At 46.6% G+C, this 284,506-nt stretch overlaps 4 protein-coding genes, 1 long non-coding RNA gene, 1 other non-coding gene and 3 pseudogenes across 25 annotated transcripts; 5 read left to right on the forward strand and 4 right to left on the reverse strand.

The window, feature by feature from the left end:
- The first annotated feature begins 203 nt into the window (after nucleotides 1-203).
- Nucleotides 204-6,717, forward strand: TSPYL2 (TSPY like 2). Its single transcript, XM_054471135.2, has 7 exons — nucleotides 204-1,483; nucleotides 2,724-2,801; nucleotides 2,933-3,044; nucleotides 3,132-3,277; nucleotides 3,405-3,499; nucleotides 3,795-4,474; nucleotides 5,950-6,717. The coding sequence occupies exons 1-7, from the start codon at nucleotides 671-673 to the stop codon at nucleotides 6,111-6,113; spliced, it is 2,088 nt and encodes a 695-aa protein (XP_054327110.1). The 5' UTR covers nucleotides 204-670; the 3' UTR covers nucleotides 6,114-6,717.
- Nucleotides 6,718-12,210: 5,493 nt separating this feature from the next.
- On the forward strand, nucleotides 12,211-46,913 carry KANTR (KANTR integral membrane protein). Of its 5 annotated transcripts, XR_010125444.1 has the most exons (5): nucleotides 12,211-12,456; nucleotides 12,572-12,646; nucleotides 17,660-17,796; nucleotides 33,761-33,901; nucleotides 41,747-46,913. XR_010125444.1 is itself a non-coding variant. In XM_054470887.1 (4 exons), exon 4 carries the CDS (start codon nucleotides 42,543-42,545, stop codon nucleotides 42,771-42,773), a length of 231 nt encoding a protein of 76 aa, XP_054326862.1. In that variant the 5' UTR covers nucleotides 12,251-12,456; nucleotides 12,572-12,646; nucleotides 17,660-17,796; nucleotides 41,747-42,542; the 3' UTR covers nucleotides 42,774-46,913. The 5 variants fall into 5 exon arrangements, 3 of the variants coding, with proteins under 3 accessions (XP_054326862.1, XP_054326863.1, XP_063516440.1); XR_008496988.2 differs by lacking the exons at nucleotides 33,761-33,901; nucleotides 41,747-46,913 and adding an exon at nucleotides 37,089-38,504 and having other exon boundaries at nucleotides 12,251-12,456; XM_054470887.1 differs by lacking the exon at nucleotides 33,761-33,901 and having other exon boundaries at nucleotides 12,251-12,456.
- Nucleotides 46,914-48,731: 1,818 nt separating this feature from the next.
- On the forward strand, nucleotides 48,732-48,792 carry LOC129025531 (U7 small nuclear RNA). The gene has a single exon (XR_008497281.1). It is a non-coding gene; the product is annotated as a U7 small nuclear RNA (small nuclear RNA).
- Nucleotides 48,793-61,064: 12,272 nt separating this feature from the next.
- LOC129024088 (actin, cytoplasmic 2-like) lies at nucleotides 61,065-62,151 on the reverse strand (annotated as a pseudogene).
- Nucleotides 62,152-76,656: 14,505 nt separating this feature from the next.
- Nucleotides 76,657-83,183, reverse strand: LOC134739043 (uncharacterized). The gene is made up of 2 exons (XR_010125445.1): nucleotides 82,991-83,183; nucleotides 76,657-79,225 (listed from the first exon to the last, which is right to left on the reverse strand). It is a non-coding gene; the product is annotated as an uncharacterized LOC134739043 (long non-coding RNA).
- A 26,947-nt stretch (nucleotides 83,184-110,130) lies between these two features.
- On the reverse strand, nucleotides 110,131-143,419 carry KDM5C (lysine demethylase 5C). 8 transcript variants are annotated; one of them, XR_008496989.2, is made up of 27 exons: nucleotides 142,672-143,379; nucleotides 138,772-138,849; nucleotides 136,219-136,341; nucleotides 135,740-135,910; nucleotides 135,086-135,220; nucleotides 134,017-134,140; nucleotides 133,738-133,919; nucleotides 132,631-132,789; nucleotides 129,721-129,840; nucleotides 129,431-129,589; nucleotides 128,607-128,788; nucleotides 128,345-128,507; nucleotides 119,833-119,952; nucleotides 119,529-119,723; nucleotides 116,954-117,135; nucleotides 116,741-116,865; nucleotides 116,468-116,615; nucleotides 115,746-115,851; nucleotides 114,661-115,019; nucleotides 113,892-114,030; nucleotides 113,207-113,386; nucleotides 112,903-113,040; nucleotides 112,111-112,710; nucleotides 111,744-111,822; nucleotides 111,408-111,607; nucleotides 110,864-111,303; nucleotides 110,131-110,812 (listed from the first exon to the last, which is right to left on the reverse strand). XR_008496989.2 is itself a non-coding variant. In XM_063660369.1 (27 exons), the coding sequence occupies exons 5-27, from the start codon at nucleotides 135,764-135,766 to the stop codon at nucleotides 110,938-110,940; spliced, it is 4,185 nt and encodes a 1,394-aa protein (XP_063516439.1). In that variant the 5' UTR covers nucleotides 135,767-135,910; nucleotides 136,219-136,341; nucleotides 138,772-138,849; nucleotides 139,621-139,726; nucleotides 142,672-142,801; the 3' UTR covers nucleotides 110,131-110,937. The 8 variants fall into 8 exon arrangements, 7 of the variants coding, with proteins under 7 accessions (XP_063516439.1, XP_054326869.1, XP_063516438.1 ...); XM_063660369.1 differs by adding an exon at nucleotides 139,621-139,726 and having other exon boundaries at nucleotides 110,131-111,303; nucleotides 135,086-135,217; nucleotides 142,672-142,801; XM_054470894.2 differs by adding an exon at nucleotides 139,621-139,726 and having other exon boundaries at nucleotides 110,131-111,303; nucleotides 142,672-142,801.
- Nucleotides 143,420-150,770: 7,351 nt separating this feature from the next.
- IQSEC2 (IQ motif and Sec7 domain ArfGEF 2) lies at nucleotides 150,771-239,377 on the reverse strand. Of its 9 annotated transcripts, XM_054471682.2 has the most exons (16): nucleotides 238,435-239,368; nucleotides 209,851-209,880; nucleotides 197,486-197,581; nucleotides 173,665-173,926; nucleotides 172,379-172,780; nucleotides 168,138-169,033; nucleotides 166,579-166,740; nucleotides 165,972-166,094; nucleotides 164,829-164,995; nucleotides 161,231-161,370; nucleotides 159,695-159,820; nucleotides 157,097-157,196; nucleotides 156,043-156,204; nucleotides 154,213-154,386; nucleotides 153,672-153,721; nucleotides 150,771-153,073 (listed from the first exon to the last, which is right to left on the reverse strand). In XM_054471682.2, exons 1-16 carry the CDS (start codon nucleotides 239,139-239,141, stop codon nucleotides 152,108-152,110), a joined length of 4,563 nt encoding a protein of 1,520 aa, XP_054327657.1. In that variant the 5' UTR covers nucleotides 239,142-239,368; the 3' UTR covers nucleotides 150,771-152,107. The 9 variants fall into 9 exon arrangements, with proteins under 9 accessions (XP_054327657.1, XP_054327656.1, XP_054327658.1 ...); XM_054471681.2 differs by lacking the exon at nucleotides 197,486-197,581 and having other exon boundaries at nucleotides 238,435-239,377; XM_054471683.2 differs by lacking the exon at nucleotides 153,672-153,721 and having other exon boundaries at nucleotides 238,435-239,286.
- Nucleotides 239,378-240,981: 1,604 nt separating this feature from the next.
- On the forward strand, nucleotides 240,982-241,749 carry LOC129025120 (small ribosomal subunit protein uS2-like; annotated as a pseudogene).
- Nucleotides 241,750-258,944: 17,195 nt separating this feature from the next.
- On the forward strand, nucleotides 258,945-259,656 carry LOC129024089 (mpv17-like protein 2; annotated as a pseudogene).
- The last annotated feature ends 24,850 nt before the right edge of the window (nucleotides 259,657-284,506 follow it).

The raw sequence follows: 284,506 nt of genomic DNA on the forward strand, positions 1-284,506 counted from the left end.
GAGCCGGGATGGGGGAAGGGGCAGAAGCGGGGGTGGGGGAAGGAGCTGAAGGAAATGGGGGAAGGGGCAGATTTTAAAAGTGCGTAGTTGCTGAGGGGAGGGGGGCGGGGGGAACGATAACGAGGCTCTTCCAATTTCATGTGAGCACATCCTGCTCAGCGCCTGCGTTTGTTTTTCGTCTCGTTTTTTGGTCTTCAGAACCACTGGTACTTTTCCCATTGGATAAAACGCTGAGAGGGTGAGGGAGAGGGGCTTCTTCCCCAGCTTTCCTCGCAGCCAATCGCCCTGCAGTTTCCCTCCCGTCGCTGGGGGAGTCAGCCCGTTGATTGGCGGGCCCGAGGGGAGCCAATCGGAAACTGATGATGTGTGGTGTTGGCAAGCAGATTGCGTGAGAGCGGGCAGGGGTCGCGGGAGCGCGATCGCCGCCGCGGCGGCCGGCAGCCAATGGCCAGGCCGAGCGGACCCCTGCGTCAGGAGTGGGCGGGGCCTCGGCGATTGGCGCGGAGGGAGTAGAGCGGGCGCTGTGGGAGGGAACGCCAGAGCGAGGTGGTGAGGATAGCTGGTTGCGTGAGTCTCCTCAGCTCTGCTTCCCGGTGCGACTAGCGGCAGCGACGCGGCTAAAAGCGAAGGGGCGAGTGCGAGTTCCCTGAGCTGTACGAGCGCGGTCGCCATGGACCGCCCAGATGAGGGGCCTCCGGCCAAGACCCGCCGCCTGAGCAGCTCCGAGTCTCCACAGCGCGACCCGCCGCCGCCGCCGCCGCCGCCGCCGCCGCCGCTCCTCCGACTGCCGCTGCCTCCACCCCAGCAGCGCCCGAGGCTCCAGGAGGAAACGGAGGCGGCACAGGTGCTGGCCGATATGAGGGGGGTGGGACTGGGCCCCGCGCTGCCCCCGCCGCCTCCCTATGTCATTCTCGAGGAGGGGGGGATCCGCGCATACTTCACGCTCGGTGCTGAGTGTCCCGGCTGGGATTCTACCATCGAGTCGGGGTATGGGGAGGCGCCCCCGCCCACGGAGAGCCTGGAAGCACTCCCCACTGCTGAGGCCTCGGCGGGGAGCCTGGAAATCGATTTTCAGGTTGTACAGTCTAGCAGTTTTGGTGGAGAGGGGGCCCTAGAAACCTGTAGCGCAGTGGGGTGGGGGCCCCAGAGATTAGTTGACCCGAAGAGCAAGGAAGAGGCGATCATCATAGTGGAGGATGAGGATGAGGATGAGCAGGAGAGTATGAGGAGCAGCAGGAGGCGGCGGCGGCGGAGGAGGAGGAAGCAGAGGAAGGTGAAGAGGGAAAGCAGAGAGAGAAATGCCGAGAGGATGGAGAGCATCCTGCAGGCACTGGAGGATATTCAGCTGGATCTGGAGGCGGTGAACATCAAGGCAGGCAAGGCCTTCCTGCGTCTCAAGCGCAAGTTCATCCAGATGCGAAGACCCTTCCTGGAGCGCAGAGACCTCATCATCCAGCATATCCCAGGCTTCTGGGTCAAAGCAGTATCCTTCTAATCGATACTCCGTAGGTCAGAAGCCCGTGACAGGAAAGGGGAAGGTGGGGGAGGGACAAAAAAGGTAAAGCGGGTGGAGGAGAGCCAGAGGTGGGCATGAGCCCCCTATCGGAAGACGGACGAGACTGGGTGGAAGAGGGATGGAAGGAGGAGGGCAAAACAGCAGAGAAGCTGGACTGGAGATGATGAAGCGGGCGGGCATAAAAACTGGACCACAGATGGGAAAGGGGGAAGAGGAGGAACATAGCATTGAAAAAAGGATCACAGATGATAAAAAGGGGGAGGGTAGTAAAGGGGCACACAGCAAAAAAATTGGACCAGAGATGGCGAAAGGAGGAGGGGAGGGGCACGTAGAAGATGAACTGACTCAGAGACCTTGAAGAGGGAGGGGAATGGCACACAGCAGAGAAACTGCCCAGAAAGGGTGCTTGAGCCATACAGGGCTCTGTAAACCTAGATCTCTGCTTAAGATAATAACAGACGCCAATCCTGGCTGGAGTGCCTTGCATTGGAGGGAAAGGAGCTAGAGAGGGGCTGGAGCCCCTGAAAGATCAAGAGAGGGAGTGTCTAGGTATAGAGAAAAAGGAGTTAAATGAAGGAAAGGGGAGAGTAGATAGACATACATACATGTAACATGTTAGGAACATGAGTCTAAATCCTAATAGAATTATGTGGATATAGACCCTTAGCGCCCTCATAAGAAACAGCACATGGTAAGAGGCCCTTAGCACCCAGGCATACAATATCATATAGACAGGACCTCAGCTCCTAGACATAGTATTATGTGACCACAGGTCCTCAGTATGTAGACACATGGCATAACTTGACCACAAGCCATCAGAGCCATTCACACATCATGTGGACATGGACCTTCAACACCCATACATACAACAACATGTGACCACAGGCCCTCAGCAACAGATACAGCATCACTTGGACATGGCCCTTCAGCCCCCAGACATGTGCATTTTGTGAACACAAGCCTTCAGCACCCAGTAACATATACCACATGCACATGGATTGTCAGCATCCTGCAGGGCCACCTAACATAGAGGTTTATCATGGGAATAAGTGTGGGTTATGTCCCATGACTCACTTGCTTTATACACACCACATAAACACAGAAGGAATCCTCCTGCTCCAGCCTCTCTTACTGTGCCCTTCCTGGCCTTCCCTCCCTCCCTTTCACGGAATAGTCAATCCTTGACCTAAACTGCTCCACTCATCAGTTCCTCAACCACCCCAGAATTTCAATTTTGATCAACCGACGTGATGAAGACATTTTCCGCTACTTGACCAATCTGCAGGTCAGGCCAGAGAGACATTTTTTAGTAGGATCGGGCACGAATCTGGTTCTTGGAGGTGAGGGGAGGTGGGTGGAAAGGGCTGTGGTGTGTGGGGGGGAGACAGATTCCACCATCACCCCCACCTGGAGCAGGTACAGGATCTCAGACATATCTCCATGGGCTACAAAATGAAGCTGTACTTCCAGACAAACCCCTACTTCACAAACATGGTGATTGTCAAGGAGTTCCAGCGCAACCGCTCAGGTAAGAGGCAGTCCCAGAGTAAATCCATGTCCCCCCCCTCAATCTGTCTTTGTTTTGTCCCATCTCCGTAGCCTTCTCTCTCCCTAGGCCGGCTGGTGTCTCACTCAACCCCAATCCGCTGGCACCGGGGCCAGGAACCCCAGGCCCGCCGTCACGGGAACCAGGATGCGAGCCACAGCTTCTTCAGCTGGTTCTCAAACCATAGCCTCCCAGAGGCTGACAGGATTGCTGAGGTGGGGCCCTTCCTGGCATCACCAGAGAAGGCCTTGCTAGGCTTGTTCCTGGGTGCGTGGGGAAGTAAGAGTAGGATCTGGAGCTTGTACTAATGGCTGTCTTATTCCTTCTCCTCTTCTTCAACAGATTATCAAGAACGATCTGTGGGTTAACCCTCTACGCTACTACCTGAGAGAAAGGGGCTCCAGGATAAAGAGAAAGAAGCAAGAAATGAAGAAACGGTAATGGGGGTTTGGTGGCTGAGAGGTGGTTTGTTGGGGATGGGGAAAAGACTAGTGTAACACAGGGTTTATGGAGCCAAAAAGGGACCTTTGAGATAATCCCAGTGGAATATGTTTTACAAGTGGGAAATCATGCCCAGAAATGGCTTGAGGTTACACAGTCAGGAGCAGAAGTGGGACTTTACCCACCCTAGCCCCATCCCTGGGATCCCTTCCCCAGTTACTTCCCACCTTTGAGTGCTATGGGTACACCTCCTCCCACCAACCCCCTACTCAGCCACAGCCTTCCCTACAGTAAAACCAGGGGCAGATGTGAGGTGGTGATCATGGAAGACGCCCCTGACTATTATGCAGTGGAAGACATTTTCAGCGAGATCTCAGACATTGATGAGACAATTCATGACATCAAGATCTCTGACTTCATGGAGACCACCGATTACTTCGAGACCACTGACAACGAGATAACTGACATCAATGAGAACATCTGCGACAGTGAGAATCCTGACCACAATGAGGTCCCCAACAACGAGACCACTGATAACAACGAGAGTGCTGATGACAACGAAACCACTGACAACAATGAGAGTGCAGATGACAACAATGAGAATCCTGAAGACAATAACAAGAACACTGATGACAACGAAGAGAACCCTGACAACAACGAGAACACTTACGGCAACAACTTCTTCAAAGGTGGCTTCTGGGGCAGCCATGGCAACAACCAGGACAGCAGCGACAGTGACAATGAAGCAGATGAGGCCAGTGATGATGAAGATAATGATGGCAACGAAGGTGACAATGAGGGCAGTGATGATGATGGCAATGAAGGTGACAATGAAGGCAGCGATGATGACGACAGAGACATTGAGTACTATGAGAAAGTTATTGAAGACTTTGACAAGGATCAGGCTGACTACGAGGACGTGATAGAGATCATCTCAGACGAATCAGTGGAAGAAGAGGGCATTGAGGAAGGTGAGCTAACACCCCCACCCACCCTTGTCTTCCCTCTTTTCTTTTCTCAGAGCAAGCCTGGCCAAGGACAGGGTATCAAGGCATGAACACAGTCTGCTTTTATGGAGGAAAGAAAAAGCATTCTGAGCAACTTTTTAAACAAAGGAAGTCCAGTGAGCATTTAACTTAAAAATGTAACAAAACCCCAAAAAATCATTTTAGTTCTAGGTGATGGGTAGATGGTTGTAACAGCAAAAGATGATGAGTACACAGAGATAGGAGACAGTGGGTGGAAAACTAAAAAGGACACTTCACATCGAGGTGGGGGAGTGGCAAAACAGTGCATTTCAGCACAGTCTGTACCCGGCCTTGGCCTTTGGCACATTCCCAGGCTTGTGTTGGGAGCAGAGCATGAAGTGAACAGTGTGCTCTCTGAGCCCAGAAAAGGGTGCAGCCAGTTCTACCTCAAGAATCGGGGTGAGGGGGGTGGCGGGGGAGAGCTAGAGGAAAAAGGTGACATTTGAATTGGAGGCTGCATTCACACTGAGGAGCATTATGGAGCATTCTCCGTGGAGTGGATCATCTGAACAAGGACCTGGAAGGATGAAAATGCATCGTAGGTTGGGCAGGGTTTCCAAAATTATGTCCTGAGGATCACTCACCAGATCTCAAAGCTGCTTCCCACAAAAGGTTTCAGTGGTCGTATATGTTGGACAAGTACTGCATATAGTAATACCCTGTTGTAGAGTCACATTAGCACCTTAAAGGTTCTGAGAATAACACCAGAATTATAAAGGTGCTGAGAAGTACTCAGATGGGAGGTGGAAGGGGCAGGAAAATCAACCACTCTTTGGGTTTTTTTGGCCATGGGGTCCCTGGCAAACTTGCATTGAGGGCAAGGCCAGGGCACTAAGGGAAGAGGTATTGAATGAATGTGGAACCTCAATCTAGACATGTTCAGGTAGGAGAGGGAAACAGGGATTCTCAGTCCTCTTTCCCCTCCCACCTGATGGCATCTCTTCTCTCAGAGAAGGGGAGGCAGAGCTTATCTGCCCAGCCCTGAGGGTGGGAGTGGGGGTGGGGAATTGGGTTGAAGAACACAGACTGGGGCCTGTTTGGATCAGACTGGGGGAAAGGAGCAAGGAAGCTGCCTGGAGATGAATAGGTTTATTCAGCTGAGGTCAGAGCTCAGGAAGAGACACACATTGCCGAGTACAAGGGGGAGAAAAAGCTACTATCAGAGATGTATCAGTTTTGGCAGAGGCAGGGAGCCCACACTGCCTTCCTGCCTCCCTCCAACTCCCTCTCATTCTGTGGGCTTGCTTGAGTAAACCCACACACACTCTTGGCTGTTTGTTCCAAGCAGAGGCGCTTGGCAAGTTGTCCCAGGCCCCTAAAAGCCTTGGCTATGGGCTCTGTTCCCTTTTGGAGTGACACCTATCTGCTCATCTAACTGCCTTCCTCCATTTCCCCTTCCTTGCTTCTCCCCTATGCAGGCATCGAGCAAGATGAGGACATCTATGAAGAAGGAAACTATGAGGAGGCAGGAAGTGAAGATGTCTGGGAAGAAGGGGAAGATTCAGACGACTCTGACCTGGAAGATGTGCTTCAGGTCCCAAACGGTTGGGCCAATCCGGGGAAGAGGGGGAAAACCGGATAAGGGTCTTCCTCTTTTGGGGATCACCTCTCTGTATACCCCACCCCCTATCCCATTTGCCCTCCTCCTCAGCTAGGGCCACGCGGCCCCACATTGCACTTCTGGGGGGTGACCGACTTCGTACACGGGTTTAAAGTTTATTTTTATGGTTTAGTTATTGCAGAGTTCTTATTTTGGGGGGAGGGAAAGGGGGCTAGTCCCCTTCTTTTGGTCCTCCGCCCCCGCAGGCTTCTGTGTGCTGCTAACTGTATTTATTGTGATGCCTTGGTCAGGGCCCCTCTACCCACCTTCTCCCAGTCAGTTGTGGCCCCAGCCCCTTTCCCTGTGCTGTGTGGAGTGGACACCCTGACCCCCGAAGTGGGGAGGGCCGCTGTGGCCTTCGTCACAGCCGCGCAGTGCCCATGGAGGCGCTGCTGCCACCCTCCTCTCCCAAGTTCTTTCTCCATCCCTCTCCTCTTCCCGCCGCGCCGCTAGCCCGCCTCGGTGTCTATGCAAGGCCGCTTCGCCATTGCGGTATTCTTTGCGGTATTCTTGTCCCCCTCCCCCAGAAGGCTCGCCTTTCCCCGTGGACCCTGTTAATCCCAATAAAATTCTGAGCAAGTTCAAAGTGCCGCTTCGAGTCTTTTGTTTAGCCTTGTGCCCGGGCCCCAGCGGTCAGTTTCCCCCAGGCCCACACGTAGCCGCCTGGCCTACGCAGTATCCTGCAACATGCTAGTTGCGGGGGTTTGGCGGGTGGGGGGGCGAGCTCCGCCAGGCCGCAGAGGCGTTGCGTCAGACCAATGCGGATCATCGTGGCCAATGGCAGGGCGAGGCTGAGAAAGCCCCTCCTTCTCCTGGCGCCCGCAGCGGACCCAGCCAGGTAGCAAAGGGCTTCCCACGCCTTCCCCTCTGGCGCATGCGTATAGAGACATCCTGCGCCGTAGAACATCCATTTATCAGTGATTCATCTTTTAATTTATAGTGCGTCAAACCTTTTCTCGGGCCTAGAGTGAGCGGGGCGTGGGGAGCCAAAGGAATTCATTTTCCTCATTCGCATTTAGTAAAAATGAAAAACGATTTCGGTCCGGATATCACAACCCAATTATACAGGAGCGCTCTCTTGCCTTTGGGAAGGGGTGCAGAGTCCCTAGAGCTGGGCTTGGGGGAGAAGGCAGGAAAAGATATCTCAGGCAGAGAAGTATCCGTAGAGATAAAGGAAAAACAAAGGGAAATTAACTATGTAACTGTGCGAAGGGGTGGAAACGTAGAGAGTTGGGCATCTGAAAAACGGGCTTTATCCGGGAGACCTTGGAAAAGCTGAGTTATATTAGATTTAGATACATAAATGTTATCTCGGTGGGCGCCAGAAATATTTCCCAGATTTGTTCTGGATCACAATAACTTTTATTCAGACATCCGAGTCGGTCTTTTATAACATATCTCCCGAACTTTCCATCCAACGCCTTTATTTTGCTGGAAGGCTTCAGATATGGTTAGATTTGCGTTTTAGAGAATGCCCTCTGCTGGCTGCCAGGAGAACTGACTGGAAGGAAGGAGAGCAGTAAGGAAATAGACGCTAGACCTCAGGTGGGATTGGCAAGATAGGGGCGGATATGAGAGGTTTTTAAAATAAACTTAATTTCAGAACAGTTTTAAATTTACAGAATTATTGTGAAGATAACAGAGAAGTCCCGTATGTCCCACAGCCAGTTTTCCTTATTAACAGTTTACATTTGTGTGATACATTCGTCACAATTAATGAACCAATATCAGTACATCATTATTAACTAAGGTCCATACTTTATTCCAATTTCCTTAGTTTTAACTTAATGTCCTTTTTCTGTTCCAGGATTCCATCCAGAATAGCACACTACATTTAGTCATCTTGTCTCCTCAAGCTCCTCTTGGCTATGACACTCTCTCAGGTTTTCCTTGTTTTTGATGACCTGGAGTCATTTGAGGAGTACTGGTCAGGTATTTTATAGACTGTCCCTTAATCAGGATTTTCTGATGTTTTCTCTCATGATTAAACTGAGGATATGAGTTTGGGGAAGGAAGACCACAGAAGTGAAATGTCATTCTCACTAGATCATATCAAGGGCATGTACTTTCAATGTGATTTATCACTGTTGACGTTAACTTTGATCACCTGGCTGAGGTAGTGTCCGTCAGGTTTCTCCACTGTAAAGCTACTCCTCTTTCTCTTTTTCCATGCTGTACTCTTTGGAAGGAAGCCAAGTAAGCACAGCCTGTGCTTAGGGAATGAGGAGTTATGCTCCATTTCCTTGAGAGGGAAGTATGTACATAAATTAATTGGAATTCTTCTGCAAGAGCAATTTGTCTATTCTGTGAGAGCTTTTAAGATGTTGGACTCGACAGGCTTTGATATGGAAGGAGAGGGATTGAGAGAAGTCAAGATGACTGCCAGGTTGGTGTGAGACCTTTGGCAAGGCCCCTTCCCTCTCTGGGCCTCCTCTGTGAGATGGTTGGAATACCAGATCCTTGACATGTCTCTCCAATGATTCTGATAAATGTTTTCGGGGGGACAGGATGGAGGCTTTGATGTGCTGTCAGAGGTGGGTAGGGAGGACTGAGGCCCAGAAAGGGGAATGTCTTGCCCAAAGTAACACAATACCTCAAGGCCAGAGCTGAGAGTGCAGGATCCTAGAGAAAAGAGACATCTACATGCAATATCTGGAGCCAACCCCAATGAGTATGCGGTGAAGAGGAGGGGAGGGGAAAGCAGCAGGGGCAAAGGCAATGGAGTAGGCCGGAGTAGGCCAGAAAGAGGTCAGCCTGCCGAAGGATCCCAGCCAGTCAGAGCCAGAGTAGCCAATCTGGTTACTCTTGCCTCAGTCTGCCCTACCTCACAACATGACTCTCCTTGTGCTCTCTAGAGGGCCTCAGTTTTCCCATCTATAAACTGAGGCTTATCGTGCAGGGGGATCAGTCCAGGAGAAGCAACCTGCCTAAGGTCTCAAGACAGAGTCTAGCCCTGAAGCAGGTCTCTGAAGTCTGGCCTTCATTGTGCTCTTCCCTGATTCCTCTCTGTCCCCCCAATCAAATCCCCAGCCTCTCATCCTGGCATTTGAGACTCTTCTTCACCCACCCTGTTAGAGAGGGCCTCTGGTCTTCATCTTCAGTGATGCTCTTAAGAGTCAATCATAGTATTCTAATATAGTTGGCCAGAGTGCTCATGTCCTTGGCTGAGCCATGTGAGGACAGGATGTTCTTTGCCCAGAGTAACATCTTGTTCCCTGTGCCCTCACTCTTCAGTCTGGACCTACGAAAGGGAGGGCTGTTCTAGGTCTTTAAGGTCACATCTAACTCCAAGATACTGTCTTCGCTGAAGGCCAGAGAAGACAGGCCCCATTGGCGGAGACCTTAAACAGAAACCAGGAGGATGAAGAGTCATTGGCCCAATGTGCCCTAGGGCCTGTTCCCATGTTGAAACTACTTGTCTTCATATGCTTCCTAGCTTGCCCTGGCTCCTTTGCAGCAGAGGGCCCTGCTCCTGGGTGGGAGGTTCCCGGGATTTCCTGGGACCAGACCTTTAAAGTGCCACCTACTTCTGTGAGCAGAATCGGATTGGCAGTGACAAAACTAGATTCAAGAATGTCCCTCCTTCTTAGGTGACCCAAAGGGCTGGCACTGGCTGCCCCAATTGGGGGTGTGCAGGATGGTGGGGAAGGAATCCTATTATTCATTCAGTAAACACTTATGAGTACCTACTGTGTGCCTGAAGTACTGAACTGGGTGATAGGGATACAGCAGGGAAACAAGATAGAGCAAGTCTTTTTTTTTTTTTTTTTTTCTTTGTTGCCCAGCCTGGAGTGCAGTGGCACAATCTCCGCTCACTGCAAGCTCCGCCTCCCAGGTTCATGCCATTCTCCTGCCTCAGCCTCCCGAGTAGCTGGGACTACAGGCGCCTGCCACCACGCCCGGCTAATTTTTTGTATTTTTAGTAGAGACGGGGTTTCACCATGTTAGCCAGGATGGTCTCGATCTTCTGACCTCGTGATCAGCCCGCCTCAGCCTCCCAAAGTGCTGGGATTACAGGTGTGAGCCACCGCACCCAGCCAATAGAGCAAGTCTTTTTCTTCCTGGAGCCTAGAGTTCAAGACAAATATTCTTAATATTTTTTGTGCCATGGACCCCTTTGGTGATCTAGTGAAGCCTAATGGGACCTTTTCTTTTTCTTTTCTTTTCTTTTAGATGGAGTCTCACTCTTGTCGCTCAGGCTGGAGTGCAATGGTGAGATCTCGGCTCACTGCAACCTCCACCTCCTGGGTTCAAGCAATTCTCCTGCCTCAGCCTCCCGAGTAGCTGGGATTACAGGCGCCCGCCCCCACGCCCGGCTAATTTTTGTATTTTTAGTAGAGACAGGGTTTCACCATGTTGGCCAGGTTGGTCTGGAACTCCTGACCTCAGGTGATTCACCTGCCTCCGGCCTCCCAAAGTTCTGGGATTACAGGCATGAGCCACCATGCCCCACCGGACCTTTTCTCAGAAAAAAAAAAAAATTGTTTAAATTTATAAAATAAAATATCTAGAATTACAAAAGAAATTGATTACATTGAAATATAGTTATTAAAATATGGAAAAAGCAAATATGTGCTATAGTATAATCGTATATGTACTCCCCATTAATCCATTAAATCATAAGATTTAATGGAGGGTCTAATGACTATCATGATTTTAAAATAATGATTGAAATTATATGATTTTCAAGAGATCTGCAACATCTATAATGTGATATGAAAATCTCTGATTTCTATTGGTGACAATCAGTACTGCTACTACTGCTGCTACTACGCCTAGTTACATTCTTTATTGAAAAATGCTAAATTTCAGTTAGAGGAGAGGGAAAATAAAGATGTAATTTTATTTTATTTTTTTGAGACGGAGTTTCAATCTTGTTGCCCAGGCTGGAGTGCAATGGTGCGATCTCGGCTCACCACAACCTTCGCCTCCCAGGTTCAAGCGATTCTCCTGCCTCAGCCTCCCTAGTAGCTGGGATTACAGGCATGTGCCACCACGCCCGGCTAATTTTGTATTTTTAGTAGAGACGGGGTTTCTCCATGTTGGTCAGCCTGGTCTCGAACTCCGACCTCAGGTGATCCGCCCGCCTCGGCCTCCCAAAGTGCTGGGATTACAGGCATGAGTCACTGCACCCGGCCATAAAGATGTAAATTTGTTTCCATCCAAATTCATGGACCTCTCCAAACCCTGTCCCCAGCCTCAAATAGAGGTCTGCAGAATACAAATTAAGAACCCTTGCAAATAGGAGGGTCCTTCCCATCTCTCCTTCCTTCTTAAACAGCTTTCCTTTGGAAGCCTGGGTTTTATTCTGGGTCTTACTGCGCCGACTGCCGGCGGTGTACGGTAAGAAGCCGCAAAGACGGGGCGGTGGTGGGGAGTGGTAGCGGGAAGAGGCCGGGCCGGAGCGCGCGAGGGGTGGGGCCTGGCTGTGTGACTTCAAGCCAGTCAGTTTGCCTCTCTGGGCCATAAGTTCTGTCCGCCTGAACACTGGGAAAGAATTGGGAGGAGAGAACTTAATTATTTATGCCCCAGGCAACTTATCTATATTTGTCCTCTCATTTAATCCTCACACATTGTGAGGAAAATTTTAAAACATCTTTCCATTTCCAGATGGTTAAACTGAGGCTCCTAGCGAGGTTGTCACTTGACCAATGTCTCAGCAGGTATCAGGGACTGGTGGGTGACACGCCACATCCCCATAACCACCTCATCCTCCATGCATGGAATAAGGAACTCTGCTCACTTTGAGCGAGAGAAACCTGGCTTAGGAATCTCTGCAGGTGGGTGTGGAACTGTGAGAAACTGGGGGCAGAATCGCGTCTCTTAGCAGAGCGGTGGCAGTGCAAGGTGGCTTATGGAGAGTAAAACGTCAAAGAAGCCAGGCATCTCGATTGTTCAGTGACTCGGCGCTTGGCGTCGCTTCCGGCTTCGCGCCTGCGTATTCCCAACTAGCCCCCTGAAACCCTGTCGAATAGACAGGCAAAGGGCCATGACAAGCACTCCTTTCCTGGCCAATCCTATTAAAGGGTGGGCTTGGCTCTTTAACCAATCAAAGTTCCCCGAAGGGGCGGAGTTTTCCTCGGTTTGGCTCTAAGCCTCGGGGGTAAAAATAAAATGTTTCCATCCCCAGCCAATCCCTGGAAAGGCAGAAGGGCACTCTTCCAATGGGAGCCGGGCAGCCGTCGGTAGCGGCGTAGGCCCGTGCCCCTGCTCGCGCTGCAGCCCGTGGAAGGGTTCCGTCCAGCGTATCCTTCAGATCTTGCTGTAGGCCTCTCGTGTCTGCGCGCGCGGCAGGGGCGGCGGCGGCGACGGCCGGAGGTGTACGGTGAGAGGCCATAAAGACGGGGCGGTGGGGGGAGTGGCAGCGGGAAGAGGCCGGCCGGAGCGCGCGAGGGGTGGGGCCTGCGCGAGCTTTTACTTGGGCGGCCTCTCAACCCTAGGTCAGCAGGTTGCGGAGGATCGTGCGGGTAGCAAAGGCAGGCCGAGTGCTCCTGCGGCTCCCAGAGGGCAACCAGGTGAGTACCCTGCGGAGCGGTCGGTGCCCGTTCCTGCCCTCCACGGCCCCACCTCCCACCCTCAGTGTCTTTCGAAACGGTTCCATGCAGGTCTGCCGCTCACGTGATCGTCTGCGTGCGTGTCTGTCTTTGCATCCCCTCGCCCATCTCTGTCTCTTTCTGTCTGTCCCACTTTTTGAGACGTAGTAGACATAAGATGCTGAATCCTGACCAGTTTAAACTAGCTATGAGACCTTGAGCTATCTCCTTCACCAACCTGGGCCTCAGTTTCCTCATCTGTCAAATGGGGGTCTGATAATCTGTACCTGAGACAATGCATGTGCATTACTTTGTCCTGCACCCGGTCCTTAGAAAATTTTCAATAAATAATGTCTATCTTGATTGAAAAGAATATTGTCTCTCTTGGTTTCTGTCTTTTCTCTGTCTCTGACCCTTCCTCCATTGGATCTTTCTAAATGCTTCTGTCTTTCTCTGTTACTGTTTTTCCTCTTTTTACCCGTCTCTTTCTCAACTCTAAAGAGGTTAGAGGTGCATAGTTTATAGCAATGAGTTTACCCCCGAGAACATGAGCTTAGCCTGGGGCGTCGACCTGTTCTGTGGGTAAAAAATGGAGCCTGGCTTTGGGTTGCTTCTGGTCTCATTGAAGAGAGAACTCTCTTTGCTCCCCAGCCTACTCTGTTAAACAGGTAGAGACACCCAAAGTTGGGAGCAACTTAGATTAAAAACCACTTTTTAATAGCCCCTTATCCTATATAATGTTAATCACCACAAGAAGCCCACAGATCTCCTGGTTACGTCTCCATACAGCCCTGGACATCCTATTTTCTATTTCCATCCTGAAATCCTTTGACCAGGCCTTAAGGAACTCAACCTTCAGTTACCAGCAAAATTCCCTCCATTCTCATCCTGGCTTCTGAATACTCCCTTTATTTTCTTGCTATGCTTTGGTCGTTCTCATACCTGTTGGACCCAACATTGCTTTTTTTTTAATAAGGTGTATTTTGAAATGCTTCACTATTCTAAAATAAAATGGATAGAAAATAGAATCTGTCTACACACATAATTCCCTGAAAACCAATATAATGCCCTAATTGTAATATAGAGAGTAGTAAAGGAAGAGTAATATATAATATAGTATTATATTATACATGTATTATACACATATATGCAAAGACTGGGATATGACTCCACTAGAAGACATAATGAAATGGTCTTACACTTAATGATAGTGACAGCTACATGTGTGTTGATTGGTGATTCAGAAGCCACAGGTAGAGTGACACAGTTTTCCTAAATAGTGGACAATTCTTCACAAAGTTCTAAACAAAACAATGTGGAAGAGTTTCTCAGTTTATATGGTTGTTAAATTTCTGGAAAAATCAGTATATATTAATATCCATGATGAGACCCTCTTAATCTCCCTGACCTTATCTCCCACCACTCTCCCCCCTTGCTCACTGTATCTACCCGTGCTGGCCGCCTTACTATTACTTGAACACCTTAGGCACACTTCCGCCTCAGGGGTTTTGCATTCCGTGTATCTGGAATGCACTTTCCTCAAATACCCACAAGCCTCAGGCCCTTGCTTCCTTCAGGCCTCTACTCAGCTGTCACTTTCTCAGAGGGCCCCCCTGACCATCCTGTTTAAAATTGCAGCTCTCCCCTAATATGCCCCTGCTCTGTCTGTTCCATGGTATTCTACACCTTTTTCACAGTGTAGCATTAACTGCTTAGTATGTTTGCTGTTTATTGTCTGACTCTCCCACTCAATTATAAGTTCCAGAAGGGCAGGGGTTTTTGTATTTTTTGTTCTATGATATATTCCTATTACCTAAAATAGTGCTTGACACCTAGTAGACTTTCTCAATGAATGTTTGTTGAATGAATAAAAGAACAAATGAACAGGTTTTTCACCTACATTACTGGTGAGATATTCTAAAGTTGTATGAGATGTGGTATGATTCTTTGTGGTGTGGAGCTGTCCTGTACACTGCAGAGGGCTGAGCATCCCTGGTCCATAGCTAGGGTTGTCACTGATGATCTCCAATTATTGTCACAGTCAAAAATGCCCCCCAAACAGGGCCGGGTGTGATGGCTCATGCCTGTAATCCCAGCACTTTGGGAGGCCAAGGTGGGCAGATCGCTTGAGTCCAGGAGTTCGAGACCAGCCTGGCCAACATGATGAAACCCTGTCTCTACAAAAAATACAAAAATTAGCCGGGTGTTGTGGTGCACGCCTGTGGTCCCAGCTACTCAGGAGGCTGAGATGGGAGGATTGTTTGAGCCCAGGAGGCAGAGGTTACAGTGAGCCAGGATTGCACCACTGCACTCCAGCCTGGGTGACAGCGAGACCCTGTCTCAAAAGAAAAACAATAAAAAATGGGTCGGGCACTGTGGCTCACACCTGTAATCCCAGCACTTTGGGAGGCCGAGGTGGGTGGATCATCTGAAGTCAGGAGTTCGAGACCGGCCTGGCCAACATAGTAAAACCCCGTTTCTACTAATAATACAAAAATTAGCCAGGCCCACGTGGTGGTGCATGCCTGTAATCCCAGCTACTCGGAAGGCTGAGGCAGGAGAATCACTTGAACCCAGGAGGCAGGGGTTGCAGTGAGCCAGCCTGGGCAACAAGAGCGAAACTTCATCTCAAAAAAAAGAAAAAATGCCCTGAAACACCCTTTAATTGTCCAGCCCCCTACCTCTCAGTGAGAACCACTGCTTAAGTAGCAGCCTGGCTTTCCCTTGAACATTTTATCCTCCCGGCAGCCCTCTCATACCCCTCTTACCGGGAGACTGGGTGGTGAGGGTGAGGGTGGGTGTGCTTGCTCCTAGTTACCCTTTCCAGACATTCTCCCTCCTCAAACAACCCTTTTTTCATTTGTTTTAGGGTTTTTTGTTTTTTTTTTTTTTGAGATGGACTCTCACTCTGTCACCCAGGCTGGAGTGCAATGGCGTGATCTCAGCTCACTGCAACCTCTGCCTCCCAGGTTCAAGTGATTCTCCTGCCTCAGCCTCCCGAGTAGCTGGGACTACAGGCATGCACCACGCCTGTCTAATTTTTGTATTTTTAGTAGAGACAGGGTTTCACCATGTTGGCCAGGCTGGTCTTGAAATCCTAACCTCAAGTGATCCACCCGCCTTGGCCTCCCAAAGTGCTGGGATTACAGGTGTGAGCCACTGGTCCCAGCCAAGAATTTTTAAACTTAAAATAATTTCAAACTTTTAAAAAGCTTCAAAAATTATACAAGAATTCTCATATATTCTTCACTTAGATTCCCCACATGTTAAGAAATTATATAATTACAGGCTGGGCACAGTGGCTCACACCTGTAATCTCAGCACTTTGGGAGGCCAAGGTAGGCAGATCACCTGAGGTCGGGAGTTCGAGACCAGCCTGGGCAACATAGTGAAACCCTGTCTCTACTAAAAATACAAAAATTATTTGGGTGTGGTGGCGCGTGCCTGTAGTCCCAGCTACTTGGGAGGCTGAGGCAGGAGAATTGCTTGAACACAGGAGGCAGAGGTTGCAGTGAGCCGAGATCATGCCACTGCACACCATCCTGGGTGACACAGCGAGACTCTGTCTCAAAAAAAAAAAAAAAAAAAAGAAAGAAATTATATAATTACAGTTTAACTATCAAAACTAGAAAATTAACATTGGTACATACAGGCATATCACAGGTTCAGTTCCAGACCAACACAATAAAGCAAGTCAGATGAATTTTTTAGTTTCCCAGTGCATATAAAAGTTATGTTTACACTGTACCATAGTCTATTAAGTGTACAATAGCATTGTATCAAAAAAAGTATTTACCTTAATTTAAAAATACTGTATTGCTAAAAAATGCTAAAGATCATCTCAGCCTTCAGCAAGTTGTAATTTTTTGCTGGTGGAGGGTCTTACCTCGATGTTGATGGTTGCTGACTGAGCAGGGTGGTAGTTGCTGGTTGGGGTGGCTGTGGCAAATTCTTAAAATAAGGTATCAATGAAGTTTGGCACGTTGACTCTTCCTTTCACAAAGGGTTTCTCTGTAGCATGTGATGCTGTTTAATAGCATTTCACCCGCAGTAGAACTTCTTTCAAAACTGGAGTCAGTTCTCTCAAACCCTGCTACTACTTTGTTAACTAAGTTTATGTAATATTCTAAATCCTTTGTTGTCATTTCCACAGTGTTCACAGCATCTTCACCAGGAGTAGATTCCATCCCAGGAAATCACTATTTTGCTCATCCATAAGAAGTAACTCCTCATCCACTAACTTTTTTTCTTTTTTTTTCTGAGACAGGGTCTTGCTCTGTCACCCAGGCTAGAGTGTAGTGGCGCAATCACGGCTCACTGCGGCCTCGACCCTCAGGCTCAAGCAATCCTCCCACCTCAGCCTCCCAAGTAGCTGGGACTGTAGGTGCATGCCACCATGCCCAGCCAATTTTTAAAATTTTGCAAAGGTGGGGTCTTGTTGTGTTGTCCAGGCTAGTCTCGAACTCCTGGCCTCAAGTAATCCTCCTGCCTCAGCCTCTGGAGTAGCTGGGACCACAGGCATGTGCCACCATGCCCAGCTATTTTTTTTTTAATTTTTGTGGAGACAGGGTCTCACTTTGTTGCCCAGTCTCCATTAAAGTTTCATCATGGGCCTGGCACAGTGGCTCATGCTTGTAATCCCAGCACTTTGGGAAGCCAGGGCGGGTGAATTGCCTAAGGTCAGGAGTTTGAGACCAGCCTGGCCAGCACGGTGAAACCTTTTCTCTACTAAATATACAGAAAAATTAGCCAGGCGTGGTGGCGGACACCTGTAGTCCCAGCTATTCAGGAGACTGAGGCAGGAGAATCCCTTGAACCTGGGAGGCGGAGGTTGCAGTGAGCTGAGGTCACGCCACTGCACTCCAGCCTGGGCAACAGAGCGAAACTCCATCTCAAAAAAAAAAAAAGTTTGATCATGAGATGGCAGCAATTCAGTCACTTCTTCAGCCTCAACTTCTAATTCTGATTCTCTTGTTATTTCTGCCATCTCTGCAGTTGCTTCCTCTACTGAAGTCTTGAAACCCCTGAAAGTCATCCCTGAGGTTTGAAGTTAACTTCTTCTACACCCTGTTAATGTTGATATTTTGACCTCCTTCCATGAATCACAAATGTTCTTAATGGCATCTAGAATGGTGAGTCCTTTCCAGAAGATTTTCAATTTACTTTTCCCGGATCCATCAGAGGAATCACTGTCTGTGGCGGCTATAGCCTTATGAAATGTATTTCCTAAATAATAAGACCCGAAAGTCAATATTACTCCTTGATCCATGGGCTGCAGAATGGATGTTGTGTTAGCAGGCATGAAAACAGCATGAATCTCCTTGTACATCTCCATCAGAGCTCTTAGGTGATCAGGTGCATTTTCAATGAGCAGTAATATTTTGAATGGAATCTTTTTATCTGAGTAGCAGTCTCAACAGTGGGCTTAAAATATTTAATAAACTATGCTATAAACAGATTTGCTATCATCCAGGCTTTGTTGCTCCATTTATAGAGCACAGAGTATATTTAGCATAGTTCTTAAGGATCCTAGGATTTTCAGAATGGTAAAATGAACACTGGCTTCAAGTTAAAAGTCACCAGCTGCCTGAGCCTCTAACAGGAGAGTCATCCTGTCTTTTGAAGCTTTGAAGCCAGGCATTGACTTCTTTCTAGCTATAAAAGTCCTAGATGGCATAATCTCCCCATATAAGGCTGTTTCAGCTACACTGAAAATCTGTTGGCCAGGTGCGGTGGCTCACGCCTGTAATCTCAACACTTTGGGAGGCTGAGGCGGGCGGATCACCTGAGGTTGGGAGTTCGAGACCAGGCTGACCAACATGGAGAAACCCCGCCTCTACTAAAAATACAAAATTAGCTGGGTGTAGTGGTGCATGCCTATAACCCCAGCTACTCGGGAGGCTGAGGCAGGAGAATCACTTGAACCTGGGAGGCAGAGGTTGCACTGAGCCGAGATCATGCCATTGCATTCCAGCCTGGGCAACAAGAGTGAAACTCTGTCTCAAAAAAAAAAAAGAAAATCTGTTGGCCGGGTGCGGTGGTTCACGTCTGTAATCCCGGCACTTTGGGAGGCAGAGGCGAGCGGGTCACAAGGTCAGGAGTTTGAGACCAGCCTGGCCAACATAGTGAAACCCTGTCTCTACTAAAAATACAAAAATTAGCTGGGTGTGGTGGCGGGCACCTGTAATCCCAGCTACTCAAGAGGCTGAGGCAGGAGAATCAGTTGAAACCCAAAAGCAGAAGTTGCAGTGAGCCGAGATCGCACCACCGCATTCCAGCCTGGGCAACAAGAGCAAAACTCCATCTCAAAAAAAAAAAAAAAAGAAAAAGAAAATCTGTTGTTCACCAACTATCTTAGGTAGATTTTTCTAGATAACTTCCTGCAGCTTCTACATCAGCACTTGCAGTTTCACCTTGTACTTTTATGTTACAGAGATGGCTTCTTTCCTTAAACCTCATGAACTGACTTTTGCTAGCTTCCAACTTTTCTTCTGCAGCTTCCTCACCTTTCTCAGCCTTCATAGAATTGAAGAGAGTTGGGGCCTTGCTCTGAATTAGGCTTTGGCTTAAGGAAATGTTGTGGCTGATTTGATTGTCTAGCCAGACCACCCAAACTTTCTCCATATCCACAATAACACTGTTTCACTGTCTTATCACTCATGTGTTCACTGGAGTAGCACTTTTAATTTCCTTCAAAAACTTTTCCTTTGCATTCACAATTTGGCTAACTGTTCGGCGCAAGAAGCCTAGCCTTTGGCCTCTCTCATCTTTCAACATGCCTTCCTCACAAAGCTTAATCATTTCCAACCTTTGATTTAAAGTGAGAGATGTTGAAGGCCGGGCACAATGGCTCATGGCTGTAATCCCAGCACTTTGGGAGGCTGAGGCGGGAGGATTGTGTGAGCCGAGGAGTTTGAGACCAGCCTGGGCAACATGGCAAGACCCTGTCTCCAAAAAAATAAAAATAAAAAATAAAGTGATAGATGTTGAGACACTTCCTTTCACTCGAATACTTAGAAGCCATTGTGGGGTTATTAGTTGGCCTAATTTCAATTTGTTATGTCTTGGATAGGGAGGCCCGAGGAGAGGGAGAGAGACGGAGGAATAGCCAGTCAGTCGAGCAGTCGGAACATACATATTTGTCAGTTCAGTTTGCCATCTTACATGGGTACAGTTCATGGTGCCCTAAAACAATTACAAATAGTTACACCAAAGATCACTGATCTAGACAGGGTGCGGTAGCTCACGCCTGTAATCCCAGCACTTTGGGAGGCCAAGGTGGGTGGATTGCTTGACCTCAGGAGTTCAAGACCAGCGTGGGCAAGATGGTGAAACTCTACAAAAAATACAAAAATTAAGCTGGGTGCTGTGGCGTGCGCCGCTAGTCCCAGCTACTCAGGGAGGCTGAGGCAGGAGAATCGCTTGAGCCCAGGAGGCAAAGGCTGCAGTGAGCTGAGATCACGCCACTGCACTCCACCCTGGGTGACAGGAGTGAAACCCTGTCTCAAAAAAAAAAAAAGATCACTGATCACAGATCACCATAACAGACATAAGAAAAGGTTTGAAATGTGAAAATTACCAAAATGTAAGACAGAGACACTAAGGGAGCACATACTGTTGGAAAAATGGCACTAATAGATTTACTCAATACAACTTTGCCACAAACCTTCAATTAGAAAAAGACACAGTATCTGTGAAGTGCAGTACAATAAAATGAGGTCTTGCCTGTACTCTTAACGAAAGTACAGGGCTTATTTAGATTACATCAGTTTTTCACTAGTGCCGCTTTTCTTTTCAAGGATTCAGTTCAGGCTCCCACATTACATTTAGTTATCATGCCTCCTTAGACTCTTCCAATATGGAACAGTTCTTGAGTCTTTCTTTGTCTTTTATGATTTTGATCATTTAGAAGACTCCTGGACAGTTATTTCATAGAATTTGGGTTTGTCTCAAGTGTCACTGTGATTATATTCAAGTTATGTAATTTTGGTGAGAATACCGCAGAAGAGAAATGTCTTCAGTGCTTCCTATCAGGAGGCATGTGATGTCATTTTGTCCTTTTACTGGTTTTGTTGACTTTGAGTCCTTGTTTAAGGTGGTGTCTGTCAGGTTTTTCCACTATAGTTCCCCTTTTTTCCTTCGTAAAATATGTTGGGATTATATAAATATGAACAACCTTGTTGTAAATCTCATATCATCAGAATATACCATGAGCTACCACTCTGTATCATCATATACAGACATACACCCATATCTGCCCGTCATTACTATTTCTAGATGAGTTTAGCTATGATCTCACTGTCATTCTCTTTAACACTGGTCCAGTCCTAATTCTTGGTGATTTTAATATCTGTGTAGCTGGTCCTTCCAATATTTTCATCTATCAGTTCTATCAGTTCTGTGATTTGCCACCCTACAATGATCCTGCCTTTTAACCCCACCTCAGCTACCTACTCCCAATAGTCTGAAGCTTGTTTTTTTTTTTTTTTTTTCCAGACGGAGTCTCACTCTGTCACCCAGGCTGGAGTGCAGTGGTGCGATCTCAGCTCACTGCAGCCTCTGCCTCCTGGGTTCAAGTGATTTTCCTGCCTCAGCCTCCAGAGTAGCTGAGATTACAGGCACCTGCCACCACGCTCAGCTAATTTTTGTAGAGACTGCGTTTCACCATGTTGGCCAGGCTGGTCTCGAACTCCTGACCTCAAGTGGTCTACCCGCCTGGGCCTCCCAAAGTGCTGGGATTACAGGTGTGACCCACTGTGCCAAGCCTGACCCTTGTTCTTGTCAGTACCTGTGACTGCATTGTTTTCATATTCTCAGTTTCAGGCATCCTGTTCTCTAGCCAGTACCTCCTATTTTTCTAGTTCACACCTACTAGTACTCCAACTCCAGCAATCCCTCAATCCCACTGGGACTGAACATTTTCACTCCCTTTCACTTCCCCCATGCTCCCATGTCCCTCCTTTAATCAGCTTAGATTCTATGAGCCACTGTTACAATCATTCCTGGGCAGACAGTCTCACTTCCCTTCACCCTCTGCCACTTCAGCGTACTTACCATCCACTTTACTGGGCACTGCCTCAGCCCTGGTTAAATCCAGCTCTCTACCTGCTCCATTGCATTTCCTTTCCTACCCTCCTAGATGATGATTGTTTCATACCTTCTCTCCTGAAATCCTCAACATTTCCTTCCCTGTCCTTACACTCAGGCTTCCTACTTGACTGAAAAAATGAAAACCATTGGAATAAAACATCTGCAGATTCCCACCACCACATCCAACCACCACACAGCATCTATGCACATATTCTGCCTTCTTTGTTCTACGTGAGGTGCTCCTACTGTCATCAAAATCCAGTCTCTCCACTTTGGCACTCCATCCCATCCTCTCTCACCTACTTGAGGACATGGTTCCACCAGTTTTCCCCTCTCTCTACAAGATCATTCTTATTAGCACACAGACATTCTATTACTTCTTCCATCTTTTCGTTGCAACTTCATTGAGATGCATGTCACATACCATCTAATTCACCTTTTATTTATTTATTTTTGAGACAGGGTCTTACTGTATTGCCCAGGCTGGACTTGAACTCCTGGGCTTAAGTGATCCTCTGGCCTCAACTTTCTGAGTAAAATTCACCCTTTTAAAGGGTACTGTTAACATAATAATAAATATTACTATAAATAATAAAAGTATACTGTTCAGTAGTTTTATTTATTTATCTTTATTTTTTGAGACAGACTCTCGCTCTGTCACCCAAGCTGGGGTGCAGTGGTACAATCTCGGCTCACTGCAACTTCTGTCTCCCGGGTTCAAGTGATTCTCCTGCCTCAGCCTCCCGAGTAACTGGGATTACAGGTGCACACCACCATGCCTGACTAATTTTTGTATTTTTAGTAGAGACGAGGTTTTGCCATGTTGGCCAGGGTGGTCTCAAACTCCTGACCTCAAGTGAGCCACCCACCTCGGCCTCCCAAACATGATCAATTTTAGAACATTTTCACCCCCACACCCCCACCAAAGAAGCTTCATACTCATTAGCAGTCACTTCCCATTAGTCTTCTCCCCAGTCTTAGCCACCCACTAATATTCTTTCTGTCTCTATCTAGAGATTTGTCTATTCTAGATATTCCATATAAATGAGATCATACAAGATACTGGTCTTGCTGGCTGGCTTCTTTCGCTTAGCATAATGTTTTGAGGTCCATCCATGCTGTTGCATGTATCATTCCTTCCTATTGTCAAATAATATTCTGTCGTATGGATCTACCTCCGTTCCTCAGTTGGTCAGTTCAGTTGCTTTCATGTTGGCCAATATGACTAATGTTTCTCTGAACATGGAGTGGAATTGCTGTCATATGGTGGCTCTATGTTTAACTTTTTTTTTTTTCTTTTTGAGACAGGGTCTCACTCTGTCACCCAGACTGGAATGCAGTGTCCCAATCTTGGCTCACTGCAACCTCCGCCTCCTGGGCTCAAGTGATCCTCCCCCTTCAGCCTCCTGAGTGGCTGGGACCATGGGCATGTGCCACCACACCTGGCTAATTTTTGTATTTTTTGTAGAGATGGGGTTTTGCCATGTTGCCCAGGCTGGTCTTGATCTCCTGGGCTCAAGTGATCTGCCCTCCTCGGCCTCCCAAAGTGCTGAGATTATAGGTATGAGCCGTGGTGCCCCGCCTTATGTTTTGAGGAGCTATCAAACTGTTTGCAAAAGTGGCTATGCCATTTTACAGTCCTATCAGCAATGTATGAAGGTTCCAATTTCTCCATATCCTCATCAACACTTTTCATTTGTCTTTTTTATTATAGCCATCCTAGTGAGTATGAAAGTGGTGTCTCATTGTAGTTTTGATTTTCATTTCCCTAATAACTCATGATATTGAATGTCCTTTTATATGCTTGTATATCTTTGGAGAAATGTCTATTCAAATTCTTAGCCCATTTTTAATTGGATTATGTGTCTTTTTATTATTGAGTTGCAGGACTTCTTTTTTTTTTTGGAGACGGAGTCTCACTCTGTCACCCAGGCTGGAGTGCAGTGGCGTGATCTTGGCTTACTTCAACCTCCGCCTCCTGGGTTCAAGCAATTCTCCTGCCTCAGCCTCCTGAATAGCTGGGACTACAGGCACACGACGACGCACCTGGCTAATTTTTTTTTTTTTTTTGTATTTTAGTAGAGATGGGGTTTCACCGTGTTGCCCAGGCTGATCTTGAACTCCTGAGCTCAGGCAGTCCACCTGCCTCGGCCACCCAAAGTGCTAGGATTACAGGCATGAGCCACTGCACCTGGCCAGGACTTCTTCATGTATCTGGATATAAGTCCTTTGTCAGATAAAATGAATTATAAATATTTTCTCCCATTCTGTGGGTTCTTTTCATTTTATTGATGGTATCTTTTGATGTACAGTAGGTTTTAATTTCAGTGATGTCCAGCTTACCTATTTTGTTGTCACTTGGGCATTTGGTGTTATATCCAATAAATCGTCGCCTAACTCAGGGTGACAAAGATTTATTCCTATGTTTTCTTCTAGGAATTTTATCGTTTTAGCTCTTACATTTAGGACAGTGATCCATTTTGAGTTATTTTTGTTTCAAGACAGGGTCTCGTTCTGTCACCCAGGCTGGAGTGCAGTGGCACAATCACAGCTCACTGCAGCCTTGACCTCTTAGGCTCAAGTGATCCCCCCATCTCAGCCTCCTGAGTAGCTGACGCTACAAGTGTGAGCCATCACACCCAGCTAATTTTTGTGTTTTTTGTAGAGATGAGGTCTCTCTATGTTGCCCATGCTGGTCTCGAACTCCTGGGCTCAAGTGATCCTCTCACCTCAGCCTCCCAAAGTGCTGGGATTACAGACATACTGTACCCAGCCCATTTTGAGTTAATATTTGTGTATAGTGTGAGAGTAGGGATACAGGTTTATTCTTCCGACATGGATATCTAGTTTTCTCAGCACCTTTTGTTGAAAAATATTCTTTTTACCATTGGATTGTCTTGGCAACCTTGTCAAAAATCAGTTGACCATAGACCAGGCATAGTGACACCCATCTGTAGTCCCAGCTACTAGAGAGGCTGAAGCAGGAGGATCACTTTAGCCCAGGAGTTCAGGGCCAACCTGGGCAACATAGTGACACCCCATCTCTGAAAAAAATAAAGAATTGACCATAAAACATAAACATAAACATAAAGGTTAACTTCTGGACTCTTAATTCTATTCTATTGATTTGCATGTCTGTCACTATGCTAGACCACACTGTCTTAATTACTGTAGTTGTAGTAAGTTTTGAAGTCAAGAAGTGAGAGTCTTCCAACTTTGTTCTTTTTCAAGATTGTTTTGGCTATCCTTGCATTTTCATACGAATTTTAGGATCAGCTTTCCAATTTCTTTCTTTTTTTTTTCTTTTACAGATAGGATCTTTCTCTGTTGCCCAGGCTGGAGTGCAATGGTGTGATCATACTTCACTGCAGCCTTGAACTCCTGGGCTCAAGTGATCCTCTTTGCTTTTTTTTTTTTTTTTGGTAGAGACAGGGTCTTGCTTTGTAGCCCAGGCTGATATCAAACTCCTGGCTTCAAACAATCCTCCTGCCTCGTCCTCCCAAAGTGCTGGGATTACAGGCATGATCTACCAAACTCAGCAGCTTATCAATTTCTTAAAAAAAAAAAAAAAAGCAGCTGAAATTCTCATAGAGATTATGTTGAATCTGTATATCAACTTGGGGAGTATTGCCATTTAACAGTATTGTCTTCTAGTCTGTGAACATGGGATTTATTTAGATCTTTAATTTCTTTCAGGAGTGTTTTATAGTTTTCAGTGTACAAGTCTTGCAGTTCCTTTGTTAAATTTATTCCTAGGCATTTTATTCTTTTTGATACTACTTTAAAATGGGATGTTTTTTAATTTTAAAAAATTTTTAAATTAAAATAATTTTTAATTTCCTCATGCTTTTATCTCAGAGTCAGGGGTTTGTTTTCTAGAGACAAGGTCTTGCTCTGTTGCTAGACCTGCAACAGAGTGCAATAAACTAGAGTGCAATGGCTCCATCATAGCCCACAGCAGCCTTGAACTCATGGGATTACAGGTGTGAACCACTGCACCTAGCTGGACTTTTTCTTTTTTTCTTTTTTTTGAGACAGAGTCTCACTCTGTCACCCAGGCTGGAGTGCAGTGGTGCGCTCTCGGCTCATTGCAACCTCCGCCTCCAGGGTTCAAGCGATTCTCCTGCCTCAGCCTCCAGAGTAGCTGGGATTACAGGCACCCGCCACTACACCCAGCTAATTTTTTGTATTTTTAGTAGAGACGGAGTTGCACCATGTTGGCCAGGCTGGTCTCAAACTCCTGACCTCGTGATCTGCCCGCCTTGGCCTCCCAAAGTGCTGGGATTACAGGCGTGAGCCACCGTGCCTGGCCTTCAAATTTTTTCTTTATTTTTCTTTCTTTCTTTTTTTTTTTTTTTTTGAGACAGAGTCTCACTCTGTCACCCAGGCTGGAGTGCAGTGGCGTGATCTCAGCTTACTGCAACCTCCGCCTCCCGGGTTCAAGCAATTCTTGTGCCTCAGCGTCCCAAGTAGCTGGGACTACAGGTGCATACCACCACACCCAGCTAATTTTTGTATTTTTAGTAGCGATGGGGTTTTGCCATGTTGGCCAGGCTGGTCTCGGACTCCTGGCCTCAAGTAATCCACCCGACCTCAGCCTCCCAAAGTGCTGGGATTACAGGCATGAGCCACTGCCCCCAGCCCTTAATTTCATTTCTTGATTGTTCATTGCTAGTGCATAGAAATACAATTGATTTTTGTTTATTGATCCTCTATCATATGACATTGCTGAACTTGTTTATTAGTTCAAATAGTTTTTTGGTGGATTCCTTGGGATTTTTTAATATACAAGATCATGTTATCTCTAAATAGAGATAGTTTCACTTTTTTGTTTCCTGTCTGAATGCCTTTTGTTTTTTTGAGGCAGGGTCTCGCTCTGTAACCCAGGCTGCAGTGCAGCAGTGTGATCATAGCTCACTGCAACCTCGAACTCTTGGGCTCAAGCAATCCTCCCATCTCAGCCTCCCAAGTATGTAGGGCTACATACAGGTGCACACCACCACACCCAGCTAATTTTTAATTTTTTTGTAGAGACAAGGGTCTCACTGTGTTGCCCAGGCTGGTCTCAAACTCCTAGATTCAAGCAGTCCTTTCACTTCAGCCTCCCAAAGTGCTGGGATTACCAGCTTTGTTCTTTTTGCTCCAGATTACTTTGGCTATTTGGTGTCTTTTGTGGTTTATACAAATTTTAGTATTTTTCTGTAAAAAATGACAAGGAACTTTTATAGAGATTGCATTAAATTTGTAGATCACTTTGAGTAGTATGGACATTTAAACAATACTAATTTTTCCAATTCATGACCACAGGGTATCCTTCCATGTATTTGTATCATCTTCAGTTTCATTCATCAATGTCTTACTGTTTTCAGGGTACACGTCTTTTACCTCCTTGGTTAAATTTATTCCTAAGTTTGTTTTTTGTTGTTTTGTTTTTGTTTTTGTTTTTGTTTTGAGATGGAGTTTCGCTCTTGTTGCCCAGGCTGGAGTATGCAGTGGCGCGATCTCGTCTCACTGCAACCTCCGCCTCCCAGTTTCAAACGATTCTCCTGCCTCAGCCTCCCGAGTAGCTGGGATTACAGATGTGTGCTACCACACCCTGCTAATTTTGTATTTTTAGTAGAGACGGGGTTTCGCCATGTTGGCCAGCCTGGCTTCGAACCCCTGGCCTCAGGTGATCCACCCGCCTCGGCCTCCCAAAGTGCTGGGATTACAGGCATGAGCCACTGCGCCCGGTTATTCCTAAGTATTTTACTTTTTTTCTGTAGCTATTGTAAATGGGATTGCTTTCTTGATTTCTTTTTCAGATAGTTTGTTGTTAGTGTATAGAAATGCTACTGATTTTTGTATGTTGATTTTGTATCCTGCAACTTTACTGAATTTATTTGTTCTAACGGTTTTCTTTTTTCTTTTTTTTTTTTTTTTGGAGACAGAGTCTCACTGTATCGCCTAAGCGGGAGTGCAGTGGCATGTTCTCAGCTCACTGCACCCCCTGTCTCCTGGGTTCAAGCAATTCTCATGCCTCAGCCTCCCGAGTAGCTGGGACTATAGGCGTGTGCCACCATACCTGGCTAAGTTTTATATTTTTTAGTAGAGATGGGGTTTTACCATGTTGGCCAGGGTGGTCTCGAACTCCTGGCCTCAAGCCATCTGCCTGCCTCGGCCTCCCAAAGTGCTGGGATTACAGGCATGAGCCACTGCACCCAGGCTTGTTCTAACAGTTTTTTGGTGGAGTCTTTAGTATTTTCTATATATAAGATTGTGTCGTCTGCAAATGGGAACAATTTTACTTCTTCCTGTCCAATTTGGGTGCCTTTTATTTCTTTCTCTTGACTTATTCCTCTGGCTGGAACTTCTAGTATTCTGTAGAATAGAGTTCCTCATCTTAAAGGAAAGGCTTTCAACTTTTCACCATTGAGTATGATGGTAGCTGTGGGTTTGTTATATATGGTATTTATTATGTTGAGGTACATTTCTCCTAATCTAGTTTTTTGAGTTTTTATCATGAAGGGATGTTGAATTTTGCCAAATGCTTTTTCTGCATCTATTGACATATGGTTTTTGTCCTTCATTCTGCTAATTTGCATGTGTTGAACCAACCTTGCATCCTTGTGATAAATCCTACTTGATCATAGTAAATGATCCATTTAACGTACTGTTAAATATGGTTTCCAGTACTTTGTTGAGGATTTTTGCTTCTCTGTTCATCAGGGATATTGGCCTGTAATTTTCTTTTCCTCTAGTGTCATTGTCTGCCTTTGGTATCGGGGTAATGCTGGCCTCATAAAAAGAGTTTGGGGCCGGGCGCGGTGGCTCACGCCTGTAATCCCAGCACTTTAGGAGGCCAAGGCAGGTGGATCACAAGGTCAGGAGTTTGAGACCAGCCTGACCAACATGGTGAAACCCTGTCTCTACTAAAAATACAAAAATTAGCCGGGCGTGGTGGCATGCGCCTGTAACCCCAGCTACTCAGGAGGCTGAGGCAGGAGAATTGCTTGAATCCGGGAGGCGGAGATTGCAGTGAGCTGAGATTGCGCCACTGCACTCCAGCCTGAGTGACAGAGCGAGACTCTGTCTCAAAAAAAAAAAGAGTTTGGAAGTATGCCTTCTTCTTCAGTTTTTTGGAAGAGTTTGAGAATGACTGATATTACTTCTTTATTTTATAAATTTTATTTATTTATTTATTTTTGAGACAGAGTCTTGCTCTGTCACCCAGGCTGGAGTGCAGTGGTGCAATCACAGCCCACCGCCTCAACCTCCTGGGCTTAAGCAGTCCTACCACCTCAGCCTCCTGAATAGCTGCAACTAGAGGCATGCAACGACCACTCCCGGCTAAGTTTTAAAGTTTTTTTTTTAGAGATGGGGTCTTGCTATGTTGCCCAGGCTGGTCTCAAACTCCTGCCTTGAACTCAAGCAGTCCTCCTGCCTCGGCCTCCTAAAGTGCTAGGAGTACAGGCCTGAGCCACCACACCCAGCCTAAAACATCTTGTAACTGGCTATTTTAAGCTGGTAACAACTTAACTTTGAGTGCATTAAAAAATTCTACACTTTCGCTCCACCCCCTCACCACATTTTGTGGTTTTGATGGTATAATTTATTTCTTTTTATAATGTGTATCTGTTAACAAATTATTGTAGATATTATTTTAATAATTTTACCTCTTAACCTTTATACTACATGTATAAGCAATCTACACACCACCATTACAGTATTATAGTATTCTGAATTTGACTGTATACTTACTTTTACCAGTGAGTTTTATACTTTCATATGTTTTCGTGTTACTAATTAGCATTCTTTTCTTGCAGCTTGAAAAACTCTCTTTAGCACAGAGGTGTCCAAGGGAACGAATACAGTCATGAGTTCTTAGTTTCTGTTTCTGGTTGAGCCAGTTAAGCCCCTTCCTCATCCCTCTTTTCTGCTTATCACTAGACACAGAAACTAAAAACCGTGGCTTCAGGCTGCTAAAAACTTAAAAACAAAACAGAACAACAACAACAAAATAAGGCGGGTTAGACAAGCTAACTTTAGCATTTCTTGTAAGACAGATCTAGTGGCAATGAACTCCCTCAGCTTTTGTTTGTCTTGGAAAGTCTCTTGTCTCTCATTCATTTTTTGTTTTTTAATTATTTTTTTTAAATTTCGGTTGGTTTTTGGGGAACAGGTGGTGGTTGGTTACATGGGTAAATTCTTTAGTGGTGAATTCTGAGATTTTGGTGTACCCATCACCCAAGCAGTATACACTATACCCAATGTGTAGTCTCTTATCCCTCACCCCCTCCCACCCTTTCCCCCGAGTCCCCAAAGTCCATTGTGTCATTCTTATGCCTTTGCATCCTCATAGCTTAGCTCCCACTTATGATTGAGAACATACAATGTTTGGTTTTCCATTCCTGAGTTACTTCACTTAAAATAATGGTCTCCGAGTCCATCCAGGTTGCTGCGAATGCCATTATTTCATTCCTTTTTATGGCTGAGTAGTATTCCATGGTATATATATTACCACAGTTTCCTTATCCACTCGTTAACTGATGGGCATCTGGGCTGGTGCCATGTTTTTGCAGTTGTGAATTGTGCTGCTATAAACATGCATGTGCAAGTGTCTTTTTCATATAATGACTTTTCCTCTCCATTTCTGAAAGGCAGCTTTGCTGGTACAGTTTTTGATTGGAAGGTTTTTTCCTTCAGCACACTGAATAGATCATTTCACTTTTTCATGGCCTGTAAGGTCTCTGCTGCGAAATCTGCTGCTAGCCTTATTAGAACTCCTGTACCTGTTATTTGCTACTTTTCTCTTCCTGCTTTCAAGGATCCTCTGCTTGTCCTTGATTTTTGACAGTTTGATTATATGTTTTTGTATAGTCTTGTTTGCATTTAATTTGATTGGAGAACTTTGACCTATGCCTGGATATTTTGTATCTTTCTCCAAACTTGGAAAGCTTTCTGCTATTACTTTTTAAAGTAAGCTTTCTGTTCCTTTGTCTTTTTCTTCTCCTTCATGAACTCTGTAATTCAAAAATTTGCTCTTTTGAAGCTATCCTGTAAATCCCGTAAGCTGTCTTATTTCTTTTTCATTTTTCCCCCATGACTGTATATTTTCAAATAATCTGTCTTCAGGTTCACAGATTCTTTTTTCTGCTTGATCAGTTCTGAGTGGGATATATCCCACTCAGGGGATATCAACAGAGTACCTTGTGAGCATGAGATGATTACAATTATGCACTTTAACAAGACTTTATCTTTGACCTTTTGGCGATCTTCTTCTTGCCCATGGGCAGCTGTCATTTGCGGGGATAACAGTCAATTCCAGCCACCAGAGCATGGCTGTAGGGGAAGATTGAGGTGCCCTTATCAACGTTCTTCATGGTGACAGCTTTGTGTCCAGAGTAGCATTCAGCCAGGACCAGCACCACTTTCCCAGGTTTCATGAACTTGCCCATTTCAACAGCAACCAACCAAGCCTATAGCAGAAAACACACACACACACACACACACACACACACACACACACACAAAAACCCTAATTTTTAAAATAATTTCAATCTCTCTGTTAAATGTTTCATTTTATTCATTTTTTCATGATATCATTGAATTGTCCCTGCATATTTTCTTGAAGTTCTGAGCTTCTTTTATATAATTACTTTGAATTCTTTGTAAGCCACTTCATACGTCTCCTCTTTGTAGGGTCAGTTACTGGTGCTTTCTTTTGTTCCTTTGGTGGTGGTGTGTTTCCCTTTCCCTGATTGTTCTTTTTTTTTTTTTTTTTTTTGAGGTGGAGTCTCGCTCTGTCACCTACCCACTCCAGGCTGGAGTGCAGTGGCGCGATCTCGGCTCACTGCGACCCCTGGCTCCTGGGTTCAAGCTATTCTCATGCCTCAGCCTCCCGAGTAGCTGGGATTACAGGCGCGTGCCACCATGCCCAGCTAATTTTTGTATTTTTAGTAGAGTTGGGGGTTTCACCATGTTGGTCAGGCTGGTCTCGAACTCCTGACCTCAAGTGATCTGCCCGCCTCAGCCTCCCAAAGTGCTGGGATTACAGGTGTGGGCCACTGCACCCAGTCGATTGTACTTTTTAAAAACAAAACAAAACAAAATTTATTTTGAGACAGAGTCTCACTCTGTCACCCAGGCTGGAGTGCAGTGGCATGATCTCAGCTCACTGCAACCTCTGCCTCCCAGTCTCAAGCGACCCTCCTGCCTCAGCCTTCCAAGTAACTGGGACCACAGACATGCGCCACTACATCCAGCTAATTTTTTTGTAGAGACGGGGTTTCGCCATGTTGCCCAGGCTGGTCTCAAACTCCTGAGCTCAAGCAATCCACCTGCCTCGGCCTCCCAAGGTGTTGGGATTACAGGCGTGAGCCACCGCTCCAGGTTAAAAAAATTTTTTCCTTAAAAAATAGAGACAGGGTCTGGCTATGTTGCCCAGGCTGGTCTCAAACTCCTCGGCTCAAGCAGTCTGCCCGCCTCGGCCTCCCAGAGTGCTCGGGATTATAGGCCTGAGCCACCGTGCTTGGCCTCCCTGATTGTTCTTGATCCTTGTGGCTGTGCATTGTTGTCTGCACATCTGAAGACGTGAAAACTCATTCTAGTCTTTGCAGACTGCCTTTGTCTGGGAAAGCCCCTCACCAGTCAGCCTGTCCAGAGATTCTGGACTGGCCATCTGGCATGTTCTGTGGGCAGGCTTGCTGCTGGAGTCCTCAGGCAGGCTGGTCTGGTGTCTGGGTCAGCAGGTAGGTGGACCCGATGACTGGGTCCATGGGGTTTGGCCTGGAGCCTGGATCCAAACAGATGGGCCTGTTGATTGGGTATGTGAAGGTGGGCCTGGTGCCTGGGTCCACAAGAGCACAGCTGGTTCCTGGATCTGTGGGAGCCAACTTCATGTCTGGGTCTACAGGGGCTGACATGGTGCTGAGGTGGACCTGAAGCCTCAATCTGCATGTCAAGCCTGGGTTCTGGGTCCATGGGGGCTGGCCTGGATCCTGGGTCTGCAAGGGTGGTCCTGGAGCCTCAGTCCACAGGAGTTGGTTTGGCACCAGAGCTTACTAGGGTGGGCCTGAACCCTGGGTCAGCTAGAGCCTTTGGCCATGAGGACCAGCCTGGAGCCTGGGAACTCTGTGGTGCTGGGGCAGGTGTGGCGCCTGGATTCTCTAGGCCCAGCCCAGTACTGGGATCTACCGGAATGGGCCTGGACCCTGGATCTGTTGGAGCATGGGGCTGCAGGGACCAGCCTGAAGGGTGGGGCCACAGAGATCAGTCCACCACTGGGCAGGCCTAGAGTCTGTGTCTGAGTGTGCCAGCCTGGTACTTGAATCTGGAAGTGATCTCCTGGTGCCGGGGCAGGCCTGCAGCCTAGGGCTGTGTAGGTTGACCTGGTTCTGGGCTGGGCTGGAACCTAAGGTGGGCCTGGAGCCTGGGACCACATGGCCTGGCCTGGCACTGGGTGGGCCTGGAGCCTGTGTCCACAAGGTCTTGCTGGATGCTGGGTCTGCAGGTGCTGGCCTAATGACTAGTGCTGTGGAGGCTGGCCTGGTGCTGGGGTGGGCCTGAAACCTGAGGCTGGGGGGGCCAGCCCCATGCTGGGGGTGGTCTGGGACCCACGGCCACCTGGGCTGGCCTGGCCTGGCCCTGGAACAAGCCTGGTACCTGAGTCTGTGGGGGCTAGCCTGGCACTGGGGTGGGTCTGGAGACTGAGACTGCCGGGCAGACCTGGAGTGTGAGGCAGTGGAATCTGGTCTGGTGCTGGGGCAGGCCTGGAGGCTCGGTCTGCAGGTACCAGCCTAGAGGCTTGGGCTGTGGGTGCCTGCCCGGTGCTGGGTTTGGCTGGGGCAGGCCTGGTGTCGGAGTCCAAGGGAAAGCCTAGTGCTTACTTCCTTTCTCTTCCCCGAGAAAAGTATCTCTTTTTCCCACTGCACTGCCTGGGGTTGGGGGAGGGGTGGCATGGATAGTGTGTAACTTTTTTTCCTACCCTCTTCAAAGTGTCTTTTCTTATTTCTGTGCTACACCCAGGTGCTGTCAACTCTCACCTGGTTTCCTTAGCTCTGGTGAAGTATTTTCGTGTGTGGATTGTTTTTCAAATTGATGTTTCTGTTGGGGGATGAGCACTGGAAAGTCCTGCTCTGCCATCTTGCTGCCATCTGGACTCCCAAGGTTTGTTGTTGGTCTGTTTTTGTTTTTGTTGTTGTCATAGTTCTTTTTCTTGTTACTGCTTGTTTTTTCAGTGACTTTTCTGAACTCATTTTGTGGATTCAGTCTCCACCTGAGGTTCCAGCCCAGCCCAGAACCAGGCCGACCTACACAGCCCTAGGCTGCAGGCCTGCCCCGGCACCAGGAGATCACTTCTAGATTCAAGTACCTGCATTATGTGGCCTCTGAGTTGCCTGCTAGCAGCCTTTTTTCTTTTCAGTTCTTGTTTTTCTTTTTAAGCCTGGATTCCTAGGGGTCACACCTAGTGAATAAATATAATTTGGTGGTCAGCCAGTGATTGGTCAGAATATATCCTTAAATGCCTTGCCTGTACATCTTCCAACCCTTGCCAAGAGGATCTGCGTAAGAAAGCATTGCCTTCAAAGTCCAGCCAGTGTATGAGACAGCCTTCGCTTTCACTTTGTATTTGCACAGGGCCTTGCAGTCAGCCAGAAGTGAGTGGCTTGGGTCCTCTCCTATCCCAGCTCTTTACTTGGCATGCATATAGCCTTGAGTATATGCACAGCCCTTTAGATCCCTAGGAATATGTCAGAGCTTTTCAAAGTTTCCTATGGTTGTCTCATTCTCTAGGATTTCCTGTAAAATTCTCTAAGTGGTCAGATTTCTCTGTTGTCTGGAATTTGGTCACCTTTTGGATCCTGTACCACGGAGCTAGGGAGGGTTGGGGAGGGAGGATGGGGATCACCACAAGTGAAATGTCGTAGACCTCACTGTCTTGCCAAGATTCAGTAGTTTCTTTGGATGATGATTTTCACTTCTTTCTGTGGCTTTGGTTAATTGCCAGAGTTCTAAAAGGGTTGATTTGAGTTGGTTTGACCATCTTTTCATTGTTTTAGAGGGAAAGTGAGTTCATCAAAGTCCTCGCTCTGCCATTCCATCTATCTACTATTACTCCTGTCTTTGAAAAAAACTTTAAATCCTCTTCATCTCACATGCCTTTGCAGTTATGACTTCATTTCTCAATTCCCCTAACAGCAAAACTCTTCAAAGAGTTTTCCTTCCTCACGTTCTCTACTTTTCTCCTATATGCTGTTCATATAACATATATTAGATATATGATAAAATAGGCCAGGCACAGCGGCTCACACCTGTAATCCCAGGACTTTGGGAGGCTGAGGCGGGTGAATCACTTGAGGTCAGGAGTTGAAGACCAGCCTGGCCAACATGGTGAAATCCCGTCTCTACTAAAAATATAAAAATTAGCTGGGTGTGGTGGCATGTGCCTGTAATCCCAGCTACTTGGAAGGCTGAGGTAGGAGAATCGCTTGAACCCAAGAGGAGGAGGTTGCAGGGAGCCAAGGTCACGCCACTGCACTCCAGCTTGGGGGACGGAGCGAGATTCCATCTCAAAAAACAAAAAAACCCAGAATATATACATTATATACACGAGTTATAAATATAATAATATGAAAACCCAAGAACTCAACAACCCCACCCAAGAACATTAATGATATCATCTACCTGTGTGTCATTTTCTATCCCATTCCTCACCCTCCCCACCACTCCACTCCTGAAATTCCTACTCTGCTAAGTCTTGTGCTTAACATTCACTTGCCCTTTTTGATATATGGGATTTTTTTTTCATATTTGTGGGGATGCTTAACCAATACGTTGTTTATTTGACTCAGTTGTGAGCCTTGTAAAAATAATATCATACTGTGTGTGTGTGTGTGTGTGTGTGTGTGTGTGTTTGTGTTTGGTTTTTGTTTTTTTTTTTTTTTTTTTTTTTTTGAGACAGAGTTTCACTTGTCGCCCAGGCTGGAGTGCAGTGCAATGGTGTGATCTCGGCTCACTGTAACCTCCGCCTCCTGGGTTCAAGTGATTCTCCTGCCTCAGCCTCCCGAGTAGCTGGGATTACAGGTGTGCACCACCACACCCAGCTAATTTTGTATTTTTAGTAGAGTTGGGGTTTCACCATGTTGGCCAGGCTGGTCTTGAACTCCTGACCTCAGGTGATCCACCTGCTTCGGCCTCCCAAAGTGCTGGGATTACAGGCGTGAGCCACCACGCCCGGCCCTGTGTGGTCTTCTGAGATTTAGCTTTTTTCATTCAATATTATGTTTCTGAGATTCACCTATGTTGTTACATGTAGCTAAAGTTTGTTTACAGTATTCCCTTGGGTGACCATAAGACAAATTATCCATTCAACCGTTGTTGGACATTTGGGTCATTTCCAGCTTTTTGCTCTTATGGACAGTGCTACCATGAGCATTCTTAGGTGTATCTCCTGGGACACATGCACACCCATTTTTCTAAGGTGTATAGACCTAGGAATGCGATTGTTGATTAATAGGTCATCCAAAAGTTCGGCTTGACAGGATTATGCCAAACTGGTGGTAACCAATTTGCACTACTTTCAGAAATGTATAAGAGATCCCATTGATCCACATCCTCAAACACTTGATATTGTCCTCCTTCTTATTTTTTGTTATTACACTGAGTGTAAAATGGTATTTCACTGGGGACATATTAGCATTTTCTTAGTCATTAATGTGATCAAGCATCTTTTCATGGTCCTTAGCCACACGTTTCCTCTTCTGTGAAAGGACTGTTAATATCTTTAGCCCATTAAAATTTTTCTGGGTACAGTGGCTCATGCCTGTAATCTCAGCACTTAGGGAGGCCAAGGCAGGCAGATCACTTGAACCCAGGAGTTCGAGACCAGACTGGGCAACATGACGAAACCCCATCTCTACAAAAAATACAAAAATTACCCGGGTGTGGTGGTGCATGCCTGTGGTCCCAGCTACTTGGGAGGCTGAGGTGGGAGGATGGCTTGAGCCCGGGAGGCGGTGGCTACAGTGAGCTGCACTTGAGCCTAGGCGGCAGAACTAGACTGTGTCTCAAATGTGGGTTGGGGGGAGGGGGGAGGGATAGCACTGGGAGATATACCTAATGCTAGATGACGAGTTGGTGGGTGCAGCGCACCAGCATGGCACATGTATATATATGTAACTTACCTGCACATTGGGCACATGTACCATAAAACCTAAAGTATAATAATAATAATAATAATAATAATAATAATAATAATAATAATAATAAAAGAAAAAATAAAAATAAAAAATATAAATTAAAAAAAAAAAAAGGCTAAAATAGAAAAAAAAAAAAAAAATCTTTTTTTTTTTAGATGGGTTCTCACTACATTGCCGAGACTGGTCGTGAACTCCTGTGCTCAAAAGGATCCTCCTGCCTCCATTTCCCAAGTAGCTAGGATTATAGATGTGCATCACCATGCCTGGCTAAATCATTTTTTTATTGATTTGTAGGTGTTCTTTATGTCGATCCTTATCATTGTCAGTTGTATGTGTTGAATAGCTTCTGTAATTTTGAAGCTTTTTTAATGGTGTCTTTGCATGAGCAGAAATTCTTATTTTTCTTTCTTTTTTTTTTTTTTTTTTTTTGAGACGGGGTCTCACTCTTTCACCCAACCAAGCTGGAGTGCAGTGGTGGGATCACAGCTCACTGCAGCCTTGACCTCCCTGGGCTCAGGTGATCCTCCCACCTCAGCTTCCCGAGTAGCTGGGACTACAGGTGTGTGCCATGCCCGTAAATTAGCCATACCTGGCTAATTGGTATTTTTTATTTTTTGTAGAGACAGGGTCTCCCTGTTGCCCAGGCTAGTCTTATTTTTGAGTTGAACAAATCCATCTTTTCTTTATTATCGCCAGCAATTTTTTGTCTTGTCTTCTCTAACCTATAGTTATAAACATTTTCTTTATTTTCTTCTAATAAAAGTTTTAAAAGTTTACCTTTCACATTTAAGTCCAAATGGAATTGGTTTTTGTGTGGTATAAGGTAGGGAGCTGGTTTCATTATTTTCCATATGGATAACATAATAATCTGAGAAACCACCTCTGGCTGGAGCATCAAAGTTCCATATCCATATAGATCTGTTTCTGGCCTCTCTTTGCTGTTGGCTAGCTTTTTGTCCCTGAACCAGTACTATACTGCCTTAATTACCTTGCCTTCATAATAAATCTTGATATTTGATAAAGCAAAATCTTCCCATCTTATTTTTCTTCAGAAGTATCATGTATTTTTAGCCCTTTGTTATTTTATTTATTTATTTATTTATTTTGAGATAGGTTCTTGCTCTGTCACCCAGGCTGGAGTACAGTGGTGTGATCTTGGCTCATAACAGCCTCAACCTTCTGGGCTCAAGCGGTCCTCCCACCTCAGCCTCCTGGGTAGCTGAGACTACCATCATGCCATCATGCCCAGCTAATTTTTGTATTTTTTGTAGAGACAGGGTTCCCCGCATGTTAACCAGGCTGGTCTCGAACGCCTGTGCTCAAGCAATCCACCCACCTTGGCCTCCCAAAGTGCTGGGATGACAGGCATGAGCTACCTTGACCAGCCCCCCTTTGTTATTTTATTTTATTAATTTAGTCATTTGAGACAGGGTCTTGCTGTGTCACACAGGCTGGAGTGCAGTGGTGCAGTAAGTTCACTGCAGCCTCAACCTCCAGGGCTCAAGCAGTTCTCCTACCTCAGCCTTCCAAGTAGCTGGAACTACAGGGGCATGCCACCACACCCAGCTAATTTTGGTATTTTTTTGTAGAGACAGGGTTTTGCCATGTTCCCCAGGCTGGTCTCGAACTCTTGGCCTCAAGTGATCCTCCTGCCTTGGCCTCCCAAAGTGCTGGGATTACAGGTGGGGGTTACCACGCCCGGCCCCCCTTTGTGTTTTTTTAAACACGTTTCAGAATCAGCTTGTTATGTTCTATAAAAATGTTGGAATTGCAATGAATCTGTAGATCATTTTGAAGAGAATTGATGTTTATGGTGTTGAGTCTCCCTCCCTAAGAGCCTGACATAGCTCTCTATTGTAAATAAATTATTGAATGTCTTCTGGCAGAGCTTTATATTTTTCTGCATAAGGTCTACATATCTTGTGTTAGATTTATTTATTTATTAGAAACTTTATGGGTTTTCTGCTATTATAAGTGGGATCTTCTATTGTATTTTTTATCTCTTTTGTAGGTATATATAAATGAAGTTGGCTTTTGTATATTAGTATTATAACCATTTGCCTTATTACACTTTTTATTATTTATTTTATTTATTTATTTATTATTTATTTATTTTTGAGGTCACAGCTCTCTCAGTTGCCCAGGCTGGAGTGCAGTGGCGCGATCTCGGCTCACTGCAACCTCTGCCTCCCGGGTTCAAGCAATTCTCCTACTCAGCCTTCCCAGTAGCTGGGATTACAAGCGCGTGCCACCACGCTCAGCTAACTTTTTGTATTTTTAGTAGAGATGGGGTTTCACCATGTTGGCCAGGCTGATCTCGAACTCCTGACCTCAAATGATCCACCTGCTTCGGCCTCCCAAGGTGTTGTTTTTTTTGTTTGTTTTTGGTTTTTGAGATGGAGTCTCGCTCTGTCTCCTAGTCTGGAGTGCAGTGGCGCAATCTCGGCTCACTGCCACCCCCACCTCCCAGGTTCAAGCAATTCTCCTGCCTCAGCCTCCTGAGCAGTTGGGATTACAGGCTTCCACCACCATGCCCAGGTAGTTTTTGTATTTTTAGTAAAGACGGGGTTTCACCATGTTGGTCAGGCTGGTCTCTCGAACTCCTGACCTCAGGTGATCTGCCTGCCTTGGCCTCCCAAAGTGCTGGGATTATAGGAGTGAGCCGCCACACCCGGCCCTAAACTTATTTTTAAGTAGGTTTTTATTCTGAAATAGTTTTAGATTTACAGAAAAGTTAGTTAAGAGATAGTACAGAGAGTTTCTGTATATTCCTCACTGTAGTACATTTATCAAAAATAAGAAAGCAACATTGCTATATTACTACTACCTAAACATCAGACTTTACATGGCTTTATCAGTTTTTTTCACTGGTGTCCTTTTTTTGTTCCAGGATCCAATTCAAAATACACATTGCATTCAGTTGTCATGTCTCCATAGTGTCCTCTGGTCTATGACAGTTTCTCAGTCTGTTCTTGTTTTTTTTTTTTTTTTTTTTTTTTTCCAGAAGTCCATTAAGCTGAGAATGTCCTTGTTTTTTATGACCTAACAGTTTTAAGGAATACTGTTGAATGTTCCTCAGTTTGTATTTGTCTGAAGTTTTGCTTATATTTAGACTGGAGTTGTTTTTGGAAAGAACACCAGAGTTTAAATGCCTTTCTTATCAGATCATATCAGAGGTACCTGGTATCCATTGGCATCCCTGGTTTTGTGAACCTTCATCCCTTGGTTAAGGTGGTGTTTGCCAGGTTTTCCCCCTGGCAAGTTGCTGCCTTTCCCTTTTCATAGTCTGTTCTTTGGAAGACTCTAGCCCACCCTCAAGGAGGCGGGAAGAATTGAGCTACAGCTCCTGGAAGGAGGGGGTGTATCCCTGTATATCATTTGAAATTCTTCTGTAAAGATTTGTCTCTTATCCCTTATTTATTTATTCAGTCACTTTTATCAGTATGAACTCATGCATTTTTATTTAATAATTTGAGTTATAGATCTAATACTGTGTTCTTTGTTTTGTTGGTCAAATCAGTCCAGTTTTGGCCACTGGGGACTCTTGCCAGTTGGCCTTTCACATACTCCCATCCTTTGGTTTTGAGCACTGCTTTACTTGCCAGCACTAGGAAATGCTCCAGACTCATCTTGTATTTTCCTCTCTTAGTGCTGGAATCAGCCATTTTTCCAAGGAGCCCTGGTTCCTTTTAAGGTGTCTGTATATTCTTTTATGTTTTCTATGGTGACAACCATATCAGCTATAAATAATGACAGTTTTGTCTTTTCCTTTCCAATCTTTATGCCTTTATTTTTCTTGTCATACTGAGATGACCAGGACATCAGTACAATGATGACAGCATGCATCTGTGTCTTGTTGTGTATTTTAGAGGAAACACCACTAACTTTTCCCTATTAAGAATGATACCGTATTTGCTATAGATTTCCTACAGGTTTTATCAGGTTAAGCAAGTTCCATCCTATTACTCTATACTAAGAGGCTTTTATTTTTTTAATAATGAAAGGGTGTTGAATTTTTACCAAATGCCTTTTCTGTTTCTTATGATAATTATATGTTTTTTCTCCAATAATCTGATATGTGGTAAATGACATTTATAGATTTTCCTCATGTTAGACCATCTTTGCATTTCTTGTATAAACACAACTTGGTCATGGTCTTTCATTTTTTATACAGTGCTGGACTCAGGTTGGTAAACAAAAGTTTGGAATTTTGCAACTGTGTCCATGAATAAAATTGGTCTTTACTTTTCCTTTCTCAGGCTGTTCTTATTGGCTTTTGGCATTAAGGTTCTGCTGGTATAGAATGACTCAGAGTGTTCCCTCTTTTACAATATTCTGGAAGATGCTGTATAACTTTGGAATGATTGGTTTGGTAGAACTCATGCAAAACCATCTTGGTCTAGTGTTTTCCTTTTTAATATTGAATTAGTATTAAACTTATAAATTAAAATCTTTTCAAAATTGTAAATAAGAAGGTTGAAATTTGCTTCCATGTTTATTTTATAAGCTTTATGCTTGAAATGGCTACACACAAATCCTGAGCAAGACTTTTTAATGATGCGTTCTTCAAATTCTTAACAGTCGCCATCCATAAATGTCTTTCTTTGTACAAGTAGGTGATAAAATATTTAAAGCCAATTTTTAAATGTTTCAAAGATATTTAACAATTGGAATTATATGTAACAGCTTTTCTTTTTGTTTCACTGACAAGTATATTGTTAAAACTTCTCTTGATGATGTGAGTAGATTTCAAATCCAGTTGAACGCTTTCATATTAACAATTTCAAAATAATGATGAAGCTCTTATTTGCAGAACATGCATCATTATTAGAACCATCACCCTGCAGCTAGCTTGGATACCATTAAAAGGGCTCATCAGCTGCAAACGGATTAAAGTATCTGGTACTCGGGAAGACAGAGTTTCAGGGTTTCTACCTGGAGCTACACCCTCAGGAAGCCCCTCCTTGGCCTCCCTTCACCCAGTCCCATCCCAACCAGTCACAACTTGGGCTGTGCGTGGTGTTTCTTGGAAACTGGAACACAGACTCCTCCAGCAGCTCCACAGGCCCCTTGTCCTCAATGAGCAGAAGACTACAGGAGCTGGCTACTGAAGAGGCTGTCCAAGTGATAGAGCACCTTCTTGGCCCTGTTTAGCACATTTACTGCAGAGCTGGATGCTACTTATTTGTGCTCACCACCTTCAGGGACTGCAGAGAGATTTGTCAGACCCTGCTTCACTAAGGGCCACCCTCTAAGGATCTCCAGAAGAGGCTGCCCATAGAGAGAAGTGGCCTGCCTAGGGTCTCCACTTCCTCAGGTCCTACCCGGACACCTCTAGGGCTGAGGGGATCAGTATCTCTTCACCTACCTGTAATCCACATACCAAGTGGAAGAATCTGCCTGCTATTTTTTGTTTGTTTTGGCGGGAAGAGTTTTAACTACTGCTGTAATTCCTTTAGTAGCTATGGAACTGTTGAGGATTTCTTTTTCTTCTTGAGTCAATTTTGGTAAGAGAACAGTTTTCTAGGAGTTGGTCCATTTTGTCTGCATTTTCAAATTCATTGGCATAAAGTTTCCTTTTTATTCTCTGCTGTGTATAAACTGTAACAATGTCTCCTTTTTCATTACTGATATTGGTTATTTGTGCCTTCTCACTTTTTTTCTTGATCAATCTCACCAGAGGTTTATCTATTTTATTAGTCTTTTCAAAGAACCAACTTTTGGCTTTGTTGCTCCTCTCTATTGTATCTTTGTTTTCTATTTCTTTAATTTCTGCTCTTATCTTTTTTGATCTCCTTCCTTCCACATTTTTTGGGTTTATTCTGTTGTTCTTTTTCTAATTTAACTGGACATTGAGCTCATTAATTTTCATTCTTGCCCATTTTCTAATTCGTGCGTTTAAGGATATAATTTCCCTCTAACTCCTGCTTCTCCATAAGTTTAGATATGTAGTATTTTCATTATTGCTCAGTTATAAGTACTTCATTTCCATCAAGGTTACTTCTTTGACCTGTAAGTTATATAGAAATGTGTTTTTAGATTTCCAAATGTTTGGGGATTTAAAATTTTATCTCTTTGTTATTGAAATCTATCTTAATTGCATTATGGTCAGAGGATGTGGCTTGTGTGACAACAACTCTGAAATTTTTTAGACTTGTTTTATGGCTTAGTATGTGACCAATATTTTTGAATACTTCCTATGTGCTAATTTATAAGAATGTGTGTTCTCTAATTGTTGAATACAGAGATCTACATATGTCTATTATCAAGTTTGTGAACTATTGTTCAATTTTTACTTATCTATACTGATTTTTTTGGTCATTATCTACTGATAATTGAAAGAGGTGTGTTAATGTTCAACTGTAATGGTGGATTTGGCAATTTCTCCTTGTAATTCTATCTCGTTTCTTGCTTTATATATTTCGAGGGTGTTCATTAGGAATATTCAAATTAAAAATTGTTATATATTCCTGATAAATATGTAATGACCCTCTCTATTCCTGATAATGCATTTTTCTTTGAAACCTATTTTATCTTATATTAATGTAGTAACACAAACTTTTCTTGTTGGGATTTGTGTGGTATATAATTTTCCATCCTTTTACTTTTGAGCATTTTCATGCCATTATGCTTTAATTATATCTCTTGGAAACAACATATAACTGGACCTTTTAAAAAATCTAATCTGATTATCTCTTTTGGTTGGCAAGTTTAGTCTGTTTACATTTACTGTGATGTATTTGGGCTTGTTTCTACCATCATACTTTTTTATTTCTGTTTACCACCACTACCTTTTCGGTGCTTCATTTTCTCTTTTCTCGCCTGCTTTTTTAGTTTTGAGATTTGTTTTCTTATTCAATTTTTTCCTCCCTATTTTTAAATTTTTTTCTATTCTTTCTGCGGTTATCCTTGATGTTTTCCATATGTGTTTAACTTATAAAGTCTAAAGTTAAACAATATTTTAGCCCCCTTCTTAAAGAATGCAGGAAGCTTAGAAACCTTCAACTCTAGTCATTCCTCTCCTGATCACATACTGTTGTTTTCAAATATGTTAGTTTGTTCCTTTTTATAAACCTCACAATTTTACATCATTGTCAGTATTATTTTATATAGACAGTGTTTGTTTGGACTTACATGCATACATTCTTGTATCGCAGATCATCCTTTGGGATCATTTTCTTTCATTATGAATATAGTGTTTAAGTGGGTTTTTTTTTTTAGTACAGGTCTCTTGATGTTAAATTCTTCCAGTTTTTCTTATATGTAAATGTCTTTATTTTATCCTCATTCTTAAAAGATAGTTTGTTACAGGTATTTTTACTCAACACTTAGAATATATGGTTCCATTATCTTTTGGCTTTGAGAAGTCTGTTGCTATTAAGAAGTCGACTATCAGACTGATTGCTGGTTGTGTGTGTGTGTGTGTGTGTGTGTGTGTGTAGTAGTAGTAGTAGTAGTAGTAGTAGAATGTGCAGGGGGTCCTGCAGTTTTACTCTAACATGTTTACATATGTATTTTTTTTCATTCTACTTTGGGAATGTCATGCTTCGTGGCTCAGTGGATTCATGCTTTTCGTAATTTCTGGGAAATTCTCAACCATTATCTCTTCAAATATTGCCTTTCATTTTTTCTAGTTTTTCTTTCTCAGAATACAGTTAGTCATATTTTGGACCTCCTCATTCTATCTTCTGTATCTCATAACATCTCTGAGATTTTCTATCTCCTTGTCTTTCTGCACTTCATTCTGGATAATTTCTTTAGGTATATCTTTCAGCTTACTGATTCTCTTTTCAACTATGTCTAATCTGCTCTTTAATCTGCCCATTGAGTTTTTTATTTCAAAAGTTATATTTTTCATTTGTACAAACCTCATATATTTTACTTGCTAATCTGCCTAGTCATCCCTAATAGTCTCTTATTGCTTGGTCATCTTTGTGATTACATCTGTTATTACTTCTTTAAAACATTTTATATAATTTTTGTTCAACCGGTAGTCACTGTTTGCATGAGTATGACATTGTAAGTATTGTTCACATCAAAACTACATAGTATATTCTGATTACATATCCTTTGTTGTATACCCTTTCGTTTTCCTTGGAGCTAATAATTGTGTATTTTGTTTTCTTTTGCTTAGTGTTCTAGTACCTATTAACTATTCTTCTCTGAAATTCTTTATACAATCCAAATCAGATCATGTCCTTCCACTATTCAGAATTCTCCCATGGCTCCCACCTCCCTCAACAAAAGCCAAAGCCCTCACCATGGCCCAAAAGTCCCTACATAATCTGGTTCCCTTTACCTTTCTTACCTTGTCTCCTATCACTCTCAGTATCACTCACTCTTCTCCAGCTACACTGGCCTCCTTGCTGTTCCCCAAGTGTACTAGATACCCTTCCTTTTCAGGGCCTTTGTACTTATTCTTCTCACTGCCTGAAACACCCTTCCTCTTAAATAATCTGATGAGTTGCCCTAGCACTTCCAGTGTGCTCAAATGTCACCTCCCTAGAGAAGTGTTTCCTGATCAACATATCTAAAATCGCCCCATCACATGCATTTTATATCCCTTTATCCTACTTTATGTATGTTTTTCTACAAAGCACTGATCACCACCTGGTATATTTTATATTTATTTATTGTGGTTAGTGTTTGTCTCTCTTCAGTAGACTGTAAGCTCCATAAAGCAGGGACTTCTGTTTTGTTCACTGCTGTATCCCCAGTGCCATAAACAACAGTGCATAGTAGACACTCAATAAATATTTGTGGAATAAACTGAATGAATGGATGAATGACTTAATTGATTAATGTGGAGGATAGAGAGATAAAGGCCTTGAGGAGTAGGCTAGGCACAAAGGCCTTTAATGCCATGCTAAGGAACTTGGATATCATTTTTCATAAGGTTGGGGGCTGTGAAGAAGCAGTGAGGATAGCTCCTGGGTTCTTTTGGGAGGCAAGTTCTCAGTTGGTAGGGTTGTGGCAAAGCCCCATATTTTCTGACTGGCTGTACACCCTAGGGCTCCTGAAGGCAGGCCTGCCTCTTACTCAAATAGCCCTCAAACTGCTGTGTTGTCATGCTGCCTGTTACCTGGTGAAAAACAAAACCCCAACTCTCATTGGGCTTTCTGATCCCAGCTATCATCCCCCTTTCTCTTGCACTGTGAGGAACTGTTTCCTGGTCCCCAGGCCAAGCGGACCACTCTCATTATACTTTACCTGTGGTACTTGGTGGTGGTAGGGGGGCTGCAGGGGATGGCGTGGAAGTTGGCATGATACTGGACTCATAGTAAGTGTTGTTATAATGGGAGATACCCATAGGAGGGTAAGTTACAGCTCAAAAAGAGTATTTTTCATTGTCAAAGTGAGAACAGGCTGTGTGGGGTTTTAGTCCTGACTTTGCCCCTAGCCCTACTGGGGCCTAGTCTGGCTCCAGTGTTTCTGCCTGCCCATGACTCCGGATACTAATTCTGTTGTCTAATGTGTGACCTACTCTCCTGTTTTGGTCATCCACTAATTTCATCAGCATGCCATCAGAATTATACAGAATGCTATGTATAAGTTCAGTTGAGCAAAATTTGACCACTTACTGTGTGTCAGGCTTCCTGCTGTACACTGAAGACACAGAGATGAACGAGGTGTGTTCCCAGACACAGAACTGTAATTTCAGGGCAGTGTGGTCAGTGCAGTAACACTGGTGGGAAGAATAGACTGTAAGAGCCCCTAAGGAATACACAACCCAGCTCAGGGGACCAAGGAAGCTTTCTTGGAAGAGATGGCATATGAACTAAATCTTAAAAGATTTAGTTTAACTTTCTAATGTTAAACTGCTCTTGCATTTCTGGGATTAAACTGAACATTTTTATGTTGTATTAAATCTTACTCATTCTGGATGTAGTTTGCTAATAAACTGTTTAGGATTTTTGCATCTTTAGCCATCTGTATTTGTCTGGTTAAGGTTATAGTGATCTTATCCAATAAATAAATCAATTTTCTAGGAATTGGTCCACTTCATGTAGTTTGCAAATTAATTATATTCTCTTATTTTTAAATTTTTACTGTATCTTTTATGTTGTTCGTATTATTTGTACCTTTTCTATTTTTTGCTAGTCTCTCCAAAGATTTTTTGTTTAGCGATTGGCCTTGAAAGCTTGCCTTACATATTTAACCTAAAGTCCAAAGTTAAACATACTCCCCACCCAAAGAATTCACAGACTTTATAAATCTTTAATGTCTCCCAATTGACATGTTATTATATCTACTATTTTTGTTCCTCCCTTATTAAGGATGACATTTATGCAAACATTGTTTGTTTAAATACTCATTTACCTTTTATTTGCCCATCTTTCTTCTTTTACCTCAGATGTTGTTTTTGGGATGATTTTTCTTCTTTTTTTTTTTTTTTGAGATGGAGTATCACTCTGTCGCCCAGGCGGGAGTGCAGTGGCGCGATCTGGGCTCACTGCAAGCTCCGCCTCCTGGGTTCACACCATTCTCCTGCCTCAGCCTCCCGAGTAGCTGGGACTACAGGCGCCTGTCACTATGCCTGGCTATTTGTGTGTGTGTGTGTGTGTGTGTTTAGTAGAGACGGAGTTTCACCGTGTTAGCCAGGATGGTCTCGATCTCCTGACCTCGTGATCCGCCTGCCTTGACCTCCCAAAGTGCTGGGATAACAGGCATGAGCCACTGCTCCCAGCCTGATTTTTCCTCTTCTTGAAATACATACAGAACTTTAGAAAATCCTTTAGCATAGATCACTTAATTGGAAACTCTTAGTCTGTGTTTATCTATAAATGCCTTTTTTTCCCTTTATTCTTCTTAAAAGATAGGTTTGCTAGGTACCTACTTCTAAATTGCCTTTTTTAGAAGGATATTAAACACTGACACTAAGAGGACATTATGACACTCATGTGGTTTCTATTATTACTGTTGCAAAGTCTACTGTCACTCTAATTTTTTTTGTAGGTGTTCTTTTTCTCTGGCTGCTTTGAAGGTCCTTTGATTATTGCTTGACTCTATAAGATCTTTTTAGTTGGTGTTGTCTTGCAAATGTTCCTTTTTATAGCTTCCTAATCTTGCCCTATGAATGCAGTGTTTTCTTCTTGTCACTCTGATGACATTAAATAATAATGTCTTTTTAAAAAAGTGTTCTCCCTACAATTTTATTTATTTATTTATTTATTTATTTATTTATTTATTTATTTATTTATTGAGACAGAGGCTCACTCTGTCACCCAGGCTGGAGTGCAGTGGCGTGATCTCATCTCACTTCAACCTTTGCCTGCTGGGTTTAAGTGATTCTTCTGCCTCAGCCTCCCAAGTAGCTGGGATTACAGGCGCCCACCATCACACCCGGATAATTTTTGTATTTTTAGTAGAGACAGGATTTCACCATGTCGGTCAGGCTGGTCTCAAGCTCCGGGCCTGAAGTGATCCATACACCTTGGCCTCCCAAAGTGCTGGGATTACAGGCGTGAGCCATCGCGCCCGGCCCTACATAATTTTTGTTTCCAAACATATATATTTCATTGTCAGCAGCAGTGAGAAACTCACTGACACCAGATTTGGCCAAAGACACCACAGATAACACAGGCATGACATATTCTGAAGCCTTAGAAAGAATTTGTATGAATAGTGGGCCGGGGGGCCCTCTACTGTGTGCAAACATGGGTCAGTACCACAGTTCTGTCACTTGCGAGTATGGTGGTTCAGTGGACTTGAGCCAGACTGCCTGGATTCAAATCCCAGAGCTGGTCAAGTCACTTGACCTCAATTTTCTGTAGTTTCTTCTGTAAAAATGGGGATAGTAGTGTTACAGCTCTTTTAGAATTTGTCTAGCAGGCATTCTGGTTTTTGCCAAAAGCCCCCTTAAAAATAAATAAAACAAAAATGGGGATAGTAGTAATATGCACTTCATAGGATTATTGAGGGTATTAAATGAGTTAATCTACATATTTAGAATAATGCATGGCATGTAGTAAGCACTGTATATGTGTTTGCTATTACTACCATTATTACTTTCGCGACGAAGGGATTGAAGGAAGAAGAGCTTCTATGGTGCAATGGGGAAAGGAGTATATCCTGCCCTGTGTGCTCCCCTAATATCTTGGATATAAAAGCCATCCACAGAAAACACAGGGTCAGGAATTTGAAGGGGTTATTTGGGCATCTTAGAGTGTGGGATATCAAGTAGGCAGTCAGAATGGGATAGAATTCTTCAGTGGGAAGTATTGGATATTTCCTTTTTGGAGCAGAGCAGTACCATATGGGGGAACAGTGACAGAGGGATAATCTAGGGTCAGGGGATTTCTTAAGCAGTTAATAATGCTTTTTCTCTTAGGAACTAACCTGTCAGGTACTGAGAGGCTTTGAAGATGGCTCTTCAGGTTGGGGACACGCCTTTGTTAAGGGGGAAGACTGCTGCCAGGAGTTGATTCACATACTCAGAGGTAGGATTGACCACATAAAAAAAATGCTTTCAAGTCTTTGTTCTAAATTTTCTTTGACCCTCCGTAAGTTTGGGGAAAGTCCCAGCCTCAGTAACCGCCTCAGTAACCATCCCAGACACAGTCTAGAGGATATGAACAGGCAGAGTGGGTCATGTGGAAAACAGGCGCGTGGTGGGGAGGCCAATTTGAGGAGCCATTAGTATTAAAATGGAAAGTTCAAGAGATACAAAAATTATAAACAAAACTTTATCAAATCAAATCCAATAATGTATTAAAAGGATAATGAATCATAACAAAATGGATTTTATCCCGGGAATGCAGGATTGGCTTGGCATTAGAAAATCAATCATGCAGTTCAACATATTAACAAACCAAAAAGGAAAACCCATATGATTATTGCAATAAATGCAGAAAAAGCATTTGACAACATCCAACATCCATTCCTGAGTTTAAAAAACAAAAACCTCTTGGCAAACTAGAAGTAGAAGGGAACTTCTTCAATCTGATATAGGGCATCTGCAAAATAACCCACAGCTAACATTATATTTAGTGGTGAAAACTGAGTGCTTTCCCCCCCAAGATCAGAAATAAAACAGAGATGTCCACTCTCACCACTTCTATTTAGCATTATACTGAAGGTTCTAGGCAGTGCAGTCAGGCAAGAAAAAGAAGCAAAAGGCATCCAAATTGGAAAGGAAGAAGTAAAACTGTATTTACAGAAAATGTGATCATCTATATAGAAAATCCAACTGAGTCCACCAAAAATAAAACCCTACTAGAACTAATAAGTGAGTCTAACAAGTTGCAGGTTATAAGATCAATATACAAAAATTAGTTGTATATCTGTATACTAGCAATGAACAATTAGATACAGAAAGTTTTAAAATACCATTTACAATAACATCTAAAAATGTGACTTAGGAATAAATCTGACAAAAGATGTGGAAGACCTATACACTTGCTGAGAGAAAGAGGAGCCAAATTAATGAAAAACATTCGTGGGTTGGAAAACTTAGTATTGTTATGATGTCAGTTCTCCCCAAATTGATCCATAGATTAAATGTAATTCCTATAAAAATCTCCGCAGGCTTTTTGCAGAAATTTACAAACTGATCCTAAAATTCATATGGAAAGGCACTACAGAGCCTGGTACAGTGTGTAGAAACCCTGGGTAGGGTTCAGCTTTCCCACAGGATTAGGACTATCAGTGGAGCACATATAGAGAGGAAAAACAGTGACAGGGCCTCCAGTTGCAAACAGGTCTACAAAGAATATGAACAAGCAATTTCCTGAAGTGGAAAACCCAAAAAGCTAACAGGCCTAATAAAAGATGTTCAGATGTATTAACAGAAAAGTCTAAAATAAAACCACAGTGAGATTTTACTTTAGATTTCACAAACAGACAAAATTTTAAAAAGCTGGATCATGCCAAGTCCTTTAGTGGGGATATGGGGGCATAGGGACCCTCTTGCATTGGGATTGGGGACTTTGGCAGCCATCCCAGAGATGAATGTGGCACTATCCCCATGGGCCCTCCAAAGAAATTCTCACACAGGTCCATAAAGGGTCATGTAGAAGAATGTTCATTATGGTGTGGTTTGCAACAGTGGGAAGTCGAAGGCATGCTGGGTGTCCATCACCAGGGGCATACACAGGGAAATAGTGATGGGTGCACTCCACAGAGGACCTCTTAACCTTTAGACCAGTGAGTTAGATGTACACAGGGCAACACGATGATCTTCAGCACGTAGCACTGAGTGAAAAAGAATGAACCGTGTAACAGTACTACTCACAAGTTACAAATATATGCACATATACACCAAATACACACCTTACAGAAATGCACACAAAAGGACGTAAGTTAAACACATTTGAAAAATGCCTATGTCGGGGAGTCGGGAGGAATGGGAGCGTGGATGACAGGGAATAAATAAAACAAGAAAGCGGTGGAATTGCCAGTCACGGTGACTTACACCTGTAATCCCAGCACTTCGAGAGGCCGAGGCGGGCAGATTGCTTGAGCCTAGGAGTTCAGTTCCAGCCTGAGCAACATAGTGAGTCCTCATCTCTACAAAAAATACAAAATTAGCCAAATGTGGTGGTGTGTGCCTGTGGTCCCAGCTACCAGAGAGGCTGAGGTGGGAGGATTGCTTGAGCTTGAGCCCAGGAGTCTGAGACTGCAGTGAGCCGAGATTGCACCACTGCACTCCAGCCTGGGTGACAGAGTGAGACCCTGTCAAAAAAAAAAAAAAAAAAAAAGAAAGGGGGAGGAGAAAAAACAAGCAGAAAGTGTCTGTTCCCTTGGCCTAGTCACCCACTCCCCATGGCATCATCCTTTAGAGTCTGCTCTTCACTGAGGAGGAAACAGCCACACCTACACTCTGCTAACCTGAGGCCAGAATGCCCAGGTGAGCCTGGCGCAGACGGTCTGTACTTGGCTGGTTTTGAATATGTGCTGGTGCGGCTCTTGCACACCCTCTCACCAGCACTGCAGCTGCCTGGAGCAGGTGTGGACATGCATTTCATCCCACAGAAGTTGCCTGCCGTGATCTACTATTGAGGGTGGGGGCTGGTCACAGAGTTTGGAAGTGAAGAGTTAGAGCGGCCCACTCCCCGTCAAACCATATGGTAACCAGACCATATGGTAACTAATTTCTGGTCCACATAACAGCCCTGCCAGTGCCCTGACTATGCTGAGACATGGGTGTATTTTCCTGGCCTCATTTAGAACCTTACCCTCTGACTTCCCCAGAAGCAGCTCTTGTAAACTCTTAGGGAAACTGAAGCCAGACTCACTGACTGAGAGATTCTCTCCAGCTTATCCTCTCCTGGAACTCCTCACCTAATTGTACCAATACTGCTCCTTCCATAACCAGCTAAGTGCATGCTTGCCATTCGGTTTTCAAAACAAAACAATACCTTGTTCAGTGATACATACATGGGAGGTGAAATTTTCTCAAAAGCAGGCCAGGCACAGTGACTCACGCCTATAATCCCAGCACTTTGGGAGGCCGAGGTGAGTGGATCACCTGAGGTCAGGAGTTCGAGACCAGCCTGGCCAACATGGAGAAATCCTGTATCTACTAAAAATACAAAAATTAGCCGGACGTGGTGGCATGTGCCTGTAATGTCAGCTGCTCTGAATGCTGAGGCAGGAGAATCACTTGAACCCAGGAGGTGGGGGTTGCAGTGAGCTGAGATCGTGCCACTGCACTCCAGCCTGGGCAACAAAAGTGAAACTCTGTCTCCAAAAAAAAAAAAAAAAAAAATTTTCCTCAAAAATCGAGGAAATGAGAGCATAAAGGTCAAGGTAGTGGTTTCTTCTGGGTGGGGGAAGGAGATGAGGGATCCACAGTTGGCTTCTCAAACTCTATAATGTTCCAGTTCTTAAGCCAGCTGGTGGGTAGATGGGTGTTTTCTTACATGTCTTTCAACTGTACATGGAAGTTTTCAAAACTTTTCTCTATGTTGAATACATTTAAAAGTTTGAAAGGAACACAAAGAGATTTCAAACCCGATAACATTTGCATTTATCAGAACACATAGAATAAAAGAGAATGACAATAATCACATTGGAATATCTGCCTATGAGGGGGTGGGTGTTGGAAACGGGAGTGAGGAATGAAGGTAAAGTTGAGTAAATAAATGAATAAGTAAATAAAAAGATAAGCATTTTACTGATCAAAGATAATAATGTAACATGACCAGTGGAGTATAGCTTCCTCCACCTTCTGCACCTGAGATTCAAAGGAAAAATAAATACTGAGCATGATCAAGAAACTGGTCCCTAATAAATCTGATTGATCCAAAACCAACAGGTACAAACTTAAATCACCTGAGTACTCAAAAGATTATTATAATCAAGTAAATCATTGCAACAGAGAGTTTTCTGAGGTGAAGGATTTTGAAGGCTCCTTCAAAAGTTGGTCATTCCTCCAAAGTTTTGTCGGGATTGCTTCCCAGCATTCCTAAAGGATTCAGATGCGGCCCTCGGTTCATTAGCCCATTTCACAGTAAAACTCAAAAGCCAGTGGGGAAAGCAGGGGGCTGAACTCATGTCCCTACAAGAGCAAAAGACCAAACCTTCATACCTTGGAAGTACAGTCCCATGTTGAACCATGTCTTGGAAATTGCCTCTGTAGCTTCAACACAAACAAAAACCTGGCTGTTGGAAAAATGTGTGCTTGATTTAACCTCAGCCATCCTTAGACTAGAAAAGAATCATGGGGGTTATATTGAGTCTGCTTGGATCACCCCTAGCCACACTCTCCCTCCTTTTGTCCCCCAGTCCTAGTGTCCCTAACTCCACTGATGGACAAATGGACATTTCCCCTCAACACTGAGGTCACGTATTCTGCCTTGTCTCTGCACTCAGGTTGCCTCGCCAGATCTGCTGTGGGCTGCAGTTTTAGTTGAGATCATGTTAGTTAGCTCTTATCTTATGAAATGGCTTTCTGTTACCATAGGATGCTTCATTGAGGTATGTGCCTTCCTGCCTAATCTTGTACGTCTACTGACATATCAGGTAGACATGTTCCTTGCAAACTAAACATAGTAATGCGCTGCAGGCCAGTTGGAGTATAACCGGACCTCCCCATGCCATTTGTATCACCCGGGTCTGACCCACAATAACTGTCTTTATGAGTTGAGCCCTTGCAGAAGTCCCAGCCAACTTGTGGACAGCTGACTTTAACAAGGGAGGGCAGCTGCTTAGGATGCTCCCGTTAAAATCAAAATTACACAGCACCTGTTGCCTCTTCTAGCCCCAGTGTCCACTTTCCATACTGGCAGAAGAGGGAAATGAGCCTATCATCAATGTCCTCCTCAAACTGGGTGTCTTAATGCCAACCACAGTCTATACAACAGCCATATCCTCGTGGTAAGAAAGTCAGCAAAATTTATGTCTAAGAGCAGATGGGTCTGTCATCATGATCAGGACCCACACCACATTAGCGAACATACGTCACCCCTGTTCATCCCAGACTTCTGAATCCACCATCATCCTCTCTGTGAATCCAGTTCAGGCTTCTTTGGGGTTGACCTGACCAACACTATTTCTCTGTCTCAGGACATCCCAATTCCCTAAAACTTTGTTTTCACCCACCATCAGCAACAGAGAGTTTGTTTCTTTTTGTTTGTTTGAGACGGAGTCTTTGCTCTTGTCGCCCAGGCTGGAGTGAAATGGCACAATCTTGGCTTAGTGCACCCTCTGCCTCCCAGGTTCAAGCAATTCTCCTGCCTCAGCCTCCCGAGTAGCTGGGACTACAGGTGTAAACTACCACGCCTGGCTGATTTTGTATTTTTACTAGAGATGGGGTTTCACCATGTTGGCCAGGCTGGTCTTGAACTCCTCACCTCAGGTGACCTGCCTGCCTCGGCCTCCCAAAGCGCTGGGATTACAGGCGTGAACCACCGTTCACGGCCTTTTTTTTTTTTTTTTTTTTCATTTTTGAGCAAGGTCTCACTCTGTCGCTCAGGCTGGAGTGCAGTGGCGTGATCATGGCTCACTGCAGCCTCAGACTCCTGGGCTCAAGGCTCAGCCTCCCGAGTAGCTGGGATTACAGGCAAGAGCTACCATGCCCGGCATATATATATATATATTTTTGTTTTTTTGTTTGTTTGTTTGTTTTTGAGATGGAGTTTTGCTCTTGTTGCCCAGGCTGGAGTGCAATGGCACAATCTTGGCTCACCGCAGCCTCCGTCTCCTGGGTTCAAACGATTCTCCTGCCTCAGCCTCCCGAGTAGTTAGGATTACAGGCATGTGCCACCACACCCGGCTAATTTTGTATTTTTAGTAGAGACATCTCACTATGTTGCCCAGGCTGGTCTCAAACTCCTGGGCTCCAGCAGTCCTCCTGCCTCAGCCTTCCAAATTGTTGGGATTATAAACATGAGCCACTGCACCTGGCCACATTAGTATACTATTGATGTTGAACCATAACATTCTAAGTGGCCGTAGGATTTTCTTTTCTTGGGTTCTCCCATCCAGTTTTATAATTTAGGTTATGCTAACCTCAAAAAGTGGAATAAATAGGTTTTACTTTTGTTATTATGCATATGATTGGAATTAACTATACCTTGAAGGTTTGCTACAGCTCACCTACAAAACCCACTGGGGTTTTGAGAGAGAACAGTTCTTTAACTACCATTTTTATTTCTTTAATACTTACTGGACTATTCAAGGCCTTTCTATTTGTGCCATTTTTAGCATGGCGTATTTTTCTAAGAATGTATCATTTATTTTCATCTAGGTTTTTTAATTCATTGGCATGTCATTCATAATTCTTTACTTTTAAAAAATCTATTTTTCTGGTCAGGCTCAGTGGCTCACGCCTGTAATCCCAGCACTTTGGGAGGCTGATCAGTGGCTCACGCCTGTAATCCCGGCACTTTGGGAGGCTGAGGCGGGCAGATCACCCAAGGTTGGGAGTTCGAGACCAGCCTGACCAACATGGAGAAAGCCCGTCTATACTAAAAAAAAATACAAAATTAGCCAGACGTGGTGGCACATGCCTGTAATCCCAGCTACTCGGGAGGCTGAGGCAGGAGAATCGCTTGAACCCTGGAGGCGGAGGTTGTGGTGAGCTGAGATCGTGCCATTGCACTCCAGCCTGGGCAACAAGAGCGAAACTCCGTCTCAAAAAAAAAAAAAAATCTGTTTTTCCCTAGTTGTTGCCCCCCTTATCATTCTATATCTTGTTTTTTGTTTTGTTTTGTTTTTTGTTTTTTGTTTTTTGTTTTGACAGAGTTTCACCACCGTGCCCAGCCTATATCTTGGTTTTTTAATTTTCTTTTTGTTTTTTTATTGATCACTGGTCAGAAGTCTGTCTCTTTTATTGGTCTTTTCAAAGAATCTGCTTTGGTTTGCTTAATTTTCACTGTTGTCTTTTGTTGTCTATTTTATTTCTGTCTTATTTCTTTCTTGTTTCTTTGAATTTATTTTTATTTATTTATTTTTTTGAGACGGAGTTTTGCTCTTGTTGCCCAGGCTTTAGTTCAACGGCGCGATCTCAGCTAACCATAGCCTCCGCCTCCCGGGTTCAAGTGATTCTCCTGCCTCAGCCTCCCGAGTAGCTGGGATTACAGGCATGCGCCACGACGCCCAGCTAATTTTGTATTTTTAGTAGAGACGGGGTTTCTCCATGTTGGTCAGGCTGGTCTTGAACTCCCAACCTCAGGTGATCCGCCCACCTCGGCCTCCCAAAGTGCTGGGATTACAGGCACGAGTCACCACGGCCGGCCTTTGTTTCTTTGAATTTAGAAATATAGGCTCGGCGTGGTGGTTCATGCCTGTAATCCCAGCACTTTGGGAGGCCGAGGCGGGCGGATCACCTGAGGTCGGGAGTTCAAGACCAGCCTGACCAACATGGAGAAACCCCGTCTCTACTAAAAATACAAAATTAGCTGGGCGTGATGGCGCATACCTGTAATCCCAGCTCCTCGGAAAGCTGAGGCAGGAGAATCGCTTGAACCCAGGAGGTGGAGGTTGCAGTGAGCTAAGATTGTGCCATTGCACTCCAGCTTGGGCAACAAGAGCAAAACTCTGTCTAAAAAAAAATAAATAAATAAAATAGAAATAGAAACAATGTGTCATTGGCACAGAAACAGAAAAGTAGACCAACACAACAGCATAGATGCAGACACCTGTGTATAAAAACCTATTGTATAACAAATCAAGGGAGAAAGGACAGTTGCTTAGTTAAAGGTGTTGAGAAAACTGGCTCATGACAGAGAACAATAAAACTGGATCCCTTCCTCATGACATGTACAAAAATGGATTCTAGGGGCCAGGCACAGTGTCTCAACGCCTGTAATCTCAGCACTGGGAGGTCGTGGCAGGCGGATCACTTGAGGTCAGGAGTTCAAGACTGGCCTGGTCAACCAGACATGGTGAAACACCATGTCTACTAAAAATACAAAAAATTAGCCAGGTGTGGTGGCGTGTGCCTGTAGTCCCAGCTACTCAGGAGGCTGAGGCAGAAGAATCGCTTGAACTTGGAAGGCAGAAGTTGCAGTGAGCCAAGATTGTGCCATTGCTCTCCAGCCTGGGTGACAGAGCGAGACTCCATCTCAAAAAAAAGGATTCTAGGTAGATTGAGGACCTAAATGTGAAAATAAAACTGTAATGTTAATAGAAATTGTAGGGAGATGTCTGTGACCTATGGGCTTGGACAAAACTTCAAGACTATAATCCATATGCTGAAGAGATGATTGGATTATAGCAAAATTAAGGTTTTGTGCTCAATGAAAGACACTATGGACAAAAGTAAGAGATAATGTGCAGATTGGGAGAGGATATTTGCAATGCATAAACCAACAAGGGATTTGATACCTAGAATATAAAAAGATTTCCTGTGAATCATCAAGAAGAGAGGCTGGGTGTAGTGATTTACACCTGTAATCCCAGTACTTTGGGAGGCTGAAGCAGGAGGATTGCTTGAGGCCAGGAGTTTGAGACCAGCCAGACAATACAACATGACCCTGTCTCTAGAAAAAAAAATTCTAATTACCTGGTTGTGGTGGCACACGCCAGTCATCATCCTAGCTACTTGGGAAGCTAAGGCGGGAGGATCACATGAGCCCAGGAGTTTGAGGTTACAGTGAGCTGTGGTCATGCCACTGCACTCCAGCCTGGGTGACAAGCAAGACCCTGTTTTTAAAAACAAAACAAAAGAAGGAGGAGGAGGAGGCAGGAGGAAGGAGGAGGAGGAGGAGGAAGGGAGAGAAGGAAGGGGGAGGAGGAAGGGGAAGGACAAAAGAAGAAGGAAGAAAGAAGAAGAAGACAGCAACGCCAATAGAAAATTAGCCAAAGCATACAATAGGCAATTTGCAGAGGAAGAAATTTGAAAAGCCAGCAGTATATGATGAGGTGTTCAAGATCATTGCAAGTATGAGGAATTAAAATAACATATCAGTTTATCAGCCCGACAAATTTAAGAAGCAGGATAGTGCCAAGTGGCAGTGGGGGTGTAAGGACCTACAAACCCTCCTGCATGGCTGATGGGAGTGTGGACTGGGGCAGCTGTTCCAAAGAGCTGTCTGGAAGTACCTTGTAAAATTAGATATGCATTTACTGGGCCAGGTGCGGTGGCTCACTCCTGCAATCCCAGCACTTTGGAAGGCCGAAGCAAGTGGAGCGCCTGAGGTCACTCAGGAGTTCCAGACCAGCCTGGCCATCATGGTGAAACCCCGTCCCTACCAAAAATGCAAAAATTAGCTGGATGTGGTGGTGCACTCCTGTAATCCCAGCTACTCAGGAGGCTGAGGCAGGAGAATCGCTTGAACCCGGGAGGCAGAGGTTGCAGTGAGCCAAGATCGCACCACTACCCTCCAGCCTGGGTAACGGAGCGAGACTCTGTCTCAAAAAAAAAGTATATGCATTTACTGTATGACCCAACAATTCTGTTCCTGGGTACAATAAATCCCAGGGAAGTACACAGATATATAAGGGGCCATATGCAAGGGTGTTCATCATACATTAAGCACAAAAAGGCCAAAAACAAAATGTATGTCCCTCCAAATTAGAAGTTTCCAAGGGCAAAAAAAGCACAAGCCTTCTCTTATTAAAGTAGAGATTCCTAGCCTGTGTGCCCAGGTACCCGACAGTGCTGCATTTCAGTTCCAGGGGTGAGAGGTATCAATAGTTATAATTTTTTAAATAATGATAAATGTTTTTAAAGTATCTCTAACATTTGCAACTGTGTTTTTCTAGTTTAAAATTATTTTGAAGTCCAGGCATGGTGGCTCACGCCTGTAATCCCAGCACTTTGGGAGGCTGAGGCAGGTGGATCACTTGAGGTTAGGAGTTCGAGACCAGCCTGACCAACATGATGAAGCCCCGTCTCTACTAAAAATACAAAATTAGCCAGACGTGGTGGTGCATGCCTATAATCCTAGCTACTCAGGAAGCTGAGGCAGGAGAATCACTCGAACACAGGAGCCAGAGGTTGCAGTGAGCCGAGATCGCGCCATTGCACTCTAGCCTGGGCAACAAAAGCGAAACTCCATCTCAAACATAAAATAAGTAAAATAAAATTATTTTTAAATTATATTTGAACAGTGTGGTGTTTCACACAGTTCCCTCTTTGAACGTCTTGGTCCAGTGCAAGATCTAGTGCTTAGCTCCTACTACCAGAGAGGGGCTGTGTGGGGGCTGCAGTATACAGCACTTCTCTGACCTTCTGTGGGAATCATTCGACTTAACCTGATTTTTGCCTTGCCCCTGCTCATCACGATACTTTGTTGGTGTGCATATGTGTAGTATTTAAATACTTTATTAGATTCAATCTGCTCTTTTCACAATTTTTTCTGGTAACATGGAAGCTACATCTTTTATTATCAGAATCAGCATCTATTATTAGGTGCTGCTTTAAAGGAACATAACTGATTTCATTTTCTTAGTTGGTATTTCCCCCATTGTTTTACCTTCCCTCCCTCCCTTCCTCTTTCCTTTCTTCTTTCTCTCTGTCCCTCATTCTTTCTTGCTCTCACTCTCCCTCTCCAGTTGCTCGTTCTCCCACTCTCTGTTATTGAATTTTTTTTTTTAACTGCAGCACTTTTATTTTTCTTTACACAATGACGTGTTGCTGGGGCCTAATGTTCTCACATAACAGTAGAAAATCAAAATTTGTTGTCATCTCTTTAAAGAATTTAGAATTATGTACAAAAAAACCTTACATAAATTAAAAGGATGAATATATTTACAGGTGTAAATCCAAACCGCTTCCAACTCAAGGCAGGTAACAGCCCACGGTGTTCTGGCAGGAAAACATCAGCTAAGAAAGGAAACTGGGTCCTATGGCTTGGACTTTCCAACTCTGACAGACCAGCAGGACAGAAACAACTGGTTCAGGAGCCCTTGCCAGCCTCTAGAGAAATCCCAGAACACTCAGCCCTGACACATTAATACCCTGCACATATTGGAGACTGCTGGCCACGCATACTCACCAAGCCACAGACTTGTCTTCCACAAGCACATTCTTACCTCAGCCACAAAGTGGCCAAGCCACATGTACTAAAGGTTGAAATCAGAGACATGTACAGGGTATTAAACACATTACCAAGGGGAACAGTTAACTTCAATATAACTTGAATAGAAAGTCAAAATCAGCAACAAGTCTACAATCCAGTGCTGATATCAGATACAAGCTTCAAGGACAACTTTGTTTGTATGTTTTTTTTTTTTTTTTTTTTGCTTTTTTTTTTTGAGACGGAGTCTCACCCTGTTGCCCAGGCTGGAGTGCAGTGGTGCAGTCTCGGCTCACCACAGCCTCCGCCTCCCAGGTTCAAGCGATTCTCCTGCCTCAGCCTCCCCAGTAGCTGGGATTATAGGCGAATGCCACCATGCCTGGCTAATTTTTGTATTTTTAGTAGAGACGGGGTTTCAGCATGTTGGCCAGGCCGGTTTCGAAATCCTGACCTTGTGATCCACCCATCTCAGCCTCCCAGAGTGCTGGGATTATAGGCATGAGCCACCACACCTGACCACAAATTTCTTTTTGAAGGCTTATTCCAGTTTTGTGAGGCTAGCATGAGGTGTATGCATTTGCCAGGGGCAAATTTATACTGCTGAATTAACCCATGCAACAAATCTGCACATCTGCTCGCAGTCCATTTAGAGGCATTTGCGGTGGACGATGGGCCAGACTCGTCATACATACCTGATTGCTAATCCACATGCTTGCAGTCCATTTAGAGGCATTTGCAGTGGATGATGGAGGGGCCACATACCCAATTGCTAATCCACATCTGCTGGAAGGTGGACAGTGAGGCCAGGATGGAACCACCAATCCACACCGAGTACTTGTGCTCTGGGGGCATGATGATCTTGATCTTCATAGTGCTGGATGCCAGCGCGGTGATGCCAGGGCACATGGTGGTGCTGCTGGACAGCACTGTGTTGGCGTACAGGACTTCGCGGATGTCCATGTCACACTTCATGATGGAGTTGAAGGTGGTCTTGTGGATGCCGCAGGAGTCCATGCCCAAGGAGGAAGGCTGGAACAGCACCTGCAGACACCAGAACCACTTGTTGCCGATGGTGATGACCTGACCTGGCCATCAGGCAGCTCGTAGCTCTTCTCCAGGGAGGAGGAGGATGTGGCAGTGGCCATCTCCTGCTCGATGTCCAGGGCGATGTACCACAGCTTCTCGTTGATGTCACGCACAATCTCCTGCTTGGCCGTGATGGTGAAGCTCAGTGAGGATCTTCATGAGGTAGTTGGTCAGGTCCTGGCCAGCCAGGTCCAGACGCAGGATGGTGTGAGGGGAGGGCGTGGCCCTCGTAGATGGGCACCATGTGGGTGACCCTGTCTCCAGAGTCCATGACAATGCCAGTGATGCGCCCAGAGGCTTAGAGGGACAACACAGCCTGGATGGCCACATACATGGCTGGGGTGTTGAAGGTCTCAAACGTGATCTGAGTCATCTTTTCTCTGTTGGCCTTGGGGTTCAAGGGGCCTCGGTCAGCAGCACTGGGTGCTTCTCTGGGGCTATGCACAGCTCGTTGTAGAAGGTGTGGTGCCAGATATTCTCCATGTCATCCCAGATGCTGATGATGCCATGCTCGATAGGGTACTTCAGGGTCAGGATGTCGTGCTTGCTCTGGGCCTCATGGCCCATGTAGGCATCCTTCTGGCCCATGCCCACCATCACACCCTGGTGTCGGGGGCACCTGATGGAGGGGAACACAGCTCAGGGGCCATCCATCCCCAGCAAAGCCAGCTTTGCACATGCCAGAGCCATTGTCAATGACGAGCGCGGTGATCTCTATTTCCATTGCAACCTGTGGAGGAGCAGGGCGGCGGAGCCATGAGAAGACACAGTGTGGGGGCTGGTGGCAGCAAGTGAGTGTATTACTGGATTTTGAAGTTAACAATTAGCCAAATACTGATTTTTGATGGAAATTTATTCTGAATTATTTTCTTTTAGTAAAAGGAAAACATATAACAATAGAATTACTTAATTAAATTGATTCCTTGGCTGGGTGGCTACGCCTGTAATCCCAGCACTTTATGAGGCCGAGGAGGGTGGATTAGTTGAGGCCAGGAGTTCGAGACCAGCCTGGGAAACATGGCGAAACCCCACTTCTACTAAAAATTCAAAAATCAGCCAAGCATGGTGGTGCGTGCCTGTAGTCCCAGCTACCCAGGAGGCTGAGGCATGAGAATTGCTTGAGCCTGGGAGGCAGAGATTGCAGTGAGCCGAGATCATGCCACTGCACTCCAGCCTGGGCAGCAGAGCCAGACTCTGTCTCAAAAACAAAAAATCTGTCTAGGCTGGGCATGGTGGCTCACGCCTGTAATCCCAGCACTTTGGGAGGCTGAGGCAAGTGGATCACCTGAGGTCAGGAGTTTGAGACCAACCTGGCCAACATGGTGAAACCCTGTCTCTCCTAAAAATACAAAAATTAGCCGAGCATGATGGTACATGCCTATAATCCCAGCTACTCAGGAGGCTGAGGCAGGAGAGTGGCTTGAACCTGAGAGGCGGAGGTTGCAGTCAGCCTAGATTGCACCACTGTAAAGAAAAGAAAAGAAAAAAAAAGTCCATACATGAGTGTAAGGAATACTTTGTGAATTTTTAGGCTTTTTATTAACCACCAGAGAATATTTACTATACCTGGGTGTTTTTTAAAGAATACTGTTTTTATTCTGAAATAAGTAGGCCATTTTGCATATTATCAGCCAGCGTCCCTTACACAATTTATTTCATGTAATTTTCATCTTTCCCATGTAAATCTCAGTTCAGCCACTTAGTGGATCCAAGTCTCCAGGCAGCTGCCTTAGTCTTTCTGTGTCTCAAGTACTTTTAATCCATATTGTACAGTAAGGTGAATTTATAGATTTCAAGATCTATAAATTCTATAGACCTATAGGTGAATTTCGGGTGGAGCCAAGATGGCCAAATAGGAACAGCTCCAGTCTGCAGCTCCTAGCATGAGCAACGCAGAAGACAGTTGATTTCTGCATTTCCAACTGAGGTACCGGGTTCATCTCACTGGGCAGTGTCTGACAGTGGGTGCAGGAAAGTGGGTGCAGCGCACTGAGCGTGAGCTGAAGCAGGGCGAGGCATCACCTCACCCGGGAAGTGCAAGGGATCAGGGAATTCCCATTCCTAGTCAAAGAAAGGGGTGACAGATGGCATCTGGAAAATAGGGTCACTCCCACCCTAATACTGCGCTTTTCCAACAGTCTTAGCAAACGGCACACCAGGAGATTATATCCCGTGCCTGGCTCGGAGGGTCCTACGCCCATGGAGTCTCACTGATTGCTAGCACAGCAGTCTGAGCTCAAACTGCAAGGTGGCAGCGAGGCTGGGGGAGGGGCGCCTGCCATTCCTGAGGCTTGAGTAGGTAAAGTGGCCCAGAAGCTCGAACTGGGTGGAGCCCACTGCAGCTCAAGGAGGCCTGCCTGCCTCTGTAGACTCCGCCTCTGGGGGCAGGGCATTGCCAAACAAAAGGCAGCAGAATCCTCTGCAGACTTAAATGTCCCTGTCTGACAGCTTTGAAGAGAGTAGTGGTTCTCCCAGCACGCAGCTGGAGATCTGAGAACGGAGAGACTGCCTCCTCAAGTGCGTCCCTGACCCCTGAGTAGCCTAACTGGGAGGCACCCCCCAGTAGGGGCAGACTGACACCTCACACGGCCGGGTACTCCTCTGAGACAAAACTTCCAGAGGAACGATCAGGCAGCAACATTTGCTGTTCACCAATATCTGCTGTTCTGCAGCCTCTGCTGCTGATACCCAGGCAAACAGGGTCTGGAGTGGACCTCCAGCAAACTCCAACATTCCTGCAGCTGAGGGTCCTGACTGTTAGAAGGAAAACTAACAAACAGAAAGGACATCCACACCAAAACCCCATCTGTATGTCACCATCATCAAAGACCAAAGGTAGATAAAACCACAAAGATGGGGGAAAAAACAGAGCAGAAAAACCGGAAACTCTAAAAATCAGAGTGCCTCTCCTCCTCTAAAGGAACCCAGCTCCTCACCAGCAATGGAACAAAGCTGGATGGAGAATGACGAGTTGAGAGAAGGCTTCAGACAATCAAACTACTCCGAGCTAAAAGAGGAAGTTCGAACCCATGGCAAAGAAGTTAAAAACCTTGAAAAAAAATTAGACGAATGGCTAACTAGAATAACCAATGCAGAGAAGTCCTTAAAGGACCTGATGGAGCTGAAAACCAAGGCACGAGAACTACGTGACGAATGCACAAGCCTCAGTAGCCGATTCGATCAACTGGAAGAAAGGTTATCAGTGATGGAAGATCAAATGAATGAAATGAAGTGAGAAGAGAAATTTAGAGAAAAAAGAATAAAAAGAAACGAACAAAGCCTCCAAGAAATATGGGACTATGTGAAAAGACCAAATCTACGTCTGATTGGTGTACCTGAAAGTGACGGGGAGAGTGGAACCAAGTTGGAAAACACCCTGCAGGATATTATCCAGGAGAACTTCCCCAATCTAGCAAGGCAGGCCAACATTCAAATTCAGAAAATACAGAGAACGCCACAAAGGTACTCCTCGAGAAGAGCAACTCCGAGACACATAATTGTCAGATTCACCAAAGTTGAAATGAAGGAAAAGATGTTAAGGACAGCCAGAGAGAAAGGTCGGGTTACCCACAAAGGGAATCCCATCAGACTAACAGCTGATCTCTCGGCAGAAACTCTACAAGCCAGAAGAGAGTGGGGGCCAACATTCAACGTTCTTAAAGAAAAGAATTTTCAACCCAGAGTTTCATATCCAGCCAAACTAAGCTTCATAAGTGAAGGAGAAATAAAATCCTTTACAGACAAGCAAATGCTGAGAGTTTTTGTCACCACCAGGCCTGCCCTAAAAGAGCTCCTGAAGGAAGCACTAAACATGGAAAGGAACAACTGGTACCAGCCACTGCAAAAACATGCCAAATTGTAAAGACCATTGAGGCTAGGAAGCAACTGCATCAACTAATGAGCAAAATAACCAGCTAACATCATAATGACAGGATCAAATTCACACATAACAATACTAACCTTAAATGTAACTGGGCTAAATGCTCCAATTAAAAGACACAGACTGGCAAATTGGATAAAGAGTCAAGACCTATCAGTGTGCTGTATTCAGGAAACCCATCTCTCCTGCAGAGACACACATAGGCTCAAAATAAAGGGATGGAGGAAGATCTACCAAGCAAATGGAAAACAAAAAAAGGCAGGGGTTGCAATCCTAGTCTCTGATCAAACAGACTTTAAACCAACAAAGATCAAAAGAGACAAAGAAGGCCATTACATAATGGTAAAGGGATCAATTCAACAAGAAGAGCTAACTATCCTAAATATATACGCACCCAATACAAGAGCACCCAGATTCATAAAGCAAGTCCTTAGAGACCTACAAAGAGACTTAGACTCCCACACAATAATAATGGGAGACTTTAACACTCCACTGTCAACATTAGACAGATCAACGAGAAAGAAAGTTAACAAGGATATCCAGGAATTGAACTCAGCTCTGCACCAAGCAGACCTAATAGACATCTACAGAACTCTCCACCCCAAATCAACAGACTATACATTCTTCTCAGCACCACACCACACATATTCCAAAGTTGACCACATAGTTGGAAGTAAAGCACTCCTCAGCAAATGTAAAAGAACAGAAATTATAACAAACTGTCTCTCAGACCACAGTGCAATCAAACTAGAACTCAGGATTAAGAAACTCCCTCAAAACCGCTCAACTACATGGAAACTGAACAACCTGCTCCTGAATGACTACTGGGTACATAACGAAATGAAGGCAGAAATAAAGATGTTCTTTGAAACCAACGAGAACAAAGACACAACATACCAGAATCTCTGGGACACATTCAAAGCATTGTGTAGAGGGAAATTTATAGCACTAAATGCCCACAACAGAAAGCAGGAAAGATCTAAAATTGACATCCTAACATCACAATTAACTAGAGAAGCCAGAGCAAACACATTCAAAAGCTAGCAGAAGGCAAGAAATAACTAAGATCAGAGCAGAACTGAAGGAAATAGAGACACAAAAAACCCTTCAAAAAATCAGTGAATCCAGGAGCTGGTTTTTTGAAAAGATCAACAAAATTGATAGACCACTAACAAGACTAATAAAGAAGAAAAGAGAGAAGAATCAAATAGACGCAATAAAAAATGAGAAAGGGGATATCACCACCAATCCCACAGAAATACAAACTACCATCAGAGAATACTATAAACACCTCTATGCAAATAAACTAGAAAATCTAGAAGAAATGGATAAATTCCTCGACACATACACCCTCCCAAAACTAAGCCAGGAAGAAGTTGAATCTCTGAATAGACCAATAACAGGAGCTGAAATTGAGGCAATAATTAATAGCCTACCAACCAAAAAATGTCCAGGACCAGATGGATTCACAGCTGAATTCTACCAGAGGTACAAGGAGGAGCTGGTACCATTCCTTCTGAAACGATTCCAATCAACAGAAAAAGAGAGAATCCTCCCTAACTCATTTTATGAGGCCAGCATCATCCTGATACCAAAGCCTGGCAGAGACACAACATAAAAAGAGAATTTTAGACCAATATCCCTGATGAACATTGATGCAAAAATCCTCAATAAAATACTGGCAAACCGAATCCAGCAGCACATCAAAAAGCTTATCCACCATGATCAAGTGGGCTTCATCCCTGGGATGCAAGGCTGGTTCAACATACGCAAATCAATAAACATAATCCAGCATATAAACAGCACCAATGACAAAAAACACATGATTATCTCAATAGATGCAGAAAAGGCCTTTGACAAAATTCAACAGCCTTCATGCTAAAAACTCTCAATAAATTAGGTATTGATGGGACGTATCTCAAAATAATAAGAGCTATCTATGACAAACCCACGGCCAATATCATACTGAATGGGCAACAACTGGAAGCATTCCCTTTGAAAACTGGCACAAGACAGGGATGCCCTCTCTCACCACTCCTATTCAACATAGTGTTGGAAGTTCTGGCCAGAGCAATCAGGCAGGAGAAAGAAATAAAGGGTATTCAATTAGGAAAAGAGGAAGTCAAATTGTCCCTGTTTGCAGATGACATGATTGTATATCTAGAAAACCCCATCGTCTCAGCCCAAAATCTCCTTAAGCTGATAGGCAACTTAAGCAAAGTCTCAGGATACAAAATCAATGTGCAAAAATCACAAGCATTCTTATACACCAATAACAGACAAACAGACAGCCAAATCATGAGTGAACTCCCATTGATAGACCGCTAGCAAGACTAATAAAGAAGAGAGAAGAATCAAATAGATGCAATAAAAAATGATAAAGGGGATATCACCACCGATCCCACAGAAATGCAAACTACCATCAGAGAATACTATAAACACCTCTATGCAAATAAACTAGAAAATCGAGAAGAAATGGATAAATTCCTCGACACATACACTCTCCCAAGACTAAACCAGGAAGTTGAATCTTTGAATAGACCAATAACAGGCTCAGAAATTGAGGCAATAATTAAATGCAGGATGACGCTTCAAAGAGAATAAAATACCTAGGAATCCAACTTACAAGGGGTGTGAAGGACCTCTTCAAGGAGAACTACAAACCCCTGCTCAACGAAATAAAAGAGGTTGCAAACAAATGGAAGAACATTCCATGCTCATGGATGGGAAGAGTCAATACCGTGAAAATGGCCATACTGCCCAAGGTAATTTATAGATTCAATGCCATCCCCATCAAGCTACCAATGACTTTCTTCACAGAATTGGAAAACACTTCTTTAAAGTTTATATGGAACCAAAAAAGAGCCCGCATGGCCAAGTCAATCCTAAGCCAAAAGAACAAAGCTGAAGGCACCACGCTACCTGACTTCAAACTATACTACAAGGCTATAGTAACCAAAACAGCATGGTACTGGTACCAAAACAGAGATATAGACCAATGGAACACAACAGAGCCCTAAGAAATAATGCTGCATATCTACAACCATCTGATCTTTGACAAACCTGACAAAAACAAGAAATGGGGAAAGGATTCCCTATTTAATAAATGGTGCTGGGAAAACTGGCTAGCCTTATGTAGAAAGCTGAAACTGGATCCCTTCCTTACACCTTATACAAAAATTAATTCACGATGGATTAAAGACTTAAATGTTAGACCTGAAACCATAAAAACCCTAGAAGAAAACCTAGGCAATACCATTCAGGACATAGGCATGGGCAAGAACTTCATGTCTAAAACACCAAAAGCAATGGCAACAAAAGCCAAAATTGACAAGTGGGATCTAATTAAACTCAAGAGCTTCTGCACAGCAAAAGAAACTACCATCAGAGTGAACAGGCAACCTACAGAATGGGAGAAAATTTTTGCAATCTACTCCTCTGACAAAGAGCTAATATCCAGAATCTACAATGAACTCCAACAAATTTACAAGAAAAAAACAACCCCATCAAAAAGTGAGCAAAGGATATGAACAGACACTTCTCAAAAGAAGACATTTATGCAGCCAAAGGACACATGAAAAAATGCTCATCGTCACTGGCCATCAGAGAAATGCAAATCAAAACCACAGTGAGATACCATCTCACACCAGTTAGAATGGCAATCATTAAAAAGTCAGGAAACAACAGGTGCTGGAGAGGATGTGGAGAAATAGGAACACTTTTACACTGTTGGTGGGACTGTAAACTGGTTCAACCATTGTGGAAGTCAATGTGGCAATTCCTCAGGGATCTAGAACTAGAAATACCATTTTACCCAGCAATCCCATTACTGGGTATATACCCAAAGGATTATAAATCATGCTGCTATAAAGACACATGCACACGTATGTTTATTGCAGCACTATTCACAATAGCAAAGACTTGGAACCAACCCAAATGTCCAACAATGCTAGACTTGATTAAGAAAATATGGCACATGTACACCATGGAATATTATGCAGCCATAAAAATGATGAATTCATGTCCTTTGTAGGGTAATGGATGAAGCTGGAAACCATCATTCTCAGCAAACTATCGCAAGGACAAAAAACCAAACACCACATGTTCTCACTCATAGGTGGGAATTGAACAATGAGAACACATGGACACAGAAAGGGGAACATCACACACCGGGGCCTGTTCTGGGGTGGGGGCAGGGGGGAGGGATAGCATTAGGAGATATACCTAATGTTAAATGACGAGTTAATGGGTGCAGCACACCAACATGGCACATGTATACATATGTAACTAACCTGCACTTTGTGCACATGTACCCTAATACTTAAAGTATAATTTTAAAAAAAAGTGAAAAAAAAAAAGATCTATAGGTGAATTTATAGATTTCAGGATTACACCTGGGTTTTTTTTAAATGTTTCAGTGCAATTTACTTTAAAGGACTCTTAATGCATTTAAATTTTATTTTTAAATGCATTAAAATTTAAATTTTTTAACATTTAAAACATTAATTTTTTAACAATTAAAATTAATTTTTCTGTTTTGTGGAGACTGGGTCTCTCTATGTTGCCAGAGCTAGTCTTGAACTCCTGGCCTCAAGAGATCCTGCTGCCTCAGCCTCCCAAAGTGCTGGGATACAGGCACGAGCCACTATGCCTGGCCAAAATTAATTTTTGAGCCCAACACGGTGGCCCACACCTGTAGTCCCAGTTACTCAGGAGGCTGAGGCAAGAAGATTGCTTGAGTCCAGGAGTTTGAGTTTGTGGCGTACAACGATTGTGCCTGTGAATAGCCATTGTACTCAAGCCCGGGCAGTATAACTAGACCCCATCTCTAAGTAATAATGACTTTTTAGAACCTAACATGGAAATAGATTTAATTTATACAAATATTTATTTTCAAATCTGTATTAGGTTTCTCCAGGGAAACAGAATCAATAGGATATATATGAGAGAGCGAGCGAGAAAGACAGACAAAGATTCATTGTAGGGAGTCGGCTCACATGATAGTGTGGGTTGACAAGTCTCAATGTCTGCTAGGTGAGTTGTCAGGAGGAAGACCCAGGAGTACCAATGGTGTAGTTCCAGTTCAAAGGCTGGCAGACTCAAGACCCAGGAAGAGCTGTTTCCGTTCAAGTCTGAAGGGAAGAAAAAGCTGATGTTCTAGTTTGAAGGCAGTCAGGCAGGATAATTCACTCTTACTTTGGGGAGGGTAATCCTTTTTGTTCTATTCAGGCCTTCAACTGATTGGGTGAGGCCCACCCACATCAGGGAGAGCAATCTGCTTTACTCAGTCTACCAATTTAAATGTTCCTGTCACCCAGGAACACTCCCAAAGAAACCCCAGAATAATGTTTGACTAAATATCTGGGTACCCCAAGATCCAGTCAAGTTGACACATACAATTAACCATCACAAATCCATGCCTTGTGAACTTGGCACCCATATACACCTCCTTAAACCATATTTAATCTTCAAATGAAGACCATAACAAGGTCATAATTCCATCTAACATGATACAACTGTTCTACCTACAACCGAAAATGCACTAACCTTTTCCCCAGAAAAAGAGGTAAAGTCCTTCACTAATGTTAACTGTTTTCTTTGATATCCTGTAACTTAAATACCATGATGTAAAGTTAACAATTCTTAAATACTATTATTTAAAGCCAATACATCTTATGTTACATGACAAGGGGATAAGAGAAGGAAGAAAACAAAAGTATTTGATACATACAAACAAATATATTCATAACAAAATAAGCAGGAAATATGACAATTACAGCCCTTGTTTCTCTAACTGGTCACATGATAACTGATATTTATAACTACCTTCTTCCACTACCCATTCCATATTCTGTTTGCCTTCAGCAAGCAACTCAGCTAGTCATAGTTCTTTATTGGTAGGGTAACCCAAACCTTCATTGTTGTAGAATCTGGGCCATTAGTCCTGCCTAGGTTGGGTTGTTGTCGTTTTCCATTGACCTTAATCATAAGGGATGGTAACACTAAGAGATTCTCTAGAGTATTTCCTGTATTCTAGAATACTCTTCCTTCCCTCCATTGTGGAGTAGTATTCCAGTTTCCCCTTGGTAGACAGGATCAATCACTCCAACCAACACCACAACTCCCTTCTTTGCCTTAACTTCTAGCTCAATGGAATCGTTGTGTCTCCTGGTGGAAGCATTCCTCCCTTTGGAACTGAAACCTCTAGGCTAGCAGACCAAAAGATCTCTGTAACAGGAGGAGAAATTTTGCTAGTGGGTCACTAGGGTTGATAGGGACCCATTGATTTCCACCCATTGATTCATGGATCTGTGAATCCTGGCTGTGGGAGAAATAGCACCATATGTTAGATACAGATTCAGAGTATATACAGACTCCTGGAGAATCTTACCCTAGCTCTGCAAGGTATTGTAACCTAGTTGGCACTGTAACTGAATCTTCCAAAGGCCATTCCACCATTCTTTCAAGCCAGCTATTTCAGGGTGGTGGGGAACATGGTGAGAGCAGTGAATTCCATGAGCATGGGCCCATTGCTGCACTTCTTTGGCTGTGACGTTAGTTCCTTAACCAGAAGCAATGCTGTATGGAATATTATGATGGTGGATAAGGAATTCTGTAAGACCATGGATGGTAGTTTAGGCGGAAGCTTTGTGTGCATGGAAGGCAAACCAGTATCTAGAGTGTCTGTTCCAGTAAGGACAAAACATTGCTTCTTCCCTGATGGAAGCAATCCAGAGTAATCAACCAGATAACTGATCTCCCCAGGAATGACACCATATTGGAAACTCAGTGATAGTCTCTGCTAGTGGTAGATTAGACACTCAGCAGTGGTCATAGTCAGGTCGGCTTTCATGAGTGGGGGTGCATGTTGCTGATCCCATGCATAACCTCCATCCCTGGCACCATGGCCACTTTGTTCATGAACCCATTGGGCAATGAGGGGATAGCTGGGGAAAGAGGCTAACTGGTATCCACAGAAACGATTATTCTGTCCACTTGGCTATTAAAATCCTCCTCTGCTGAGGTCACCTTTGGTGAGGATTCACACAGGACATAAATATCTTCACTTTTTTTGACCCACATAAGGAAGTCTATCCGTATACCTTTTCCTCAAATTTCCTTGTCACTAGTTTTCCAACATGTTCCTCCCAAGTCCCTGACCATCTAACCAACCGTTCGTCACACCCCACAAATCAGTATATGATTGCATATTTATCCATTTCTCCTCCCAAGCAGAGTGAACAACTAGGTGCACTGTTTGGGAGTTCTGCCCACTGGGAGGATTTCCTTTCACTGTCCTTCAGGGACGTCCTAGGAAGAGGTGATAGTGCTGCAGCTGTCCACTTTGGGGTGGTGCCTACCTACCATGCAGAACCATCTGTAAACCAGGCCCAAGTCTTCTCTTCCTCTGTCAGCTGACTGTAGGGAACTCCCCATGAGGCCACAGGTGCAGACTGGGAGAGAGAAGACTGTGTATCAGGAGTGGAGACCATGAGCATTTGGGCCACTTCTTCATGTAGCTTGTGCCTTCAGGGCCTGCTCAGGCCCCATCACATATTTACCATTTCCATTTGGTGATGGAGCACTGGTGTGCACACCCAACTTTATGGCTTGGTGGGTCAGATAACATGATCTGGGCTTGGTGGCCCAGATCATGATGGGCAGCTCAGGTCACATGGTAACTTGGGGGCCTATGGTCAAGTGTTGTTTCTACTAAAACCCAGTAGCAGATCAAGAGCTGTTCTCAATAGGAGAGTGGTTATCTGCAGGAGATGGCAAGTCTTTGCTCTAAAATCCTAAGGGCCTGAGCTGTGGTTCACCTATGGGGGCCTGCCAAGAGCTCCAAACAACATCCCTAAATGCCACTGTCATTTCAAGCACCACTGTCATTGGATCTGCTGGATCATATGCCGCAAGTGGCAGAGCAGCTTGCCTAGCAGCCTGGAGCTGTTACAGAGCCTTTTCTTATTCTGGACCCCACTCAAAACTAGCAGCTTCTCAGGTCGCTTCATAAATAGGCCAGAGTAACAAAGCCATATGAGGAATATGTTGCCTCCAAAATCCAAGGAGGTACTATGTATTAGTCTGTTCTCACACTGCTAATGAAGGTATATCTGAGACTGGGTAATTTATAAAGGAAAGAGATTTAATTGACTCCCAGTTCCACATGGCTGGGGAGGCCTCACAATCATAGTGGAAGGGGAATGAGGAGCAAAGTCACATCTTACATAGTGGCAGGCGAGAGAGCTTCTGCAGGAGAACTCCCATTGATAAAACCATCAGATCTCATGAGACTTATTTGCTACCACAGAATAGTATGGGGGAAACTGCCCCCATGATTCAATTAGCTCCACCTAGCCCCACCCTTGACACGTGGGGATGATTACAATTCAAAGTGAGATTTGGATGGGGACACAGCCAAACCATGTCACCCTACTAGGTGTTGTGCCTCATTTTTTGGTTTTAGAAGGGCCCAGATGCAACAACTTACGCTTCATTTTAGAGGGAATATCTCTGGCCAGGCACAGGGGTTCATGCCGGTAATCTTAGCACTTTGGGAGGCCAAGTCAGGCAGATCACTTGACCTTAAGAGTTTGAGACCAGCCTGCACAACATACTGAGACTCTGTCTCAAAAAAATTAAAAATTCAGGCTGGGCGTGGTGGCTCATGCCTGTAATCCCAGCACTTTGGGAGGCCGAGGCAGGCAGATCACTTGAGGTCAGGAGTTTGAGATCAGCCTGGCCAACATGGTGAAACCCCGTCTCTACTAAAAATACAAAAATTATCTGGGCATGGTGGTACACACCTGTAGTTCCAGCTACTTGGGAGGCTGAGGCAGGAGAATCACTTGAACCTGAGAGGCAGAGGTTGCAGTGAGCCTAGATTGTGCCACTGCACTCCAGCCTAGGCGACAAGAGTGAGACTCCATCTCAAAGCAAACAAAAAAATCAAATAGAAGGAGTATCTCAATATGCCCTACACCACTGAAGCCCTAGAAATTTCACTGAGGTAGAAGGCCCCTGGAGGTTTTTTCGGATTTATTTTCCACTTTCTGTCATGCAGCTATCTTACCAATGTCTAGAGTAGGTACTATTTCTCTCTCACTAAATCCGATCACCATAATCTCATTGATGTCATGGACCAGTGTGATATCTCTTGAAAGGGAAAAATGATCAAGATCCCACTGGGTGCAGTGGCTCATGCCTGTAATCCCAGCACTTTGGGAGGCCAATGAGGGAGGATTGCTTGAGCCCGGGAGTTTAAGACCAGCCTGGGCAATGTATTGAGACCCTGTTTCTACAAAAAAAAATTTAAAAATTAGCCATATGTGGTGATACATGCCTGGAGTCCTAGCTACTCAGGAAGCTGAAGTGGGAAGATTGTTTGAGCGTGGGACATTGGGGCTGCAATGTGCTCTGATCGTGCCGCTGCACTTCAGCCTGGGCAAGAGAATGAGACCTTGTCTCAAAAAAAAAAAAAAAAAAAAAAAAATCCCTGTGAACTAAATTACGACATAGTGTTGGAGAGTTGATGTACCCCTAATGTAGGCAGGGATGGTGTATTTCTGGCCTTTCCAAATGAAAGCAAACTACTTCTAATGGGTTTTATGGACAGGGATGGGGAAAAGGGCATTTGCCAGATCAATAGCTGTATACCAAGTACCTGGGGATGTGTTAATTTGCTCAAGCAGTGAAACCACATCTGGCACAATGGCTGCAATTAGAGACACCATCGGGTTAAACTTAATCTAGTGTCATCCTCCAGGATCCATCTGTCTTCTGCACAGGACAAACAGGAGTGTTCATTGGGGATGTGGTGGGAATCACCAATGTAAGAGTTAAAGAGGAAAGAAACACAAAATGTGGCTTAACAGTTAAAGACAGATTTATTGTAGAGAAAATAAACCTGAGAGGGCCTTCTGGCCGATTTCAGTCGGGAGCACTTTCTCTTACAGACTAAGAGTATATATTGATTTTAGGGTGAGGGGGCTTATTATAAGCTTGGAATGTTTCTGTTTGGGGGAGAAGTTTTATGGTGGAGTTAAAATGTCTCTGGGCAGAGGGGAGGTTATCTTGGGGCTGACATCTTTCCGGCCAGAAGAGGTTTATCTCGAGGCTGGCATCTTCCCACCCAGAGGGGGTTTATCTCAGGGCTAGCATGTCTCTGGTAGGGGAGGAGTTCGGGATGTTTCTGGTTGGAGATGTTGTTTGTGGTTTACAGTCATGCTGCCTTAGCCATTACACTGATGCCCTTTGGATTTAGGCAGTTTTTTATTAAGATGAATTTTAAAATGACAGTAGTTGTTCAAGATGGCAGTACTCCTGCTCTGTCAACCACCCCTGTATCTTTGAAGTCCTTAATGTTGATACGAATTTCTGCAGTCCCCTAGGAACATGGTATTGCTTTTGATGTATGATTTTCCTAGGTAGAGGCAGTTCTATTGACTTCCACTTGGCCTTTCTCACCACAATAGCCGTCACTCCACAGGTCAGAGAACCAGTGTGGGATTCTGTCAGCTGCTGAGTATATCGATTTCAATTACACATTTTAGAACTGGGGAAATAACCACAGCACGGGCTTGGGTATCCACTTGGTCCACTGTGAAATGGACATGACCTAAATTTCCATTGATTCTGTGACCTCCATAAGCCACTATTCTGACGTGATCACAGTGATATTTTGGGTCTCCTGGAGTAAATGTCAAAGCCCATATCCAGTAATTCCCAAAAGGTCTGCTTATTTCCTTTTCCTCAATGCAGTTATCCTAGTTAAAGGCTGTAGGTCCCTTTGGTGAAGGCTGAAAGATACAGTATAGATTTTAGATAGTTTTCTGAGGTTCTTAAGGAAGACTCAGTCCCCCCTTCATTCAAGGTGTTCTAGGTCTCTAAGCTGGCTCAAGCCTGGAAATAGTCTTTTTAATAGAACATCAAATACCAAACTAAATTTATTTTGCTAAGAGAAATTGATTAACTGAAAGAGAAATAAGTACAGTCTAAATTTTAGATATATGGGGAAAACCCTGAGATTACTAATTATGTATCACAATCCTCTTATGTACATCCTGAAAATGATGGTATCAATATAATACATACAGTGGATTTACATTTTAAACTTGATCTATTACTTTTGAATATTTGTCTTACACTGAAAACAAATTCTGACATCTTCAGGAAACCAATATGAGTAAGCTAAATATTGACTTAAAATAGTTAAACCCCTTAATAACTTCCTTCAAATAATTTCTATTATTTCACTGCTTAAGTTCAGCGTTTGAATAACAAAGGTAACATAAGTACTTAAGATCTCAAAGGCCCATTACATTCTATTAATAACGACAAAACAACATATTTACTGAAAATAGTCTTTTTTCTTTGCCTTCCAGTTTTACACTTTTTAAAAAACACAAAATTGGACAAGATCAAATAACTAGGTGGTAAAACACTGACTTTAAAAAATTACATCTTTAAACCCATGAGAATCATAATTCAAAGTATGGCCATTGGGGGCAACTTATAAACCTTTGACCCTTTCTTAACACTATGTGACTGATTTTTCACAAAGAAAACACAAATGCCATTAAGAAAGTGTATTTTTCCTTGACACACTCTGCGATCTTGGTTAACAGACTGAGTCTCCAAACATGTAAACAATTTATCCTGTATTATGAAAGAGCAAAGTTGTGATAGCAATATAATGAACAATAAAGTGTAGCTTCTCCCAAGAAAGAGCTAAAGATAAAGAAGTGCTGCATTCTTGAAGTCGGTTCAGTTTTACCCAAGCTTATTTTAGGTAATCAAAACCTAGAGCAATGAGCTTAGGTAAAATTTAATTAAGGAATACTGAAAGCTGGATTTATTTGTTGCATTTATCTTCATTGTGGACAACACGATTAGAAATCCCAGAATCACAGATGAAAGCATAGTTTTTCCTGAGATTCGATACTATGCTGGAACCCCACCCCCACCCCCTTGAAAACCAATATATCCCATTTCAGCCTTCATAGGTCGACTAATAAAAAAGTCTCATAATTCAGGCACACACTTTGGCCAAATTTAGCTTTATCACATCTAAAAAGAGTTCATGTATAAAACAAGTATCAGTTCAAAAATATAGATTACTTTTTAAGAAGAACCTGCAGGAAATATAAAAATAATTAAATCTGGTAGAAAGGAACTGTTACACCTGCCTGAAATTGAGGAGGTCGAGGCAGGCAGATCATTTGGGCTAAAGAGACCAGCCTGCCTAATGTACATTAGGTACAGCTGTTCTCCAGGCAGCTTGTTTTACTGTTTAGACCGAGGTACTCAACACAGATTTCCTAATTCATGTTACTAAGAGGCACCCTTAAAGTGCTTCATTTCCATAGCTTGGTACTCCAAAAAACCATCCTGGTCCCACTGCCCTGTCCTTTCAAAGAAGCATAATGGCCAGCTATTCTGGACGAAGAGAGAGATCTTTGGAGATTTTTTCTTCTAGAAGATTAAGAAATCTTTAAGACTTACAGGTTCAGACTCATTACAACAGTCTAGATTGCTTCAAAATAGGAAATGAGGCCAGGTGCAGAGGCTTACGCCTGTAATCCCACCACTTTGGGAGGCCGAAGCGGGTGGATCACGAGGTCAGGAGGTCAAGACTATCCTGGCTAACACGGTGAAACCCCATCTCTACTAAAAATACAAAAAATTAGCTGGGCATGGTGGCAGGCGCCTGTAGTGCCAGCTACTCAGGAGGCTGAGGCAGGAGAATGGCGTGAACCCAGGAGGCAGAGCTTGCAGTGAGCTGAGATCGTTCCACTGCACTCCAGCCTGGGCAACAGAGCAAGACTCCGTCTCAAAAAATATATATACATATATATATGAAATGAAGCTGAAATTAATTTTTACATTTAATTTTATATCTTAAATTTCTATAGCACTAAGATGCCAATGTTTTAATGAAAAAGAAAATAGAGTATAAAATTCAGTAGCACCTATTTATCTCAAATACAAGTACAGTGAGTATTAAACAACAATGATAATATAGGAACGAAAACAGAATTTGTAGATTTGCCCAAATTAACTGTTTCTCCAAATTTGAGGTGTATGGCAAGTTGAATGTTTGTTCTCTCTGCAATTGTTAGTTACATTATCAGCTTAACACTTTCAAACACTGCGGGAGGCATTTCTCTGTTCACACAGACTTAAGCACATATATACTGAGCTGTAAATAGTTTGCCTTCCACGTTTGGTCTCTATTGGACTGAACAAAGGGGGGCAAATGCAGGAATAAAAGACAAGAGACAAAAGAGTATATTTGGAAAAAGGGGTCGGGGGAACCTTGCCTCTAGTGGACAAGGGCCCTGGTTTACACAGCCCTCCATATTTATTAGGCAAAAGAGATAGCGAAAAAGCGGGGTTGGGGGCGGTGATTGTCAGTCAGCCGTTTGGTTCACAGCAGGCTTTGAACTACATCCTTTGAACAATAGGCGCTAATTTTCTCCGTAGATAACTTCAAGGAGCCATCAGGGAATGATGTCCCTCAGCAAACCTTTTGGTGGCAGGACAGTGTGAGTTTGCCAACATCCTGCATTCATGATAAACAGTTTGCTGTTTGATCATATAGCCTCCAGTGAAATGCTGAGCTGGTCACGTCCCACGGGCCTTCGGCTCCCTGCATATCCCTCTTTTTGTTTTGTGTATTAATTGAAAGAATGTAAGTCCAGGCTGGGCAGCTCTTATTATCCGATTGGTGGTCCGTCGAATTTTACAGAAAATGTAGCATTAGAGCTGTGTCGTGACTCTTATCGGCCCTCTCTCCATCTTTGCACTCAGGCTCAGCTGGCTCATGGCTCGTACAGGAGGGACCGGGCCGATGGTTGGCCACCATAGGTTCCTCCAGTCTCCCGTTCCATGGTCGCACGCACAGTTTGTCCATCTCCTGTAAACACACAAGCATACCATCTTCCCCATATCAGTAAATCCACCGGACCTTTCCATTGTCTTTCTTTTGGGGATTTCCATAACACTTTCAGATAAACTTTCCTCTTTTCCTCTAACGCTTGCCGGTGTCTTTTTGCTGGAGTCTTAACCATTCGTACAAGGAGTCAAAAAATTTACAGTAAATAAGGCTAAATGTAGTTTTGATTGAGGTGGTAGTTGGCCTCGTATACCCCCTTTTGTCTTCTCAACATGTGTTGTAATGTTTGATGTGCCTGCTCTATAATGCCTTGTCCTCTAGGATTATAAGGAATTCCTGTTTTATGGGTTATAGCCCAAAGCTGTAAGAAATTTTGAAAAGCATGACGAGTATAAGCGGGTCCACTATTAGTTTTTAATTGTTTAGGTATCCCCATATGAGCAAATGATGACAATGTTGCTGTACATGACCAGCTGTCTCACCTATTTGGCATATAGCATGCAACATATGAAATAAGTGTCTATAGTCACATGAACATCGCTAAGCTTGCCAAAGGTTGCTATGTGTGTAACATCCATTTGCCAAATTTCATTTGGAGCCAAACCTCGTGGGTTACAGCCTTCTACAGGTGTGGCTCCAGGGACATGCTGGCAAATAGGACAGGCTTGTATTATAGCCCTAGCTTCTCTGCGAGATAAATGGAACATGCGAGTAAGGGCGGAAGTATTTTGGTGCAGAAGTACATAAGACGCTTGAGCTTGCTGAAACACAGAACCAATTAGTTTGTCTGCTTGCTCATTACTTAGAGATAGTGGCCCAGGATGTTGTGTATGAGAGCGAATATGAGAAACATGAAAAGGAGCTGTACGAGAGCAAATAACTTATTGAAGTCTTAAAAATAAATTAAGCAGTTCTGGGTCTAGTGTACTTTTAATTGTAGCAGTTTTTATTCAACTGGCTACATTTATAACCTAAGCTGAATCACAATGTTGATAGGATCTGAAGCTGTGAGCTGTAAAACCTGAATGACTGCAATTAGCTTTAAGTGTTGAGCTGAAACCCCAGAGGTCATTATTGTTTTTGGACCTTTTTGGAATAACAGATACCGGTGGATTTTAGGGGATAACTGACTTTTCTGTATGTTCTGCATTTAATTGCTCTTTTACCAACAGATGAAGTTGATCTAGCTTCTTATGTGTTAGGGGCCATTGATCTACCCACACAGGTTTGTCACTAAGCGATTCTAATGGTAAGACAGTGGGTGGAGGAGAAATATCATGACCCCCGTCAGAAATCCTGACATTCTAGCCCTTCTTTATTTGTTTTTCCAGTTACTGATATCGTGTTAGGATTTCATTGTAGAAATTTTCTTAAACCTTTTTCCCTTTGATATCCCATGTCTTTCAAGATTTTAAATCCTGGGTTATTAAAGTTTTCATTTGTATGTCTCATATCCCATGCTGTAACTCTCGACCCCATAAATTGATAGCTATATTTGCAACATAAGGCTGAAAAGTATATGACTGTCCATCCGGACCAAGACAAGATAAAATCTCAGCACTTTGTTGAACACTTTGAGCTGTTCCTACTCCCACTAGGGACGTAGAAGTTAATTGTAAGGGCCAGGATGGGGGCCAGTTGTCTTTAGATATTACTGATACATCAGCTCTCGTATTCATAAGCCCATAAAATTTCCTTTCTTTAATTTGTACACACAGGTGGGTCTATTAGAGGCAATGGGTCGAGATAGATAGATTTCCTGTATAGTTGTGCTCCCAAACCCTTTATTTCCTCGTTTCTCCTTTTGTTAAGAAGGGTGTAATTTGCAGGAAATAAGCGATAATTGAGGAATATATTCTCCCGGTACAAAACCCCAAAGATTTTGTGACATTAAAACTATTTGAATTTCTATTTCATAATCGGAGTCAGTCACTTCTGGGACTATAGTGATGCCTTGCAAGTTAAGACGGTTTTTGCCTAAAATTAGTCCCATGTACTGTTGGTAAAGGTCCCCAAATACCAGTGCGAACTTTGATAGGTTTGTCTCCAACAACTAACGTGATTTTTTCTATGGTGGGTAGATTTAATTCTGCACTTCCTGGTGTTTCTGGGGTGAGGGAATCAATGTGCCTCTGGGAACCCATCCCTGAAACGGGGTTGAGGTCTGTACTGGGAATGCCCTCATTATTTGTGGGGCCCGGGTTCAGGCCTCCATCTCACTTCCCGGCAGGGGGGTGCCATTTTGATGAAATTTTGAGCAGCACTGATTAGCCCAGTGATTTCCTTTGTTACAGCGAGGACAAAGTCCTGGCGTTTTTTCCGCTGGAGTCTGGGGGTGGGGGGGGGGGGGTGCGGTGGACAGCATTGTAAGGTCCTTTCTGTCCTGAGATCTGGCAGCATTGCTTTTTAAAATGTCCAGTTTTTCCACAATTATAACATTTTCCCATTTTAGGGTTTGACCCTTGGCTTCTTTTAGATTTGTCAACTGCTAAATTAGCCATTGCTTGTGCTAACGTTGCCGAGTGATGAAGCTCAGTTCCTGCATCCTGACAAGCTCTTGAGAAAATTTCCCAAGTTTTTGTACACCTCACCGGTGCCAGTGCACGTTTGCATTCTCAAAAGCTAGAGTTAAAGTTAGCATTTCTGCAGCCAAGGTATGAGGAATCTGATGCTTCACTGCCTCTTGTAATCTTGCAAGAAATTGCGCATAGGGTTCCTCTGACCCTTGCATGATATGTAAAAAAGATTGTACTAGGACTCCCTCTTTAGGAATTGTGGCCCAGGCTCATTTAGCGGCCTGTGCACACTGCTGATAAGCAGCGTCTGGGCATGCCATTTGACGTTCCAGGTCTGAGTAAGGGCCATTACCTAACAGCATATCCTCTGTAATGTCTCCATGTCCAGCAACACAGTTCTGTCTAGCCTGCTTTGCACACATTTTTTGCCAATTTAAATTCCATGTCAGATATGCGCTCACAGACAAGCAAGTTCGCACCAAGTGTTTCACATCAAAGGGCAAAAGATGCATAGCACCAAACACAGATTCTGGCAATCCTAAGGTGAATGGGCTTTGTACGCCATTATTTACCACACTCACTTTTAATTCTTTTAACAACGTAAACTCTAGTGTGTGTTCATGAATAACCTGCTGTGGATTATTTAGATCAGGCCTTATAGAAATAGGAAAAGCGCAAGGTCCTAAGGGCTCTCCAGCTATGGCAGCAGAGTGTAAAATTCTTTGTATTGGGGTTTGTATTTCTGCTACTGAAGGAGGTGGTACAGATGTTTCTGCAATTGGAGGAAGTGGTATAGGCCAATTTTTATCCTCCCTCTCCTGTTTTTTATTTTCAATTGGAGCTGTGGGTGGGACAACAGATTCTTTCAGATTTTTAGACTTAGCCTGCTGTCCAGCAGAATAATAAGGAGATAATGGCAGAAGTACAGTACGAACTAAACTTCAAGTGGAGAAAACAGAAGAATCAACTTTAAGACCTTTTGGATGAGCCTGTTTTAATCCTTCTCCTGCCCTATCCCAATTTTCCACATCAAGAGTGCCTGCCTGTGGAAACCATGGGTTATGTGTAATAACCTTTTGTGGCTTCTGCAGGAGGTTAGTGTCTGCGAATTAACCTGAGCTCTAGACTGTCTCAGCAGACCTTTAAGCAACTGCACATAATGTTTTTCTTTAATAGACAAATTCTTCCCCTTGTTACCCTGATTCAGAAAACTTCCCGTTCCCAGTACTTCTTTAAAGCACTGCTCCCATTACCTCTTTAAGGCACCGACCTTATATCCACTGCTGGCAGACTTGTCCCGGGGTCCCTGTTTGCCTTGTCAAATTCAGTTCCTCTGCTCCAGCAGACATTCGTTCACGTCCTCGAAGTCCCTGTTCTGGGGCGCCACTATGCCACTGACCTATTGGACTGAACAAAGGGGGGCAAACACGGGAATAAAACAAGAGACAAAAGAGTATATTTGGAAGAAGGGGTCGGGGGTATCTTGCCTCTAGTGGACAAGGGCTCCGAGCTTTACACAACCCTCTGTATTTATTAGGCAAAAGAGATAGCAAGAAACGGGGGTGGGGGGGTGATTTTCAGGTAATTGTCCATCGGTGGTTTGGTTCATAGCAGGCTTTCGAGACTGCATCCTTTGAACAATAGGCGCTAATTTTCTCAGTAGATAACTTCAAGGAGCCCCTCAGCAAACCTTTTGGTGGCAGGGCAGTGTGAGTTTGCCCACATCCTGCATTCATGATAAACTGTTTTTTGATCATATAGCCTCCAGCAGAATGCTGAGTTGGTCACATCCCACAGGCCTTCGGCTCCCTGCAATTGTATACCTTAAATTTCTGTATCACTAAGATGCCAATGTTTTAATGAAAAAGAAAATAGAGTATAAAATTCAGTATCACCTATTTGTCTCAACTACAAGTACAGTGAGTATTAAACAACGACAATATAGTAACGAAAGCAGAACTTGTAGATTTGCCCAATTAACTCTCTTTCTCCAAATTTGAGGTGTATGACAAGTTGAATGTTTGTTCTTTCAGCAATTGTTAGTTACATTATCAGCTTAACACTTTCAAACAGTGGAGGAGGCATTTCTCCATTCACACAGACTTAAGTACATATATACTGAGCTGTAAATAGTTTGCCTTCCATGTTTGGTCTCTAAGCACTAAATAGGTAGACTTCAAATCAGTCTATGTGACCCAGTGGCCCTCTCTTCAGAGGCATCAATGCATTTGGCAAATGTCTTGAAACATGAATTGTAAATTGACATAGGTACAACCTTGATAATAAGAGTCCCAAATACGTAGTTTTTAAAATGTTAAACTTAGGGGGAAAAATTATAATGATCATCAGCCCTATTTCCTGAAAATTCAGTTGAGGTAACCTCTGCAAGTCACAGCTCCACATTTACATACAGTTCTGACCCTCTTTTTGGCTGGGCTGTGGTCAATAGAATCTGAAGATATATCTCCAGAACCTTTCATTTGATAATCAAAAGTCAGCTCTTCTCCAGCATTTTTGGTTCTCGTGGAAAACATTGCTATTCAGGGAAGACGAGTATTGTTGTAGGAGTTATTAAGAAATTATTTTAGGCAGATAGGGAGGAAAAGGGGTCCTTGGGAAGTTTTCATTTTTTAAAGCATCTCCGGAAAAGTTTCTTGTAAAGCCCCGGCTCTTAGAGCCAGGCTGTGAACCTGACTCCTCCCAAAGTTGGTTCAGCCTATGCCCAGTGATTGGCAAGGACAGTTTGTGAGCTGGAAACAAAATGAAGTTGTTTGGGTTGGATCTCTTTCACTGTCTCAGTCACAATTTTGCAATGACAGTTTCAAAAGCTACCTATCACTCCTTTGAAAATACCTTGTGCACTGGCAGTTAAGTCATAACCTAATTAAGGCTCGTTGGTTTCACCTGTGAGGCTACTCTTTGTAAAGTTCAAAAGCCAAAAATCTTAACTGCTTGGCGTGGCTCAAGTCAGGTAGCAAGGGATTTAAAAAAAAAATTCTTAAAGAGCGCTCAGCTTAATTAAAAGTGAATGTTCAAGTTTTAGGTATATTTAAAAGGCCTTTATGTTTTTCTTTTCTTGGATCTTGTTTTCTGGAAAAAGGTTCTTAGTCAGCTGAATTATTTTTCTCCATTTTTTTTTGTCTTGCCACTCTTAATGTATGCATGAAAGGCCCTGAGATAACTTCTGGTAGCATGGGACTCCTTGGGAAAAATAGAGGAGGTGCCACAAACCCTGTTTTGGGGAAAACCCTGTTTTCCTCATGAAACCCCAGGAATTAAAAGCAAATAGTTCCCTCTCAAAATCAAAGGCTCTGTTCTGTTTTGCATTGTGTTATCTGATGGTTTTGAGTTTTGCGGTATCTGAAATTACTCCTCATTGTAAGAGAGCTTTGGTGTATAATAACTAGGTAAAAAATACCCTGTAAGGGATGGCTAATAATAATTATAAATCAGAAAAGCATGCTCTTGGCCACCTGAAAAATAAAGAAACATCCCCACCCCACACTGGGAGATGAGACTCCCATCAGGGATGGGCTAATTACAAAATAAGCCAGTTGGCTTTGGGTTGCCTTGCAATGAAATGCATGGTAGAAGCACTACACTGTCTTCTCCCATAGTATCTATATGGTCTTTTCATAAATTAAGCATTGAAATAAAAGCATAGCAAGGAGGTCTTAAAACACTACTCTGCCTTTTAGTAAAAGGGTTATAAAAAGTTTGTAGAAATTTCACTTCATGGTCAAGTTGGTTAGGATTAGATGGAATGATCTATAAGGTTTTATTTAAACAAATTAGGGTTAACATTAACAAACTAATACAAGGGTAAAATTTGGCTTTAAACTGGATTTCCATGTCATAGTAAAGGCTAATAAAAAGTTTTTGACTTTTAAGTCATCATTTTGGCAAAATAATTTATGGCAATCTGGAAATTGTCCTTCCTAATGTTTGGCTTTTTGGATGGTTCATAGGGCCCCTGAAACATTTAAAAAAGAGATAAACAGGATTATTTGACATGTTTAGTCACATGAGATTGCCAAAATGATGTCCAATCTTCTTTAAATTATATTTTGGTGAATAATACTAATATATGTTCAAAAATTGTATGGGATTTCTAAAATTCTAATGTCTAAGTATATATTATCAGTCATAATTAAAGGTAAAGTTATTGTAGACCATGGATATACACAAACTTCTTTGTCAGTCATGTTTTTAATTGTAACTACCCAGGAAATGTTGCCATTCGCAGACAATTGTCTTGTTTCGTTCCTTCTCAAAAGACGGTTTGTAATCAAGCTATATTAAGAACTTTAACAGGTGTTCTCAAATGCAGGTTTTTAATAGCTTTACAGGTTATAACATTGGAATAGAGAAAGAACATAGAAAACTTTTAAAGAACTGACATGTTCACAAATATCAAGCAAAACAAGAGTTAACTAAGTGAGGTGCACTCAGAAAGTTAAAGCAAGCCTTTTATGTTTTGCTTGGAATACTGCTGATCCTTGTTTTGTTTTTCAGAGTCAAGGAGAAACTTATTTTAAGCTATTTATGGCCTTTAATAATTGAGTAAGGCATATTCCTATGAACAAAATTTAGAGCATGTTTATTTCTCTGCCTGGTTCCTCTGGAATTTGGAAACTATCTGTGACTAAACTTACGGCAATGTAGTCGTTTGCATCGGTGCAATAAGAATCCATTTTTCTTTGTCAGCGGGACACAATTGGAAAAACTGGTTATTTTACCAAGGCTTTAACTGAAAGGGTGTGTTTCTCTTTAAGGAATCAAGCTTGACATGCAGAGCCAATAAAAAGCCCCTTGGGGAGAACTGGCCTCATACCTTGTCTACACAGTCCCTGCACAGAGTTCCTAACCTGTGGTCAGTAAAGAATGTCACTTTCTAACAGGTCTGGAAGCTCGAGTTTATCTTGGGACCTCAAGAGGAGAGGATCACCCAGTTCACAGGTACTTGAGGATACAAACCCATTGCTGGGCTCGGCTTTCAAAGTCTTATGTGAAATTCCTTGTGAAACAGAGTTTCATCAAAGCCAATCCAAAAGGCCTATGTAGAAATAACCATTCTTGCTGCACTTTATGCAAATAATCAGGCCGAATATAAGACTACAGTTTATTCACAATTTGTTTTTACCAAAAATGAGGACTAGAGAGAAAAATGGTACTCCAAAGCTTATCATACATTGGTCATTAAGTCCTAGTCTCATTAATTGTTTTCAAGCTTTTCGCCTACATTTTAGACTAACCCTGCTTATTTCTGTGAATCTAGTAGTGATCTCCTGCAGCTTGGAAGAAAAGATAAGGGATAGAGAATGTAAAAATCTGGATCAATATACTGGTTCTGGGCAATTATCCTGCAAATTCTGCCAGGTAATAAAAGTGAGTAGGGTGCCCATAACCCGCAAGTTTCTTTGTTTAGGAAAATAAAAACAAGGAACTTCATAGACCCCCCCAAAGGGGAATTCTATATCTTGACAAGTAAAATTTTAGATAGAAATTATCTACAACACCACACTTATGGAAATTGCTGTCCTCACTCTATTATTTGCAAAAGGATTATACACAGTAGCACCTTCTAACTGAAGTATTAAACAGAGAGTTTCCATCGCTGTCGTATTTTGCTTAATTATTATCCTTATAGCAGGGATAATAGTTACTAACAAAAAGGAAGCATGAAAGTTTTACTATCACTGAGTCTGGTAGGACTTTTTATTGGGTTTAGTGATGCAGTTTTAAATGAAACATGCTGCTTTTGGATTAATACCTCTAGTAAAGGAAAATTTACAGGTACTTAAAAATCAAATCAAAATTATTGACAGGCTCAGGAAAAATGCCAGCTTCAGCCCTGAGTGGCTACAAACCCTCTTTAATAAATTCCAGTCTTCTTTATGGAATTGGTTAACGCCTTTATTAAGCCCTCTCTTGCTTATATGTCTTGTATTGATATTTGGACTCTGTATACACAATACTATAGCTCGAATTGTTTCTTCTCGCCTAGAAGCAATCAAACTCCAAATGGTGCTGTAAACTGAACCACACATGGACAGGCCATTCTTCCGAGGACCCTTAGATCGATCCCAGGGGGAGCCCTAGCTGCTGTTCCCCATTCAACGCCCCTTTTCAGCAGGAAGTAGCCAGAAGGAGTCGCTGCCCAAAATCCCCTAACAGCGGTTAGTGTGGCATCTCCACAGGGAGTAATGTTGTAGGAGTTACTAAGAAATTATTTTAGGCAGATAGAGAGGAAAAGGGGTCCTTGGGAAGTTTTCATTTTTTAAAGCATCTCTGGAAAAGTTTCTTGTAAAGCCCCGGCTCTTAGAGCCAGGCTGGCAACCTTTGATATGCAAATACAAGCCATTAGAAACTGGGTCCACCCAGGCCAGGTGTGGTGGCTCACGCCTGTAATCCCAACACTTTGGGAGGCCTAGGCAGGTGGATCACCTGAGGTCAGGAGTTCGAGACCAGCCTGGCCAACATGGTGAAACCCCGCCTCTACTAAAAATACAGAAAACTAGCTGGGTGTGCTGGTGCGTGTCTGTAATCCCAGCTACTTGGGAGGCTGAGGCAGGAGAACCGCTCGAACCCAGGAGGCGGAGGTTGCAGTGAGCTGAGATCACGTCATTGCACTCCAGCCTGGGCGACAGCAAGACTCTGTCAAAAAAAAAAAAAAAAAAAAAAACCAGCCAGGCATGGTAGCACGCCTGTAGTCCCAGCTACCTGGGAGGCTGAGATGGGAGGATCACTCTTGACTGGGGAAGTTGAGGCTGCAGTGAACTGAAATCGCACCACTGCACTCCAGCCTGGGTGACAGACTGAGACCCTGTCAAATAAATTATGTATGTATGTATGTATGTATGTATGTATGTATGTATGTTAACCTCATCCTAAAACATCCTCACAGAACATCCAGAATAATGTTTGACCAAATATCTGGGCACCAATGGCACATTCAAGTTGACACATAAAATTAACCCTCACAATACCACACTGTACAACTTTTGGAGTGAAGCTGGAATGTCATCGCTTTTCCAAGACTAACTCAGTGTCCACAAATGATGCTTAAGTCATGAGGATCATCTCAGATTTGGATTTGGATGCCTGACAAGCCCTCACTTCAGCCTAAATGTCTGATTTGCATGGAAAATTATCAAGAGAAGCAACAATGCCCAGCAGACTATTCCAGGTCAAAATAGTCAAATTAATAATTCATAAATTATTGTATGTTTTGAAGGTATCACAAAGTTAAAGAAAAGTTGCAAGAACAGTACAGATAACTTTTTTCCTGAACCATTTGAGAGTACGTTGCAGACCTGGTGCCCCATCATTTCTGAATATTTTAGTGTGCATTTTCTACAAACAAGGACATTTTCCAGCATAACCACAATGCACCCATCAATGTCATGAAATTAATGTTGGTACATTACTACCACCTAGTCCTCAGACCCTATTCAAATTATACCAGTTATCATAATAATTTCTTATAATTTATAGCAAAATGATCCAAACCAGGAGCTTGCATTGCATTTTTATGAATTTTTAAAACAATTAAGTCTGTGTAGTGAGTGAAGCCACAGTGATAGGAAGATATAAAGGCTTTGCATCTAGAATTTGTTCTGAAAACCCTGAGATTCAAGTAGTACATTATTTCATTTACTGTTTTACACAGAGAAGCCCTCATTTGTAAGAGTTTGCCTTTCTGATTTCCACTGGAAATGATACTATCAGTATCATACTCAGAATCTAATTACATACAAGGCACTAACCTCTCACCTGTTTTCAGCTTTGTGTAAAGACAAGGGATCAAAACATCCCTCTCTGCTATTTCATACTTAAGTGTGGGAGCTGATCCAAAGGAAGAATAGTTTCAAAAGTTCGTGAGCAAAAAAATTTAAAAGGTGAAGATTTTTTCCTTGAATGATTCTCACCTGGCAGATCTATGGAAAGATTAGCTGACTCTTTGGATCCCTGAATATAGTTAATAGAAATTTGGAAGGACCATGTCAAAATTAACTAATGTGAACTGACAAAGATTTGGGGTTCAAAGCAAAAATTAAACTTTGGAAAAGTGAGCAAGTACTTAATCAGAAACAAACAAAAAAGGAAAAGTTAGATGAAAATGGTTTCTAGGTGTTGTTGCTGTTATAGTTTGAATCATAAAGAAAAGTTATTAAAAGTCTGCTGTAACAAACCATCATAGACTGGGTGACTTATAAAGAACAAAAATGTATTTCTCACAGTTCCAGAGGCTGGGAAGTCTAAGATCAGGGCGTCAGCAGATTCAGTGTCTGGTGAGGGCCCACTTTCTGGTTCATAGATGGCACCTTCTCACTGTCTCCCCACGTGATGGAAGGGACAAGGGGTCTCTCTTGGTACTCTTTTATTAAGGGCACTAATCCCATCCATGGGGCTCCACCTTCATGACCTATTCACCTCCCAAAGGCCCTACCTGCAGATACCATTGTATGGGGGATTTTATTTCAGCCTGTGAATTTGGGGGAAGAGGAACAAACATTCGTTTTGTAGCAAAAGGAGTAGAGTAACATCTGCCAATAACTGGAGGAAAGAATTGTTCTTTTAAAACTATTAAATTGTTTAACGGGATTTAAATGATTTCAGGAATGAAATGGAAATCCTGGTAATGGGTGGAAACAGGTAAATTCTCCTTTTCCACTTACCACCACCTGTCTGAACAACAATCATTGCTCATTAATAGTCAAGAATTTGAAGAGATCATGAGTAAAAAGTCTTGATCAGAAATTGTGTATAGCTGTTTCCAGCATAAAACCTTATATAAAATGCATATTCATAGAAGATGCTCAAGTATGTCATGAAAAATATGAAGTTTATTTAAATATTTATACAAATTAAAGATTTACTGTATTCTCTAACAGTGCGTATTTTCTTTTTTGTAATAACTATATGAAATAAATACAAAGTAACACGTTTTTACCAAGCCCCCTTCCCATCCTTCTCATCCCCCTCAAACTCCCTCCAAATAGAGTCAGAGAAACAGCCAGAGGGATGTCTCCACTGAGACACAGGGAGGCCTTGCACCCAGGCAGTTCAGCAGTTCCTGGGTGGGTGGCCCTTCCCATCTGAGTACCCCTCAATGTGCCTGCTCCTCCTGGGATCCTTTCTGCTCCCTTGGGCCTCTGCTTTTGGTCTGCAATGGTTGGTTATGTAGAGGGATCGGTATTGGGGTTGTCCCAAGCCAGGCTACAGGTTGAGCAGGTAGCCACATAGGCCACATAGCAGGACAGGCCCAGATGGGGACTCTGATGTCTGCAGTTAGGGGCGGCAGGAAGTAATGGATGCACAGGCGCTGACTTGGCCTGGCCTTAAGCCTTAGTCTAGGGGAAAGGTCTGGCTGTTTACCTGCCTTCCTATTTGGAGCTGATACCAGGACCAAATGGGATGCCATCGTACAAGGGCAGGGAGATGAAGGGAGGCCCTCAGAAGAGAATGAGGCCTAAATGCCAGGTAAAGGGCAGGAAGGGGCTCAATCCCAGCAGCACCTCCTGGTGGTAGTTGGGGAAATAAAATGGCCAGAGAGGAGACTGGCCCTGAAGGCATCTCCAGAGCTTGAGTCCCTCAGTAGCCAACCTGAGCTCCTAAACCCCTCTGGACTAGGTCCCCTTCTCCACTTAACCTGCCTCCTCAAGAAAGATAGGATGGGGCTGGGCACAGTGTGGCTCGCGCCTGTAATCCTACCACTTTGGGAGGCCAAGGCAGGTGGATCACCTGAGGTCAGGAGTTTGAGACCAGCCTGGCCAACATGATGAAACCCCGTCTCTACTAAAAATTTAAAAATTAGCCGGGCATGGTGGTGGGCATCTGTAATCTCGGCTACTTGAGAGGCTGAGGCAGGAGAATCACTTGAACCTGGGAGGCAGAGGTTGCAGTGAGCCAAGATTGTGCCACTGCACTCCAGCCTGGGCAACAGAGTGAGACTCGGTCTCAAAAAGAAAGAGAGAGGAAGAGAGGAAAGAAAGGAAAGAAGAAAGAAGAAAGAGAAGAAAAAAAGAAATAAAGAGAAGAAAAAGAAGAAATAGAAGAAAAGAAAAAGAGAAGAAAGAAAAAAGAAAAAGCGAGAAAGAGGAAAGAAAGAAAAGAAGAGAGGAAGAAGAGGAAGGGAGGGAGGACCTTCTGGCAGGTGCCCTGGGGGAAGGAGGATGGAGCTGGAGCATGATGTGGTGGTGGGGGCGGGTGGGTCTCTTCACCTCAGAGGACTGGGTGACCAACACTGTCTTGAAGCTGCCGTCTTTCTGGAGGCCACCACAGTCTGTGGGGGTCGCAAGTCAGGGTACCCCCAGTGACCCTGGCCCTATAAAGTATAAAGCCTTGCATTTCTCCACCTGATCTCCCTCCCATCTTACTTCCAGTGCCCCAGCCGTTCCCAGCAGGACAAGCTGGGCCCCGCTGTCTGGTTTCTAGGCCTTAGCTACTGCTGAGGTGGATTCTCCTCCCTCTCACAACCTGAGAAACCCCTACTCATCTCTCCAGACAGTTCATCACCACCTTCTCTGGGGTCTTCCCTCACCTTCTTTCAGACACAGAAAAGTGAAAATATTAGCTATGAAAAATATGTAGTTGAAAGAAAGAACACAATAGATGGGACAAATAGCAGGTTGACCACAGACGAAGAATGAATAAGTGAACGGGAAGATCAGATTGAGGACCTCTCCCAGAAAGCAGCAGGAAGGAATAAAAATATAGAAAACAATAATTTAAAAAACAAGAGAAATGGAGAAGTGTCAGCATTTTGATAATAGCCTTAGAGTATAATCATAAATAAATAAATACAAGAAAATATTTGAAGAATGGAGGTAAATATCCCAGGAATAAAGTTTGCTGAATACAAAATCAGCTTACAAAATTCTATTGTATTTCTATATAAAAACAAATACAGCTGAAAAACAAAAAATTAAATTATTTAAATAGCATTAAAAAAATCACTTACCTAGAAATCCCAGGAATAAATCTAACAGACGATGTGTAAATCCTTTCTGGAGAAAACTATAGCACTTGCAAAAGAGAGATTAAAGAAGATGACCAATTCCGGGCACGGTGGCTCACTCCTTTAATCCCAGTAATTGGGGAGGCCAAGGTGGGAGGATCACCTGAGGTCAGGAGTTTGAGACCAGCCTGGCCAACATGGTGAAACCCCGTCTCTACTAAAAATACAAAAATTAGCTGGGCGTGGTGGTGTGTACCTATAATCCCAGCTACTCGGGAGGCTGAGAGAAAAGAATCACTTGAATCCGGGAGGCAGAGGTTGCAGTGAGCCAGGATCGAGCCATTGCACTCCATCCCGGGCGACAAGAGTGAAACTTCATCTTAAAAAAAAAAAAAAAAAAAAAAAAAAAAGACCACCCTGGGCAACATGGCGAAGCCCTATCTCTGCAAAAAAATACAAAAATTAGCCAGGTATGGTGGTGCATGCCTGTAGTCCCAACTACTTGGGAAGCTGTGGCAGGAGGATCACTTGAGCCTGGGAGGCGGAGGTTGTAGTGAGCTAAGATCGCACTATTGCACTCTAATCTACGTGAGAGAGTAAGACGCTGTCTCAAAAAAAGAAAAAGAAAAAAAAAGAGTAAATAACACCTGTAATCCCAACACTTTGGGAGGCCAACGCGGAAGGATCACTTGAGCCCAGGAGTTCAACATTAGCCTGGGCAACATAGTGAGACCTTGTCTCTACAAAATTTTTTTTTTAATTAGCTGAGTGTGGTGTCACGTACCTATAGTCCCAGCTACTTGGGAGGCTGAGGTGGGATCACTTGAGCCTGGGAGGTCAAGGCTGCAGTGAGACATGATCACGCCACTGCACTCCAGCCTGGGTGACAGAGTGAGACTGTCTCAAAAAAAAAAAAAAAAAAAAAAAGATGTAAATAAATGGAGTGAGATACCATATTCACATGCATAAGCTGCTGAACTCAGTATTACAAGAATGCCAGCTCTCCCCAAGTAGCTCTACAGATTCAATGTGATTCCAATTAAACCCTGATGGGTGGGTTGGTTGGTTTGTTTCTTTTGGTGGAACTTGACTGATTCTAAAATGTATATATTAATAGAAATGAAAAAGGTTAAGAATAGCCACGACTCCTGAAGAAGAACTATGATGGAGGACTTGATCTCTCAGATGTTAAGGGTTTTTTAAAAAAATAAAGCTATAGTAATTAAGAGTGTAGTACTGGCAGCCGGGCACGGTGGCTCATGCCTATAATCCCAGCACTTTAGGAGGCCAAGGCAGGAGGATCACCTGAGGTCAGGAGTTCGAGACCAGCCTGGCAAACATGGTGAAACTCCGACACTACTAATCTGACTCTACTAAAAATACAAAAATTAGCCAGGTGTGATGGCAGGTGCCTGTAATCCCAGCTACTCGGGAGGCTGAGGCAGGAGAATTGCTTGAACCCGGGAGGCGGAGGTTGCAGTGAGCTGAGATTGTGCCACTGCACTCCAGCCTGGGTGACAGAGCGAGACTCCATCAAAAAAAAAGAAAAAAGAAAAGAAAAGAAGGATGAATCCATGCTATTCGCATACTTGATTTATCAAAAAATGTGTCTCTGTAGAGCCATGGGAGCAGGGCAGTCTTTTCAACAAATGATGCTGGGACAATTGGGTGCCCAGTTAAAAAAAAAAAAACAAAACTAAAGCTAAATTGGGTATTTAGGTCACATTACATATTTTTTAAAACTCAAATAATTCCCAGGTAGATTACAGACCTAAGTGTGAAAAGCAAAGAAAGTAACAAATGGAGTATATTCTTGACATTAGAATAGTAAAATATTTCTTTTTAAAAAAATAGAGATGGGGGGGTCTTGCTACATTGCCCAGGCTGGTCTCAAACTCCTGGCCTCAAGTGATCCTCCCACCTTGGCCTCCCAAAGTCCTGGGATTACAGGCATGAGCCACCGCGCTGGGCCTGGGATGGTAAAAGATTTCTTAAACAAGACACCAAAAGTACAAACCATGAAAAGAAAGGACTGATAAAATTGACTCCATCAAAAATAATAACTTCTTCACCCAGAGACACCATAAACGGTACAAAGGAAAACCACAAAATGGGAAAATGTTTGCATCACTTAAAATCAGATTCCATATCCAGATTGTAAGATGAAGTTCTACAATTCAACAAGAGAAAGGTAATCAATAGAAAAATATGCGAAAGAGTTGAACAGTTTTACAAGAGAGTACTTGAATGGCCAGTAAAAAATATGAAAAGGTAGGCCTGGTGTGCTGGCTCATGCCTGCAATCCCAGCAACTTGGGAAGCCCAGGTGGGAGGATCAGTTGAGACCAGGAGTTGAAGACCAGCCTGGGCAACATAGTGAGACCATCTCTACAAATTTTTTTTTTTTAATATCCAGGCATGATGGTGGCATGCCTGTAGTCCCAGCTGCTTAGGAGCCTGAGGCAGGAGGACTGCTTGAGCCCAGCCCTGTAGTTCGAGGCTGCAGTGAGCTATGATCATGCCACTGCACTCCAGCCTGGGCAACAGAGCGAGACCCTGTCTCTAAAAAGAAAAAAATATTAAAGGTGCTCAACTTCATTAATTATCAGGAAAATGCCTATTTAACACACATGAGATACCATTTTACAATCCTCAGCTTGGCAAAAATTTAAAATTGACTGTTCCAAGCATTGGGAAATATGTGGAATAATAGGACCTTTCATACTCTGCTGGTTGGAATATACATTAGTAAAACTACTTCAGAAAAGTTTGACACTAGCTAGAAAAGTTAAAGATGTGCATACCTTTTGTCCCCAATAAGTCATACACCCTACAGAAATGTATGCTTAGAGCCGGGCACGGTGGCTCATGCCCGTAATCCCAGCACTTTGGGAGGCCGAGGCGGGCAAATCACCTGAGGTCAGGAGTTCGAGACCAGCCTGGTCAACATGGTGAAACCTCGTCTCTACCAAAATACAAAAATTAGCCAGGCATGGTGGCAGGTGCCTATAGTCCCATCTACTCGGGAGGCTGAGGCAGGAGAATCGCTTTAATCTGGGAGGCAGAAGTTGCAGTCAGCCAAGATCGTGCCATCGCACTCCAGCCTGGGTGACAAGAGCAAAACTCCGTCTCAAAAAAAAAAAAAAAAAAAAAATTCAAAAATTAGCTGGGCGTGGTGATGGGCACCTAATCTCAGCTACTTGGGAGGCTGAGGCAGGAGAATGGCTTGAACCCGGGAGGCAGAGGTTGCACTGAGCCGAGATCATGCCATTGCACTCCAGCCTAGGTGACAGAGCGAGACTCCCTCTCCAAAAAAAAAAAAACAAGACACTGTCAAGAGAATGAGAAAACAAACTATAGACTGGTATAAAGTATTTGCAAAAGACACATCTGATAAAGGATCTTTAAGACACATAAATAACTCTTAAAACTCAACAATAAGAAAAGGAACATCCCAATTTAAAAACAGGCAAAAGAAGCCTGGCATGGTGGCACATGCATGTAGTCCCAGCTACTTGAGGGCTGAGGCAGGAGGATCATTTGACTGAGGAGTTGAGATGAGCCTGGGCAACACAGCAATACCCCCACCTCATAAAAAGAAAAAGGGCAAAACACCTGAACAGACACCTCACCAAAAAAGATATACAGATGGCAAATAAGCATGTTAAAAGATGCTCCACATCATATGTCATTAGGGTTTGCGAATTAATACAGGGAGATACCACCACATACCTATTAGTATGGCCAAAATCCAGGACATCGAAAATACCAAATGCTGATGAGGATGCGGAGCAACGGGAACTCTAATTCATTGCTGGTGGGAATGCAAAATGGTTCAGCCACTTTGGAAGACAGTTTGGTAGGTTCTTACAAAACTAAACATATTCTTACCTTACCATTCAGCAATCACACTCTTTTGTATTTGTCCAAGTGATTTGAAAACTTACAACTACATAAAAACCTGCAATGGATATTTATAGCCGATTTATTCACAACTGCCCAAACTTGGAAGAAACCAAGATGCCCTTCAGTAAGTAAATGGATAAAATGTGGTACATCCAGACAACAGAATGTTATTCAGCAATAAAGATAAATGAGCTATCAAGCCACCAAGAGACATGGAAGAATCTTAAATGCATATTAATAAGTGAAAGAAGGCAATCTGAAAAGGCTATATACTATATGATTCCTAAATAATAACATTCTGGAATAGGTAAAACTATGGAGACAGTAAAAAAAATCAGAGGTTGCTAGGAGTTATGGGAGGGAAGTATGAATAGGTGGAACACAGAGGATTTTTAGGGCAATGAAACTACTCTGTGTGATACTATAATGGTGGATACATGTCATTATACACTTGTCAAAGCCCATAGAGTGTACAACACCAAGAGTGAACCTTAATGTAAGCTATGTACTTGACCAATTATGTACCAATATATTGACTATAACGAATGTACCACTCTGCTGGGGATGTTGATAGTGGGGGAAGCTGTGCCTGTGTAGGAGCAGAGGGTATATGGGATACATACTTTCCACTCAATTTTGCTGTGGACCTAAAGAGTCTCACTCTGTCACCCAGGCTTAAGGGCAGTGGCGTGATTTCGGCTCACTGCAACCTCTGCCTCCCGGGTTCAAGCGGTTCTCTTGCCTCAGCCACCTGAGTAGCTGGGATTACCACCACCACACCCGGCTAATTTTTTTTTTTTTTTTTTTTTTTTTTTGAGATGGAGTCTCGCTGTCGCCCAGGCTGGAGTGCAGTGGCACGATCTCGGCTCGCTGCAGGCTCCGCCCCCTGGGGGTTCACCCCATTCTCCTGCCTCAGCCTCCCGAGTAGCTAGGACTACAGGCGCCCGCCACCTCGCCCAGCTAATTTTTTGTATTTTTAGTAGAGACGGGTTTTCACCGTGTTAGCCAGGATGGTCTCTATCTCCTGACCTCGTGATCTGCCCGCCTCGGAAATTTTTGTATTTTTAGTAGAGGAGGGGTTTCACCATGTGGGCCAGACTGGTGTTGAACTCCTGGCCTCAAGTGATCCACCTGCCTCGGCCTTCCAAAGTGCTGGGATTAGAGGTGTGAGCTACCACGCCTAGCCCATATTTTATATATATATATATATATATATATATATATTTGTTTGTTTGTTTTAAGTAATCTTTTTATCTCTTCCAGGCACAGGACTGATGTAGCCTGAAATCAGACATAAAACCAAATCCTGCAGGTTGCTGAATTACAACGCAGGTTGAATTCATAGGATCTCCAGGTCTCATATGCAAAAACATGGCTACTGATTAGGGAACAATGGGACCTTGAGAATAGGAATAGGAACATCAGGATTGATTTGGATAGATCTGAGCACCCTAAACCCCAACCCTCACTGAGTTTCCCTTGGCAGCAGAAGCAGCCCTTCTTCCCCAGTCTATGGGGCTGGTCCTGCCTGACTTGGGGACCCTCTCACTGTTAGGCTAATCTTTTCAAGATCCACCCGTATCATCTCTTGCTGCCTCCAGACCCATTACTGAATTCAGATTCCTGTATGTCCCAGGAAGTAAAGTCAAACCTATGAGGAGAGAGCACACACACACACACAAATGATAAGATGTAGCTAATTTATACTGGCAGAAACCTCCATAATATGGGTGACAGAGTGAGACCATGTCTCAAAAAAAAAAAAAAGAAAGAAAGAAACCTCCATAATATCTGATAATTGATTCTATGGATGATAGATCAGGGAAAAAGAAGTGTAATTTTTGATTGGGCCAAACTTTTTTTTTGAGACGGAGTCTCGCTCTGTCTCCCAGGCTGGAGTGCAGTGGAGCGATCTCAGCTCACTGCAAGCTCCGCCTCCTGGGTTCACGCCATTCTCCTGCCTGAGCCTCCCGAGTAGCTGGGACTACAGGCGCCCACCATCACGCCTGGCTAATTTTTTGTATTTTTAGTAGAGACAGGGTTTCACTGTGTTAGCCAGGATGGTCTCGATCTCCTGACCTCGTGATTAGCCCGCCTCGGCCTCCCAAAGTGCTGGGATTACAGGCATGAGCCACCCTTTTTTTTTTTTTTTTTTTGATACAGATTTTCGCTCTTGTTGCCCAGGCTGGAGTGCAATGGCTTGATCTCGGCTCATCACAACCTCCACCTCCCGATTTCAAGTGATTCTCCTGCCTCAGCCTCCCGAGTAGCTGGGATTACAGGCATCCACCACCAGGCCTGGCTAATTTTGTATTTTTAGTAGAGACGGATTTCTCCATGTTGGTCAGGCTGGTCTTGAACTCCCGACCTCAGGTGATCCACCCGCCTTAGCCTCCCAAAGTGCTGGGATTACAGGTACGAGCCACTGTGCCTGGCTGGGCCAAACTTTTTCATTGTGGTAAACTATATATAACATAAAAATTTCTGGAAAGGCATGGTGGCTCATGCCTGTAATCCTAGCACTTTGGGAGGCCGAGGCGGGTAGATCACCTGAGGTCAGGAGTTCGAGACCAGCCCGGCCAACATGGTGAAAGCCCATCTTTACTAAAAATACAAAAATTAGCCAGGCGTGGTGGTGGGCACCTGTAATCCCAGCTACTCGGGAGGCTGTGAGGCAAGAGAATCACTTGAAATCGGGAGGTGGAGGTTGCAGTGAGCCGAGATCGCAGCACTGCACTTCAGCCTGGGTGATAGAGTTGAGACTCCACCTCAAGAAAACAAAACAAAACAAAAATCCACTTTAACCATTTTTGAGTGTACAATTAGATGGCATTGATTACATTCACAATGTTGGGTAACCATCACTACTACAGTATCTAGTTCCAAAACTCTTTCATCACCCCAAACAGAAACTCTATACCCATTAAGCAATCATTTCCCTATTACCTGCAGCCTCTGGTAATCTCTAACCTACTTTCTGTCTCTATGAATTTGCCTAGTCTAGATAATTTCATTTAAGTGGAATCATACAATATTTGTCCTTTTGTGTCTGGATTATTTCACTTAGAATAATATTTTCTTTGAGACAGGGTCTCACTCTGTCATCCAGGCTGGGGTGCAGTGAGCAATCACGGCTCATTGCAGCCTCAACCTCCCCAGCTGGGCTCAGGTGATCCTCCCACCTCAGCCTCCTGAGGAGGTGGGACTACAGGTGTGAGCCACCACACCCAGCTAGAATAATTTTTTCAAGGTTCATCCATGTTGTAGCATGTGTCCAACCTTTATTCCTTTTATGGCTGAGTAATATTCCAGTATTTGTATATACTGCATTTTGTTTATACAGTTATCTGTTGATGGACACTTGGGTTGTTTTTACCTTTTGGCTATTAATAATGATGCAAAGAACGCTGGTTCAGAAATATCTGTTTTGACTCCTTGTTTTCAGTTCTTTTGGGTATATTCTTAGGAGTGGAATTGCTGGGTCATATGATAATTCTCTGTACCAGGACTCCAATTTCTCCCCATCCTCTCCAATACTTATTATTTTCTGATTATTATTATTATAGCCATACTAATGGGTATGAAGTGGTAACTGATCTGCATTTCCCTAATAACTAATGATGTTGAGCATCTTTTCATGTGCTTCTTGGCCATTTTTATATCTTGGGAGAAATATCTATTCAAGTCCTTTGCCCATTTTTTTTTCTTCCTAATCACAAAGACATGATCCTTTGCCTTTTTTTTTTTTTTTTTTTTTTTTGAGACAGTCTTGCTCTGTTGCCCAGGCTGGAGTGCAGTGGCGTGATCTCAGCTCACTGTAGCTGCCACCTCCCAGGTTCAAGTGATTCTCCTGCCTCAGCCTCCCAAGTAGCTGGGATTACAGGCACATGCCACCACGCCCAGCTAATTTTTGTATTTTTAGTAGAGATGGGTTTCACCATGTTGGCCAGGATGGCCTTGAACTCCTGACCTCAGGTGATCCACCCACCTCGGCCTCTCAGAGTGCTGGGATTACAGGCGTGAGCCACTGCGCCTGGCCTCCTTTGCCCATTTTTAAATTGAATTGCTTGTCTTTTTGCTGTTGAGTTGTAGGAGTTGTTTGTATATTCTGGATAGTAAATCCTTATCAGATATATGATTGCAAATATGTTATCTTATTCTGTAGGCTATCTTTTCACTTTCTTGATGTCCTTTGATGCACAAAATTTTTAATTCTGATGAAGTCCAATTTATCTGTTTTTTCTGTTGTTGCTCATGCTTGTAGTGTCACACCTGAGACTGTTGCCACATCCAAGGTCATGAACATTAACTCCTATGTTTTCCTCCAGTTTTATGGTTTTAGGACTTAAATTTAGGTCATTAATCCATTTTGAGTTAATGGTATCTGGTGTGAAGTAGGCATCCAACTTCATACTTTTGCATGTGAAAATCCAGTTGTCCCAGCACCATCTGTTGAAGAGACTAATCTCTCCCCTCATTGAATGGACTTGGCACTCTTGTAAAAAATCAATTGGTGGCTGGGCACAGTGGCTCACACCTGTAATCCCAACATTTTTGGGAGGCTGAGGTGGGAGGACTGCTTGAGCCCAGGAGTTTGAGGCCAGTCTGGGCAACAGAGTGAGACCCTGTCTCTACAAAAAAAAAAAAAATTAGCTGGGTGTATTGGCACATGCCTTTTAAATCCCACCTACTTGGGATGCTGAGGTAGGAGGATCATTTGAGCCCAGGAGTTTGAGACTGCAGTGAGCCTCAAACTGCAGTGAGCCAAGATTGGCTGGGCAACAGAGCAAGCCTGGGCAACAGAGCATTCCAGCCTGGGCAACAGAGCAAGACTGTGTCTTGAAAAAAAAAAAAAAATCAATTGGCCATTTGACTTTGTTCTTTTTTTTCTAAGATTATTTTGGCTATTCATGGCCCCTTGTAATTCCATATGAATTTGAGGATCAGCTTTTTCATTTCTTTTTTTTTTTTTGAGACAGAGTCTCGCTCTGTCACCCAGGCTGGAGTGCAGTGGCGAGATCTCAGCTCACTGCAACCTCCGCCTCCCAGGTTCAAGCATTTCTTCTGCCTCAGCCTCCCGAGTAGCTGGGATTACAGGCACAGATTACCATGCTCAGATAACTTTTTAAAATTATTTTTAGTAGATACGGGGTTTCACCGTGTTGGCCAGGCTGGCCTCGAACTCCTGACCTCGTGATCCGCCTGCCTCAGCCTCCCAAAGTGCTGGGATTACAGGCATGAGCAACCACACCCGGCTAGCTTTTTCATTTCTGCAAAAAAGCTGTTGGAATTTTCACAAGGACTGTGTTGAATCTGTAGATCACTTTGGCTAGTATCAACATCTTATCAGTATTAAGTCTTCCAATCTATGAACATGAGATGCCTTTCCATTTCTTTAGATCCTTAATTTCTTTCACCAATGTTTCATGGTTTTCAATGTACAAGTCTTTCTCCTCCTTGATTAAATTTATTCCTAGATATTTTATTCTTTTAGATGCTATTGTAAATTGAATTGTTATCTTAACTTCATTTTGGATTGCTCATTGCTAGTGTATAAAAAGCACACTGCTTTTTATGTGTTGATCTTGCACCTCGCAACTTTGCTGAATTTATTAGCTCTATGCCTTTTTTATTTTTTTAAGAGAGATGAGGTCTCATTCTGTCACCTAGGCTGGAGTGCAGTGGCATGATCATAGCTCACTACAGCCTCAAACTCCTGGACTCAAGGGAGCCTCCTTCCTCAGCCTCCCGTGTAGCTGGGAGTACAGACACACATCACCATGCCCAGCTAATTTTTAAAATTTTTTTGTAGAGATGGGGTCTTGCTATGTTGCCTAAGCTGGTCTCGAACTCCTGGCTTCAAGCAGTCCTCCCACCTCAGCCTCCCAAAGTGCTGGGATTATAAGTGTTGGCTACCACACCCAGCCTGAAATGCCTTTTCTGCATCAAGTGAGATGATCATGTGTTTCTTTTCCTTTGTTCTATTAACGTGATGTTATTACCTTGAACGATTTTCTTATGTTGAACCATTCTTGCATTCCTAAGATAAATCCCACTCGGCCAAGACGTATCCTACTTTTAATATGCTGTTGGATTTAGTTTGCTAGTATTTTGTTGGGGATTTTGCATCTATATTCACAAAGGATATTTGTCTGTAATTTTATTTTCTTGTGATGTCTTTATCTGGTTTGGGTAGGGCCAAACTTTTCAGTATGGGTACACTCATCAGCAATCCTGGATGTACTTTGTTAGTTGAAGCAGCTAGGAGTATTTCTAAAAATTGTTCTATTGATTGACCAAAACCTCTACTCAATAGTAGTTCGTGTTAAATGATGTTAAGATGCCAGAAATTCCATGGTACAGTGTAGGCAGGGGAATCCATCGTTTAGGGCAATAAGAATGTTGGAATCGATTAGTCATATGTAACACATTCAACTCACCCTTTTGACTAGGTGGACATTGACATTCCTTTCACAGGACTTTGAGAAATACACTGTGGTAGAAACTAGCTAAGTGGTCATTAAACTTGTTTCCTCTTCCTCCTAGGGACAGATTTAGACTACATTTGTCAGTGTCCTTACAACTGGGTATGCCCATTGTCTGAGTTCTAGCTAATGGAATATGAGAAGTGATGTATGCTACATCCAGCTCATAGAAACCTCCCACATGGTGTTTTCCTCTTCTGGCTATTTAGGATGGAGATAACAATAAATACAATGATGACCATGTTTTGAAGATGGCAGACCTTCTAGACAGAAAGTGCCTAGGCCTCTGAACCATCACTTAGAAGAGGGAAACTCAATTATTAACACCTGTTTTGGAATACTACAGAAGCAAGAAGTAAACTTGTCTTAAATCTCAGAAAATTTTTTTCTGTCCCAGGAGCTAGCTTTACCTTAACTAGTACATGAATGAGTACCAGTATTATAAAGCATTGCAGTGATTTATTTCTGCAGGTGAGGGTCATGGTGAGAAATCATGAATGGGCTCCCTGATTTCAATGGAGGTAACAGGTTCATCTCCAAAGAGAAGTTGGGTCTGGTTCTTATAATGGATAGCAGAGCCATAGCAATAATCAGGTTTGACCTGTGGAGGTCTGTATAACAGTGGATAATTAAGGATAGTTTCCCTAGGACCAAAATAGGTAGCCTGATAAAGTCCTAGTTGTTATAGAACCCCAATAATCTTCTACTCTGGAAAACGGAGGCCTGATCTTGTCCTCAAAAATGTGGCATCCCAGCCTCCTCCCCAGTTCGTAGACCAGAGGCCCTTGAATGAAGGGGAGGGTCCATCTGAAGAAGGACCTTGCTACACTTTTCACAAGTGTGTATGGCAAAATCTCCCTCCTTGCTTTCCTCACAAAGACCTGCAGCCACAGTCATTGTACACTGGGGACAGGGAAATATCCAGGCCTTTGAAATAGACTGGATATTGGTTCTGAATTAATGTTAATCTCTGGTGATCCAGATTGCCACTGCGGCCCATCAGTCAGAGTGGGATGGGGTTATACATGAAGTTTTGATCTGAGTCTTTCTTACACTGGGCCCAGAAGAAATCCTGTGGTGATTTCTCCAGTTCTTGGATATACTATTGGAATCTACACAGTACAGATGGCATAAAGGGGAGGAGGACTACAGCTGAAGAGCACGTTAAAGACTCAAGAAATGGGGGATAAAATTGGAGGTGGCAATATCGTGATAACAGAAGTCCCAGGAGCAGAGAAAAATAAAAATGGAAAAGTGGGTCTATTTTGTGAATGAATGGCTGAGCATAGGACTCCAAGTGACCCAGGCAAGCTGAGCTCCCCATGGTGAGTTGTGTGTTAACTGTCTCATCAAGCCATGAAGTTATCTATGTGAAGTAGCACTCCACCACCGAATAGAATAGAGTTATACAAGCAGGCCTAGATGATGAATAAGCTGCCTGAGCAAGTGAATCATACTCCCAACTGCTGTACTGCCATCCCTCTCTCACCCACACCTGAAGTCTCATGGGGAATTCCCTGTGACCAGGTGATTAAGGGATACAATATTCTATTCCAGCTTGGTTTATACATAGCCCTGCATGATATGCTGGCCCTGCTGAAGTAGCTAGCTGTAGTGTTACAGCCCTACTTAGGATTGATCCTGAAGGACAGTGAGAAGGGAAATTCTCCCAGTAGAACAACTGCCTGGTCACATAGCTGGTCAGAGGTATAGATAGGTTTCCACTGTTTCATGAGTAGATGTTAATGATTCGGCTAAATGGTGAAGGACTTGGAAATAACAGGACTGAAATATTATTGACAAGGTCTGAGGAAGAGCATATGGCTGTCCCTCTTGGAATGGGCAGAGATATTCATGTCCCACATAAATAAGCACCAGAGAGAGTCCACTGCAGAAGAGGAGCTCAGTCAAGTAGACAGGTAGGTGTCCTGTTCTGTGATGTCAGTCAGCCTCTTATCTGTCACCCTTTTCTTTGCCCAATGGATTCCTGAACAAAATGGCCATGGTGGCAGGCATGGAGGTTATGCATGGACTCCACAATATGGACTTCCACCAAGACCAATCTGGCTATAAGCCACTGCTGAGTGCCCAACCTGCCAACAGAACAGTAACCCAAGCCCCCCGTGGAACTATTTCTTGGTGGCAGCTGATTACAGACAGGACAAAATGAAACAAAGCCACGGGACCCCCAAAATTCTACTGGCAGGAAGCAAACTGGGGAAACTGTTCAGCTGCAAACATGTGCTGCCTTTCATGAAAAAGGCAGGCACAGAGGGTAAAACCAAGAGGTCAGAGGGCAGAGCCTTAGAATATTATTCCCAGGCTTTGACATCTAATCAAGAAACTTCCATTTTCCCAGCTGGATTTCAGAGTTGTTATAGACCAGTAACTCCTTTATGTCTCCCATTTCCCTTCTTTTTGAACCAGAATGTCTGTAGTTGTTGTCCTATGGCTATTCCACCACTGTACCTTGGGTGTGTTGGGGACAGATAACTTGCCTCTTAAGTCTCACAAATCAGCCAGGCACGGTGGCTCACGCCTGTAATCCCAGCACTTTAGGAGGCCAAGGTGGAAGGATAGTTTGAGCCCAGGAGTTTGAGAACAGTCTGGGCAATACAGTAAGATCTCGTCTCTATAACAAACAAAATAAAAATAAAAAATAATTTTCTTCTTTTTTTTTTTTTTTTTGAGACGGAGTCTCGCTCTGTAGCCCAGGCTGGAGTGCGGTGGCATGATCTCGGCTCACTGCAAGCTCCGTCTCCCAGGTTCAAGCGATTCTCCTGCCTCAGCCTCCAGGCACCCGCCACCACTCCCGGCTAATTTTCTGTATTTTTAGTAGAGACAGGGTTTCACCGTGTTAGCCAGGATGGTCTCTATCTCCTGACCGCATGATTCGCCCGCCTCGGCCTCCCAAAGTGCTGGGATTACAGGCGTGAGCCACCGCACCCAGCCAAAAAATAATTTTTTACAAAAAAAAATTGTCTCACAAATCTAAAGATGGAGAAAAATAGTAGTTAAGAAGCCATACTCAAAGAGCCTCTTTCATATATGGACCTGATTTAGATGTTCTGGATTTTGGGGCAATGCTATAATTGGATGAGACTTTTTTAGAGACTTTGGGAAGTGGTGAATGTATTTTGCATGTGGAAGCAACATGAATCACCAGGACCAGTGGAAAAACCATAGTAGTCAGTCTCCAAGATGACCCCCAATGACCCCCCGCCTCCTGGTATTCACACCTTTGTGTAATCCCCTCCCATTGAGTGTGGCCTGGACCTAGTAACTGACTTTTTTTTTTTTTTTTTTTTTTTGAGACGGAGTTTGCGCTTGTTGCCCAGACTGGAGCACGATCTTGGCTCACCGCAACATCTGCCTCCCGGGTTCAAGCAATTCTCCTGCCTCAGCCTCCTGAGTAGCTGGAATTACAGGCATGCGCGACGACACCCAGCTAATTTTGTACTTTTAGTAGAGATGGGGGTTTCTCCATGTTGGTCAGGTTGGTCTCGAACTCCTGACCTCAGGTGATCCGCCCGTCTCGGCCTCCCAAAGTGCTGGGATTACAGGCGTGAGCCACTGTGCCCAGCAGTAACTGACTGACTTCTAACGAATAGAATATTGCAAAAGTGATGGGATGTCACATCTGAAATTAAGTTATAAAGACTATGAGTTCTGTCTGGCATGTGGGCACTCTCCTTCTATCTCTAGCTCATCTTACTTGATTGCTGTGATGAAGCAAGCTGCCATATTGTGAGCCACCCTATGAAAGGGTGCACATGGCAAGGAACCTGAGAGTGACCCCCAGCCAACAGCCAGCCACATGAGTCAGCTTGAAAGCAGATCTTTCCCCAGTCAAGCCTTGAGATGACTGTAGCCCCAGCTCACACCTTGCTGGCTGTGAGACCCTGAAATAGAAACTCAGCTAAGTTGTGCCCAGATTCCTAACCACAGGGACTGTGAGATAAAATGTTGTTTTAAGCCACTGTTTTTGAGGTAATTTGTTATGTAGCAAATATATAACCAATAGATAGATAGGCGTGGAGGTTATGTACCTCGGCAATATGAACTTCTAACCTACCAAGGCCACTGTGGCCCTAGCACTGCTGAATTCCCAACCTACCAACAGCAGAGATCAACACTGAGCTCCCACTGTGAACTATTTCCGGATGGCAGGCTGATTGATTACTTTGGACCCCTTCTGTCTAGCACAGGCCTTAGGGTCACAGATATTTGGTGAAAATCCCAGCTCTGCCAGGCTGATATGCCTAGGTGAGGCCTGTTTTCCTAGGGGTCTGTTTCCTGTGTCTGTTGGGGACTTTGTGAAATATCTCACATAGAGCTGGGCACCCAGGTGGAGGTTCACAAGGGGCTGTTCCCCTTCCTTTCATGTGAATGCCCAGGGGCAAGAACCCTGTTCCTCTGCTTCCTAACCCCTCTTCTCCCATCACAATTTCAGGTCTTCTGGGAAGCATGGTTAGTGTCTGCCCCTTCAAGGACCCACTGACCATGTACCTCAGACCCCAGGCGCCACTCCCAAGGGGTGGTATCCCGTACCACTGGACTCTGCAGTGCAAAGGAAACAGAGTCATATGCACAGTGTGGAGCTCCAACTGATGCTCCTACCTCCTTCTGAAACTAGATTGCGGGCCCTTGGCCTGGAAGTGGAGACAGACTGAGGCCTGGGCCTTGCCTTCCCTCCAGAAGCTCCAGAGCTTGGGGGTGAGAGGAGAGACAGACCTATTAATCTTAGAGTGTTTCAGACACCATGTAAGGCACAGGTGGAGGCACTAAGGAGAAGGGGAAGAAGGGTTCAGTTGGGCCTGAAGGAAGAGTTTGGGTAAAGTCCTTAATAGAAGTGATGTCTCTTCCCATCCCCTTGTCACCTGCAGATTCAGGAGCCATCGAGGGATGTGGCAACATTTGGGAGGACTCGGAAGCTAGGTGATATCTCTATAATAGAAAATGACTTTGAGGTGAGAAGATACCCACTGCTTCCCTGACCTCATTCTCCCCAGGCCCTTATCTGAGGGGGAGGGTGTCCCCTGAGCCAGTCCCCCTCCCTTTCTAGGGGAGTATCTGGGAAAGAGGGCAGATTTGGAACCAGAGAAAGCTCTCTGGAAGAGGTTAGATTTGATCTGGGTCTTGCAGTATGATGGCCAGGGCCTCTCCTGCAGAGTTCATGGAATGCATGTCTGCCGTGAAGGAGTGTGTGAGGTATAGGACACGGACGTGCCAACATGGTAAAGGCTATCTGAAAACTGGTGAAGGATGGGCCTATACCAGGGAGGCCCCTGTCCTGGGCCAAGCAGTTCTCTAACCTGGGAGTTGCTTCAGGTTGTAGGCACCATCTCTTCCTCTCCTGTCTGGACACTTCTTCCTGTGGCTGACTGCCTTGGGAGTGGTAGTTAAGTGCTGTGATTGAGCCCCTTCCTGCCCATCCCAGCTCTCACACTCATCTCTCCTGTCAGCTCCTCCAACCCCCTTTTCATGATCAATTCCAGGGGAAAAGGTCAGCCTTTTCCCCTGGACTGAGACCTGGGGTCAAACTGGACCTGACAGGGTTGTCCACGGACTCCTGTCTCTCTCCTTACTTGTATAGCCTAGGGTCCCAACTGGAAGACTAGATGAAGCAGGGTTGAGCCAGACCTTCCCACCAATCAAAGCTGCCAGAAGAGGGCGGGCTTTCTTATTTACCACGAGGTTCCTATCAACTGCAAATATTGGGAAGGGGGAATGAAACCCATGATTTCAGATGAGAAAGCAAAAATAAGAGTGGCAGTGTGCTAAGCTCCTGGGCTAGGGATCAGGACCAGCCTTTAGCCTCCTCATAGCCCCTTGAGAGGATGGAAAGCCCTTGAGGCAGGCATGATAGGAAGCTGACTGGCTTAGGGCTTCCATGCTCTTGCTTCCTCCTTTGTATCCTCATATCATGGGCAGACTCCAAACACAGAACACTCAAGACCACAAAGAATGGTTCTTAGCCTTTGGAGGGTCAAGGATCCCTTTATGAATCTGATACAAGCTCGTTAGTCTTCTTGTCAGAAAAACACATGCATGCAAACACCCACAAAAACATGTAAACAATCTGTTGATGGTCCCTGATTTAGTCCAGCACCCTCATCTTAAAGACTTTGGGACTCAGAAGGGAGATCTTTCCAACTACTATGGGACCATTAATGGGCTTGAAACCACTTTGCTAAGTGAAAGAAGCTAGACACAAAGGATCACATATTATACGATTCCATTTACGTAAAATGTCCAGAATAGGCAAATGGGATGAGGGGTAAAGGATGCCTAAGGGATATGGAGTTTCTTTCTGCAGTGATGAAAATGTTCTAAAATTTTTTTTTTTGGAATGATGGCTGCACAACTCTGAATATACTAAAAGCTATTTAATTGTATACTTTTAAGTGGGTGACTGTATGGTATGTACATTATATCTCAATAAGCTGTCTTAAAAAAGTGAACTCAGGGGTTGCAAATGACCACACATCTGAGCTTTAGTCCCCATTCATCAGGGGCATAACCTGTGGAGAAAAATCAGGGAATTATGCAGTATATGGGTTAGACAGGAAAACATTCTAGAAACAACGAGATTCTATGTATAATCTTAAGGGCAATAAAGCATCATGGAAGGTTTTAAGCAGTATATAATCAGATCTACACTTTAGAAACCCCCCAAATCACTGAATTGTACATTTCAAACAAGTGAATTTTATGGTATGTAAATTATATCTCAATAAAGCCATTAAAAAAAATCCCTTTGGGAGCTTGAGGAGGATAAACTGGAGGGCATCAACTGGGGGAGGCTGTAGTGTAGGAGTTTGGGTAAGGGGGCCCGAGCCCATCTGTTTGGACTTGAGGGAAAGTGGCTTGGGGTTAGAGTCGGGGGAGGATCAGAATGTCTTGCCCAAGGTTAAGAAGCTGGTGGAACTTGATTTCAGAACCCAGAGCTCCCTGGCTTCAGCCCTAGTGCTCCTGCCAGCACTACAGCTGCTCCACTGACTGGTGATGGAAGCACTGTCTTCCCCGTCTAAGAGAAATGCACTTCAGAAACATGTTTCCAAAAAATGTTTCTAAGGGTTTTATTTCTAACAAGAGGAAAATAATAAAATAAAATTAAAATAGGCTTCAGTTGGAACCAAGTTTCTTGTTTTGCTTTTTTTTTCTTTTGAACAAATTAATTACACACCAACAATCTTCTTTTATTACAACATGAACCCAGGAGGAGGAAAGGAGACAGGGGAGGACAGGGAGGGAGGACTGAGGTGGTTGTGAGGACAAGCACCAAAAGCTTTCTTCAGATCACAGGGAGCCCTGTTCAGCTCCCCAGCCAAATTCCTTTAAAATAAAAAACTGTGAGCACGGCTATGTGAAGTTTCCTCCTCCTGGGTGGAACAGTCAGGGGAGGGAGAGGGAGAAGGGGGTAGGAAGGAAGGAAAAGAGGGGAGGAGAGTGGGGGCAGGGGTTAGTGTAGCATGGCCTGGCCAGGACCAGAACTGGGGAGAGAAGGGAGGAGAGTCCCCCAGTTTGCATATACACTGGCCTTGTCTCTGGAATGGTGATGGCCCAGCCCCAGCCACCCCGCTGCCCACCAGCCCATCCATCTATCTGCCTCAGGTGTCTGGGAATGCTGGTTAGAGGCTACCAGGGAGGGAAGACTCCAGGGGCCGGCCCCCAGGAGCTGAGGTCTGAACAATACCTTGGAGTCAGAATACAAAAGTCAAGGGACTCAGGGGTGGGCGGGTAGCAGGGATGGCCACCCCCCTACCCGCCCACCCCCCAAGAAGGAGGCTTGATGGTCAGAAAGAGGATCCTTGAGGCCGAGGGGGGTCTCTGTCAGGGTCTGTGCTAGGCTCAGCCACTGTCACAACTGTTGCTGAGGCGGCTGCTGTGGGCAGGGCAGATGCAGCCGGGGAGTCAGAGTGGAGAAAGGGGCCGAGGGGCCTGAAGTGGTCCCTTCCGCCGGTTCCAAGCCATTCTGGTTCTCCTGGGTGCTGGGGCTGCCAGTGGTGGGGATGGGTGCAGGGGGGCCCTCACCCCCAGTCTCCTCCTCCAGCTCTTCCTCCTCCTGGACCTCCTCAGCCTCTGGCCCTGAGCTCCGTACCCTCTTTGGCTCTAGCTCCTCTCGGGCTGGGTCATCGCCCTCCCCACCCCGATCCACCTTCCGCCGCCGCCGCCTCTCCAGGGCCCGGCCCCGAGCCCGACTCCCGTGACGCTCTGCCTTCTCCAGCTGTGATTACAGATAGGCAGAAAGACAGGTTGTGGGCCAGTGGTCAGGCCTGGGCTCCCTACTCGGCCTGACCTCCTGGCCCGGCCCATGACCCCTCTCCTCACCTCCAGAAGTGTGCGGATCTTCTCCAGGTCTGGGGGCTGTCCAGCCTGCAGCAGCTGCCAGATGCTGTGGTTCTCATCCAGGGTCACCTCGAGCAGGTCCCCCTCCATCATGAGCTCCTCCAAGGGGGCCCGGGTTGCCTCAGGCAGTTCCAACACAGGGCCAGTCAACTGTGGCAACAGCGAGGACAGCAGCTCCAGATCTAGGAGGTTGCAGGAACAAGCGGCATTAGAGGCTGCCCTTGGTCTTATCCCCACCACTACAAGAGAGCTGAGGACTACATGGGTCACTCTGGTGATGTGCAGTCAACAGCCTACCCACACCACACCTAGACCTACCTCTCTTACCTGAGCCCTCCTCCGGGGCTACCTTCTCAGGACTGGTCACACTGTCTCCATTCTCCAGTAAGCCCTGGACCTGCGGAGGAGAGCAAGAATAGGTAGGGGCAACTGAACTGAAGAACCAGGCCCTATTCCTCCTCCGCCAACCCCAAACTTGAGACCCTCTGCCTTCTGGAGGAGGAGGGAAGACATAGGCTGCCAGCAGGGAGCAGAGGTCTAGGAATCTGGACAGATGCAGAATGGAGTAGGAAGGCTGCTCCAAAGAAAACTGAAAATTGGAGAACAAGGGGCAGGGCCGAGCCTAAACTGGGGTAGGGGCTAGGAGACAAGAATCTGAGGACAACAGCTGGGCTGAGTAGCTCACCTTAGGCATATCCTTGCCACTGCCCTCTCTGAGGGGGTCAGAAGCTGGGGCTGCAGGGTAGTTACGAGGCTCCTCAGGTCTAGGTTCAGCCTGTAGCCGTTGGCGGAGCTCAGCCAGCCGTCCCAACAAAGCAGTCACATCTTCAGAGGCGAGAGCCTGCCTGGCGCGGCCTTGCCAGCTGATGGCCCTCTCTGTGAGGCACTGCAGGGCCTCGCCCTCGGGCAGCCGCACAGGCAGTCTCTGCAGGGCTACCAGCAGTGCCAGGATGGTCTCCAGGCGCGGGCGCCTTGAGCGCATACACAGTGGACACAGGAATTTGGTGTCCCATTCCCACCAGGCCAGCAGTGGGGATGAGGTGGGATTGGGCCTCGGAGAGCTGAGGAGGCGAGGCACTGACACACACCGCCCATGGAACCAGTCCTGACACAGGTCACACTGCAGAGCTCCCGCCCCAGCCAGCACCTGCCCACACACACAGATAGAGGTTGTAGAGGAGGCCGTGGTCGATGATGCCAGTGGACTGGGCTTGGCCGAATTGGTGCGACGCAGCTGCAGGATACCCTCCTTCTCCTTCTGTTCCCCCTCCTTGAAGGCCACGATCTGCCACACCCAGGACAGGAGCAAAGTGGGTCAGCAGCCTACCCCTTCCCTTCTCTGGGCCCCACCTTAACACCCCCACTCCCAAACCAGGAGAACTGAGGCTCAGGGGACAAGCGGTCTGCTCATGGCCACCCAGCTCAGACACTCTATCATCACCAAGCCCTTCTCCCCATCTGTGTCTAAGCTCCTTACCACAGAGCCTGGGTCCCTGAGGTCCTGCGCAGACAGCCCCAGCAGCTCTGTGTCAGATTTGTACAACCCCAGCTCCTTCTCCATCCACCGGCTGCGCTTGGTGCTGTCTGAGCCGGCGTCTGCACATGGGCAGAGAACCTGAGGCAGGCAGACAAGAGAGGGAATGACTGGGCTTCCCTTACATCCCCCGCACTCTCCTTCCCTCCCTGGTGCCCCCACAAAACCCATGTTATCCCATGAGCCATCTCATAGAAGCCAGGGCAGGCGTTTAAGAGACGCTGTAGGTCAAGGTCCCAGGCCTCACCTCCAGCAGCGTGTAGCAAGAATTTTTCTTGAGGAAGGTCTTGGAGGCCTTCTCCCTCCAGGAGTGCGCTGTCAGTACCTGTAGCTCTAGCTGTCTCAGCTCCTCCAGCCCCACAGGTAGGTCCCGGCCCACAGCTACTAGGCCCTCCAAGTCATCCAGGCAGGGGTAGTGGTCACCATTCTAAGGACAAGGGCGAAAGACAGCTCAGTTCAACTTGGCAATGCTACTGATGCTTACTCTGTGCCTGGCCCTGAGGTGGAAAGATGAACTGGGCTCAGTCTTGAGGGATTAAAAAAATAAGTGTCATCCTAAGGAACAACCACTTGGCTCTCTCCCACAACACCGGCACCTACTGACTGGCTCAGCTCCAAGTATCTACTCAGCCTTCTGTTGTGGTTTGCCTCTTCTCCTCTCCTCCATGCCCCTGCCCTGCTCAGTCCCATACCACCTGCCTCCCTGGCCCACCAATCTCATCCTAACCAGTGCCCTCTCTTCCTTCAGGCCAGCCTCACACTCTTCTTCTCACCCTGCTCATCAGGCAAATTTTGCCTCCTGACTACATGCCATGACCCCTTCCTCTCTCCAGCCAACCCAACCCATCCCAGCAACCCAGCACATCCCAGTGTATATGCCATCTCTTCCCAGCTGGACTGAAGGCCTGGGGTGGGAGTGGCAGGGTCCTCACTTGGATCTCATCAACATCAGCAATCCAGGCCCGGGCCTTAGCAAGAGCCTCCTTGAGAGCCTGGATGTTGGGCAGGTGAACAGGGATGTTTTCTGCTTCACGGATTATGGCCTCAAGTGTGGCTGGTGGATGCTTCTGCCTAAAGGTAAGGAAAAAAAGAACGCTCAGTCTGATGTGGTCTGCCTGACCAGAAGCCCAGCCTGACCACCAGATATATCTGCATGGGCCCCTTGAGTGTCTGTTATTCCTGCCGTCACTTGGGCCTACTTGCTTGTATTCCACCTAAGGGTAGCTGCCAGTCCCTGCTTCCCCAAGACTGCATGCACCCAACTTCATCCCTTCTGCCACAGCTCTTGCACCTCTGTTTGTCTGCCAGTCTGCTGGCCTGCTGGCAATGCCTACATATACAACCTGTATTGTGTAATCTGTTGCTGCAGTTTGTCAACTGCCCTGTGTGGGGTCTTTCTACCAACATCTGCCCATCTGCCTGTCACTTGTGCTTCTGGGTATGCGCACATTAGCCTGTAGGGCTAGTCTTCTAGATAATCTCTATCTGTCCATTTCTGCTTCTCCATCAGCCTCTCTCTGCCTTTAAGTATACAGAGTTTTTTTTAAAAAAACGACAAGATAGACAACAAAAGAGGGGAGAGTCAATACAGTAACACAGGAGCGTGATACCTAAGGCCACCCATGGGCATCATCTTCTGGGTCTCCATTCAACTTTGATGTTTGGAGTAGGGCAGGGAAGGGAAGCAGCAGCTGGACCTACCTGGCCTCCAGGCAGAGGTGGGCTTTCTCCTCCCAGCGTTCAGCAATGGTCAGCAGCTCCTGCAGCTCAGCCTGGGCTTTATCCACAGCAGGGCTAGGGGCTACACTGGCACCCGCGACCAACAGTCCTCGCATGACAGCCAAGGTGCCCCTTCGGGCTGAGGGGGCCAGTGTGCGTTTCACCTCATCCAGCCATCGCGCCTGTTCCACCTGCCGCTGGAGCTGCTGGGCCTCAGGCACCTCCACCCCCAGCTGCCGCCCCCTCTCCAACAGGGACTGCAGTAGCCCCGGACTGGAGGGCAGTGAGGCCAGGGCCTCACGAGCCTCAGCCTGGTAGGCCTCCACCTGTTCCAGAATACCCTACCAGGACACAGGATGAAGAACAAACTCCTCAGCTGGGCCCACTGAGGGGTTCCCCCACCAGATGGAACCTTGTCCCACCTACCTTCTTACCCTCCAAGCTTTTGGGGCAAAGGAACCTAACATGGGCTGGGCTCTCCTTCTCCAAGCCCTAAGACAGTTGGGGTTCCTAACACTGACTGCTCATTAGAATGCCCTGGGGAATTTAAGAATGCAGATTCCTGGGCCCCACCCTTAGAGATTCTTAATTAACTAATAATTATTAATCTATGCTTTATTTAACTTTTCAGAGGGCTCTGTTCTCAGGGCACCAAGAGACCTCCCTGCCCTAAAAATTGCTATGCTTAGTCCTCACATAAACCCTCGTGCTCACCACCTTGGGGTCTGTTGCCCTCTCTATCTCACTTCTCCTCCACCTTCATGAATTTCCCTCCACTTTCCAAGCCCAACAAGCACCCCTGTTACCTCCTTCTCCTCTACCCCTCCTCCAGGAAACCTTACCTGGACTCTGTATCCTATACTCATATCCTTGCCACCTGACCCTCAAGGCCCATTTCTAACAAGCAAGTCACTAGACCCTTGCCTCACCCTTCCCACCTGTTCTTTTCTCACACGTGTGTCCTGTCTTGCCTGAGCACTTTAAGCTTTTGAAAGGAGCCAAGCATGACCTGCTGCTCAGGTCCCCTGGTCCCCTTGATCCCTCATCAGCACTCCAAGCATCCTCACCTTGACATCCCCAATCTGGTGCATGGCACAAGGCAGGTTGTTCATCTGGTCCAGAAAGGCCCGGAGCTCAGTCAGGGTCATCTGTAGACCAGCCACCCTGTGGGGGCTATGGAGTATCACATGTGAGGTTTCAGATCCAAACCCAGTGCCCTCCCTCCATGTCTATGCTAAGACCAAACACCTTTCCTCACTACACCTGTCCACCTTGATCTCGCATATTTCAAATTTGCCCCAATTGCCCAGGTTAGAGGGAAGGTTTTAAATTACAGAGCATGTTCATATTATGAGGGGAAAGAATTAGAAACTAATGGGTTGTAACAAGAGCTACACTTTGCAATCCATCCTCTACTGTGAACTCTAAAGCTGTGTAGCAGGGATCAGGTCTATATATCTTTCTCCTGTTCTTACCCGTAAGCCTCCCACAACTCTTCCCTGCCCACAAAACCCCTCACAGCCTCTCTCTCTCAGGCCACTTCCAGGTACTGATAAAAAATAAACACTTCTAGCTTTCTTATCACGGAGGCTCTCCTCTCCTTTTTAGGTGGCCTGGTCTCCTTGCCCTCCCCAACACCTTTCAGGCCATCTCACACTCTTGTGCCTGGCAGCTTCCTGCTGATGTCCATTCTGCCAAATGGTATTCACAGTCTACCCCTTGCAGCACTTTTCCTCGGTGCTGGATCCTCAGCACCTTATGTGTGCCCTAACTCCTCACGCTGTCATACCCAGCTTCCTGGCCGCTGACCAGTCCCAGAGCTCGGGACACGCAAGCCTCTGCCTCACTCAGGCAGTTCTTTAGTTGCTGCAGCAGCTCACTATTAGGAAACCTCCGCTCACGGGCTTCAGACTCTAGTGCCCTCAGTTCTTCAAGGCCTGGAAGAAAAATGAGGGCAGCAAGGGGTAGGCAGTATTGAATAGAGGCAGAGGAAGGGGGTCAGAGTACAGAAGAAAGGGAATAGAACTTGCCTGTGGAGTCCCTCCATCCCCCCATCACTCACTGCGCTTCCGCCCATCCTCCACCTCCAGGGCCACTCGCACTTTGTTGGCCCAGGTGTCAAAGGACTCAGCCCGAACCTTCAGCTTATGCAGCATGGCAGGAAGCTCATCCAAGGTATACCGATACCTGGAGAAAGAGGGCAGGCAAGAGCATGTCTGGCCCAGCTCTGCATCCTCCTTCTTGCCCCACTTCCTCCAGAAAGGCCCATGCTTACCGCAGGTACTGCCGGCTACTGGAGCACTTGCAGAGATCATTGATGTGGGAAAGGCAGACAAGGCCATCTGGGCAGTCGTAGCACGCCAGGGCTGACAGGAAACACGTAGTCTTGCACTTGATACACTGGCGCTCATCATCTGGGAGCAGCTCAAAAGCCTCTCGCTCAGCCTCTGTGATACCCTAAGGGCATTTAACCCATGCGTTATATATAACCAGAACCAGGTAGCAGAATCCTCCACCTCAGCCACCACCAACCCCTACTTTAGACTCAAATCTATGCTGAAGGTCATGGGGTTTAAGAGGCCAAACCCCAGGAAGCATACCTGCCCTTTGTAAAGTCTAGACTCTCAAAGCTTGGGGAATCAGATAAACCAGGGCAAGATCAGTGTGCGCTGAGTCAGATAATTTTATAAAGGAAGAAAAATCAGGTAAGATCCAGATCAGCAGAAAGGGCCTTGTGGGTGAGAGTGAGGAAAGCGGTGGACCAAGATACCAGAGAGGTGGCAATGAGTGGAAGTGGCCAAGGGACAGGCCTGGCTAGTTATGTGTACTGGGGAACAATATCGGCTTCCAGTTACTCAGCGCCCACTGTGTTCCAGGCACCACGCTGGCCACTTAGTAGGCAGGAGATACTTGTGCACATATATAACTTAGAGAAATTCAACCGTATGTGCTTGTGTTCAGGGTTTAAAGAGATATAATAATTTTCTCCCAAAAATATGGCTTCCAAACCTAATCCAATGACTTCATCTGTTGCTCAGATAGAGAAAAAGCAATCCATTTCAAACATGAAGGAAAAGCTGGCTATACCGGAGTCATCGAGAGACAACCCAGTGCATATACCTAATGGGCAATTTTAGGGATTTTAATGGGAAATGTTGACTCTAACAGTTTTTGTCTTACATACCAACTTTAACACCTAACCTCTGCATAAGTTATGAGCCCAAATCCCACTCTGCCACTTATATGCTGTGTGATCATGAGTAAATCATTTAACGTCTCTGGGTCTGTTTCATTATCTAGTAAGATAGAGATAAACAGTATCATCCTTGTTGGGTTGTTACGAGGATTAACAAAAATAAAGCAGCTATGGAATCAGACAAGTATCTCAGCACTTAGATTCAGTGTTCATCAAATATTTACTGTTATTAGCTCTAATTTTCAGATAAGAATATATATTCCACAGGCCTATCTCATTTTACTAAGGCAGAAACTAAGTCTCAGGGTCAGTAACTTGCCAAACTGAGTCAATTTTGACTCTAAAGCCAGAGAATATTCTAAGGATGAAGTCTCTAGGGTTTTTTTGGACTACAGACTCTTGAGAATTGGATGTAAATTATGAGTCCTCTTCCCAGAAACATACTTAAATACACATACAATCTCTTATAGGATTCCAAGACTATGGTGTCCAGAATGCTTCTCTGAGGTAAGGGCCAAGTGTGAAGAATTCTGAATGTCAAGATGAGAAGGTCTATTCTCCCCACCTTGCTTTGGCTCCTTCCCACAGCTTGGCACAGCCACATGGCCATCATTTAATAACAGTACTGAACAGAGTGAGAAAATGATGCCCGGAAAAGCCCAGGGACTCAACAACTAACACCACGACTGAGAGGCCCCAGACTTCCAACACTACTGTAGCTATAGTTCTCCCTATAGCCCACACTCACAGGAAAGCTATAAATGAGCTTTAAAATAAGAAAGTATTACCCTAAATAGGCAGCAAGGGATCCCACAGAACCAGCACTCCTTTGTAATCTTATGAAAGACTCTCACAAAGTCAATTCCCTAACTGGGCAAGTGTGAAATTTGAAGATGATGGCTGAAACTACATGAGTGGACTTTAGAGCTCTGTAGCAGCTTCCACTCAGCTACACACACAACTGACACAAGCTTACAAGAAATCAATTAAAGCAGGGCCACTTTCTGCTTGGTAATATTATTGCCCTAGCTTGAGTTAATGAACTATCTGCATGTAATAAAATGGTAATTCCTGAGAAACATTCCAAATTTCAATCAGTTTCTTCATGTATTAACATTACCAATAATTGCAGCTGCAACATTGCAAAGGCAATGTTAGAGAGATGGCTTTCATATAAATCACCTTACTCTAACCTTACATCTTGCAAGTTAGGTATTTATTCCCATTTTAGAGTAGGAAAGTGAGATATGAAAGATCAAGTAACTTGATGCAGTCACCTAGATAATCAGCAGTAAGGTTTCATATGCCAGTCTATTTTGCTGGGTCATGTAAATAATGATAAATAGCTGCTATACCAGTACCTGCCATGGGTCAGTCACTAAGCAAACATTATCTTTAATACAATCAACTATCCAAAAAGATAAGCATTATCATAATCCCATTTTTCAGATGGGAAAACTGACAATGAAGTAAATCGACTTAAGCAAGGTTGCTGGTAAAGGGTATAGCAGAGAATGGTATGTGGTTTTCAATCGAGATGCGTCTAGTTCTTTTCACTATATGCCAAGAGTAGAAGCTACATCTTCTTGGTGCTGCCTCTGCCTCCCCGAACTTCCACCAGAATAGGGTGCTTGATCTGGGGTACTCTCCCCACCTTCTCCAGCAGGGCCTTTCGTAGACGCCGCTCTTCTTGCACCATGATGAACATCTCCTTATGCACAGCTGCTGCCAGGTTCAGGTCTAGCTTCTCTGGGCAGGCAGCCATCTTGCAGATAAGCTCCTCATGGGAGAAGACGCAGTATCTCCGGAGCCGGCGGTAGTGCTCAATGCACTGGCGCCCAGCAGGCAACTGTGGGCAGGTTCAAGGTTGAGTGTGGCCAAGTCTGGAGGCCATGATGCCCCAGCTTCTCCACAACCCTCCTGCTTCTCCCCGCCATCCCACCACATTCTAGACTCACCCAGTCGGCAGTGCAAAAGTTGACAGCCTCGGCAAAGTTGTAGCCTTGGTTGAAGCCGCTGTGGTAAGCACGGGGGAAGGTGATGACAAATTCTCCTGCACACTGGTTTGTGCGGACAACCTGAAGAACACGAAAGGCCATGGCTGCTGAGATAGAGATTTTCCTGTATACAGACCTGACTTAAGTGCAAGGTCATTAAGGAGACAAAGAAAAGCCTCAGGGAACACAGTCTGACAACAGAATCCCAGACTCTCCAACTCTGAAAGGACCGACCACTGGTTTCTGCTCTCAAGGTTTTGATGTGTGTTCAGATGATAGGAAGATTTGAGATTAAAAAATATATCTGTCAAAATATTCCAACTTCCTTAGTAATTTTTGCAAAAATTATAAATATCACTTTTAATCAAGCTGGACAAGCTTTTTTAGTTATTTACTTTCATCAGTTATATATGCAGTTCCTAGAGTCAAATGGCTCTATAAAGATCTGTTATAAAATCAGCCAGCCTTGCCATTCTCCCTTCCCCACAGCCAATCACTTCCACCTCTTCTGATTATTTTGGCGTTGATTATAACTACCTTAAATAACATGCTTCTAGACTATGTTAAAAACAGCCTGCTGTTTCTCAATTTGCTTAGTTTTTTATGCATATATCCCTAACTTTCTGACCAATATTTAAATCTCTTTTCCTATCAGTTTTCATCTTTCTGTAGCAGTCTCACGTAACCTTCCGATCTGTCCCAATCTGGACCAGCTGTCCTCCCTGGATCATCACTCTCTTGTAACAGATCTCCTATTTCCTAGATCCCATGTCTTCCTCTTTCTTGGTTTATTCCTTTGCTATGCTTAAGAACATCCTCCAACAGTTTCCTGAGAAATGGTGTGAAGAACCTACTTTTCTTTTTTTAAAGAAAGTCTCTATTCTTACTCTCACATTTGACTGTATATAGAATTCTAAGATGAAAATCTTTTTTTTTTTTTTTTTTTTGAGACGGAGTCTCGCTCTGTCGCCCAGGCTGGAATGCAGTGGTGCGATCTCGGCTCACTGCAAGGTCCGCCTCCCGGGTTCACGCCATTCTCCTGCCTCAGCCTCTCCGAATAGCTGGGACTACAGGCGCCTGCCACCACGCCCAGCTAATTTTTTGTATTTTTAGTAGAGACGGGGTTTCACCGTGGTCTTGATCTCCTGACCTCGTGATCCGCCCACCTCAGCCTCCCAAAGTGCTGGGATTACAAGCGTGAGCCACCACGCCCGGTGAAAATCCTTTTTTTTTAAACTCCCATAGTTGTTGACTCAGAAAATAATTTTAAAGGCACACTGCTCTGATCTTCTAGTGTTACTGTTGAAAAGTTTGAAGCCATTCTGATTTCTAATGCTTGATAAGCATTTGAAACCTGTTTCTCTCTCTCTCTCTCGAGCTTATAGGATTCTTCTCGTCTCAGTGTTTGACACGGAAATTTACAGGATATATCTTGGTATGAATTTCTTTTCACCCATGTACTGGGTAGGCCCATTGACTCTGGAAAATCGGTTCTCCAGTTCAGGGAAATTTTCTTGACTGATTTCATTAATGATTTCATCCTCTCAGTTTTCATCTATTTTCTTTTCATAACTCCTATTTGAATATTGAACCTCCTAGAAAAATTCCCTAATTTTTTCTACCCTTTTCCATCTTTTTACTCTACTTTTTGGGAGATTTCCTCAACTATTCATCTTTCAAAAGTGAAAGACATACACTTTTTACATTTTTCACTTTTGCTATCATAATCTTGTTTGCAGTATGCTATTTTATAAACAGTATTCTGGTCTTCATTCATGTTTACAATATATGCTTTTCTTCTGAAGTTTATTTCTCCCTGCCTAGCCTCGGTATCTCCAAGTTGCTTCTCTTTTGGGGGGGTTTATTTTTTAGGGTTTCCTCAGTTGTTTTTTTTTTTTTTTTTTTTTTTTTGACACAGAGTCTCACTTTGTCGCCCAGGCTGTAGTGCCGTGGTGCAATTTCGGCTCACTGCAACCTCCGCCTCCCGAGTTCAAGTGATTCTCCTGCCTCAGCCTTCCAAGCAGCTGGGATTACAGGCACATGCCACTACGCCGTATTTTTAGTAGAGACAGGGTTTTGTCATGTTGGCCAGGCTGGTCTCAAACTCCTGACCTCAGGTGATCCACCCGCCTTGGCTGGGATTACAGGCGTGAGCCACTACACCGCACTGGCCTCTCAGTTGTTAATCTGTGGCTGCCTGCTTACATTTAAGAGGAAGAGCTTAAAAAGCTGAATGGAAGCTCTGAGTACACAGATGAAGCTTGTCAACTGTGAGCTTCACTGTAGGGTGATCTAGCTAAGCCATTTAGTTTGGGAAACTCTAGGTCTTTCCTCGCAGGCCAGTCAGATTCCCCAAAGAAAACCCCCCCTTTTTTTTTTTTGCCTGTAGGAAAAAAGGCCTGGCAGCCAGTGTTCTAACAGCCAAGTGGAGAATGATGACTGGGAACCTCAGCATCCAGTATGATAAATCCTAATTACATTCCCTATAACTCCACCTTCAATTGTACCTAGGAGACCTTAAACCAGAGACTCTGTTTTAACCTCTTCAGAAATAAATCTTTGGTCTTTTACTAGAGTGACTGGACATTTCTAGCTGCCCAGCATGGGAGGATATCTCACAGCTTTTTTTTGAGACGGAGTCTTGCTCTGTCGCCCAGGTTGGAGTGCAGTGGTGTGATCTCGGCTCACGGTAAGCTCCGCCTCCCGGGTTCATGCCATTCTCCTGCCTCAGCCTCCCGAGTAGCTGGGACTACAGGCATCCGCCACCACGCCCGGCTAATTTTTTGTATTTTTAGTAGAGACGGGGTTTCATTGCGTTAGCCAGGATGGTCTCAATCTCCTGACCTCGTGAACCACCCGCCTCGGCCTCCCAAAGTGCTGGGATTACAGGCGTGAGCCACTGCACCCGGCCCTAACAGCTTCTTATATAGACATGAACCAATCCTTATTTTCACCCCAACCATCTTTACCCCTAGAATGCCTGGTGCCACCGATAACAAATCTTTGGGGGATTCTGAGGTATGAATCGGGTTGGTTCTCAAGATGTCCTCAGTATTGGCTTATGTTTCAGTTTTCTCATCTATCTGTTTTCTAGATTCAAGAATTTTATCATTGTCTCCTCTCTCGTATTCTCCATCTCTGTAATTTTTTTCACCTTAAAAAATTCCTTTATGTAATTTTTGTGGAGTTTCAGTACAGAATGGAAGTAGCCATGTGTATGCTTAATCTGTCATCTTTACTGAGAAGTCTCACAAAGCTTTTTAAGATAAACATTCAATTTTGGTGAAGACACAGTGAAGTAGGTACAGTGCCGGTAAGGGAATCAATACATTCTACTCTCTGGAAAACAAATTTGCTAATGTATATCAAGAACCCTTCAACCTAATGATTCCTCTGCCAGGAGTCTAAATTAATTTGGGGAGAATTAACATCCTAACAATATTAAATCTTCCCATTCATAAACATATCTCCACATTTATTTGGACCATGCATCAGCTCCCACCTCCATCATATTTTCTTCTCAAATCTATCTCTACTTAGAGGCAACATCAGCATTTCTTTCTTACCTGTATTACTGCACTAGCCTCAATTACTAACTGCCAGAAGTATCTTCCAAAAAATGCAAATTTGACCATGTAGTGCCTCAGCTGAGAGCCCCTCACTGGAATCCCCATGCCCACATGATTAAGCCACAGCTCTGACAGGTAAACTCTTAGTCTTCTTTCAGGGATCACTGCTCCTACAAAACCTTTCCTGATAACTCCCGCTTCCTAAATGACCTAGTTTGTTGCTCTTTTGCAGCGCCTTTAATGCTTTACTCCACTTATTTACTCGTCTGTCCGGCACTCAGCTATGCATACACAAATGCAGGCACTGGGTTATTTGCCTTCTGAGTGTTGACCAGAGAGGCCTTGCACACAGAATGAGCTCTAGCAACATTCACCAAATGATCTAGTCCCAGGCTTAATTTTATTTATTCTTAATTAATTAGAAGGGGTCTTACTATGCCAGCCTTAATTTTATCGACAAGAAAACTAAGTCTCAGATAAGCCTCAGGTAGCAGAGCCAGGAGTAGAACTTGATGCTCATAACGCTGTCTCACCCTGCACCCTGATTCTGGCAATGTCACTTTACTATTTCCTATGTGGTTATTTAGAAAAGTTCTCCTCACATTCTGCAGCTGTTAAAAATGACAACTGTGAATAGCCAAAGAGTAAAAACAACTCAAAAGGTTCATCAACTGGTGTATATTACTGGGCCATCAAAGGAATAAAGTTCTGATACATGCTGCAATGTGGATGAACCCCAAAAACATGCTAAGTGAGAGAAGAAACAAATGACCACATATTATTCCATTTTTATGAACTGTCCAGAAAAGACAAATCTATAGACAGAAAACAGATGAATGGTTGACTGGGACTAGCGGCTGGAAAGGGGAGTGACTGTAAATGGCTATAAGGGATCTTTTTGGGGTGGTGGAAATGTTCCACAACTGGATGGTAGAGATGGTAGCACAACTCCATAAATTTACTGGATTGTGTACTTAAAATGGGTGAATTTTATGGTATGTAGCAAATCATACTGCAATAAAACTTTAAAAAATGGTTATAATTCATATAGTAACAAAGCGAAAATCATTCTACACCAGTGCTGTCCAAGAGAAATATGCTAGGTACATAGGTACTTTTAAATTCTTTTGCTGGGCACAGTGTCCCATGCTTATAATCTCAGCAGTTTGAGAGACTGAGGCGGTCAGATCACTTGAAGTCAGGAGTTCAAGATCAGCCTGGCCAACATGGTACAACCCCGTCTCTACTAAAAATACAAAAATTATATAGATGTGGCGCACGCCTGTAATCTCAGCTACTTGGGAGGCTAAGGTGGGAGAATCGCTTGAACCCAGGAGAGATCGCACCACTGCACTCCAACCAGGGCAACAAAGCGAGATTCCTTCTCAAAAAAAAAAAAAAAAATCAGGCACAGTGGCTCATGCCTGTAATCCCAACACTTTGGGAGGCCGAGGCAGGAGAGGCAAGAGGATCACCTGAGGTCAGGAGTTCGAGACCAGCCTGGCCAACATGGTGAAACCCCATCTCTACTAGAAATACACAAAAATTAGCCAGGCACAGTAGCTCATGCCTGTAATCCCAGATACTTGGGAGGCTGAGACAGAAGAATCGCTTGAACCTGGGAGGTGGAGGTTGCAATGAGCCGAGATCACGTCACTGCACTCCAGCCTGGGCAACAAGAGTGAGACTCCTTCTCCAAAAAAAAAAAAAAAAAAACTTTAGTAGCCACATTAAAAAGGTAAAAAGAAACAGGTAAAATTAAGTTAAATATATTTTATTTAACTTAACATATCCATAATATTATCATTTCTATGTGTAATTGGCACACAAAAGTATTAAGTGAGATACTTTGCATTCTTTGTTTCGTACTAAGTTTTGAAAGCCAACATGCATTTTATACTTTCGGCACATTTCAGTGAGGACTAGCCACATTTCAAGTGCTCAATAGCCACATGTAGCTAGCGGCTACCAAATTGGACAGTGCAGTTCTAGACCAATAAACTTACCAAATTGATTATAAAAACCATACACTAATTATTGCTATGTCAAATTTTACATAGAAAAATAACAGATGGAAACATAACAATGCTTAGATGTTTAGAGTGGAGAGAATAGGGGTGAACTTTCTGTTTTCCATTTTCTGGAAAGAGGGCATGTTTATTTTATAATGAAAATAGGCCCAGGCGCGGTGGCTCACGCCTGTAATCCCAGCACTTTGGGAGGCCAAGGCAGGTGGATTACCTGAGGTCAGGAGTTCGAGACGATCCTGGCCAACATGGTGAAACCCCGTCTCTACTAAAAATACAAAAATTAGCTGGGCGTGGTGGCGGGCACCTGTAATCCCAGCTACTTGGGAGGCTGAGGCAGGGTAATCACTTGAACTTGGGAGGAAGAGGTTGCAGTGAGCTGAGATCGTGAGCCGAGATCATGCCACTGCACTCCAGCCTCCACCCTGGGTGACAGAGCGAGACTCTGTCTCAAAAAAAAAAAAAAAAAAAGAAAAGAAAATAATACTTACATTACATATCTATAAAAAGAAATGGCCTTCTCCCACCAAAGGGGAAGGTGGGGTGATGGGGGCAGGGAGCTAAAGATACCTCTGGGGGAGCTCCAGCTGGCTAAACTGCAGCCTGCCAGCATGAGAACATAAAAATCACAGATGCTTGAATTAAGGGGATACTGCCAAGTCCAAAGGGCCTGGAGATGCTGGGAACTACCTATAGGAAGGGCAGGGCAGACAGAGGGCTGGGTGGTAAAGTAGCAGCTGGCCAGAGAAGATGGTGAGCCATGAGCAGGAGAAATGCTGTGGAGGTGTAAGCAAAAAGCACGTATTTCGGAGTCTGTGATAAAGTTTTTTAAAAAGAGGTAAGGATTAAACAGCTCCATGACCTTCTGCATATATATATATATATACACACACATACATACGTATATATACATATACATACATATACACATACATATATATATATACACACACATATATATGCCTCTTAGCTACCCAAATCCTTCAGAGAATCCTTTTTTTTTTTTTTTCTGAGACGGAGTCTCGCACCTGTTGCCCAGGCCGGAATGCAATGGCGCGATCTCGGCTCACTGCAATCTCCGCCTCCTGGGTTCAAGTGATTCTCCTGCCTCAACCTCCCCAGTAGCTGGGACTACAGGCATGTGCCACCACGCCTGGCTAATTTTGTATTTTTATTAGAGACAAGGTTTCACCATGTTGGCCAGGCTGGTCTTGAACTCCTGACCTCAGGTGATCCGCCCGCCTCAGCCTCCCAAAGTGCTGGGATTACAGGCATGAGCCACCGCACCCGGCTCTCTTTTTTTTTGAGACAGAGTCTCGCTATGTTGCCCAGGCTGGAGTGCAGTGGTACAATCTCGGCTCACTGCAACCTCTGCCTCCTGGGTTCAAGCGATTCTCCTGCCTCAGCCTCCTGAGTAGCTGGGATTACAGGAGTGCACCACCACATCCAGCTAATTTTTGCATTTTTGGTAGGGACAGGGTTTCACCGTGTTGGCCAAGCTGGTTTTGAACTCCTGACCTCAAGTGATCTGATTGCCTTGGCCTCCCAAAATGCTGGGATTACAGGCGTGAGCCACCGTGCCTGGCCAAAAGAATCCTCTTTTACAGTTTTCCATGGCATTATAGACAAGGACTGATGCTGTGCTACGGGTCAGGAAGAGAGAAGTCTAAGGAAAGTCAGACCCCATGTCTACTTGTGAAGCAGCAGAACTCAAGCCCTTGATCATCATCCTTAAATGGGGTGAGGTAGAGAAAGAAAAGGATAACTCCCTGAGCGGAGTAAGATTGCCTGAACTGTTATAGGACACTTCCTTCTGTCCAATTCCCTAGATATCCCAAGTCCTTGGTTAAATATCACTAAATTTTATAATAAAAAAAATTACTCATGGGGCATATAGTATACCAAAACAAGAAGGCAAAAAGAAATGCAGGTGAGAACCACTGACCTAGTCCAAAGCCCTACTGTACAGATATCTAGGAATATCTGAAGGAGACATTAATTCAGTATTTATTGACTATCTCATGCATTAGAGTAAGTGGTAATGTGTCCAAGGCCAAAGAGCGTGGAAGGGTGTGTAGGGAAGAGTAGCAGCCACGGATAATACTTAAAGCAGAGATAGAGGATCTACTAATTCCTGTTCTTACAGGACTAGTGATCAGGCTGTTTTAAGATCCACACCAGAAAACTGACTGATGCTAATCAATGCTAGAAATTCCCAGGAATATAAAGTCTCCCACAGGTAAGCCACGTTGTATACCCAGCAAAATGTTTTAAAGGGTAAGAGAGAAGTACACAGAGGATAGACCAGAACTCTGGGTTCAACTTTTGACCTGTTAAATAAAAAGACCTATGCATTGCTCTGAGAAGGGTAAGAGTATACAAAGTATGGCAGAGGCTGCTAGTTGTACCGATATTCATTCTTGTCTTCTGTCATAACAACATGATCTCCAGTTTTAAGTGGTACTTGACCATCCAAAATAAGAATTACATTTCCCAGTTTTCCCTGCAGCCAGATGTGGTCATATGACCAAGTTTTTACTAACAGAAGATGAATGGAAATGATGTGTGCCTTTAAAAGATTCGTCTAGCCCTGCACTTCCCCATTTCCCTCTTCCACTGGCTGGAATGTAGATGTGATAATAAGCCACCCCTTAGGTGTTACCCTCAAACACATGGCCCAGAGGGTATACCATCATACGGTGCATCTAATCACTATCATTTTGGGTCTCTACTAGAGTAGTCAAACCTGTAGCCCAATTAAGAACAGCAATGAAGAAAGGGCAGGGGCAGAATCTAGATGACAACCACCACCACCACCATCACAAAGGACATCACTAAATCATTCCTGCCGCTTGTCCCTGTTGCCTGGGTACTCACTGGCACACCATGGGACATGAGGGTGTTGGGATTCATGAGGGTGACAAGTTGGTGCAGGAGGTCAGGCTGGCTATCAAATAGTTCAGGTGTCAGCTTCTTCATCACTTCTTCCAAATGTTCTGCTGCAAGTGAGGGCACCCCATACCAGGTCTTCGGCTCACCCCTGCACAAGTGGAAAAGGGACACACACAGTAAATCACAACTTGGTCATGCAGGGAGCCCACACTGACTTGATTCCCTGGCTCCCCAGGGTCCCACTCACCAGTGGAGGTAGTTAATGGAGTAACTCCAGTGATCCTCAATATGCCAGCAAAAGGCTGAGAAGACCATGCCCACGTAGAGCCAGGGCACCTTCATGCCAGAGATATCTGCATTGATGTGGCACAGTACAGACTGTTCCAACACCGGCATCACATTTAGGTTCCAACCACTGGTAGCATACTCCTGCCAGGTCAGGTATTTGTAAAAAGGGCATGAGGGTTATGCTAAGGAACTGAGATCTTAAGTCATTTTCTTTAGCCTAGGGAACCTTAATTTTGAGGTCAGAGACTTTTTTGAAACATCTTAAGAAACATATAGGTTTTCTCCCTACCTCTCCACCAAAAAGCATACACACAAAATTTCAATTCTATTCACTTCAATTTCTGCGAAGTTTACCGATATATCCATCTACCAAAATACCTCCAAGTTAAAAAAATCCTGCTCTGGATCAAAATGTACCCTTTCTTGGAAGCACAACTAGGCCCTCATTTTCTCCTGTGCATACAAACCCCACTCCCTGAACACTACTTATGGATGAGCCAGGATCTCATATACCTTCTCATTTAATTTTTATAACAAATTTGCAAAGTAGACATTATCCCCATTTTAAAAAAGATAAGGAAATGGGCTCACAGAGGCGAAAGAACCCATCTCATGTTTGTACATGCCAGGTACCAGACTGTTTTCTTTCATCTCATCTAAATCTCATGGCTACATAAGACAGGCATAATTATCCTCATCTTACAGAGATACTGAGTTTCTCAGATACTAAATGATTTGCCTAAGCTCACACAGCTGACACGTAATCATGAATCATCCACTCACCTCCTCTTCAGGGGTTAGGTGCCGTTTACTGTCACTGACAGGGAAACCGCTGCCAAATTCTTTGGAATGGATGTCAGCTCCATACTCAACAGTCACATCTTCCTCAATGCTATTTACCAGCCTCCAGAACTCCTTCTCTACAAGTTCTGTGGGCACCATCTGGGGGAAGACAGGTAGCAGGTGACGACGGCCCATCACACCCTGGACCCACTGACCCAGGTGAGCTGAGACCATCTGGCACCAACACCTATGATCCTAGCCCAACACTACCTCAGCCCTCCATCACCTACATGCACGGGCATGTTGAAGTAGTCAGCTTTAAAGGAGTCGGCCATCTCGCCAAAGCTCTGCAGAGTGTATTCCCGGGTAGCCTGCTCAAAGCCAAAGGCTTCTGGGGGTCGCTTACACTCCTGAAACCCAAAGAAGAACATGTCACCAAAACAGACGCAAAGAGATGAAGAATCCTCCCAAGTGGAACTAGAATGTAAGGGGTAGGGAGGGAGAAGAGCCCTAGGTCTGCACTCAAGGCCCCTGAGGCAGGCCTTACTTTAGAGCTGTACCTTTTGCTCTTACCACTTCGGCTTAGTCTTTTCATTCCCCATCATGCTTTTGCTCAGTTCCTCCCTACTGAAATGGCCTTTTCCACTTTCTTTCATTGGTTCCTCAAAACTCAATTCCAGTCTCACAACTTCCAGGGAGTCATCTCATGCTCTTTTCTTCCTTTAGGACTTTTTCTAAATGGCTCTGACTTTAATATGCTATCCTGTGTTCTTCTGCCACCATTTTTCCTCTCTAGCTAAAATGTGATTCTTTTTTTTTTTTTTTTTGAGACGGAGTCTTGCTCTGTCGCCCAGACTGGAGTGCAGTGTCACAATCTCAGCTCACTGCAACCTCCGCCTCCCAGGTTCAAGCGATTCTCCTGCCTCAGCTTCCCGAGTAGCTGGGATTACAGGTGCCCACCACCACTCCCAGCTAATTTTTGTATTTTTAGTAGAGACGGGGTTTCACCATGTTGGCCAGGCTGGTGTCAAACTCCTGACCCTGTGATCCGCCTGCCTTGGCCTCCCAAGTGCTGGGATTACAGGCGTGAGCCACCACGCCCGGCCTCTAAAATGTGGTTCTATGCAGGGTGCTTAGAGAAGGTTTTTTATGCCCAGACTAGAACTATAAGGCTGGGAAAATGGCACTGAATATTCTAGTACCTTGAAAGATGGAAAACAGGGCCAGGCATGGTGGCTCATGCCTGTAAACCCAGCACTTTGGGAGGCTGAAGTGGGTGGATCACCTGAGGTCAGGAGTTCGAGACCAGCCTGGCCACCATGGTGAAACCCTGTCTCTACTAAAACTACAAAAACTAGCCAGGTGTGGTGGCAGGGGCCTGTAATCCCAGCTACTCAGGAGGCTGAGGCAGGAGAATCGCTTGAACCCGGGAGGCAGAGGTTGCAGTGAGCAGAGATGGCATCACTACACTCCAGCCTGGTTGACAGAGCAAGATTCTGTCGCAAGAAAAGAAAAAGAAAAAAGAAAGAAAGAAAGATGGAAAATGAAGACACTGGCTTTTACAGTATCAAACCCTCCACTAATCCTGTTCTTGAGACTGTCCCAGAAGATAGGATGTGGGTCTACCTCATTTTGTACCTATGTTCATTATTTTAGATGAGAACGATATGTATGTACCCCAAAATCAGACACACGCCATGCTTATGTTTGAAAAATAAATGTCCGTCTGGTCCACTGACTTATAACCACTTAGAGAAGAGAGTCAAGTAGAGTCGACAGTCTTGATACTGTTGGTATCCAAACTCCTCCCCAACTAGAATCTCCACCACTACCAAGGTCAATATGCACTGCCCTGATTTTTCCTCATCTGTGTATGTCTGTCTGTGTGTATGTATGCATGTGCACACCCGGTCTCTACAACCACAGTTAAGTCCCTAAGATAAGGCGAATGTCTGCTCTACAGAAATCCAGAGGGAAATGTAGAAGATAAGTATCGAGAATTTGGGTGAAGGTAGGAAGTTCATGAAATGTACCTGCCCAACTTCCTGGCTGCTTGGCCCTTACTGCTGCTTCAGCTGCTCTCCTTACTGCCCCTATACCCATAGTAGGCATACTCTCCTGCTATACCTCTATTCCTGCTAGTCCTCCACCTCCCAGTCCCAAACAGCCACCCACCTCTCTAGTTAAAGCCTGTAGCACTGCCTCAACCTAAATATAACAACAGGAAAACAACTAAATAAATATTATACCCATGATACACCATCTAAAAAAATTCCAGACCTTGATTAAACTTAATAATATAGAGAAATGGTTATAAAGTAACAAATGAAAATATATAACAAGATCTCAAGCTTGTTAAAGATAGTTACATATTAAGTAATAGCAAAAAGATGAGAAAAAAATATACCAAACTATTAACAATGGTTATCACTGGGAAGACAAGTAATTTGCCTATTTTCCAAAATGTCTTTTTTTTTTTTTTTTGAAGACAGGGTCTCATTCTGTTGCTCAGGCTGGAGTGCAGTGGCATGATTTTGGCACACTGCAACCTCCGCCTCCTAGGCTCAAGCAATCCTCCCACCTCAGCCTCCCGAGTAGCTGGGACAACAGGCGTGCGCCACCATGCCTGGCTAATTTTTGTATCTTTTTTGGTAGAGACGGGGTTTCGCCATGTTGCCCAGGCTGGTCTCAAACTTCTGGGCTCAAACGATCCGCCCACCTCGGCCTCCCAAAGTGCTAGGATTACAGGCGTGAGCCACCGCGCCCGGCCTCAAACTTTCTAAAAAAGAAAAAAAAAAGAACAAAAACTCAGAAATTGAAAGAACATTTTTTTCTTAATAGTCCTATCCTTCAAGTCTCATTTCTGACATTTTCCCTGATTATTACCCTTAGCCATTTTCCTCTCCTCTGAACTTATATATATCTCAGAGCTTCTAACACACAATTTAGCCTCTGTTTATATGTCACCACATACAGTCTAATTACGATGCTTATCTCTCCAGGTGGTCTGGGAGCTCTTAGAGGACAGAAGCAAAGGCTGAATCTCCTGCTCCTTTCTCCCAAAGCTCTGCCCAGCCTAATCCCACCACAGAGACCCAAAACCTAAGACTATGGCTGAGCTAAGAGGCTGCCCTCAATAAGGCCAGATGAAGGAAGGCAAGGAAGCCCTATGAGGCAGATGTGGAGTGGGGAGGCCTTACCGCCATGACACACTTTGGGCACCGCCAGACACCCTTGGGGATCTCAGGCAGAGGAGGCAGCAGGCAGAAGATGTGGTAGTTGTCATCACAGCCATCACATAGCAGGAGCTTGTCATCCTCATCCCCTCGAGAACACATCCGGCAGACATATGACTCAATCTGCCAGGGGAGAAGAGCAAAAGTTCTCCATTAGAAATCCACTGTGTTTGCTGGCTGAATGATTTACAGCCCTGTATAGGCTAGTCATACTAGGTCTGGAGTTCAACTGCATGTATGTAACCATCTCCCCAAATAAGCAGGTAGAGCTGCAAGAGCAGTCTTTTATCATCCAGTCTTGAATCCTTCCATTTTTATTCATCCAATAAACACTTACTAAACCCGTGTTCAGAACTACACTGGACTCTAGCACAAAGACAAGACATGGTATCCTTCCAAGTATATACAGTACTCTAGAGACATGTGTTCATAAAAATTAAAAATTGCCAATAGCGGTCCATAAAGGGCACTGTGGGAGCCTAGAGAAGGAAGCACTCAAAGCAGCTGGAGATAAGGAGGGATGGCCTTGAGAAAGAACTTCATTGAAAAGGTGACACCTGAAACTGGCTGAAACCTGAAGGCAAAACAAAACGTGGCAACAGGGCAGAGCACAGGGGGAATCTCTTCCAGGCTGAAGAAACAACATGTGCAAAGGATAGGGAAGAAAGAGCATACTGCATCTTACGGGGAAAAATGAACATACCTACAAGGAGTTCAGTGTGGCTATAGCAGAGGAGTGAGGTGGGCAGTGCTGGGGGATGAGGCTAGAGGTCAGCAGGGACTGGATCATGCATGGTAATGAGGAGCTTAGCCTTTATCCTGAAGCAATGGAGAGTGAGACTCCTTCTCTGGACCCTTCCAGCACTTCATGTTGACAGCACTTGATCACCCTTTCTTGCTCTTTGTTCCATATGAGTTGGCTTTGTTTCCCCAATTAAGTGAGCTACCTGAGGGCAGGGCCCATGGAGGCCCGCTTTTGTGGTTAATGCGACCTGGTCCAGTGCCATGCAGGGGAATGCTTATTGAAGGGACGAGAAGCAGAGCATTAAGAAGTCAGGGCTGGGTCCTTACAAACTGGGCATTGCTGTGGTTCCTCCGTAGCCTCATGGTCATCTTGGTGCAGGGTTCTGGGCTGTGACTCAGCTCCTCCTTGCTCTCCAGGAAAGTCTTAGGCGATGTTGACTCCACCTTCACATCCCCACCCAACTCCTCCTTCACCACTACTGTGGGGGGACACTCAGGCCCCTCCTTATCTGGGAGAGAGAAAAATGGCTGTAAACACAGGTCTAGGACACTTAGGGCCCTGACTTTTCTCCCCAGGTGAGGCCACCCCAGCCTGTTAGGCCTTACCTTTCTTCCGCAGAGTCTTGTCTTTGGCCATGAGGCCCAGGCCCATCATCTTGGGGCCTGCCCCATAGATCTGTAGCTTTTTCAGCTCTGGATTCTTTTCAATGTCTTCCTCTGTGGGTTCCGGCTGGAAGGAAAGAAGGAAATGAATCAAGACTGCTATCTGGGGCAGACTGTCCCATCCTAAAAGAACAGTAACTCGGACTACATATCACCTGATCTCATGCTGAGGGCTGAGGCACAGATGGGCTAAGCCAAGAACTCAGAGTTGCTTTTTGGAGACTGAGGGTAGGTGAGCTGCCTCCTCGGCCCTCTCTCGGAAAGGAATAAAAGACAGGATATCTCAGTTTTCCCAACTGTAAAATGAGAATATTACCTCCTCCCTTATAGTTATGAGCGGGGCTAGGGACAATACATATGAAAAAGCTAACAGTGTTTGGCATTACCAACAAATGGCAGTCTAATAGGATCTGCTAAATTACATGCTTCGATGAGCCCAGTGACAGTGTCCATCTTGTTCTCTATTGTATTCCCAGTGCCAAGAATGCCTGGCACATAAGCTTCTGCCTGAAGACATAGCTATAAGGAGCTGGGAACAGTGGTACACACCTGTAGTCCTAGCTACTCAAGAGGCTGAGGCGAGAGGATCACTCAAGCCTAGGAGTTCAAGATTATAGTGCACTATGATCAAGCCTGTAACTAGCCACTGTACTCCAGTCTGGGCAACATAGCAAGACCCTATGTCTCAAAACAAAACAAAACAAAAGATACAGGTATAAAGAGAAAGAAGAGTTCTACTTCTATGAACAGAGTAAATCCGGAAAGGAACAAAACAGGCAAGAAGAGCAGACATACAAAAGAGGTTGCACAAACAGATCAAGACCCAGCTCAGCAGCTCAGCTGAGAGGGGAGAAAAAATCAAGAGTGAAGCCAGAGAGAGGCACACTAATGCTCAGAAGAACTCAGAGAACAAAAGACGGGATAGTGGAACAGGGAACACAGCCTTAGCCAGAGGGAAGAAGAGGACTCCCTCCACCTCAAAGCTCTAAGTTCGAAGAAGGGGAGTACTCACATCAGGCTGCAGTCTCTTGGCCCGCCGGCCATAGCTGTTGAACTTGGAAGGCTGCACAGACTGTCGTAGGGGGATGCTGTGGGGTTTGTATTCCTTGTCCTTCTCCTCATTATCAAATGGACGTGTGTTACACTGCTGGGGACAGGTGAGGGGTAAGGGTCAGGACATGGGACTCCAGCCCGCAAAAGCAAGAACTTCCCTCTACCCTCACCCAATGGCATCCAAAGTTGTGGTCCACTCACCTGACCCACACCAATAGCCCCTGTTCCACTGGTCTTTAGCACTGACACCAGCACACATTTTGGGAATTCTCAGTGCCTTTGCTTGTATCACTCCTCCCTTCCAGTCACTTCCTCCACCAACCATCTCCCCAACTAAATCAGACGCCATCTCTTCCCACACCTTCTAGCCTAAGCTCTCCCTTCTCTGATTTCTCTATCAGTTAAAACTTTGTCACATAACAAATAAGCTAGCCATACAGATAACTCCAGGACCTCCGACCCTGCGCAGTGTAGAAAGAGAATAAGCATCACTAGGAAAGAGCAGAGTCCAACTCCCAGGTCTCCAGTCCACTAAACCAGTTTCATTAAGAGCAAGTGTGGAAATCTGTGCTGAAGGGTAAAGACGCACCCTGCCCCACTGTGACATCCTTACCACAAGGTTGGCTCCAGACTGGTACATTTCATAGGGATAAACAATGCGTTCGTAGTGGGAGCGTAGCAAGGAGCCAATATTTTTGCCTGGTGGGTAGTTGAGGCGCTGGGCTACCCGAGCCCACCGACGGTCCTTGCAGATAGCTTCATAACCACCTTCCTCCACCACAATCTGAAAAAAACAAGCAGGAAAAGACATGGATGTGCCATGTGTATTTATGTGAGGGAGTAGGGCTGTAGAAAGGGCAAAAGGGCAATGAGGGCAACTCTAGTTCCTCACTTCACTGGGGGCTATCCCCTTATCCCAACCTCAAATTGCAGCAAAAGATTCCAAGATATTCTGATGACAGCTTGTGTGCTACCAAGCTGTACCCCTTCCATTGCAGCCTAAAGATCTAATATCCAAACTAATGGGGCCCCCAGAGTACCAAGGATATTGGGGTTCGGTGGGAGGGGTGCTTGACAAAAACCTGTTCTTACTTTGCTGAGACTGTAGAGGTCCAAGATCCGCCGTTCTACATTGGGAATCTTTAAGGAGGAGCCCTGGATTTCCCAGAATTTGGCAATCTGGTCCAAGTAGTTCAGTTTCACTCTCGTCTGGGCCTGAAGAAGAAATGGCTCAAAGAGGCTGGCCACCCCCTCCCACTGACCACTATCTTTGGGTCCAATCTTAGGGGAGAACAGAGGAATACAGCAGTCCACACTTTCACTCCCCAGGGCTTCTCCCAATGAACCGGATCCCAGACTCTAAGCAGTGCTTAGCCCCACCTCGCTCTCATTTCTTTTGTTTTTGTTTTTTTGAGACGGTCTTGCTCTGTCGCCTAAGCTGGAATGGAGTGGTGCAATCACGGCTGACTGTAGACTTGACCTCCTGGGCTCAAGTGATCCTCCTGCCTCAGCCTCCTGAGTAGGTGGAACTATAGGCGCACGCCACCATGCCCGGCTAATTTTTGTATTTTTTGTAGCAATGAAGTTTCACCATGTTGCCAGGCTGTTCTCAAACTCCTAAGCTCAAGCAATCCATCCACTTCAGCCTCCCAAAGAGCTGGGATCACAGGCGCGAGCCACCGCACCCAGCCACCTCTCTCTCATTTGTCACCTTCTAGTCAATCAGAGAAGCCCAAGGTCCCAATAGAGAGGGTCACAACTGCCAAAAGCTTTAGATATGTCCTCTAATCTCCCTGACAGGGTCATGTGAGTATTATCATCTCCTATACAGATGAGGAATCAGAGGCTCAGAGGAGTTAGGTCACACAGCAAGCATCAAGATATTTTGGTGCCAAATAATTTGAGCTTTGGCTCTCCCTCTGCTACTGATTTACTATGCTGCCTTGAGCAAATCAGTTCCACTGTAGACTCCTTTTTTCTTTTATTAATAATTATAAAAGGAAAATAACTGCACAGTCCACTTACCCCAGAGGGGTAGACTTAATGAGGGGACCAGTGAAGATCCTCTGCAGATTTCAGATTTATATCTAAGCTCTAGGCATGTTTCAGAGAAAGCAAGCTCCAAAAAGGCACATGCACCTCCTTATGTACCGCCAAACTTGTTCCATGGTAGCTAAAGGGTGAAAGTGCATGCTATAACTATAGACAGAATGGCCAAGAACTAAGAGATGGTATATCAGAGTAGCACTAGCACCTGGCCAACCCAGGACCCAATGTGGGCCAAAGAGACTACGAACAAGATACGTATCATGCTTCCCTGAAATCTCAGTAACCAAGAAGGACTCCCATAGGCCCCAAGTCTATAACCTCCTCACTCCAGTCAGAGGGCCTGGTTCTTGGAAGAACTAGATAGTCATTACCATTCACTACCTTGCCCTGATCCCATTAAGGGGAACAAAGACAGCTCTTTCCATTTCGTAGTTGAGAAAAACTAAGGTCTATTTGTGGAAAGAAACAACCTACAGTTCCTCGGCTGTGAGAACCCTCAAAGGGCAAGGAAGTGCTCCTTTGACCTCAGCCCCTTAGCTTTCTGAAGTTGGCCTCATCCCTGCTCCTTATTAGCCAGCATTCCCTCTATAGAAAACCTGCCCTTGTGTCATGCTAGGCAACATCTTGCCCAAGCTGTACCCCTATAAACCTGACAAGATATATTTTTCTTTTCTGAGATGGGGTCTTGCTATGTTGCCCAAACTGGTCTTGAACTCCTGGGCTCAAGCAATCCTCCCACCTTAGCTTCCCAAAATGTTAATAGTGCCAAGGCTGAGGAACTCTGGTCTAGAACACAAGTGAACTTTTAGGGTATAAGTATTCAGCTGGGCCTGGGCCTAATCCCCCACCCCTTGGACATCTATTAAGATTTGTGGGTACATAATAATGGGGGAGGGAGTGGCAGCATATGCCTAACCTAGAGCTGCCATGGAAAACTCCAGGATCTTACGTGGAACTGGCTTTAGGGAACCTAATCTCACTACCCCAGGGCATTCTCAAGCAGGGAAAACCCCACCTGTCCATGAAAAGGGCCTGGACTTCCTGTACAGAACAAAAGGGAGAAGGAAAATCCTACCAGCCTGACCCCCGGCCAAGTCTCTAACCATTCCAGCCTCCACAGAGCCAAGTTATTGTGTTGTTCTGCCCATCTACCCAAACTCCCACCTTACCAAGCACCCATGGAAGCAAAGTAGAAAGCACAGGGCTGTAGATGAATTGGATATATGAAGCCACATTCAGCTGGCCAAGGAAGAAGGGGTATCAGCCAGTTCCATATTTCCTTTTTGTTGACTCAGCTAGGGTAGGCTAGTTTACAAGGGAGCTTCAGAAGTAGCAAACCTTTGTGAGAAAGGAATATATGTCCCCAGGCTTTGGGCTATCAAATCACAAATGCTAAATGCCCCTGGCTCTTGGTTATATTTAGAGCTCTAAAGCTTCTTCCATGCCCTGGGCACGCTAAAGTAATGCAATTTCACAGAAGAGAGAATAAAGGCCTAGCTAGGTAAAGTACCTCAGCCAGAGAAACTATAAGGGAAGTGGGATTAGAACTCAGGTATACATTCTCCCAACCCCACCACCAGCTCCTAGTCTTCTCACCTCTAGCTCATTCAGCCTCTGGATTCGGGGGGTAAACCTGAAGTTGTCCACTTCCACAGCAAAGGGTGGCTGCCAGTCCTGAGAGGATAGAGAGGGGAAAGGGACTTGAGTTATCTCAGCATAGTGTAAGACCAGAAGTCACCAAAAGCAGCTCGGAATCCCACTGGCACCTTCCCAGACCTCTAGCCACTCCAGACCCTTTAACCTGCAAACATCCTACCCAACCACCCACCCCCACCTCCCCCCAGAACTCACAAGAGTCTAGCAGCCCCTCAAGTCTGCACCCAAGGCCCCATGCACATGCCCTAGGAAACTTCTCCTGAGTCCCACCCAACAGTACAGTGCCAGGATTTCAAGAAATTAAGAGATGGAGCCTCTGTTTTGTTGACCCTAAACCTTCTCCACACCCACATTAACTCCTTATCCCCTAGGCACGTGCTGTAGGACACACAGGCCTGGGAGTACTGGAAAGCACACAGGATCTAGAGTCAGAAGATATGGGTTCATGTTCTAGATCCGCTACTTACTAGCTATGAGATTTTAGCTTTCTGAACCTGTTTTCTCATCTGTGAGGTGGGAATATGAACTCTAGCCCTGGCTTCCTTGCCAGACCAATATGGAAAATTAAAACTAGTTTTCAAATGAAAATGTTATTCAAAGGAGTCATCGTTATGACCTGACATCTAAGGCTGACCACACCTCACAATACACATGCAGGGTAGCTCAGGTCCGATTCTGGCAGGACGTAAAGGTTTGGGCCTTTAATGTTTGTTCTCTCAGTTTAAAGGGCCTGAAATAGACACTGCAGGGAAGAGCAAGGAACAGGGAGCAAGTATGTGTATCACTCACCCAGTCTGGAAGGCTTCCTGTAGATCCTCTCTCATACACCTGCCTGGTACAGGAAGAGGCAGGGGAGGAAGCCCCAGGGGGTGGGGGTAAGTGCTGGGATGCCTGACTGTGGTGGCAAAGAATGGGAGGATTTGGGGAGGGAAGTCAGGGAAAGATCATGAAAGTGGGAGACACTCTGCTCTGCCAAGTTGGAGCTTGCTGTGTCCTGCCCAAAGGTCAGCTGTGAAGAACCCCCTCTCCAACACCCCTTTCCAACCTCCTATGCAGTCCTCTACTTCCCAGAGCCCTGGCTCCTGCTGGGGTAGCGAAATGAACCTAAAGTAACCTAAACCAATGCTCTCATTTTATAAATGGGGAAAGTGAGGCTCAGAGGAAAAAAAGTGAAATTTCCAAAATTACATGCTGAGTTAGTGGTGGGGCCAAGAACCCACGTCTTCTGACCTCTGATCCAAGGCCTTTGCACTACACCAGACATCAATGTTCATACATACATGGATACACATGGTGGGGGAGAGAGACAGTAAAAGAGAAGACAAACTGTTGACCTCTTCTGCATACACACTTTTAGAAAATGGGCTAGAGGACTCATACTTGCATGCATACACAGACCACACTCCCCTGCCCCTACCAGCCAAAGCAGGTGGCAAACATCTGGGGCTCAGTAAGCAGGGGCAAAAAAAAAAAAAAAAGGCAGGCCAAAATGGTATGGCTCAAATCCAGACAAGCTCCCCATGCCCTCTTGCCTCTCATCAGGATAGGGCACTCCCCTCAGGACAGGTAACCCAGCTAAAAAGGTGCTCAAACCCAAAACTCTGGGCACCCTTCTTTCCTGCTGAAGCAAGTTCTAGACAATCAGTGCAACATCAAGCACCTGACAGGAAATGGCAGCCCTGGAATGCTACGGCAGGAGCCATGGATGCAACAGATACCTGGGAAGGCCCTGCAAGCCGCCTGCCTTCATCTCCAGACTACTGTATGCCAAATGTATGTTGGTATTACTGGGATGTGGTGATAAAAAAAGGCTGGCTACCTGATGAAGAAAGCAAGATCCTTCCAAACTCCACTGGGTCTATTCAGGGTACCCACACTCTCCTCCCACCCATCCTTCCCAAGCGTAGCAGTCACCTGCCCAGCAATTCAGGCCACAAACCATCCTTCCTGCAGCAAACCTCCAATTCCCAGGTACCCACCCATATACAGGTTCCCACCCTGGGCCCAAGCATCACTTGAGCGAGTACTTCAAACTTCAACCAGAAGAAGGCCAGCTGCCTAAAGGTGGCCTAGGAGCTGCCATAGAGAAGGAAAAAACAAAACCAAACCAGAGAGCCAGGTATCCTGGATTAGAGAGAAGCACACTGTTGAGCAGGGAAAAGCAGCATAATAAAGGACGGCCTCCTGCTGGCCATGCACACCTGGGACATGTCACTCTTCCCCTTCCTGATGCCCTAAAGCAGAGTAACAACACCTGCACAAGGCCAGCCTGCCTAATCAGTCCAAGATAGAAAAAAGGAATTCAAGCCTCAACTACCCCCTATGTCAGCTACGCCTCTTTTTCCCACAGGCTTGCCCAACCACTTCAGGGAGTGCCTCCTTGAGGCTGCCCAGGACTCCTGCCTCTCCCTTCCACTAGCCTTCCTGACCCTCTACCCACAGCAACTCCCTCACCATGGACAAGGATACCTCAGAAATCTCTGGCCAGACTCCAAGAAGGAAGAAATTAGCTTACCCAATACCTCCTAGAGGATCTATCTGAAACCATCCTAGATCTGTGGCTGAGCACCAGAAAGCACCAAGTTGGATAAGGAGGCCTGTGGTGCCCTCCTCAGATGGGAATGAAGCTTCCTATTCCATTTCAGCCAGGAGACACCCACTCAAAAACACCCTTTTCCAGCAAAGCTCAATTTCTGCCCTTGGAATCCCTGAATAATATCATCACTTTTCCACCATACCAGCAAGGCAGCAGCTTGCCCTAGCCCTTGGGAGACTTCTAGCCTGAAGCCAGGCCTAGGAGGAAAGCTATGGCCTTTGTTGCTGACCCCTGGGAATCATGTTCCAAAAGGGACAGAATTCCATGGCTCCATTCTGTTCTGGGGGCCCAAGAATGCTCTATCCTCTGGGATCTCCTACATCCTGGACCAGAGCAGAGTAGAAATCTTCTGAGAAGGACTCACACCCCACCACCAAGCTGACCGGTCCAAACATCTCCATAGGAAGTCAAGTCTGCAGGATGATGTGCAGAAAAGGCCTTGACATTGCCTTCAACGAGAAAAAGAAGAGGACAATTCCCTGAACCCACCTCAAGGGAGACAGAGCAATCCCTGTGAGACTGATTTCCTGACTGGTCCAGCAGGCCAGGATATTATCATAGATGAATTGGCCTGGCAGGGTATGAGTAAATATGAGTCAACCTACATAGGAATAAACCAATGACCACATCAAACACCCTCACAGTCACAATAATTACCACTTATCTAGTGCGTACTACATACAGACGCTACCTAGTTTAATTCAATCCTCTAAATAACCATTCCTGGGATCCATTTCACGGACTCGAAGAGATTACTTCTACTTTCCCAAGGTCACACAGCTGCTCAGCTTCAAAGTGGAGTTTTGAATTCAAGTCTGTCTCCCTTCAGGACTGCGATCTTTCTATTAATACTATACTATGCTGCCTGCCTTAAGGGAAGTGATGACAACAGATTGGAGAAACGTCTTATTTTTACAGCCTCGACCTAGGTGGCCCGGGCTAAGAGATGTGCGGGGTGCCTCTCTGTGAACTCCCTCCGGCCCACTAGGAATCCCCGTCTTAAACCAGGAGTGATTCTGAAGAGCCGGGGTGGGGGTAGATCTCTGACTCCAGGTCACCTGCGGGCCTCACACCACGAGAGGACCCCTGGCCCAACACCCTTTTTCCGATCCGCGCCGCAACCACAACGGTCCCAGCCACCCCCTCTCCCCACCTCGAGCTGCCCTCCGCCCCAGACTTCGCCGCTGGCTATCCTACTGCTTCATTCCGTCTCGCCGCCGGCGAAAACCGGCCCCGGGGCTTACCGCGGGTGGGCGGATCTTGCAAATGCCCGATTTCTCTGCGATGGGCCTGATTTTCGCGATGTAGCCAAGAGGGTCTCGGAACTCGGCCCAGCTAGGCTCGAACACCGGGCACTCCGGTGGCGGTAGGAAATCGTCGGACCCCGGCTCCATGGTGGGCCCGAGGTCTGGGCCAGGGATCAGGAGGCTTGGACTGCCCTTAAGGACTCATGGCGCCGCCGCTGTTTGAAGCCGAGGCAATGCTCGGAGGCTAGGCCCTAAGCGGGGCAGCCGCCGCCCGCCGAGGGCCTAAGGGGGCGTGTGGCCGTCGTGCTCTGAGAGTCTCAGGCTGACGCTACTGCTACTGCCTCTTCGTCCTGCTCCGTTTCTTCCAAACTGTGTGGTTGCCTCCCCACTACCGCAGCCTTCGCCACTACAGTTACCTCCCAAACGCCGCGGCCTTCAGCGCCGCCGCCGCCATCTTGGTTTGTCAGCGTCTCCCCTCCCCACACCACAACAAACCGGATCCTTCCGCGGGGTGTCCTTCCGAGCCTCGTATACGTTGCGTCACACCAAGCCCTAGGAAACCTTCATATAGTGGAGACCGAGCTAAATAGGCCGGTATGGGTTTCTATTTGGAAGAGGTTACTCAAAAGTACCATCCCCGACTGAGAGAAAATAGTTCATTGCAACGGCGGAGGAACAAGATTGTAATTAGTTTGCCGGATCCTCTTTCCGGATGGACCGGCGGTGCACGTTTAAAGGCCAGTGATGCGCATGCGCGTTATGGAGACCGGAAGAGGAGCTGGTGTCCGTGGGTGGTGGAGTCAAACCGGCACTCCCTCGCAGACCTCAACCAAGTCGCTAGCCCCGCACCAGCGTTCTCTGTCCCTTCTCCCTGGTCTTACCGGTGTGGGCCGCGGAAGGCGGCTCTGGGAGCCTGATTGCTAAGGACCCCTTATGCTGGCCTGCGGGATGGGGGGAGATGTACTAGGCTCCAGCTCTAGACACTGACACCTCTGGGGCTTTGAAATAAGGCAGGCAGGAAGCTGCTCACTCCCCGGGGATTATGGATTTTTAGAATTCTGAGTCCCAAGTAAAGGAAGGAAATCTTTATTTCATCCAAGGTTACAGGTAGAGAGATGGGGTTTCGATTCTTACCCCCCAAAAGTCACTGGGAGTCAGCATTTTAATGAACGCTTTCAACTGTTCTGTATTCACTTTTACCATGTACACATTCGTGGCGTATACTCCTACAAAATAAGCCTGTGTGTATGTATACTTTAACTATTGGATGTTTAGCAACGGCGTATTTATCCAGTGTCTACTGTGTAAAACACCTGTTTGCCCATTTGTGAGCTTACCAAACATCCGTGTACTTTGATTGTATTTATTGTGTATAGCCCCTGTGCATTTGGTACCAACTGTATGTACATTTAGTCCTATCGTGTGCATGTTCCTTGAGCAGTTTCTGAATAGGTTCATTGCAACTACAGTACTTTGAATGAGTATCAAACCAGTACTTTGTACATATACATCAGACATCTACTGCTTGGAGGATCACCTATGTCATTCATCAGCTGTGGACCTACTGCATATAGTTTGAACACCTACTATGCAAATATTTGAGTACTTGTGTACATGCTGATTAAGTAATTTTGTTTTCCCCATCAGACTATGAATTCCTTAAGGGCAGGGACCATGTGGCCTTATACATCCTTAGCACTTGGCATGTTAAGCAGTAAATGCATGTTGAGTAAACAAAAGAAAAATGAATAAATGTCCGTAGTATATACTGACTGAAAAATATGTATACTTTTTGCAAACATTTCCTGTTTAACATATTAAACATCCACTGTAAGCTCGAGGCAGGTAGGGAGTGTCATACCTTCGTGCAGTTAACTGTTCCTAATCAGATACTGTGCCAATTAGGTCCATCCTGCCTACTTCAGGACTGAGCTAAGGACATCCTGGCTGAGGGAACAGGGCACACAGGTAGGAGCTCACGCCCTGGGCTCAAAGAGTCATGCCTTGCAGTCCCACCAGCTCTGCCATTTTCTAGTTTGTAACCTTGAACAAGTCCCAACTTCTGTAATTGAAATGGGGATAATACATACCTTGCAGAATTGTTGTGTACTTGGCACGTAGCAGGCCCTCAGTATCTGGTAGCTGTTATTTTTATTTCTGAGAGTCAACAACCAATATGCCAAAACTCATTAAGAATCTCCTTGGTGTCAGACACTGTGCTAGTGCTTTTGTATTTTTTTTAATCACCTGAATCCTTATACTACCTTGAATGTTCAAGATCTTTATCCCCACTTGGCTCGTGTGGAGACTTGTCCCGAGTAACGCAGATATTAAGTGACATCTTTCTAGTTTTCTAGGTGTCAGGGGAAACCTCAGCCCCTCTCCACCAGAAACACAGGTGGATGATCCAACTGAACAGCTGTCTGGACAGGAAGCAGGAAAACTAGGCAAACTGATGCTAATCACAGTAATATCACTAGCCTCTCCCATGGATAAGCATCTAATTGCCTACATGGCTAGTTCATACCAATTATTTCCCTTAATCTTTGCAACAGTCTTCAGAAAGATGTAGGTGAATTTACCCAGTCTGTAGATGAGGAACCAAGTTCCAAAAAGATTAAACAACTTGCCCAATGTTACACAGGAAGTTGCTGACTCTGGTCAAATGCTCTTCCTGTCGTTTGCCCTTACCAGGAATGGAGGAGGTGAGGGAAAAGGGAGCTGCTGGGGTGGGAGGTAGGGTGGTGGGGCAGGGCCCAGTCCTTGGCAATACGGGGCATGCAGGGCCTGGAGCTTGGACTGCCCATCGGGTAGCACCCCCAGGCCGCCGTGGCTGTGACCGTGATGGTGGTGGTGGTGGTGGTGCGTGGAAGAAGCAGATGAAAAGGAGGCAGAGGCCTGGCCAGAGAAGGCTGAGGAGAATCTAGAAGGTGGGAGAATACGGTAGATCTTAGGCTGAAGGAAGTTCAGCCTTTCCATCTAGAGGCTCAGGGAAGTACAAAGAGCATGAATCAGGAATCAGGAGGCCAGATTTTGGGTCTCAGCTCTGCACAGTCTTCCTACAGCCTTCTTTGAGGTCCTTTAGCCCAGACACACCCGTCCTGGAAGATTAAATAGAAATTATGTAGTCTTTGAAGCCAATGAGATCGAATTTATTAGTTTACAAATATTTATTAAATTTCTACTATGCACCAGCAAATTTTCTGGGCACTGGGAATATAATGGTGACCAAGACAGATGTAGTCTCTACTTTCCTGGAGCTGACATGCACCCACTGAGATCTGCCAAGTACCTCACCTTCCTGAGCCTTGATTTTCTCCTTTATATAATGAAGCTAAATAATCCCTTCCTCACAGTGTTGTTAGGAGGATTAGAGATAATGATGACTGCCATTCATCAAGGGCCAGGTGCTGTGAAGTAGGTATTGTTATCCCCATCCTACAGATGAGGAAACTGAAGCTCAGGGAAGTATAAACTTACTCAAGTCACATGGCTAGTAAGTGGCAGGACCAGAACTCGAACCCAGGTCTGTCTGACTGCCGTACAGTTCTGCCTGTAAGAGTCTCAGATGGTGCTCCTCATGTAGTAAGGCATTCAGGAAACGGGTTTGTTCCCCAAGCCATGGGTCTTGCTGGGGGCCAACCGGAGTCTAGACGCTGGGGACTTAAGAATTGGGATGCATCAGGGAACTCACTCCAGGCTGGAGGCTGGCTTGGCCTCACCCATCCACCCTGGAGACAGGGTCTGACATGGAGTTGGTGCAGAGCAGTGACTGGAAGGCTCGTCTGGGCTCAGAACCACACTCACCCCATTCATGTTTTGTGGATCAACTGGGCTGACATTGACTTTGTATCTCACTTTTTTTGGTTTGTAAAATATGATCTCTTCCAGTTCTGAAGTAGGTTTGAACTGTTGGTTCTGATTCCTAAATAGCCCTAGAATCCATCCCCTCCTCCTTGCCATCTTCCACTAGCCTGGACTCTTAAAAGAGCCTCCTAAAGGTATCTGTGTGAACTCATGGTTTATTAGACAGAGACAGAGAGAGAAATATCGATGTCTAGTATAGAAATATAGATGTATAGTATGTGCTTATACATATACATAACAATAAAATGATTTATCCAAAATAATGTTAATTCAAGATGGATTATGATAGTAGTGGATTACAACTCACTGGTTAAAATAAAAATCCATGACTCCACATTGATATAAGTAAATAAAGTGAGAGAAAAGGGAAAGTAGAATTCTAAATTGTATAGAAGGAATGATGGAGCTAGAAAATCATCAATGGATGCTCAAACCTTTACAAAATAAAAGAGCAAGCTCTTAAAATATTGCTGTAACACCTAGTGCCCAAATCTTGGTTTCTAAATGTCATTCTCTACTGAAAAGAACCAGGGCTCCTTGGAAGGGCTCAGAAAAAGATGGAGATGTGCCACAGGACACAGGGGCTTAGAGGGCTTCCTACTGGCCAAATCTGGGGCTGTGAACATCAAAATAAAGAATGATGTTAATGGGTTATATATAACCCATTGAGTAAAATAAACAATCATTAAGTCCATAAGGATATAAATAAATAAATGTAGAAGGGAAAGCCCTCCCTTATAGTGGAAAGCCAACTAAGACATGCCCAGGCCGGGCGCAGTGGCTCATGCCTATAGTCCCAACACTTTGGGAGGCTGAGGTGGGAGGACTGCTTGAGGCCAGGAGTTTGAAACCAGCCTGGGTAACCTAGCAAGACCTCCATCTCTACAAAAAATTTCTAAATTAGCTGGGCATGGTGGTGTGCGGCTGTGGTCCCAGCTACATGGAAGGCTGAGGTGGGAGGATCGCTTGAACCCAGGAGTTTGAAGCTGCAGTGAGCTATGATCGCACCATTGCACTGGGCAATGGAATGAGACCCTGTCTCAAAAAAGAAAAAAAAAGACATATTGAAAGAATGATGGCATTTGAAAATCACGATTTGACAGCCTCAGCCGTAATAATTGTTCCAGCGAACGCTAAAACTAGTGAGTAAAAGTTTAAGGAGTAACAACATTTCCATTCATCTATCCACAAGATACTCACCCATTACAACGGGGAAAGTGGTAATTTTACAGTGGAGGTACTAGATAGCCCAGTTTGTTACCTGGTCTTACTTTAGCTGCTCTGAGGCCAGCGTGACAAACCTGTTGGCAACAGAGTAACAGGGAGCGACTGGGGATACCTGCCTGTCTCCACGCGGTGCCATGTGCTGTGCCCACCGCTGGAGCTCCAGCTCCCATTCCTTTCTTACTGTGCCACTAACACATTGCATTCTCTCACACCTCCAGGACTTTTCATGCGCTGCTCCCTCCCTCCCTTCTCTATCAGGCTAAGTCCTATTCACCCTTCAAGACTACTCCACTAAAAGGGGCGGCTCCAGAAAATGGTGCCTGACCCCACCCACACACCCCAAGTTGGGTTTTCCCCTCCTTTATGTTCCCACATACCCAGGGCTTCCTTCTGGGCCTGTACTTATTTTATCATCTTCACATTATCCCCACCAGGCTGTCTGTCCACTCCTGAAACTCTTGTCCTACACTGTCTGACGTGGCAGCTACCTACCCACGTTTGCTTATTTATTTACATTTAAATTGAATAAAATGAAAAGTGCAGTTCCTCAGTTGCACTAGCCACGTTTTGAGTGCTCAGTAGCCACATGTGGCTAGTGGTTACCGTATTGAACAGCACAGGTATGGGACATTTTGCTTATCACAGACAGGCCTATTGGACAGCACTAGAGAACAAACATAAGAACTCTGAGATTCTAGGACCTTTGTCCTTTGTTTTTGTTTGTTTGTTTGTTTTTGAGACAGAGTCTCGCTCTGTCACCCAGGCTGGAGTGCAGTGGCGCGAGCTCGCTCGGCTCACTGCAACCTCCGCCTCTCGGGTTCAAGCAATTCTGTTCTTTGTTATGTGTTGTCTGTCCCCATCTGCATCCCCAGAGAGATTGGCAGCAGCACCTTTGATGTAAGAATAGTCAGTGGGCTTGCTGTCTTCGGGTCCTCAGAGAAATGGGGAGGTGAGGAGATGAACTACCCCCTCCACAGTCTGGACAGTGCATTTCTGGAGGGGTGGAGGGGGTGAGGAGCATGGACAGCCCAGCGCTGGGACTGCAATGAGGACTGGAGGAGAAGAACTTAGGAAACAGTTGAAGGAAGCATGAGGAGCTCCCAGAGGGGCCCGGAAACTTGGTACACAGGTTGCATCAATCAATAAATCAACCAATGCAAAGATATCTAACTCTGAGACTTAGAAAGAACCATTCGTTCATTCATTCGACCAACAAAATTTTAGTGCCATCTGTGCTGTGCCAGGCACTATATGGGGCAATGTTCTGGATGGAGATGATTCAGACCAGTGTCACTCCCAAGCCACTTAAGGCCTGGTGGGGAAGGATCTCAGAGTATGTGATGAAGGACACATTTTGTGAAGGATGGGTTCTTCAAGCCCATCTTGCAAGGGTTGGGAAAACCTTCATCAGGGATGTTGGGGGGAGTATTGTGGCGGGGGGAAAGGCACAAGGAAAATGCTGAGTTTGGAAAGTACACAGAGGCATTTTTGGGGAATAGTAAGTGGATGGCCAATGTGTGGATGAGGAATGAGAGTGAGGACCACAGAGATTGGCTGGGCCACCTTGTGGAACACCTCCCATGTCAAGATAAGTGGTTTCTGTAGGTGGCTTACTGTGTGTCTGGCATGAGGTAGGCACTTCACATGCATCTGTTAACTGTCCTGCAAGGTTGTTATCCCCATCTTACAGGTGGAAGGCCAGGCTCTGAAGGGCTAGGTGACTTGCCAAATGCAGCACAGGCAAGTCACTGAGCCAGGATTTGAGCACTAAAAGCTGAGCTTTGGAAAAATGCAACCAGAATCAAGTTGAAGGTGGGGAAATGATCGTGCAGCTTGGTCCAGCAGGGAAGAAAACTAAAAAATGTTGATTGGACTTGATTCAGGACCCTGTGGGTCTAAGCTCTTCAAACCCTCAAGTCTGGTCCATGAGGCGGCATCAAATGCGTAGGTGGCCCCAGCTGCTGCTTTTGCTAGTTGTCTTCCCTGGGACACCTTTAAACATGCATACAAGGAAGAAAACAAAGAATTGGTCTGAGCTGCTAAGAGTGCGTCCATCCAAACCATTCCCTTTTAGAGGCCATTCCAGATTCTAGGAAGGCAGCAAAAATAGTGACTGAATGCTGCTTCTGGGGACCCTGCTGACTCTAACCAAGAACCATGGCTCAACCCCACTTCTCCTGCGCTAGGCTAAGATCCAGGACATAATCAGTGATGCTAGAAACACGTCCGTTTCGGAGGGAAGAGGTTTGGGAGGACTGGAAAGGGCCCTGGGGCTAGAAGTCAGGAAACCCCATCCTGACTTGCTGAGCGGCCTCGCGAGAGACTCTTCCCTTCTCTCAGCCTGTCCCCTTCTCTGTAAACGAAAGGGAGTCCAGCTCTTTGTTATCTGACATCCTAAGTATATATGCAGAACTCTTAAAATGTATCTAGCCCTGTGCCTTCCAAATCACTCCCCTACCCTCAAGGATAGAAATGTGGCCAGCCATTGTGGGGATGAGGGAGGAGCTCCAAGGCCAGGCCAGGCCAGGCCAGCCACATCCAGGGTGAGAGGAGATGTCCCAAGAGTGGAAGGAAGCATTCATCCTATGAAAGGAAGACAAGGGAACTAACTTGCTCAGCTCTGTCCTGGCTCCTTGGCATCCATTACCCCTGGGAATCATCATATCTCCATGTGGCAATGGCTTATCACCCCAAGTTTTACACTGAGGAAACTGAGACTCAGAGAGGGTGACTCTCCCGAATTCACATGCCTAGGAAGTGAAAACCCCGGGATGTGAACTGGATCAACTCCAAAGCCCATACTCTTGCCATTCTGTCGCGCAAACTGTGTATGAAATGAGATAGGAAAACCTCCCTCACTCCCACCTCCCTCCAAGCAAAGCATCTCGTCCACCCAGGTGCCTGAATTTCTACCATTAGCGCATTGCCTCCCTGGGCTATGGCCTCTCTCCATGGGCTCCACAGTGGGGAAGGGGCGCAGAAGTAGGAGGCAGAGGCAGGAGGTGAGCACAAGGTCTTTTATGAGGCATCAAATATACATTCTTATATACAAGGAGGAAAAAAGACAATGCCTGAACCCCAGCTCCTCTCCATACAGCCCCTCCCACTGCCACCCTCCCCCGCCCCCAAGCCCCGGTGGCCCTGGCCCTTCGTACAGCCAGGGTCCGTCTGTCTGTCTATACTGCAGCCCATGGTGGAGAGGGGAGAGGGAGGCAGGAGCTGAGTGAGGAGCTGGATATGCGGGGCAAGAAGAGGAGCTGGGGCTTGTAAAAAATATATTTATAATAAATAAACAGGGCTGCAAAAGGGCTGGAGAGGCAGCGGAGATTCTGACGGACAGAAGGACTCAGGCATTCTGGCTCCCAACCCCAGCTCTGATGGCTTCAATCTGCCTCAGGAAGGATATCTTGGGCTCATGGTGGCCCTTTGGGAGCCTCTCTCCCCAGGGCTGATGCTGGGTGCCCTGCCCCAGCGAGGTGTGTGTGGGCGATATCTGTAAAGTGCATTGTCTTCAGTTGTAGGTGGGGTAGGTGTAAGGGAATGGGGGGGGGCATGCAATATGGGTGAGGGAGGGCAGTGCCCTTCTCATCCCAGACCTGAGCCCCCCCCAAAACCTGTCTGGACTTTGATCAGGATAAGAACGTTGCAGGGCGAGGCAAGTTCCTGAAGCCGAAGAGGTCTGGGCTGGGGCCTACTGGAGAAAGGGCATAGACTGGCTCGAGAGAGGAAGCACTGCCCCACGTGGGGCCAACACAAGCAGGGTCCCACCCACAGAGTGCATCAATGGTCCATGTCCTCCAGCAGGCAAAAAGACACATGGAAGTGTGTGGTCAGGCCCTGAGGTCAGAGAGAGGGCCGAGCCAGCTGAGGTTTGGCCACAACTCTACAGAGCGCTCTCCTAGCCCCACACGGCCAGAGGAGCCCCGGGGAAGCCTTCACCCCGACAGCTCCGGACACCTGCCCTTCTCCGCCAGCCAGAGCTCACAGAGAGCTCACACAGGCCCAGAGGTCTGAGGCCACAGAGCTAGACCTCCAGGGAAAAGTGGGGAAGAAGACGGGAGAAAGAGAATGAGGATCTCTGGAAGGCCCTCACCACTCCCCAGCGCTGGAGCACCCTGAGTCCAGGCTTCAAGTGGCGAGGATCCTCGAATCTGGAAGGAAACCCCGTGGCAACTGCTGGGGGTGAGAGGATGGGTCCCAAGGCAGGGAGGACATGGGGAGGAGGACGTTGCTATGTGTATATATATTTTTGAAAAAACCAAGGAAGCAAAGAGGGTGCAAGGTCCCTCTCCTGTGGTTCCCCAGACTTTCCTGTTCCCCAGCTCACTCTCTCCATTCATCAGACCACGGTGCTGATCCGGCTTGGCTTGGCCTTGGGGTTTGCACTGGGGGGGTTGGCTGTGCCAGGGGGCCCAGAGGCGTGCAGCGGGCCATGGGGGGAGGTGGGTGGAAGGGGTGAGTGCGGGGTGTGAGGGGAGGGTGGGGGGAGGGGTGGATAGGAGGGGTGGGGTGGGATAGGTGAGTGTGGTGACAATGGTGACTGGGGGTGGTGGGGGTGGGAGTAGGAGCCCCCTGGTGGCCGGGATCCAGGGCCCCCAGCCGCGCCTGCTGCTGGCATCATCTGTGGGTGGTGGCTGAAGATGAAGTGCTTAGGGCCCTGTTTGTGGGCTGGAGGGTGCTGGGGGGCAGGACTGTACAGGGGCAGTGGGGATGTGGGCTGGTGCAGGGGGTGGCGGCCATGTGGAGCAAACTGAGGGTGTCCTCCAGCCCCCCGTCTGGGTGCCCTGCCTGGCCGGCCCAAGGTATAGTGTTGGGGCCCTGGGACTGGGCCATGGGCGTGGAAGTGGCGATGTGGCCCCACAGGTGGGGCTGAGGCGGGAGGCGGTGGAATGGAGCCCAGCTGGGGCAAGGGTGGGGGCTGCTGGGGAGGTGGGGGAAGAGAGGGCTGCTGGGGTGGGAGGTAGGGTGGCGGGGCAGGGCCCGGTCCTTGGCAATACTGGGCATGCAGGGCCTGGAGCTTGGACTGCCCATCAGGCAGCACCCCCAGGCCACCGTGGCTATGGCCATGATGGTGGTGGTGGTGGTGGTGGTGCGTGGAAGAAGCAGATGAAGAGGAGGCAGAGGCCTGGCCTGTTGGCGGTGGTGGCATCTGGAAGGGCCCCTTGCCCCGCTTGCTTCCAAATAGGGAGCCCAGGAAGGATGAGGAGTTGGAGACGGGCCTCTGGCTCTTGTACTCCTCTGGCGGCGGGGGTGGGGGCGGAGGTGGCATCCTCTGGTGAGGGCGTGGACTGCTAATAACAGACCCCTGGAAGGGGGGAGGGGGGAAGTCAGGCCAGGCTAGATGCCCTAAACCCCCAGCCCTAAATTCCACCCCTGTCCCTGAGGGCTGGAGCTGGGGAGACAGCAAACCCCAAGTTGTAATAAAAACCAAATCACGGTCCTGTACGCGTATGTGGAGCTCCCCAGCTTGCAAAGCTCGGCTGTCACATCCACTATCTCAGCTGAGCCTCAGCTGGGAGAGGAGAAATTAGCAGTACCTCCTCCTCATCCCCATTTTGCAGGCAGGGAAAAGGTTAGGCCCAGAGAGGCAGAGTGACTCGCCCAGGGTCAAAGAGCAGGACTTGGAGGTAAGAGCTTCTCGCGGCCCAACTCCAAGGGCATCCCTACTCGCCGTCGGCCCTGGGGTTGAGAGGGGGCACGGGAGAGTGGAAGACAGACTGAGAGACAGGCAGAATGAGGACAGACAGAGTTGAGGACAGATGGAGAGAGTGGTTGGCTGGGAGAGGCAGCCGCACGGTTCCCAGCAGGGAAGAGGGGGAGCAACAGGTCCCCTCCTCCTCTGGGTCTCCATGGCCGGGGCAGGGCTCATGCAGAGGACGAGTGGGGCAGGAGCTGGCACTTACTTCGATGGTGCTGTCCAGCGATCCCACGCTGTTACGCCGCCCCCGCTTCCCTGCACCCACAAGCAAGGAGCCCAGCGTCAGAGCAGCAACCCCCCCTCCCTACCCTGCTGGGCTCCAGAGCTGGGCACCAGGACTGGGCCCCTCCCGGGGACAGACACCCCATTATCCCTTTCCCCCATTGAAGAGGGGGAGGCGGGGAGGAGGAGAGGTGGAGAAGGAGGAGAAAGAGGAGGAAAAGATGGAGAAGGAGGAGTGGAGGTACAGGAGAGACAGAAGAGGGAGAAGAGGAGGAGAGGGGGAGCAGCGAGAGAGAGGGACCAAGACTGTGGCCCCGCTTCACATTCCCTGGCCCAAACGCTGGGCTCCCCCTGCTCTGACCTGGCTCCCAGGCCCCCCGTGGCGCAGCGCCCAGGGCTCTGGGTGAAGGCAGGGTGCGTGCATGTGTGGCAGGTGGAGGGAAGGCTGGCGGCCAGTGACAGGAGGCAAAGAGGACACCCGGTCCCGTGTCTCCCCAGCCAGGGCAGGGGCCCAGAGGGCTCACCTGCGTCAGACAGGTCTCGCAGGGAACTGCTGAGTGCGCCCCGTTTGAGCCCATCGCCTGCCCCGTAAGTGTCCTCCAGGCTACTGCGGGCCATCGTCCCATTCACTGAGTCCTTGGCCCCTCCAGGCTGTGAGGCGTTAGGCCGCATCATACCTTTCTGCTTCTCCAGCTCCGCTGGGTGGCAGTCGGGGAGACAGGGAGCAAAGGTCAGGAACAGGAGTGAGAGCCCATCTGACTGACCTTAGCCCTCCATGGGCCATCCTCCTTCCTCCTCCCTCCTCCCACCCTCTGTCCCCAGGCTTCCTGTTTTGCCCCTTGGACGACCAGCCCTTGTCTCCCCCAAAACTGCAGCTCCATCACCGAAGCACCCTTAGTGCCCAGCTCCCGTCTTGCACCCTCCCTTCCTGCTCAGCCTTCCCTTCATCCCTCTTGGTGCCTGCTCTCCCTGTTCCCTTTCCCTTCCTTTCCCCCTTCTGACTTCTCCCCTCCCATGCCCTCTTGCAGTCAGGTCTCCCAAAGCACCCCTGCCCTTCAAAAAAGAGCTTCATGGCAGACGGTTCACAGTAAGGACGGGAAGGCCCTTCTAGCCTATGGCAAAGGGCAATCTTTCCAGAGTTCAGTCAGTTCTCAGATACCTTGCTCCGGAGCAGAGGGGCTCCTGGAAGGGCAGGAGCAGGAAACTGACAGGAATCAAATCCTCTATTATGTGCCAGGCAGTATGCTGGGCGCTACACATACTTGATCTCTCTCAATCCTCACAACAGTTCTGAGGTCAGTATTAGCATCCACATTGTGCAGAGGAAGAAACTGAGAATCCGAGAAGTCTTAGAGCTTGCCCAGGGTCATACAGCTGGAAATGGCGGAGCCGACATTCTGGAAGCAGGTCTGCCTGATTCCAGAGCTTGGGTGCTTCCGGCCTCCTACAGCCCCACCTCCCCACGGAGCTCATAGAAACACGTATCTACTGGCCTCCCCTCGTCTTGGGCTGCTAATCCCTCTCTCAGGATTTCCCCAGGGTCTCAAAGGATCTGGTGAACTGAAATTTCTATCCCTGCCTCGCTGAGGAGTAGAGTGGCCCTGGAGCTGTGAAGGCCTCACCAAGGAGCTGTCCGCCGCCTCGTCTCTCTCTTTCTGTCTGCCTGCCTCTTTCTCCTTAACACCATGTTACTTAACTGTGACTGCTTAGCCTGGAGAAGAGAAAACTTGGAGGGCATCGGGAAGAATGAGATGTAATCACTATTTTCCATTATATATATATGATCAAAATGACTTGGTGTGGCCCCTGGGGGCTGAGAGGATAGGCCACTGGGATTCAGCTCAGGAATTGATATGTGGGCAGAGGAGGAGAGAGGGTGGGACAGGAAATACAGATTTTTTGAATGCCTAAGATGTGTTGGGACATTTCGGCTACCTTGTCTCATTTCATCTCCATGACTCTGTGAAGGAGACTTCATTACCCCAATTTCGTATAGGAAGAAACTGGGGCTCGGCAGCTTGGGCAATTTGCTCCAGTTCACCCAGATAATGAGTAGTATACCTGGGATCTAAAACTATAGTCCTACCTCCAATACTCTGATTCTTCTCCCTGATACCTTTCACTAGAAGGAATAGTTGGCTCATAATTAGAGTTCGGGATAATAATGCGGTTGGGAGGTAATGAGCCCCTTGTCACTGAAGGTACTCAAGCAGAGGCTGAAGAATTCCTGAAATGAGGATGGGAAGGTTGGACAAGCTAACCCTCAACTCTGAGATTCTCAGAGGATAGGATTCTTGGTTTCTGCAGGGTACTGTTTCAGGAGAGCAGGGAGGAGACATGGCTGGGCTACTCACACTCCACACGGTATTTCTCCATCTCCTGCACCTCCGCAATGGACTCGCGCAGGTCGGATGTAAAGCGCAGCCGGTCCTGGAGGCTGGGGGCATTGAAGATGATGAGGACTTTTCGCTCCCCACCAGGTACTGCAGACAGCAACTTGATCCCAAACTGGTAATCTGTGGAGAAAGGGGAGACTGGGCACCTCTGTTGGGACTGGTGCAAGGTGGCTCATACATAAAATAATTTTTCTTTTCTGCTCTTTTTTTTCTGAGACAACATCTCTCTGTCACCCAGGCTGGAGTGCAGTGGTGCCATCATGGCTCACTGCAGCCTTGAACTCCTGGGCTCAAGTGATCCTTCTGCCTCAGTCTCCTGAGTAGCTGGGACCATGAGCGCGCACCACATGCACAGATTTTTTTTAATTTTCAGTAGAGATGGGGTCTCACTATGTTGCCCAGGCTGGTTTCGAATTCCTGGGCTCAAGCGATCCTCTTGCCTTGGCCTCCCTCCCAAAGTGCTGGGATTACAGGTGTGAGCCACCGTGCCTAGCCCATGAAATACTTTTTCTACTGTCTAACTCTGATCATGCCTCTTCTCTGCTTGAGCATGTTTAGCAGCTGCCCTTTGCCCCAAAGCCCTCAAACTCCTGGTAGCTGTGGCCCCCTTACTCCCTGTACTGCAGGATGTAAAGGCACACAACTATGCACTGCTCTCTCGAAACCCTTTCCTTCTCACCTCTGCCTCAACTCACATTGCTTCTGCTGCCCAGAATACCACGCAACAAAGCTCCTCCTGGTTTATCCTTCAGAGCACAGCGTGATCACCGTCTCTTTGGCCCACCAGAGAACACATGCACTGTGGTTCTCTGCAAGACCATGAGCTAACCAGGGGCTAGACCCGAGTTATACTCCACCCTGGCCTGCCCCTCATCCTGGGACCAAGTAGGTACTTTGGAGACCCTTAGTCCAGTTGTAAGGGACTCTAAAAACTGGAGCTGGTATAGATGACGAGTGAGCATGGGGGCCATGACATAGACTCTCAGGAGCTGGGATCCAAGAAGGGACTCACATGAATTCTGGAAGAGCTGCATGTGCATTTCCACGAGGGGGAAAGACTGACGGAAACTGTACGTCACCAAGATCTTCTTCTTCTGGAAAATTTTGGTGACCTTTGGCAGGGGTGGGAAAAAGACAAGAGGCAGCGCTTTGGGTGGGGAATTTCCACGTGGCACCTATTTCTGGTAACCACCCTCCCCTCCCACCCCATTAACAGACATACACACACAAACACACATGCCAACAAGCTGGGGAGAATGGAAGCTTGAGGGACAGAATGGGAGACGTGGAAGAAAACGCAAGTTCCTGATGTAATGACCACGCAACGCAGACATTTACCACATTTCCAGGAACTAACTGAATCCTGCTTCCTCCAGGAAGCCTGCTCCAACATCCCACAGAGATTTGTAAACCCCTTTTCTGAGCTCCAGAATGGTGATTCAGTACCTTTCCCTTGTCAGGCACTATGCTAGTCTTCTGAGTGTGTGATCGCCCCCTGCTGGACTGGAGGGCAGGAGTCTGGTTGTCGGGTTCTGTCACCGGGCCTCACCAGAGCCTGCACTTAATGGCAATCTCTGCTGAACCCACGTAGAGAGTTAACAAGTCTTCCTCTCAACAACCCAAAGTCTTTGTCAGGTACTTGGGCACTCTGGACTCAACTAACACAGGCTGCAAACACCTCAGGCGGTCTGCAAGTGGCTCGTAAAAGGAAATGTTTTGATTTCAGGATGGCACAATGATGCAAAGCACTTTTTTAGGTCCTTTGGGCTGTGAGCTCCCTGAGAACAAGGACTAAGTCTGATTCATCCTGGCATACCCAGTGCCTAGCATAGAGCTGGACACACACCAGTTTCAGTACCTGAGGGATGTCTACACATTGACTGTGTGGGCCAGGTACTCCTTGGAGTAAGGCAGATTTCACATATAACCTCTTATTTCATTTCATCCTCATGACAACCCTGTGAGGTAGGGGTTAGTTCCATTTCACAGAGGAGGAAACTAAGGCTCACAGGGAGCATGGAAGTACTTCAGCTAAAGCAGCAATCCTCAACTGGCGGTGATATTGCCCCCAGAGAACACGGAGCAACATCTGGAGACATTTTTGGTTGAAGGGTTGCTACTAGCACCTAGTAGGTAGAGACCAGGGTGCTGCTAAACATCCTACAGTGCACAGGACAGTCCCCGCAAAGAATTATCCAGCCCCAAATGTCAACAGTGATGAGACTGAGAAACCCTGCTCTAAAGGAGAGAAGACCACAGGGGGAACAGGATCACTGTCCTCAAATCCCTGGAGAGCTGTCTTGGAGCAGAGGGACAACACTTGTTCTTTGTGATGCCAAGGGTTGAGTGCAGATGGTTGGAAGAAACCCACAGGAAGACAGATTCTAGCAGTCAGAGCTGCCTAACAAGGCAACTGGCTGCCTTAGAGGAAGGCGGCTTTCTGTCCCTGCAGTCATACATCCAGTGGGCCATCTAGGAAGCTGGACCCTGAAAGTCCCTTCCAACCTGCAAAGTCCTAAGAGTCCCATCCCTAAAAGACAAACATCTCTACTTGTAATGAGCTCAGTTTGAAGAATCACTTCAAGCATCTTTTTTTTTTTTTTTTTTTTGAGACAGAGTTTCGCTAGTTGCCCAGGCTAGAGTGCAATGGAGCGATCTCAGCTCACTGCAACCTCCGCCTCCTGGGTTCAAGCGATTCTCCTGCCTTGGCCTCCCCAGTAGCTGGGACTACAGGCATGCGCCACTGCGCCCAGCTAATTTTTTATATTTTTAGTAGAGACGAGGTTTCTCCATGTTGGCCAGGCTGGTGTCAAACTCCTGACCTCAGGTGATCCACCCACCTCGGCCTCCCAAAGTGTTGGGATTACAGGCATGAGCCACCGTGCCTGGCCCAAGCATCTTTTTAAAATTTTGTTATTATTATTTATTTGTTTATTTAGTTATTTATTTTTGAGGCAGGGTCTGGCTCTGTTGCCCAGGTTGGAATGCAGTGGTGCGATCACAGCACACTGCAACCTCTGCCTCCTGGGCTCAAGTGATCCTCCCGACTCAGACTCCCAAGTAGCTGGGACTACAGGTGTGCACCACCATGCCCGGCTAATTTTTGTATTTTTTTTGGAGACAGGGTTTCGACACGTTGCCCAAGCTGGTCTCAAAACTCCTGGGCTCAAGTGATTCAAACTGCCTTGGCCTCCCGAAGTTCTGGGACTATAGGTGTGAGCCACGGTGCCCAGCCCACTTCAAGCATCTTGATTACAGAAGATTTCCAGACTGACCTGGGGGTCACAGGTTCACCCCTCTTCACACAACCCTATGGGCTATTGAGGTGGACAGGGATATTTCCTACCACTTCCCAGGTTGTAAGTCTGTCATCTCCTTTGGTCCTCATATTTTCTGTCCCTGTGTGTCTGTTACTACCTCCAAATGCATCTGTGAGGAAAAGGAGGGGCAGAGAAGGCCTGGGCCTTGCCTGAGACCATGCAGATGGCATGGCAGAACACCTCGCCCGCCACACTCCACACACCACACACCAACATCAATATGGTTCACACCAGACTTAGGTGTCAAGCTCACTCTCTCCCTCCCATCTCCTCCCCCACAGTGCTCATACCACAAGGAGATCATTGAAGAGGAAAACTTCCCGCTGATGCAACCCTAGCCTCTGGGGGCGGTTTGGATCTGGCACCTCGTAGAGCTGGCAGCAGCAAACCAGTCGACGGTGAGGGAGAGACAGGACCTAGACAGGCATGAAGAAACAGGTGTCAGCAAGGCCAGCCCATCAGCTTCAGGCCTCCTGGCACCTTAACTTTCAACCGCAAGAAGTTTACCTCTCATACATGTGTGTCACTCTGACACAAGGGGTATCAGCAACTACGGCCTAAACTTTTCTGCTACCTTGCCTTTGCCCCTCTGTCTGGAATGCCTTTCTTGCCCAGCTCTGCATGGTCATATTTCAACTCCCTTTCCAATTTCCATCCCTGCCGGGCGCAGTGGCTCACGCCTGTAATCCCAGCACTTTGAGAGGCCGAGGCGAGCGGATCACTTGAGGTCAGGAGTTCGAGACCAGCCTGGCCAACATGGTGAAACCCCGTCTCTACTAAAAACACAAAAATTAGCTGGGTGTGGTGGTGGGCGCCTGCAATCCCAGGTACTCAGAAGGCTGAGGCAGGAGAATCGTTTGAACCCAGGAGGTAGAGGTTGCAACGAGCCGAGATCATGTTCAGCCTGAGTGACAAAGTGAAACTCCATCTCAAAAAAAAAAAAAAAAAAAAAAAATTCAGTCCCAAAATTGTCTCTTCCAAGAAGCCTTCCCTGATTTCTCCAGGCTGAAAACGGCCTCTCTCTCCTTTCTCCTCTCCTAAACTGGACCATAAGGCAGAAGTATTGGATGTGTCTTTGTCTCACACCCCGACTGGTCTGTGAGTGCCCCCAAGGACAGAGACCACATCTGATTCATATCTATGAATGCCCAGCACCAACTCTGGTGCCCAGCAAAATGCTGGGCTCAGTGGAAAGGCATCCACAAATGTTTGTTGGCTAAAGCGTTTTCTTTTTTTTTTCGTTTTTTGAGACGGAGTCTTGCTCTGTCGCCCCAGGCTGGAGTGAGTTGGCACGATCTCAGCTCACTGCAACCTCCGCCTCCCGGGTTCAAGCAATTCTCCTGCCTCAACCTCCTGAGTAGCTGGAACTCCAGGCATGCACCATCACGCCCGCAGCTAATTTTTGTATTTTTAGTAGAGACAGGGTTTTGCCATGACAGCCAGGCTGGTCTGGAACTCCTGACCTGAGATGATCCGCCCACCTCGGCCTCCCAAAGTGCTGGGATTACAGGCACGAGCCATTGCACCTGGCCTAAAGTGTGTTCTTACTTTGGTTTTCTGCTAACCATTAGCTTGGCTCTTCACTTAGAATGGACAGGCAAAGCCAGAGGTGAAAAGGATGCTAATATTTATATAGTACCCACTATGGGCCTTGGAATGTGCTCAATGCATTCACTCTGCACCACAGCCTTCTGAGGAATGCATTATCACCCACTCTGTATTGCAGGTAAAGGGCATCTGGGGCTCAGGGAGGTGCAGTGACTTACCACTTAGTGGCAGAGGCAGACCTGAACCCTGGCCCCTCTGCAGCCTCCCAAGGCACTTACTGGTTTCTTTCCAACAATCATGCGCTCCACAGCCTGCACCTGGGACACATGGTCATCGTTGGTCCGCAGTTCACGCCCCTGGATGCGCTGGTAGATGCCCACCAGGAGGTCTCGGGGGATGTCTTCACCATTGTCAACCCCTGGGGGAGGGAGTAACACAGGGATATGTCACATAATTATGGGCACTGGGTGGTAGGGGTGCTCCACCACCCCCACACCCAGGCACGGGCCACGATAGTCAGGACTGAGGGTCAATGGGTACCCTCAGCCCCTTAGCCAGGATTGGGGCAGGGAGGGTGTCCTTCAATACAATAGCCAGGTGCTATCTTCCCCGGAGTAGGGAATTTTTTCTCAACAACTCAGAATACACTGTAATTAAAACAATCAGATACTATTGTTTGCCTTCCTAATTAGCAAAAATAATTTTAAATGAAATCCAGTGCTAGGAAGAGTGCAGGGAAGTGGGCATGTATGGTAACATAACTCTTTTGGAAGGTAATTTGGCAAGAACCTAAATGTTTGTACCCAGTGATTCCTCTTCTAGGAATCTACCTTAAGGAACTACTCAGAAAAATGTGCAAGATGTATGTGCAAGAATGCTAGTGCAGGCCGGGCATGGTGGCTCACGCCTGTACTCCCAGCACTTTGGGAGGCCAAGGCAGGCAGATCACGAGGTCAGGAGATCAAGACCATCCTGGCCAACATGGTGAAACCTCATCTCTACTAAAAATACAAAACATTAGCCGGGCATGGCAGCATGTGCCTGTAGTCCCAGGTACTTGGGAGGCTGAGGCAGAATTGCTTGAACCCGGGAGGCAGAGGCTGTAGTGAGCCAAGATCGCGCCACTGCACTCCAGCCTGAGCAACAAGATTGAGACTCTGTCTCAAAAAAAAAAAAAAAAAAGAATGCTAGGGCAGGCATGGTATAATCCCAGCACTTTGGGAGGCTGAGGCAGGTGGATCGCTCGAGCCCAGGAGTTCGAGAGCCAACCTGGGCAACACGGCAAAATCCCATCTCTACAAAAAGTACAAAAATTAGCTGGGTGTGGTGGCACACACCTGTGGTCCCAGCTACTTGGGAGGCTGAAGTGGGATAATAGCTTGAGCCTGGGAGGAGGAGGTTGCAGTGAACCATGATTGTACCACTGCACTCCAGCCCGGGCAACAGAACAAGACCCTGTCTCAAAAAAAAAAAAAAAAACAAACTCACTAAGCGTTACTTATGGGGACAATTTGAAACAACCTAAATTTTAACAATAGAGGATAGTATATCCATTTAATAAAATAATGCACAGCTATTAAAAACTTGACATTTACAAAAACATTTCAATAGCATGAGAAAATTACAGTAGCAAATTATGTGAAAAGAGTAAGATAAATTGCATGTATGGTATGATCTGAACTATATAAAAAGTTACATATGCATGGGGGAAAAGATTAGAACGCACCAAAACATTAACTATGATTGCCTCTAGGGGGCACATTTTGGGTGATAAAAAGAAATTTTCTAATTTTCTGAATCTTCCAACATTTCTGAAATAAGTATGTATTACCTTAATTTATTTGCTTATTTATTTAATAATTAGAGGGGAAAAGATACACATACACACACACACACACACACACACACATATTGAGAGAGAGAGGGAAAAAGAATGGATGAATGAATGATGGCAAAATTCTAGGAGACAGCTCCAAATGGCCTCTGATCTAACTCCCTCCTCCCATGTTCACCATCCTTCTCCACTTCTGATTGCTGAGTGAAACCCACTCACTCTTCTCTCTAAATCCTCTACTAGAGAAAATGTTTTCTGGGCAGGACGTGGAGGCTCACACCTGTAATCCCAGCACTTTGGGAGGCCGAGTGGAGGCAAGGAGTTTGAGACCAGCCTGGGTAACATAGCAAGACCCTGTCTCTACAAAAAATTTAAAAATTAGTTGGGCATGGTGGCACGCACCTATAGTCCCGGCTACTCAGGAGGCTGAGGTGGGAGGATCGCTTGAGCCCAGGAGTTCAAGGCTGCAGTGAGCTCTGCTAGCACCACTGCAATCCAGCCTGGGTGAGAGAGTGAGACCCTGTCTCTAAAAATAAAAATAAAAAAAACAAATAAAATAAAAAAAACAGAAAACAACAAAAAAATGTTTTCTTCCTTGGAAATGTCACATCTCCTCCTTGGACAGTTGCTAAAGGAACATACTACATCGCACTGACTTTCTTACCAGAGCAGCCACAGCGGCACAAACCTTATGGGCAGCCAGTTTGTCTTGTTTTCAGTTTGCTTTTTTTCTTTGACTCTATTTCCCTCTTTCTTTTCTGCTTAAATAATCTTAACATCTGTACCATTTTTAGTAGGCTGCTCTTTGGTGATAGGCAGGGCTCGACATCAGTAGAATAAGCAAAAAGAGCAAGGTGACACCTTTCATCTGGCATTCAAAGCCCTCATACATTGGTTCCATATATTGGAACCTCATATAAATTGTTCTTCTTTTTTTTTTTTTTTTGAAGACAGAGTCTTGCTCTGTCACTCAGGCTGGAGTGCAGTGGTGCGATCCTAGCTCACTGCAACCTCTGCCTCCCAGGTTCAAGTAATTCTCCTGCCTCAGCCACCTGAGTGGCTGGGATTACAGGCGTGCACCACCATGCCTGCTAATTTTTGTATTTTTAGTAGAGATGGGGTTTCCCCATGTTGGCCAGGCTGGCCTGGAACTCCTGGCCTCATGTGATCCACCTGCCTCAGCCTCACAAAGTGCTGGGATTACAGGCGTGAGCCACCGTACCCAGCCCTCAATTGTTCCCTAAAGAAAATAAATGTTCCTGCCTCTGGGCCTTTGGTATTCTCATTGCTAGGTAAGCCCTCCTCTATCTCTATTGTGTCACCTTCTCCATGCCTTCAAGACCCACCTTAAAATAAAAATACTGCCTCCTCCGGGAAGCTAGCTAGAGGTGGGCTCTCCCTCCTTTGAGCTCTGACTGCACTTTTGGCCTCTCTGATGTCACTGTTCATTTTCTGTCTTATGTTAGTTATCTGGGTGCTACAAGTCAGCCTCTCCCACACACAGGGAGCTCTCTCAGAACAGGGAGTATGGCAGATTCTCCTCCATTGCCCTTGGCACCCATCATGGGGCTTGGCACACACTAAGCGCTAAGTGTTGACTGGCTGGCTGGTTGTTTGGTCGAGTGATAAATGAATGCATGAATGCATGAATAGAGGAAAAGGTACTTAAAATAATTAAGTGAGTCCTCATGGGCATAAATAAGAGAGGGAAAGAAGGAGCGAGGAAAAGACAAGTGAATGACTGAATGAATGAATGAATGAATGAATCAGAGTAAAGCCTTGTAAGAGTCAGGACTTTATCATGTTCACTGCTTGAACCCCAGGACCTAAAAACCTGGTACACAGTAGAAGCTCAGTACAATGGGCAAATGACGATTTGAGTGAATTAATAAGTGAATATCCTGGGAACATCCAGCTAGGGCAGAAAGTGACAGCATCACAAATTAATTTCCAAGGAACAGATAGGATCTCCTGCATTCTTCCCCTTACCCCCCACTTTCCCTTTCCAGGTGAAGGGCAGGAAAAGCTGATAGGGAAGTCACCTCTCAGGTTCTTGATGAAGTCATCTAGTTTCATCTTCCGTTCAGCCTTGACACTGGGACTGTACATGTCGGTATTGAGGAGGATGATGGCAAAAGCAAGGATGAAGATGGTGTCTGGGTTCCGGAACTGGCGCACGAGGGCTGGGTTACAGACACAGTACCGCTGGCTGCAGGGCAGGAGGGGTCAAAGCCAGACTCAGGAACCAGCCATCTCTGCCTACCCACCATCCACCCAGTCTGGCACCAGCAACCCTTTCCTGCAAGAAATACTTCCTTGATCTCTGGGTCTGTCCTCTTCATAGCTTTCCCTAGACCAGCATGTAAAAATCACAATCACTACCTTTTACAGAGCTATTCCAGGGGATTTATGTACACTGTTTCACGTAATCCTATCACAATCCTGCAAGGTAGCTATTGGCAGTCCCATTTTACAGATGAAGTGACTAAGACTCAAAGTGGCGAGGTAACTTGCCCAAGGTAATAGAGCTGGTAAATGGTGAAGCCAGGATGAAAACCCAGATATTTCTGACTGCAAAGCAAATCCTTCCCCCGTTGTGGGAAACAAGTTCTCAGCAACTCGTTTCTGTTCTAAATACCCTAAAGTGGCAGAGCCAGGATTTAGACCCCAGTGTATCTGATCTCCAAAGCATTTATAGTACAGTAAAATGGTTAAGGGCATGGATGGATCATTGACTCAGACACATACAAGTTCAAATCCTGGTTCTACCACTTATTCACTGTATGAGCCTGGGCAAGTTACTTAACCTCTCTAAACTTCTGATTTCTCATCTGTAAAATGGGAATAATAATAGAAGTGCCTACTTTATGGGGTGGTTGTGATTATTCGGTGAAATAGTCATGTAAAGTGCTCAGCTCAGCCCCTGATACCTAGTAAGTGCTCCGTGAATGTTAGCTGTTATTGCTGATGTCGTTGTCACTTATCAAATGCCCATGTCCCAGGGGCTGAGCTAGATACTTTATATGCACTACCTCTGATCCTCACAATTGCCTTGCAAGATAGGATTTATCATCTCTGTTTTATGGTGAAGAAAGTATGAGGCTCAGAGAAGTGACTTATAAACACATACTACGTCGATGCCCACAGGAGGGAGGGGCAGCTTCGTGAGTGGGAGGTAGGCACACCTGAAGGCTTCGATGAGTCGCTCCACTTTCTGGGCCTCACCCTGAACCCGGATATGGGACTGGAACTTCCGGAGCGCATCATCTAGATCCATGGAGGAGAAGTCCATCTCATCCACCACACAGCTAAGGAGCAAAGAAGGGGGTGTGGCGCTTTCAATTCCTCTGCAGAAGACCTCTGACCCACCTGGACCTGCTCAAATGGACCAACACCCCCACTGATAGACTCCCAAATTCAGGACCTGTGGCCCGAGCAAGTACACATGAGGACAGAATGTTTGAAATCAAATCCATCTCAGAAAATTGAGGCAAGGCACGTGGTCACTAAAGGTCCTTTCCATCAAGCCACTCATTTCAGAGACAGGAAAACTGAGGCCCAAAACAGGCCACAGGATGAGCATGTCTTGCCCAGGGCCACCCAGAAGACTTTAGGAATAGAGCCAAACAAGATCAGACCCCTTTGGGGCAGAAGGGTACAGGGGCAGGAAGGTCTATTCATCCTGTTTTGAAAAGCTTATCTGAGCTAAAGGGACAGGCTGCCCCCTTCCTCCCTCTTGCTGTCCTTTTCCAGGAATCCCTGGCCCAGCCTGCCCCATCCTGGGGTCCTCACTCCAACACGTCTCTGTTGAACTGCTTCTGCCGGTTCCCTAGGAATTCCCCTATCATCTGCCGGCTGAGGCCTTTCCGCTCCAGGATGAAGTGAGCCACTCCCACTGGTGTGTCTGACAGGAAGCCCCGCTCGATCAGATACTGGATACCCTTCTCTGGCTTCCTGCAGAAAGAGGGGAGGTAGATGAGATGGCTGTCCTCCTGGAACTGTGCTCTCTGTCTCATTTGTTGAACTAATTTTGGGCCCAACTAAGTCTGGCCTCAGAGGACCAATGAAGTCAAATACATAATTTGATTCAATCCCATCATGGCACAAATGAGAAAACTGAGGCCCAGGGAGAAGAAGCCACTTGCCCATTTCAAGGAGCTTCAAAATCCCAAGGTATCTTCAACCCAACATCCCCCTTCACTGGAGCCACACCACAATTTAAAGAAAATCAGTATCTAATGAGAGCCTGCTCTACGCCAGGAGCTTTGACATTCCCAGCAAGAACCGAGGAGAGGGCTGAGCACCTTCCCTCTGAGTCACAGACCCTCAGAGTAGGGAAGAAGTGAAGAGGTTACTTTGTTCCACGTCCCACATCCCACCCAGGCAGGTATCACCAACTTTCTCTGAGTGTTTCTATAGACAAGGTGCCCCCTAGATTTCCAGGGAGCTGGGCCAAAATCTGGGTCACAGCTATCCCATATTCAGAACCCCAGAACCTTAGGACCCCACAAGGTTAAAATTTGGAAGGGACTGATGCCACAGGAGTCTCAGATCCATCACTTCCCAGTTATATGACTTTGGACAATTCCTTTTGCTTCTCCAAGCATTGGTTCCTTATCTACAAAATAGGAACACTACTGCCTGCCTTGCTGAGTTATTGTAAGAATTAAATATAGGTGGCAGTGTTTAATAAGCTATAAAGATGTAAGGCATTCAAGTAATGGCTTACATTACGTCTAATGTTTTCTAATTACATCTAATATTTTCCAGTTATTTTCTAATCAAATGTCACACTCCCACCTCACTCCTAAACACCTGGCAGAAGACCAGGCACCTAGAAAGAGCTTAGTCACAGTCACTGAAGGGTCCAGCACACCACCCTGCCCCCAACACCTCTTGCATACACATTCTGCTAGTGGTAGGTGGAAAAATGGAAGCCCAGGGGAGGAATGCACCTTGCCCAGGGCTATGCAGTGAGTCTGGCCAAAGGCCGACTAGGGGGCTAGGTCTCCTGTTTCCCAGACTAGGGCTCTTTCTACACCATATCGCCTCCCCTTTAAAAAGGGAAGGTGGGGAGGACAAGGTTCAGAATCCATTTAGTGGGGTCATCTCGCCCAAGATCACACAGCCAGCCAGAGGCAGTACTAGGACCTGAGCCCAGGTGTGTTAAGGGACTCTCTACTCTGCCACCCTGTTGCCAATCCTCTTCCCTGAATGTCTGGGGAGAAATACCATTCCACAAAATGAAAGGATGGCAGAACAGGGATCACTGTGTGGAGTTCTATCCCAGGAACCCAAGTGCCCGTGGCAGGCTAGGAAGGGGCAAGCAGGCTAGAACGGGGAGCACGCACTTGTTGAAGAGGTTGAGGCCGATTCGGTAGTGCCGCCTCTGGACCACATCATTGTTGAAAGCTGGCGAGTCCCAGCTGTGCCTTGTCTCCCGCTGGTAAGTCTGCTTGCACAGGCCGGTGGCCGGAGGCTCCCTTAGACTGTCCCGAGAAGAGGAGCCGGAGCTGCAGTTGATGGTCTCATTGGAATTGCTGGAGCTCTCGAGGCTCTCGTTATCTCCACCATCAGAGTTCTCGCCTGCTGCCTCGCACTTCCCCAACCTCCGACCCCCAGCCACACCACTGGGCCCAGTGCCACTGTTGGGGGCTGGTGGCAGGGGCCCTGGTGGGGCTGGGGCTGGGCCCTCAGGGGCTGGGTAGTGGCGGTGTGGGATCGGGGCCCTGCCTGGTGGCCCCTTGTGCTTCAGGGTCCCATGGGGGCTGCAGCCATCAGCCTCATACACCAGCTGGCGGTGGACAGAGCCGCGATCTGAGCGGTCACTCAGGTCCACGGAGCTGTCACTAGGAGGCTCAATGGTAAGCAGGGGAAGGTGGGCGGCCCGCAGCCGGAAATCCCGGCACTCCAAGCACCCGGGACCCCTGCGAGTGCCTTCCTCACGGCTACCGTCTTCCCGGGTTCCTGATGGCACTGGTGGAGGAACTGGCGGGAGAGGGGCTGGCGCCCAGAACTCGGGCCGGCCCTGGGGTGGGGGTTCTGTGCTGGGCAGTCGCTCAGGGGATTGTTGGGGAACTGTGTCATCCAGATAGAGGGGAAGATCACTGAAGGATGTGGCTGAGCTGTCCTCTTGCTGTTCCTTTGACTCCCGCTTCTCCAGCTGGGCTGACCCTGGCTCCTCAGACATGGGCCCTGACGGGTGGCAGTTCAGGGCTTCGTCGATGGATTCAGCCAGAGACTTTACCTGTGCAAGGGGGGGAGGAGAGGAGGGAAAGGGAGAGAAAAGAAAGAAAGATAAAGGGAAGAATGGTGGAAGGTGGGAATGAGGGAGGGAGGTAAGGGAAAAGGGGGAGTCTTCCTGGTAGGTCAGCAAGGAGGCTGGATTCTCCTCCCCCAGCCCTGACAGGCTCTCTGTGGTCTATAAAATGACTCCCAGGGAACCATTGTGAGCTCACAGGAGCTGGGACTAATGCCCACAAGTTCCCCACTCAGCTCATACCCCAATACCTCCTTTGTGTCCATTTAGACTCAAGCCAAATGTTACCTCCTCCCTGATTCAAGCCACATTCTTGCCTCTGCCATCCCCCAGGGTAAACCAAAATCCCAGTTTCCTCTGTGGGAATTCTCTTAGGAAATCCATAACATTTGACCTTGAGCATCTGGACCACAGCTGGTAATGCTCTCTCCCTGTGGTATCCAGACTCTAAACTGGCCGCTAATGATCCCTGCCTCCTGGTACTCACACCCTAGGGTACCACATTGTACCAGAGTTAGTCTGTGTGACAAACAGCATATGGCAGAAGTGAATGTATGTCACTTCTGAAATTAGGTTTTAAAAGACTGCAGAGGCTGGGCATGGTGGCTCATGCCTGTAATCCTAGCACTTTGGGAGGCCAAGATGGGAGGATCCCTTGAGCCCAGGAGTTCAAGAGCAGCCTGGGCAACATGGCGAGACTCTATCTCTACAAAAAATAAAAACATTAGCTGGGTGTGGTGGCACACACCTGTAGTCCCAGCTGCTCAGGAGAGTGAGGCAGGAGGATCACTTGAGCCCAGGAGTTTGAGGCTACAGTGAGCTATGATCACGCCACTGCACTCCAGCCTGGCAACAGAGCAAGATCCTGTCTCTAAAATTTTTGTGTTTGTTTGAGACAGACTCTTGCTCTCACCCAGGCTGGAGTGCAGTGGCACGATCTCAGCTCACCTCCCAGGTTCAAGCGATTCTCCTTCCTCAGCCTCCCCAGTAGCAGGGATTACAGGTGTGCACCACCATGTTTGGCTATTTTTTGTATTTTTAGTAGAGATGGGGTTTCGCCATGATGGACAGGCTGGTCTCAAACTCCTGACCTCAGGTGATCTGCCCGCCTTGGCCTCCCGAAGTGCTGAGATTACAGGCATGAGCTACCACACCTGGCCAAAAAAAATTCATTAAAAAAAAAAAAAAAAAAAAACTGCAAAGAATTTTTTAAAAATTTTAAAAATTAAAAAAAATTTTTTAATGACTACAGCTTGCATCTTGAGCACTCTTGGTCGCTTGTCACTTGTACTCTTTCTCTCAGACCCCCCAACCTGGGGAAAGCCGCATCAAGAACAGTCCTATGGAGAGGCCCACAGGGTGAGGCATTGAATCCTCCTGCCAACAGCCAAGTGGGTGAGCTTGAAAGCAGACTGCCAGCCAGCCCCAGTCTAATCTTCAGATATTGCGGGCTCTCCCTACAGCTTGACTGCAGCCTCCTGAAAGGCCCTGAACCAGAACCACTCAGCCATGCCATTCCCAGCTTCCTGGCCCCCAGAAACTGCATGAGATAATAAATGTTTATTGTTTAGGCTCAGTCTCTTGGGTCAGTTTTAAGCTACCAAATTTGGGGGTAATTTGTTACACAGCAACAGATAACAGATATACTTCCCCATCAGACTTCAATAGCACTCAGACCTGGGACCAGACCTGCTTCCCAGACTGATCTCCTATTCCTCATTCGTCCCTTGAGGGAGGGATCCAGGCCTGGTTTCTCTCTTTTTAGCTCAGCTCAACACATTGCTTGACACAGAAGAGATGTTCAATTAAATCTTTGTCGTATGAATGAACAGATGAATGATACAGATCTTCCCTTCAATACTCCTGTCCTTCCCTCCACCTCTTCACCAGCTCCAAGGAGGCATGCCCAGGCTGATGGCAAGGCCAGATCATAGAGGTTAGAGCAGAGTGACTTTTTCTCTTATAAAGCTTTTTCCACTCATTCAGGAATCTCTACCAAGTACCTTCTTGGTTTTAGGAAGAAAACTAACGTACTTAGCTGCTACTATGTACTAGGTGTTTTCATATATATTACCTGTATAGTTGCACTGAGTCTTCCAAACAGCTCTAAAAGGGTTTTCTCTCCGTTTTATTTTCTCTCCATTTTATTGATCATGTTTCAGTGTGGTTAAACAGTTTGCCAAGGCCACACAGTTGGGAAATGGCAGAACTGGGATTCACACCTGGGCAAGTATGTTGACATACCCCAAGCCTAGAACGATCACCCACTACCTTTACTGCATTACAATTCCACCCTCCACGCTTTTGCTGATGCAACGCCTATGTAAGCAACACCCTCCCAAGTATTTCTAACTTGCTAAATCTTTTCTGTCTGGTAAGGCCCAGCTCCAATGCTGTTTTCTCAAATAGGTTTTCTGTGGTTCTCCCAGAAGAAAGTTTCCTCCCCCTCCTCTGGGTTCCCAAGGTACTATACATTATACTATAGCCTTTCTCATGGCTCAGAGCACACTCTACTTCAGGAGACAGTAATGCACACATATGTCTGCCATTTCCTACTGCCCTGGGATCCTTGAGGACAAGGACCAATTCCAGGTCCTTAGCCTCAGTCTCCTCCTCTACTAAATGGGAACAATAATCCCTGTCTCACAGGTCTGGTGTGAGGCATACACAGCACTGGCACACAGTAGGAGCTCACTACCTGTGAGTTAAGCTTTATTTTATAGTAGATCAAGTTCCAAGTAGTGAGAACTTTTTTCTTATTTGTTCTATACACCCATATATATTTTTTCCCACAAGAAGGGAACGGCATGGAACACCCATATTTGTAACTTGCTTGTTTTAACAATGTAATTTCTGGCGGGGCACAGTGGCTCATGCCTGTAATCTCAGCACTTTGGGAGGTGGTGGCAGATGGATCACCTGAGGTCAGGAGTTTGAGACCAGCCTGACCAACATGGTGAAACCCTGTCTCTACTAAAAATACAAAATTAGCCGGGCGTGGTGTCACATGCCTGCAATCCCAGCTACTCGGGAGAGTGAGGCAGGAGAATCACTTGAACCCAGGAGGCGGAGGTTACAGTGAGCCAAGATCGTGCCATTGCACTCCAGCCTGGGTGTCGAGAGCGAAACTCCGTCTCAAAAAAAAAAAAAAAGGTAATTTCTATCTTGCCAGTTCTTTCTCATTATTCTCACAGTCCCAACTCAAATGGTAGCTATTTGCTGTTATTAAATGCCTGTCACGCAACTTCTTTCAGTTTGCAATCTAGGTAAAAAGTAGCAGGAGTAGCCAGAACATGGGGATGGGGAAGAAAGGTCCTTTTCAGGGATCCTGACCTGTTTGGAGAAGGAGTCCTCAAGTTCTGTGATGTCATTAGAAAACTCTCCAGATGTGGTGACGGAGCTTCCACCACCATCGATGCCCCCACCACAGGAGCCTCCATATGGGAGCCCCCGTTCAAGCCGGTGGCTCCGGGCACCAGCCATGGCACCCTCGTCCAGCGAGGCAGGCTTGCCCTCGAAGTACGCGGGGTTCTGTGCCTTCTCATACTCCTCAAAGGAGAACTGCATCCGCATGTTGGAAAGGATGATGCGGCGGGACATGCGGCTCTCTGAGGCTGAGCTGCGTAGCCGCTCAAAGTTCTTGTTCATGCGGTACTGGCGGAAGGCTGTCTGGATGGTCCTGGCAGCCCTGCGGCTCAGGAAGGAGCCCCCATACTTCCTCTCCAGCATTTCCACCTGGCAGAGAAGGGTCGAGGGGAACAAGGTCAGAAAGTCATGGCAGCCTCATCTCCCTAGGCACTCAACCACACCACCCCCACTGGAATCATGGCTGACTGCCTACAGCCACCGAAAGCGCCAGGCTAGGTGCTCAGTGTTGTCTCCTCACTTGAATTTCAGATAACACTAGTCAAATGGGATTGGATTATGTTTTGTTTTCTTATTTGCAAGAAGAACATATTGATTATTTGGAAACAGGAAACAGAAGCCAAAAAAAAAAAGAAAGCAAGGTAGAAATAAATGGAGAGCAAGAAGGAAAGAAAGGAGGAAGAAAGAGAATGAGAAAGGAGAAGGAGAGAGGGAGAGAGAAAGGCAGAGAAGGAAGGAAGGAGGGAAGGAAGGGAGGAAGGAAGGAAGGAAGGTTGGTTGAAGTACCTACATTCCAAACACCTAAGCATAACTAGAATATGTCCTTTGGTGTAGGGTATATGTTTTTGTATATGTCCTTCCAGTTTTTTCCTATATGTAGTATTTTGTTTTCCCTCCACCTTTTTTTTTAGCTAAACAATCTATGGTATGGCACTCTTCTGAAAAGGTCAACTGATGTGTGTTCTTCCCGTTAGACTGAGTTTTTTGGGGACCGGATCCAGGACTCATTCATCTTTACATCTCCAAGACCCGGGCAGGGAGCTCAGTAAATGTTTCTTGAGTGAATACAAGCCTCAGTGGATGGGTAGTGAATGAGTGCATCCCCAGTGGGGTGAAGGGTCCTGGGCCAGTCTTCTCCAATTCCAGCCTCATTATCCCTCCCTGATACTACCCCCAAGAGCCACATCCCAAACCCTCCCCTGGCGCTCTCTTGCATCCCAACTCCCATTCCCAACCAGACGCCTCTGTTGCACCTTCTTGTCCTGCAGGTCTGTGGAGAGTTCGTAGCTGTCTGATAGGGCCTTGGAGCGCTTTATCTCCTCCTCCTCCTGCTTCCTCAGGGCGACACTGGCTGGCTGGAGGCGTGCCCGCTGAGCCCAGGGAAGGCCCACTCCAGCAGGGGGGCCCCCCATGTGGCTGCTGGAGGGGGGCAGCTGGCTCAGCCGGTAGGGGGGTTGGCTCCCAGGACTATCAACCGCTGTGCTCAGGTCACTGCCTGGGGCATCACCCTCCACACTGTGGGGATGAGATAAGATGAGCCAGGATGTGGGGACAGGAGAGGGGCCTACTGGGCCAGACTGAGAGTGGGTGAGCCAGATCCCTGCCCCCCATCCCATCCACCCCAGCTTCCTCACAGATATAGGGACCCAACACTTACAGGCCACGGTGAGTCCTAGCTCTTGGACGTCTCCCCACTCCCACCCAAGTCCCCTCCCTTCCAGCCCCCCTGCCTTCACGGCAAGATCCTCTTAGACTCCTTTCCCTCAAGGCTCTGTCTGGTCCCATCCTCCTCACCCCTCACAGCCTTCTCCCCTAGACCACTCTCCTCCCAGTCTTGTCTCCTCATGCCCTTTTTTCTGTCCCCTCACAGCTCCACCCCTCCCCACGGACCTCTTCCCCTTACAGCTCCATCCCCTCCTGGCCTTGTCCCCAACGCAGTGCGCTGTGATTTCCCTCCCAGTCGGATTCCCAGCACCACCCCAGACTAGCTCCTTCAAAGCACCACCCCCTCCCAGCCCTGTCCCAGCTGTGTGAGGCCCACCCCTGCACACAGCTCTCCCCTCACCCGCCCAGCCCTGTCCCCTGCAGCCTGGCCCCTGCCCCCTGGTGCCTGAACTCCGGGCCAGGCCAAGCCAGTTTCCAGGGTTCCCTGGCTGCGAGGGCAGGGCCAGCAGCAGGGCAGGGCGAGCAGCGACAGTGGGAGGCGCCTCCCATCCAGCATCCTCACAGGTAAAGAGCAGCCCTGCGGGGCAGCTTCCTTTTTCTCCTCATGGCCTCCTCTGCTCAGCTGGGGGAAGGGGCCAGGGGAGTCTCCACGCGTGGCAGGAGCTGGGCCCCGGGTCTTGCCTGCCCTGGTTTCCCAGAGCTGTTGTTCCACCAGAACTGCTCCCATGGTGCCATGGCAACCAGGCTGCCAGGGAACCCAGGTGGCGACAGAGCCCAGGCGCCTTGGGCCAAGCCTGCATGGTGAAGAGCCACAGAGGTGGGGAAGACAGGGAAGGAGTCGGGCGGGAAGGAACACGCAGGTGAGGCATGGAGGAGGCTGTGGGGGGAATGGGTGTGGCTGAGACCCAGAGAATGGTCTCATTATGGGGGGCACAAGGTTGGAGGCTCTTGGCTGGTAAACAGGTGAAGGGGTACTCCCCAGCCCCTATTCGACAGAGGCGAAGGCAAAGGGCAGAAATGGGCTGGGGTAGGTACTGGGGGGACCCTACCAGTGCAGGAGCTTGAACTGCAACAGGCCTGCCAGCCTTGCAGCAGAGCGCTCTGCACTGGGGGCTGGATGTGGTGTGAAGGCTGCGCCCACCAGGCCCCGTCCCGTGCCGCAGCACTGTGGAGCTCGGCTCCGCCCTGGGGAGAGCTCCCACCCATTGCTCGCTCTCCACCCCAAATTCTCTCTCCTCCTGGGCCCGGGGCGGTGGCCCTGACATCACCCCCGCTCCAGGGTTTAGCCCCAGCTCAGCCCACCCCCGGCATCCAAGATGTTCCTCTCCTCCCTGCCAGGACTGCAGGATCTTGCCCACTAATCTCTCAAACCTCCCCTCCCAGCACACGGCTCAAGCCCAGTTTTGATCAACTGTCTCCTGTATGCATGAACCATCATCTATAACTTCCACTGCTCAGAAGAGATAGCCCAAGTCCCTTATTCTGGCATTTGAGGCTTCTCCAAGATACAACAGCTAATATTTATAGACCATTTAGCACATTTAGGTACCATTCTTACCACTTCACACTGAATAACTTGCTTACTCTTCAAGACAACCGTATGAGGTAGGTACTGTAATTTATCTTCATTTTACACATAAAGAAACTGAGGCCCAGAGAGGTTAAGTAACATATCTATGGTCACACAGCTACTAATGATAGAGCCAGGATTCAAATCCAGGCAGTCTGACTCCAGAGCCCACACTCTTAAACATTAAGCCATACTTCAGGGTTGGCTGCCAGCCCCCTACTCCATCCACCCATCATTCCAGCCTGGCCCAGATCCTGCTTTTCCCAAATGCTCCTCTGCTTTCTACCTCCAAAACTGCTCATACAGTACCTACCACTTGAAATGCAATCCCCATCGTCTCTGCCATCTGCAATCTGAGAAATTCCCCCACATCCTAGTTCCGTCAAGATTCAGGTCATATGCCACCACTAAGAAGCCCTCCTGAATCCCGCCTCCAGCCAGAAATTATTGCTGATCCTGTTCAGAGCTCCCACACACAGCACATGTCTGTCCTGCTTTTTATGGCACAGGTTAGCTTTGGCAAAGCGTGACAGCTATTTGTGTTCATGACTCCCAGAATCCCAGCTCAGGAAGAGAATTTGATAATCTCCCAGCTAACACAGAGCACACGGGCTGGAACAGAGTAGGTGCTCAATAAAAGCTGCCGTCCAGAGGGAGTCAATGAATGTGCTCAGGAGGCCGCTCTAAGACATACTCTCTCCTGAACTTTGACCACAGCCTCCAATCTACTCTTCCAACCCATTCTTCACCCTGTGGCCAGTGAGAGCTTTCAAAAGTACAAATCTGGGCCGGGTGTGGTGGCTCACTCCTGTAATCCCAGTACTTTGGGAGGCTGAGGCGAGCAGATCACATGAGGCCAGGAGTTCAAAACCAACCTGGGCAACATGGCGAAAACCCGTCTCTACTGAAAATACAAAAATTAGCCGGGCGCGGTGGTGGGGGCCTGTAATCTCCTGCTGAGGCAGGAGAATCGCTTGAATCCAGGAGGCAGAGGTTGCAGTGAGCCAAGATTGTGCCACTGCACTCCAGCCTGGGAGACAGAGCGAGACTCCGTCTAAAAAAAACAAAAAAACAAAAAACAAAAAACAAAAAAAACCACCACCACCACCACCAAAAGTACAAATCTAGGCCTGGCACCGTGGCTCATGCCTGTAATCCCAGCACTTTGGGAGGTCAAGGCAGGTGGATCACCTGTGGTCAGGAGTTCAAGACCAGCCTGGCCAACATGATGAAACCACACCTCTACTAAAAATACAAAAATTAGCTGAGCATGGTGGGTGTGCCTGTAATCCCAGCTACTCAGGAAGCTGAGGCAGGAGAATCACTTGAACCCAGGAGACAGAGGTTGCAGTGAGCTGACATCGCACCACTGCACTCCAGCCTGGAAGATAGAGTGAGACCGTCTCCAAAAAAAAAAAAAAAAAAAAAAAAAAGTACAAATCTAGTTGGGCACAGTGGCTTATACTTGTAATCCCAGCTACTCCGGAGGCTGACATGGAAGGCTCACTTAAGGCCAGGAGTTGAAGACCAGCCTGGGCAACATGGCAAAACCTCGTCTTTACCAAAAATACAAAAAATTAGCCAGGTGTGGTGGCGGGCCCCTGTAGTCCCAGCTACTCGGGAGGCTGAGGCACGAGAATCGCTTGAACCCAGGAGGTGGAGGCTGCAGTGAGCCAAGATTGTGCCACCACACTCCAGCCTGAGTGACAGGGTGAGACTCCATCTCAAAAAAAATAAATAAAAAAAAAGTATTGCCAGGCATGGTGGCTCAGGCCCATAATCTCAGCACTTTGGTAGGCTGAGGTAGGAGGATCACTTAAGCCCAGGAGTTCAAGACCAGCCTGGGCAACATAGGGAGACCCCGTCTCTACAGAAAATAAAAAATTAGCCAGGCGTGGTGGCGCATGCCTGTGGTCCTGGCTACTAGGGAGGTTGAGGCAGGAAAATCGCTTGAACCCAGGAGGTCAAGGCTGCGGTAAGCCGTGATCGTGCCACTGCACTCCAACCTGGGCAACAAAGTGAGACCCTGTCTCAAAAACAAAAACAAAAACAAAACCGTACTAACCTAACCATTTCATTATCTCACTAAAACCCTTCCACAGCGCCAGATAACTCACCCAACAAACAACAACTGAGCACCCTCTGTATGCCAGGCACAGTACTGGGTGCTGGAAATATACTAGTGAGCAAAACGCACAAGAACATTCTCAGGGAGGTGATGTTCTAGTGAGGGAATGGGTGTGGCTGGGACCCAGAGAATGGTCTCATTATGGGGGGCACAAGGTTGGAGGCTTAGAGAAGAAAGAAACAAGTAAATATATCCTGCCATTTCAGGTAGGGGTGAAGTGCTAGGAAGGAAAATATAGCAGATTGCGAAAAGGTGCTGTTTGAGATGTGGTGCTCAGGGAAGGCCTTTCTGGAGCAATGGCATATAAGCAGAGTGCTGATGGAAGTGAGAGTAAGTTGCATGGCAAAGGCAGAGCAGTCCAGAGAGAGGGTACAGCCAGTGCAAAGGCCCGGAGGTAGAACTGTGTCTGGCATGTTCGAGAAACAGTGAAGAGGCCAGTGTGGCCGGAACAGAGTGAATGAGAGGAGATAGGAGATAAGATCAGAGAGGCCATGGGGGCCAAATCGGAAAGGGCATGAGCCTACAATAAAGACTTTGGCTTTTGCTCTGATTGAGGTGAGCAGAGGAGGGACATGATCTAACTTGGGTGTTCCAGGAATCAGCAGCCATGGGATAACCTTCAACTTCCTCACTGTGGCCATGGATGGCTCTCCTGACTTGATCCCCACCTCATATATTCTCTGCCCCATTGCCCCAATCTGGCTACCTCCTGCTCAGCCTTCAACGCTCTGCTCAGGTATGCCTTTCCATGCCTGCCTGCCTCCTCCACGCAGGCTGTCTTACACCTGCTCCTCTCGGGCTGCTGTAGGGCCCTGTTGTCACCTCTAATTCCTAGGGCAAAGGCACTACTTAGCTCATTGAATTCTTGAAACTTATCAAGGCAAGCACCATTAGCCTCATTTCATAGATGAAGACACTGAGGCTCAGAGAGGTGATATAAACTTGCTTAAGGTCACATAGCTATTAAGTAAAAAAGCTAGGATTCAAACCCAGGGCCCAGGCTTTTCATGATATCTTGCTGCCTCTCCTCACTCCCGGCTCCGTGCTGCCCCTGGCTCTGCACTCTTTGGCAATTCCTTCCTTGAGAGCTCACCCCCTGTTTTGGTTGCAAAGAGAATAGTGGCAGGGAGGTCGGGCTGTCAGCACAGCCTCCCACAAGGGAGCCTGGCAAAAAAAAGGAGGGTGCTTGATGGCGTTGCTTCTGACATCATACATACTGCTGAAGAAACAGCACTGGGGATGTGGAATCCCTCAAGTCAGAGCCCCCAGAACAACACTCGGGGACATGCTGATCACATGGAAAATCTCTCTTCTTCTCTTTCTCTCGCACACATACACACACATGCACACACACAGAGAGAGAAAGAGCCTGTTGTAGAGTAAGAAGCTGGGCAGGCCAAGGCTCAGGTCTTGACTGCCACTGACCAGCTGTGTGAGCCCGTGCATGTCACTTTTCCTCTCTGCACCTCAGTTTCTCATCTGTGCAGGGGTCAAGCAAAACCAATTCCCTCTTTGGATTCCTGGACTTCAGAAAGGGTCTGGGAGCACCCCCTCTCTGGACTCCTCCCAGCCAGGAGCAAAACATCTGCATGTGCACACACACACACACACTCACACACATGCACACAGAGGTACAATAACACAGACACATCCAAAGGCAGACAAACCTAGAAACAAAAACACATCCACAGACACATGAAAACAGACACAAACACATGCAGACATGCACATATACGGACACAACCACACACACACACTCACACACACACACACACACACACCCATGTGCGCTGTCTGCTGGGCTATTCTGTGGGGGAAATTGGAGAGCATCCTCTGCAGAGGGGGAAATAAGCTATGTTACACAAATAACCACAGTACAAAGCAGAAAGTTATCAGGGCTGGGGAACAGAGGAAGTGCTGGGGGAGTGCAGGAGAGAGATCCCTTCTGTTTGGGGGTGGTTGAGCAGAATAAAAATAAACTGGCACTTACTGCGCACCTTCCCTGTGTCAGGCATTTTCCACACATTATTTAATCTGCATGGCAAACGTGAGGGGAGAATTAGGATTCCTGTTTTGCAGATGAAGAAAAAAACTCCAAGAGGGGAAATGACTGCCAAAGGTCTCAGAGCTAGCAAGTGGCAGGACAGGGATTCAAACCCCAAAGCTTGTGCTAGTTCCTTTGCTGCCCGGAAGGCTTCCTGGGGGAGGAAGCTTGTGGACTGGGTCTTGCCTGGAAGGAGTTGGTAGAGATGAAGAGTGAGGGAACCTTGTGTGCCAAAGCACGAAGATGGGGAGAAGCAGTGTAGGATGTTCCACAGGGATCTGGGGCTGGCCTGCCCATGGCAAGGGCACTAATCCTCCTCGAATGCTGCTTCTAATGGGAGGTCTTTTCTCCCTCCTTCCCTTTATTGGCACTGCCCGGAACCAGGCAGCCAGCAGGGGATGGGATCGGGATGCAGTTGCCATGGAAACGAATGGGGGCTGTTGCCATGGATATCATAAGATGAGGGCAAGAGGAAGCTAGGGATGGTGAGGACTATCCCCATGACAACTTAGGTGGCAGCGGGGGGAACGGGACGGACTGGAAGTAGAGACAAGAAAACAAGACGAGGAGGTCATTGCACCTGGATGGGACCAGGGGCTTTGGGTTCTGGAAGGAGCAGACTGGGCCAGGAGACTGGACCCAGTGGCAGGGGAGAGAGGAGGCAGGGGACTGCAGCCACCTCTCCCTCCAATATTTCTTCTGCAAGCTAGTTCTGCTGCCCAATCCCAGTGTCACAGGGATCTAAGCCCGAGCCCAGCCTGGCTTGGCACAGGAACTGACAGGGGAGAAAGAAGTCTTCAAAGGAGCTAAGCTGCATACACAGGCTTTGGGAGCACAAGACCTGGGTTTGAATCCCAGCTTTGCTGCTGTGCAGCCCTAAAAATAATAGTTGTCATTTATTGAGTTGTCATTTTGCTAGGCCGAGCAACTCTGCAAGGTTTGGGTTGTTCTCTCTGAGGAGGACAGCACAGATGATGAAACTGAGGTACAGAGAGATGAAGTAACCTGCCTGAAGCCTTGAAGCTCGGCACTGGTGGAGCCAAGATTCAAACAAGTGTATCTGAACACAAAGCTCGTGTTCTTAGCACCACCCCACCCTCTGTCCCAGGCACTATAAGCAGTCCCTTCAAGGTACAGTCCTTGCATTCTTCATCTCCCCGTGCCTTCCCACAGTGGCACACAAAGGATCGGATGCTGGGTAAATATTTGTGGAGTGGGTGAATGAGGAAGCAACCCGGGAGGAAGCAGGAAGGACTGAGGTTAGATGGAAGAAGCTCCTGACTTCAAGAGCAATGACTCATGGATGTGGCTAGCCAAGGGTGGCAGAAGACGCACAGAGCTGGGATGGACTGGACGGACTAGGCTTTATGAACCATCCAATCCCACAGACCCAAATGGAGGCCCAGAGAGTCAAAGTGACTTGCCCAGGGTTGCACAGGACAAGAATCCCCCTCACCTCTGGCCAGCATCCCACTCTTAGCTGCAGAAGCCCCTCTGAATCTGGCCTGTCTCCCCACCCCTCACTTCCCACCCTGCCCCGTAAGTTCCTCAATGTCACAGGCAATAGCAGGCTACTTGCAATTCCTAGACTACAGCAAGCTGATCCACATAACCAAGCCCATGCTCATACTCTTCCTTTGTTTCTTCTGCCCAGAATGTCTTCTGTCTCCCCTTCACCCCCGGACTTGATCGGTCTGGGTGAGCTAATCTTCATCTTGCAGTAACCTGAGCAGGTTGGTCCTTCTGGGAAGTCAATGCTGACTCACTCCTGCTGCTCACAGAACATGACAGGGTCAGTGACTCCCTCCCCTGTGTCTTATGCATACCCATATATCACAGTCGGTCTTTTTTCCTGGCTAACTTGTGGTTCTCTCTTAAAGTGTCCATCTCCCACCCCACACCCCCGTCCTGTTTCCCAAGGTCAGCGGCCCCGTGTGATTCACCTTTGCGGACCTATGGCACTCAATGCCAGGGCTAAGCACACAGCAGTTACTCAGCAGCCACCCTGGGTCCTCGAAGACCACAGGTAGAAATCACGTGTGTCTGTGTGTGTGTGACCATCCTGCCTGACAACTGTCACCCTAAAGGCCACAGCCTCACATGCTTAAAAGCCACCCACACCCAGCCTTGTGATTACATCCACCAGACACAGACATCAAGGCTGCCAGGTACATAAAGTCACCACTTCACACAATCAACCTCACACTCAGAATTCCTCACACCCAGTCTCACATCATCACATTTCCTCAGCTCTGCAGCAGTGTGCAGTCTCACAACTGTGAGACCCGCAGAGCCTTGTGCAAAGACATGTGTGAGGATGCCCGGCCACATGGAGGCCATGCGTGCACACATATTTCTCTCACGGCTGATCAAAACCCCGCCCCCTTCCCACAGCACAAGCCCTCTGCCCGATTCAGCCAATTCAGTTGCCCACGGGTCGGGAGGGCCTTCTGACCCTGACTTGCCCCCTCCCTCCATGTAGTTGAACCCCCATCCCCACCCCCACACTTGCTTCTCTCTCCATTCAGCGGGAGGGTAGAATGGTCTCCTCGTCCCCAGCCCCAGGTTACCTACATTCACACACCCTGGAGAGCAGAATAAACAGAGTAATGTACCCACCATTCCCCTGCATGACCCTGGAGCTCTCCCCCAGGTTTCTGTCTATGCGGTCCCTGTCTCCTGTAATGCCTTCTCACCCCTTGCCACCTTTTCAAACCCTTACCAGCCTTCAAGGCTCAACTCTTGCACCTCTTCCTCCAGCAAGCCCTCCTGGACACCACACCTCCCCATCCACCTTGACATCTCCTTCCTCTCTGGGCCAGGAACAAAATGTGCTCATTACTGAAGCCATTCCTGTCCAATCATGTTAACCCTTTGCATCCTTCCTACTTTCCCAAAGGATTTCTCATCTCTCATCTCCCCTGGGAGATGGAGAGCTCACAGAGGACACAGCCACTGTCATGCTTAAAAAAAAAAAAAATCTTTTTATAGAGATGAGGTCTCACTATGTTGCCCAGGCTGGTCTGAAACTCCTGGCCTCAAGCCATCTGCCTGTCTCAGCCTCCCAAAGGGCTGGGATTACAGGTGTGAGCCACCACACCCGGCCTCTGTCTTACTTTGGATCTCTCACAGCATTTAGCGTCAGGTCTTATACCCAGTAAGGGCTCAAACAATGCTTTGTTGGGTAGAATGAGGAAGAGTAAATAAGGGAGAGAGGCAGGGAGGGAGGGGAGAAATAAATGAGACTTTGAATGGGTGAATGAGTAGATGAGTTGAGCGAGTGAGGCAATAAGTGAGGGAAGGAGGGGAGGTGCTAGGAAACCTAGAGGTTCAATGTGATAGGGATGCTGAAGGGAGGGAGGAAAGAAAAGACAGGAGAAAACTCTCACCTGGGCCTTAATCAAAACAAGAGCCACCAATCACAGCACACTTGCCCAACAGGGCACAAGCTCCTATGCTGGGCTCGTTGTGTTCTTTCTTGCTAATCTTCATGACAACCCAGAGAGGTAGGTATATTCTCACTGTACTCAGGGGGAAAACAAAGCTCAAGGAGAAGATAAAACTTGCTCAAGGTTATACAGATGTAAGTGGCAGAACCAGAAGGTAAACTCAGATTTGTCTGATACCAAAGGCTCAGAGAGGAAAAGTCGGGGATATGAGCCCACTTCAGACACATCGTGGAAGCTGTGAGTCCTACAAACCCGTAAAGGACATCTTCTACCCTCCAGCTGACAGCCTCCAGGGAGTCTTAGAACCAGCCTCTGGCCAGGTGCAGGGAATATTTAGGGTCGTTGCATTGGAGGGAAATGGCTTCCTCTCAGATTCAGAGATCCCTAAAGTTGTAGAATCAGAACCTTAAAAGTAAACGATCAAGGAATCTAAACATTGCAGAATATTAAAATTGCATCATCAGAATTTGTTCAAATGGCAGAATTATGCAATCTTAAAACCACAGGACTGGAAAATCCCAAAATCACTGCACTGTAGAAATAGAAATCATAAAATTGCAGTGGAATGTGTCACTGAATCATTGTCTATTAAATTCACATAATCATAGCTTCTTAAAACTGTAGCATCTCAGATTCACAAAATGTCACAGCTGGAAGAGTCATTGGAGACCCTCTAATCCAACGCTTCTCCTTTTTACAGATGGGAAAACTACGTGTCAGAGAGGTCACGCGACACATCCAAGGTTAGCCTGCCCGTGTTGGGAGTCATTCACGCATTTATTGAGTGCCTCCTGGGTGTTGACAAAACCACGAATCAAACCCTACTCTCTTTCCCGGCCCCTATTCCCAGCCCGGGATAGGAAAGAAGGCAAGGCCCTGGTGGGGATTGGAAGAGGGAAGTAGGGGTGGGTGGAATATACATCAGACAGAGAGAAGAGATCAGCTTTTATTGATGGAAATTCCTTTGTACACAGCAACAAGCACTCTGAGAGGCCTTTTCCTCCTGATCATATTTACAGAGCACTATGGGAGTGGCAGAGGGCATGGGGTGAGGCCTTCAAGCAGTGGAGGAGATGGCAGCAATGGCCACAGCAGGGAACAAACGACAGGGAACTAGGCAGGCTGGGTCCTGCCCCCGTCTGGTCCTCTGAGCCCTAGGCACCCTGCATCTCTTTGTGCTCACAGAGGACAGAGGTAGGTCCTTGGGATGTCATTTGGAGACCTCTCCAGTAGTGGCAGGCTCCAGGGTGCCTGGGAAGTGGGAGTGCAGGTACGGGAGGGTCCAGGTTCCAAGCTCCAAGCTCCAAGCTCTGCTTCTCCCACATTTTAGTCGGACCTAGGGCTCCAGCTCTCTTTAATTCAGGGGCTGGAGTCCAGAGGAGACAGCAGTGGGGATGGGAATTCCAAGAAGAAGGTGGGGGGAGGAAGGGGCACGATGCTTGCCCATCTGGTTCCTGAAGCAGGGGACAGGGTCCCATGGGGGAATCTGCGGAGGGGTGGGTGGAGGGAAGGAGGGGCTGGTTAAGGCTTTTGCTTCTGCATAGAAAATGGCCCTTGTCCTCTCAGTTACCGAGAGGAGGGACTACTGCACTCGGAGGCCGGACAGCAGAACTGGTGAGCGTCTTCCTCTTCCTCTTCCTCAGTCTCCTCCTCCTCCTCCTCTTCCCTGGGGCCAGGAAGGGCGGGGTAGAGGCCACAGGCGGTGGGTGACAGAGAGAGGCAGAGGCATTAGTTTGCAGAGCAGGGGAGATACACGAAGGGCCAGGGCCGGAACCAGAAGGTGGGACGAGAATGGGGGTCAGGGTGGGGAGGCCAGTGTGATGGATCATCCAGGGCCACACCCAGCTCAGTGTGCTGGGACAGCCCTCCCCCACACCCAGCCTGGGCTCAGTCTTAAGGTCACCCTCAGCGTATATCAACTCCCTTTCTAACCCTGCCAGGTGCCTGACCCTCATTTTAATATAATAACAGCAACCTGCTCTCATTTTGCACACATCATCTCACTTAGCCCCTACAACAGCTCTGCAGAGGAGCATTTTAGAGATGAGGGAATTAAAGCTCAGAAAGGTTGGATAACTTGCTCTAGGTCACACAGCTGGGTAAGTGGTAGAGTCAGGATTTGAACCCAGAGTTTTTGGAGCTCCAAGTCTCAGACTCCTCCCACTAGGTCCTTTGGGTGAACTTGGCACTATCTCTAGAAACCCACCCTGCTCTTGAAGGACAAGGATTTGTATTTCCTGAAGGTTCAGGCTCAGGAAAATGGGAAATACTTGGAAACGGAGTACGGAAAGCCCACAGCTTTGGAAGCAAACAGACCTGGGTTCAAATCCCAGCTCTCCAAGTGATTCCAGGCTATATGCCCTCGAGCGCATTATTGTCACTCTTGGAGCCTCAGTTTCCTTGTCTGTAAAAATGGGGCTCGTGATGTGAACCTCCCAGGACTGTTGCAAGAACTAGAACATATATCAAGTGTCTGGCAAACAACAGCAATGGGAACATGGTGGTGATTATTGTTAACTACTCGTGAGCTAAATCTCATTCCCAAAGTGGCCGTCTGCCCACACAGAAGCAGCCACAGCAGTGGGAGAAGAGTCGCTGCAGGAACAAGCACCTATCCCTAGGGTGCTGCTGAGCAGTACCAGGGGCCAGGCTGCACGTGGCATTCACTGGTGCTGGGCTACAGTTTCATATGGTGGATGGACAGATAGTTGGGCTGGGAGGGGACCAGGTGGCTTGGGAGTGACGAGGCTGACCTTCTGGGGACAGACAAGGAAACAGTTACTCTCATTCCCAGACCCCTTGGCTCAGGGGATGCAGGAATTATGGAATCCAGGAAACTGGAAGAATGGGAAGAGGTGGGAAGGAACGCAGACAGGGAAGTGAAGGGAAAGGAAAGGAGGGCACTGCTGTCCATCTGATGGACAGACAAGCACACACACGCACGCACACGCCTTTCTCAGACTCAGAGCTCCCTCTGACACATTGTTCCACGGACTTCCTGAATCAGCAAAATCACATGAAGCAGGGCACAAGTTCTGGGCAAGTAGCCCTCCCTTTCTGAGCGTCCCATTCCTCATCTATAAAAAGAGAAGATCCACACCTCTGGAGGCTGTCATGAGGAACAAATGATATTCCATTCCCACTGCTCACTCCCCTCTTTTCCAGGCCAGGCCACTGCTTCCTCTCCCCCTAACACTGCAGTCACCTCCTGATTTCTTCTCCCTCCCTTCTTGAACCACATTAGCCTTCCTAAAGCCCACCTTCAAGCATGCATCTCTTCTGCTCAGACACCCACTGCCTCCTGGATAAAGTTCAGGGTCCTCAAGTTGGCATTCAAGGCTCTCTCATCATATGGCCTCACCAGGCCTTTCCTGTTAGATGGCAAAAGCACAGGCTATGGAATCAGACGGACCTGAGTTTCAATACCAGCCCCATCATTTACTAGCCGGATGACCTTGGGTCCATTTCTTCACCATTCCAGGACTCACTTTCCTTACCTGCAAACTGAGGAAATACCTATTCTGCAGGGTGCAGTGGGACTAAAGGAATTCAAATATGTACTAAGCAAGGCTGGTGCTTAGTGCATAGTAACTATTATTATAACGGCCATTATAGTGGTATCCATGTTCCCTACTCACTGATGCCCAGCCTTCATCAAGCTAGCTTGTTCATTATTCCATCAGCATGCCCGGCCTTTTCACATCTCTATGTGTGTGCTGATTCTGTTTCTTCCACTTAGAATACTCTTCCCTCTGCACAGATCTTTGCCTATTACCATCCTTTCTGAATTTCCTGACCCAGCTCAAGTGCCACTTCCTAAGGAAGTCCTAGCCAGAAGTATTCTCTGCTTCCTTCCAGCTCCAGCATCCATTCCCTTGGCCAGGGCTCTCCATTTGTTGCTTTGAACTTTCCTGAAGCATTTCTTTCACCAATCCCTCAATACCCTTGTATCCCCACCACTATCACTGCTTTGCTCCTCTGTAAGAAAGAGGGGGCCCCTCTAGCATTTAAGGCCAGTCTCTCCACCTGGACTCTGGAGCCCATCCCCATTACCTCCTCCTCAACAATCATCCCCTCTCCCTCCTGCGTTTTCAACCTCTCCCCCTCTGTTGCCTCCTTCCTATCAACATTTATAGAAGCTCAAGTCTCTCCCATCTGGGAATAAAAACCCTCTATCTGCCCCCACATCCCCCTCTGTCCCTCTCTCCTCTTTACAGCTAAGCTTCTTCTTAAGAAACCCGTCTACACTGGCCATCTCTGCTTCACTTCGGTACCTCCCACAAGCTCTTCGACCCACTGCAATCTGCCTCATGCGCCCACCACTCCATGGAAACTGTTCTGAGGAAGGTCGCCCAGGCCCTCCTGATGGTTAAAGCCAATAAGACTCTCTTCCACCCTCAGCTTACTCCCCCCAGGCTGTAACATTTGACACTCTTAACAAGGCCCTCCTCTGCATGGCCCTTTCCTTCCTCTGCTTCTGTGAGCCCACCCCCACTGCTTTTCCTCCTACTGCTCTGATCCCGCCCCCATTTCTTCCTGGGCTCCTTCCCTACGCGTTGGTTTCCCCTTCCCAATTCTGCTCTGGTCCTCTTCTCTTTCACTCCACACTTTTTCAGTGATCTCATTCCATTTCATAACTTCAGCTGTGGATCCCTCTCCTGGGTCCCGGACCCGTCGAGCCCAATGCTTGCTGGACAGCTCTACCAGGATGGCCCTTTGGGCCTTCAGCTCTCATAGGGACTTCTGACTCAGCATCTCACCATTGTCCTTAAGGCACCACCATTCATCCAGTCACCTGAGCCCAAAACATACCTTGGAGTCACCCTAGATTCTTCCTGCCCCCTTAGCAAGTCAGTCACCAATTATTGTGGACTGTACCTCCTAAATAGCTCTAAAAGATAGACTGTGATGTTGCCCCTACCGTCTCATCTTCTACTCCTCTCGCTCCTTCTTCAGCCTTTTCCCCATCACACTGGTCTCCCTGCTGCTCCCCAAACAGACCAAACACACTCTTGCCTCGGGGCCTTTACACCTGCGGTTCCTTCTATCTGGAACATCTTCCCTGAGAGGTACACGGCTCACTCTCTTACCTCCTTCAAGCCTCTGCTCAAATACTGCCTCATCAGAGACGCCCTCCCTCTCAAAAGGCACCTCAATATTCTCTACCTTATCACCCCAGCTTTATTTTTCTTCATAGCACCTATCGACATCAGATACACTCTAGACATTTAGTTGTTTATTTATTTATCTGTCTCACTCACTGTAAGATCCATCAGGACAGGCATCTGTTCTGTTCAGTGCTAAACCCCTAGTGCCCAACATGGTGCCTGGCATTCGATAAATATTCAGTGAATGAATGAATCCAGTGCCAGGCATGAACACTCGAACTTACTGCGAACTCCAGCCTCTGTCATCTCCACCTCCTCCTCTCTCCCCGGTTACCTCTTCAGTCTCTGACTCCAGTCCTCTCTTCCTCCCGATCACCTCTCAAATCCATCTCCTCGGCTCTATGCCCACGACCTTGGCTTCTCTCTCCCTTGGATTACTGCATAGCCTCTTCCCTCATCTCCCTTCTAAAATGCTAATTTGATCATGTCACTTTTCATCTTTTCCTATTCAAGAACTGTTCATGGCTCTCCAACTGCCTACCAAAAAAAATAAAATAAAATAAAAAGCCTATACTCTTCAGACAGCTGCTTGAGGTAAGCCTGACCTCTGCACCCTCCAATGTCTGATTTCACCTCGCTCACCTCCAGGCCTTTGCGGACACTGTCAGCACCTCCTCCCCCATCTCTAACTCTCAGAATCCTCATGGACCTTGAATGACTGGCTTAAACACAGCTTTCTTCAGGAAACTTGACCTAACTCACAAAGCAAAAGTAATTCCTCTGCAAAATCCGCAGGGAAATGAGTATTGCCAGTGTCATTTGGGATCTCTAAATGAGTATTGCCAGTGTCATTTGGGATCTCTGAGAACCAGGGGTAGGATGAAAGTTAGTAAGTATGTCTGAGACTAAGGACTCTGGATGCTGGGTGAGCATTAATAGAGGTTCCCTTTTCCCCTTGCACTATCACCCTGGCATGGGCTCATGTCCCTCTGGCCCTCTGCTAACTTTGACTCATCCTCGCCTCTTCCCTTTCCCTCACCTTATACATCCACAACAGTTTATATCATCTGACACTTCTATTGAGTCTATCTCATTAATAACTCTCAAAGGATTTGGATTCTATAATTTGAAATTAAAATGCTTCTCAGCAAATGGTGCTCATTGGAGTCGTGCAACACAGTAGCCCTGCTCAAATCCATTTCTTCTCTGCCAATACCCCAGTTTAGGCCTTCCAGCTGGTCTCCCTGCATACAACCCATTTTTCATACTGACTGCTAATGTGATGTTTCTAAAACACAAATTTTGCCAAATTACTCTCCTATTTAGAATCCATTCAACTGACACTTTGTCACCAACAATATTGGTTCTCAACCTTTTTGGGGGGAATGCAAACCCCTTTACCAATTTAATGAAAGCCATGGACCATCTCTTCCACCAAAAAATGCACATACGTATACGCATGCAACATTTTGCATTCAATTTCCGGAGGTTCGTGGGGTTCCTGAAGCCCATCTGAGACCCATGCACCCCAGGTTAGGAACTTCTGACCCTTCCCAATAACATCCCGTTTCTTTTCCACATGCTATATGCTATTCCTTCTGCCTGGAATGCTCTTCCACACTTCACCCTTCTGCCCCTGGCTCTTACTTAACCTTTAAGACCCAGCTCTTAGGCTGAATTGACCTGTACCAGCCCCAGACAGGGCCAAATTCCTTCCTCTGGGCTTCCATACCCTTCAGTGTTCTCCTCTGTCAGAGCCCTTCTCAGTCTCCCTGACTGACTGGGAACTCATGGAGGGCAAGAACTGTTACCCAACAGAGACCCTGGTCACAGCAGTACTCCAAAAGTATCTACTGAAATCAACACTAATAATAGCTACTCTTTCCTGAGTACCCATTATGTGCCAGCCACTCAAATTCTGAATGCATTCATCTGAATGAGCTCAGCTCATTCAGTAAATGAACCCCATGATGTTGGTGGTATTGAGTCCTGTTTAACAGATAAGGAACTAGGCTCAGAAACGTGAAGTGAGTTGGTCAAGGTCAGCCAGCTAGTGAGTGACAAAGTTGGGATTGAGATTGCCATGAATGCCATGGCAAGTAGTGGTCCACCATGCCTCACTGCTCTGGACTGTGAGATTAGGAGATGGTATCAGTAGAAGAGGACCAAGAACTAGGGCCAGAACTCCCTACTTGGAATCCCTTTCCCAGGAACGCCTACTCTTATTTTCCCTCCTGCATCACCTTTATATAAGCCAAGACCAGGCACCTGGTTCTGTCTTCTTATGATGCAACCCATGTACCCTGTACTCCTCTCAGCCTTCTCATCCCAAAGCCCTGCTATGGTCAGGCCCATTCTTTGCTCCAGAACCATTTCCAGATACACACAGCTTTGAGATCGAATCCAATTCAATGCTACACAGTTGGCTATGAGGAAAACAAGACACAGGTAGTCCCTCCTCTTCTAGAGCTGACAGTCACCCAGGAGCCTTACATGCATTATCTCCAATCCTAAAGACAGCCCTAAGAGGTAAGTTGGCATTAGCCCCATCACATAGATGAGGAAACAGAGGCTCAGAGGATAAATGACTTGCCCAGAGTCACCGAGTTGGTAAGTGGCAGAACTCGGACTTGAATAAAGGTACTGACTCCACTATTTTTCCCCTATGACGTCATCCTGCTTGGAAGGGCCAAAGAGTGAACAAGACCATTTCTGGTGGAGGAAGGGGATGAAGGAAAGCTAGTACTCTTCCAAGACTCAGTACAAACGTCCCCTCCAGTAGGAAGCTTTCCCAGATGGGGTTAATTGCCCTTCATCTGGCAGCCTTCTGGGCCTACTTCTGTCCCATCCCAAATCACACTATGGTGTCATTGTCTATGTGCCTTTCTCCCTTCTAGACTTCAGCTCCATGACAGCAGGATCAGATACAATTCATTCCAATATTCCACCAAAGGTCAGCACAAGGCCTAATCTAAAGCAGGCAAGACAGAATCCTTGCTGAATGAATGAGGTGGTATCTGAGCTAATTATTAAAAGGATCTAAACAAAATCTGAACAGCTGGATACAGGGAGAAGGTATAAAGGAGGAGGGAAATGAATTAATAAAAGCAAGGAAATGGGACCAAGGAAAAAGGCCAGTAATTTTGAAATTATGACAGGGTGTTCATAACATGTTTTCATTGTTGTTATGGGGGTTTTCTTTTCCTTACAAAAATGGGATCATACTATAAACTCTGTTCTGCAACTTGCTTTCTCCATGTAACAGTAAGTCTTGTAGATCTTGCTGTGCGAGTATATAGAGAGCTACCTTTTTCTTTGGATCTGCTACAGAGTAATCCATAATATGGGTATATCATGGACTAAGATCTATTCCCTACTGATGGACATTTAGGTTGTTTTAACTTTTCAGTATCGCAAGCAATGCTGCACTGAACATCTCTGCATATGTCTCCAAGTATTCTTGAAGGTTAGATTCTTAAAAGTTGAACTGCTAGGTCAAAGGAATGCACATTTTGTTTAAAGTGCACATAAAAGTTATTTCCGTTACTTTTTTTGCATGTTTGCAGTCTGGCTACAAAGAAAGATTATTCCTACTCACATAATCTTGTCTTTCTTTTGAGAAGCATATATCATGCACCTTTTAGTTAACAGTTGGTTGAGAATGATATCCCACAAGGGCAGGTGATAAAGAGTTGCACAGTCTGGCTTATGTTTGCAGTTTGGATTGTGGTATTTCAGAAAAGGCCTCTGGCTGGCCAAGTTGGGGTCCTTCTGGAAGCAAGACCTTGGAGAAATCTAGCTCCAGGATATGGTTCTCAGCATGGAAGAATACAGACATTTAGGATTCTGGTGGTAACTGACAAACTAGCCCCATAAAAAATTTTACCAATTTGCACAAGATATCTGAGAGGTTCTGTTTCTCCAGAACCCTTCCAATATTTTTAATTTGGGAACCTAAAAATGGCACTTCATTGCTTTAGTTACATTTCTTTTTTTTTTTTTTTTTTTTTTTTTGAGACGGAGTCTCGCTCTGTTGCCCAGGCTGGAATGCAGTGGCGCAATCTCGGCTCACTGCAAGTTCCGCCTCCCGGGTTCACGCCATTCTCTTGCCTCAGCCTCCTGAGTAGCTGGGACTACACGCGCCCGCCACCACGCCCGGCTAATTTTTTGTATTTTTACTAGAGACGGAGTTTCATCGTGTTAGCCAGGATGGTCTCGATTTCCTGATCTCGTGATCCGCCTGCCTCGGCCTCCCAAAGTGCTGGGATTACAGGCGTGAGCCACCGCACCCGCCCTGCTTTAGCTGCATTTCTTTAACTATTAGTAAGCTTGGGCATATTTTCTCCTTTATTAGCTAATTGTCCGTTTCTTCCCTGAATTGCCATATCATGTTATCTCTCCATTTTGAATGGGTTTTGTATCTTTTTCTTACTAGTTTCCAGAAGGTGATATAGATATAGGCGGAGATATTAACCTTTTGCCTGATAGCTGTGTAGTAAATACTTTATCGTAGCCTGTTTATGTTTTAATTTTGTGTATAGTATCTTTCTCCACACTGAAGTTTTAAATTTTAATGTAGCCAAAATTATTACTCTTTATGTTATAGCTTATGGGTTTTTAAGTCATGCTCAGGAAGGCTTTCTCCACCCTAATATTATTAAAATATTCCAGATTCTTTTCTGGTACTTTTTTGGCTTTTTTTTTTCTTCTTTTGACAGAGTCTCCCTCTGTTGCCTAGGCTGGAGGGCTGGAGTGCAGTGGCGAGATCTCGGCTCACTGCAACCTCCACCTCCCGGGTTTAAGCGATTCTCCTGTCTCATCCTGCCGAATTGGGATTACAGGCATATGCCATCAGGCCTGACTAATTTTTGTATTTTTGGTGTTTTGCCATGTTTCCCAGTCTGCTCTTGAACTCCTGAGCTCAAGCAATCCACCCGCCTCAGCCTCCCAAAGTGCTGGGGTTACAGGCATGTAACCCCATGAGCCACTGCACCTGGCCTGTATTTGTTTTCATATGGGACAGGGATTTCACTTAAATTTTTTTTCCCAAATGGGTAACCAATAGTCCCATCTCATTTATTGACTCCCCACTGATTTGAGATGTCTTTTGTCATAAATTAAATTCCCATATGAACATGAGTTTGTGTCTAAACTCTCTATTTTGTTTCATGTCTGTAGTCCTCTATTTCTGTGATGATAGAACATTTGAAATTATTGCAGCTTTATGGTAAGTTTATATCTAACAGAACAACAAGTTGCCCTCATTCTTTTTTTTTTTTTTTTTTTTTGAGACTGAGATCTTGGCTCACTGCAAACTCTGCCTCCCAGGTTCACACCATTCTCCCGCCTCAGCCTCCTGAGTAGCTGGGACTACAGGCGCCCGCCACCATGCCCGGCCAATTTTTTTTTTTTTTTTTGTATTTTTAGTAGAGACGGGGTTTCACCGTGTTAGCCAGGATAGTCTCAATCTCCTGACCTCGTGATCAGCCCACCTCGGCCTCCCAAAGTGCTGGGATTACAGGCGTGAGCCACCACGCCCGGCTACCTGCATTCTTTTTCAAAATTTTCTTAGTGATTCATGAACATTTACTCTTCCAAATGAACTTTAAACTCCAATCACTCAAATCCCAAAGAAAATATCATTGAAATTTTAATAAGGAATGCAATGAATGTTTTGGCCAAATTGGGAACAAAATGTCATTTTTACCACAGTGACTCTTTTCATCCAGGAACAAGATATAACTTTGTTTTACTCAAGTCTTCTTACAGCCGTTGATTAAATTTTATAGTTTTCTATAGAGAAGTATTTCACATTTCTTGTAAATTCATAGTGATTTTATAGAATTATTTTTTCTATTGTGAATGGGATCTTTTCTACTATGTGTTCTAATTAGTTATTGCTGGTACTCAGAGAAGTTAATGGTTTGCGTGTATATTTATTTGTGTCTACTCACTGCACTGACTTTTCTTCTTAGTTCTACTAATTTTTCATTTTATTCTCTTCGATTATCTAAGTAGACAATCATACCATCCTCAAATAATGCTAATTCTAACTCTGTCTTTCTAACATTTATACCATGTATTTCTTTTGTTAATCCCACTGGTTAAAACGTCCAGAAAAATATTGGTCAATAACAGTGATAGCAGCCATCCTTATTTTGTTCCTGAAATCAATGGAAATGTATCTAGGGCCTCACTGTTACATTTGATGATTCTCTTTGGTTTCTGATAAAAATTCTTTACCAAGTTAAGGAAGTTTCCATGATTCCTAGCTTACTATATTAGTCATGTATTACTGTGTAACAAACTACCCCAATATAGCAGAATAGATGTATAATTTAATCAGATCACTTTTCAGCATTTATGAAGATGATTATATGATATTTTCTCTTTAATATCTTAATACAATAAATTACAATAACATTTCCTAATGTTGAACAATCCCTGCACTCTTGGGGCAAACTTTCATTTGTCACAATATATTCTTCTTTTAATACACTGATGGATTCCAGTTGATAATCTTTTATTGAAAATAGTTGTTGCTCTATTAATATGTGGCATTAGGCTATAGTTGTTTTTTTTTGTTTGTTTGTTTAAACCTGTCTAGTTATACTAGCCTTATGGGATGAACTGGGAAGCTATCTATCTTTTCCTACTATCTGATCTTTCAAGATTTGCTAGAATTTCCATCATACCAGAACTTCCAGAATACCAACTGGACCTGGTACCATTTCTGGGGAAAAAACTTTGACCGTCTTTTCTTTTTTTTTTTTTTTTTGAGATGGAGTCTCACACCGTTGCCCTGGCTGGAGTGCAGGGGCGCAATCTCAGCTCACTGCAACCTCCGCCTCCCAGGTTCCAGTGATTCTCCTGCCTCAGCCTCCCAAGTAGCTGGGATTACAGGCGCCTGCCACCACGCCTGGCTAATTACTCGTTATTTTTTATTTTTAGTAGAGACGGAGTTTCACTATGTTGGCCAGGCTGGTCTCAAATGCCTGACCTCGTGATCCATCCGCCTCGGCCTCCCAAAGTGGTGGGATTATAGGCGTGAGCTACCATGCCCGGCCACTTTGACCATCTTTTAAGTTTCTTCCATACTTTTCCATTTTATCCAGGTTTCCTGTCCCACCTTAAGTCACTTTGGTAATTTACATTTTCCTAGAAAACCACCCAATTCATCTATATCTTCACATTTACTGGTAAAAAAAAAGTATATACAATGTTTATTTTATTTTATTTTGAGACGGAGTCTCGCTCTGTTACCCAGGCTGGAGTGCAGTGGTGTGATCTCGGCTCACTGCAACCTCTGCCTCCCAGGTTCAAGTGATTCTCCTGCTTCAGCCTCCCTAGTAGCTGGGATTACAGGCACAAACCACCACGCCCGGCTAATTTCTGTATTTTTAGTAGAGACGGGGTTTTGCCATGTTGGCCAGGCAGGCCTCGAACTCCTGACCTCAGGTGATCCACCCACCTTGGCCTCCCAAAGTCCTGGGATTACAGGCATGAGCCACTGCGTCCAACCAATATTTTCTTTTTTTCTTTTCTTTTTTTTTTTTTTTTGAGACGGAGTCTCACTCTGTCGCCCAGGCTGGAGTGCAGTGGTGCAATCTCGGCTCACTGCAAGCTCTGCCTCCCAGGTTCACGCCCTTCTCCTGCCTCAGCCTTTCGAGTAGCTGGGACTACAGGCACCCGCCACCATGCCCGGCTAATTTTTTGTATTTTTAGTAGAGACAGGGTTTCACTGTGTTAGCCAGGATGGTCTCGATCTCCTGACCTCGTGATCTGCCTGCCTCAGCCTCCCAAAGTGCTGGGATTACAGGCGTGAGCCACTGCACCTGGCCCCAATATTTTCTTATAATAACTTTTTTTCATCTCCTTAGAATCTATGGTTAAATCCCCTTCCTTATTTCTTAATGTATTTATTTAGCCTTTTTCTTAGTCATATCTGCCAAAGAATGTCTACCAAACTAGGTAGAGCTGGTCTTTCCAAAAGTCATATTTACTTACTTATTAATACTTTATCAAATCTTTTGTTTTCCATTTCATTAATTTCTGGTTTTATTTGTAGTAATTATTCTGCTTTGTTTTGGTTGTTTTTTTCTAGCTTCTTGAGTGGAATAATTAGTCCATTTAATTTAAACCATCTTGTTCTTTAATAAAAGCAATTAAGATTATAAATTTTCCTCTGGGAATCCCTGTGCCCATATTTTATAGGTTTTAATTTGTAGTATTCTCACTGACATTTATTCTAAATAGTCCATAAATTCCACTCTTATTTCCTCTTTAACACAAGTATTTTTAAACTTTCAAATGGGGAGGAGGGCCTAGCCTTTTTGCTGTTGCTGTTAATATTTCCTTTTATTGAGTTGTAATTAGAAAACATAAAATAGGTTTTCTAATTAACTTGGAAATAATGTTCTCCAGCCGAGTGTGGTGGCTCACGCCTGTAATCCCAACACTTTGGGAGGCCAAGGCGGGCGGATCACGAGGTCAGGAGTTCGAGACCAGTCTGGCCAACATGGTGAAACCCCGTTTCTACTAAAAGAAAAATACAAAAATTAGCCAGGTGTGGTGGCGCATGCCTGTTATCCCAGCTACTAGGGAGGCTGAAGCAGGAGAATTGCTTGAACCCAGGAGGCAGAGGCTACAGTGAGCTGAGATCGCACCACAGCACTCTAGTCTGGGTGACAGAGCAAGACTCTGTCTCAGAAAAAAAAAAAAAAAAAAGAAAGAAAGAAAGAAATAACATTCTCCAAAGATATGGGCAGATTGTTCCCTCTGCCTAACTACCCTTCCTCAGTCTATCCAACTGGCAAACTCCTATTCATTCTTTAAAAAAGCTGGAATATCACATAGTCTAGGACCAACCACTCAGGCCTTTTGGGGCAGGTCTCTAGAGAAGGATTGTTTTAAGGAAGGACAAATTACAGATAGATCCCAAATGTCCTCTTTGGTCTGCTGACCTGATCTTCCAGGCACTCTCCTCATACACTCGGACACCCATTCCACAGGCACAGCGGGGGCTCAGGGAGGTGGGAGGGGCTGGCAATGACACCGTATATTTGTCTAGAAGGAGGAGGAATTGGGGGAGGGATGGGTCTAGCTCTTACCTGCTCTCTGCCAGCCTGCCTGAGGGGGTAAGCTTCATGGAGTCAAGGACCTGAGTAGGACAGCAATACTGGTGTAGAGTATGAGACGCTGTGGACCTGAGAGACAGCAAGAGACAGAGAGAGAGACAGAGAGAGAGACAGGGAGGGAGGGAAGTGGCAGGGTGGGCGATGGGGGCAAGAAGGTGAGAGTGAGTGCGGGAGGGGAAAAGGGAAGGCTGGGAGGAATGGAGGATGGGAAATGGAAGAGAAGGGGTGGGAGGCAGGGAGGGAGGAAAGGAAGGAAGACAAGAAGGGAGAAAGGAAAAGAGGAAGGGAGAGAGGGAGGAAGATGGAGAGAGAGGAAGGAAGGAAGGAAGAAAGGAAGGAAGGAAGGAGGGAAGGAGGGAGGAAGGAAGGAAGGAGGGAGAGAGGGAGGGAGGGAGGGAGGAAGGAAGGAAGGAAGGAAGAAAAAAAGAAAAAAACCACAAAGTCAAGAAAGAGAGGACGGCACTCGAACCACATACAGAACACAACGACAACAGGGGGCAGTAGAGACGAAAGAGCCGGGCTGGACCTCCTGTGTTCCAGGTGACTCCGTGGGGACCTCAGCCACAGAGACGCTGGGACACCACAGCAAGGAAGGGGGAAGGGAGCCCTCCTCACACCAGACGCCACAGGGGTAGGGAGGACGGGAGGGGAAGGGGGGATGAAAGAGAAGGGGGAAAGATGCATGGGGGCTCCCCTGAGAGAAGACCCCTCACAGGAAGGGAGGAAGGGATGGAGGAAGGAGAAGCTCTGGGCCCAAAGAAGGGGGAGAACCCAGGTGGGTGGGTAGGGGGAACACTGAAGGAAGAGAGGAGAGAGACAGAGAGAAACCGAAAGAGACAGAAAAGGAGAAAGACAGAGAAAGGGCGAGACAGAGAAAGGGCGAGACAGAAGACACAGAGAGAAGCCAGAGAGAGGCAGAGAGTGCCAGAGCAGAGGAGGGTGAGGGCGGAGGAGGCTGACAAGGTCTCAGTGGTCTTGGTGACAGGATGGGACTCAGGGCTGAGTGGGTGAGGCAGAGGATGGGGTGGTTCCAGGTAGGAGTCTTTTGCTTTGAAGGCCAGTGCTTTACCCCCCACCCCAAGGCAGGGCCCACACTCCACCCCTGATGCTGCACCCCCACCACCCCTAGTGCAGGGTCCAAAGACCCCTCCACCTCCTGCCTCCTGCAATTAAAGTCCGGAGAATGGCCAAGGGGAGGAGGAGGCACAGCAGGGCAGGGAGGCTGAGGGCCTGGTCCCTGCCCTACCCAGTGCAGCGCAGATGCCAGAGGTATGCCAGTCAGCCGGAGCCAGAGCAAGCTGGGAGTGGAGCCGACCCCTCCAGGTCAGCCAGCCCCTGTCCCCCACAAGCCCACAGAGGCAGACTGTGGTCAGGGCCTGGCCATTCAAAACCCCATGTAAAAGCCAGGAGACGTGGCTGCGGGCCAGGCCAGCTGCGAATTTGAGGATGTCCAAATCTCAGAACCTTACAGGGAATCTTTGAATCTGAGACTCTTCTTATCGAAGGCTCTGGATTAATCATCATCAGGGCGACTGCTTCTCAGGTGCCAGTCTCCAGCCCAAGTCCTTGACTCATTATCTCTTTTGAATCTGAGACTCAGAGACCCTTAGGCTGCTGGAATGTTGGTGTTAGAATCTCAGAGGCCGCGAGCCTGGAGCCCTGCAGTGCCTCTCACACAAGGCTAGTAGAGCAGGGTAGGAGCCAAGCTCACCCCTCACAGGCCACAGGCTGTGCTGCTCAGGGTTCCAGGGTCCTTCCAGAGCTGGGTACCTGGATGTCCATGGGATCTCCCACTTGAACTGGCTCCCTCCCCCAGGCCAAAGGCCTCTCAGAGTCCAAGAAGGGAGCCAGGAACCAGGAAGCCAGGAGGCTGCTGAATCAGCAGCCCAGGGACTGGGTCCAGGCCTGGGCAGGAAGGGAGGGGGCCAGGCTGCGGGGCCCAGGTTCCTACCTGCTGCTCCTCCCGGGGGGCTCCATGGGTCTGGACCTGTCCCAAGGGCAGGCCCCCTGGCCTAGCCGGTGTCTCCACCGTGTCACCACCCCCTCCTCCCCAGCCCTTCCCTAGAAGGAGGAACCAAGAAGGCGGGGCCAGGCTAGCTGGGCTGCGGGCCAGATTGCAACTGGAAACTTTGCTCCTTCCCCTACTCCTCCAGGAGGGCTGGGAACTCCTCCGAGGAGGAAGCGAGGAGGAAGCGGCCTAGAGAGCTCACAGTCCCTCCCCTGGGCCAGACCCCAGGCTGGGCTCCCTCAGCGCACCTCTGCTAGAATCTCCCCACGCACCCCATCAAGTTTGTATCGCTGGCTCTATTCTCCTGAACAGAAAATTGAGATGGACAGAGGTGAAGTAATACTGCTAGTAAGTGGCAGAACCCCAAGATCAAGACCCGGTTTGGCTATTCCCAAACCTGGAATCTGCCCCTTCAGCCATATTGCTACCTTGTGAGTACAGAAACCTTTCCACAGAAGCTTTTCACAAATACCCTTATTTTCAGCACAGTTAAAGAGACTATGTTTAGGAGTTGTTCTGGGACTCTGCATATTAAGTACAATTCAAATCACCCATTTTGGGGCATCAAGATGGGGCCCTGGCCAACATTCTTTCCCACTGCAATAAGCTCTCACTCTTCTGTGTTGTTTTCTAGACTGGCTGAGAGAAATGCTTCCTGAAGAGAAGAGGGAAAATCAAAAGAAATGCCAAGAGGCTGTTCTTCCAAGTAAGCTGCCCAGCCTGACTTTATGGATGGGCAAATTGAGGCCTGGAGAGAAGGGTCTTACTAAAGTTCATGCAGCAGGTCAGAGTAGACTCCAGGTGCCCTGGCTCCCTGCCTGACTATTACAGCAACATCTCTGTCCTCCACATGGGTGGGACTGGAGAAAGGAGAGAGTTTTTTGGCTTTGAAGGATGTAGGGCTCCTGAGAATACCACAGGTCCAGCTCGAAGTGCTCCTGTCCTTTCACGGTCCCAGAGCCCAGGCCCCTGGCTGTTCTGAGCAGAAGGCAGCCCTGGGAGGGGCCAGGGGGCCAGTGATCTAGAAGAAATAGAAGCTGACAGGCAACAGGCCAGCCTTCCTGCCTCCCTGCTGGGGCAGCTGGTTCCTCTCAAGAAAGCCAAAGCTACTGAGAGAGAGAGGCCCTCCGGAACACCACAAGGTTGGCATCTGTGGGTCCTTGGTGACCTTCTCTCCCTCTGCCTACCCCTCAAAGCCCTGGTCCTCAAGGCTCTGGCCTTAGCACCTGCCTTTTTTTTTTTTTTTTTTTTTTTAACTCTCCTTGAGGAACTCTCCTAGCTCCGGCAGCAGCTTCATCTTGTGCCCATTTGTAGTTATTGCCCTAAGAGCTGAACCCTCTTGACCTGGCAGGAGCCGAGAGACATTAAGTGTAGTGCTGGGCCGGGTGCAGTGGCTCATGCCTGTAATCCCAGCACTTTGGGAGGCCGGGGGCAGTGGAGTGGGGGGGGGGGATGATGAATCACCTGAGCTCAGGAGTTTGATACCAGCCTGGGCAACATGGCAAAACCCTGTCTTTACTAAAAATACAAAAATTAGCCAGGTGTGGCGGTGCACACCTGTAGTCCCAGCTACTTGGGAGGCTGAGGTGGGAGGATCACTTGATCCCCAGAGGCGGAGGTTGCAGTGAGCTGAGATCATGCCGCTGCACTCCAGCCTCAGTGACGGAGCAAGACCCTGTACAAAAAAAAAAGAAAGAAAGTGTAGTGGTAGCTTTAAGGGATGATGCTGTGTGACTTTGGGTAAGCCCCTTTCCCTCTCTGGTGAGACAAAGAACCTACACTTTGGTGCCTGGTAAAGCTGGGTACAAGTCCTCACCCTATCACTTTTTAGCTGGGTAAGCCCTCTGAAGCTCAGTTTGCTCATCTATGGAAGAGGAGTGGCAATTCCTACCTCACAGTTCTTGTAGGGATTTGGTAGGTAGACAAAGTGTGCACATGGTAAAGAGTCTCAGCCTGAACCTGACAGAGTCTGTCCCTTCTCCCAGAGAGGCAGAGGAGACCCATGGGAAGCCTGTTTGTTTCAGGGATAGTGAGGAAGATTTCTAAGAAAATATCCCTGAACCTGGGACCACTTTTGGAATTCAGTCACAGCTGAGCATGCTGAACAGACTCAGATGATGACCCACCAGGGGCTGAAGGGAGGAAGGAATGAAGGGTGAGGAGCCTGACCCAGCCACGGGACACTGGCAGGGCCTTCATGCGTTTATTCGACAGATACTGTGGCCCAGGCACTGTCCCCGGTGCTGGATACAGCAGTGACTAAAGGTAGACAATGTCCTGCTCTCACGGAGCTTATATCCAAGTGAGAAGAGACAGACATTCACCAACTAATGCAATTCAACTGAGCAAAAAGTAGAGATGGCAGGAGGAGAGGATTCCAGGCAGAGGAAACAACCTGGACAAAGGACCTGAGGTGGTATTTCCAGCAAGCACGAAGAGGCTGACGTGGCGGGGTGGGAAAAGCACAGGGGAGAAAGGCGAGACTGGAGATGGAGGTGGGGGCCCAGCATGCAGAGCCTTGGAGGCCTCTGTCGGGGTTTCCGTATCTATAGGAAGAGCAGTTTGGAAGCCTGTGGTTTGTGGACAGGCATGTGGGGTGGGGAGTATCTTTGAAGCTCCTAAAGTTGTATGAAAAGCATTAATTTCTGGGGAGAACATTTCTAGCTTTGATCAGATCCTCGGATGGGTCTGTGATCCCAAAGGGTAGGGAAGCTTCTTATATGATTCCATTCACTAAGTGCCCATGATGAGCTGGTGGCAGGCATCTGCCTGCCTTCTGTGAGCTAGCCCCTACCCCACACCTCCAGCTAGTCTCAGCCTTCCCCCCACCTTCAACCTGCACCCCACCCAGACAGAAGCACCTGCAATTCTCAGCTACACTCTGCTGCTCCAAGCCTTATTAAAGAGAATGTGTGTCAAATGCTCTGTAATAGTACCTCTGTTGTCCCGCTGTGCCCCCACTGTCATCTCCCCACCTGGCTGGCTCCCCCTTTTTCTTCAAAAGTCAGCTAGATGTTGTGCCCTCTGGGAACCTGCCTTGATCCCACCCAAGCAGTTTGGGTCACCTCCCTTGTGTCCTTCCGCCCTGCTCTTCTCTCAGCCGGCTTCTCTCAACACTGTGTTCAGATGCCTGCTGCCCCTTCTCTGTCGGGAGCTCTGTGAGAGCTGTGTCTTGTTCATCCCAGTGTCCCCAGCACTCAGCACAGGGCACCTGGACAATGGACAGAGGTGGAGGCTGCAAGGTGGGCCGGTGGACACTAGAGGGCACTGTGGCCAATAAAATCCCAGCCCGCTGTTGGCCAGGCTGACCCAGGAGGCTCCCAGGCCCACAATTGTCACATGTAAACTGTTACTGGGTCCTGCAGCTCCTCAGCTCTGGACCTAAGCAACCAGGGCCACAGTTCCAGCCTCCCGATAAACCTTCTGCTCCCTTTCCAGACGAGACTGTTTCTCATGACAGTGCCATCTCACTGCAGATACTCCCTTAGTTCTTCAGAAATGTGGGTGCCAAACACTCTTCTCGCAGTTCTGGCCTGCAACACTCTTCACTTCACCTTGCCTCACCCAACCCCTCCCCTGGCTAACTTCTACTTATGCTCCAAGCTTCCACTTAGATGTCAGCTTGGAGAAGCCTCCCTGGCCCTCAGGCTGGGTTGGGTATATTTCCGTGGTGCTCCCACAGCACCCTGTACTTCCCCTATAATTGTCTGTAATTGTCTGTCTCCTTGTCTATTTCCTGACCAGACAGTGGGCTTCATCACAGCAGGGCTGTTACTCACCACCCTATCAGCCACATTTAGCAGCATCTGGCACATTGTAGGCACTCAATAAATCCTTGAATGAAGGAATAAATGAATGGATATGTGGATGGACAATTTGGGGCAAGTCATTTTACCTCTCTAGGTTTGTTTCCCCACCTGTAAGTCACCCCTACTTGGCAGGGTGGCCACAAGGATTAAAGATAATGTGTCTCCAGTGCTCTGTAATAGTACCTGATATTTAGCAGACATTTTCTGACTCAAAGCAATTATTACTATTTGGAACAGTGAGAAAAGGGCACGGGGAGGAGTTCAAGGAGACTGCCCAGAACCTGGGATAATCTCTCCCACTTAGGTTTACCATTTAGATATGGAATATGGCTTTAATAGCAATAATAAAACTATCAATTTTATTAAAAATAACAGCACCTGCTGTGTGCCAGGCCAGAGTCAGGAGGCCTCTGAGGAGGTGATGGGAAGCCCCTAGTCTCGGCCAGAGGATGCGAGGCCAGGGCCAAGGCCAGAGCTGTGGACATCGCTCCTGTGTCTGGAGAACAGTCATTACTGGCACAGCTGATTCCAAACTCTTTATTCATAGGTGAAAACTTGTCTAAGGGGTCATTAGTTCCCTCTGTAATTAATGTAAAACCTGCAGGGTTTGTATTAGTGGAAAAGTAAGCTCCAGCATCAAGCTGATAACATTGATAATGTGTACTTGTAATTATATACTGGAGGTAACTATAAATTCAGTCACTGAACTCATAAAATATCAAAATTCCTGAGGCCACCAAGAGCTGGGTAGCAGCTGTACCATCAGTAGCTTTATACCAGTTGTTCTGAGGTTATGAAAAATTACCACAAGCTGGTAGCAATGATAATATTCAGTGTACATTTAAAAGCTTTTTCGGCATAAAATAAGAGGGCACTTTTAGACAAAACAGCATGTTTTGATGCAAGGATATGGAACTTGAAAGCACAGTGAGCAAAGGTCATCTTGCTATAAAATAGGAACCAAAAACATCTTACAAGTGTTTGCCTCTGAGCCGACCAGCTCTGACCTCACTTGGGTACACATAAAAACTGTGCTTACTGCAGAAGAAACACGAAGTACCAAGTGTTTTCTCTCTCTCCTCTCATCCAATTCTAAGGGAATCAATTATCTCACACAGCCCCTTGCTGCCTTGTGTTACCACAGGCTGGAGGATCACTGCAGTCCAATGGCAGGAGGGGCGGATCCTGAAGCTGGAAAAGGTCACATAGATTCCAGGTTGTTGGCCATGTCAGGCCGTGGGCAAGCAGAGAAGGCTGGTCCGGAGAGAGAAGTCCATGAAAAAGAGATGATAGGCTGGGCCTGGTGGCTCACACCTGTAATCCCAGCACTTTGGGAGGCCGAGGCAGGGGGATCACGAGGTCAAGAGATCGAGACCATCCTGGCCAAAATGGTGAAACCCCATCTCTACTAAAAATACAAAAATTAGCTGGGCGTGGTGGCACACGCCTGTAGTCCCAGCTACTTGGGAGGCTGAGGCAGGAGAATCACTTGAACCCAGGAAATGGAGGTTGCAGTGAGCCAAGATCATGGCATTGCACTCCAGCCTGGGCGACAGAGCAAGTATCCGTCTCAAAAAAAACAAAAAGAAAAAGAAAGAAAGAAAGAAAGAAAGAAAAAGAGATTACAGGGCCAGGCAAGCCATGAGAGATGGAGAAAGATGAGACATGGGCCCAGGAGATGCAGACAGCGAGACAGCAACCTTGGTCCTCAACTTCCTGGCCCCACTTCCAGTTGGTGTGAGGCCTGGCTGTATTTCATTAACTGTTCTTAGATTCTGTGAAATGTAGCCTCACAATAGTCCCCCTCATTAGCCCTTTATTCTTGAGCTAGCTTGAGTGGGCTTCCGTTCCTCACAACAAAGTGTACCCAGACTAAGACAATTGAAAATTGGGAATGTAAGTGCAGGGTTTGTGTAAGCAAAATCGCATAAAGAACAGTTAGGTAGAGAGGGGTGAATGCAATTGTCCAGCATTTGTGTTTGTTCACCAGAAGCTCCCTGGTTCCCTTACACTTGCAACCACAGCCACACGCTCCAGCCACACGCTCACACACGCTGACATTCAGTGGCACACAGAAACAAACGCAGCAGCAACCAGATATTGTTCTCTGCAGACCCCCTGACATGCAGGGCCACGCGCCAGCATGCAGTGTTGCACTTTGCTCTTCACAACCACGCTGCCATGCAGCAGTGCACACCCACATGCATGAACACAGAGGTGCTGCCCGTAAGGCTCAGGGCAGGAGTCAAAGCTTCACTGAGCTCTGTGCAGCCTCCCTCCCCAGCTGCCAAGTGACTCATCCCCAGGGCTGCTAATTAAAGCCAGGACAGAGGGGACAGAGGCAAGGGGAGGGGAAGAGAGAGAAGGCAAGTTTATTTCAGTGCCAACCAGGCACTCAGCCAGCTTAGGGGTCACCCACTTCCTGGGGCTGGGCCAGGCGGCGGCAGAACACAGAGAGGAAGGGGAGGAGAAGAGAAACCTCTTACCCCTTCTTGCCCTTTAGCTTCCTGGAAAGGTACCTCCTCCTCTCTCCCACTGTCAGAATACAGCTCTGACTCCTCTAGACTTCTGTCCTCACAAACTGGCTGTCTACACCACCATCACGCTCCCATTTGGGCTGGCCCGAGCTGGCTCATCTGTGTCTGCAGCAACCCCAGACTGGGAAGCAGTAAGTGGCAAGGTTCCAGGCAAAGGAAGTGGTAGGAACAGGGCAGGGTGGGCAACCAGGCTGAGCCAAACGGGAGGCATCATGGGAGGTGACGCAGCTGGACGGCTCTGGGGATGGGTAGTGTCTTGGACATGTGGATGCGGGAGCCACAGATGGTTCATGAGGTCTTGGCCATCCCAGATTGCCAAGAGGTGAAAACAAGAGATTATCTAATCCAAACTCCTGTAGGACAGATTGGGGCACTGAGGCCCAGAGTGGGAGGCTCCTCCTCCCACTTCTCCTCCAACTGCAGTGGCTCCCGTTGCCATAGGGACGTCCCTGTCTCCGTGGGTGTCAGCAGCTCCCCCACCCCCTCCCTCCTTCCCTAGCAACAGGCCACCTCCTCCTGCTTTCATCCTTGTGTGCCTAGCAACCCAGCCTGGTCCCCAGGGCCAACAAGTTCAGGCTGACCCTCACTGCAGCAGTGCCTCTAGGCCTGGGCCCCCTCATCTTCTGGTGAGGGCCTCATAGGCCCCTCCTGCCCTCTCTGTTTTCAAGTTCTACACCTGTTCACATTCTTCCGGCCTGACTATATAGCATATGACAATGGATTGGGTTAGAGGAAAGCGGAGGACACTACAGTTTGTTGCACCACTATTTCACACCGAGCATTGCTTTACTTTAAGTTCTCTCATCAACCCAGAGAAGTCAAGACTATTGTTTCCATTTTACCCATGAGAAACTAAGAACCAGAGAAGTTAAGTGATTTTGCAAAGAGTGCACAGCTAGGAAGCAGGCTCTGCTGCTAGCTAGCTTTGTGACCTCGAGCCATGGCCAAGCCCTCTCTGGACCTTGGCTTAAGGTGCCTTTAGGTCAGCTCTGTGACAATTTCTCAGCGATCCACAAGAAGTCCAGGCACCTTTTTCTGCCCATGCCTATGCCTCACCCCCATCACCAACTGTTCAGCTCTAATTAGACGCCACACTTCCTCTGGCACCCCATACTTTAGAAGCCCTCAGGCCTGGGTCATGCCAAGGGTGGCTTGCAATCTACCGACTCTGCTCTCTCCTTGCTATTCAGTTCCCATAAAAGCCCAGGCCTAGCGCCTCTCCTCGGTGTTTCTTCTACCTCCCTAGCCCTTCCCCCTCCACACACGCATGCACGCACACATGAAGTTTATTAGATGAGGAAACTGGGGTTCCAAGAGACGAACAGATTGTCCAGTCACACAACTAGAAAGCAACCTACCCCCAAATGGAGGCCTGTGCGTGGATCCAGTGTTTCTGCCCTTCCTAGGCCACAGAGCCTCGCCTCTCTCCTCCAACTTCCCCAGCTCCCCACTGATGACAGAAGATCGCTGTGACCCAGCCCTGACCCGCGTTCTGAACTTACTGCTCTTTTCCTGCCTAGATCTTCTATTTTAGCCCCACGGATGGCTCCCTGTCTCTAAACTCACCCCCGTCGCTTTCCTCCACAAGCTGATCCCACCTCCGGGGACACCCTCCTTATGCAAATCTGCACGGCAGTCCCCGGCAGCCCTGCTCAGACACTGCCTGCTCCGGCAAGCTCTCCTTCACCCTAACTGGAGCGAATTCAAAAATTTACAAGTGGGTCCCTACCCAGCCCTGGTTGCAAGTTCAAGTTGCCTTCCCACCATGTTGTCAAGATCTTGCCCCACACACGCCATGCTTTAGCCCCTTCCCATAGCCTGAGTTTGACCTCACTTCCCAGATGCTGACTCCTCTAGGCCCCTATAGCCTCCTTGACTCTGGGCCCAGGATTGATGTCAGGAAGCGTGTCTGAGTAAATTAAATGCTGGCTTTGGAACCAGACAGCCCAAGGCACTGACTCTCTCAGAACCTCTTTCTCCTCATCTGTAAATCAGGGATTGTAATCCATGCCTATTAGGGCTGTTGTGAGCATTAAATAAGATCATATTCCAAGTTGTTAGTATGTGAGGAACAAATGATGATTGCTATAATTGCTAATATTAGGATGAGGATGAGGATGATGATTATTATCTGCCAGGCTGTCGAGAGCTCCCGTGGTGATGGTATGGGTAGCACTCTGGGTTGGCGCCAGGCAGACTTGGGTTTGAATCCTGGCTCAGGATCCATATATTAGCTGAATCCACATATTAGCTGCCTGGCTGCAGGCAAAACCCGTAACCACTCTGAGCCTCAGTTTCCTCAGCTGTAAAACAATGATGATAAGGCCAGCCCAGGTTCTACCTACAGTGTCACTGGGAGGATCAGACAAAAGAAAGTCCCTGACAACTTCTGTAAGTTGTAAAGGCCCAAATGTATATCATCACATGACTTATGATTATGCTCGTTATTAAATGTCCTGAGCTCTAGGTCCCAGGAACTTCCTTGCTGGGAAGAGCTGAGAACTAGAGACGTTTTCAATCTTCTTCTTCAACAAGTAGCAAGCGCATCACCGGGGATGCTTGCAGGAGCCCCGTGCTCGGGTGGCCTCTCTCCAAACCCACGGTGGGACAGTGAGATCTATTCCCTTTGCTAAACAGGTGCCTTCCTAAGTGCTAGGACAAGCTGTGCCCATGATATGCTCCTTGGCTGCATGCTAGGACTAATTATGTCTTGTCACAAACCCCTTTCCTGGACACTGGGACTGATTGCATTAAAGCTGGCCTCAGTGTGTGTTTATCCCACAGCCCCAGTCTTGGCTCTGGGTATCCGTGTGTTTACCCCAGATCCCCTGTCTGGGGTGCTAGAACAGAGTGTGTCTCATTAGACACTTTTGTCTGTATGCTGGCATCCTCTGTCCCCAGCCCATATCCACTGCCTGAATGACAGGACCAGGGCTGCTGCATACAGTCAGGCAAGCTGTGCCTTGCACAAAGGGTCACAGCCAAAAGGATATGAACAGGGGCTGATATCCAACCTGTGCTATGCTCAATGGAGCCACTCAGAGGGGGTGCCCTTGAAAGGGACATCTTTTTCTATTCTTCACAAAGGTGCCAATTATGCTACTGGCAGCCGTGGCTGGGAAGGACTGTACCCATCTGTGCCTCTGCTGCCTGGGCTCAGCTCAGCTCAGTGGCCTATCCCATAGCCCCCAGCCTGGATGTTAAGGCTGAGTGGGTCCTATCCTGAGCACCCCCATCATTCCTATATAATCCCTATACTTGACACCTCTGTCTTCATGAAGCTTCGATGGGGTAAGGCCTGGGAAATGCACGAAGGTCCCTTGTCTTTACCTTTACCCAAGTTTTACTCCTGCCTCCCCAACTGGCAGATTGAGCACATCTTTAAAACTTACTATGTCTACCAATGGGTCAGTAACAACAATAACAACAAAAATAAAATAAAATAAAATAAAACGTACTGAAGCTTGTAAACTTTTTTTACCAAGCACACACAAAAAAATTTTCCTTGTCTCCATAATGTATAGTTCTAATGTCTAGAATGTGTTACATCCAGAGTCCATTCAAATCCCACTACTCAGGGCTGGCACAGATTCAGGGTGGAAAGTGAACGCTAGACCAGGGAAGCTCAGCATCGATCATGCCCTCTTACCCTGGGAGGAGAAGGTGGAAAAGGTCCTTGGTCCAGAGCTGACCTCTCAGCTTTCATATCTGGGCAGCTCCTATGAGCCCCTATGGTGTTCAGCCAAGCCCCCAAGTCAACTAGTGTCAGAAAGACTAAGGAACAGTCTTGAACCCCCTCCCCACAGCTGCCACATCCCCCAACTGCCCTCCCACCCCACTCCATAGCCACCCCAATACCAACAGGGAAGACACCCTTGAGTTGGCCCCTCCCCCTGCCCATGGATCCTGCAGTTCCAAACCAGAGGCCCCCACCCCAGGCCCTGCCCCATCTCCCAACTAGTACTAAAGAAAGGAGGTACTGACCTGACTGTTCTGGAATTCTCACCATCAGATCTGAAAGGGAAACAGAGAAAAAAAACCAAAACAGTCAGTATATGCTCTCTTCTCCCTCTGCCCTAGGTAGAGTGGCTTTGGGGGCCTTGAGGCCTAATGCACATCACAAAAATGAGGGGAAGGGTTATTTCATGCAGAGAGAAGAGAATAGCAAGTGCAAGGCCGAGAGACGGTAGAGTGCCTCGCCAGTTGGAGGGATGGAGAGGAAGACGGTAGTGCTGGGGTGCAGTGAGCAAGGGGGAAGAGTGGTCACAAATGAGGTCAAAGAGGCACCAGGAACCAACCATGTGGGGCCTAGTGGATCGCAGTGAGGAGCGTGGCTTTCCTCGAGGCAGCCAGCAGCTGTGGGCAGGGGCAAAGCCCAAGCTTGAAACACAGAAAGACCTAGGTTCAGATATTGGCTCTGCCACTTACCAGCCCCAAGACCTGGGCAAGTCACTTCACCTCTCTGAGTCTGAGCCTCAGTTTCCCCGTTTGTGATATGAGGCCGATCCTCACGGGGCTGTTGGGATAATTAAGCCCTTTGGAACCCGGTAGGCAAATGCCAGGTATTATTAACACCATGGAAGGGGCTTTGCCAACTGCCTGGTCCAACCTGCTTATTTTCCAGATGAAGAGAACAAGGCTGAGGGGATAAATGAGTCAGCCGCTGGGCTCCTTTCTACTACACTGGTCTGCCGTTTTCATTGTGAGGCCTCTTTAGAGGCAAAAGAAGGGCGAGAGAAGAGAACGGAGTTGGGGACATCACTGAGGGAACCGGGGAATGAGTGAAATCTGAACCACACCCTTCCCCTCCCACTATGCCTTCCCAAGAAGAGTGTGAGAGTGTATATGCGAGTGCACACACGTGTGTACACGTGTGTGTATGTGCGCGCGCGCGTGTGTGTGTGTACACGGGAGGGAGCATCAGGACAGTGGGGCTGGTGTCCACTGCGTGCAGGGAAGGGGTGGAGGAGGACCGTGGAAGTTGAAAGTGGGAGCATGTGGGACACGGACTTCTCCCTTGTCATCTTCCTCCTTCTTCAACTCAGGCCTCCCACCCTCACTCATGCTGCGAAGGAGACAGAGATGAACACAGCACAGGCTCTGTCCTCAGCTGAGAGAGCCAAGACGTGGCTTTAGTGAGGGGAGTGTCCATCTATGCTAAGCGCTAAATGACAGAGATACACACAGGGAGAGGAGCAGGTGGGCCTCAGAAGGGAGCATTTGTTGAAAGAATGAAAGGAGGCCCCGCTGGTGAGGTGGGGCAGGCAAGCGTCAGGGTGCTGCAACCACAGCACTCCCGGTTCCACTACTCACAAGCCATGGAATCCTAGGGAGGGTACTATGTTGAGTGTCAGTGCTTTGCCTTGTAAAATGGGGCTTTGGGGGTGGGCTGCGGTGAGAGTCACTCCCTTTATGGGGTGGGGCTGTGAGGCTCAGCCTAGCACAGTGCCTGGCACATGGTACATGCTCAACAGATGCCAGTAGCACCAATCCTTAGCCTTCTCAGCCCCCTGAAGGAACAGAGGACCAGGGCCACAGCGCACCTTATCACATTTATTAAAATGTTCCATCTCCTTCTGCAGCAACAAGATTGCTTCTGAGGCCTGGCCCAATTATTCTCAGGTACCAGGCCTGAGGGGCCTGACTTCAATGACTCCCCAGATGCCTACAGAACTGAGGCCAAGCCTCTCAGCCTCTCTCCCTAACACTAACCCTCTGCTCTAAGCAGGCCGATCTCTTCACCACCCACCTACCCCCAAACCCAGCACACATGTATTCAGTCTGCTGTCTACCAGGCCCTGCCCTGGGAATACAACCTCTCAAGGAGCTCGTGGACTGGCCACTTGCCCCAATCTACCTAAGGGTTTAAGCAACACATCTAATCACCCCCACCATCACTGTGAACAAACTATGAGTACCTACTATGTACCAGGCATAGTGTTAGCCTCTTTTTGTACATGATCTCCTTTGATCCTGCAACGTAGGGGTTATTCATCCAATTTCAAGATGATGAAACTGAGACTCAGAAAGGTCAAAATGACTTGCCCAAGGTCACACAAGCGGAGAAGCTCGGAGTGAACCCCAAAGCTCATGTTCCTACCACCGCGCTCCACTGTACCAGAAGCTCAGTGCCGGGCACGTACGCACTATGAGGGTGAGTTCCCTTATCTTCATTCCTCAATATCAAGCCGGAGAGGCACCAACAGACCTTTCCTCTCCAGTGCTCTTTCATCTGAGAAATTATGAGAAATATACCTCTGCTCCAAAAGTATTTCTATGTGATATGTGACAGTCCTCAAGATGGCAGCAAAGGGGAGCAAAAGAACTCCAAGTCTCGATGGAGCGGGGAATTCACCAATTCTCGCTATGGACTGATTCTTACTAGCTTGAGGGTACACAGCATCATATGACTCTCAATGTGGGGGTGCAGCTCACCCCAGGGTCCATCACCCTTTATGCATTTAGCATATTATTCATTATGTATAGAACAATCATCAGTGCTATCCTACATCTCCTCAGAGGCTCATGTACTGTCCAATGGTCATGAAGCTGGGCCACCATTCTTTTGGGAGGCAGTATAGACTGGTAGAAAGAATGCTAGGTCCTTTTATGGCTCATTCCCTAATTGGCAGTGTGAACTCGGACAAGTCATTTCCCTCTGGACCTTGGTTCTTCACCTGTAAATTGATGGGGCTGTGTTAGTTGAGTTCCAAGCAATCTTTAGGCCTTAAAATATTCTATTTCTTCAGAACCCCAAAGTTTAACTCTTTTATCAATTAGATTATGCTGTCTACAAGGAGAAGCAATAGACCCAAGGACTAGATCCCTCTTCATCAATCCACGTCAGTAAAGGAGACCGATTTCTCCTGCTACTCCCCACAGCCTTTTATTTATTTATTTGTTTGTTTATTTAGAGACAGAATCTTGCTCTGTCGCCCAGGCTGGAGTGCAATGGCACTATCTTGGCTCACTGCAACCTCCGCCTCCCAGGTTCAAGCGATTCTCCTGCCTCAGCCTCCTGAGTAGCTGGGACTACAGGTGCCCACCACTATGCCCGGCTAATTTTTGTGTTTTTAGTAGAGACGGGGTTTCGCCATGTTGGCCAGGCTGGTCTCGAACTCCTGACTTCCAGTGATCCACCCACCTCGGCCTCCCAAAGTGCTGGGATTACAGGCATGAGCCACCGCGCCTGGCCCAGCCTTCTCTTAATGAAAGGCCACTTAGGCCCCAGGATTCTCAAGAGATTTGGATATGCCAACTCCCATCCTCAGCAGTGATGGCCAATAAACAGTAACTTGTTGGAGCTTTGAGGATAGTAACCATATTTTCTGAATCAAAAACAGGCATGTAATCTGACCAGGGACTTTAATGTTGCTTCTTCCAGGTACAAGAGTTTGGCCAGGCGCCGTGGCTCATGCCTGTAATCCCAGCACTTTGGGAGGCCGAGGCGGGCGGATCACAAGGTCAGGAGATCGAGACCATCATGGCTAACTCAGTGAAACCCCATCTCTACTAAAAATACAAAAAATTAGCCGGGGGTGGTGGCGGGTGCCTGTGGTCCCAGCTACTCGGGAGGCTGAGGCAGGAGAATGGCGTGAACCCGGAAGGCGGAGCTTGCAGTGAGCTGAAATCGTGCCACTGCACTCCAGCCTGGGCAACAGAGCGAGACTCCGTCTCAAAAAAAAAAAAAAAGAAGCAATCTGGAAGATGGGAGAATAAATGGCAGAATATCGAAAGTTCCTGAACCGTTTGGGGACTTATGGGGAAGACAGAGCAGAATGACTGAAAAGAATGGAGGCCTTGGAGCTGCTGTGTTGGAGTTTCTGCGCTTGCCTCTTGACTAGATTTCCTGCCATGCTCCAAGCCACCCATAAGCAGTAACTGGGGAACAATATGGTGCCTCTTCCCAGGAACCTGAAATTAGATCAAGAAGTTTGTCCCTGAAAGCAAAACTAATTAAATAAATACAAAATGCATCAGAAATGAGATAATGCGGAGTAACTTGAATGATCACAGACTGGTCCTCAAGCCAGAATCTGAATAACATGCCTAAAAGATCATGTCTCCTACAGAAAGGAGACTGAACATCAACAGAAGTAGATTTTTTTTTTTTTTTTTTTTTTTTTTTTTGAGACAGAGTCTCGCTCTGTCACCAGGCTGGAGTGCAGTGGCGCAATCTTGGCTCACTGCAACCTCCGCCTCCTGGGTTTAAGCGATTCTCCTGCCTCAGCCTCCTAAGTAGCTGGGATTACAGGCGCCTGCCATCATGCCCGGCTAATTCTGTATTTTTAGTAGAGATGGGGTTTCACCATGTTGGTCAGGCTGGTCTCGAACTCCCAGCCTCAGGCGATCCACCTGCCTCAGCCTCCCAAAGTGCTGGGATTACAGGCGTGAGCCACCACGCCTGGCCCAGAAGTAGATTTTTTGAAGAATGAAACTTGAAGGGCAACTATGAACAGGGCTTCTCCCAGGAGTGTCCTGAGGAAAAAGAGACAGGTACCCTGGACCAGAAATCATGCGGGTCTCTCCAAAAGCTGAGAACCGGCCCCGAAGCAGCCTTGCACTTTCTCTCCTGAATATCACCTTACACCTAACCGCAAATGTCAGCTCCTTTCTCACACTGACTGCTAAAGGAACTTTTCTTTTTTTTTTTTTTTTGTTTGAGACGGAGCCTCACTCTGTCGCCCAGGCTGGAGTGCAATGGCATGATCTTGGCTCACTGCAACCTCTGCCTCCCGGGTTCAAGCGATTCTCTTGCCTCAGCCTCCTGAGTAGTTGGGATTACAGGCATGTGCCACTGTGCCCAGCTAATTTTCATATTTTTTTGTAAAGACAGGGCTTTACCATGTTGGCCAGGCTGGTCTCGAACTCCTGACCTCAAGTGATCTGCCCACTTCAGCCTCCCAAAGTGCTGGGATTACAGGCGTGAGCCACCGCACCCAACCACGTTTATTTTTTAAAAATAGATATGGGGTCTCACTATATTGGCCAGGGTGGCCACAAACTCCTGGGCTCAAGCAATCCTGCCTCAGCCTCCCAAAGTGCTGGGATTACTGGCGTGAGCCACCGTATCCAGCCTAAATGCTGTTTTTACACACGACTGTGCAGTGACCACTTCCATTCACTCCAAGTGTCCTGCAACTGAACAACTGTGCCCTCCTCTCATTCTACCCTCAGAGTTATATCACAAAGTTTGGGTTAAATCAACATTGGTGGTCTACTTTTTTTTTTTTTTTTTGAGATAGGGTCTCGCTCTGTCACCCAGGATGGAGTGCGGTGGCACAATCTCAGCTCACTGCAACCTCTGCCTCCTGGGGTCAAGCAGTATCTCCCACCTCAGCCTCCTGAGTAGCTGGTATTACAAGCATGCACCATCATGCCTGGCTAATTTTTACATTTTTTGTAGAGATGGGGTTTCATCATGTTGCCTAGGCTGGTGGTCTACATTATTATGACTGCATGGATACTAATAATGGATAAATCATATGACATACTATGATTACATTTCCTTTCCCGTACAACTTTTTATTTTCCCTGCTATTGATTACTGTGTATATTTTTTCTTTTTTGAGACAGGTTCTCATCCTGTTGCCCAGGCTGCAGTAACACGATCACAGCTCACTGCAGCCTCAACTTCCTGGGCTCAAGTGATCCTCCCACCTCAGCCTCCCGAGTAGATGGGACTACAGGCATGCACCATCACACCTGGTGAAGTTTTGTATTTTTTGTAGAGATGGGGTTTCGCCATGTTGCCCAGACTGGTCTCGAACTCCTGGGCTCAAGAGATTCACCCACCTCAGCCTCCCAAAGTGCTGGGATTACAGGCATCAGCCACCGTGCCCAGCCTGATTACTGTCCATTATTTTTTTGTCGGCTTAGTTCTCTTCATATAAATGATCAATTCTCCCCAAACTGTCAGAAGCGCAATTCTCCTCTCAATATGCTTTGACATATCAGGTAATCCATCGGACTCTTTGTTTCCCTTAAAAACACCCACCTTCCTGCTGCAATCTAGGCTGGCTGCTCTCTAGGCCTGCCCAGATGTTGCCCTAAGAACCTCTCTCTCAGGCCAGGCGTGGTGGCTCATGCCTGTAATCCCAACGTTTTGGGAGGCCGAGGTGGGCAGATCAACTGAGGTCAGGGATTTGAGATCAGCCTGGCCAACATGGTGAAACCCTGTCTCTACTAAAAATACAAAAATTAGCCGGACGCAGTGGCGAACGCCTGTAATCCCAGCTACTCGGGAGGCTGAAGCTGAAGAATAGCTTGAACCTGGGAGGCGGAGGTTGCAGTGAGCCGAGATCGCGCCACTGCACTCCAGACCGGGCGACACAGCGAGACTCCGTCTCAAAAAAAAAAAAAAAGAACCTCTCTCTTTTCCATCATCTAGGAATTCCTTTCACCTCTCCTTTGCGTTGAACTTCCTGTTTCCTAGATTCCGTGGCTTTTTTTTTTCCTTTTTTTTTTTTTTTTTTTTTAGAGTTTATGCCCATATTTTGCTGGAGCACATTCCCCAGGGCTTCCTGTGAAAGGAGGCATAGGACTTAAAACCTTTAGATCTTATATACCCTCATACTTGATTGATCATTCAACTGAGTATAGACTTGTAGGTTGGAAATTCTTTTCCCTCAGAATATTGAGAACACTGCTCCATCACATCCTAGCTTCCAGTGTTGCTGTTGATAAGTCCAACGTAATTCCTTTTCTTGATTCTTTGTATATGATGTTTTTTCTCTGGAAGCTTTTAGGATCTTCCCTTTAATCCCTGGTATTCTGAAATGTCACAGCAGCATATCTTGGCATGGGTCTTTTTATCATTTATCTTGCTGGGTACTCAGCAGGAGTTTTCACTCCTTCAGTTCTAGGAAATGTTCTTGTATTATGTCTTTGAGAATTTCCTTCCTGCTGTTCCCTCCATTCTCTATTTCTGGAACTCCTATTGTTGGCTGTTGGAGTTCCTCAATTGATCCTCCAATTTTCTCATCTTTTCTCTTCTGTTGTCCCTTTGTCTTGTTATTCTGCTTCCTAGGATATCTCCTCACCTTTTATTTTCTAATCCTTCTGCTGAAATTTTTATTTTAGCTCCCACTATTTTTAATTTCCCAGGTTTCTTCTCCTCCCTTCATTACCTTCCAAGTTCCTTTTTTACATTTGTTTGTTTGTTTGCTTTTTCAATCTGTCTTCCAAGTTGATGGTTTTCCTCAAATAGCCTTGGACTATCTGATTATCTCTGGCTACCAAGAGCTTGGGGTTTTTGAAAACATATGCTGAGGTTTATTTCTTTTGTTTCTTTCTCTCTCTCTTTCTTTCTTTTTTTTTTTTTTTTTTTTTTTTTTGGTTTAGAGACAAGGTCTTGCTATGTTGCCCAGGCTGGTGTCAGACTCCTGGGCTTAAGTGATCCTCCCACCTCAGCCCCCTCAAAATGCTGGGATTACAGGCATAGGCCACCATGCCTGGCCCAGTGTACTGAGGTTTAGTTTACATTAAAATAAAATATACCTAATCTTAAGGTTCCTTGGCTGGTGATCCTAGATTAGTTCCCATGACACTACCAAGCTGCTTGGAAACTCTGTGTGCAGGTGGGGCTTGCCAGGTGGTGGGCTTCACTATCAAATTACTGGGCTGAAAGCCTGTTCTTTTGTTAGAAGACTTCCAAATGTCGGCTTTTGGAGGTCTTTTTTTCTGGGGCCTTTCAGTTTGCCCAGAGAACAATCCTTTGATCTCATCTGTGTACCTGACTTTGGTGTCCTAGAAGTGGGGGAGTTGAAGGAGGTTGGAGTCCCACTGTTTTAAGTGGAAGGAAGTTGGGGTTCCACTGTTTTAGGTTGCAGATCCCTTTGCCTGCAGGCCTGTTTCACCCCATCCTCCACTGTACTTGGTGACTTCAAGTCAAAGCCTCTTAACTTCAGTTTCTCCAAAGAAGCAACCTCCATCTGCAGGGATGCAGCTGGGAGTGGGGGACTCACTGTCTGGATGGGGTTGGGGAAGGACAAAAAGACAAGATTTTTTTTTTTTAAGACAAGGTCTCTCTCTCTGCTGCCCAGACTAGGGTGCAGTGGTGTGAGCATAGCTCACAGCCTTGACCTCCTGGGCTCATCAAGCGATCCTCCCACCTCAGCCTCCTGAGTAGCTAGAACCACAGGTAGATGCCACCACACCCAGCCAATCTTTTGTTTGTTTGTTTGTTTGAGACAGGGTTTTACTATGTTGCCCAGGCTGGTCTCAAACTCCTGAGCTCAAGCAATCCTCCCACCTCAGCCTCCCAAAGTGGCGGGGGAATTACAGGCATGAACCACTGTGCTCGGACAGAAAAGACTTTCAACATTCCCATTCTCAGGTCCATACTTCATCCTGCCTTCTGAGGATGTACCTTCAGTACCTCTCAATCCTGAGCACTGCTGGGATTCTCTAAGTAGAATAGTTTACTTCTGGTCAGCATCCCAGACCTTATGTGTTTCTACCTTTTTTATTCCTTTTTTCATATTTTAATGAGATTTGGGAAAGCAACAGAGAGAAATAAGTTTATCCAACTCATTGTGTTTAACAGGAAGCTCCCTTTCTTATTCCAGCCAACTCCTATTCATCCTTCATGACTCATTTAGGCACCACCTCCTCCAGGAAGCGTATCTCAACATCCCTAGGCTGGGTTAGGAGCCCTTCCTCTGTTCTCCCACAGTATCCTTTTCTTGACTCCATCACAGCCCTGATCAAACTGTTCTGAAATTGTCTATTTCCATGGCTGACTCTCCCAGCGACTGGGAGCTCCTGGTAGTCAGGCGCTCTGTCTCATTCCTGCTTGGACCCCCAGATCTCAGAGTCTGGTTTCCAGGTGTATGGAGTAAATATGTGGTGATGAAATTAATGAATAAATGAATGACTAAATAAACGAATCGGACCCAGCTAGAGGGACCATCTAGAGAGGGAAATAAGCTGAATACAATTGTCTCTATATAAGGTCAATTCCCTAAAAGCTGTAAGTTCCTTTGATGCTGTGTGTGCAAGGAAGCCTATCGCAGCATGATTTAAACCAGTGAAAAAAATGAGCACAGCTTCTACACCCTACATAAGAGGATGGTTAAGTCCATCGTGGTATATCAGTTGCCACTAAAAATGATGGTTATGAAGAATATGCAATGACATGGGAAATGCTCAAATGGAAAAATCAAGAAAAAAAATTGTATGTGTAAAATCATTTCAACTACATGAAAAAAATGCAGAGAACAAGGGCAATACACCAGATGCTCAGAGTGGCTGCCTCTGGGTGCTGTAATTATGTGTAATGTTTTTCTCCTCTACTTTTCCTAGTTTTTCTAAATTTCCTAATTTAAAAATGCATTGAAAGTATAATTTCTTAAAAGCTACTAAGAAATTAAATTGGTTAAGTAGCCTGAGAGTACTGGGAACAAAATACTGTGAAGCGGGGGGCATAAGAATCAGTGCACATGTCCACCAGGGCTTGCTGGGAAAGCTCTATTCTTCACCGGCCACAGCCTCTGAAGGCCCAGACCCACAGAACACCCCCTGCTCCCTTCCCTGCAAAGCAGGACCTAGCTCAGGAAGCCAAAGGAGGAGGATCTTGGAGGCCAGTCTATCACGAATCACAGTCTCATGGGTTGTACTGATAAACAGAAGGCCCTACACTGGGGCCCACACTTTAGGGGCCACTCTCCATCAGGCAAAAGGTCTGTAATGCCATCAGGACCCATCAGGATCTTTGGCCCTGTCCCTTCTAGGCTGCACTTCAAGCACCAAGGACCTCAGAATTTCCTGCCTAAATTTCTTGGGCTTACTTTCAGGAATTGCATGGTCTTATTACCCAGGTCCATCTGTCAGGACCAAGGAGCGGCCTAAGGGGAAGGGGAGATAGACAGGGCTTGGATGTGTTGGCTGGGGTATCTACATATCTCAAGGCTCCATATGAACTATGGGAGGGAAGAGAAGTGTGGAGGGCCAAGGGCTTCAACTGGTAACTTGCTTGGGCCCTAGAAATGTAGAGGCAGGCAAGTCTATAGAGCCTTAGGCCTCAGGGTTTGTAGAAGGCCCTAGCCTTCACAGATCTGGGTTCAAATCCATTCATTTGCTGTGCAACCCATGGATGAATCCACTCTCCTCTCTGAACTTAGTTTCCCCAACTATAAAATAGGCATAATAATTCTGACTTCAGAGAATTGTGTTGAGGTTTGTAGAATGACAGTAGTTATGAGTCCAAGCTTTAGGTCAGACAGGCCTGGATTTGGGTCTCAGCTCTGCCTCTTCCAGCTATGCGATTTACGACCCTAAGTTTCAGTTTCTTCATCAATGTAATGGAGATAATAATAGCACTAATATGATAGGGTTGTTGGGAGGATTATGGTTATAAAGAATATGTGATAACATTGGAAAATGCTTAAATGAGAAAATGCTGCTTAATAATGGTTGTGCAAACACTGGCTGTGGTGGAGCTGACTGGGCCTTCTGCACTCCCCAGGCTCGTGCAGCTTTATTTTTCCCCATAGCACTTACCACTACTTGACATATTATGTGTCTTCTTGTTTATTTGTTTCTTTTCCACACCCATCCCAGGCATCCATACCCTAGAATCTCAGCTCCATAGGGCAGAGGTTTTGTCTATTTTGCTCACTGTTTCCAAGTGCCTTGAACAGTGTGAGGTACTTAGATGTTCTTCAAATTTGAATAGTTAGCCAGGCGTGGTGGCAACAGAGAGAAATAAGTTTCTAGGCCTCCCTCAGCTACCAGAGAGGCTGAGGCAGGAGGATCACTTGAGCCCAGGAATTTGAGGTTTAGCGAGCTATGATCATGCCACTGCACTGTAGCCTGGGCAACAGAGCACAACCCTATGTCAAAAAAAAAAAAAAAAAAAGTTAACTGGTTATCTGCCATGTAGACAAGGGTAAAAAGGCATTTGGGGCCAGGCACGGTGGCTCATGCCTATAATCCCAGTGCTTTAGGAAGCCAAGGTGGGAGGACTGCTTGAGCCCAGGAGTTTGAGACCAGCCTGGGGATCACAGGGAGACCCCGTCTCTACAATGAAATAAAAATTAGCCAGGCATATTAGTGTGTGCCTATAGTCTCAGCTACTCGGGAGGTTAAAGTGAGAGGATTGCTTGAGCCCAGGTCGAGACCAGCCTGGGCAACATAGCAAAACTCTTTCTCTACAAAAATACAAAAATTAGGTGGGCATGATGGTGTGTGCCTATAGTCCCAGCTACTCAGGAGGCTGAGGCGGGAAGACTGCCTCAGCCCAAGAGTTTGAGACAAGCCTGGACAACATAGGGAGACCCTGTCCCTACAAACAACCAAAAAATTAGCCAAGTGTGGTGGCCCATGCCTGTGGTCCCAGCTACTTGGGAGGCTGGAGTGGGAGGATCACTTGAGCCCAGGAGGTAGAGGCTGCAGTGAGCCGTGATCACACCATTGCACTCCAGCCTGGGCGACACAGTGAGACTCTGTCCAAAAAAAAAAAACAAACCAGAAGGGCATTTAGCCATAGGAACAGCCAGAATAAAGGCATGGAAGCATAAAGAAGCCTGACATGCTTAGGAAACTACATAGTTCAGTACAACTTGAGTGTAGGGTTAGGAAGGAAACAGAGTGACTTGAGGAATGAGTGGAGCTGTAGCCTTACCCAAAGGAGCATGCAAGCACTTGCTTAAACCACAAGTGGCGTGAAGAACTACTTGTGACAGCGAGGAAGGAAAAAAGCACTAGGGGGAGGTAAAGATGATTCCCAAGTTCAAGTGAACCTAAATCATGACAATGTAAAAAGTGAAAGTAGGCCGGGCGCGGTGGTTCACGCCTGTAATCCCAGCTCTTCGAGAGGCCAAGGCGGGTGAATTGCCTGAGGTCAGGGGTTGGAGACCAGCCTGGCCAACATGGTGAAACCCCATCTCTACTACAAATACAAAAATTAGCCAGGCATGATGGTGGGCGCCTATAATCCCAGCTACTCAGGAGGCTGAGGCAGGAGAATCGCTTGAACCTGGGGGGCAGAGGTTGCAGTGAGCCCAGATCGTGCCACTTGACTCCGGCCTGGGTGAAAGAGCGAAACTCCGTCTAAAAAAAAAAAAAAAAAAAGTGAAAGTGAAAACCTTTTGAAAGATGATTCAGGCAGCCAGGCGCAGTGGCTCACGCCTGTAATCCCAGCACTTCGGGAGGCCGAGGCAGGTGGATCACAAGTTTAGGAGTTCAAGACCAGCCTGGCCAAGATGGTGAAACCCCGTCTCTACTAAAAATACAAAAAAATTAGCTGGGCGTGGTGGTGGGCGTGGCGCCTGTAATCCCAGCTACTTGGGAGGCTAAGGCAGAGAATTGCTTGAATCCGGGAGGCGGAGGTTGCAGTGAGCCGAGATTGCACCACTGCACTCCAGCCTGGGCAACAGAGTGAGACTCTGTCTCAAAAAAAAAAAAAAAAAAAGAAAGATGATTCAGGTAGAGAGGAAGACTCTTTTCTAAGGAAGCCAAGAATCAGACCTAGAAATGACAAAAAGGATAGCGAACAGGTGGATGAGGTAATGGTGTTATGCAAGAAAGTCTCATGAAGATTATTTAAAAAGAAGAAATAGAACCACAGGACAAATCAGAAAGCTTGTTGGATACTGGAATCACTTTTAGTAATGCAGCCAAGCAATCTTGAAGACAAAGATGGCGGTAAATGACAAAATGAAGGCCATGGTGGTTTCAGTTGCTGGCTATCCTTTTGCTGGTGATTATTGTTCCTATAGTCCTTGTTTAACACAACTCCCTGTACAGGTTCTGGGATGATAAAAATGATGTTGATGATGATGACAATGATGAGGAAGATTGCTATATACCTCAAATGAAATATTTGTCTATCACTTTTAAAATATCCTTTTCAGGAAATAAAGAGAAAAGTATCACTTCACATTTACATTTTGAAGAGAAGAAAGGCAGAGATTACAACCAAGAGAGACTTGAATACCAGGCAGCACAGCGTGAACCTCATTCCGTAGTTGCCAGGGAGCCCCTGGGAGGCTTGATCCAAGGAGTGATGAGGTCAAAAGCTGCCTCCTTAGAGAATACCTTCCCTAACCTCATGCTCCTTTCAATCATAAGCAAATACTATATGTTATATAATCATAATAAAGTAATAAGCAGACTTTATTTGGGCCTTAGCATATTCTGCCTTATAATAATCCAAATAACCATAAAGTTACTATTTTTTTCTTATTTTTTATTTTTTGAGACAGAGTCTCACTCTGTCACACAGGCTAGAGTACAGTGGTGCAATCTCGGCTCACTGCAACTTCTGTCTCCCAGGTTCAAGTGATTCTCATGCCCCAGCCTCCCGAGTAGCTGGGATTACAGGTGTGCACCACCACGTCCAGCTAATTTTTGTATTTTTAGTAGAGATGGAGTATCACCATATTGGCCAGGCTGGTCTCGAACTCCTGGCCTCAAGTGATCCACCTGCCTCAGCCTCCCAAAGTGCTAGGATTACAAGTGTGACCCACCACACCTGGCCTTATTTATTTTTTTAGACAGGGTCTCATTCTGTCACCCAGGCTGGAGTGCCGTGGCATGATCATAGCTCACTACATCCTTGAACTTCTGGGCTCAAGCAATCTTCTGCTCTCAGTCTCCCGAGTAGCTAAGACTACAGGCATACACCACCACGCCCAGCTAATTTTTTCATTTTTTGTAGAGATGGGGTCTTGCTGTGTTGCCCAGGCTGGTCTCAAACTCCTGGCTTCAAGCAATCCTGCCTCGGCCTCCCAAAGTGCTGGGAGTACAGACATGAGCCACCATGCCCAGCCATAAAGTTACTATTTAGTTGCACCTACAATGGTCCACAGTTGTACCTACTACTTTGCACAGTCTTCATAACTGTTGTGCAAAGTAGTTCTTCTCATTGTATGGATGCAGTCACTGAGGTACGGAGGAGCAATGTGACTTACCCAGACTCACACAGCAAATAAGTAGTAGAGCCGAGATTCAAGTCTAGGTTTGTCTGATTCCAAAACCAATGCTTTTAACTGCTACAGCTGCTGCTTCCTTCTGTCATCCCAGAGCCAAGTGGCACTTCATCTCCCATTCCAGCCTGCAAGCTTGGCCCCTCTCCCTCATCTGTCTCCTGTCTCCCCACCACACAGTGCAGCCCAAGGCCCCCCACCCCATGAACACTCAAGGAGCGCTTCTAGAAGAGACAATCACTCAAGGAAGGAAAGGGGGAACACCAAAAAAGGAAGGTGCGGTTAGGCACAGGTATTGTAGCACAGATCAGCTTGGTACTACAATGACAGAGAGAGAGAAGAAGCAAAGGAAAACAGAACTAGCTCTCTAGCCCTGCCTTCTTTCCTCCCTCTGCTGTAGGCAGAGAGATAGAGGTTCAGCCATGATGGGAAAGAGTGGGCGGAAGCGGCAACAGCTAGCACAGCCTGCTGTTGCAGAAGCCTCAGCTCAGCCTCCAAGCCCCCTCCTGAGTGCTTGGGTCCCATCTCTGGCCCACTTGCTCCCACCGCCTGGACAAAGAGGCTGGGCTGCCCTCCAAGCACCCAGCCAATCCCGGCAAAGCCCAGCTTACAGCAGACGGAGAGCCTCTCAAGCCACAGAGAGGGCACCCAGAGAGGTGGAGGGCCTGGCCCAGGGGTCCAGAGGGAGGCAGGGGCAGGGCTGGGATCAGAACCCGGGTGTCCGGTTCCTCGGCTGAGGGCTCGCTTAACTCCATGGTCTAGGCAGCAGAGGTTGAGGAAAGGGGTGCTCTGGAGGCCACTGGAGGAATGCTTATGATAAGGGCTGGGGCCAGAAGCAACACAGGCCCAAATGCGGTCATCCAGGCTTGGCGATGTGGGGGGCCTACTAATAGTTTCCAGTTTCAGTCTGGGTTGAAAAAGCAAAACAACCATTTTTTAAAGTAGCTTTCGCCTTAGTTTCCACCTCAAGGGCATAAATGTTTATCTCCTCTCTCTCCCAGGACCCCACCATAATGAAAGTGAAGGAATAAAATAAAGTATGAACTCATAACAGGGAGGAGGATGGGAGAGGGTGAGATCAGTGGGTGAGAGATTTCAACAAATTTCTGGAAGCAAAAAACAAACAGCAGGGTGTTCACAGTTGAGGGAGATCCAGGAACACCACTTAGGGGCTTGCAGCTGAGGAGGGAGACAGTCAGGCCAGCAGAGGCCCAGGGAGACTCCAGACTTGGAGATGGTAGCTGCAAGAGACGGTAGCAGGAACCAAGGCACTGGACACAGGGATAAATGGAAGGTAAGTATATGACATCCTTCCTTCCCTGCCACCCCAACCCCCAGACCTAGAACACAGGCCGCCTGGCATTCACCCGTAGGCAAAGTATCAGAGGGCTGCTTGCTAAAGGAATTAAACTATCTAGGATGAGTCAAGACACCTAGTGGCATGTTGGTGCCCCCAAAATAAAGTGCTATTCATTCTGGCCTTTGGGGATTATAACAACCAACTCCCTGTCAGCTCGCCAAAATGAAGCCAGTGAGTGGACAAGGAAGCCTGGATACACAGGCAGCTCACCGCTCAGTCAGACTTTCTTTTTTTTTCTTTTTCTTTCTTTCTTTTTTTTTTTTTTTTTTTTTTTTGTAGAGACAGGGTTTCATCATGTCATCATATTGCCCAGGCTGGTCTCGAACTTCTGGGCTCAAGCGATCCTCCCGCCTCAGCCTCCCAAAGTGCTGGGATTACAGGCATGAGCCACCACGCCTGGCTCAGTCAGACTTTCTATTAACTTATTCACATACCATAAAATAGAAAGTATGAGAGAAAAGGTAAGCAGCCTACAGGAAGTTTAACACCCAACTAACAGACGTTCCCAAACAAGAAAACAGAGCAAATTAAGGGAAGGGAATGATCAAAGGAATAACATAAGGAGAGGGCCAAGTATGGTGGCTCACGCCTGTAATCCCAGCACTTTGGGAGGCCAAGGTGGGAAGGTCACTTGAGGTCAGGGGTTCAAGACTAACCTGGCCAACATGGTGAAACCCCGTCTCTACTAAAAATACAAATTAGCCAGGCGTGTTGGTGCACACCTGTAATCCCAGCTACTCGGGAGGCTGAGGCAGGAGAATCACTTGAATCCAGCAGGTGGAGGTTGAGCCACTGCACTCCAGCCTGTGCAACAGAGTGAGGCCCTGTCTAAAAAAAAAAAAAAAAAAAAAAAGGCCGGGCACGGCGGCTCATGCCTATAATCCCAGCACTTTGGGAGGCTGAGGTGGGTGGATCACCTGAGGTCAGGAGTTCGAAACTCCATCTCTACTAAAAATACAAACATTAGCCGGGCATAGTGGTGGGCACCTGTAGTCCCAGCTACTAGAGAGGCTGAGATGGGAGAATCGCTTGAACCTGGGAGGCAGAGGTTGCAGTGAGCCAAGATCACGCCACCGCACTCCAGCCTAGGCGACAGAGCGAGACTCCATCTCAAAAAAAAAAAAAGAGACTTAGTCCTTCAAACTGAAAGGGCTGCTTGAGTACTACTCAGGGTGAATAAAAAACAGATCTTGTTCTGAATGCTGGTTACCTAGGTGTTTGGTTTGTAAAAAGTGACTATATCACTTGTGATATGGTCATATCACTTCTGATATGAGCGCTTTTCTATATTCATATTATATTTTGGTATGAAGTTTTAAAACAATCCTGGGAGTACAAAAGTTGTGTAACTGTGAGTAATGAGGTATAATTACAGTACACTATTTGGCCCTGCGATGACTAATAGTGACATAGTCATAATCACATAAACAGTGTACTGCCAGGTAATTTTTATAATCAGTCTCTCCAGATAAAGCATTGAAAACATAATTATTTTTACAGAATAGAATGCAAATGTAATCTACGTTGCTAAATACACAAGTACAGAACATAGAGACTGGGAGGTGGAAGAGGGGAAGGAGAGATGGAGGGAAGGATGGCACTAATAACTATGTCTTACAAAGTATGTGGTCAAGAGATGCTGTGGAAAACTGATGAAATAAGAAGTCACAGTTTAAAATAGTACTTAATAAAGTTACAAAGGTAACTAATAGAGGAGCCCACACAGTAATAAAACTCTCAAAATCTGGGAGGGGCCGGGCACAGTGGCTCACCCCTGCAATCCCAGCACTCTGGAAGACCGAAGGATGAGGATCACTTCAGCCTAGGAGTTCAAGACCTAACTGGGCAACATAGCGAGACCCCGTCTCTAAAAACAAAAAAAATTTAAAACTTTGCCAGGTGTAGTGGCATGCACCTGTGGTCCTAACTACTCGGGAGACTGAGGCAGGAAGATTGCCTGAGTTCAGGAGTTTGAGGTCATAGTGAGCTGTGATCACACCATTGTACTCCAGCCTGGGCCACTGAGCAAGACCCTGTCTCAAAAAAAAAAAAAAAAAAAAAAAAAAAGTGGGAGGGAGTGTTGAGAAAGAGTCAGTTGTTGTAAATAAACTAAATTATTTTGTCATAGTAGGAAAAAGTCAAGATAATGTTTAAAGTTGATAAATAGGAAATACCCATTCAAGCACGTTATTTAGAGATATGAAGTTACCGCCAGAAGAACTAAATGGGAAAAGTGGTTGCATCTGGGGCTGAGAAGCAGGGGATAGGAAGACATCAGTTTTTTACTACATGAGTCCTTATGTACTATTTTGCCTTTTAAAAATTGTGCATGCGCATTGCTTTGATTTAGTTTGTCAAAACAAGCCCTTCTCTTTCTTTAGAACTCTGGCTTCCACACTGTAAATATGAAATGGGCAGGCTGATGATTCTGGGTGACATGAGGTCCTGTTCTCCAATCTATGCTTCTTTTGAGAACAGGAGGTAAGAGAGGCGGGTGAAGGGTTGGCCCCTCCTAACTAACCCCTTGGCTCCTCACAGCCATCCACGCAGATACTGTCTTGGCTGCCCCAGCCTGCTCCACCTCTGGTCCTCTTCAAATCCCACCATCACCAGTCCAGCCTCTTCAGCCTTACATTCATTCAACTATTTACACCCATTAGTTATTTATACCTGCTTGAGTCACAAAGGATTTGAGGGTGCTTACTCCAAGAACACAGAATAGAAATTGAACTCGAAAATAAGTCCGAATCAACAAAGATGCTAGAGCTATGATTCAAATTAACTGGTGGCTGAGGCAAAAAGGAAGATACAATGAGCTATGACAGCCTCACATTAGGAAGGAAGAAATATACCAGTTTTCAGGGGAAGCAAAGCTTTGATTCATTAAGTCATTGTCCATGGGAGATTTCATGAAAGAGAAGAAAAATGACTATTTACGGAGCACCTACAGTATCAGGGAATGCCATCGAAATTATCTTGGCTAACCTTGAGAAATATGCCAGGCATGGTGGCTCATGCTTATAATCCCTGCACTTTGGGAGGCCGAAGTGGGAGGACTGCTTGAGCCTAAGAGTTCAAGACCAGCCCAGGCAACATAGGGAGACTCTGTCTCTACAAAAAAAATTAGCCAGTCATGGTAGTGCATGTCTGTGGTCCAAGCTACTTGGGAGGCTGAGGTAGGAGGATCACTTGAACCCAGGATGTCGAGGCTGCAGTGAGCTGTGATCGCACCACTGTTCTCCAGCCTGGCTGATAGAAAGAGACCCTGTCTCAAAACAAGCAAGCAAGCAAACAAAGAAACAAACAAAAAACTTGAGAAATAGGCATTGTTATCCCATTTTACAGAAAAACTAAAATTCAGAAAAGGTAAAGTGACCTACTGAGGCCATCCCACGGGTTGGGGTGGAACATAGATTCAAATCCAGGTCTGTCTGTCTCCAAAGCTCGTTCTTTATGTATCATATCATCGGGCCTCAAAATAAAGACACCCGGGGTAGAGCTGCCTGGCCCAAGGTAATGGGGATATACTAAAGACAGACACAGGTCCACCCTCTTCCACGAAAACAGAAAAACAGGGATGACAGACCTGGCTGTCAGGCCAGAAACTGCCTCTGAGCTGCCTCAGTTATAGTAAATGAAGCCACGTAAGACAAAAAACAGCAGAAAGAAGGCTGGGCCTGAGCTAGGGGGAGAAAGAGAACAGCACATTTAAGAAAAGATGCACTGGGCGCGGTGGCTCACACCTGTAATCTCAACATTTTGGGAGGCCGAGGTGGGCGGATCACCTGAGGTCGGGAGTTCAAGACTAGCCTGACCAACATGGAGAAACCCTGTCTCTACAAAAAATACAAAATTAGCTGGGTGTGGTGGTGCATGCCTGTAATCCCAGCTACTCGGGAGGCTGAGGCAGGAGAATCCCTTGAACCCAGGAGGCAGAGGTTGCAGTGAGCTGAGATCGCGCCATTGCACTCCAGCCTGGGTGACAGAACGAGAGACTCCATCTAAAAAAAAAAAAAAGAAAAAAAGAAGAGAAAAGATGCTCTGAATGCTGGCATTCATACTAGGGTGACTCTTCTAATCAGCGTTCTCTTTTTCTGCTCACACCCTGACTGGCCTTATACAAGTCCTTTCTCTCTCTGGGCCTCAGTCTTTTCATCTGTAAAATGAATAGCTTCAGTTGGATGATTTGTCAGAGTCCTTCCAACTTGTGGTTTCTTGATTTCTATGCTGGTATTATTAAAACCCTACTGGTCATGAACGCTGCCACTCCTCTGAGCTTCCAAAGCAGGCTGCGCTCCCCTCCATCATCATCTTTCTCCCTACATAGGTTATCTCTACTCCCACTGCCCAAGCACAGGCCTGATCATCTCTTATCTAGACTGCTGCACCAGCCTCCTCCCTGGATACCCTCCAGTCTATCTTCCAAACTGCCCTCTAGGGGGATCTCTCCAAAACGTGGCTCTTGACATGTTCTCCCACACCACACAATAGGCACCTCTCCCCCAGTTTAAAATGCTACTTGGCCAGGCACGGTGGCTCATGCCTGTAATCCTAGTACTTTGGGAGGCCGGGGCAGGTGGCTCACCTGAGGTCAGGAGTTTGAGACCAGCCTGGCCAATATGGCAAAACCCTGTCTCTACTAAAAATACAAAAATTAGCCAGGCGTGGTGGCACATGCCTGTAATCCCAGCTACTCGGGAGGCTGAGGCAGGAGAATTGCTTGAACCCGGGGCGGGGAAGAGGCTGCAGTGAGCTGAGATCGCGCCACTTCACTCCAGCCTGGGCGAAAGAGCAAAACTCCATCTCAAAAAAATAAAAACAAAAACAAACCAAAACCAAAAACAAAAACAAAACAGCAGAAAGCTCCTGACGCTGCTAGTGAAGTGTCCTCAAGATGTGAGCCAGCCAGCCCTCCAGACTCCCCTGCGAGCCTCCCTGTTTGTGCTCTAGTTTGTATTGAACTCATAAAACAAACAAACAAACAAACAAAAAACCTCCCCATACACATATCCTGCTGGGCCCATACCTCTGTGTGTTTGCTCATGCTGGCCCCTCTGCCTTAACCTCCCTTTTGCCCCCAATTCCCACCAACCCACAAGCTGTCCTTCTTCACCTAGCTAACTCCAACTCATCCTCCAAGCCTCAGCTCAGGTATCAGCTCCTCCAGTAAGCCTTCCCTGACAGTCCAGGGTGATGTCTCTCCTTTGAGCACCTGTGGCCCCCTGTGCTCCCCTCTGGCATGACACAGTGGATAGCACACTGCAATCGTCTATTTCCACCACCACCTTCTCCACCCAATTATGAGCACCTTGAAGCCAGGAACTATATGATACTAATCATGGAATATTCACTGGACTGACCTCTCTCTCTGAAATGTGGTGAGCTTCCACATGGTTTCTCCTCCTGTCCTCCCACAGCACAGAGCTTTACAGAGTTATTATTAATAATAATGGCTATCGCTGAGTAAACACATACTGTGTGCTCAGCGCTTCACCTACGTCATCTTATTTAATTTTCACAACCATCACAATGAGATGGGCTGTTTATGAACTGGCTGGCATATCAGATATACAGCTGTGTGAGATGCCTCTCAGATTTATAAGAAAATGTAGGGGAAGGGCCAAGTTAGGTACTTTTCATCACAGATATAATGACAATAATTCTGAAGTGGTTATATGAAGGAAAATATTGGTTTTATTCAGGTGAATGCAGTATGCTGTATCCTGGAATCCAGTAGGAAATCACAGGGCCTGGATATGCAGTCATATCACTCTTTAAAAAGGTATAAAAATCACATCGCTCCAAAGAAATGCACCAGTGAAACATTAGTGATACGGTACCTATTAGGTGATGATAGTGATACATTTACATCTAAAATGTTGGAGGAATAATCCTGATCAGCCGTGTAGCTCTGGCTTGTCATCTTTGTTTTGAAAGGGATGCGATGCATCAGTCTTTGCATTGTTGTGTGTTTGCCACATTCCGCCTCTAGGGGGCAGGGCAGTCTCATGTATTATTTTCCATTCTCAGCTTTCCAGCCTGATCAGGACCTTGACGTACAGTATGCCAGGCAGCCAGGAAATTTTCTGATACAATTTTTTTGAGGGAGATAGGGGGCTGGCAACATGAATCTCATGCATCAGAAAATACAGTTTTATTCCTATTTACTACTTGAGAAAACTGAGGCTCTGAAAGTGAAGTGATTTGCCTAGAGTTACACAAAGTCCTTCCATGGCACCACACTTTCTCTGAATGTTAAGGTCCCAGAGAGCTTCAGCTACTAAGCTCTGGGGAATGGGCTTCCTCGTGTAAATGCTTCCAACAGGCAGTCTTGGAGAGAAACCAAATACCATGAGGAAGTTGTAGTAACTGGAAAATTATGTTGCCCTAAACGAGCTTCCCCAAAAGAGGAAGTAAGTCACTTACTAAGCATTCTTCCCCACGATCAATGTTTATGATCCTGCCAGGGAACACCGCAGTGAGTGAGGCAGAGGGGCCAAGTCTTATGTCAACCCTGAGATACCATGTCCAGCTCAGGGTCTGAGCTCAAGAAAGGTTTGATGGATAAATAAGCAACTTCCCATTGGGCTGAGTGAACTGCACACAGGTCCTGTGCAGGCCTCTTTGTTCCTTTCAGAACAGAAGACTTGGCATCGAGGGTCAGGACCACAGCCTGACATGGTAGGGAGAGATAATGATCAGCAGATTGGTCTAAATGTCTCCAAAGTCTCGTCCAAGTCTGCTACCTTGACATTCTATGAATCAGAAGGCTGGTGAGCGTGAGAAGAGACAGCAAAGGCCAAAATGGCTCCAGGGAGCATGAGAAAAAAGCCACAGAAAAGCCAAAAGAATTTCTTTTTCCTTAGAGACGGGATCTCGATTTGTTGCCCAGGCTGGAGTGCAGTGGCACAATCATAGTTCACTGTAACCTCAACCTCCCTGGCACAAGTGATCCTCCCGCCTTGACCTCCCAAACTGCTGGGAGCTACTGTGCCTACCCCAAGAGAATTCTGAAGTTGTCATTTCTTACTACAGGAGTCCTGGAAGGAAGAAAAAATTAGGTACCTTTAGCCATTAGTTCAGCAGGACTCAATCAGACATTCATTTGTCTACTCAGTATTTATTAAGCAGCTACTATGTGCTGTGCTATGTGTTTCCAAGCTTATAGCTCCTTCACTCATGCCTACAGCACCTAACACAGAACCTGACACACAAAATGCACTCAGTATATGTCAGTTAAATGTAAATCTGAAGGGGCTCTCAGTCTAACAGAGGGGACATGAGATGTAAACAACCCTGAAGGAATAAAAAGGGGCAGTGTGCTCATTGAGAGGGTCAAGGATAGACCAAACATCAGAGACACCAGCAAACAGACATAGGAGAGGTAACAGCTGAGTCCAGCCTGGGAACTGGGTACAGCAGCCCAAGAGCAAAGACCTAGACGCTAGCAGAAGTCCTGAGTGGGCTAACCAGGGGGGCACACGGGTCAGCCTGGCTGGAGCATAGTCTGTACAAAGACGAGAGGAAAAAGGCAGACTGGGGACAGATCCTAAGAAGACCATGCAGGGCAGGCGGAGGAGTTTTCAGGCCAAAGAGAGAGTGAAACTACTGGAGCTGGACTGCAGAACATGGTCTGGCTGCATCTCATCAGAGGCTTGATGGAGCGAGAGCAGGAGGAGCCATCTACTAGGAGACCATGGCCAAAATTCAGGGGGTGATGGTGAGAGGGAGCCTGCCTAGAGCAGCGGTCCTGGGAGCTCTGTTGGAGGAAGCTAGAGCCACATACCTGGAGTAGCTCTGATGTCTTTAAAGCCCACCTGCGGGAGGCAGCGGTGTACCATAGGCTTGGAAGCCAGACAGTTCTGGGCTCCATCTGCCTGAATAACCTCGGGCAGGTCACTGTACCTCTCTGATCCTTGTTTCCTTGTCTGAAAAAATGAAGATAGTAGGCTGGGCGCGGTGGCTCATGCCTGTAATCCCAGTACTTTGGGAGGCAGAGGTGGGCGGATCACCTGAGGTCAGGAGTTCGAGACCAGCCTGACCAACATGGTGAAATCCCGTCTCTACTAAAAATACAAAAATCAGTCGGGGGTGGTGGCACGTGCTTGTAATCCCAGCTACTCAGGAAGCTGAGGCACGAGAATTGCTTGAGCCCGGGAGGTGGGGGTTGCAGTGAGTCGAGAGCGTGCCATTGCACTTCAGCCTGGGCAACAAGAGTGAAACTCCATAAAACAAACAAACAAACAAACACACCCATCTGGCAGGGGCTCTGTGCAAATGAGGTTAGAAGTAGTGCTCCAGGGTGGGCTAGAACACTGCGGACCCTGGAGCCCAACTCCCTGGGCTCCTCCAGCTCCTTCACAGTTCTGCCACTTATTCATTGAGTGATCCTGGGTATGCTATCCAACCTTTCTGGGCCTCAGTTTCCTCATCTGTAAAATGGAGTTAATAACAATATCTACACGAGAGGATTCATGTGGAGATTGAATTAATACATGGAAAGCGCTTAGAACAAATAGTGCTTAGCACACAGTAAGAGCAGTGAAAAAATGTTAGCTATTATTACATAAAGCCACATAGCGTGGGGCCTGGCAGAAGGCTGAGACTCACTCGGTACACGTGTGGCCTCTTCCCCATGCTCCAGGCCTTTACTCTGCGCCCAGCAAATTCAGAGACCTTGGTAGGGAGGGGTGGGACAGATGAGGAAAGGGCAGGCAGCAAGTCTGGTCTGACGTCTTCCTCCTGGCTGCCACCTCCATGAAGGGACCACTCACATCCCTTCCATACCCCTCATCCCTCACCCACTGCCCAGGTACTCAAACAGCAGCCTGGCCTACCCTGATCCCTCCTTCCTCTGAGAACTTCCACTCCTCACCATCCTTGCCACTCATTTTGTCCTGAGTGTTGTCTCTATGGCATGGCTAGGGCTGCAACCCTGTCTCCCTGGATGGAGGGGAGCAGGGGTTCTGCAAGTGCTAAGAGTGCAGTGTTTGCTCAGCCTGGCGGCCCCTCCTGCGCTGTACACACAGCCAAGAAATGTTTGTAGATGATAACAACCCCATTCTTGCCCCAGATCTAGATAGAGAAGCAAGACTCTCATTCTCATTAAATTCAACATTACCATTTCCTCCCACACGAAGATAATGCTCACAACACAGTGGGAGGGAAGATAAATGGTTTTCCCTCCTGGGAAGGAGAGACACCCCCGACACCCCCTGGGAAAAGTACCCAAGACCCCAAAGGAGAGACTTCCCCTGAGCCTCTCCCTGGGCTCGCTGTCTCACATGCTGTCTCTCAGTGGCCTTAGCCCCTGCGGGGAGCATGCTGACATCCCACTGCAAGCAGAGGACAGCATGTGGTAGACCATACACTGCCCTAGCTGTCAAGAATACCACGTTGGGCCGGGCGTGGTGGCTTAGCACTCTGGGACACCAAGGAGGGAGGATCGCTTGAGCCCAGGAGTTTGAGACCAGTCTGGGCAACACAGAGAGACCCCGTCTCTGCTTAAAAAAATTGGGGGGATAGCAACTAGAAGGGCCAGCCTGGTGTTCTTTTTTGCAATTATTGCTCACTGCAGCCTCGAACTCCTGAACTCACTTGAGTAAGCTATGTTCACAACACTGCACTCCAGCCTGAGCGTCAGAGCAAGACCCTGTCCCAAAAACAAACCAAAACCAAAAAAAAAAAAAAAAAAAGAAAAGAAAAGAAAAAAAAAACACCACCAGGCCAGCCCCTCTAGTTGCTATCTCCAAGTGTAAGACAGCTTGCGGGTGGATGGGGGTGGGGGTAAAGGAAGGAGAGTTGCCACCATACCAGCTTCAGCCCACCACCGCCTACAGCAGAGCCGGAGCTGGGTCCATGCAAAAAGCGTGGGAAACGCAGCTCTTCAGCGTGGAGCAACTCAGCAGGGGCCCCTAGCACTCCTATAAATCATTCTAGGTGGCAGAACTGCAAGGGGGCCAAGCCAAGATCAACAACAAAAGCAGAGCTATTCTCTAATCAGCCAGGCTTGGGGGGGTATGTGGACAATTCCAGGTAAAAAGACCTGAGCATTAGTCAGGACCAACGACTACTAAAAAGCAAGCAAACAAAACCTTCGCGTACAGAGGACCCAGGACCAAAAGGAGGTAGGGACGCATCTCACTCTATCTGCACTAGAAAGGCCACACCCTGAGCACGGCAGAAGGGATACTGGCATCCTGGAACCTGTCCAGAGGGGACGGTGCAGGAGGATATGGGAATCTTGGGTGGATGACATGGATGGGGGTGGACATGACAGCTGATGTCCAATGCAGTAGAGGGAAAGTTCACAGGATTGGGAGTCTGTCTTATTAGTAATGTAACCTCTGGTGGGCTTCACTTCTCTGATCCCCCAATTTCTTCTGCTGTAAAATGTGGATCGTGGTGACAGAAGCACGGGATCATTGGGAGGACTAAAGAAAGTCCCCAGGCACAGCGGGGCCCCCCAACAAGCTGCAGCTCGGCCCAGGCACCACTCTCCCCTCTTCCTCCACCAGGGGGAGCCTGGGGACCAAGAGAGCCCAGCCTGTACCCGCTCTACCTAGCCTCCCCCAATGCTGCAGCCTCTGCTGCTAAACTCCCACCCTGCCTGCCCTCGCTTCCAGCGGCTTCTCACCCACTCCTTACAAACCCAGAACAGACCTAGCAGGGGAGTCGCTTGCAGCAGCAGCAGTGACAGCAATGGCTACTGCATCAACAGGCCCTCCTGATGCCAGGCCAGGAGGGAGAGTGGAAAGGAGGGAGACAGAGCCTTCTTCCCTGCCGCCGTCAACTCCCCACTCATCCCAGACTCATCTCCTCCTGCTTAAATCCTCTAGAGACCTAAGGCTCTCCTGGCCTCTCCTAGCTCAGTGCCAGGCCAGGTCCTGAGGCTAAGAGACTCCTGCGGGTTGGAGAGCTCTAGAGAAAAAAATACCAGGCCTTGGAGACAGGAAGACTTGGGTTCTAGTCCTAGCTCCATTAGCAACTAGTAGGGTAACCTTGAGCGAGGTCCCTTCACCTTGGAGCCTCAGTTTCCCCATCTCTAAAATGCAGTTGCCACAATGCAGAAGCTTGTTGTGAAGTCCAAAAGAGGTAATAATGGGTGTGTAAATAGTTAATATATGGTCAGGAGAGAAACTTAAAGTACTACCTAAACCCCTTTATTAATCCAGTAGGAAATGCAAAGCAAGGAAACGCAACAAGCAACCTGGGGGGTTCACAAAAAGAGGGAAGGACCAAGAGGTAGGCCTGCACGGATAGCAGAAACATGGAGCTCAGGAGCAAACAGGCAACCAGTCAGCCAAGAGATTCAGACCAATGTCTGCAGGGTGGAGAGCCAGAGTCATGGAATCCCATAACTGGGGACGACCCAGGTCATTTCATTGGGCTTTCTACCTGATTCAGGAATCATGCTTCCTCCAGTTCTCCCAGACTCCCACCCAAGCTCCGCTGAGAGCTCCAGGTCCATCCAGCTCCCACCTCCACCTCTCACGGCAGTCCACTGCACCACCAGAATGCCAGGTTGGAAAGTTCTTCCTAATCTATCTCAAATGTTCCCACTGTTTCGGGTTCTGCTCACTGAAACCACACATAATGAGTCCGCTCCCTCTGTCACAGGCCTGACCCCTCTAGAAAAGTCTTCTGCAGCCAGGCTCGACCATACCCCATGCAGTCTTCCTCTGCCCCCGGTCCACCATGGCCCTCTCCTGAATGGACCTTGGTCTACCTCTGTCCCTCTTCCAGTGTGGCGCCCCAAGGCACAAAGTCAGTCCTCCCGGACTGAGCTCGCAGCAGCCCTGCCTGGGCAGGAAAGCCCATTTCCTTTGCCCCCAGACTCCTCAGGGGCAGTCCACACTAAAATTCAGCTTAGGGTGTGCTGCAGTGGAGCCCAGCCGAGCCCTCAAGCTACAGCTGCTGCTCCTGGGGCCCAGCCATCTCAACCCAGCACCCCAGCCTGCTGCCTCACCACGGGGGAGTTGCAGAGAGCTGTCTCCCGGCAGATTTCCTGAGGCAGAAGGTTTCCCCACCCCCAGCCCAGCCTCCAAGAGACACTCCACTGGTTGTGGCACATGGTAGGACCAGCTGAGCAGTGAGAGGAGGGGGAAGCCTGTCCATTCGCTACAGGACTTCAGACTTGCTCTGTAGTGTGGCTGGATTAAACATAGAACCATCAAATCTGAGCTGGAGGGGTACTTCAAGATCATCCAAGGCAGACCTTGCCATTTAAAAAGATACGGGGGAACTGATGGCCTAAGAGAGAAAGAGACTCAGTCAAGGTCACAAAGCCAATCTGCAGAAGAGCTGGAAGGGGAACTCAGGTCTCCCAACTCCCAGCTCAGTGTTCCTTCGAATATGGCAGAAAAGAAATAAGGGAGCCTTTAGGGCAGCCTTGGGAGTCTGCACGCCCTTGACTCTCTCAGCCTGATACATGTATCCCAATCAGCTCACCATGGTATCTACACAGAAAAAGTGGACCCAGTCCATGTCCCATCAACCCAACAGATAGTGCCAAGGTGTCCCAAATAGACACACAGACCCCAGTGCAGGAACTGGAACCGATCCAGCAGAGGGGCAATCTAGACTTCCCTTCCCGGTAGGGCTCTTTAAATGGGTGTTGTTTTTCTTGAAGGGTGGAGAGGGGGTGGACTTTGAGGAACTAGCCAAGGGCTTGGCCTCCATCTTTGCTCCCCCATCTTTGCTCCCCCCGGCCAGAATGTGCTGCAGTTCCCTTCAGAGGGATGTCTCAGCCTCCAGCAGCCATTCTGGTCCCCACCTGCCTCTCTGGTAAGGGATGGAGCTGAGGCGGCCAGAGGAGAAAAGATCAGGCAAAAAGAAAAAGGCAAAAAAAAAAAAAAAAAAAAAAAAGGCGGGGGTGGGGGGCTTTCTCTCCCCTGGGGCTCTGAGTAGACACCCTCGCCGACCACAAAAATTCCAACCAGCATACCCAAAATAAATAAATAAATGAAAACCCATCTTCTGGCAAGGATGCAGCTAGGGGTTGAAGAAGTGGAGGCGGGGGAGGCGGCAATGACTGCTCTAGTCCCTCGCTGGCCGCGGTACCGGGAAAGAAGAGACGCCTGCACTCATCTGGCCAACCCAGTCTGGGGTGGCCAGGGAAGGGGTGTCGGCTGGATGAAGGGGGACCTGGCTTCTCCTGGCGGGTTGGGACAGGAGAGGAAGACACGGAAACAGACACTGGCTTCTTACTCTATCAGCTGGACAAGTTGGAGAGGGATCTAGAGGGAAGAGCCGGGGGTACAAACACACATTCCTTACTTTCTCTGGAGGGTCGTGGCCGGGCTGGTGCTGGTACTGGTGCTGTGGCCTCCGCCGGCGCCGGGACTGGAGCTCCTGGATGCGCCACGGCTCAGCTGGCCCCGCTCCCGCGGTGGCCGCGGCCCCACGCCCACCGCCGCAGAATAGCCCGCTTCCTTCTCGCGGCCCGGGTGCGCCGGCCCGGCCTCCCGCCCGCCACGCTCGCGACCCAGGGCTGGGTTCTCGTGGTGCAGGTGGCACTGGGCCACGTCACGCTCGCGGGCTGTGTAACCGGTAGTGTCCTGGAGCGGGTAGGAGGCGTCCCGCTCCTTGTCCCGATACACAGCCTCCCGATTCTGGTAGGCGCCTTCCCGGTTCGGGTAGCCCACGTCCCGGGCCGCCTGGTGGAACTGGCTCTCCCGCAGCTCGCGGTGGTGGAACTGGGTCTCGCGCAGGTTCTGGTACTGGCTTTCTCGGCCCGGGCTATCCCGCGCGCCGTGGGGGTCCCGGTGCAGCTCCCCGCGGTGCAGCTGGCTCTCCTCTCGCAGGTCGCGGTTCTCCTGGGTGAGCTGGTCCAGCTGGCCCTCCAGCTCCTCGATGCGCCGCCGCTGGGTCTCCAGCAGCTGCTGCTGGCTCTCGATGATGTTGTTCAGCTCCAGCAGGTACTCCACGGCCCGATTTGGGCTCTCGGATCCCGGGCCGCCCGGGGGCCCCGACCCCGCCTCCATCCTGGCGGCCCAGGGGCAGGGGAACGGGCAGGAGAGCCCTGTCCCCGCTCTCTCACGGCGCCACCCTCCCCCGGGCCCAGCCGGGGGAGGGGGCCGGCGGGACGCGAGGGCGCGCACCGGGCTTGAGGGCCCGGGGGCCCTAGGGGGCCCGGGAGACAGCGCTGGGGCCGGCGGCACGGGGAGCAGGAGCTGAGGCTGCCGCCGCTGCCGCCGCCACCACCACCACCACAGCCACTGCTCGGGAGGACGCGGCCCACGGCGCTCCGCCCGCTGCGGAGTCACTGCGCAGCGCGGCCGCGCGGGACCGCCCCGGCCGCCGGCCCGCCCCACGCCCCTGCCCCCACCCGGCTCGCCTGGCCCGCCCCCGCGCGCCCCACCTGCGGCTGCCACCCGCACCCGCAGCTGGACTGGCCCCAAGGCACCGGCGCCCGGCCAGGGCCAGCCCCATGACAGCCCGCAAGAGATCTCTCCATTCCACCCGTCCCAGGGTCCTCACTTAACGGAGCCTAAAGAAGCCTCCTTCCCAGGGTCCGCCGGTCCCTCGGGTTCGCCAGGCTGGGGATCTTCATCCAAAGCCATCCCGGGAGGAACCCCCATCCCAGGCAGTCCCCAGGTCCCGACAACCCGTGGACTCCCCATGCCCTAGGTCTGCCAATCCCAACCAGTGTCAGATTCCCCTTCCTAGCCAACCCCTGTGTCTCCTACCTCAGGCGACCTCCTTCCAGCCCCCATCATGGGCAGTCGTCCCTGAGTCTCCCATCCTAGCCAGTCCCTTGACTGTCTGCAGCTGCCCTCATCCCAGGCGTCCCTTGGGACTCCCAAAGGATGCGCACACACACATTCATGCACAACATCGCAGGCATCTCCCACTCCAGCCAGCCCTTACATTCTCCATTCAAACCAGTGCCCAGATCTCCTACCCCAGCCAACCCGAGAATCCCCCATCTCAGCCAGTCCCCGGGTCCTCTAACCAAGGCAGTCCAGGATCTCTCAACTCAACAAGCCCTGGGACTCCACATCACAGCCAGTCTTGGGATCAAGGCTCCATTCATTCAACCAACCCTCATTTCCTGCTCTCTTTTCGAAATGCTCTCCCCATTCACTCCATCATCCCCATCCACTGAAACTGTACCCATCCTTCAAGACTTAACTCAAATGCCACCTTACTGAAGCCAACCCTGATTTCCTCAGCCAGAAGTGCAAGCTGCTGCTCTCTCTCTCTCTCTCTCCTCTTGACCTCCTGCTGCACTCCCTATCTCCCTATCTTGTGGAATTTGTGGAACAAGTGGAACTTGCTTTACAGCACATTCATCTGTATTCTTGTTTTATGTCCTCTGCCAGACGGAGCTCCTTAAAGACAGAAACGTGTCTTAATTTATCTTTGTGAGCAGGTTGGGTTAGAGGAGAAAACATGAGTTTTACAGTCAGACAAAACTGGATTTAAATTCCATCTTCTCTCTTAATTTCAATTTCCCTATCAATAACAGCTACCTGACAGGGTGGTCTTGGATAAAAGCATGCAAAAAACACCTTGCACAGAAAAGACAACCCACAGAATGAGAGAAAGTATTTGCAAATCATGTATCTGATAAGGGACTTGTACGTAGAATATATAAAGAACTCTTACAGCAACAAAAAGACAACTAATTTTTTTTAAATGGGCAAGGAATTTGAATAAACATTTCTCCAAAGAAGATATACAAATGGTCAATAAGCACATGAAAAGACGCTCAACATCATTATCCATCAGGGAAATGCAAATCGAAACCACAATGAGCTCTCAGTGTTACCCATCAGGGGTTTCCTGCATTCTCCCATAACCTAAAGGGAAACTTCCACAATGTCTGGAGCCCTTAGTGTCCTGCAGATGAAGGAAGAGATATCCTCAAATTCCTTGCAGCAGAACCCCACTTGAATGGCACCAACCTTGGCTTCCAAATGGAACAGTACATCTACAGAAGGAAAAGTGATGGCATCTACATCGTAAATCTGAAGAGGACCTGGAAGAAGCTTCTGCCATTGTTGCCACTGAAAACCAGACTGATGTTAGTATTATACCTTCCAGGAATACTGGCCAGTGGGCTGTGCTAAAGTTTGCTGTTTCCACTGGAGCCACTCTTACTGCTGGGCACTTCACTCCTGGAACTTTCACTAATCAGATCCAGGCAGCCTTCCAGGAGCCACGTCTGCTGGTGGTTACTGATCCCAGGGCTGATCACTAACCTCTCACAGAGGCATCTTATATTAACTTGCCTATCATTGCCCTGGGTCACACAGAGTCTCCCCTGCACTGTGTGGACACTGCCATCCCATGCAACAACCCAGGAGTTCCCTCAGGGGGTCTAGTGTAATGGATGCTGGCCCAGGAGGTTCTGCATGTGCGTTGTACCACCTCCCGTGAACACCCATGGGAGTTATGCCTGATCTCTATTTCTGCAGAGATCCTGAAAAGATTGAAAACGAAGAGCAGGCTGCTGCAGAAAAGGCTGTGACCAAGGAGGAACTTCAGGGTGAATGGACTGCGCCAGCTCCTGAGTCTACTGCTATTCAACCTGAGGGTGCAGACTGGTCTGAAGGCATGCAGGTGCCCTTTGTACCTATTCAATAATTCTCTACTCAAGTTTGGAGCACTCAGCCTGCCACTGGAGGCTGGTCTGTAGCAGTCACTCTCAGATAGCTGAATTGATAGGAATAACCACTGAGTGGTCTTAAGCTGTTCTTCCACAGGCTCTTGAATAGAAAACAGAAATCAGATTGACGGAAAATAAATATCAGTTTCTTAAACATACACACACACACACACACACACACACACACACACACACACACACAGAGAGAGAGAGAGAGAGATACTACTTCACATCCACTATGATAGCTAAAATCCACAGAACAGACAATGAGAAGTGTTAGCGAGCATGTAGAGAAATTGGAATCCTCATTCATTGTGGATGGGAATGTAAAATGGTGCAGTCACTTTGGAAAACAGTTTGGCAGTTCCTCAAAATGTTAAACATAGAGTTAGCATATGATCCAGGGATTCCACTCCTAGGTATATATCCAAGAGAGATGAAAACATACATCTACTTAAAAACTTGTACATGAATGTTCACAGCAGCATTATTTGTAATAGCCTGAAAGTGGAAGCAACCAAGTGCTCATCAGTAGATGAAAGGATAAACAAAATGTGGTATGACCACACAATGGGATAGTATTCAGTCATTAAAAAGGAATCAAGAACTAATACATGCTAAAACACGGATGAACCTTGAAAACATTATACTAATGAGAGAAGCCAGTCACAAAAGACCACATATTGTATGATTCCTTTTATATGAAATCCTAGAATAGGCACATCTATAGAGACAGAAATTAGAGTAATGGTTGCCAGGGGCTGGAGTGTGGGTGGCAAAATGGGGAAAGACTGCTAACGGGTATGGGGCTTTTTTGGAGGGGGATAAAAATGTTCTAAAATGAGGCTGGTCCAAAGGCAATGAGTTATCTCAATTGGTTGTTTACAGTCAATTACAGATCAAACTCCTTGTTCTACTCTTTTCCCATCACTCACTACTGCACTTGACTAGTCTTAAAAAAAAGAAAAAGAAAATGTTCTAAAATTAAACTGTGATGATAGTTGCACAATCCTGTCCATATACTAAAAACCACTGAATTGTACCCTTTACAAGGGTGAATTTTATGGTATATAAATTATATCTCAATAAAGCTTTATAAAAAAAAAACACGTAGCACAGAGCTATCACATAACAACACCTACAATGGCAATAGTTAACATGTCTCTGGCGCTTACTGTGTGCCAGGCACTGTGCTACACACTTTACATATAAGGACTCACTTAACCCTCATGACAATCCTATGAGATAGGTACTATTATTACCTCCCATCTTACAGATGAGGGAAGTGAAACAGAGAGGTTGAGTGACTTGCCCAGGGTCACACAGAGGCATAGTGAGGATACTCAGATGATTCATTCTCACTTCTCACTTTATATTTTCCCTCAGTATCTTGTACAAAATAAATGCTCCATAAATGTTAAAGTAATACAGTATATCCACCAAATATGTCCATTCATCCAACAAACACTAGCAGAACATTATGTTCTAGGCAGTGCGTATGTTCCCGTCCTTATCTTGCTTCTTCTATTGTTCAGATGCCCTCTGGGGTTAAAGCAGATGGGTATTTAGATTTATTTACAAACTATTTTGTCTACAATAAGTAAAGCACTGCTGTCGACCACTGAGGATATAGCAATGAACAAAATAGGACAACGATCCTTAAACTCATAGCGCTAACATTCTAGTAGCAGAGATGGACAAGAAGCAAATGGAATATGTAGGGCGCATTGGACGGTGAATGAGGTTGAATAATGTCCCCCCAAAATTAATATCCACACAGAAACTGAATGTGACCTTATTTGAAATAAGGGTCTTTGCCGACGTAATCAACTTAAGATGAGGTCACACTGGATGAGTACAGGCCTTAATCCAATGACTAGTGTCCTTAAAGGAAGGAAAATTAGACGCAGAAACACACATACGTGAGGAGAACGCCGCATGAATCTAGCAGTAGAGATTGGAAAGATGAATCTATAAGCCAAGGAACGCCAAGGACTGCCACAGCCACTAGATGCTGTAAACGGCAAGGAAGGATTCTCTCCTAGAGCCTTCAGAGGGAGCATGGCCGCGTTGACACCTGGGTTTTGGACTCAGCCTCCAGGGCTGTGAGGGAAACCACTTCTGTTGTTATAAGCACTCTGTCTGTGGTATTTTGTTATGGCAGCCCTGGGACACTAATACAAATGGTGACAGGTGCTCTGGAGAAAGACAAGGCAGCAAAAGATGACAGAGAGGCTTTGGTGAATCAGATATAGCCTCTGCCCTCAGGGAGCTCCCAATCTACTCAGAGAGCCACAACAATAAGTCACAAACATGACTAATGAGACAGAATGTACAAAACACTAGAGCTGAGGTACAAGGATGGTGGGGAAGGGTTGGGAGGTCTTTATGGATGTGAAAGTCTTTGAGCTAAGCTAGGATTTCAACAGGTAGAAGGTACTAGAACAAGGCAAGACCTGCTAATAGGAACCCTGTGCCTCTGAAGAAAGGAACAGGGTCAGGAAAACAGTGTCTGTTTAGGGAACCACATGTAGTTTGGTTGAAGACAGCGCAAGAGACGTGTATGGTGTGTGTATGTATGTGTGTAGCAAGGGATGGGAGATGGGAAGACAGAGCTTGATTCAGCTTAGAGAAGACTCCATTGCCAAACTGAAGGATCTGGATCTTCCCTTATAGGCAATGAAAAGCCATGAAAGGTTTTTGAGCAGGAGAGTGACACGGTAGGGAGAGTGACATGGTGGGAGGGGAGGGGCCCACGTGGATATGGCACGCACCGAGTATCACACACTACAAGGTGAGTTTAGCATTGGTTCATTGTTGTTCATCAGAAACTGTGGTACTACCCTCTTTACCCACCTGCTGCCTCCCAGGGTCATTTCCCAGAAGCCTCAGTCCCTGGGACCAGCTTTGCCAAGCAACGTGGAGCTAGAGCAGGAAAGAGCCTTAAAAACCACATCTCACCACTGCCAGGATCTAGTCAACAAGAACCCGTCAGAATACTGAGAACCATGAAGCATTTGCCTCAGATCCAAAGGCGGCATCTGTTCAAATTGGTTTTTCCTACTGGATCCTCACAGCTCTCTCTCTCCCTTCCGTGAGCAGACCTTTTCTCCCAAACCTGTTAGATGCCCAGCACGAGGTGGGAAAATCAAAATGAAAAAAACATTGGTCTGGCTGGGCGCGGTGGCTTACACCTGTAGTCCCAGCACTTTGGGAGCCCGAGGCGGGAGGATCACTTGAGGCCAGGAGTTTGAGACCAGCCTGGCCATCATGGTTAAACCCTCTACAAAAATTAAGGCGTGTAAGCGCATGCCTGTAATCCCAGCTACTGGGGAGGCTGAGGCAGGAGAATCGCTTGAATCCAAGAGGCAGAGGTTGCAGTGAGCTGAGATCATGCCACTGCACTCCAGCCTGGGTGACAAAGTGGACTCTGTCTCAAAAAAAAAAAAAAAAAAAAATTGGTCTTTCTCTCAGACTTTACAGTCCAGAATATCAGAGCTGAAAGGAAGGAACTTAGAGGTGAATTCCTTCTCCAGATAGGAACACTGAGGACCAGAGAGAAGTGATTTGCCCACAATTGCTGTGATCAGTCACCACTAGGCTATGACCCTTTTCTTAGGCTATTTCCTGCGATCTGGTGTTCCAAAGAGTCTTAAGATTGCAGACTTTAGAGGGCAGAAAGGTAGGAAAGTAACCATCTGTGAGGAACATAGAAGAAAAAAGAAAGGGAAAAGGAAGATTCTCTTCTCTGTGGGGATCCCTAAAGAGAAAGCGGTGCTTAAAACTGAGACGGCATTTGGCTAATTAATTAATTATCCTTCCAGCCCCCTTTCCCCTAGTGGGGGAAGGGGTGAGATGTAACCAAAATACCTATCAGTCTCAAACAGCTGCACAGAAAGCAATTCTAATAGGCAAGTCGGGTTTCGTTTTAGGAAAATTTTCTCTCTGAAGATGATTTGTAAGCTTGATCCTGTCAGAACATAAAACCACATAACCCAATGTGTTTCCAATTTTGTCCTAGCTGCCATAAAACTTTGAGCCAAATTCAGAGTCCAATTATAATCCAGTTCATTTTAGGTACCTGGCAACATCTATTCGTGCTTCCTTTACATGGTATCTGGTCTGTTTTCTTCCACATTTTTATCCCTAATTGTCTTTCTTTCATGTTATAAACTGATGAGTCGACTAATATCCTCTTTAAAGTAGGCGGGATATAAATCTTACATAAACTAAACTATATTTACAGATGCTAAGGGGATTTGAAACAATGAAGAACATTTGAAGGAACAGATGATATTTGGCCTAGAGGAGAGCAGGCTTATGAGGACATGATTACTGTCTTCAAATATCCAATAGGCTGTCAGGGGGGCAATGTAGTGGAATTATTCTGCTTAGCTCCAAAGGGCACAGCCAGAAGCAATGGGTGAAAATTACAGAGAGATGATCCCAGAGGGAAGAAAGCTCTCACAGGCGATGCTTGGCGAAGATGACGAGTTCACTGTCATTGGAGGTCTTCAAGTAGTGGCTGGACAGCCTCATCAGGAGGGTCTGTTGCCTAGGGAATGGAAACACTACATGAAGGAGTTGAATAAGATAATTTTGGCCAGGCACAGTGGCTCACGCCTGTAATCCCAGCACTTTGGGAATCTAAGGTGGGAGGATCATTTAAGCTCAGGAGTTTGAGACCAGCATGGTCAACATAGTGAGACCCTGTCTCTACTGAAAAAAAAAAAAAATTAGCTGGATGTGGTGGCACGCATCTGTGGTCTCAGCTACTTAGGAGACTGAGGCAGGTGGATTGCTTGAGACCGGGAGGTTGAGGCTGCAGTGAGCTATAATTTTGCCACTGTACTTCATCCTGGGAGACAGGAGACCTTGTCTCTAAAAAAGAAAAGAAAAGATAATTTTAAAGGCTCCTTCCGGCACTGATTTGCACTACACAGTCCTAGATGTAGAAAAGAAGTCTGGCCGGGAGGTAAGGAGGGGGGACAGGAAAAAAAGAAACAAAGGTCTTTGAATGCTGGAACATTCCAGCCAGAAGCAATGAACCCTGGCAGCCCCTGAGACACTCCTAAAAGGAAGAATGGTCCATAAACAGAACTCAAGCCTGCATTTCCCCAGTCCTACTGCATGTAACTCCTACAGGGCAGGAGAAATCAAAAAATCCGTTCCATTGCTCTCCACTGCCATCTAACTGGCTATTATTCAAGGAAGAACAGGTCAAGACTGCTGGAGCTGGAAAGAACCTTAGAGATCATGTAATCCAAACCCCTCATTTTATAACCAGATAAAAAGAGGCTCAGAGAGTGGAAAGGACTTATCTCCTTATTCGCTACTCCACCAGGGCCGTGGTGGAGTTCACTGTCATTGGAGGTCTTCAAATAGTTGCTGGACAACCTCAGCAGGAGGGTCTGTTGCCTAGGGAATGGAAACACTAAATGGAGGAGTTGAATTAAGATAATTTTGGCCAGGCATAGTGGCTCACGCCTGTAATCCCAGCACTTTGAGAAGCTAAGGTGGGAGGATCACTTAGGCTCAGGAGTTCGACACCAGCGTGGGCAATGTAGTGAGACCCTGTATCTACTGAAAAAAAAATTAGCTGGATGTGGTGGCATGCATCTGTGGTCCCAGCTACTCAGGAGACTGAGGCAGGAGGATTGCTTGAGGAGGGCAGAGATGGTTTTGTTGACCTTTCAATCCCCCAACCAGGCTTGGCCCTGGGTTCTTACCCACTGTGGGTGAACAGTAAGCAGTTGGAAAATGGAACTGAATTGCCCAGAGGTGCTGCAAGTAGAAGCTAGGCCTTTCAACCCCCAATCTATGATGCTTTCCATAACAAAATCTCATTCAATTCAGTTCAACAAACATTTATTGGTTTCTCTATGTGCCAGATCTGGAGCTACAGTAAAAGATAAACCAGAGGCAAGCTGTGCCCTCAAGGAGCAAACATTCCTCCAGGGAGCTAGGCTCTTCCCACCTCGGGCCCTGCACACCTGCTGTTCCTTTGGCACGGAAAGTTCTCTTTGCTGCCTTTGCCCACTAAACTGCCTATTCATCCTTCAAATCTCAGATCAAATGTTGGCTCATCAGCGGCACCTTCTCTCACTCCCAGACTGGGCAGATCCCTCTGATACATTCTCTCAGTGAGTCCTTTTCGTTCCTGAACTTAGCAAGTTTGTAATTCTATATTGATTTGTGCAGTTCTTGGCTTGCTAACCTCCTGCCTCCTCATTAGACTGTTAGCTCTACAAGGGCAGATACTGTGTTTTGCTCCCCACTGTATCATAAGCCTGGCCAAAAGCCAGGATAAGCAGTCCGTGTTTGTTGAATGCATGAATCGACAACCTAATCGGTTATGTAGACAGATATATCATAACTACAATTCAATGTGATAAGAGGTATAGGGTAATAGAGAAATCATTTCTTTCTTTCTTTTTCTTTTCTTTTTCTTTGAGACAGAGTTTCACTCTTGTTACCCAGGCTGGAGTGCAATGGCGAGATCTCAGCTCACTGCAACCTCTGCCTCCCAGGTTCAAGCGATTCTCCTGCCTCAGCCTCCCCAGTAGCTGGGATTACAGGCATGCGCCACCACACCCGGCTAATTTTGTATTTTTGTAGAGACAGGGTTTCTCCATGTTGGTCAGGCTGGTCTCGTACTACCAACCTCAGGTGATCTGCCTGCCTTGGCCTTCCAAAGTGCTGGGATTACAGGCGTGAGCCACCGCGCCTGGCCGAAATCATTTCTTTAGAAAGGAGGAGGCCAGCTCCTGCATCTACGGAGCTGGCCTTGGCTAGCCTTGCAGAACACATATACGGCCGAACAATCAAGCATGGGGCAAACGGCGTAGCCTTGTGAAAGCGCCCATTGTGTTCAGACAAACCAAAGCTACTTGTCAGCATCTCTCCATTTCCCCAGTCCCCTAGGAAGCAGGCAGTTCTGCCACAGTGGGACAGACTGGCCACCACCTGCTGATTCGGGTTCGGGCACAATTGGCAGTCAGACCACAGGGCAGAACTGAAAGGAAACTCCTGGAATTCGGAATTCACAAATCTCTCTATTTCTCAGGATTCTGCTCTCCAGGAGAAAGATTGACAGATCTGATTGGGGCCAGGTGCGGTGTCTCACGCCTGTAATCCCAGCACTTTGGGAGGTCAAGGCAGGTGGATCACCTGAGGTCAGGAGTTAGAGACCATCCTGGCCAATATGGTGAAACCCCGTCTCTACTAAAATACAAAAAATTAGCCAGGCGTGTTGGCACGCGCCTGTAATCCCAGCTACTCGGGAGGCTGAGGCAGGGGAATCGCTTGAACCTGGGAGGCGGAGGTTGCAGTGAGCCGAGATCGCGCCACTGCACTCCAGCCTGGCAACAGAGCAAGATTCTGTCTCAAAAAAAAAAAAAAAGAGAGAGATCTGATTGGTCCTGGAATGAGGGATCAGTTCTGCACCTTTCCGGTGGGGTAAGACCTACTCCCAGGCATAAGAGAGTATTGCCCTCTAGTGGTAATAATAATGATAATGATGATAATGATAATGATAATAACAACTAGTGGATGTGGTCCTTGCTTGGGAGATCAACCATACCCTTTTGCCCAAGATTGTTTTAGCACTTGAAAGACCCACATCTCAAGAAACCTCTGAGTCTCAGGCAAGCCTACTCCTTGACGGTGTTCAATGCACTCGTATACACATGATCTCATTACATGGCTCCTAACCCTCGATGCCAGGAATCAGGATTCAGTCTGCACAGATCTGTAGAGCTTTAGAGATCCAGCCCATTTTCCAGATGAGGAAACAAAGCCCAAGAAAAGGGAAAAAAATTTCCTTCTTCAGCATTATGTTACAAATTAATGGCAGAACCAGAATCAGCATCTAGGTGTCTAGGCCCACAGCCCCGGGCACTGTTGCCCCTGGCTGGCATGCCCTCAGCTACTTTGTCAGTTTGTCTAGGTCCCATGTCCTCCAGACTCGCTAAACTACTCACCCCTTAATCCTTTCAGAAAACTTCCCCCTCTGAAAGCCTGAAACACTCATTTGACACTTAGCATGTGCTATAGGTACCGTTTTTTATCCCTTAAATGTATAGTTCAAAAAAAGGAAAGCTCCTCAGCTCCCCACAAGCCCAACCCCCAGAGATACTAACAAGGAGAGCGGCCTCTGGTCAGAAGAGTCTCAGGAGTGGCCCTAGTTGGTCCAGGGCCCCGAGGAAAGTGCATTTGGCACTGCAGAGCAAGAAAGGAAGCAGAGGGAGGCTTTTGCAATCACCAGGTGGGATGGATTTGAGAGCCAAGAGCTGAGGAGAGGTGAGAAGGCATCCCTGCAGCCTCAAGACAAAAGGAGAAAGTGAGAGCCTTCTTCGCCCCAGGGATGCCGCCAGGGAATGGGTCCTGCTTTTTCTGCTGCCAAAATTGCAGTGCCCTTCTCCGTTCCCCTGGTCCCTGACAAGGACCCCCAAAATCAGCTCTTGCCTTTCCCCTTCACTGAGACAAATTTGCAAACTCCCACATCTCTGTGGAAACGGCAGAGAGCAGGAGAGAAGAAAAAAGGAGAAAAAATCCACCCACATGCCAACAAACTGGAAAAAAAATAACCCAGGCCTTGTCGCACTCAGCTGTTGGCTTGCTGCTCCCTCCCACTGTGGCGGCTGCTCCTGCCTCCTGGACAGGGACCCAATGCTGTGCAGTTCCCCTTCCCATCTGGAGCTGGCTTTTGTCAATGCCCCTTGTCCCTACCCCCACCCCAGCTCTGGGAGAGAGAGAGAGTCCTGGAGTCCAGGAGGAGGAAAGCTGGAAGGGAGGACTGGCAGAGCCACCCAGGGCTGTGGCTGACCACAGACTCTGTGCCCATCACTGTCTCCCGAACTATGGAGGGGACCTTCCTCCCCTCCCAGGGAAATAAGTTAAGGAGATGGGGCACTGCCCACAAGCTGGCCCCACCAGGCCACTTCTGTCTCAGAGGCTGTCCCCTGCCTCTTCTGTCCTCCCTCCCCCAAGCCCTTCCCCTTGGCTGCCTCTCTCTATCATTTTCAAGCTCTGTTTTCAGTCTAACTCCTTCTATTTTCATCTTTTTGTGCCCTCGCCTTTCTTCACCTTCTGCTCCAGTTCTGGGCACCATATTTAAACAAAGCAAAACAAAACAAAATGGAGTGTGTTGCTAGGAAAGGAGGGATGTAGAAATCATCACTATTAGGAAAACGGAGATGTTTTGCCCGTAGAAAGGAGGATATGGACTCAGAGGAGCATGGAAGGATAGAAACACAAGGAGCTTTTTGGATAACCTTATTTTACAGATGAGGTGATCGAGGCCCAGAGAGGGAAGAAGACCTGGGGCTACCATGCAGAAGCGGGGACAGCTTTGTTCTGTGGGCCTCCAGAAAAAAGAAGGAGGACCAGTGAGTACAATTTATGAAAAGGCAGATGTATGTATGTATGTATTTATTTATTTATTTAGAGACATAGTCTCACTCTTGTTGCCCAGGCTGGAGTGCAGTGCCATGATCTCAGCTCACTGCAGCCTCTGCCTCCAGGTTCAAGCAATTCTCCTGCCCCGGCCACCTGAGTAGCTGGGATTACAGGTGCCCACCAACATGCCTGGCTAATTTTTGTATTTTTAGTAGAGACAGCATTTCACCATGTTGGCCAGGCTGGTCTTGAACTCCTGACCTCAAGTGATCTGCCTGCCTCGGCCTCCCAAAGTGCTGGTGTTACAGGTGTGAGCTGCCTGAGAAGGCAGAAGATTTAAATGACAGTTTTGTTTCTTCCTTCTAAATCCATATTCCTGTTGTTTTGTTTCTTTGCCTTGTTTTGCAGGATCTCCAGTTCAATTCTGACCAAAGGGCATGATAATGGGCATCCTTGTGCTGTTACTTATGTTAAAGGGGAAGGTGTCAATGTTTCATCATTAGACATGGTCTTCACTAGAGGATTTGGAGGATTTTGGAGGATAGTCTTTACTCTTTATCAGGTTAGGGAAGTTTCTTCTCATTCCTTTTTTTTTTTTTTTTTTTTTTAAGACAGGGTCTTGCTCTGTTGCCCAGGCTGGAGTGCAGTGGCGCCATCACAGCTCACTGCAGCTTTGACCTCCCAGGCTCAAGCAATTCTCCCACCTCAGCCCCCTAAGTAGTTGGGACCACAGGTGTGTGCCACCATACCTGGCTATTTTTTGTAGAGATGAGGTTTCACCATGTTGCCCAGGCTGGTCTGGAACTCCTGGGCTCAAGCGATCTGCCCATCTAAGCTTCCCAAAGTGCTGGCATTACAGGTGTCAGCCACCGTGCCCGGCTTGCTAAGAATCTCTTTTGTTATGAACAGGAGTTAAGTTTTACCAAATGCTTCGTCAGCATCTTTTCTAATGATCATACATTTTTCTCTTCTAATCTGTTTACATGGTCAAGAATGCAGCATTTAGTTCAAGAGACAGGTGAAATTTCTAACATACAAAACTATCCAAAGAGGCACTAGCCACCCCATGGACCAAAGTAGTCAATTCCAAGTCACTGGAAATGTTCAAGTAGAAGTGCAGCCACTCAGTAAACATCTAGGTGTCAGGCACTGTTCTTGGTTCTGGCTACTTAGTGGTGAAGAAGATCCCTGCTCTCCTAGAGCTCACATTTTAGATATAGGATAACAGACACAAACAACCAAACTAATATATGAACAAGAACATTTCAAAAAGTCAAAAGTGTTATGAAAACAAACGAATAAAACAAAAAACAGTACAAAGGTAGTATGATAGGGTAAGGATGGAGAACAAGATGAAATAGGTTAGTCAGGGAAGGATTCTCCATGGAGGTGAGAGTTGAGGTGAGCCTGAATGACAAGAAGTTGTCAGTCATTTCATGAGGACCCAGAAGCATGGGATCCCAGGGTGAGAGATGAGCTTGGTGTTTTCAAGGGAATTCAGAAAGAAGTCCAACTAGAGGCAGCAAGAAGAAAGACTGGTACTAGATGAGGTAGGAAAGAAGTTCTGGAGTAAAATGGTGTAGGGCCATGCCAGCCATGGAAGACATTCAGTTTTTATTTCAGATACAATGAAAAGCCATTGGAGGATTTTGAGCTGGAAGTGCCATGATCTGAATTTTGTCTTTTAAAGCTTATTCTGTCTGATGTGTGGAGAATGGGTTATAGTGGAGGCAAAACCAGAAACAAGAAGGCCAGCTAAGAGGCTAGTTATGAAGCCAGTTAGACAGTCCAGGCAAGAGACCATGATAGCTTGGGCTAGGATAGTAACTGTGGAGAAAGATATGTGGACAGATTTGGAATAGATTTTTACCTGGGCAGCACTATCAATCAATATGATCTAATCGAAATTTATAGAGACTCCATCCAATAACAGCAGAATACACATTCTTCTCAAGCTGACATGGAACATGAACCAAGATAGACTATATTCTGGGCCATAAAACACACCTTAACAAATTCAAAAGGCTGGGTGTGGCGATCACACTGGTAATCCCAGCACTTTCGGGAGGTCAAGGCAGGAGGATTGTTTCAGGCCAGGCATTCAAGACTAGCCCCTGTCTCAACAAAAAAATTAAAAATAAAAAAAATAGCTGGGCATGGTGGTACGTACCTGTAGTTCCAGCTACTCAGGAGGCTGAGGCAGGAAGACCCCACAAGCCCAAGATTTCGAGGTTGCAGTGAGCTATGTTTGCATCACTGCATTCCAGCATGAGTGACAGAGTGAGACCCCCGTCTCTAAAAAGAAAAGATTAAAAAACCCCCACAAATTTAAAAGAGTAGAAATCATACAAAGTATGCTCTCAAACCACAATAGAAATAAAATAGAAACCGTCCAGGTGTGGTGGCTCATGCCTGTAATCCTAGCACTTTAGGAGGCTGAGGCAGGCGGATCACCTGAGGTCAGGAGTTCAAGACCAGCTTGGCCGACATGGTGAAACCCCATCTCTATTAAAATACAAAAATTAGCCGGGCATGATGGCAGGTGCCTGTAATCCCAAATACTCAGGAGGCTGAGGCAGGAGAATCGCTTGAACCCAGGAGATGGTGGTTGCAGTGAGCCGAGATCATGCCAAACTGTACTCCAGCCTGGGTGGCTGAGCGAGACTCCTTCTCGAAAAAAAAAGAAAAAAAAGAAATAAAATAGAAACCAGTAACTGAAAGATGGCTGGGAAATCCCCAAATATTTGGAAATTAAACAACAAATTTCTAAATAACATACAGGTCAAAGAAGAAGTCTCAAGATAAATTTTTAAATATTTCAAATTAAGTGAAAATAAAAATGCAATTTGTTAAAATGTGTGGGATAGCAGAAAATCCCAAACAATCTATAGGGAGTACCACTCCTGGAACTAATGAAAATATATATAGCAAGGTCACAGGGTACAAGGTCAATACACAAAAAAATCAATTGCTTTCCTATATATCAGCAATGAACAGTTAGAATTTGAAATTTTAGGAAAGCAGTACTGTTTTTTTTGGGTTTTTTTTAGACAGAGTCTTGCTCTGTTGCCCAGGCTAGTCTTGAATGCCTGGCCTCAAACAATCCTCCTGCCTTGACCTCCCGAAAGTGCTGGGATTGCCAGTGTGATTGCTACACCCAGCCTTTTTTCTTTTTTTTTTTAGACAGAGTCTCGCTCTGTTGCCCAAGCTGGAGTGCAGTGGCATGACCTCGGCTCACTGCGATCTCTGCCTCCCAGGTTCAAGCAATTCTCCTGCCTCAGCCTCCCAAGTAGCTGGGATTACAGGTGCACACCACCACACCCGGCTATTTTTTTGTATTTTTGTAGAGACAGGGTTTCACCATGTTGGCCAGACTGGTTTCGAACTCCTGACCTCAAGTGATCCACCCGCCTTGGCCTCCCAAAGTGCTAGGATTACAGGCGTGAGCCACCACGCCCGGCCGCAATACTGTTTTCAATAGCAGTAAAACAATGAAATACTTAGGAATAAATATAACAAAATATGTACTGGACCCAAATCTACAAAACTACAAAACATGAATGAAAGAAATCTAAATAAAGGGAGAGATATTCCATGTTCATGAAAAAGAGGACTCAATATTTTTAGGATGTCATTTCTTTCCAACTTAATGTATATATTCAGTATCATTTCAGTCAAAATATCAGCAAGCTATATTACAGCAATACTGAAAAACAAAGTTGGAGGATTCGCACTATCTAATGTCAAGACGCCACGGTACTATAAAGCTATGGTACACAAGACAGTGTGGTTGAGTGTGGAAAAAAGCAAACTGTTTTTGCTCTGCTCTCACAGAACAATCAACACAGATTTCTGTGACCAGATGTGTGGGAGTACACACACTAAATGAGCAATCAGTTTTGTTGTGGACACCAGATGAATGTCCTCTAATTTCATGTAATTTTGATACTAACTACCCGGAGATGGCGTCAGATCTCACAGGTTGAGAGCTGTCTCCAAGAATGCCATGTTCCCCTCGCTCATCCTCACCTCCGCCTTCAGATGTGACTCCTGGTTGTTTTACCAGTGATTTTGACAGACTGGCTATAAACTGAGTTTCCACAACCCCCTCACTGAGTTCCATTAATTTGTTAGAGTAGCTCACAGAAAAGTTTCTATTCCAGATGCAAGGAAAAGGGGAAGTTGTCAAAGTTTCATCATTAGACACGGTCTTCACAGAACTCAAGGAAACACTTACATACATTTATTTATTTATTTATTTATTTATTATTTTTTGTTTGTTTGTTTGTTTTAGACAGAGTCTCGCTCTGTCGGCAGGCTGGAGTGCAGTTGCGCGATCTCGGCTCACTGCAACCTCCACCTCCCAGGTTCAAGTGATTCTCCTGCCTCAGCCTCCCAAGTAGCTAGGACTGCAGGCACACGCCACCACGCCCAGCTAATTTTTTTGTACTTTTAGTAGAGACGAGGTTTCACCATGTTGACCAGGATGGTCTCCATCTCCTGACTTCGTGATCCACCTGCCTCGGCTCCCCAAAGTGCTGGGATTACAGGCATGAGCCACTGCGTCTGGCACTTACTTATATGTATTAGATTTTTTTTTTTTTAGTTAAACAATCATTTTATTGCTTGAGCACATAGACAATTTATGCGACCAGGGCAGAGGCTGTGGATGACTCATATTTCCAATCAAGAGGGAGGACTCACTTGGTGTTATAATGTCAGGCCACATGATGAATCCAGCTCTCTATCAGAATCAGATAGAATTTAGCATCCTTATCTGATTCGTGAGGGAGTCAGGCCCTTCTTTGGCCAGTTTGTCAATCTGCTCCTTCACGTCATCGGAAGTCAATGTCAGCCACCACGAGCATGCATGCGACCCATGATGGCAACGGTCAGGCAGCAAAAGGGTATTGAATTATTATAAGGAATATTACAAAGGATATAGATGAAAACATGCATGGAGCAAGGCCTGTGGGAAGGGGCACAGTGCTTCATTCCTTCTCCAAGTGTGCCACCCTCCAGGAGCCTCCACGTGTTTTGCTATCTGGAATCTCCCCAAGCTCTGGCCTTTTGGGTTGTTATGGAGGCTTTATTATGCAGACATGATTGATTAAATCATTGGTCATTGGTGATCAGCTGAACCTTCTGGGCCCCTCTCCCCTCCCCTGAGGTGGGGAAATGGGGCTGAAAGTCCCAACTCTCTAATCCTGCCTTGGTCTTTTTGGGGACCAATCCCCAATCCTGAAGCTATCTAGGGGCTGTTGGCCATCAGCCAATTCATTAACATATAAAAAGACATCACTTTGGAGATTTTAAAGGATTTTAGGAGTTGTATGTCAAGAAATGGGGAAGACCAAATATACATTTTATAATAATCACCGTGGTGTTAAAGAAAGAATGCTCACAGAGATCAACAGAACAGAGTGGAATATATTTTGAGGTAAAGCCAATAGAACTTGTTGTAAATATGAATTGAGGAAAAAAAAGGAATCAAGGACCATCTGTAAGAGATGGGGGAAAGATCAGGTTAGAGAATGTAAAATGTCATCCCAACTTTAAGTTTTAATCAAGGATTTTCGGGTCTATGATTCTTTGGGCTGCCCCCTCATATTCCTCCTAACACTACAGCTATTCTTGGGGCTGAAGTCTTCCTAATTACTGGCCCCACATCTCCAAGCTCAGCCTCCCTCCCATTTCCCTTTCCTCTTCTATGGAGGGGGTGTTGAGGGCTCTGCCAGTGGGAGCCAATGAGCAGGGTGAATGCTGCCTCTAGTCTTGGTTTTAAGAGGCTTCAAGCTATGTATGTCAAAGATCCCAATGCCCTACAATCAGTGTGTTAATGAAGCATGAGACAAGCTGGGGAAGGGAAAGAGAATGAGTGAAAGAGAAAAGAAGATGAAGAAAGAGAGATGGGGAAGGGGAGGAAAAGGAAAAAAGAGTAAGTGACCTGTGGGCATGTGGGGAGGGGAGCAGGCCACATTGGCACACCTGGGGCACAGAGCATCCAGCACTGCTGGCCTCTGCCCATGGCCACAGCAAGATCCCCTCATTTGCAGCTGTAAGACAGCAAAGAGGCTGTTATTGGGAGACATATTTCTCTGTAGTGACTACATCTGGTCAGAGTGGGAGGACGGATGAGGAAGAATGGATGCATTTAGAGAAGTGGTTCTAAATCTTTTGTTGAGTCACAGACCTGTCTGAGAATGTGATGAAAGCGATGGCCTGCACACTCTCCCCAGAAAAATGCCACTAGACATCATCATACCAAATTTTGTCTACAATTCAGCACGTTCATGGATGCTCTGGAATCCTCCAGGATCCATGAGCCTATGTATCAAATCTCTGACATATAGAATATTTAGGAGATAAAAATCAATATGATTAGTGCTGGATTGTATGTGATGGTTGACAGAGTGGGTCGGAGAGGAAGCCTGGGTTTAATGGCTGAGGTAGCTGAGTGGATGATGGAACCATTCACTGAGACAGAGAACACCCAAAGAGGAACCGGTTTCTGGGGAAAATACTGAATTCAATTTTGGACCTGCCAAATTTTAAGTGTCTGGAATGTCCAAGGTGAGATTTCCAGGAGGTAGTTGGACATATGGATATGAAGTTCAGGAAAGAAATATAGGCTAGAGTGAAAGAGTTGGGAACCATCAACATGCAGATGGTTATTAAAGCTATAGGAATGGGTGAGGTCGTCTACCAAGACTGCACAGAATGAGAACCTGAACGTACAAATTGACAATGGCCAGACCATATATAAAAACAGAACTCTGACCTACAACCTGCAGTAACCTGTCCAGGAAGCCCACTCCTTATGTACAATAAACAGCCCAGGAAGCCAGCCTGCCTTAAGTCAGACTTGCAGGAAACCAGCTTGCCACCTCTAGTGACAATCCAGGAAGCTAAGCAAATATTTCTCTAACAATTGGCCCCAGCCGGGCGTGGCGGCTCACGCCTGTAATCTCAGCACTTTGGGAGGCCAAGGTGGGTGGATCACCTGAGGTCAGGAGTTCGAGACCAGCCTGGTCAACATGGTGAAACCTCATCTCTACTAATAATACAAAAAGTAGCTGGGCATGGTGGCATGTGCCTATAATCCCAGATACTCCGGAGGCTGAGGCAGGAGAATCACTTGAACCCGGGAGGCGAAGGCTGCAGTGAGCCAAGATCACACCACTGCACTCCAGCCTGGGTGACAGAGTGAAACTGTGTCTCAAAAAAAAAAAAAAAAAATTGGCCCCAAATGGCCAGGACTTGATGAATAACTAGCATCTTCCCTAATTTTTGTTCCTGCTTCCAACTTAGTACTAACCAGAGAAAGACAAATACGTATCCCCAACCAACCACATAGGCTACCCCGCTTCTAGCTAGCCACCTCCAGCTTCCCCCGCCAACAGCCTCCAGTCAGGGCACACCTGAAGCCTTCCCTTTTCTCCATGCTAAAGCTTTACCACTGCTCTGCCTGCCTTTGAGTCTCTGCCAATAGGCAAGTGATGGTGGCCGACTCCCTTGCTATAGCAAGCTCTGAAAAAAATAGGCTTTGCTTTTCTTATTTGGTGGGTCTTCATTTATTTCCACAAAAATGAGAGAAAGGCTGGGACATAGCCTTATGGAACACCAGATTCTAAGGAAAGGGCAGAGGAAGAGGGGCCCGCAAAAGGGACTGAGAAGTAGTGGCCAAACAGTAAAGAGTAAAGCCAGGAGAGTGCGGTGTCACAGAAACCAAGGGCAAATCTTCCAAATGGAGGGGAGAGCTCAACAGTGCCAAATGTTACTCAGACAACAACGGAGTAACAACAGGGCCAAATGTTACTGGCACTGGCTGCATGGCCTGTGGACTATGGGGCAGTCCCTGTTCCAGGGCTGTGTGCTGCTGGTCATCAACACACTGGGCTGTGGTGTGCTTATGGTAGCCCGGGACGGTGTGTGACAGTCCTGGGAGGTCTACACCCAGCCTGACCAGATGTTCCACAGGTGGCACTCAGTGAGCATGCTTGCAGTGGGTGGCAGCGTGGATCCTTTCCCGCACTACTGGTACCTCTGGCTGGACTGCCTACTCCCTGTGTCTGGCCTCTGTGGCCTCCCAAATGCCCTCAGGAAGGTCCTCATGGATGGATCAGCTGGTAGTCTCTCCCATGCTGAGCATATGACACGTCTTGGGCCTTGGCTGCCTGGAAGGCCAGACGCTGGGAGAGAGCTGCCAGGAGCTGCAGGACAAGTTCTGGGAATTCTACAAGGCTGACTGGTGCATGTGGCCGGCTGCACGCTGGCGAACTTTCCCTTTGTGCATCCCCCTCCTCCCAGTTCCGAGTCACCTATATCAATGGCCTGACATTGGGCTGGGACACATATCTGTCCTACCTGAAGTACCAGTTCCTCTGACACCCCAGGCTATATGGCCTGGGCACCTGAGCAGACTAAGCTGCCCGCCCCCAGGGACAAGAGGCAAGACTGATTCCCAGAAGGGGGAGCAGGGTTGAGCGTGGTGGGTCACGCATGTAATCCCAGCACTTTGGGAGGCCAGAAGTTTGAGACTAGCCTGGGCAACATGGCAAAACCCTGTCTCTACAGAAAATACAAAAATTAGGCCGGGTGCCCGGCCTTATTTATTTATTTATTTCGTACACCCGGAATTTATTTTGGTGTAAGGAATTAGATAGAGATCCAATTTCATTTTCACCAAAATCACAAGTCAGTTATCCCAATACCATTTGTTATACAATCTATCTTTTCACCAATGAATTAAAATATCTGTCAATTACTAAATTGTCCATAGGCAATGTTTTTTTCTGAACTTTCTATTGTGTTCCACTGATCTAGTTGTCAGTTTTGAACTGGTATCACTGTTTAATTCCTATAGCCTCACAATGTCTTTCAATAAGTGCTAAGAATAGTTGGTACGCATTACTCATTTTCAGAATTTTCTTGATTATTTCTAGATGTTTACTCTTCTAAAGGGATACAGTTTAGAAATGTAATATCAACTAAAAATTATTTGGGTTGCATTAAATTTATAAATTAATTTGGAGAGTATTAACATTTTAAATAAATGAGTTTGCCCATCCAGGAACCAGGTATGTCTCCCTTTTTATTCAAATATGTTATATCCAGCCAGGTGCGGTGGCTCACACCTGCAGTCCCAGCTACTCCAGAGGCTGAGGTGGAAGGATTACTTGAGCCCCAAAGTTGGAGACTGCAGTGAGAAATGATCACACTGCTGCACTCCAGCCTGGGTGACAGACTGAGATCCCATTCTAAAAAACACAAAACCTGGCCGGGGGCAGTGGCTCATGCCTGTAATCCCAGCACTTCGGGAGGCCGAGGCGGGTGGATCACCTGAGGTCAGGAGTTTGAGACCAGCCTGGTCAACATGGCGAAACCCTGTCTCTACTGAAAATACAAAAATTAGCCAGGCGTGGTGGGGGCCACCTGTAATCCCAGCTATTTGGGAAGCTGAGGCCATAGAATCGCTTAAACTGGGAGGCAGAGGTTGCAGTGAGCCGAGATCACGCCACTGCACTCCAGCCTGGGCAACAGAGGGAGATTCCATCTCAAAAAAAAAAAAAAAAACCCACACCAAAAAAACAACAACCCAACAACCCACAAAACACAAAAACCTCAAATATATTATATCCTATAGGGGAGCTTCTTTTTTTTTTTTTTGAGACGGGATCTAGCTCTGTCACCCAGGCTGGAGTGCAGTGGTGCAATCTCAGCTCACTGCAACCTCCGCCTCCCAGGTTCAAGCAATTCTCCTGCCTCAGCCTCCTAAGTAGTTGGGATTACAGGTGCGTGCCACCACGCCCAGCTAATCTTTGTATTTTTAATAGAGACGGGGTTTCACCATATTGGTCAGGCTGGTCTTGAACTCCTGACCTCGTGATCCGCCCACCTCGGCCTCCCAAAGTGCTGGGATTACAGGCGTAAGCCACCGCGCCCGGTCAAGGGGAGCTTCTTAACTATAGAATGAGGTTTCCAGAAGGTACAGTAGAAAGGTTTTGAAGGAAGCAAAGCAGTTCAAGATTGGCTCAAGGGAGGGAAAATGCAGAGTTGCAATAAATACAGGCAAGGCCAGGCGCAGGGGCTCACACCTGCAATCCCAGCACTCTGGGAGGCTGGGATGGGAGGACTGCTTGAGTCCAGGAGTTCCAGACCAGCCTGAGCAACATAATGAGACCTGGTCACTACAAAATAATAATAATAATAATAAATTAAAAATTAGCCAGTTGTGTTGGTGCATGCTTGTAGTCCCAGCTACTCAGGAGTTTGAAGTGGGAGGATCTCTTGAGCCCTGGAGTTTGAGGCTGCAGTGAGCTATGATAGTGCCACTGCGCTCCAGGCTGGGTGACACAGCAAGACCCTGTCTCAAAAAATAAAAAGAAATACAGGAGCAAACAGATGATAAGAGGAGCTTATATAAAAGATGGTTACTGTATTAGTTATCTATTGCTGAGTATCAAATGGCCACAAATTTTGTGGCTTAAAACAACATTTCAGCCAGGCGCAGTGGCACACACCTGTAATCCCAGCACTTTGAGAGGCCAACATGGGTGACTCACCTGAGGTCAGGAGTTTGAGACCAGCCTGACTAACATGATGAAACCCCATCTCTACTAAATACAAAAAAGAATTAGCCAGCGTGGTGGTGCATGCCTGTAATCCCAGCTACTTGGGAGGCTGAAGCAGGAGAATCGCTTGAACCCTGGAGGTGGAGGTTGTAGCGAGCCGAGATCACACCACTGCACTCCAGCCTGGGCAACAAGAGTGTAACCCCATCTCAAAAAAAAGAAACAAAGAAAAAAAGAAAGCCACAACATTTCTTCATCTAATAGTTTCTGTAGGTTAGGAATCTACACATAGCTTAACTGGGTCCTCTGCTTCAGGGTTCCTCACAAGACTGTAATCAAGGTGTCATCCAGGGCTGGAGTCTCATCTGAAGGCTTGACAGAGGAAGGAGCCACTTCCAAGATCACCTGGTTATTGGCGGATTTTCAATTCGTCAAAGACTGTTAGACTGACAGCCTCAGTTTCTGGCTGCATGCTGCTCTTCAGTTCCTTGCCACATGGACCTCCCCAACATGGCAGCTTGCTTTGTCAAAGCCAACAAAAGAGATAATCATAGTCTAGCAAGCTAGAAGGCATAGTTTTATAGTTTTTTTTTGTTGTTGTTGTTGTTTTGTTTTTTGAGACAGGGCCTTGTTCTGTTGCCCAGGCTATAGTGCAGTGGCGTGATCACAGCTCACTGCAGGCTTGACCTCCTGGGTGCAAGTGATTCTCCCACCTCAATCTCTTGGGTAGCTAGGACTATAGGTGTATGCCACCATGGCTTGCTAATTTTCTTTTCTTTTCTTCTTCTTCTTCTTCTTGTTTTTTTTTTTTTTTTTTTTTTTTTGTTGTTGTTGTAGAGATAAGAGCTCACTATGTTGCCCAGCCTGGTTTCAAACTCCTGTGCTCAAGCGATCATCCTGCCTCAGCCTCCCAAAGTGTTGGGATTACAGGTGTGAGCCACCACACCCGGTCAGACGTCACAGTTTTTGTTTTTTTTTTTTTTTTTGAGAAGGAGTCTTGCTCTGTCGCCCAGGCTGGAGTGCAGTGGCGCGATCTTGGCTCACTGCAAGCTCCACCTCCCGGGTTCATGCCATTCTCCTGCCTCAGCCTCCCGAGTAGCTGGGACTACAGGTGCCCACCACTACGCCCAGCTGATTTTTGTATTTTTAGTAGAGACGGGGTTTCACCATGTTGGCCAGGATGGTCTCGCTCTCCTGACCTGAGGTGATCCACCCGCCTCGGCCTCCCAAAGTGCTGGGATTACAGGCGTGAGCCACTGCGCCAGTCTCACCCCTTTGTTTAATCCCCTCCCCTTGAGTGTGGGCTGACCTAGGTACTTGCTTCAAACTGATGGAATGTGTCAAAGGTGATAGGATTTCACTTAGTGATTAGGCTAGTAGCCTAATTCCATCAGTTTGAAGCAAGTACCTAGGTCAGCCCACACTCAAGGGGAGGGGATTAAACAAAGGGGTGAGCTGGGCATGGTGGCTCACACCTGTAATCCCAGCACTTTGGGAGGCTGAGGTGGGCGGATCACCTGAGGTCAGAAGTTCAAGACCAGCCTGGTCAACATGGTGAAACCCTGTCTCTACTAAATATACAAATAGTAGCTGGGCGTGGTGGCGGGCGCCCGTAATCCCAGCTACTCAGGAGGCTGAGGCAGGAGAATCGCCTGAACCCTGGAGGCAGAGGTCGCAGTGAGCCAAGATCGCGCCATTGCGCTCCAGCCTGAGCAACAACAGGGAAACTTCGTCTCAAAAACAGAAAACAAAACAAAAAAACAAAAAATACAATAATAAAGGGGTGAATATCAACAGTCTGGATCATTGTGGGTCATCTTAGAGGTTACCTGCCACAGTTACTAAGAAGTATAAGTGACGGGAGGTTTGGTAGCATTAGCTAACTCAATATTTGCCAAAGGAGTGTCCTTGAAATTCACTGGCACATGAGGTAAAGGAGGGACACAGATCACTGGGGTTCTCCTGTAACATAGATCAATTATATTTTCTTTTCCTTTCTTTCTTTTTTTTTCTTTTTTGAGACAGAGTCTCACTCTGTCACCCAAGGTGGAGTGTAGTGGTGCGATCTCGGCTCACTGCATCCTCTGCCTTCCGGGTTCAAGCGATTCTCCTGCCTCAGCCTCCCAAGTAGCTGGGACTACAGGCACCCGCAATTACGCCCAGCTAATTTTTGTATTTGTAGTAGAGACGGAGTTTCACCATGTTGGCCAGGCTGGTCTCGAACTCCTGACCTCAAATGATCTGCCCGCCTCAGCCTCCCAAAGTGCTGGGATTACAGGCATGAGCCACTGCGCCTGGCGATCAATTACATTTTCAAGAGAATTATGGTCTCTGATGGAAGAGGAAACCCCTAGGCTCATAAGGCTAAGTAGATCATAACCACTTCCAGCTGGGTGAGGTGGCGCATGCTTATAATCCCAGTACTTTGGGAGGCTGAGGCAGGAGGATGGCTTGAGCCCAGGAGTTTGAGACCAGCCTGGGCAACAAAGCAAGATCCTGTCCCTACCAAAAAAAAAAAAAAATCTCCGCATGGTGGCATGCACCTGTAGTCCCAGCTACTTGGGAGGTGAAGGTGGAGGATCGCTTGAGCCTAGGAATTCAAGGCTGCAGTGAGCTGTGATCACACTACTGCACTCCAGCCTGGGTGACAGAGTGAGACCCTGTCTCTAAAAAACAAAATAAATAAATAAATAGTAACCACCTCCATTTATGTAGCACTTCATGATTTACAAATCTGCTTTTGGAGTTACTATGTAATTTGATTCTCTTAACAACTCTGTGAGGTAGCCAGGCAAGAGAACTAAAGTTCAAAGAGGCTATGGGGCTACCCCTGATCTCACAATTAGTGGGTGGCAGAGCTGGGACTAGAGCCTCAGTCTTCAAATTCCTAACCTATTACACTGGAGTGATTTATCCAAAATCCAGAGATATGCCATTTTCCCTCTTCAATGGCTTCTCCCACCATTTTCGTCCCGCTCTGGGTTCTTTTTGTTGTTGTTGTTGTTGTTGTTGTTGTTGTTGAGACGGAGTGTCGCTCTGTCACCCAGGCTGGAGTACAGTGGTGCGATCTCAGAGGCTCAACTGCAACCTCCAGCTCCCGGGTTCAAGTGATTCTCCTGCCTCAGCCTCCTGAGTAGCTGGGATTACAGGCGCAAGCCACCACGCCCGGCTAATTTTTGTATTTTTAGTGGAGATGGGGTTTCACCATGTTAGTCAGGTTGGTCTCGAACTCCTGACCTCGTGATCCACACGCCTCGGCCTCCCAAAGTGCTGGGATTACAGGCGTGAGCCACCGTGCCCGGCCCCTCTCTGGGTTCTTATCCTGGCTGTTATTACTAGCCAGTAAGTCAACCTTACTTCACCTCCTAGAATTATTGTAGGGATCAGAGAAAATGTTTGTGAAGCTCCCAGCACACTGTCTGGCACACAGTAAGTGCTCACTAGATGTAAATTATAAGCTGTTATTATCCTTTCAACTGTTCCAGCCCACCCTCATTGCTAGTCACCTCTACTTCTGCTCCTTCCCCTGAATCTCTGTGGTACCACATCCCAAGGTACAACTTGCTTTCAGAAGACACCAACGCCCAACAACTTTTACAGGCAGATATTGCCTATTTCCCAACACTTCCAACAAAGAGCATCTGATTGTCAGTAACGTGGCTTCAGCTTTTTTTTTTTTTTCAAACAAGAAAGCAAACTCTTAAAATATAGCTATAACACCTAGTGCCCAAATCTAGGTTACTAAATGCCATTCTCTAGTAAAAAGAGACAGGGCTCCTTGGGAAAACGGCTGGTTACAGGGCTGCGGCAGGGAAAGTATAAGATGGGCCTGCAGCACCTTGTGGTGCCAGAAAACAAGGAACTGTTCAAAGAGAGATGAAGATGTGTCCAAGGACACAGGAGATTAGAGATGTCCTACTGATCAAATATGGGACATTTGCAAATCAAAATAAAGAATAGTTTAATGTGTTATAACCCACTGAGTAAAGGAGACAACCATAGTCCATGAGGATATAAATAAATAAACGTAGGAGAAAGAAAAGCGCTCCCTTATACTGGAAAGCCAACCAAGACACGTCAAAAGAAAGATGGCATTTGAAAATCAACATTTGTCGACCTCGGCCATAATAATTTTTCCAGGTGAGAATTGTCAGTGAACGGTAAAACTGGTGGGTGAAAGTTTGAGTAACAGTATATTTACATAAGCCCAATGCATCTCCCTACAAGATACTACAGTAACTTTACAGCAGAGAAACCCGATGGACACTACCTTAACCAAGTGATGCAAGTTTGCATTGCCATTAATGGGACAGACATCATGTGCATCCTGATATGATGCACTGAAAGAGACACAGCATCACTTCTGTGAGATTCCTACCAAAATGCATAACCTGAGTCTTATTATGAGGAAGCATCAGACAAACTCGAATTGAGGGACTGTCCAAAAATAACTAGCCTGCACTCTCCAAAAATGTCAGTGTCATGAAACACAGAGAAAGACTGAGGGACTCTTCCATATGGAAGGAAACTACAGAGCTATAACAACCAAATGTACATTATTCAGAGGATTTTTTTTTTTTGCTATAAAGGCTATTGTTGAGGAAATTTGTGAGTTCTAAATAAGGTCTGTAGATTCTATATATAATAGTATTGTTATCGATGTGAATTTCCTGATTTTTGATAATTATTCAGTGTTTATATAACAATTCCTTATTTTAATAAATACTCATTGAAGTATTTAGGTATAAAAAGGCATCATGTCTGCAACTGACTATCAATTGGTTCAGGGGAAAACAGAAATATATATGAAGAATATACGTATAAGGAATATATATAAAGAATACACATATAAATATATAGAGATAGATACATAGATACATCGATAGATCAATGGAACAGAATACGTCTGTGAGACAGAGGAAGAAACAGGGTAGGCTAAACAAATGTGGTAAAATGTGAACATTTAACAAATCTAGGTGAAGAGTATACAGCAATTCTTTGTACTATTCTTGAAACTTTTCTGTAAGTCTGAAATTGTCAAAATAAAAATTCAAAAAAATCCTAATGGAAAAAACATAGCTAAAAAACATCTACAGCCGGGCACAGTGGCTCACGCCTGTAATCCCAACACTTTGGGAGGCCAAGGCGGGTGGATCTCTTGAGGTCAGGAGTTTGAGACCAGCCTGGCCAACATGGTGAAACCCCGTCTCTACTAAAAACACAAAAATTAGCCAGGCATGGTGGTGGGCACCTGTAATCCCAGCTACTCAGGAGGCTGAGGCAGGAGAATCACTTGAACCAGGGAGGCGGAGGTTGCAGTGAGCCACAATACACCACTGCACTCCAGCCTGGGTGACAGAGCAAGAATCCATCTCAAAAAAACAAACAAACAAAAAAAATCCCAGCACTTTAGAAGGCCAAGGTGGATGAATTGCTTGAGCCCAGGAGTTTGAGACCAGCCTGGGCAATATGGCAGCAAAACCTAGTCTCTACAAAAATGAGCCGGGGTGTTGGCACGCACCTATGGTCCCAGCTACTCAGGAGGCTGAAGTGGGAGCAGTGCTTGAGCCTGGCAGGTTGAGGCTGCGGTAAGCCATAATTGTACCACTGCATTCTAGCCTGGGCAACAGAGCAAGACTGTACCTCAAAAAAAAAAAAAAAAAAAAAAAAAAGCCAAGCGTGATGGCTCATGCCTGTAATCCCAGCACTTTGGGAGGCCAAGTCGGGTGGATCACCTGAGGTCAGGAGTTCAAGACCAGCCTGACCAATATGGTGAAACCCTGTCTCTACTAAAAACACAAAATTAGCTGGGTGTGGTGGCGCATGCCTGTAATCCCAGCTACTTGGGAGGCTGAGGCAGGAGAATCACTTGAACCCAGGAAACAGAGGTTGCAGTGAGCTGAGATCGCACCATTCCACTCCAGCCTGGGCAACAAGAGCACAACTCTGTCTCAAAAAAAAAAAAAAATCTACAAAAAACCTATAGCTAGTGCCATATTTACTGGTGAGAAACTAGAAGCTTTCTCCCCAAGGTCAGGAACAAGGCATGATGTCTGCTCTCACTACTTCTATTCAATATCATACCAGAAGTCCTAGCTAATGCAATACGACAAGAAAAGATACACAGACTAGGATGGAATAAGTAAAATAATTTCTGTTTGCAGATGACATGATTGTTATGTTTAAAATTCCAAGGAATCAACAACAACAACAAAAACTTCTGGAACTAATAAGCAATTATAGCAAGGTTGCAGGATACAAGGTTAATATATAAAAGTCAAGTGCTTTTTTTTTTTTTTTTTTAATAGAGACAGGGTCTCACTATGTTACCCAGGCTGGTCTTGAACTCCTGGGCTCAAGTGATCCTCCTGCCTTGGCTTCCCAAAGTGCTGGGATTACAGGTGTGTCCAGCCTCAAGTGCTTTCTTATATACCAGCAATGAATAGTTGGAATTTAAAATAAAAAACACAATATCACATTAGCACCAAGAAAATGAAATATTTAGGTATAAATCTAACAAAATATGTACAAGATCTACATGAGGAAAACTATAAAACTCTGATGAAAGAAATCAAAGAAAATATAAATAAATAGAGAGCTATTTATTGTATATAGATAGGAAGACTCAATATTATCAAGACGTCAGCTCTTGCCAACTTGATCTATAGATTCAGCACAATCCCAAACAAAATCCCACTAAGTTATTTGTTGGGTATCAACAAACTAATTCTATTTTTTTTTTTTTTTTCCGAGATGGAGTCTTGCTCTGTCACCCAGGCTGGAGTGCAGTAATGCGATCTCGGCTCACTGCAACCTCCATTTCCCGGGTTCAAGCAATTTTCCTGCCTCAGCCTCCCCAGTAGCTGGGATTACAGGCTCCCGCCACTGAGCCCAGCTAATTTTTGTATTTTTAGTAGAGACGGGGTTTCACCATGTTGGCCAGGCTGGTCTCGAACTCCTGACCTAGCAATCCACCTGCCTCAGCCTCCCAAAGTGCTGGGATTACAGGCGTGAGCCACCACGCCTGGCCACTAATTCTAAATTTTATCTGGAAAGGCAAAGGACCCAGAATAACCAACACAATATTGAAGGAGAAAAACAAAGACAGAAGACTGACACTGCCTGACTTCAAGACTTACTATATAAAGCTACAGTTATCAAGACAGTGTGGTATTGATAAAAGAATAGACAAATAGATCAATGGAACAGAATAGAGAGCCCAGAAATAGACATATAAAAATATAACCGATTTTTGACAAAGGAGCAAAGGCAATTCAATGGAAGAAGGATACTCTTTTTGATAAAATGGTGCTGGAACAAATGGACATCCACATACAAAAACATTCATCTAGACCCAGACCTTACACCTTTTGCAAATATTAACTCGAAATGGATCATAGGCCTAAGTATAATACGCAAAAATATAAAATTCCTAGAAGGTGACATAAGAGAAAATCCAGGTGACTTTGGCTTTAGTAATGACTTTTTAATTTTTTTTTATTTTTTTGACACAGGGTCTCACTCCGTCACCCAGGCTGGAGTGCATGACATAATCTATGCTCAGTGCAACCTCTGCCCCCCAGGCTCAAGTGATCCTCCCACCTCAGCCTCCCAAGTAGCTGGGACCACAGGTGCACGCTACCATGCCCAAATAATTTTCTGTATTTTTAGTAGAGACGGGGTCTCACCATGTTGCCCAGCCTGGCAATAACTTTTTAGATACAACACCAAAAGCACAATGCATAAAAGAAAAAACTGATAAATTTGGTTTCATTAAAATTAAAAACTTGTGCTCTGCTGAAGACACGTTTAAGAGAATGAAAAGACAAGCCACAGAATGGGGAAAATATCTGCAAAACACATATCTAATAAAGAACTGGTATCTAAAAGATACAACTACCTCTTAAAACTCAACAATAAGGCCAGACCAGGTGGCTAATGCCTGTAATCCCAGCACTTTGGGAGGCCAAGGTGAGTAGATTGCTTGAGTCCAGGAGTTCAAGACTAGCCTGGGCAACATGGCAAAATGCCATCCCTATAAGAAAAAACAATAATAATTTTATTTTTTTTTGAGATGAAGTCTTGCACTCTCGCCAGGGCCGGAGTGCAGTGGTGTGATCTCGGCTCACTGCAACCTCCGCCTCCTAGGTTCAAGCAATTCTCCTGCCTCAGCCTCCTGAGTAGCTGGGATTACAGGCGCCCACCACTACGCCCAGCTAATTTTGTGTATTTTTAGTAGAGACAAAGTTTCACCATGTTGGCCAGGCTGGTCTTGAACTCCTGACCTCGTGATTCACCCACCTCGGACTCCCAAAGTGCTGGGATTACACGCGTGAGCCACCACGCCCAGCCAGTGAATCTTTTTTAAAAAGAAAAAACCCTCAATGATAAGAACGTAAACAATCCAATTTAAAAGTGGGCAAAAGATCTGAACAGACATCTCAGCAAAGAAGATATACAGATGGCAAAGAAGCATATGAAAAGATGCTCAACATCATGTATCATTAGGGAATTGAGAATTAAAATAACAATAAGATACCACACACCCCTATTAGCATGGCTAAAATCCAAAACACTGACAGCATCAAATGCTGACAAGGAGTATAGAGCAACAGGAATCTTCATTGCAAAGTGGGAATGTAAAATAGTACAGCCACGTTGGAATAGTTCCTCACAAAGATAAACATACTCTTACCATATGATCCAGCAATCATGCTTCTTGGTATTTACCCAAATGAGTTGAAAATTTATGTCCACATAAAAATCTGCACATGAATGTTTATAGCAGTTGTTTTCAAAGTTGCCAAAACCTGGAAGCAACCAAGGTGACTGAGAAAACACATTGTGGTACATCCATTCAATGGAATATTATTTGGCAATAAAAAATGAGCTATCAAGCCATGAAAAGACATGGAGGAATCTTAAATGCATATTGCTAAGTGGAGGACACTAATCCTTCCTTCATACTGTAGGCTACATACTGTATGATTCCAACTATATGACATTCGGGAAAAGCCAACTATGGAAAAGTAAAAGATCAATAGTTGCCAGGGGTTTGCGGGAAGGAGAAAGGTGAATAGGTAGAGCACAGAGGATTTTTTTTTTTTTTTTTGAGACAGAGTCTTGCTCTGTTGCCAAGCTGGAGTGCAGTGGCATGATCTCAGCTCACTGCAACCTCCACCTCCCAGATTCAAGCAATTCTCCTGCCTCAGCCTCCCGCACCCAGCTAATTTTTGTATTTTTAGTAGAGACAGGGTTTCACCATGTTGGCCAGGATGGTCTCGATCTCTTGACCTCGTGATCCACCCTCCTTGGCCTCCCAAAGTGCTGGGATTACAGGCATGAGCCACCATGCCCAGTCAAGCACAGAGGACTTTTTAGGGCAATGAAACTACTCTGTATGATATTGTAATGGTGGATACATGACATCAGACATTTGTCAAAACCCCCAGAATGTACAACCCCAAGAGTGAACCCTAAAGCAAACTATGAACTTTTGTTAATAATAATGTACCAGGCTGGGCGCAGTAGCTCACGCCTGTAATCCCAGCACTTTGGGAGGCCAAGGTGGGTGGATCACGAGGTCAGGAGTTCAAGACCAGCCTGGCCAACATGGTGAAACCCCATCTTTACTAAATATACAAAAATTAGCCTGGTGTGGTGGCGCACACCTGTAATCCCAGCTATTCAGGCGGCTCAGGCAGGAGAATCATTTGAACCCAGGAGGTGGAGGTTGCAGTGAGCCAAGATTGCACCACTACACGCCAGCCTGGGTGACAGAGTGAGACTCCGCCTCAAATAATAATAATAATAATAATAATGTACCAATATTGGCTCATCAGTTTTAGCAAATGTATCACATGTTAATAATAGAGGAAACTGTAGTAGGGTGAAGGGGTTTATGGGAACTCTGTGCACTTTCCACCCAATTTTTGTGTAAACCTAAAACAGCTAAAACAATTAAGTCTAGGGTTGGGCATGGTGGCTCATGCCTGTAATCCCATCACTTTGGGAGGCCAAGGAGGGAGGATCACTTGAGCCTAAGAGTTTGAGACCAGTCTAGGCAACATAGGGAGATTCCGTCTCTACAGAAAATTTAAAAATTAGCCGGGCATGGTGGTGCATGGCTGTGGTCCCAGCTACTCGGGGGGCTGAGGTGGGAGGTCAAGGCTGTAGTGAGCCATGATCACACCACTGCACTCCAACGTGGGCAACAGGGAGAGATTCTGTCTCATAAAACAAACAGACAAAAAATAAAAATAAAGTCTCTATATTTTTATTAAAAAAATGGAAATACTGATATATGCTACATCATGTATGAACCTTGAAAACATCATGTTAGTGAGAAGTCAATCACAGAAGGCCACATTTTGTATGATTCCTTTTGTATGAAATGTTCAGAACAGGAAAATCTACAGAGACAGAAAGTAGATTAGTGGTTGTCTAGTGATGGGGAATGGGAACACTGGAGGATTATGGCTAAGGGGTATAGGGTTTCTTTTTGGAATTGATATGGTTTGGCTCTATGTCCCCACCCAAATCTCATCTTGAATTGTAATCCCCAGGTGTTGAGGGAGGGACCTAGTGGAAGGTGATTGGATCATGGGGGCAGTTTCCCCCATGCTGTTTTCATGACAGTGAGAGAATCCTCACAAGGTCTGATGGTTTTATAAGTGTTTGACAGTTCCTCCTTCACATGCACTCTCTCTCCCGCCATCATGTAAGACGTGCCTGCTTCCCCTTCCACCACAATTGTAAGTTTCCTGAGGCCTCCTCAGCCATGCAAAACTGTGAGTCAATTAAACTTCTTTTCTTTATAAATTACCCATTCTGGCAGTTCTTTATAGCAGTGTGAAAACGGACAGGAGCAATGAAAAATATTCTAAAATTGATTGTGGTGATGATTGAACAGCTCTATGGATATACTAAAAGCCATTGAATTCTATACTTTAAAGGGGTAAATTGTATGGTAAATGAATTATATCTCAATAAAGCTGTTTAAAATGACAGAAAAAAAATAGCCACACACACACACACTTGTGTAGCCTTAGAATGTTCACACAAAGGTCCTACAAAAAAACTGGTAACAGTGGAGAGCCCCAGTGGAGATCTGAGGAACTGAGGATAAGGAGTGAGAAAGAGACAGTTTTCACTGTATAACCTCTTGCGTCACTTGAAGGTTTTATCCTATGTGTGCATTACATACTCCAAAATTCCCCTCAAATACTATTGCTTCCCAAAAGCCTACCCTGCTTTCCCTTACTTCTCTCAAACAACAATCTCTCTTTATGCTATCTCCTAAAATAAGACACAGAGAAAATCAAACCTAAAACCTGGCCAAACAAATCTAAACAAAGCAAGAAAAAAATAAAATAAATGCCAAAACCCACGCAGAAAGGAATTCCGTAAGTATATCCACTCAATGGAGTATTTTGTGGCCATTTAAATGATGTTTATAAAAATTTTAATGGGAAATGTTTATGTGAAAATGGCAGTATGTAATTGAACATACAGCATGATCCCAAATATGGTTTTTCTAGGTCTAGATAAAAGCCTAAATACACCAAGATGCTAACATTGGTTGTATTTAGATGGTAGGACGTTTTTCTTTCCCTAAATTTTCGTCAATGAACACATTACTTCCGGTGGGACAGAAGTCATCATTAGTTTGTTCAAGGCTCCTCTCTTGATTCCTTTCGTTTGTTAATTTTATTTTTTCGCCTGTATTTCTACTCCCTTTACACCCAAAGACAAACATTTCAATGTATTTAATGAATTTTGCTTCTAACATCAGAAACATTTGCACATGTGTATATATTTTAAGGAGTTCCTAAGAATTTTTTGAGACAGAGTCTTGCTCTGTCCCCCAGGCTGGAGTGCAGTAGTGTGATCTTGGCTCACTGCAGCCTCCACCTCCCAGGCTCAAGTGGTCCTCCCACCTTGGCCTCCCAAGTAGTTGGGACTACAGGCGTGTGCCACCACACCTGGATAATTTTTGTTGTTGTTATTTTACAGACGGGGGTCACAATATATTGTCCAGGCTGGTCTCAAGCTCCTGTCTTCAAGTAATCCACCCGCCTAGGCCTCCCAAAGTGCTGGGATTACAGGTGTGAGCCACCGTGCCCAGTCTTTTTTTTTTTTAATATGTAAAAAGTGCCCGATCTGGCCTGGCATTCTAGCTCTGGGCCATCCACTGCACAATGTCACAGTAGGTGCTCAAAATATAATTTCTTCTCTCTCTTCTACCTTGACAGTTATTTCTCTAAGACCCAGGTTCTAGGCACGACTTCGCCATTAACTACCCTGTTGTCCAAAGGGAATGCTGAGAGGACGCCACAATGTGAAAAGTGACGGAGTTGATCAGAGTTGGGCGCCCACCACATCGGTACTTAGCTGTGTAGCTTTGGCAAGTCACGTAAGTCTCCCTGTGCCTCAGTTTTCTTACCTATAAGAGGGAGGGGAAATAATATCACCTACTTCATAAGGCCCTCACTTTCTATCTACACTTCTCTTCTACCACGCCTCCCTGCTCAAGACCTATCTGGTTTGGGATGCTCAGCCACCTTACCCTGCGTCAACTGACAAAAGCCACGCCCCCATAAACCACGCCCCGGGGCGGAGGGAAAACTGTTGCTAGGCAACAAGTGACGTCACGCAGGCCCTCGGGCTAGAGTGCACAATCACAGAGCTGAAAACAAATTTCATTCGTCATCCAACCATTCATGCTCCTGGATTCCTTCAATGCATATTCGCCGACCCTTCCTTTTGGGACCATCCGGGTGCTGGGCTTTGCTGAAGACAGAATTCCTGCCCTCAGAGAGCTTCCTATCTGAAAGGAGAGAGAGCCCCAGACAACAGTTCTGCACGGTACAGGAGCAGAGGGGTGCTGTGGGAGCCCAGATGACAGGATCTCATCCAACTTGGGAACAAAGATAGGCTGCATGAATAAAGTCACACTTCAACAGCTGAATTAATGGGGTTTGGGTGTCAGTGTGAAAGGCCTTTAATGCAGAAGACGTTGCAAAGACACCTAGGGGAAAAAAAAAACCTGGTGCCGTCTAGGAAGCACTTGTAGTTAGTTGCACTTATAGTTATGTGCTCAGTGGTCAGAGCACAGGGTGTGAGGCCAAGAGTGGCAGGTGATGAGACTCAAGAGATCTGGCAGGGGCCAGAACTTATGTGACCTTAATGACATATCAGGCAGCTAGACTTTACCCTGTGGGGTATGGAGTGTCATAGAAGGAAAGGTTGTGTTGACTCGCATCAATGCCCTCTTACTGCTGCTGATGTGCCGAGTATTAGGTTGAAAATGGCCAGTCTGGAAGCCAGGGAGTAGATTTGGGGTCATTCATGTGAGGGATGTTGAGGCTGGAACAGGATAGTGGCAGAAGATGAGGAAAGAAGGTAGATTTGACGTACAGAAAGGAGAGACCCAACTGGACTTGGTGAGGAATCAGCTATGAGGAGACAGGAGAATTTTAGGCTGCACATAAGGCAGAGAACACAGAGGAAATTGCACAAGTTTAAGGGGGTGATTAAGACAAAGATAAGTGCCAGAGGAACTCTGAGGGCTGAGAAATCAGTGTGGGATAGAATGGGCAGAAACATGTAAAATGAGGAGGATCATTATGAGGAGGAGGGATTCGGGCTAAGACTCACTGTGTGACTTTGGGCCAGTCACTATCCTTCTCTGGTCCTTTAGGTTTCCACCTGCTAAACTGGGAGATGGAGAATGATAATTGGGAGGAATGAATTACATAAGAGAATGTTCAAGAAATGCCTAGCCCTGTAGGCAATATGGATGGGAAGCCTGTGGCAGGTGTGTTTGGTCCAGGGTGGGGTGGGGCTGGGCTGCCATTTGGGCAACAGCGATGCCACAGGCAGGAGGACACACATACATGCAGAAAAAAGAGGGCGCAGGGAAGGGGAAATATGACCTGGGCACATGCGTGTTGGATTTGATGAGCTCAAAGGCCAAGGCAGTCAGAAGCCAAGGCAGTCAAATCAATGCTACTCTGGGAGGCCCTGTCTTGGCAGTCAGCAGAGAGGGGCTTCTCTGGACTGTGACTCCTAGACTGCCACTTCCTCAGGAAATACCCAGGTCTGCGAGGCCCTAGTCCTCTGAATTTTGTTCCCAAGTCACCACCAGAATTGCTGTGTGAAGCTGAGTCTGTTCTGAACCACTCTGGGTCCAGGTTCCTCATATGAACAACACAAAAAGGCATGTGTGTGTTGGTGGGGAGGTGGACGAAACATTTCCAAAGTTCCCCTCCTGGTTTGTTATGCTTCAGTTCCATGGCCCTAAGTCCTTTTTAGAAAAGTCTAGACCTGTCTCTGACTTGCTGTGTGGCCTTGAGCCAGCTGCTGGACCTCTCTGGCCCCATTTTCATATCTGAAATATCAGGAGATTGGGGAGGAGAGTCTCCAACGTCCAATGATTCTCCCTAGAGGACGCTCACCCTCATCTCCAGCTGAAAGCTTCAGACAAATCAGAGGAAAGTGAGGCGCTGGTCACAGACCACCCCCCTTCCAAATCTTCCGTCTTCTCCCACTGCCCTCCCCTCCGCACTGTCAGGAGCTTGCAGCACTGGCTTGCTTGCCAAACTTGTTGCCATGACAACGGGTTACAAATAACTCAGATGCAGACGAAGATTTTAACCCAAGAGCTGCTGGGCCAAGGGCTTCTTGCTCCTTCCTCCGACCAGACTGAGGGAACAATCTGATAGATTCTCACAAGATGGTCAAGGTTTCTCAGTGTCACAAGAAGAAGTCCTGGCATTCCAGGCCCTCCAAAATCCTGATTCAAATCTTTCCAATCACAGTTGCCACTTGCTTCCATTAAAAAGCAATCACTCCAAAAAAAATAGCCGGGCGTGGTGGCACGCGACTGTAGTCCCAGCTACTCGGGAGGCTGAGGCGGGAGAATCACTTGAACCCGGGAGGCAGAGGTTGCAGGGAACTGAGATAGAGCCACTGCACTCCAGCCTGGGTGACAGAGTGAGACTCCGTCTCAAAAAAAAAAAAAAAAAAAGTCATCACGCCTATTATTTGACACCTACTGTATACCAAGCCCTGTGTTGGATGCTTTACATACAGTTTCTAAGGAAATCTTCCCAGAACTCTATCAGGTAGACATGACTATTCTACCTGGGACTATATTTTATCTGGAACATTATTTTATAGAGAAGAAAATTGAGGCCCATGGGTATGAATTGAGCAAGGAGGTCCAAAGACTCAGAATTCGGATGGGCGCGATGGTTCACGCCTGTAATCCCAGCACTTTGGGAGGCCGAGGCAGGTGGATCACCTGAGGTCAGGAGTTCGAGACCAGCCTGGCCAACATGGTGAAACCCCGTCTCTACTAAAAATACAAAAAAAATTAGTTAGGTGCAGTGGCGGTTGCCTGTAATCCCAGCTGCTTGGGAGGCTGAGGCAGGAGAATCGCTTGAACCTGGGAGGCGGAGGTTGCAGTGAGCCGAGATCACACCATTGCACTCTAGCCTGGGCAACAAGAGTGAAACTCCGTCTCAAAAAAAAAAAAAAAAAAAAAAAGGAGTCAGAATTCAAACCCAAACCTGTCAAATTCCCAAACCCAGGCTTTTTCTATTGCCAATGGTTCACGAATGTTGGTCTACAGACTTGGTGTATCCAGAAAATCTGGAGCAGTTAAAATTCAGATAGTACTGCCGTTCAAGAAGGTGGAATGCTTTTGTCTCCTCTAATTCCTAAGACTCCACAACATAAAAGGATCAAGGTTATAAACTCACGACTCCAAAGAAAACTGGAGGAGATCCCATCAATGGGAGAGAGATTTCAACAACTTTCTGGCAAGCAGAAAGGGGGCAGGAGGGGTGGTAACTGAGAAAGCAGGGCAGGGGAAGGAATGAGCAGAGTCCACATGTGGGAAGGGATCCACCAGGAGAGAGCTCATCTACCCTGCCAAATCCTGGAGAGGTGCAGTAAAGGTATCCTGATGGTGGGAGCAAGACATAAAGCCTCAAACATAATTGAAAGTGTGTGTTGGAACAGTTAATCTCCCCCAACTCATGTTGGAACAGTTAATTTCCCCCTTATCTCCCCCATGCTCATGGGTAGAAATCACACCAGCCAACAAGTCTCTACACTCCAGCAAAATATCAGCGGGTTCTCCAAAGAAACCAAATGGTCCCAAAGCAAAGGCCTCTATTTTCTGTACTTAGGGGTCCTCCAGCAGATTATACAGGTCCTTACTCAGTCACTTTAAAGGGACTTGACAAACACCTGCCCTTACACAGGGCTCCAAATCAATCAACTTTTTATTTTTAAAATAGAGACCAGGTTTCTCCGTGCTGCCCAGGTTGGTCTCAAACTCCTGGACTCAAATGATTCTCCCACCTTGGCCTCCCAAAGTGCAATGATTACAGGTGTGAGCCACCATGTCCAGCTCAACTTTTTATTGTGTTCTTCTTAAATCAATGGGCCAGACTGGGCGCGGTGGCTCACGCCTGTAATCCCAGCACTTTGGGAGGCCGAGGCAGGCGAATCACCTGAGGTCAGGAGTTTGAAAGCAGCCTGGCCAACATTGTGAAATCACGTCTCTACTAAAAATACAAAAATTAGCCGGGCATGGTGGCAGGCACCTATAATCCCAGCTACTTGGGGGAGGCTAGGGCATGAGAATCGCTTGAACCCAGGAGGTGGAGGTTGCAGTGAGCCAAGATTGCACCACTGCACTCCAGCCTGGGGGATAGAGCGAAACTCTGTCTTAAAAAAAAAAAAAAAAATCGGCCGGGCGCGGTGGCTCACGCCTGCAATCCCAGCACTTTCGGAGGCCGAGGCGGGCGGATCACGAGGTCAGGAGATCGAGACCATCCTGGCTAACACTGTGAAACCCCATCTCTACTAAAAAATACAGAAAATTAGCCGGGCGTGCTGGCGGGTGCCTGTAGTCCCAGCTACTCCGGAGGCTGAGGCAGGAGAATGGCCTGAACCCGGGAGGTGGAGCTTAAAGTGAGCCAAGATCCGCGCCACTGCACTCCAGACTGGGTGACAGAGCAAGACTCCGTCTCAAAAAAAAAAAAAAAAAAATCAATGGACTGATAGGTTTGAACATTTGTGAAGAAATATGCTAATAGATTTGTGAACGAACGGATGAAACAAATGGGAAAAACTAAGATTAGGCACATTTCCAGTGTGGAAAAAGTCCAAGCAATTATTAAAATCAGGAATATAAAAAAATGAAATAAAAAGGTAATTATAGTATACTTCTTGGCTCTGTAGTGACTACTGATTTACTAGGAGTTCGGATATAAACATACTGGAAGAATGAAGGGAGGGAAAGTAGGGTGTGTGTGTGGAAGAGATAGAAAAGAGGTAAATCCTGTTCTACCATAAGATCTCAAGAGATAATGTCTCAAATTGCTAAGTTAAGAAATAACGGTGGCCAGGCACGGTGGCTCATGCCCGTAATCCCAACACTTTGGGAGGCTGAGGTGGGCGGATCACTTGAGGTCAGGAGTTTGAGACCAGCTTGGCCAACATGGTGAAACCCTGTGTCTACTAAAAATACAAAAATTAGCTGGGTGTGGTGGCAGGCGCCTGTAATCCCAGCTGCTCGGGAGGCTGAGGCAGGAGAAATGCTTGAACCTGGGAGGTGGAGTAAAGTTTTAGTGAGCCGAGATCACGCCACTGTACTCCAGCCTGGGCGTTGCAGTGAGACTCTATCTCAAAAGAAAGAAAGAAAGAATGATATAAGCATATGACAAGGAACCATGGCAGTCCATCAGTTAAAAATCATTTCAGCTACAAGTAACAAAAAACTCAACTGATAGTGGCTTAAACACATATGGCTTTATTTTTTAAGTTAACAGGAACTGTGGCATGGGTTCAGCTGCTCAAGGATGCCATCAAGAAATTGGGCTGTTTCTGACTTTCTTCCTTCACATGTCTTCTTCCTCGTGCTCATCTCCACATGGTCACAAGATGGCTGTCACAGCTCCAGACGGCTTGACTATATTCAAAGCAGAAAGAAAGAAGCGGACAACATCAGCTATGTGTGCCTCTGCTCAGGAAAGCAAATACTTTTTCAGAAGGCCCGCAGCAAACATCTCACTGGCCAAAGCCAGGTCATGTAGTCATCCTTAGCTGCAAGGGAGGCTAAGAAAGTATCTGGTTCTTCAGCCTCTGAGTGGGAGGTGGTAAGGAACAAGGGATTTGGAAGTAGTTGCCTTCCAAAGTAGGGAGCAGGACTCGCAGTGGGAAGGAGTAGGACAGGATATTGCTGGGTTTTATTAGGCATCTCAGCACTGTTTTATTTTTTTAAGTATGTATATGTATTCCTTTGATAAAAAATAAAAATTAGGCCATGTGTGGTCGCTCACACCTGTAATCCCAGCACTTTGGGAGGCCAAGGCGAGCAGATCACCTGAGGTCAGGAGTTCGAGACCAGCCTGGCCAACACGGTGAAACCGTCTCTATTAAAAATACAAAACTTAGCCAGGCATGGTGACACACGCCTGTAATCCCAGCTACTCCAAAGACTGAGGCAGGAGAATCGCTTGAACCCAGGAGGCCGAGGTTGCAGTGAGCCAAGATTGCGCCACTGCACTCTAGCCTGAGCGACAGAGCAAGACTCCGTCTCAAAAATAAATAAATAAAATTAAATTTAAATTAAAAAATAAAGTGTTATGGTTTCTATGAAAAAAGAAATCTTAAAAATAAAAGCTGGTAATAGTTTTCTATCTCCAGAGCAAAGGATAGCAATTCACCTTGGAAGCAAACTTACCAGAATACACTCTTTACTTAGACTGAGGTATCCCAGGTATCCACCTACTGATCTTAGAGAAAATTGTGCTATCACTATTAACCTGAATGTGGCTGGTGGAAACCAGGACAGCTCTGTGCAGCAGTTAACACGGGTTGACTGTGGTTAGACAGTCCTGGTGCAATTTCCTGTCTGCCATTTATTAGCTCTGTGACCCTGGGCAAATGACACCCGGGAGCTTCATTTTCCTTGTTTATGAAATGAAAGTAACTCAAGTGCCTGCCACAGAGTAAGCGCTCAGCAAATATCCACTATGATTAAAATGTTAAATGTTCTGTGTACTGATATAATCTGGGTGTCCTTTACAGTACTATGCTTCCACTGAGTTAATTTTTTATCCTAAACATGAATTGGGACTAGATTCATGTTTAGTCCCAATTAATGTTGGGACTAAAATGCCCAACTGAAAATTGTTTGTTTTTGAGAGGTATGTGTGCATATTTTTTCTCAGGCCTTTGCTCACAGAAGATACCCCATTGGGACCACATCAGGAGACATGCAGGTTTGAATTGCTATGGACTTCTGTTGGAGGAAGCACTGTGAAAAGGAATGAGGCTGGATTGTTGGCCCTACTACATACATGGTTATTTAACTTTAAAACAACCTACTCTGTGACATGTGCTGCTGAGTACTGTGATGGTCTCTTACGGGCTACGGAGCCCAGATCACCACTGTGAGGCAGGTGTGTTAGAATCCCAGAAAGAAAATTGATATGGGGAGTGTTACATGGGAGCAGGAAATGCAGTTGGCCTGGGAGTGGAGAATGTGAAAATGGCCTCCTCTCTCTGATGCCATGGTGAGAGCTGGAGATCTGGATTGCAGGCAGGGAGCACATGGCGAGAACCATAGGGTGGTGGAAGACAATCTTGCCCACACATGGTATGAAACTGGGAGGTTATAGAGAGGGACAGCCAGTAGGCAGCCTCCCTCAGAAAGGCATAAGTGACCTTCTCCCAGAGAGGTTCTATCTGGTATCCTTTGAAATGTTTCCTGTCTGGCCTGATAATTATCTTCTGTTATCTGCAAGACGCCAGTAAAGTTCTATTAAGTACACATACACAGACGATACTTCATCCATAAAAAAAAGAAAAGGATGCAATGAAAAGGCATCTTTGGAGAATAAGAATGCTGAGAAATGAAAAATGACTGCCAAAATAAAGGTGTCCAGTAGAAGATAAAGTCAAAACAAGGTCCCATAATACAGAATTAAAAAAACAAAAGACATGGAAAATACATATGTGAGAAGATAATCATCCAGGAGATCCAATATCCAACTAACAGGAGTTCTAGAAAGAACGGAGAAAGTAAGCAAAGAAATAAAACAGCAACTTCTCAGAGCAGGGGGACATGAGTCTTCAGATTGAAAGGGCCCACCCACCAGGTGCCCAGCAAAGTTGACGAGGGAAAACCCCACTGCTGGGCACATGATTGTGGCATTTCAAAACACTAAGTATGAAGAAAAAAAATTAAGCTTCCAGATGTAGAGAAAACAGGTTGCCAGCAAAGGAATGAGAATAATATTAGCATGTGACTTTTAATCAGCGACACTACAGGCTAAAGCAGTATCTTCAAAATTCAGAGGAAAAATTGTTTCTAACATAGAATTCTAAAGCCAAACTATCATTGAAATATGAAGGTAAAATAATGACTACATATTCAGATATGTAAAGATCCTAAAATTTACCTTTCTTAAGAAGTTACTCGAGGATGTTCTCCAACAAAATGTACGATGTGGCCAGGTGCAGTGTCTCACGCCTGTAATCCCAGCACTTTGGGAGGCTGAGGCAGGTGGATCAGGAGGTCCAGAGATGGAGACCATCCTGGACAACATGGTGAAACCTCAACTCTACTAAAAATACAAAAATTAGCCAGGCGTGGTGGCGTGCACCTGTAGTCCCAGCTACTCAGGAGGCTGAAGCAGGAGAATCACTTGAACCCTGGAGGCGGAGGTTGCAGTGAGCCGAGATCGCACCACTGTACTCCAGCCTCAGCGAAAGAGCAAGACTCTGTCTCAAAATGTTGCGATCTCAGCTCACTGCAACCTCCGCCTCCTGGGTTCAAGTAATTCTCCTGCCTGAGCCTCCCGAGTAGCTGGGATTATAGGCATGTGCCACCATGCCCGGCTAATTTTTTGTATTTTTAGTACAGACAGGGTTTCTCTATGTTGGTCAGGCTGGTCTCGAACTCCCGACTTCAGGCGATCTGCCTGCCTGGGCCTCCCAAAGTGCTGGGATTACAGGTGTGAGCCACTGCACCCAGCCTAGAAAAGAGATTTATTATGAAGTTATCAGGTAGCTCACAGAAGTCTAGAGAATCAGGCTGAGAACATGGAGTGGGAGCGAGGAAGGCAGGCATCAGGAACCCCAGCTAAGGGTCCACCGTAGAAACAGCCTGGTTAGAATGCTGCTGTTGGCACTGCTCCCTGCACTGCTCCTACCAGTGGACCTTATCCTACTGGCACATGCCACCGCAAGGGAGCTCCAACCATCCTCACATCTGTTGTTTTGGTTTATTTGTTGTGGACTTCAGAGTTTAGTTAATCATAATCTGCAATTTATGGCACATTATGACCAGTTCACTGAAGGCTGCTCTTTTACTTTATTTCTTCTTTTACTTTATTTATCTTCTTCTTCCCCATCAGTCCCTATCCTTACTCCCATTCTCCTGCCTAACTTAGTGAGCCTCTCCAGTGTAATTAACGTATGTATACTTTCAATCCATCTTCCATATGTTTATTTATATGCATATCCATGAAAATACATAGTGTTGTTTTACATTTCTGTAAATGGAATTGTACTATAAATACTATTCTGTTTCTTACTTTTTTCTCTCAATGCTGGGGATTTTAGAGACCTATCCATGTGGCTATATGTAAATCTAGTTTATTACTTTTGTTTTGTAGTTTTCCATCCTATGAATATACAGTTTGTTTATCCTGTCCTATGGTGATGAACACCTGATTGCTTCTGATTCCTCACTACCACAAACAGTGCTGCAATGAACAACCTCAACTATATTTTCTTAGGACCTGTATGAGAATTTCTCTGGAATATATGCCCAGAAGCGGGATTGCTGGGTTGTAGGGTATTCACATACTTAATTTCATAGGTGCTGCCAAACTCTCTCTGGAATATCCGTACCAGTTTACATTCCAACTCATGGTTGTCCTTTTCCTCACATCCTCATCAGCACTTGATAATATCTGACTTTCTATATGTTACCATTCCTGTAGTGACTTCTCATTATTATTTTAATTTCATTTCTCTAATTATTGGCAGAGTTGAAAAAGCTCTTAATATATTCAAGTTTCCCCTTGTGTAAACTCAAGTTTCCCCTTCTATAAATTACTCTTCATATCCTATGCCCATTTTCCTATTGGGTTTACTATCTTCCTTATATATTCTCCTAATCTATCATCCTTTTGTTAATTTTGTATATTCCTGCCTTCTTTTTGTTGCTGGCTCCAGATTCAAGGCCATGAACAGAGTATTCAGCCCTTGTTGCCTGGCGGGCTGGGAAAGAAAATATCTGACCACCATCAGTTTCCATAGTGGGAAATAGGGCCATGCCTCCCAGTTTGGCAGAGATTCCCCCAAAAAACAGCACAGGAAGTTAGATGCTAGAGAACAGTAGAGTTCACTCTTTTGGTCATCCAACATCCACATATAGCCTTCCTCCCATACTTATGCTTTTAAAAAAAGCTTCCACCTAATACAGTGCAAATATACCTCATATAACCAAACATGCACCCATCCCCTTTCCAGAGTGAGAAAACCAAAAACATAAATTAGAATGCTTTCAGGGGCAAGCAATAGAAAACCCAACTCAAACTGTCTTGAATAGTAAATGCAATTCATTGGCTCACTTAACTGAAGAGTCCACGGGCAGGGAGACTTCAGGCATGGCATGATCTGGAATATGGTTCCATTTCTGTGATTCTCTTGGCACTGCCTCCTCCAT

The sequence above is a fragment of the Pongo pygmaeus genome, chromosome X, assembly GCF_028885625.2.
Source record: "Pongo pygmaeus isolate AG05252 chromosome X, NHGRI_mPonPyg2-v2.0_pri, whole genome shotgun sequence".
NCBI classification, from domain to species: domain Eukaryota; kingdom Metazoa; phylum Chordata; class Mammalia; order Primates; family Hominidae; genus Pongo; species Pongo pygmaeus.

Bases quoted from the DNA above. Each gene is read 5' to 3' on its own strand.
- TSPYL2 (XM_054471135.2), top strand. From the start codon at position 671: ATGGACCGCCCAGATGAGGGGCCTCCGGCCAAGACCCGCCGCCTGAGC. The intron at 1,484-2,723 runs GTATCCTTCTAA...TCCACTCATCAG, and splicing joins CAGGCTTCTGGGTCAAAGCA to TTCCTCAACCACCCCAGAAT. The intron at 4,475-5,949 runs GTGAGCTAACAC...TCCCCTATGCAG, and splicing joins AGAAGAGGGCATTGAGGAAG to GCATCGAGCAAGATGAGGAC.
- KANTR (XM_054470887.1), top strand. From the start codon at position 42,543: ATGTCTCCTTTTTCATTACTGATATTGGTTATTTGTGCCTTCTCACTT.
- KDM5C (XM_054470889.2), bottom strand. From the start codon at position 142,821: ATGGAGCCGGGGTCCGACGATTTCCTACCGCCACCGGAGTGCCCGGTG. The intron at 116,866-116,953 runs GTAAGCATGGGC...CTCTTTCTCCAG, and splicing joins AGTAGCCGGCAGTACCTGCG to GTATCGGTATACCTTGGATG. The intron at 114,031-114,660 runs GTAGGTCCAGCT...CCTTACCTTTAG, and splicing joins CACCTCTGCCTGGAGGCCAG to GCAGAAGCATCCACCAGCCA.
- IQSEC2 (XM_054471682.2), bottom strand. From the start codon at position 239,141: ATGGAGGCGGGGTCGGGGCCCCCGGGCGGCCCGGGATCCGAGAGCCCA. The intron at 209,881-238,434 runs GTAAGGAATGTG...TTTCCCTTTCAG, and splicing joins GCCACGACCCTCCAGAGAAA to ATCTGATGGTGAGAATTCCA. The intron at 166,741-168,137 runs GTGCGTGCTCCC...CTCTTTCTGCAG, and splicing joins GGCCTCAACCTCTTCAACAA to GAAGCCAGAGAAGGGTATCC.